Genomic DNA, 243,534 nt, shown 5'->3' with positions numbered 1-243,534 from the left:
CCACAGCCACGGGAAATGCTCTCTTCGAGTTGTGTGTGCAGAGGAAAAACTGGCACTGCATATGGTGTCAAACGGTCATTTTTTTAAATTAAAGCTTTTTTTTTTTTTTTTAAACTTTGACAAGTGAATTTTAACGTATAGGCCTCTCTTAAATATCTGTCTGTAAGAGGGAGGTGTGTTCTTTGCAAGTGCCTGTAGCAGGGAGGTGGCTTCCCAGTATTTTTCTTGGGTTGTTTAGAAGACATTTCTAAGAAAATTCATTCCTTCTCAGATTTTGTAGGGAATAGCCTAAACCAGTTTAACCTGAGGCTCCCTAAATGTTACTGGTAGCTTTGGTCTCAACTCCAGTATGGTTATAAAGCTACGGGAGCGAAGCAAGGTGTCTGACACTGGCGGCTGCTCGAAGCGCGGGCCGGGGCTTTGCTGTGTTTGCTGCAGTGGCTAGCGAAGGGCTCATGCTGCTGCTGGGACTGCCCGCATTGCTCCCTCTGCGGATTGTCTGCTCCAGGGACTATGGAAACTGCTTTTCCTGCCAGCCTATCCTCAAATCCAGCCAGGATCCGACTTCAGCGCAGGTCCTGTTGGCAGCATGGCACTGCTCTGGGAGGGGTGTCCTACAGCCCTGGAAGTGAAAGGCAGGTTCTAGAAATAGGAATTTAGGGTCAGTAGCTGGTCAAGAAAGCCTCCAGTTCACGGAGTGCAGTCAGTGGAGAAGGTACATGAATGCCATGTTGAAGAAATACCTCTTTGCTCGCTGCCCTGTCTTGTGTTGCTGGACTGGTGTCCTATATAACTACCCAGAGCAGCAGCCCCTCTCTCCACATAATCACAGTTATCAGGAGGAGGGTCTGTATATTAAAGAGCTGCAATAGCTTGGCCAGGCACAGAGAGAGTAGAAAGAGATTAAAACCTATGCCTACGTGCTGTAACTATACATCACCGTTCTGCAGCTGAGGATCTAGCACAATGCTCAGGTTGGATATCTGAATGTAAGTGCAGGCAAATCTTCCTCTTTGCCTGAGACTTGTGTCTGCCTCACCACGTGCTGTGTTCCCACACTTCCCCAGCATAAAGGCTTTACTAGGATGTCGCGAAGGAGACCTACCTGATTAAACAGCAGAAGATCAAAAACCAGTTGTATTTCCAGTGTTCCTTGACTGGGTTCCCACCATGCTACTCTCGGTTTGAGGATGTTTTTGCTAATATTGTGGTTTGGAAAAAAGAGGATGGCTGTGGTGGTGATCTTGCACTAGTATTATAAAATGCAGAGACTAGATCACTTACCAGTCCTCATGGGGACCTTGCTTACTGAAAAGGTTCCTGATGCCACCCTTCCCTCATTTCTGTGTTTGCCATAGACTCAATACATGACAGCATGTTATATATGCACACAACGTGATACGGTTCTACACAGCCTATATCGAGTATAGCAAGTTACGTGACTTGTTTTTTGGCATAGATTTTGTTCGCTACACAAAATGTTGTCTCAAGCTGGGAGTGTTTACTACTGCTAATTTGAACTGGTTGTTTGTTTACCTCTTTTTTGCCAGATGACTTTAAAAAAAATGAGAAAGTTCCCAGAAAATATGTAATAATAATTTCATAGTTAAGTCAAACTTTTTAATTACCTAAAAAAGAAAATCAATCTTTTTTCCCTAGACAGACCCAGGGACCTTTTTTCTAGTAAGAAAAATTGGATGTATTTTCATTTCTTTGTTCAGTAGAGCCACAGTGATCATGCCCTGTCCAGAGGCCAGGGGAATGTGATCCTGCTGCAACATGAGATTTACGTAATTCTTGTTCTCGCCAAGTGCAGGCAGGTGCTTTCTCACTGCTTGTTTGCACTTCCACCTCACTTCGGGTAGGACTTCTGGCTGCTGGCCAGCTGTCTGTGGTTCCAGGCTGTTTGGGTGAGTTTGCAGGTCTGGGGGCAGGCTACACTGCTGCTGATAAACTCTGAGTAATAATAAAACGCAGTCAGAATCACTGGGGTTAAGAGTAGATAAGACCCTGAGACACAGAAGCAACTGTAAGTGGGCTATTCCCTGACTTTGCCTAACAGTTACCTAATGCAGTCTTACTCAACTGCTGTCCTTGGCAGCCTACCCCACTTTTTTGCTGGTTTTCCACAACAGGAGTAATTGCTGGAGCAGGGAGCGGAGTCCAGCACTCACCACTCTCCTGTCACCACTTCAGCTGCCAGCTGCACAGTGAGGCTTTCGGGAGCAGTCATTCCTACTCTGTGGCGTAGATCACCTGTGATGCCAGAGCCATAGCCCAGAGATACCACTGTCAGCCTCTCATTATGAAAGCAGGTATTTGTGGATAATCTTTGTAAAGAAAAAGTTACCACAGTACGTTATTCTGATTGTTTTCTTAGGAAGAGTGACTAATTTACAGTGCCTGAACAATGCAGTCCTTACTCAGGCAAAGTGCTTGTTAAATTTAATGGGTTACTTTACATAGGTATTTGCAGAGAATGCAAAAAATTCTCAGCAAGGCTGAGCTTACTAGCACTACCCCAGTCTAAAATAAGAGGATTTAGCCTTCTGGCTCTATATGTATGGGGCCAACCCATGCAGCCATTGTGCCTCTCTGTCACAGCAGTCCTGATGACTTATCCACCGCTACCTCATTTGGTTCCTGCCCTGTAGCAGCCTGTAGCAGGAATTTGTCATGAGTTAGCGTATGTGAAGCAGCATTTGCCCCCAACAAATACAACTAGAGTTTTACAAAGTTTTGTGAGTCTGGCAGTTTCTGGCTTTATTCCAAATTGTTTATGGCTATCTGATCCCGATAGATGTGACGTGCATTCCCCACTTCATTTTCCTGTTGTTTCACGTTAGAACCTTCCTCTTTGGCAGCATGTCATGGAAACCTTCTCCTGAAGAGAGGTAGGGGCAGAAAAGACCCTTAACATAATAATAAAAGGAGATGAGGGGACATATTTCTGGTGCATTTTACAATAAATGCTGTAATATGTTATCAAAGAAACCATTTGCTTTCAAATAAACAACTTTCTCAACAGTAAAACTTGAATTTCTAAGCATGGAAAGCTGAGATGGGGCCTTAGATGAGAGGAACATAATTTGCTGTAAATACTTTATCATAGCTGTATCTGTGAGCCTAAAACCTCATAGATGCTGTTATAAGAATGCAAAATGTGCTCTTCTGCAGTGATTGTGTGTAGCTTTTGCTTACCTGCTTTTGTGGACGGGTATATTTTTGGGAAGGTACTGCATCCCACTAACTGCAAGAATCCCCAAAACAGCATTGACTGTGTTTTGCACTCACCTGGCAAGGAACCTGTGCAGAGGCAGTGACAGCAACCAGCTGTGAGGCTGTGAGCATGACTCTGTGATGAGCCACGTAAGGCTCAGACAGCTGTGGGGTCATCAACTCAGAGATTCGAACTGCAGCGATGTCCCGGCATGTAGCTTCACGCAAATGCTGCATGTACAGCTGTAGAACAGACTTCCACATATGCCATGGCTAGAAGCTGAACCACTGAGAGAAGGAGGAGAGGAAAATAAAGCACCAAATTTAGTTAAATTCGCAATACCCACCTGTCGGCTGGAGTCCATCACGGGCCTTATACAAAGTCTCTTTCCCATACCCTGGCTACTGTGTGACAGTGGGGCTGCGCTGTCCTGTTGTGTGACTGGATGGGCACCCGAGTGAGGAGGGAAACCCATGTTTTAGTCTTGGGGCAGGTGCCCATGTGAGCGTGGAGTTTGGAAAAAGCCCTGGAGAAAAAGAGCCATGGAGCGCAGCTTGCAGGTGGATGAACGATCTTAGCAGGTTGGACTCAGTCTCTGCCGAAAAGTCTGACAAGAGATCAGCGTCTTAAGGGTAATAAGCCAAACAAATTGTCTGGCACAAACAATACTTTTACTCATTGTATCCCCCAAGAAACATATTTACTGCATTTATATTATGCACTGACTTAACACACACTGACAAACGCAGATGTTTTAATTTCAAAGATGCTCTCTCACTGCTCACGCAGAACTGGGGTGGAGGGAGGCTGCCCTCATACTGGGGGTACAATATAAAAAACCAGCTTGCCAGGCAGCTCCAAGGATCTTACCTCGTGTCACGTCCATGTAGGCAATCCAACGTGCTGCCCTTAGTCCCAAGGCATCCTGCTGCACCTCCACAGCCAGTGCTGCAGTTTGTCACAAGCTGCATGGGTGTCTTCAGAAAGGCAGATCCCTGTTCTTCCCTTTCCTGTGTCTTTAGGCATACATAGCAGGTCATCTAACATATTACTTTTATGAAAGTATCACCATTACGTAGCAATACTGTTGTACATACAAGTGAGCTGGAAGTGATGTTATTCTGCACGTTAAGAAGCGCTGTTGGAGTGTAGCGTATCTCACCGTGCGTCAGCAGGCACACAGTAGAGGTGACAACTGGTATGTGTGTCACCTTCACATTGGAGTGGCTCAGGGTGCTGACGGGCCGGGTGCCCACCATCCCTCTCCTCAGGCAGTGATAGGGCTCTCCAGAGCTAGTCAGTGAGGGATCTCCTCAAATGAACATAAAAAAGCCATGGCTGGTAATAGTGCCAACTCTTAAATAAATATCATATTGGATAAAATACAGAGATGAGCACTTATGGTACTTCTCTTGATTTATGTTTTAAACATAGAAACATTTTGTAGAAAAAGTAGTCTGTGGCTACCTAGAGCAAGCGCATCTATGTTTATGTTGCCTGCCTAGCAACATGATAGAAGGAAATTGGTTGGGGCACAAGGCAGCAACAGCAGCAGCAAGATGCACACGGGGCAGGCAAAAGCAGACCACAGACCATTGTTAGCTTCATGTGCTATAGGAGTTCAAGCACAGCTACATAAAGCAGAAAGAAAATGCACTGTAACAGGGCACTGTCTCCTAAAAATGTTCTGGGAATGATGTCTGGTTTGCAACTTATGTAAAGATTTGGAGACATGTTGCCAGCGATTCACTGCTGACTGCCCATTTAGAGTTATTTTTAAGAGGCAAAAATAGCCATTTATTATGATTGTACAGGACAGACCCCTTCTGTGACACCAGGATTCAGTCAATGTTGATGGCTGAACAAAGAGAAGAATAAATCTATGCCCCGTCTGCCTTCACTTACCTGCTGGGTCGTGCCGGAGTGCTGTTCATCAGGCCATTATGTTTTGTGAGCTTGTTGGGAAGTCATGGAAAGATCTGAAATGAGAATGGACCCCTCTGCGATGCTCACCAGGCAACGCCTATTTCAATGAACTAAAATCTTGTACTCAAATGCGCTTTGTCACAACTGCTGAACTTTCAGTGACTTTTGCCCTTGTACGGAGATACTTCATTACTAGTAATTAATTTGCCTTCCAATGACCTTTAGGAACTTTTGAGTTCAGCTTTTCTCTGTCTTTGGTAGGAGCTGACTTTTCCTATTACTCCTTTAAAGCTCTGAAGCTATAAAGACAGCTGAGTGCCATCTCACATGGCACCGTCTGTAGTCTGATAAAAGTGATGCTGTATCTTCTTGGAGCGTAATGAAGATAACTACCTGTATTACCTAAGTGGAGTGCTACTAGATGAAAAAGGCAGCAATTGATTTTTTGCAGCCAGTCAGAATTTAGCTGTCTCTCTCTTTATGCCTTTCAAACCTGACAGTGATACCAACAGTCATCAGTCATACTGATAGTATTTATGTCATTTACAACATATATAAAATCAGCAGCGCATACTGTCATACGACAAATGCTTTCTCTTAACAAGATAAACTGCTTACATGAGAGTATCAGCAGAATACCACGCTCCATGCTGGTATATGAGGTCTCCTGCCTGTTCTACAGTAGGTGGCTGCTGTAGTGTTGACAATGCTCCGCAGGCTGTGCTCATCTCCTAACAAGCACTGCTGAGTGGCAAACCTGTTACCAGGTGTTATCGACTGAATTAATAACATCCGTGCTTTTTGGCTGGTCTAGCGTGCTGTGTACCCTTCATGACAACTTGCACTTCTTCTTCAACTGCAAAAGATGATTTAAATCAGGTCTGAGCTATTGATGTCACTACAGATAGTCTATTTTCTGTCAGTCTGTCATCATCCATTTTCATCATTACCAGCATCAGGAGTTTCACTTGGGCCACTGATCGAACAAATTCTACTTGCTTTGTAATCTTGGACTGCAAAAGTGTAACTATCATCGTAAAAATCAGCAGCAAGGATGGCCTGGGCAAATACACTTTTTCTACAGCAGGGCTAGAGGAGGGGAAGGACACTTTTGTCTCTCGCATTTTGGGTGCAAGTGTAGTTTCCTCTCAACCTAGTCCTCGGTGGGACAAGCAGCAGGTGAGTTTGGAAGTCACTGGTGTTCTCGGCAGCCTGTGGTGGGAATAGCCCATGAGGCCACCAGGGGAAGAGAGCTTCCTTCCTCTTTCTTTCTTTCTTTGAGGCCGCTTCTCAATAGGGGGTGTGGGAAAGGGCACCTGCATGAGATATACATAGTAACATCAGAGTTATTTTAAGAAATGGTTAAAGGTCCTGGAGGGATGTTGGTGATGTGGTGCTTTGCTGTAGCCAGGATTTCTTCTTGCTCTGAAAAACTCTCCTTGAAGTCTATTTGGAAGGAACTTAACTCAGTGTCCCAGCACTCACAAACTCCAGTTGTTCGATGAGAAACAAAAAGCTCTCTGTTGCCTAAAGATGAAAATTAGACCAAAATACGTAAATGCTACCAAAAAAGAGAAGTTCTCTTCTGATTCCTGTCTACGTTACACTGGTGCGTGGAGCCTTTTCCATGTACACAAATAAATGGCATGCAGGAGTATCCATTCCATTTTACGTTTATTATGAAAGTGATTTTAACAAAAGTTTTATTACATGCTTCATTTTGAGCTTTGACACAGAAATCAAAGCTATTAATATACAGAGGCAAAAGGAAATGTATTTTCTTATAAGGTACATTTACAACAACATTTTCTACTACAAATCTGACAGTATTGTTAAAATATTGGTAAAGCTTAGACCACTGTATTTTATTTTCTAAGTATCAAATTTTGTACAGTTATTCACTATCTTTGCTCTAAACTATCATGGTACATTTCATATGGAAATAGCTGTTTGTACATAATTTACATTGGTAATAAAGCTTAGAAGTCCCAGCAGCATCTACAAGGGTTTAGTTCAAAATGCCACTCACGCCCAGTGATTTACACGGAGTAAATTAGTACAGAAACCAATATTACACTCCAGGTATTTTCCCCCCAAATTTAGTCTACCAGAAATTCCTGCTTAACAGATGATGGACATGACCATAGTAAACTTTATGCAGGTGAAACTACCACTGACCTCAGTGGCAGTTTTGCCTAAAAAAGGCTCTATGATCCGATCCAATATGAGGTTTTATCACTTCCACTGCTACCTAGGAGCACAGAGATACCGTACCTTTCCTTGTCTTCATACTATATTTGGGTGTAATCTTTTGAATTCCCTTTTATTTCTGAGTTTTGAGTTGCTTCTTATCCTAACAACAGAAGAAGAACTAGCACTGACTTTAAAATACATATTCTTTATATGTTACAAAGATGGTAAGCACTTCAGAATGACACTTGATAGTCAATTCTATGAAAATTAGCAGGTTAAATTGCCCCAGAAAACTCTTCCTATGATGCCAGTGAGACTGCAGAAATAACAGGAGCAGTAATCTGGAAGGATGAATCTGTCTACTGACCACATCCACCCCAGTCTCCTAAAGTACCTTTTTAATCATCATGTTGAGTATCTGCTGCTGTCAATGCAAATTAACAGCCTTTCTAAGGTATAAAACATAGAAAACAATATTTACAAAATAATTTTAATTAAAAAAGTAACAAAAACAAACTCTAAAAAAGATATTTTCACAATCATTAAAATAAAGTTCAATTAAGCAAAGCCACTTCTTTTTCTAGATATTGAGAAATTCAGCTGAAATTGAATTGCAATTGTTTGTATATCTTTAAACTTGTTATCTCTGCTTTCTGAATACAGATGGTTTAAATTATTACATCTAAAGGTACTTCTGTACATTTTACTCTTGTATATTACATATTAATTTTATAGATTAAAAGCTTAGTGATGAAACAGAATAAATAAATGAAATAACAAACTGGAATTGTATATATTCAGATACTTAGATAACAGTTTTTTGACATTAAGAGTCTATTTCCCAGTCTGTTTCTATTCAGATGAAAAATGTTACGATAAAACATGAGACTTCTCTCTGATCCAAGTCTCACACTGAGGAATAAGTTCATATTACCTTACAGAAATTTCCCTTCTTCCATGAATTCTTATGGGAGACAAAAATCTTTTTTTTTTTTCCCCCAAGTGCTTACAACAGTCTCTCATCCTAGAAAACTATTTCATTAAAATCTCAAAGTACCGAGAGTCTATAGAACTTCTCCAGTTACTACCATTCCTGTCAATCAGTGGTTTTAAACTATGAAAGAAATGCAACTACTTGAACTCGTGACACAGGTACAAGTAACCGTGTGTGTTGCTCATTCCCATCATTAGAAAAGGGAAAATCCAGACCCCTGAGGTGGCTGAGAAATTTGCCACTGGATTCAGCTGTTGAAGATTTCACTCCAGCTTCTTTTTTAGGAGCACTCAAAGGTATTTAGAGTCCAGACATGGGAACAGTCACAGAGCAGTGACAGGTCTGGCAAAGACCCGTCAGCAGTTCCTGTATAAGAATCATACCACTACTTTTGCTCCTGATGGTTGTAACTTGTTATCTGCAAGATTAGAACTGGGTTGTTCATAGATAAGACTGACCTGAGAAATGTGACTCTGTTGGGCACCCTTACAAAGGGGCATGGGGTGGGGTTTGGCTTTCCTCTTTGAATGTTTAATGCATGTAAGCATGTTTCTTGTTCATGTGGCATCATCCTTGCGTTCTGCTTACAGACAGAGGACTACAGGTGAGCTGTGCTCTTTCAAAACCAGCTAACAACTCAGAATGTGGACTCTCTGAAAACTCTGCGACTAAGCCTGTATTTATTTAAGCTAGTCTAAAACTAAACTTAAACTAAACTAAACCTAGCTTACTAGGTAAGCTAGTTTTAAGTAAGCTTACTTACTTTTAACTAAGCTTACCCTAGTATGAAGTTGATGTGTAGGAAAGATCAGTCTAAATCTTTAGCAGTTATAACACACTGTGATTCAACGTTATCCTATGGGGGAGCCACAATGAGGAAATAAATTTCTTTTGAAAAGTTGGTCTTTAGGTAAAAATCTAATGCACGATGGAGGAAGGAAGGCAGACCAAGAAAATGGGCTGAAAGAAAACTTCAGCAGCTTTAAATCCAGTTTCTGTGAGCTAAATCTTCAGACAGAATAAATCTTGCTATTGCAGGCAAGATGCAGGTGGCAATCTATTGAACACCGAATCCTGATGCTTCCTGTACTCAGATGACACACACAGGCACCTTGCCCACAGCAATCACTAACGAGCGCTTTCATGGCTTTCATGACTTAGGGCTTGATTAGCAACTTCTGACTGTTGCAGTCTCCTGGACGGCAGCAGGTATGCAGGCGGTGATTTGGTGGCACATGAGAATGTTTAGGGATGATTCGCCACCACCTCACTAAAAATAAGTGCAGTATTTACAGCAGGAGGAGAGGCTTAAAATGGTAAGTGCTACAGGTGCAGCTTTTCAGCATACAGGCATTTGCAAATTGAAAATCAAAAGCTCAGGTTGTGACGTGGAATTGGGCAATCGCAAATGGACACTTCTTCAGCCTTCCTGCAATAACACATAAACATGTTGTTGCACCTATCCTGCGTACAATGTGTAATTCTATAAGAACAGATACAGGGCTGTATTTATTGAATATGTTTAAATGCAATATTTCATGTTTAGGGTAAAAGCCAAAATTCTATATTCTGCGACGTATTGATTAATTTCACGAAGCTGGTTTCTTAAAGGCGGCCATATTTCTCCTTGTATGATTTTTGATTCCCAAATGTGTCTAGGTCTTCTCCACAGAAGACAACATTCCTTGTTGTTGTACTGTTACTGTATAGCAGCAGTATGTTCTCTGACTTCTGACAATGAAGACATCCTACACCTACATTAACAAATGAAGAGCTGAGCTCACCTTCTATTTGGTGACTGCCAGTTTCTGTAACCATAAATCTAGCATGAAAGTCAAAGCATTTTTAACTTTTAGAGCTGATGTAAAAATTCTGTGCTGTTGTACAAATCAGCTGAAATGAGTTCAGACAGTCCTATATACCACTTGTCATTACTTATTTCATTAGAAATTTGCACATCCAAGGGCATTTCTATGCAGAGCGGCAAACATTCAAACCTGACTCATTTTCTAAATATATCACATATGAAACCCCTATATATTCAGAAACATTTCACTGTATACTTTTGAAGGCCACATTATTCTCTTTCTTCCACTGCTTTCAGCAACACAAAGTCTGCATTTGCTACAGAAGACCCTGAGCACCCTGTCCTGACTGTGGAGTCCATGCCCTGACATGGCTCCGGGGAATATGAGCTAACACGCACTCTCAGGTTGTCTGTCAGGATGAACTAGACAAAAGTCTGGTTTTGTCTGATGTGGTTGTAAGTCAGGGTGAGTGGTACCAGAGCTAAATGCAGCTAGTGCCTCCTGTATTCACCTCTCACAGCTCTACCAAGGTCCCACTAAAAGTGGCCACAATTGGGACACGTCCCTCTCGCAGTCGCTATCTGGCACTGGATTCCCCATGTAGCTAAGAACCTGGAAAATGTTATGGTGCTGCCAGTGGCTTCTGGACTCGTAAGGCAATTAGTTTCGGCCCTGTTCCAGAGAGGAAGTTTGTCCTGCTTGGCACCAGTGTCATGCAGTGGTATTATATCCAAATGTGTGGGTTGTTAAGCAAAAATTTTAGCAAGGATTTTACTAAGCTCACTGCACAGCATCAGGTTCCAAAATTCACTTACTGAAATCTGAAATACTAAAGATCGCTGTAAATCGTTCAGCAAATGAGGAAGTTATTTTTCTCTATATCTTTCACATCTTTTCCTTCATATCTTTCAGTAGAATGGCTGCAATCCTGATCCATTCTAATCATTCTGAATAACCTATCAAGACTTTGAAATACTGTTTGGCTGAAGTAGTTTTTTAGCTATACACTTACACATAATTGAGTACCTAAAAGGTTTTTTGCTTTTTTAAGATTTAATTTTTTTCTACAAATAACTCCTGTTAAGGAAAAAAATACACGTAACTTTTTTTTCCGTTCCAGGCATGCACTGAATCTAGGACTGATGAGATGTTCTCCTTCGAATGCCCACCTTTAGTAACCCATGATGAATATTTAATAAAAGCAGTTTCAACATCCTCACAAAAAGTTAGGTTTACCAGCCTTTAAAAAAGGACTTTTATAGAGATGTTACATTTTGAAATTAAAAAACTTTAAATAATTAAAAAGTTAATATATATATTAAAGAGAAAGCTCGTCAAAGACCTAAGATCCATGAGTGAAAAAACTGAGTTGTTAGACCCTAAGTTGAAATTGTTTAGGCATAGAAAGAAAAAAAAATTATCCTCTTCAACAGAAAAGGAAAGAAGGCAAGCAAAATTACAAGATGGCTAAGTAGAAAAACTCAACAGAATACTTAAGGTGTCTCTTAGAAATGGAATATTCAACCACTTGTAGCCAACAGAAACCAACTTTGTAAATTTAAACAGTATTTGCTCAAAAGACAAGAAAAAGTGTAAGAAGTTAGCCATAACCACCCTTAATGTATGTCTTTGAGAGCATCCAAGGGTATGTTAAACTACAGGGTAGATATGCAAAAAAAATGCAGTGAAGCAAAACTGTATGTTAGTCTGTTTCTGAAAGGATGCTGGCGTGACAGTTAATTTCTCCGTGTAATAAACTCATAGGATCAAAAGGGAAAATGATATACAAGAGGAAGGGACTTAAAAGGAAAGAGGCTGAAATACTAATAAAAAAGCTACTCTCTCATTGAAATTAGCTCCTGTGCCAGGAAACAGGAGGAAACACAGGATTTATCGTCACCTTAACCCACAAGTACCCATCACACTGTGAGGAAGGCCTGACCACGAGGCTAGTGCTCTCCTGCAGACCATGCAGTCCCTGTGGTTGATGGGCACTGCGGCTGCAAATCTGTGACAGGGCCTGCCCTCCAACTCATCTGCAAAACTGTGTCCTGTTCACCCCCTCACCCCCCTTAGAGCCTGGGCCTGTGACACAGGTACGTCCCCAGCGTTTTAGAGACGGCAGGTCCAACAAAAATTCCTCCTTGGTGAGCGCCTCTCACATGTGTTGTCCTCAGGGGTAACTCTGTTGGTCTGCACGTGAGGGATGCCCAAGGAAGAGGCAATAGCTGACCCTTTACTGGACAGCAATTGCATCTTAACTGATGTTATTTTTCCTGGCATAATGTATGTCGGAAGAGATTGTCCCAGAGTAAACCATTATCCAGTATTATAAAACTCCAAAAGGCTTCAGTTTGGTGTTGACGGAAGTGACAAGCACTTGGAGAAGTCATTTAATCATCTAAGCAAAGTTACAAATAGATATGAGTAAATAGGGTGTGTGGGAGTAAAGATTTAAGCATGAATAATATTTACAGTAACTAAAGATAACATTACTAATGTACCCACAAATAGAAGTATATATTTATATATTTATATATTGTACTTAATTAGATGCTCTATTAACAGAAAGAAAAACAAGGCTACTACTGTTGTTGTTGTTCATTTCTCACCTATCCTATTGTAAATGCCTTCAAAGGGACCAACTGATGTACGGAAATCCAGAGCTAAATCTGTTTCAATGAAGTAATTGACAGTGGCAAACCTCTGAAGAAGTTTAGAAGAGGAAAGTTTAGAAGAGGACAGATAAAAACATTAGGACATTAGGGCATGGGACCCAATCTCATGTAATTCATAAAACAAAATTACACATCTGTTTCTTTTTTTTTTTCTTTCTTCTTTTTTTCCCTTTTGATTTCTACTTGGACAGAGGTTCCACTAAGCCACAAATGAGAAATAACAAAATTTAAGATTGTTTTGTTTTCTTCTAAAGATTCAAATATAAACTTCAAGTGCAATTCAAAATGCAAATATTATTTATACTACATACTTCTTTCTACAACAGAACTTATCTGCAGGTAGTTTAATCAGATTTGAATAGATTCCTTCTTTGCTTTGACGAAAGTTATTGTTGATGAAAAATAAAAAGCTGGAAAGAATATTTTCTACATAACGTGATTTCAAATGGAAAGTGAAGATACACTAGTGCAGACACAAATTTGGATCTTCAACTAGATGCACTCAGGGATGCACAATTTTTTTTTTTGTAGTAAAAATCCCACTCAGAACATTGGCTTTTAACGATTATAAAACATTATAGGTATTCTTCAATATACAATTGAAAACAAAGACTGCAAAACAGAGCCTTCAAATTAGCAAATGTTTCTACTACGGAGGAAAGACAATATTTGACAGGAATGCGAAGTAACCAAAAATTGAATACCACTGGACTATTTGTATGGTCGTAGAAATCTGGAAACTTTTGATCGCAGTAGCTTTATAAATGATCTTGGAAACATCTCTTTTGACTCTTGTGCTGTGTACTTGAAATAGTTTTGTGGGTGTGCCAGTACATCAAAGAGAGCTTTAATCAGTTTCTTGTCCTATGGGAGACAACATATATATTAGATAAAAATAGTGTTTGGATTTAGTTTCTGCACAGCTTTCAAAATCAATGAACAACAACCAGGTTTTTTTTGCAAAACTTGATTCTGGGTAAAGCAGTGTAAGGTAACTACTCCATGTTGCCGTGGAGTTTTATACGGATGAATCTTTCTACTGTGCCAGACATTTTTTTGCAAGTAGCATTCCTGGAAGGTTCTGAACTGAGAGGGTAGCAGCTGGATTAACCACAAACCAGCTGCAGAAGTTAGGCATTACAATTGCAAACTGCCTCTGACTGCCCTTCCAGCCTGTTTTGTGCTGCTGTCCAGGGCCTTTCCTCCACGAACAAGAGAGAAGGCTGGTCTTCAGTGATGCTGAGCTCTTTAAGGACCTTCTCCTATACCTTGGTAAAGTCTCGATTCAGAGCCTCAACTGAGCCTGTGCCTGACTGTATACACTGGAGTTAAGACCCGAGTGACCTCAAAGCTCTAGTGAGAGAATACTGGCAGGGCTGGGGCAGAGATGGCCAGGGGAGCTGGCTGTTAATCAGTTCCTGTCCTTCCAAGCGGTACATTTACACGGCTGAATTTTGCCTTCTGAACAGCCTTTTTTCAGTTTTAATTAGTTAGTTCTTATAGGTGGCAGCCCAGCAGTCTTCCTTCACAATTCTCTCCAATGTGTTGCTTTTGTGCCTTTGGAAAACCATTTCATGGACAGCTTACAATGCTACATTATGGTTGTGTCTTGTTGAGGCAGGACAGTGATTTAGGTAAATATACTTTTTAAAGCACAGGAAATTCTAACTTAATGACTCATTAAAACACATGCCAGACCGAGGCTGAAGAAGGCTCTTCAAACAATAGGTTCTTTATTCTTGGCTGACTAATTTCTCTACCATACAATCATGTTAGCATACATTTCATTTAGTTCCTGATTCAGCAAAGGACGTACACATGTGTTCAGCCCAGCTGAGCTACTGATTTTGTGCTGCTCCAAATACCAGCATAAAACTCAGAAGACAGAGAATTTAATTTGGGGTCACACTTGAGGTTTAAATATTATGACCCCATCAGGGTAATGAGAACTATCTTGGGAAAATATTTAGGAAAAGGAATTCTTGGTTAGCCTCAGATAAAGCAGAATTTTCTTACCTTTAGAATTTCTTGATGATTTTCTGATGCGTATAATCGTCCATCTCGAACAATGTCTTCTATTAGTTGTTGGTAATCCTCTGAAAAATAAAGATCAGTTGAGTGACTGTGACATCCTTTGGGAGGATAATAGCCAGACATTAGCTAGACCTCCTCTTCAAGGCAAGGCTGAGAAATTTAGTATCCAGTTAATTATTCAGTGTCTCTCAAGCTGCTGTAGTCTAATCACATTAAAACTCCGTACTGCTTTAGAACAGTAATTTTGAATTATCCTTATAAATACTAACTTATCCTGAGAAAACTACTCCCTCCAGATAATAATACTTTATTATCTGCATTTTAGAGGAGATGAAACAGGGCCAGGGATATGAAATAACTGTCAAAGGTTATACGTGAAGTCAGCAGCACAGTTGGGAACAGATCCTTGTTTTCTGCCCTGAGAACAGCTCTCATTTGGATTCTTGAATCACCAGCTTAATACACATTTTCTCATCATTCACAAAATTGCACTGGTGTTTGGAAAAGAGATGGACTAACAGCTGCCAAAGGTATCACAGAAAAGTCTTAGTTTCGTTAAAACAGAAATCATCCCAAAGTCCAAAATGTACAGTTTAATGCATCATTTATATGACAAGTCAGATTGTTTTAAAACATGGATTTATGAAAGTGGTTACTGAAAGGATATTTCTTTTTGCATCATTGTTTTCCTCTGTTGGACTTGTGATTTTATTAATTTATAATTTTCAAAATTGTGTGGGTTACCAGTAGGACTTGATGAAGGGGCTTCCTAAAATTCACAGCAATTAATGGTATTCTTATTATGCATATGATAAATGCCAATTAAAAGGAGTCTCATTGAATTCAGTGGGATAAGGATTAAGTTTAAAGAATTCTGTGTAACTTGCTGTCCATCCTTCAAGTATTAGAAAAAGTAATAAAAATAAAATTAGGTATTATTTCAAAGCCTTTGCAACTGGTTTAAAAGTAATTCACTGGACTAAAAATGAGTTACATCAAGTTTTTCCTCATTCTTCTCTCCCCGTCACCAGCATAAGAGAGATTCTAAAGGACAATTTTCAGTAATTCAGATATAACACAAAGATGGAAAACAATCCCATTCTCACCATCGTAAGTCACATAGGGGACCTGAAATCCTTTGCCACTGTTTCCTTCATTTGACTTGAACTGAATCCAGAGCTTCCTCGATCTTGAGGTAAATGCAATAGGTCTCTCATAAGTCTGACATGTTTCATATGTAGTAATTGAAGTAGGAGAAGCTAGAAAGAAGGTGAAATAAATAAATGTTCTTTATAAAATAACTTTCTGCACTCTTCCTGATCTAGACGTCAGAAATGTCAAATTAACAAGACACTTCCCAACTGACGTATTCCTGAGAGCAGATGTTTTTGGGGATAGAAGGGATGTAGTCTTTATCTGTCTATAAGGAGAAGTAAGTTTTTCCACAAAGCTCATGGGAACCCCTCTATCCCACAGCAAGAAGCTTAAGAAGACAGCGAGGTGCCAGAGATAATTTTTGACATTTATAAAATTACTATCAATATTACTTATTTTGTGTACTACTCTAGCACTGGATTCCAGGGTTCCCATATGCTGGGCCCAGACAGGTAAGAACAAGTCAGCTGCACTCCAGGCAGATGTGGTAACCAGCTCCTTACACGCCCAGTTTGGGGAGTGCATCCGAGAGCAATAAACCACTTCTCAGAACGTAATAGCCTGGTGTAGCGATTCTGACCAAAAGACCATCGCACACCGAGGAGTCAGTGATCCACCGAACAGTTAACCCGGGCACGGCCAGGCCTGCGCTGTGCTGCACGTCCGGCGTGGCCTTCAGGCCTGTGTTGCGCTGCACAAATCCCATGGCTGCAGGACAACCTCAGCCCACTCGTCGTAACGAGAGGAACTTGCAGGCAGCTCCCACTTGGTACTGGTGATTGTGCTACTGCGTGGCCTTGCCTTTATCTAAAAGTGCAGCAAGAAGTGCTCATGAGAACATTGTTTCTGTTTGACAGTAGAAAAGATAAATAGAGTTGTTTCCTTGTAAGAAAATCCTATAATAGCTCGAATGACTGAATGGGCAAAATCTCTTCTATGCTGGGCAGACCCTGTCCATCCTGTGTGTGGATCAGAGGCCATTTGATACCTGTGGTTCCCACCGTCTAAAGGGATGTAGGATTATCTATACTATTCTCTCCTGATAATGATAGCTCTAATAAATAGCATTTAAAATGATACCTTACAGAGTCTCAGTGCCTTTCTTACTGGGATCATAATGGACCAGCACCTCCCAGTGCAAAACACCTGGTTATAGGTTTGAAAAGAAAATGTCATTTATCTATACTGAAAGAGAGCCAATAGCGGGCAACCAGAAAGACCCCCATTCGCCCCTAACTTAAGTAACAGGTGGAGGGTGCAGGATGTCTTCAAATCATTATGAATGTATCATGAGGCTCCTCTAAGTTGAAATTAATTTCAAACAAAAGGCAAAAATAGCTTCTTACCTAGTTCAAAAAAAGCACTCCATAGCCACAGGATGATTAGGGAAAATAACAAGTGTAACCTAAAATCTGAACTTGCTAGGGCTGATTCAACTTTCACCAATGTTAGCGAAAAGAGACCTTTTGAATTGAATGGGATTTGGATTCTTGAAGTGCAAAAAAGTGGATCTAACTGTAACTCTGGAACTGCCATCAGTTTTTCCACAGTAACGTTAGCAGCTGACCGTACAAGAACTATGATAAATACTTGTAAGATCTACTCCTATGATGCCAAACATACAGTGATCACAAAGCACGACTCTGAAAAACTGCCCTCGTTTTCCAGTTTTGTTGTTGTTTTGGTACTGTTATTGGTACTGAAGTGGAAGTCAAACTTTTCGCTGATGTGCCTGGCTTTACTCACTGTTGGAACCACAGTTTGGGATTAGAAGGACAACTGATTTGTTTTTCTACAGTAAGTGCTTTGCTCTTAAAAAACTGATCTGGACAGATATAATTTCCTTCCATCTATAGTGAGCAGGTTTCTTCTTCTGATATACAGGGATATCAACACAAGCCCTCAAGGATAAAAAGTTGTGAAAATTGTTTTAGCAAATAAAATACACTGTTTTAGCAAGTAAAATATGCTGTTTTAAATGAAGCTCCATATAAACAATTGTCTTTCAGGGTTGGTGCTTCTTGGAGATGTAACAACAGATCACCAGAAGTGGGATGCCTACATAGGACTGAAGGAGGAGTGCATCTCATCGGTGTCTTAACTTCAGAAGTTGCTGAATTAACTTCATAATCAAAGACACAACGCACCCCCCACTCCACATAAAATTGGGAAAACTTTGGATTTCTTGGGGGTGTCAGGTGTACCAACCTGTGTCACTGCCCAGATTTAGCAATAACTGCAGCATATATATACTTGCAAAGGGTGAGTGAGAGCACAATTGGTACAGATGACAGGAGATAGCTCTCCCAATATAACTTAGCGTAGCTTTGTGACTTCTAGAGTGGCAGTGATTTATCCCACGTGATAACTGCGCCAGACAGAAGCCCATTAACTGCTTTGTGATTCAGCCAAGACACTTGAATAATTAATATCACTCTGTTAATTGTTATTGGTACAGTGTTCTGTTTTAACTTGCTGTGCCAGTTCATTCAACAATCCTTTTTAGAAACACCGGATAGATGAAGACAGTCGTCCCTTCAATATGAACCTTCCCCTCAGTCAGTTTGCAATAAATATTTATATAACCCATGTCTGGCAACTTACCACTTTTTCTCATTACTAAAACATCACCGCATTCATCTTCAATTGGGAGAAATATCTCAGGTACTACGATGAGTATTCTCCGCTTTGGGGGTGGATTTATATTCCAAATGCATTCAACATTAGCTGGGTAGTCTCCAGGATAGTTGGGTGACTCAATGTAGCCAGTATAATCGCCAAGTTCTCCTCCACAGTGCTGGTCTGTGGAGAAACATAAATGAGCATTTGTGTTAGCTGATTAGCTACTTTGAGGTGTTTTTCTAGATCTGTCAAGAGCAAGTCTAAACTCCTCCTGGTGGCTTTAGAAATGCATACGTTCTCCAGCCGCCTCTTTGTTTAGCATGGAAAGCCTTTAAAGGAATACTTGATCTGCAGGGCTGCTCCAACTGATTTGCAAAACCTTAATCTCTGGTGTATAAACTGATTCAAGGCTTCATTGAGGCTGCTTTAACATTTGATTAAGAAACGAACACAGCTAAGTAAATGTGATCCCATTGTGGAGGTACTCACACAGTGGTTACCGCTGAGACCATGCTGACAGGCAGAAGGTATTCTGGTTTAACTTAACTTGTTTTTTAACCCAATTTACCTGAATGAGTGTGGTGATCCTAATAGCCAACCTTATCTTCATTACAGATCTGCCCTGCTGTATCTTAGATTAAGCCAGTTAATAAAGAATCTCCATTGACAGATCCGTTTTACTTTCTGAGTTTTCAAAACTCCTATTGAATTTGCCACAGAAGCCTGATTCAGTAAGTTACTTAAGCTTGATCTCTCCAGGCCTACTCACCCACATAAAACTAGATATATGTTTAAATATTTTGCTTAATCCAAGCCTCAAAGATTATGCAAGGTCAGAAATTGGCTTGAAAACAGGGAGTATCTAAGACAGCGAAGGTTTTATTTTATAGGAAAATCATCAAACTTCTTCAAATTCCTTACAAATATCTGATTTACTCAAATTACATTAGAAATGATGAAGGGCTTCAAAGACACATAGCACATAATCAGAATAAAAACTTACAATAGACTTGCACATGAACAGTTAGTTTAGATGACATTACCTAATTATTACAGAGACGTTCTCTTAAACTAGCATAGTAGGGCTGAAAAAAATAGCTTGCCTAAAAGAATCAGTCATTCACAAAAGATCAAATAAAATTGCACTAGAATCCTTGTGGATATTTAAAATGGTAATTGAAGATAGGAGGCTGAGTACTGCAAAAAAGCCTATGAGAAGATTTCACTGTCATGAGCGATTACCTGGCAATTGCAGTATGCATGACCACATCTCCTAGTATTTTATAATTACTACAAAGTGGCGGTTACTCTGATAGAAGATGTTGTGCTCTACAGAGACACAGAGGAATATGCATCACTGCAAGACAACTTACAGGATTGGGGAAACCAGCAGCTCTGTAGTTGTAACTTGTAGCTGGCACTCTGCCAAATTACATTAAAGCTAAAACAATCGTGTGCATCAAGTGGCACTTTTCCAGTTTTTTTTCTCCTTGTTTTCCCAATTTTTACTATTCCCTCTGGCAGTAGATGTATGCTAACTAGGAAATACAGAACTGAAGTCCAGCCTGACAGATGGAATCTTCAAGTTGCAGTTCAGATCCGAAGATACGCTTCATCTCACAACTAATATAAATGCAACTTACTTTTGCAGTGTGTAACATTAGTGGAGCCATCAAAATCTGTACTTGTGTTCCCAGGGCAGGTGATGCAGTAGTTTTGACCAAACTCAGGCTGGTATGTTCCCACAGGGCATCGGATACATCTGTGTGTTGTGGAGTTGTAGTAGTGTCCAGGAGAACAATGAACTGTAAGGTATGAGGTGTATTATTTTCAGAAAGTAGCAATCTTCAGCGCAGAGAGAACTTTCCTCTACCCTGGACATACCTCACAATCCCCGTTCTGCAATATACTTACTAGGCCATAAAAGGCAAAAAAGACACCAGCTCCCCATATTTCCCATTACAAAAGACCTTCTAACTAGAATTACGTTCCAAAGACTAGAGCTAAACCCTTACGAACTAGTAACACGTGCTACATATGTCTCACTGTATTTAATACCATGGTTTCCAATGAGTTTGTAATAAATGGAAGCTGATACATATCTGCCTCAACAACAAAAATGCCTTTCACAATAGCAGGAGAGAGGTTTCCATTAGTGTCTGTTTGCCAGGGCCAGCATGTCATTCCAGTAACTAAACCAAAATGCATTTGGGCAGATTCCTTCTTCAGCATTTGCACTGGAAGTTGACGTTATGGAACACACAATGTGCTGCACGCTTACGGTTTCTGCCTAGCCCATTAATAATCAATCCTTAACTTCATATAATTTCTGTAGTGTTTAGTTTTTCTAATTTGGTAAATAAAAACATACAGGACATGAAGGCTAAAGCATTGTCTAATGCAAGTTTGTCTTACTTCTTGCCATGCAGTAGGGCTGATTCACTTACCAGTTGCAGTGCTGACTCTGTACCTGCCTGTGGTAAATTCCAAAGAAAACCATAAAGCCTGTTCAGTCTCTGCAACCTTGGGAGATCATTCCTACTTTACAGATTTCCTGACCATTTAATTTAATCACACCCCGTGTTTCTACGTGCAGTGACTATGTTTGTTTTGGAGCCTTTCAAAGCCCCTTGGCATTGAAGATTACAAACAAAAGGGCAAGCAGCAGGAATATGAATTGTGGAAAGATTTTAAATTCACCTTTGGTTTCACAGTCTTGAAAGGAAACAGCACCTTCATACTTGGTCACAAGCCCACCACCGCATGGAAAGCAGAGGGTCCTTCCTGGTTCAGGCTGGTATGTACCAAGAGGACAGACTCTACAAGGTTTAAAACCATCTGTAGAATAGTGCCCAGGAGAACACTGCCCTGGAAATTGAAAATGATCATCTGTATTAGTGAGCTGACTTTTCTGGACAAAGTATAAAACCCACTAGTAGTCAGCAACGCTTTCTTTAACTTAAACATGTGACATCAAGACAGCTGCAGATCAAATTCTAATCTTACCTGCTGATCTTGTATTGTCCTGTAACTGCTTCCTAAAAACACGACCAGTAAATACAACTAGTTTCTTAATAAGCTCTTTGCTACCTGTGTTTGTTTGGGTTTTTTTTTAAGCAAGGGCTCTATTAACATGTTGTTAGAATACTTTGTACTTCCACCAAGTCTTTCATCTGAGAATTTCAAAGCAGTTTGTAGGAAAAAATGAATCTTTGCACCATATCTATGAAGCAAGTAATTGTTTTTTTTTAAATCTCCGTTTTATAGATACGGAAAGAGTAGATCATGGGATTTACCAGACTGGAATGGGACCAGTCCAGCACCCTGTCTGTGAGAACAGCTGACACCAGCAGCTTTCCAGGTGGCTGTGAAAACTAGTGCTTGTCAGAAGCTCTTCTGCCAGAAAATGGTGATTTGTGTAAAGCAAAGCACTTTGTGAATGAGTCTACTGACAGATACAAGGTAGTTTCCAAACTTGCTCTCCAGGCAATTTCTGATAGGCGTTTGGCTTGGTTCTTGCTAGCTTGAGTACTTTACTGCTTGACAACCTACCCGAGAATCAGGATGTCAAGTTTTTCAAGATTATGGCATTAACGCATATCTTCACACCACCCCAGCCTGGGAGACCAGCACTTTCAGATGTTAGATTTTCCCTGAGGTTGCCTAATCCCAATACTTTGTAATTCAGCTTCCCTGACAACTGAACAGCCGGCAGAAACAACTGGCTTGAAAATCTGAAAGTTTTTAGAGCTCTAGGTGGGGTTGGGGTCTCTTCAGAACCCTGGCACTTGCTGGGAAATATTGGGGCATCCAATATCTTGGGTACTTGGTACTCAGGATGAATTAGAGCTCCTGAGCGAAAGCAAAGTTCAAGTTCTGTCCCCATGAAAGTCAAACTCCTATGGACACCTGTGGGACCAGGATCTCTGGGATTTAGTTGCGCTTCCATCCCAGCTGGCTGGAGTACGACTGCACAAGCTGGCTGTTGTGACACAGACCTCTGAGAAATACTATGATATTACTAATTTGAAGACAATTATGCTATTGGTTTTGTAGCAAAACTGATCCATCTGGTCTGGTCCAGCTGGTCACTGGACTTTAACATGAAGGCAATTAATGAAGAGTAGATTTGGATCTGGATTTTAGTGTGAAAATTAAGTACTTGTGAAGTGTGGCTTACAGACATCCTTTTAAAGAAGCAGTACTGTTGGGTTTTAATACTGCTAAATACCTGATGCTTTCAGCACCAATGTGTCTGAGTCCTTACCTGTATATAAGAATGAGCTAACTTGCTCCCTTCTGGCCTTTGGTATTGAAATTGCCAACAAAATAGATCTGAGGTGATTTCCCTGAGAAATGCCCCAAATGACTCTGTTTTCTAATTGTGTTTTGGCCTTGTACCTACATGGATCGTATGTAAATGAAGTATCACAGCATGTTATTCACTTGCAGCTACAACATAAGAGTTCTGCGCAACAGGCACTTAAAATCTCTTACATACTTGTTGTGTGCGACTCACCTGTAGGGGTGAGGATTTTAGTCATAGCTTGTTACTACACAGGCATTACTGCTCCAGAAGATATGATGCAAAAATACTATTGATTACAGGTGGTGAGTACATTTCTAACAAAATCTATGTTCATCAAAACACACCGTTTCATCACATATGCTGACACATTTTATGTAGACATACTGATTTTGATAAAATCTTTGACAGGGAGGTTTATGAAGTCCAAAGCATATTCTCTCTTGCCACTTTCAGAGAAAGAAAAAAGGGGAGGGTTGAGCAGAAAACCAGACTGTTGTGATCTGACAACAAACATTTTGAGACAGATCCACTCTGCAAAAATAATCAGAAGGGCTTCTTTTTGTTGTTGTGCAGAACAATAATTCAAATGCAAGCCTTGAAACAAAACAGTCTTTTTCCTCTAGTCGTTGTGCTGCTTTGGTCAGTATACTGTAGTCAACCTTTATAAACTCAGATTTTATTTTGATAATCTATTCTTGTTGGATTGTGGATGAATACAAATCAACATAAAGATGCACAGGCATTTCGAGAATTTTCCTGTGATAGTTCCTTCATACAGTAAATCAGCAAAATCTACCATATGTTTGGACTGGAGACACTAGAGTTATTTTTTTATTCAGTGGATGGGGAAAAAGCGGCAGTTTCTCAAGTGACATTCATTGTGTGTTCCCTCTAGATATCCTTGAAGAAAGCATTAATGTAAATTACATGGATGAGTTTTAAAGTTAGAACTTGTGTAGCAGATAGGACAGATTTCTTTCAAAGTCAAATAATGTATCTGCTATAAACTAGATTTTGCTCATCTGTAATGAAATAAGGTAAAGAAAATAATTAACAGTTGTGTCTTAAAACCTTATCTTGATCAAGTTACAGTAGAAGCACAGCTCTCTTCTGAAACCAGGTATTGTCATCATTATCATCTAATTTATATATCATGAAGTTGAGTCAGAGATGCTACATCACTTGCCAAAAGCTACAGTGAATTCAAGCACTGTTGACACCTGCAGTCATTAGCTCCGAGTCCAGGTTACAGACCCCTGCAGCATAACTATCTCAAAGTTATGATTACTGCTGATTAGACCAGGTAAACTGCATCTCATGCAAAACATTAAATCAGCAGGTTCATTAGACTCACCAATACCAGTCCAAAGTAATCCATCCCTTTGGCTCACAACATACCTGACGAGTCCTTACAAGCCGAGGTATGTCCAGATTCCATACCTGACTTGAAGCAAAGCGCTTTGCTTGGCTTGCTCATTTCCATACCATAACTCACATTGCTGTAGCAGGTCCTATCTTCTTCTCTGCAATGTCAGTGGATGGAACAAGCCAAAACATTTTGTGTATTGCTTGTAAGTGCACAGAGATTTCTTCTGTTACCTTTACAAGACAGAAGTGTGGAAGGCTCTCCCCTCTTTTAGCCTCTGTGCCTCACAGGCTGTGTGGCAACACCTAATCCTTTTATAATCAAATTAAACTTGCCTCCACATTCTGACACATTCCGGGCGCCCGCTACTCCCTGTCCATCGTTACTTGGGCAAGGCTCACAGGTAAGTTGACCTTCTGTGTCTTGGTATGTTCCTGGTGAGCAAGGAACGCACTGATTATGTTCTCCGCTATAAAAGGTGCCCGTGCTGCAGGTAACTGAGAAAAGAAAAGGGGAATCTACATAAGGACTTTCATTTTGATCACATTATTTGCCTTTATATCAAACATTTAGAGAAGATGGATCTCTTTGGCCCCAGTATTATAGTGGCATATGTTTTGCATATGTTAGTCCAGGATCCTCACCTAATATAAACAGGCCCATCTCCACTGCAGTCTAGGTCAACTTACATCAGGGCTAGGTTCTTCTTCTATTGTTTAAGCTATTAAATGGCATTATACTGCACTGAAGTGTTTATCAGACATATGTTGTTAATAAAGCTGATGCAGTCTTAAAACAGTATATTGCAGTTTAATTAGAACAGTGGCGCATAACGTATGGGAAGTGATGTGAATTTTTAGTTTACACTAGGTGCATTTACGTGTTGGCTTTATGGCAGACTACATAAAGTCTGTCTCCTGAGATCAGTTCTAGAGCTTTCTCTGAGGACAATGTATCCCATGTAATATTTTATGTCTCTTGACACTCAAATACCCCAACTGGAAAGCATTTTAAATACAGATAGGAATATGCATGCTTTTCTTGCTGCAACAGGGCACATAACTGCATTAAACATTTTTCTCTGCTGGATATAGGTAGTTAAAATGCATGGGTTTCTAGACACTAATAGCAACAGTCTTTCAATACAGTTTCTAAATCATTGTTCTTATATGATGAAAACAGCCTCTGAACCAACTCATTAGATCAGATCTGCACATAACTATTTCTTTTTGTTTGTAAATCACTTGGTGCCTAAAATAAGCTGGGAAAATAGATATGCTGATTTTGAAAAGATGACTCTAAGTGATTAGAAAGCCTGCATTGCTGAGAACTGCCATTAATAGGTTTGCACTAGCACCTTGCCCCCAGTAAAGCACTAGAGCCTGATAATCTGGGAAAAGACTTAAAGAAATTAGGTATTTTACATAAAGTTAAAATAGATTTCTATAGATTCTTTTTTTTTATTGGACCTCTTTGAGTGTTAAATATAAATATATCCATAGGTCACGGATTATTTGGTGATGAGGAGAGTGAGAGGTGATATAAAACTAAATACATAGCATCTCGGCAAACACCATATTATTGTTTTACAGAATTGTAATTATGTTTTCATAAGACGCTGGGAGCAACTGGGAAACAATCGCCAACAATGCCTTGTGGCAGGCCTTGATACATACCAGCTGACAGCATGGGAATGTATGCATATATATGCTTCTTTTGTTTTTCTGCAATCATTTAATGAACTCCCTTCAAAGTCTTATGAACCGTCAGTGGTCCACACACATAGGCTGAGTAATATTGATCTACATCATCTGTTATCTCAAAGATTTCCTGCCTGGCTCACTAGGGACAAGTTAATTTTGGATTGCTTGTTTTGGCGGATATGGCTGAATAGAGCTAGTTGTTGGGACTTACCACATTTTCCATCCTGCAGCACTTGCCCTGTACTGCAAGCTTCATGCCCTTCAGTAGCTTTAGCTGGCTTCTGAGCCACTTCATATTCTGTCCCAGAAAACTGAATGTAAAATTGCTGTTTATTAATAGATTTCCTCAATGTTTTGATTGCAGTTTGCAGCTTCTGCTCCATCCTTTTCCGAACACAGTCAATGTTACAGGTGTCTAGATGGGAAATGATAACAAAACTAGAAGCAATTGAGATTCATGTTTAAAAAGGGGTGCTTAACAAAAAGCTTAGCCTGCAGCACACTATGGCACCTCTGTTTGCTTCACCGTCTTCTCCACATAAATTGTAGAAGCAGCTCACTGTATTCAAAATCAGGCCTTTTCAAGGGAGAAGACAGTACGCTGAGGTCCATCAAACTGAGTTTCATGGCCCATAAGTGCACACTGAGTGCTGATATCTTATCTCTAGCATTAAGAAATCTGGTTATACTGAGTGCACAGGGAGAGGGCCGCAGAAAGCACCAACCCCACTGTGTTGTACCTCCAGATACGTGTTCAGTCGGCTACCACTAATGTTTCTGAATTTTCTCTGCCTGTGGTGTACTCAGTTGATTAGGAATCCTTCCGACTTCCCTGACCAAAATATCTGAGTGACACAAAGAAAGGTGCTTTCTGGCACTATGGCTGTTTGAATCACTTGGCTAGTGAGGTACCCCTCAGGGTTAAGAAACCTGCCTTTGAGGACTGACGTGTTTAGAGAATCCAGCCCACGTTTTCTTTGGCTGGATTTTATAGCATAATATTCCGTCTCATGAATAACTTGAAGCAATTCTTTTTCTTCCTGCAGTTTGTTATGAAAACATGAATTTTCCAAATGTGTGATAAAAATGTTTGATTCTCAGACTGAAGTTTCAGCAACTTACATTTTGGAGGATATTTTTATCGTCATTGTTGCAGAACTTCTATCTAATCCTTACGTTCTCTCTGCATCAATTAGCACTTCTGCTGTTTAAAGAAATCAGACTAAATTGAAGTACATGACTTAACTAGAGGCTTTGAAGGAATTTTGCTGCAGGTTCAATCTTTGTTCCTTTGGCTTAATTTCATACCTGATTCCTTTCAATTAAATCTCTGAAACTTTGAGTTTGGAAAGGCTGTTGAATGAGGCTTGTGCTAAAAGGTTTGCATGGCAGCTCGATGAAATAGCATCAAAGAGATTCTAACACCACATCGAGGAACTGAATTCTGATTTCTCTCCACAGACAGATCTTTCACAAACCTGTGACTTCTTCTGACTTCATCTCCACTTCAAACTCTGCGGTGATATGGGATACTTCTTTTGATGGTGACTTGCGGCCTCGGCGTTTTTTCTTGGAGGAATCGCACTTGAGATTCACAAAGGTCACCTGGCAGTTGTCTGTACAAGGGAATTGACCTCCTTTGCATAAGAGAAGCAACACAGAAAAGAAATCAAGTAGCAAAGTAGCAAGTGACAGGCTAATAAGCGATATCTCAGCTGGGTTATCATGAATGCAGTGACAGGCTTCATAACATTTCACATGCGTTGTTAGACACCTCCTCTCTGGGCAATTTCGGGTTTGCTCATTTTGCTAGTGAATGTAGGAGGCAAAAATACAGTGTGGTGATGCTCAGCTGCACAGTGCCTATAATTGCCTGTCTCTTTTCTGCATAAGGATTAGAAAGCTCTTTACAGAAATTAGTTAAGGTCAGCAATACTATATACAGTCATTTGATGGTTAAACAAAGCATGAGAGTCAATTTCCATAAACTCATGAGAGTGGCAGGCCTGGGCCTCTAGAAACTACCAGCTCGTTTTCCATCTCTTTCAGCAATGACAATCACCAGATACCAAAGGTTTTAAAAGCCTTTGATTGGGAGGTTATGAAAATATATTGGAAGGCTTTACCTGAGGGGAAATCATAGAATCACAGAATCATTTAGGTTGGAAAAGACCCTCAAGATCATCGAGTCCGACCGTTAGCCTAACACTACCAATTCCACCACTAAACCATGTCCCTAAGCACCACGTCTACACAGCTTTTAAATGCCTCCAGGGATGGTGACTCAACCACTTCCCTGGGCAGCCTGTTCCAATGCTGGACAACCCTTTCGGTGAAGAAGTTTTTCCTGATATCCAGTCTAAGCCTCCCCTGGTGCAACTTGAGGCCATTTGCTCTAGTCCTATCACAAGCCAGTGGAACTGAATGCCCTCGTCAATTATGTGTAACCACTGAGGAGAAAGACCACAACCCGTGGGGACACAATCACATAAGCATCCTCTCCCTATATAAAGGAATCTATGTGAAAAACATCCTTTTTTGTGATAGGCGATGGACCTTCCAGGTCAGGGAGAAATTTCTAGCACTCAAGCCACCAGAAGGATTTCACTCCAAGTGTGTGGTTGTATGATATAATCTTACTGTTAGACCCAGAAGTTCAGATGACATAACAAACACAAAGCAAAGCAAGCAAAGGACAAGGAAACGCATCCAAGAAATACATTCCCATGGTGACTGTACGGACCAAAAAAATCAACTTCTATGGCTTTAAAAATGAGTCTGATAATCACATCTTATTAAAAGAAGACAATACATAAGGACAAGGTAAGCATCTTGACAACTGAGACTTGTTTTAAGCCGATACTTGGAAAATTAGAGAGATAAATGTCTAGATTGCAGGGTAAAGATAAAATATGAGTCTAAATTTTAAAAATAAAATCTTTAAATCATAAGCATTTTTTAGGACAGCTATTTTTACTCTTCTCTGTTCAGGGCTCATGTATGACTCCTCACTCACTAGCAAAAGTGGCGGTAAGACAGATTCACAACAGAGAATATATCACCAGTAGACGTTTGCTGTAAGCTGCTCAGTCGCTTTAAGCAACAATATGAGCTGTTGCAATTACACCAATACTGTGTATTAAAATCCAGAAAATTTTGAGTTAATATTAAATTTAAATGAACTCCAAATATTTTAAGCTGTGGAAATGCACAGCAATAACACCCAAACACTCTTTAATTGTCCCTGTCGTGATATCAAGGGGATGGAAGACAAGAAATAAATGTCATGAAGATCTGTTAAATACATATCATTTTTAAAATCTCTTTTTTGTTCAACTTTAAAAGTGATGTTCAAAACTAATAATAATAAAACCCCATACCTAGTCATACTGAGTTTTAAAAACATTTGATTACTTTGATTCAGCCTGACACAAACTCTCTTTTAATTTCAGATTTCTGGTAATTATGTCTAAATCTTCTAAATATTTTTTCTAACATCATAACTACTCACTCCAACAAAACAGAAGATCTAAGGCTGTGTAACATCAGATTTTGATTATAACTTTCCCGCTTAGGGGTTGTCTTTGCTGCTGCAATGGGATACTAATCCAGCATAAAGCAAATAAATAATAGCTTTTGTTTTCTTTTATAAACCTCATTTGGGAAAACTAAACCAAACCAAACTGACGTTGTTTCATGTAACTTTGCATTGATCATAGCTTTTTGTCTCAGGATATTTCTGCCATTACCAATGCCAGAAAAAGGCTCGGCTTAATTCCAAACTCATGTACTTTTGAACAAAGATTTTTCAAAGCAACTGGTGACATTTCAGCACTGTTAGATCCAAACCCAAGGCACTGTTCAGCTAGAGTGTGAACCTTGGCCTGAACTTAAATTCAGATCCAGATATGAAACGATTACTTTTTTTTCCGTCTGCAGTGTGAAAACAAAATATGCAAACAAGCAAGCAAACAAACAAAAAATTAGAATGCTGTTTACATGTTAGAAGAAACCACATACCTACAACAGCTTGCTTCCCAGAATCTTTTGTTTTTTCTTTGCTGCGAGGCCGTAAATGGCACTTTGCATCTTTAATTTTAAAACGAGCTTTCTGCTTGATTGGAGGGGCTAATGAATCTATTGATGTAAAGTAAAGAAGTTATCATTTGGCATGCAGATGAAATGAAGTCTGAAACTTATTTTTAAAAGCAGACTCAAAAGTCTTCTTGTGACATAGAAAAGAGACAGCCCAAGAGTTATACACCTTGTACAAGAGAATCCATTTCCATAAGTTCATTTTTTTGCATAAGTACTTACTCTTGAGCCCATAAAGATCAATGAATTTACTGGCATCACACATGCTCTGCACATACACTTCTCCAGCAGGCCTGCACATCTTGGTGGAATTTGGGTGAATTTGTCTCTTACTATGAAAAAGGTTAATTCCTACCTTTTTTTCCTGACTCACTCTCTGTGACTTCCCATGTTACTTGGCTGTAGTTCTGCTCTTGCTAATGCCAACCAGGAATAAGATTAATTTAGTGGAGCTACGCTGTGGGCAGCTGAAAACCATCCAAAGGAAACGTCTTTATTTGACTGCGGTCTATGGTTTGCAAGCTTTATTCTTCAGCTTTAAATCCAAGCCAGTTATGTCTTGTGACTTTAAAGGCTGTTATACAGCCATGCACTGCTTAGAAAATGTAGCTGCTGGCTGACTTCCTCACAAAGTCCGTGGTGGAAAGGCTGGGCCTGGCCCGTCCCCTGCCAGCCACCGCGGGCTGCCCACGGGACCCGGAGCAGGTGGAGGGTGGTCGCAGGTAAGTGCCGCAACGTGCGTTCCTCTTTCCTTGGGAGGGCCTTGCCGAACCAGGACTCTAGAGGTAGCCTGCCCCTGTGCCACAGGCAGACGTATCTGCTGCCATGTTACCTCACTCCACAGCATCGTACCTCCTAACGCATTCCAAATATATAAGAAATACGTGGTTAGAGAACTGGCAAATTGGAGAGAAGTAATGACACATAAAGTGGGTTGACACTTCCCACTGCTGGATGCTGTTTCAGCTGCTTCTAATTTTGCCAGACTTCAACCATTTTGAGCTGAACTTTTTTTTATGCTGAGTATCAGCTTTAAGACACATTTTGAAATGTCTCTGCAAAAATAATCCAGCCATTTCTGAGAACAAGATGAATGAAACACAGTACGTGCTCATAAAAGTCTCATAACCTTTTTATTGGGAATCCCCAGTAGGAGGGTCTGTGCTGCTAAGGAAGGACTTTGCAGGTGAGGGTTGGGACCCACCACAGCCGCCTGCTCTTGTGCTACTGATAGGCCCCTCTGGCTCACTTCCAAGTCTGGGAAGAAATGCCATTTTGATTTTGCCTTGCTGGACTATGGAAAGTGAATTATTCTAAATATTGTCCTTATTGAATGTATCTCAAACCTCCACTGCCCCTATACTGACCTACCAACACAATGCCACACTGGAGGGCAACTAAGCACACTCCAGCCCTCAGGGAGAGGCTGCAGAAAAGCGAGTGTGCGCATGATGAAACACAGGCTACCTTAATTCTGGCCTTGTGTAACTTGAGAGCTGTACGTCTTGCAACTCCCAAATGGTCTGGGGGACCTCCATCACCTACCTCCTAGACGCCAAGGCCCCCGTCGAGGAGGAGAGCACCCACCTGCGCAGCTGGGCAGGGTCGCGTTGCGTTTCTGCTGAGCCTTTCCTTGCTGGACGGGAACGCCACAGCTCAGCGTGTAGCTGTTCTCCGAATCTGCGGGGCAGCACGCAGAGTCAGCACGTGTGGCAACAGCCTCACAAAGCATCTGCTCCCCTCGTCACCCCCGGCATTAATGTTCAGTGCTTGAACAAACTTTATTAATACTGCTAAATAAGGAGACATTTTAAGTGCTGAACTTAGATTTTAAACGGCTGAAATAGTTTGCCAAAGGCTACTGCTTCACAGTGTTGACTACAAGTTTTGTTTCTTCCAGCACTGAAATGTTCCATTTTATAAACAATTTGGCATGAGGTTCGCTGTAAATAATTCCATGGTGCACAAGCAGAAAATACTTTGTGTTTGTCCATGGCAGAGTCCTTGCGCTTTGATCATCTCTGTAACTTAAAAAATAAACCACGTACTTTCATAATAATTTTAGCTTCAGACTCTGACAGAATTTATTGGCAGAAACAAAAAATAACATACTTAGAACTGTAACAGGGTTTCCATATTGCACAGATAAAACTGTGTATTGGTGCATACAAATTAGATAAATGCATGGTTCCAGTAATCTCTGCTAAACTGAAAATAAAGTGTGAACAGCTCTACCGCATATAATGCCAGGACTAACATGAAAAGTAGAGACACTCTTGTGGAAAATAATCCTGTGTCAGAACCAGAACATATATGAAAAAGCGAGAGCCATCCCCCCGCCCCACCTGCCCTGCAAAACTGTGTAGATGAAAATTACCTGTAGCAAATGATACAAAAAAGGGGTGGGGAGGGGAGATGAAATGCCTGAGTTTCTATAAATAACATTCAGCTGAACTATTACCAGAAAAATTTATTAAAACCTAGCAACTGCAGCAACTAATACCGAGAGATCCTTTTTGCCATACAGCCTCCTGAGACAGATTCAGTTGTATCCATGTTGTATGAGACAGTAAGACAGGTTTAAAGCTGTTGCTAGGTCGTCCTTTGCTCCACAGTGCCCCTGGCTAGGCTGATGGAAGTTCTGTGCTATCCTGGCTGGCGTGGGCGCTCGATCATGTGCTGTGGCAGCCGCAGCATTAAATTTCCCAGTGTGTCCCACCCGTCCTCTCCTGCCCCTGCCTCGGACTGCGCTCGCCAAACTGAGTTCCTCTCAGGTGGACCCTCCGCTTTGGGATTCGTTTCTGCTCCCACTCAATCACACAACTACAGGGTATTTCAGGCCATGATGCAGAGTTCATCGTTTTAAGCAGATGCTTGGATAGGCACAGGGGACTTGACTCAAGTTAAAAAACATGGTGCTAAAAATTAGCAGGAATTAATTGAAATCAACTGTTAATTTTTTCCCCTCACTTTTGACATAGCAATTAAATACATTAAAATTTTTCTTTTGCACCATCCTGGTTAAGGTAGATGTGTCTCTCAGGTTTTTGTTAGAATTTCCCCACCCCTGCAAATGACACCTCAAATTAAACAACGAAGGGCCAAACCTCTAATGTAACTGACAATCAGCTCTTGTATTTAGTGATGTGCATGTCTGTCCCAATTTAATTTATAATGATGTTTTTGCTCATTTACAGTTATCCATAACAAAAACTGAATGCAAGAATCATGAATACATTAGCAGAGAAAAATCATCAAGTCACATTCTAGACTTAGGAGGACAAATAGTTGGTACAAACCTGGAACAAAAAGAGTATTGGATGGGCATGACAGGAAGCAGCTCTCTACGCCTCCTGTCTTACTACACACTAGCTGAGCCTTAGGAGCTGGTTTGGCATTCGGGAGACATTTCACCATCTCTGAGGAGACAAAAAAAGAGAAATGAAAAAAAAATCAGACACGGCCCAACCCAGAACCTTGTGCATCCACTTGCATACAGTGGTGAGGAAAGGTAGAAGTGGTAACAAAGCAAAATCACAGGCCCAGGCATTTCTGAAATAAGCACATATTAGGGAGATAGTATCTGGATCTTGAGCTTGGACTCGAAAATAAAACTCCTTCACATTTTTAGACCTAAACTCTAGATCAGTCTTTCCCTCCTGTCATCCACTTTGGGACTGTTCAGGTCCAGATCTGCACTCTGGAAGGCAGGTGTCTCTCTAATTATGAGCACAATTCTGTGTGCACATCTTGATCTCAGAAGCAATAGGTAATATTAATGACCCGAGATTCCTTCTCCCCTCTTTTGGAGGCACAGCTCTCTGGTTTAACAGGCCAACTACCACACCATGCACAGGAGTCACCCTCACAAAGATCTGTTTATTTAGGTGACCGCTAAAATGGTATTTTCCACTTCTCACTCTTAACTCTCACAGACTTTAATTTTAGCTCCATGCTCTAGCTTCTGGAAGTAGAAAACTTCCCAGCCAGGCAGAGGTGAGGCAGGACATGCTGGGATGGAGATGGACAGTCCCACCAGTCCTTTCAGCCACTGCTGAAATGCCCCAAGCAATGCTAGAAGGGACACTGTGACACACATAGACATCAGCCATTTCTCATCAGTGCCCACCGCACGAGGCACATTGCAGCTCATGCGTGGAAATGTCCAGCTTCTCCTCTTGGCTTCACGGTAGGATGAAGACAGAGTATCCTGCAAGTCTCACAAGCTGCCTTCATATTTGGGTAAGGCGCTGTTTGTGTTTTAGCTGAAACTACATAAAGTTGTTATGAATTGTTGGACCAGTCTCTGTGCTTCACCCTGAGATGATGGTATGCCACTGATAATTATAATCCTGCGTTTATTTTAATTTGACATCTTTTGGGACTGAAGTGTTACTGAAGTACGTCTTCCTCCACACAAATGACGAGGTTCATTCTCGGCTGCAGCCGGCAGGTGCCATCATTACCTGCACCGATGCAGCCTCACTGCTTCCCTCCTTTCCCCCAGAGATTTAACCTCTGCACTGACTGCTGCCCAAGTGCAGCTGGGCACCTCTTCAACACTGCATCAGCTGGTTAAATCTCAGCCAGGTGTCTGTAGAGCAGTTCTTGCTTCAGCCCCGTAAAAATGCCTGTTCAGGTACATATGCTTGTTCTCTGGCTGTTCCTTGCTGCTTCTTCCAAACATGCTCACCTTACAAGAGGCTGACTCTTGTTTTGCTCATGGCTGGCTGTGCTACTGCAAATGTCATTTTTCCTACCTGTCAGCTCACCACTGAACCACACCAAGGTAGGGGGGAGATCAGAGCTGCAGCAGCCAGACTGGTTTGGGTCCGCCAGGGTTTGGGAAGAGCCCAGTAAAGCTGGGATGAAACAGGGCAATTCAAATGTGGTAGCTGGAATGAGCCTTGCCTGGCTTGGCTTGAGTGCAGAGGAAGGGTCCCAGGAGCCACCAGCTGGTTCGTGTTCCTGGCCTCACTGTTGGTTAAATATAAATATATACAAGTCCCTTAAACATGCTTGATGTTCACATCTCAAATATGGGAATAATCATCCTCCACTTACCTCCCTCCTAAGGTCTTTTATGTTGCTTTGGTGATGTTTTTAAAGAAATTATTTTTTTGAACTGAGGAGACAACACAAGCGCAAAGTGCATTGCTGAGCAAAAGAGGATTTTGTTATTGCAAATGTCTCCAAATCATGTGGCATTCAGGATCACTAAATATCATTCTCCTCCTTTTTATTGTGCTTTTATAACAATGTAGAACACAGTTTCCTCTAAACAATGTTGGTAATAAAGGCAGGCGATCAGCAGGGAGATGACACTCATTTTAAGCCTCATTAAATTCATCAAATAAAACAGTGTATATCAATAGAGAAGGGTGTTCTATTTTCCATCTTCCAACTGAGTATTACAAATAATGAAGAGAAATTTACAACTAGGAAGATATTTTCAGTATGGCCTCTTACCATGGGAACAGCATTCTTAGTAGGTTGAAAGGGAATATAGCACAAAACTTCTGTGGTCTAACTATACACCAGACTTCAAAAAATTTTAGTCCTTGCTGTTAATTTACAAACTCCTTTCCAGAGGACTAACTGGTACATTGCAAGGGAGACCTAGTGGATTACTAAAAAAACAGAGTTAACCATTTCTTACTCCTACAGTACTTAGTTCTCTGTATAGCAGGGAAAGTAATATACGTAAAGGTAAGCAGTAACAGTGAAGTACTTGGTTGTGGTTAGGAAGAAAGTCAGTGGCAAAGGCTGAAACCCAACTTGAGATACTCACCTGCCACCCCACCCCACCTTGGTTATAAAGTGCTTTCCATACTGCTCTATCCATGTAAGTGAAAAAATGGCACAATTACATGATCATGCAAGAGGCCAGTGCGGTGCTCTCTACTCCAGACTACCGTGCTTTCCCTCATTTTGTGCAGAGATTCCCTTAACTAAGGTCACCCCCTTTCTTGTTCTGTCTTACTCCCGGTTTGGTATTAGGCATCAGCCCCAAATGTATCTATGAGAAGTTACTCGTGGTTAAAAAATAAAAACAAACCCCAAACAAAAACCCCACAACTTAAATTTGACTATGAAAGACCTAAGGTATGCCATTCCCATTAAAAACGTGAAAACAGAACTAGAATCTCACAGAAAATACTTTGAATGGCTGTAGCCATGGCCAAGATTTGCTGTGCTTCAAATAAGACCCCAGGAAAAAAGTCATCTACTTAAAGGATACAGAAATTCAGATCTGCCACAAAGGAAGTGGCACTAGCAGCAACTGCCATAACTTTAGTGGTCTCAGGATTTGTGCTCATTGCAATTAATACTTTTGACACAGCTAGTGTCAGTACTTTATATTAAGCAGGATACCTTTGGAGATAACTTGAAAAATTGGGGTACGGTGCTGTGAATGTAGATATTAACCTGAATACTATGTTCTACTTGTAAGAAGTTAAATTATTTTGAATATTGTAAATTAGTCTTAGAGGGAAATAGAGTTATAGCTGAGGTCATAGAGATGGACAAAGGAGATATAAAGGACAAAAGTATAAAATACATAAAATAATAATAAAACTTATATTTGTGTGAATGGACGCATAAAATAAAATAAAAAAAATTCAACACAAATAAAATCCAACATATTGCCCATTCTCTCATCCACCTGCAGTTATATCCTGGCCCATGGACCCCCATAGGATCAGGTGTTATCCGAGTTTATAAAACGAATTTGGGGATCTATATTGTGAAAATGCAGCACCCCTCAGACAAAACCATGGGCTTTTCCACCCTCCTGAAGAACAGGAGCATCACCACAGACACCTCTGCGTCAGACTCCTGCGCTTACCAACACAGTCCTTTTTATTCCAGTGCAGTTTCTTTCCAGGTGGACAGACGCACTCATAGCTCCCCATTGTATTAAGACACCCATAGTCACAGCTACCATTGCTGATGCTGCATTCATCAATATCTGAAAATGTAATTATAGTTGAGAAGAGTATTAACCATAGGTACACATGTATGCTGTGCATTAAGATATTATGTGCATAAGGATATCTGTTTCTACTATGTCTTTTATATTCAAGTCTATATAAACATGTATAAATGCAGACAATACGTCAAACAATTTTAGTGCATATTGCATGTATTTGTCCTTAGACATGTGTATAGCTCCTACTCTTTCAAGGATTTATTCATACGATACAATTTACTTGCCAGGACTAGTTACACTGAAATTCTTGGAAGTACTCTCAAGATAAAAAACATGCTCGAAAGTCTCTGCAGCATCTGGACAATAATGTATATTGCATTATATAGAAAAATGTCACAGGCATAAACATCTGTGAGATCAGATCACTTTTGCATAACAGGGAGACAAATTCTCCATAGGGATTCACAGAGTTTGCTTTTAGAAATGATTCAGGTGAAGGAGGAAACCATATATTTGATAGGAACCTAGCAGCTGAAGTGTAGTTTATTTAGTCTTCTACTCCTCAAATGAAAATGAAAGGTAAAAGCTTGCAAGAAGGCAAAGCAATTACCAGATATGTTATCACTGATATTCCACATAAAATCTTTCAACTTCTGATACATTAGAAAAGTATTTAGTCAATATGAGGTATATCCTTTGTAGTCTATGCAATCAGCATTTATATACTTGTGCCGACATGGCCAATCTCTCATCTCCTCTCCTCCCATCACCAGAAAGGATGTTTATCCATCATGCTCAACAGGAGTTGTGCTGCCATGTACTCACCTCTGGAGCACGCTTGGGCACACTTGGGACACTAGATGGCACAGGCCAAAATTGTCATATGGCACCAGTGAACCAGCAGTTGCACACTGCTGCTCCAGACTCTTTTATTTACTAGTATAGCCGTAACCTAAAAGCCCTTGTTATGAACCACAGCCCCGTTATTTTAGGCACTGCATTATCCTCAACAACAAGTGGCTTCTGCCCTTTGCATGCAGCTACCCATCTGCTTGCTAAAACGGTAGCGTTACTGTAATAGACTTTTACAAGGCACATAGGTTGTGCCATTTGACATATGGTCAAATGAGCTAGAATGACACCAGATCAACATGAGATATACTGAATTGCTAATACTCTGGCTTAATGATAGGCCTCAAAATGTAACTGTAGAAGGAAAATTGTCACTTACTGTGTTTCTGAGGGAGGTCTGGCCATAAATGCTCACAGGCTGAGTGCCTACCTGCCTTTCCAAACCACGCCTGAGCCTAGGCTTGAACTCTGATTGCCACGTGCGTGGCACTGTGTGAATCCATATGGTTTGCAGGAACACAGTCTGAGTTCAAGCCAGTTCTCCCCAGGCCCCAGTTTTGGAGCCCAGTAACCCCATCTGAAGCCAGAAGGTGAGGTACAGGTAGGAGGTGGGGCTGATGAGGGATTGGGCTCAAGCACACACTTAGGCCCTGCACTGGTTAACAAACGCAGGCCCATACTTATTAGCCAAGTTTTCCTCTGGCATCTTGGGGCACTTGATGGGAACATGGGAGTATTTACCGGGGCAGCTGCTGGAATCCAGAAACAGCTTTCTTTTTCTGATGCAAGATTTCAGCCTGTGTGGTTAAGCAAAAATCTAGAAAACATGGAGTACATGCACAAAAGCAACTGAGAAAGACACCCTAATACAACAGGCATGTTTCTAGACAACGTTATGATTTTTGGGTCAGTCAGGACTTCTGGAGGTCCTGGGTCAGCAGTTCCAAAAACTGACAAGGGAGATAGTCCCTGAAAAAACTTTTTCTAGGAAATTTCGTACATAGTAGTCAGGCTTATGCTGAGTGGGATCTACTTGTGAACCCATACTTTGAAGCACACATTTAGTCCACAGTGCTCCTGCCACTGAGCTCTGGCCAAACTGTTCAAACCAGAGCTCTTGCTGTCAAGTACCTCAGCCCAGAACCAAGCTCCTGAAGAAGCAGCCAAATTCCCAGAGGCATTGAACAGTCCTGCAGATTCTACTGGCTTTCCTAAGTTCACTTAATGAGCCAATATATACTGCAAGTAGGGCTTTACATAAACAGGTGGTGTAAGCGCTAGCACTGTCCTTCTAAAAGATCCCCTTACGACACACTACTTTTATTACAAGAGATTCCATGAAAAGGATCCCAGAGAGAGCAACAAGGGTTGCCCCTCAGCATGGAAGGCCGAGAACAAGGACACTGCCACGTAGTTTATTAATTACTAGTAGAGGGGAAGCAAGACGGAGAGAAAGCTTACCAAGAGGTGAGCTTGCACCAAATCTTTTTGAAAGTTCTCATTATTTCTCCCTAGTTTTGACTTCTGCTCAGTGCCACATGGATGGCATGCCAGGGTAAGTTATTTGTTCCACTCTAAACATCACTCTCCAGGGGCTGACTAAAACTAATGATAGGCCTGAGCGGCAAACCTCAGATTCAGATCCACAAGTCTGGATTCAGAGCCGTGATTTTGGATCTGCCCATTACAGAAAAAAGCAGGAGGTTTGGATCTGGTTATGTTTTTGCCCAAAGTTCAGCACTGAGTATTTCCAGTTAGAGTTTTGGTCCTACTTCAGTCTTTTAAATAAGACTGAAGCTGAACTGAGGCTGAACTGAGGCTGAAGATTATGTAAAGACTGAGGCTGAACCCCAAACTTTGAGGCTTTCCCTAAATTAATACATACATTAAGTCATTAAGGAATTAACAGTGAAACTGAAGATCATTCTCTCCACACCCCACATAGCATAGGTCCCCAAAACTTTCAGACTCTGATTTTGCTTTCAGAACTGCCCTCAAGTGGAGTCTTTTTCCAAACTCCTTCCTTAGATGGACTCCTATTTCTCTTCCTGCCTGCCTCTACTATACAGTGAATTCATTTGTTACTTATCCTGCTCTATACAAGAGATACCAGCATACATCTCCTACACCTTTCTCCCAAAGAGAAGACAGGCAGAGATATCATTAGCAGTGTCTCACGTTAACCCTACAAAATCAGGCAAACTCAGCACTTGGACAGAAATGAGGGGCTAGCATCTGTTTCTGCAACATCAGTTTGCATGGCACAAACCAAATCACATGGGAACAGAAACAACATGAGCCTTTAACTGTATCTTTTTGGCTCAGTCTGTAGCACAATTTACTTAGGAATACATCGAGGATAACTCTTGCATATAATATATACCACAATGCCTGCTCTACAAATTAAGAGCCGTTAGGGCCCAACACTGTTCTCAGCAATTCCTCTAGCATGCTTTCCCTGGGCTAAGTCTGACTCAGATCAGAACCTTGCCTGAATACATGGCTTTTGTGGATTTAAAGTCAAGGCTTTGTTTATAGTATGATGCAAGCTTTACTTAGTTTGTATCTTGAATAATTTGAATAATTAAATAATTAACTATTAACTATTAACCATCTTTTAACTAAACAAAACCTTTTAGTTTTACATTTAAAAATAGCATGGAGAGTTTCTTTATGTTAGTATTTTCTAACAAGTAATTTAGATTCAGGGCTTTCAGTTTTATTATAATTTTCTCTTTTCACTTTTGTTTGTGTAATGCTGACCTGATTGGTTACAGGCATAAGTTGGACTTAATACACTTAACAAATCCCTCAAAAACCCCCTTTGCTCTCCTTTGACCAGTGTTCTGAACACAATCAAAACCTACCCCACTTATTAAACGTTCAGGCAGGAGACCACAGTGATACCTGGGGGTGTTAGCCAGGCTGGTGGCAGGCAGTCTCGTACTGTGATATCCCTGGCAAACACTGGACTTAATTTGAGTGCTCTGAAATTCTCCTGCCTTGATCAAGTAGAAGTTGAACCTCTAATTTGGTCACTGTGGTAACACTGCCCTATAATGTACTTAAAAAAATATCCCTCTCCTGGATAACCAAACATTACAGCACCAATTCTTTCCAGTTATGCCAAAAAGGTTGAAGAGCTGAAGTAGCTCCACAGAAGATGGGAAGAAGGCACCCCACAACCTTCTGTTATGAGCTCCACAGGCAGTTTATGTCACAGAACGGTAAGGACAGATACCAATAGAGCCAAAATTTGTAAACTTTGTAAAACTGACATCCTTCTCCTATTCTCTTTGTTGCCCATCATTTGAAGCCTTCCTTCTGTAAATACAATTGTGACTAACCTCAATCCTGTGTAAGTACCGATTGGTACTCTGCGCTTGTAAACTCTGCAAGGAAGCTTACCCGGTACAGCGCGATGAACTGCAGCCATGAGGCTGCTTTGCGATGGTTGTGGAAGAACGGTTGCATCCATGCAGCAGTGGATGCAAGTGTCACAGCTGCAGGCTTCTGGTCTATACTGAGGCTGCTATGTACCAGCATCACAAAAATGCGTGGCCATTGTTTTTTATTTATGTTCTTCTCCTGGAAATGCTTCAAGAAATTTGAGAGGCTGAAATTTTAGTCACACCCAGCTCATGCTATTTTAGCTTTATTTTAACTTTATTGGTTTATCTTCTTCAGTTCTAAAATCTTCAGCTAAAAGAATGTGTGGCTCAGTAAACAGTTCACAAAGCAAACAAACAAACAGATAAGCAAAACTCAGTTTCCAAACCTCCACAGTGCGTCAGTCCGTACAAGGTGTAGCCTTTATGGCAGAGACATTCAAAGCTTCCAGGGTAGTTGATGCAGGTGTGATCACAAGTCCTTTCAAAGGAACACTCATCTATATCTGAATTAATAGAAAAAGCATTAAGAAATTAGAATTCAATTAAACTGAATGGCTGGAATTTCACATTCAGTTGCAACATCTTGTTACTGATAAAGTAGCAGGTATCATCCCAGGTAAAATCTGAATAAAATATCATTCTCATTCCTCTAGTGCCTTATAAAGAAAGGACTTGCAGGTACATGGAGAAAGGTAAGAAAAGATAATTTAAGAAAAAACATGAAGACTGTATTATATATATGTATTATATATGTTCACCATTAGATGGCAACCTTTAACTTCTGATCATATTTACCGAGCAGGGCTGTCGGTGTATTAAGGTTTCGGGGGGTTAGTGGCACAATGGAAAAAAAGTTTTGGGTTGAATCAAGTATTCCCTCTTTCATTGACTATTCCTCTAACATCTTGCCCACCACGACAGGGAGTCGCTCGCAGACTTCTGTTCTGCCTACTCAAGACTGTACCGACTGTTGCACAGCTACAAGGCGGTAAGCAAAATACTGCCTGAGAATAAGCCAGCATCAGGAATGGACGGGCTGCACCTAAGACACAGGAAATCTTAGTCCAAAGTCCACACGCTACCTAATTCAAGAAAATTTGACCTCTTCCCCTTAAAAAAGTCAGGCATCTCTAATTATCACTGCTCACTAATGTGAAACCCTTATTTACATAGTCTCTTCCATCCAGCAGCGTATGAAGAAAGCAATTAAGAGCACATTGCTTTGAAGATAGTACAAAGGTTTTGCTGAGCAGGGTGATAGAAAGGTTTATTTGACAGCAGTCATGACGGAATGGCCTTGCTGAAAACCGTTACATTAAAGGTACCTTACATAGCAATGTGTGAAAAATAACAACACTTTTGAGTGAATTTTATCCTCAAAAAATTGGTTTTTTAAAAAATCCTCTTAAGTGATTAATTTTTCTGTTAAAAGGTCAGAGAAATTAATACAATGGCATTATTTGAGAGTGGTAATTTCAACAAATCTCATTCCTCCAATATTTCTGAGGTACAAATGAATGGAATAGTATTCTTCTAATAGCTTGCACACTTTCTAGAGTTGCTTATTAAGAACACAACCTGAGCAACACCATTACTATATATAACTGGACTTTCACATTGTACATGCTTAGAAAGCTGTGGGTGCTTGAAAAAACTTGAAAACTCACCAATACTTAAGGGTATGCTACCCAATTCCTATATCCAGGTATTATTTATATAGTTTTGATGTTTAATGAAACATTCTAGGTCTCATGCTGCTATTACAAATACTTACCTTCAAGAACTATAAAATTAAGATTTTGTGTATGTGTACACAAACGCAAAATCTGTGTGAGAGCTTATGCACAAATTCAGAATGTCGTAAACAGCTACATTTTATATGATCTCCAATTTTAAGTGTTGCAAAACGTTCACACAAAAGAGAATTCACAATGTGGAAAGCACATGCATAACATAAAATGAAACGCACACAATGAACAAAAATCTATGCTATCCGGTTTTATGTGTGCATCACAATCACTTGTTATGATCAAGCAGCAAAAAAAGGACAACTGATATTTTCTCTTTTTTACATCTATTTAATTTTTAATGCATTTTCCTATGCATTTTAAAATACCATTATTTGAGTTCTGAAAGTAATTTCTTTTTAAGGTTTCCTTTATAGTCTTGGAAATATGCAGCTTTTGAATACACATAAATGGCAAACTGTTTCAGTTTTCTCTAAATAAATACATAAAGTAAAATCATTTGGGAATGAACACTGCAGTTATAGTTTTAAAGGATTTCTAATGCATAAGAAGCCAAACCATACATCATGGTTTCGTTCATGTGTAACCTTGTTCGCTATATGGTATTGCAGGAAATTTACAAAAGCAGTTCATTTTCTGGCCTCTGACTTACCTTGGAAGGCTCTTTTTCAAAAATAATTTCATATTTCTCAATAGTGATCTTATCGTGTACTAGTTTAGTCAATGGGGTTTATGCATTGTTTTCACACATACCGCTTTGTGTTGTTACATATTATGGCTTAGGCCTTTACAGGTTTTTCTTTACATTAAGAAGGATGCATATCCCTCTTTGCCTGTGCAAACAACAGTCTGCCTAATAATATGACCAGTCATCTGCTTGCCAAGTAACAGGCACTCACGATGGACAAATGCATTTCTATAACACAAAATATCAGCTACTCATAAACTTATATTGCTTACACTGGCTGGCAGAGCCGCTGAAACAAACACTTTTATTGTAATACAAAGACTGCTATTAAAAGCTTTTTCACCATTTAAACCCCTCATCCCACCTCCTGCTGCTGTTCTCATAAATTCAGCCTCTGCTGAATTCAGCATCTTGCTTTGGCTGTTCGAACGTGGAAAGCCTCCGTGCAGATTTTCCCTTGCTTAACACCAAGCCCCTTGGCCCACTCTCCCCCTTGCCTGTGGGAGGCAGGGCTTGGCACTGCCCCAGGGACCCAGCTTTCTGCAGCGCCCTATCTGCAGAATCACCAGTCCCCTGAGGAATTCAGCACTGGTCATCGAAAAGGGAAAAATATGCACCACATACTCTACACTAAAAGAAACCAGTGGTGCGATACAGGATTCTGAAATCCTCTTGCTTTTTTTTTTTTTTTTTAAACTCTGAAATCTGTGCTCTGGGCGCTGTTATCCCCTGGCTCCCAGAAACTTTGAAGTTGGCCCTCACACCTTTGTGGTGCCCCACAATACTTCTCCATATTTACCCTGAAAGGATGTGCTTATTTCCCACCACCCTCATGATACAGCTATATCTCATAAGAGACTGAGGAGCAGGGAGTTAAACCTGGTTTCACCTTCACAGCCCTGGGTTTCAAATCCTGCTTACCGCACAACTGGGAACGAATGTAGGTATCTAAATCTTGTCTCATCTGTACAAACAACACTACACAATCTGGCAGCATTATCTATTGAAGAGAAGCCCCAAAATACAAAAGCAGAGATGTGGCACGTTACAGCTAGAGAACTGAAAACAAAGAATTTCTCTTTCAGTTTTGTGGTCAACCCCCCACCCCCCCCAAACACAAGTACACACTCAAACACACACACACATTTTTGTATTGGGTTGCTCTGAATTTCCCCCTCCCACACACGAAAATAAATACTGAGAAATTAACTTTCTGGGTCTGAGGCGCTCTTGAAACGATTTAATGTTATTTAAATTAAGTTTTTGAACTGTTTTAACATGAAAAGTCAAAATGTTCTGTTTTCGAGGAACTGCAGCGGAAAACTTCAACTTGAGGTTGAAGTTTCTATTCTATTTTTAGTTGAATTTGGCATGAATTCACAAAGAGTCCAAGCTGTCTCAGAACATTTCAGATTTGCTAATGCACTTATTTGACATCAAACACATTCTTTTTACTTTCACTTAGTCAAAAATTCATATCACATTCACCACTGTAATCAGCATATGCGATTGTGTCATTTCAGCATATTAAGAGATGTCTTCACAGCTGAACTGTTTGAAGCTTACAGGAACTACGGGGCTAAATTCATCTCTGGCAGTACACGATTAGTTTCCTGCCAGAGGCAGGTTTTTTTAGGATTACTAATGGTACCATATAAATTCTAAGATGAAGACCTCCCTACTTCACAGCAGACGACCCAGTGGAAGTCCCAAGTTCAGGGGTTGGAGCAGATGACCTCCAGAGGTCCCTTCCAACCTCCACCACTGATTCACGTGCACACTGGCAGTCCCAGTCCTCTCCAAAGGCACTCTCTTTATGGTGTCCTGTGCTGCTGAGAGCTCTCCTTCCAGTCACTGTTTCCATGACATCAAGGCATCATCTCAGGCTGAATAAAGTCCAACATCTGTTCTATCAATCCACGTTCTCATCTCCAAAGATGATGTTTGAACAGTGGAAGCACTCCTTTATTTCTGCCTAGAAGGGACTCAACTTGAAGAGATTGTTCAATGGTTTAATAAAAGAGCAGGATTTCCCTGTGTTTTTGAGGGAAGCAATTGTTGCCAACGGTGGTCATGCTTGATAATACTTGTTTGGCTCTGTTCCTGTTATTTCAAGTCAGCATTTGGATTTTATTGTTGATTTTTCAGTCATACTTAGCATTTTTTTTTTAGTTCATGCTTTCACACATTAAATGATCCCGTAATGATGTTTATTTTTCTTGAATATAATGTTTGTTCGTGGGTGTCAGATTGTCAGTACTGGAAAGTAAAGTCTTCCATCTATCTCCAGAAGGGAGCTACCACAGATTAAATTTCGTCTAAGTTTCCTCACACAGATGTGTCTCAAAGGTGACCTGAGGGAGCAGGGAGAAAGCAACTCCTTTTCCATGCTCATTCAAGTCCCTGCCCTTTCCACTGATGCTGCCAGTAGACTCCCAATTACAGTAGCACCAATTGTTCTGGTGGTTTGTGTGATGTGGACACTGACTCATTTGTCGACGTAGAGCGCAGGGCACCAACAAGCCATCACACAGTAATGATTTTTGCTAAGTCTGAAACTGAGCTGGATTCCTACCAGCAGCTCTGAAGTGAAAGGCTCCTTTCTGTACTCTGTTTCCAGTCCTCAAATGCAGTCCCCTGTATTCTTGATTGTCATTGCTTTCTTCTCTAAAATAAATTTCAGAGTAATTAAAAGAAACCAATGACTAGGAAATTAAAGTGTAATGCAAGACATTTCCAAAAAACATTAGCATTGCAAGCAAGCAGCTCAACACTAAACATATACAGGTGAGGCTGGTAAATAGCACTGGATTTAGAGATGTTTTGAGGACTGCAAACTGATGTAGAAACTGCTATGACTCCCTGACAGAATGTACACATGCAAAATTCACTTGCACAGAGGTACATGTGTGATTTGGGGGTTGTGGTTATAGAACTGAACAATTCAATGCCCAGTTTACCCAATCTCACATTAAAAATTTACTGCAAAAATAAGGATTTCCCTCTCTCTTTCTTCCTTAATATAATTTTGTTTGTTAATATTAATAACAAGTGAAGAAATTGGTTAGAGAAAACTAATGGTCATCACGACAGCTTTTCTCCGAGACATACATTAAGCAACTAGGTTAATTTATGAAACTGGGAGCCTCCTTCCAAAACACAGGCCACATATGATGCTTGAATAAGAGTTTGGTTTTGCTGCTTGGAGTATTTTTCATGTGGTCTGAAAATAAACACGGCAAGAGTCTATCACTGTTATTTGACGGTGCTATTTGTGCTACAGAGAACAAGACAGGAGGGCCTCAAAGACAATCAATAAAAGCTATAAGAGGGATTTGGGACAGAGTGCAGGCTGTAATGATTCTGGACACTGTAAGCAAAGAACCCATCTTATATTTGGTTTGTCTGTGTTCAGTGAGGCAAGACATGAACTATACACTAGATCACTGCATATATGCAAAATATATACATTAAATTTAAATATACTATTTCAAATAGAAATAAAATAGAAAATAAATACTTTTTTCTTAGAAATAGAAAGTAAAATAAAAAGAAAAGGAAATATCTATCTCTGCTATCATTTCCTTCAACAGTAGAAGCAACTCATGACACCCTGAATGCTGTTAGATCACTTCAGTCAAAAATGGTCACAATATTAGAGTAACACTTTGAGGTGCTATCACAGTCATGACTCCATACACTCCCAATCCTCCCAGTTAGCTCAAGTATACCTTCACTATGGCAGCAAAGATTTATGTATATCTCATAACTGCTGCCCACGATGCTGTGAAGAACATACACAGCAAGGAATTTGTAGTTTTCAGATTCATGCGTTAGTAGCGTTTGACCCCCAGGCTGGAAGCGATGGCCCAGGTGTCCCACCGCATTGCACACAGCAAAGCCACTGCTCAGTGCAGTGGGGTTATCTCCTAAGGTGGCCACATTCTCCTAATCCAAAAGTCCACAACACAGTTTTATTTTGTCCATCTCACACACTCCTGGTTTATTTTTAACCCTCAAGCCAAACGCGGACTCAGTGTGGAGTACCCCACTCAACTGATCATGCACACAAGCCAAACTCAAGGCTAGTCAGAACGTTTTGCGTTCACGTTTCTCAGCTTCCAAGTCATCGGCTCCTCTGAGAAACAGAGCCCTTCCTTTTTCTCATTCATTAAGAACATATACATAGAAACTCTAAAGAAGTGTTACATGATGTTTTTAAAATAAACACTAATGCTTTTTTATATGTATTTTGGCTGAAAGTTATTTTCTGTCTTCCCCCTCTCCCCTCTGATTTCTGCAGGGAACTGATACCACCCATGTAATGTTGTTCACCTTACAGCCTAGCCAGCGTGGTTTCCAACAATATTTGACAGACATTAGGGAAACCACATATCTTAATCTGAGTGGTTGCTGGACCATAGGGAGTCATGATTCAAGCTATGTTCTCCAACAAATGCTGGTTTAAATTCAATATTGGGAAAGGTATTATTTTGCTACAGCAGCCATATGATGGGATTTCCACCACATCTCACGTTTTCTGATCCACAGTGACTTACCCCTGTTCACAGTTAGTAAAAATGCATCCTCCATCTGAGAACGTAACTCTCTAATACGCATCCAACACAGACCAGAAGGAATGGCTTATAGCTAACTTCTCCTTATGTTTCAAAGTCTACAATAATAAAACCAATGAAGAGGAAGCACAGAAAGCTGTAGTAATGTACAAACCTTCTACTTCATTACCTTCCCACTGAGTGCTTCTGGAGCAGGCTAATACGGGGCGGGGGCGGGGGGGCTATAACCTCAAACCTTTAAAAGTAATTGAAAAACCACACCCACTTAGACTTCCCACTGCATTACTGACTTGCAATCAAGTCAACTTGTTGCTGAGACTTAATTGTTAATAACATACTAATGATCTGCAGAAAAACCAGATCTGGCATTAATTGCTATGCTTTTAATATGAACGTAAGTGCCTAAGTAGCACAGTCACATCTTGTATTTCAGAAATTTAAGTGGGAAACTGTCCATTATGACTAATGTTGACTTGGACCAGAGCATTTATTTATTTAAGAACTTTATTGCTCACAGTTAACCATGTGATTAGTGAAGACCAAATGTAACAAGCTAATCAGGGAATGAAAGACTTCTGAAGGAAATTGATTCTGCTCGCAAGGAAATGTGCTTTTTATTGGAGATGATTTCTTCTTAGAATGCAAAGTGGTAGTAAAACAAACAAATGTATATAAACTGCAAAAGAAACCTGCAAAATATACTCAAGACAGAGGCAATAAATAATTAGAAACCTGTGACTTATTATGTAAGCATCCCACAGAGGAGGTATTTCAAGGATTTAGCAGTACAAAATGAAATTACTATTACTCAGCTTCAGGGATAGGCACACAGTAGCAGTCAGTGACAAATTCTGCAGAATCTTTGGTTCCTACTCACTCTAACACAGGTAAGAGCACTGTTCCATGCATTATTTAAACATGCTGCCATGGTTCAGTTCAGGAACAGAAATTTGCTTGTAGCAAATTAGAGCTAATCTAGTTTCCCCAGACCAGACAAAGCATTTAATTGTACCCTTGATTCACTCATACCAAACAGTATGTCTCTGAACTCTAGCAACAGATTTAGGCAGTAATGCTACAAGCAGGTCCATATCTCAGTCCACGTGGGAACCACAGAAATCAATGAGGACCTGCAGTGGCACCAGGGTCATGCACATGCAGGCACATGCAGATGTGCCTCCAGTCAACATTCCCACTGGAGGAATTTGGGCTCAATTTCACTTCTGCTCTGCAACCCACAGAGTGTACTTGCTGCCCCAGAGGGCAACACTTTCTAGCATGGCAGTGGCTTAACACGGACTTCAGTAATTGTGACACATTTCTTCCTCTGGGTTCAACACACTGAAGTGGCTGCTTTCTTGCAAGCTACTTAGCAGCCTGAGCTTCTGCCACAGCAGTAGGGTCTCCATGGACCTTGAGCCTGCCAGCTCTTCCAGGCTGGCTAAGCAAGAAGCGCTCTGCCAAACAGCCAAATGCCCTGGAAGATGCAACTAGGCCACAGTTCCCACATGTTTAATCCAGCATGGCATGCAACACCTGGAGTGGGAATTTTATCCCTTCCAATCCATAGCTAGTTCTGCCTCACGGCCTCAGTATCCTTTTACGTCTGTATGTTTTTATTCAGTATATTGAGATCCTGGAAACAGCTTGTCTTCATCTTCCTCCCAGCCTATCTGTACCTGTATTAAGTTCAATAGCCCACTATCTCTGTTCTTGAGGCTGTCAAACTGCTGATCACTCTTAAAAGAGGCCGTATCTTTCTCTGTCTTCATACAGTACTAAATGCAGTATTAACACTCTATAGCTCTGGTGCAAGTGCAGTTTAGGGAGCCACAGTTGTCTCTGTTGTTTATCATTACTGTCTGATGATTTTTGATACTCTTATTTTGCTCTAAGGAATATCTGGGCATCACTGATTTCTCCCTTCTCTGGGTGTTCTCACACTTCTGCTACATGTCTGAAGTTGAATGATGTCTTCCAAGCCCTAGCAGTGTGGACAGAAACTGGATGTTTATTTTGATAGAATGAGTATATTTAATGCCAGCAAGATGACCATATTCATTAGTCTGACCTCCTGCACTTAAGCAGCCTCTAGCATTTTGCTTGGTAACCTCTGAAAGCACCTCTGTTCCAGAAAGGATTGTCTAGGTGTTTTCCTGGACTGATCTCTTAGTCTTCTCCATCAGTTTAATTTTTAGCATTCAAATTGGTGTGATCCTTTTTAATTGCTAAATTTGGTAAAGGCTGGATAATTTCTCTTAAAAGAGTGTAATGCATACCTGATCCTTCCAGGAATCAGCAGGTACCTCTTGATACATTTCTCACATTATTTTGTTGGGTCTGAGGTTACACACAAGAAAGCAGGATTCCAGCTAAGTAGTTCCCTTGGGCTGGCTGGCTGCCTCTATTAATTCATATCACCAGAGCAGCTCAGTTCAGAAGACAGTAATCTTTCATTGGCCCTTTCAGTGGTTCGAGGAACTGCAGTAGTCAGATCCTTCTTTGATGCTATGCACCAAGGGGACAACTCTTAACCCAGCAAACTCATCACCCTCATTAACATCAGAGCAACTGGTTTCCCACTGCTTACCTAGAAGTTACGGCAAAGGGAACTGCTGTTGGGAAGAACAAGACAGTACATGTGGGAGAGTCTTTAAAGGCAAATGGCAGCTTGTTTTCTTTATCTCTGCTATGAGACCTTATCAAAAGAGACCAGTTGCACTTTCTGGGAACCACTGTGCTATCTCTGGGATTTGAAAACAGAAGGAAAGCATCTTAAAAAATGAGACTTGGCAATGAAATTGTAGGCCTAAACTGGTTGCTCCCTCTCCAGAGTAAATACAATCCTTTCTTTAGGAACTCTTCCAAGGGACTTTTATGTGATCTCACGTACCAACAAATTAATTTCCCCTTCTCTTTTCAGTTTCTTTCAAAAATTCCCTATTTAATTTTCTTCCCCACAGAGTCCGCAAGCTTATTCTCTTCCACAAGCTTCCCTCAGGGCTTCCTCAGAGTCTGCAGAAATGGGGCTGCAGAACGACATCTTAATGCAGTAAATACCTATTCCCTATGTGTTCCCCTTAACACATGTGCCAAGTCAACTGACCACCATACATTCCTCTTCCTGTCAGCACTGCAGAGCCAATTCTGCTCCCAGTCAGTGAGTATGGTTTTGTTCTGCCTCATGCATCAGCCACGGAACTATTTGCTTGCTTTTGGATCACCAAAAGCTTTGCCTGAGGGGCTGGGAAGATTTATGGTTTTGGATGGAAACTGGAGAATTTGGCAACTTCAGCCAGGCAAAAATTGGCAGCTAACTTTGGGGTCTTTGGGGGTATCTTTGACTATAGCTGGTGGGATTCGGCCCAAGGGTTTTTACATTTCTATAATGAAATACATCATCATCATCATCACCACCATTATTATTACATTATTATTTCTCTGCTGTTGGGCAAAGAAAAACGTTTCCAACATTTTTCCCTGCAGCATTATGAAGGACCCCACCACCTTCTTTTTTTGTAAGCAGCACCAAACTAAAAAACTGGATAACGGTAGAGGATTACCTGATAAACTCCCTTTTGGCAGACAATAATTTCTTCTAATATTTTAAACATGGTTGTGCAAAACTACTTGCTAAATCTCAGTACTGCAAGGAGAGCTGGAGAACAGCAGTGGCAGCTTTTGCCCATGGGACTGCTGAGGAGGAAAAGGTGCCCAGCCTCAGAAGTGCCAAGCCAAGCTTCCCTCTTCCTCCGTTTCTTCAGCTGAGCTGAACTGCTCAGCAATTCTGAATTTGGTCAGCTGTCCTAGCAGAGAGAGGAATGAGAAAATCAGTGCTGGGTCCTGAGGCTTTCTGAGTGGCAGGCAGCAGTACATTTCATATCTAATGAGGTAAGCTTGTTTCTTCTGTGCAGACACTTCACTTCATCACTCACATCAGGAAACACATCCAGAACTCTCCCTAGCCTAATGCTCCCTGATGCCTCTGACCATATTTCAACCAACCCTGCCATGGCTTCTCCCCCGGTTTGTGAAATCACTTGACAGATAACCTTAGTCAACCTGGTGTTCAATGTAATGACCAGCAGCACTGGATGTGTGAGCTTCTGGAGCCGGGGAGAGGCCACAGAGCTGTGCTGCGGCTGAGGACGGATCACCTCTGTGAGCCTGCAGCCAAGGCACCTATACATCTGGCCATGTGGCACCCTCTGTACATCCTCTCTGTACAGACACCCTCTAGACACCCTCAGATTGAGTATTCACGTACTCCAAGAGAAGAAACATAAGGGATCCCCATCTGCTCTCAGATAGGGGAAGGGGGCAGAGAGGGCAGAAGAACCCTCAGCTACGGGAGTCTCCCCAGAGGGTTTGCAGAGAGACGTGCCAATCACCAGAGACAACTCTGCAGATACTTTCAAATAGAGAAATTTTAAAAAGAAAGGAATTATTTTTGCACATAAGAAAGTTTGCTGGGTCTCTTACGGAACATGAAAAAAACCTACTAATAACTAGACACAACAGTATAAAATTAGTAAGTCTGCCCAAGGTCACAGACACAAAGGGAGCCAAGGGAGGTGTTCTATAAAGGCATTTGGAAAGGAAGATTTCAAATCATTACTGGTTTTCACTATCAAGCGCGTCACACTTAGCCTCACCATAAGCTCATGGCAGTTGCTCTCATCTTACTTTTTCTCCTTACTGTTATCCTTGTGAATAACAATTTTTAAAAGGATTTCTAAAGGATCTTTAAAAGATTTAAAAATGCATTATAAGGATCTGAACCTGAGTAAAGCACCACTATCTTCTAAATACAACCAAAGCTAATAGTATAAAAAACGCCTAAGTACTTTTAACAGTATTGTTCATATTTAGAACCTACTACTTTTAAAATCAATAGAAAATGAGTTGAGCTAAGCACTTTGTCAGATCAGTTTTTTTCCTAAGAGCTACAAAATCTACCCACTATTGGATGAGGAAGGGCTGGAACTGCTTGGTGAAAGGCCATATGCCAAAGAAAGTCTAAGTACATTTGCAGCCTTTCACTGATGGCAAATCAGAGAAAGGTCAACATAGCTGTAATAAATGAGCCTGACTTAAAACCGTACCTCCGAATGCTTATCCTGGAGAATGAAAGTGCAACTACAGTCGATGGTATTTGTGATAAGTCAAATGTGTTATGTATGCCAGCACCAACAAAGTTGTAGCACCGTGGGCATCAGGATGTGTAGCTCTTGGATGACAGCTCTTCTCAGTGCCCTGTATGAGCACTTCGGTGATCAGTTTGTGCAAACACATCTTCATTGTTACGTGAAAGGTGCACACATGTGCTAACAAATGCGTTGCTCAGCAGATGTGAGGGACCACCATCACCAACGCGTCTCTGACATTCACTTTATTTGCTTCTTAGCCTCCCCACATTATGTATAGATTGTCTTTGACACAAGATTTTGAAACAAAATTATTTATGGTACGAAAATAAAGATCCTCTTGAGCCAACTTGCTTGTATGGGTATTTCTGCATGTGACAATTGGACACAATCACTTAGCAGCAACACAAGGGCCTCCAAGCTTTGAGGACTGAATCTGCTGTGATACGAGGTGAAAGAGAAAGAGATCTAAAGACAAGAAAGGCAAAAGGCTAAGTTTCTGTGTGATGAAGATCTTGAAATTGGAGACTGAAGTTGTGTCAATACTTAGACTGTCTGTAGACTTCCCAGACATTACCCTTGCTCTTGGGTCTATGCTTACCTGTCCTAGATCTTTCCCACCCCTCCCACCCCTCTCCATTACATGAGGGCTTTGTTGTGCTCAGGTTCCTCTATTAATCTGAGGAACCCAGTAGGAGGCAATTGGCTTTGGCTCCTATTATGTTTATCCTCTTACCATTGTTTTGCTAGGACAATCTAAAACACAATTAAAGTCAATACTTTCCCAACATGTTTTAAGAAAACAAAGTACTTTCATCAAAACATTGCCAAGATTTTATAAGCAAACATGTATCCTTTTCCAAAATCGATAATTTTCCAAGGCAAAGACAAGTTGAGTTATCTACCGCTTTATGGCGATAAACTGTGCTACTACTTCAACTGCTTGGGGTAGGAGAAGCCATATATCAAGAGCAGAAGTGTATTAAAAGAAACTTCAGGCAGGTTTATTTGTTTTCCTATAAAAATAAACATGTTTAGTAGTCTGCACTCTGCTCAAGCCACTATTTACACAGCAACTCTGTAAGAGCAGCTTAACAGCCTGATGAGACAACATAAAAAAGGCTTTACCCCCTCTGTATCAAGCAAGGAATATTCCCTCTATCCTGCAAGACATTTGATTTTTAGACATATTTCTGAAAAGAGGAAGCTGTTTGTTTCCATCACCCTTTAGTAAGAGCTGCTAGTGAGACTTCTTGAAAGAACAAGGGACTAGTCTGGGTGAAAATGTGCCTAGTGTTATTTGATGGTGCTGAAAGAGCAAATACAACATCACAGTTTCAGTTTTCAACTGAAAACTCAAATGCAGCACTTCACCTCCCGTGGACCTGACTGTGCATTCCCAGCTTACTTCAAGCTCTTGCTGAAGTCAGTGGCCATGGAATATACACAATTGCTGTTCTCTGTCTGTGCTTCAAAGGCTTGCTTAAAAACTCTACCCAGAAAGGCTGGCCTCCATGGAGTTGAGAAACAGCAGGTATCCCTCTGAAAACACTAACAGAAATGTTTTGCAAATATGCATCAAAAAAACTCCACCCAGCAAAACCCCAGACGATACTCCTCCATTCCACTGCCTCTTAATATTTCAGCTTAGATTTTTGTTTTCATCTCACTTGTCCTAACTAAGGCCTCATCTCCAAGTTATCAGAACAAGTAATAGTAGTTCATAACATGGCTACTGGCAGAAAATCACACCCCTTCACTTCAATAGGTTAGGCTTTTATTCTCATTAGAACAAAATAAACAAAACAGGGCACTTTTAAAAGGTCCAGAAGGGTAGATGCAAGCACAGGAAAATGAAACTCTTCTGAATATTTAGGGTAGGGTTGCCATTTTATTGCAGTTCTGTATAGCACTTAGTGTAAAGGATATCTGACCCTAATCAATGTGATTAAATGAGTGAGCTCAGTAATATGGCATTATCTCAATGTGCACCACTGCAATAGTGGAGAATATATATACACATAATCTTTCTCTGGTTCTTTTTAAAAACAATTCCTATTGAATTACAGCTTTCAGCACTATTTATCAACAGATTATTGTTTGTGGAAGAATGCTACCTTCCTGCTCAAACTATTCCAAGGCTGACTCATATCCTGGTAATTCATTAATACATAACATGATTTTAGTCCAGTAAAATCATTTCTCCACTATACACATCATAAATCCTACAGCATCAACTGAAAAATATATCTCAAATTCTCTTTCTAAATACTAATGGAACGTTTTGCTTGGCTTCCCACACCCATCATCAAGGGGAGGGGGCCAGACAGAGCTGTAAAAAGCAATTTGATAGCAGTATACTTTATAGAGTTTAACATAGGAATATAAGAGCTACCATACTGAATGGAGACCTGAGGTCAAACTAATCTAGTATCTTACTTCCAACAGCAGCCCGTGTCAGAAGCTTCATGGGAAAATAGAGGTGGAATAATTTGTCCCATCTGCCCTTACCACATTAGGTCTCATCCCATTAGAAATTGATTTAAAGTCTAGATTGCGAGGTTTAATACTCCTTCCAAGGAGCAGCAACCAAAGAAAATTTGCCTTTAACTTATGATAACACTGTGCTGCAGAGAGGAGAACTGGAGGTGAGGGGGATGTATTTGTTTTTGTGTTTCAGCAGACTTAATTGCTACAACCAACATGGGAGATACTATCACTTGGCAAACAAACTTGTACTGGCTGTTTTTACTTCATGCCTGGGGCATTTATTGGTTTTGGGTATGACTTGCAACCCTTTTTTTCTCACAGAGGCAGACTGTACTACTATTCACAATCTCACTGACACCAAGAGTAAGCACCATGTGTAACAGAAAGGATTTGAGAAGTATTCCTTTTATTGACAGTGTAACATGTTGCTTCCCAGCGGAATATTTTTTTAATCTGATGCTAGAAGCAATATGGTGCTTGTCAAAAAGCAAGATATTTTTGTAAGGCTCAGTGACACAGAATGCCTTAGAGAAAATCTGCATAGGGAATGAACATCATCAGTGACAGGGAAATCATCTTGAATTTTCTTTCTGTGAGCTAGTCTGATTTCCACAAGCAGCTCCCAGTATCTCCTCCAGTGCACCACCGATTCTCCCTGGTTCTTGAGCTACGTTGGCAGCTGAACCAGCACTGTTGTTTATATACCAAGTGTCCACACAATTAAACATAATGGGCCAGACTCAGCTGGACTGGCTGAAAATCAGCCTCTATCAAGTCAATGTATTTTATATCTTACAGCACACCTGTCTGATGTGGATGAGTATATGAGTGCATCAAGGCAAAATCACTCTCCTTCATGTGTACCACGCAAATGAGTGTTGATAGGGGAATGGCTTGAATCCCTTCATCTCTCTCTCTCTCTCTCATTAATCACCCCCGTGCTGGCACTGACTCACCCTGCTCAATCAGTGTAAGATAATTAGGACCAGCAGGTTCCCTTAGTGTGATAGCACTGTAACTCTGCTGAGTACAGTAGCCTTCTCTCTGATACAAGTGAGAGCAAAATGAAGCCCTGGGTATTTTCTCTGACTGCTGAAGACCTCAAACTTACAGCAAATGCACATGCAAACTCAGGCAAAAGTCAGTGAGGGGACTCGTAAGCCTGCTTGCTCCTCACTCCAGACAGCAAACACGCTCCCTGGGATCCTCGCTGCTACCTCCCTCACAAGGACACAGGCAGCAACACCCTAATGGCTTGCTAATGCTCTCCACCCACTACAGTTCAGTCCTGACCATGAGGGTAACAACCTCAATGAGTGCTTTGTGTGGGTTCAGGTAAAAATGTATTTTAAATATTAAGAAAAAAACCCACATCAAGCAGTAAAATTTCTGCTGGTGCCCTCTTTATACCGTCTCAGCTGGCTGTGAAGCTGTATGTTATTGCCACTTGAGAAAGAAGGGGAAGGCTAAATAAAGTTACTTTTATTGAACATTTGCTTCTTTTATGTATTTAATGGGGGGAGAAAAGGAAAGAGAGGGGGTAGACCAACAACAAAACTTTCCAACATTTTTCACTGGAAAGTTGGCCAAACCATAATGTTGATGCATTGAATCTGAGGGGTCTGGGCCTCACCCATTGTCTTTTAAACTGACTTACATGAAACATTAGTTCTAGCACTGATATGGATTAGCTGAAGGGTTTAATCAGTCTCTTTACTGCTGTATGGTGCAGCTGTACCCATTTAAAATTTCTCACAGCTCACTGCCTCTAGGACTGCACTAGGATATACTCAGCTATAACTCAGAGCAACAAGAGTTGGGGGAGTAGCAGTAAAGTAAAAAGATAGTTTGGCTTGTCTGGGAGAATCATGACATAAAATTCCCCTGTCCTGCTATTCCAAGGAATTTCCTCAGGATTTTAAAACTGGGACATAGGACATGGGATTCTCCCTGTCCTCCATTTTCACGATGCAATGAGAGATAGAGAGGGACAGATGCTCCAGCCCTGACCTCTACCCATGCATTTAGTTAAGTAACCTCAGGTGGGTGACTGTGTCCTGTATATATCAACGCAAGAGGTGTATCCTCATCCTGAGACCTTCATCAGGTTCTGTGATTGGGACAAGGCCAGTTGCTTTACTGGGTTACATGATCAAATGTGGGTGGCAGGTCACTGTCATGTAACCCAAGGGTGCAAACCTCTTCGGCCCCTTTTTTATTTTTTAATGTGGTCACTCTATGTCAAAGATGTCTGGAGATTCAGTGCTGCCGGTGTGGATGCACTGATTTATTCGGGATTAAACTGGTCCTGTACAGCCGTATTTATCATCAATGGTTCCATACAGAAAAGTATAGTGAGATCTTTGTAGCTAATCTTTGTGGGCTTCTTTAGGCCAAAAATAATTCCCACAAACACTTTCTATCTGTCCTTCCCTGTATGATTAATCCCTCATTTCATACCCATTTTCAAAATGGAGATACCATGCTGGGAGATTCAAGTCTTGCCCTTGGAAGGCTAATAGTACATGTTTTGTACAAATAAGTGAAAAGGTGGATGTTATGAGAACGGATTACATATCCAGTTAATATGGCAATGGTTCAAGACGAGGCCTGTAGGATCCTTGGATCATAGACAGTTACTGTATTTTTCAAGGTGCTATTTTTCTTTCTCTCATTCTGGAATGAAAGAAGACTTCTCTTGACAATTATGCATTGGGAGCCCTATGTAAAGCATCCCTCCAGCAAGAGATCGATCATAGGGTCAGCTAGGTCTAATCACATCAAATTCTCTGGAATGAAGACCTATTTGGCAGTAAAGAAAGGTCAGTCTCTCGTTTAACAGTATTATTTTAGGATTGCATGGATTACGGTTCTGTGGTGCAGTGGGTTAACACAGAAGACCTGAGGCTGGGTTCAAATCTTATTTCAGATCATAAGTAAAACACAGTTGTGGATGGCAAGAGTTGGGAGGTATATCCTGTAACACATCAGAAAGCTATCACAAAACTTGCTACACTCATCAAGTCTGCTCAGAGACAACCTGAGAAACAAAAAAACAGAGCTGGACAAGGTTTGAGGTGTTTTGTAGGTCAGCATTGCAATACACTGGCAGAGTTACTACGAAAACTGCCTCAATATCTGCTCACAGCATCCTTGGCTCTAGCCATTACTTCCAGTTGCTCCACTCCATGAGCATCAAGTTTTTGAGGAACACTTGTCTGGAAGCAAAGCTGAGGAGAGAGGAAGCAGGGATACAGTGGGGCATATAAGAAACACATTTGTTTTAAAAGAGAGAAAGAAAAGTCCAATACACAAATACGATAGTGGATATGCTCGTGTCTTTCTCTTGTAATGAGAGGAAAAAACCACCTCAAATCAGCTATACTTGGACTTCTATTGGATAGCTTTGTAGTGTTAAAAAACCCCAAATCTCTAGCAAAATGTGCCCACAGAAAATCACTAGAGGGAAAATTCAATCTATCATGAAGCTAGGGGGGCAAATTCTGTTCAGGATTTCCTGCTGTATAAACCTGCACCACTGAATTTCCTTTGGATAGACACCAGCACTACCACCAGCAGATTATGAGGCCCTGTATTCCAGTGCCTAGTTACAAAAGAGTCAATCGCATTCATTTGAAATCTGGTAGGAAGGTAGTAAAGAATAACCAATAGTCAAACAGGCAATACATCAAAGCAAATAAAAAATGCTGTCAGCTACTCTGTGTGAACACATGGCCTTAAAGAAGCCTTGAAAATACCAGACAGCCCATGCAGGTATTCCACATGCCCCAGAGGTACTTTTGCCTGGTGGACAATCATCTCCTTTTACAGTGGCTGTATCAATTCCAACGGTTGGTGAAAAGGCTACCTGGGCAGACTTCATTACAGCTGATCATCATGTCTGTGAGATCTAGCAATCATCAAGCCCCACTTAAGCCTGATTTGGAGGCTGTAAGTGGACTAGAATGATGCAAATGCCTTGAACTGCCCCCTGCAAAAGTTTAAATTCCTCAGCATAGGAGGATTTCGCTCTATTTTGGTCAGAGGTGAAGAGGGACAGAGGGTGAGAGTGTAGATTTAGCAGGCCGAAGTATTACACGTTGATCACTGGATGTTTCCACTAAAAGCACTTTTTTTCTGAATGTAACTCATCTTTCCAACTCTACCACTCCCTGGAGAGAGTTATGACAAATGCATGTGCTGTCTCTCCTTGTCTTGCTTTGCAAAAGGCAATTCCTACAGCAGGAAGAGAAAATTATTTATGATAGAATTTCACACATTTTTCTGGGTGCTTAATGAAGCTTGAACTTGAGTGGAGCAGAGAGACTGCTTATTGTTGAATTTTTTTCGAGATCACTGCACAACAAACAGAAACTGAATAAGCAATTAAGTTAACTGGCTTTAAAACTCATATTGGCTGAGGATTAAGGTAATTATGTCTGCGCTTACACACATTCATCGCAGCTTTAAACAGTCTTGCTGGCTGTATTGTTGCTGATGTGGTTCTAAAACTAATCTGTGGTGTTGTCCTGCTGTTAATTACCACAAAGGTTACAAACACAAGCTCTCCTTGCTATAAATATAACTATGTTATGTGTATTACATGCTCAAAGGAGATGCAAGCCTCTTTTGCTAGGTTTATACAAAGAGATCCAACCGTTTCTTCCTGTATCAAAGAATTTACAATACCTTAGACTTAAGGGATCTGTTAAAATAATACACAATAGATGGGTTTGGTATTGTCATACAGTGATTTCACCGTCAAAGGAGAAAAAAATCTATTTTTAAGTTTGCATGAAAAGAGAGACTCTGGGAAAGCAGTATCAGTCTCCACAATATCACTGGCAGGGCAATGTGGATTCTTCACCTTCTGGGTTACAAGTAAGTTTCCTTTTAAATGGCTGGAATGCAGGGGAGGGGAAAGGAAGGGAAACCCCCACATTCTCCTTGTCTAACAAGGAGCCACAGCGTGAGAACCACTCCCTAGCAGAAGTAATCTGTGATTGACAATGGTTTTCTTTGCAGCCAGGGCTAAAAATGGTTTAGCTGTAAACAGACAAATACAGAACATTTTAATGCCCTTTACAAACGCAAGGGCTGCTTACACAAGCACTCTACATGCAGGGTGGCTAGCTAGTGGCACCAAGTGAGCAGCAAGCTTCAGAGTTCCTGAAACCCAATGAATTTTCATATCAGGGTATGAGCACAAACACAGGACAAAAAAAAATTTCTTGTAATGGGCAGATTCACAAAAACTGGAGGTTTATTCTCCAGGCGGTCCAGGCATTCGTATGTGTGATCTTAGGCAAGCTGCTATATTTGGCTTCACCCTTCCTGCCTGAAAAACTGAGAGAAATACTTTCCTCTTCACAGAGAGGATGAATGTGTGTAAGGCACTTGGTACGATGGGGTGGGAGCTCTGCAAACAACCAGAACAAAGTCTGAGACTTTGATACAATTTCCCTGCAATCTTAAAGTCAGCTCTAAGGTCTACAATGAAAGGACATCAAGGAAATGAGGTGAGGTGGGACAACCTCAGAATTTCACAGGGAATATGAAGGAACCTTTTTATTGAAACATGTAAAATTGCCTTGTGCTGAAGTTAATGATCATATGAAGAAAGTTATGCAGCAACAGCTTACTTATATTTTTCAACAGTTTGAAAAATGTTGCTAACATGAACTGTATCTCTGTGGCTTTGTTCTTCTTCACTGTTTCTTTCCTGTGAATCAGACACAGTCACAGACTTATCCAGGGGTTCTGCAGGTTGTAAAAGGGCAAGCTTACCAGCTGTTTCCATGGGCATTTTGCCTAAGGTTAGCAGAATCTGTTCCTTGATGTTAGTGATGAACTCATTTGGAGATGAACTCCCTATACCCTAGGGAGGCCACCTGAACTAAATAGGACTCAGCCCCAAACAATGTAGACTTCTAAGGTCCTAAATGAGTATTTGGTAAACACGTTGATTCATAACTGAAAGAAATCTTTATTTTAAAAATGAAAACCAGAGGAGAAAGGCAATGTTGACAGCAAGACTGTAAGTCATAGAAACTCTATTATGAATCAAAACAACCAATGTAACATGAACAACAGCATCTTTTATAATACAAATTAGACTTTTCTGTTTCACACATTGGAAAGGCTAATATGCCCAGAATAAATTTCCCTGAATTTCTCAGTAATGTTCTATGGTCAGTGTTGACTGGCTGTTACCAAAAAAACCTGCGGATGATTTATATTCCAGCAGAGTCACTAACCCCAAACCACATTTTTCTGTCAGCCCTGACATTAATAACTATAACCACTTCCACTAACTATATCCTTTTTGCAGCGGAAGAAGCAAAGTACAGGTGATTCATACATCAGTGATTTCTTGATCTATATTCACTTTCCTTCTTTCCTTATTAGCAGGCCTACTGACTGCATGAGTCACCAATTATCACCTTAAGCACGAGACAGGAACTAAATTATCACAGTGCTCCCTCCACAAAGCAGGCATCGTACCATGTTTGCTCTAATCAGTCTCTGGGGCCCAAATACCTCAGACTTCAAACTGCAAATAACTTTGTCCTCCCCATTTCATAGTATGAAGAACCAGCATTTCTGGGACTGGAGGAACTTCTCCAGCCCCCAAATTTTCTGGGCTTGCACTAATCTATCTGTTACAGCAACAGATAAGCTACAGTTGACGAATCAAAGTACCATGTAGAGGCAGACAGAGTGCCTGCCCTTGCTCACTGACAATGGAAAAAGTAGGATGGCCAGATCATGCTTATATTTCCATGTCTGATCACACGAGGGAGAGGAGAAGATCAGCTACTGCTTCATTCCTTGCATATACTGTTACTGGTGATTTAGTCATCTGGTAGCCCAGGCACACGAAGAAACAAAACTCAGTTGAACATTTACAGAGCTGCTTCTAGTTTCCCATTATCACAATAGACATCTGATTATTTATAGGCAGCTTTCAAAGCCTATTACTAAGGCTTTGCATAATGAACAAATAAATTTTGCACCAGCTCTTGCCTAACAAGAATGCAGGGCTTGACTTTTCTCTTGAGTTTTTCACTGGTGTAAGTACAATTACTTCAGTGGTGAAACCTCTGACTGATACCACAGTGAGAGCATGTCACGACACATGAAATTCATGAACCAGAAAGTATTCCTAACTATCTCTAAATACATCATGAAGGGAATGTTTCAACATTTTGTCCCTATTTTTAGCAGGTACATCAAAACCTGACAACTTACCCTTGTCTGACATGATCCCACGATGTTATTTCTGCCTAGTCATGTGGCACTAACTGTGCCACTCTCAGCTCTACCCATCCTGTCCCAGCTTGAAACCAACCTTGCACTGACTCCTTTGTGTCTAATCACACAGTCAGGGTGGAGCAGGCTTCTCAGATGATGGTAGTACCAATGAGATGCAATGGAAAATTTTTTGAATGACATATGTATCTTCAGACCTTGGTTTCTCTTTTGTTGATGAACAAAGAAGCTTTAAAATACTAATGCTGTTTTGGGCTTCATAACTTTTATGTGTTCAAAACCTATGCAAATAATTATGCATTAAGAAAAAGGCAATTCCTGCACAAAGTTTTAACTGAATATGTCCTCCTTCCCCTTCTCTCTCTACTGATGCATGCTCATCTTTCTAGCCTTTTCTAGGAGGCTTTTAAAGAGTAAAGTTACAGAGCTCAAATGCTTAAAGTGTCATTTCTCCAAAGGTACATGGTTAGTACTTCAGTTGGAAATGGTTATGCACTTAATTAGTCATAGAATATATAACATCATATGACTTAGAAAACAAATCATGACACACAGAGAAAATGATATAAAACACACTTCATTTGAATTCTCACAAAACACCTCCATTATCCCTCCATAAACAGATTCAGTCAGGCAAAGGTGAGCTCACAAATTAGACTCTTTTTTCAGTTTAAATGTTGCAAATGCTCTATTCCAGAAAGTTACCCTAAATGACTCTGGTGTAAATAAGATAAGATCTGTCCCATTAAGATCATAGCAAATTAGAGGATTTGAACATAAGGCTCTTTGCCTGAGGCTATTCCACTACACCACATGGATTTTCGCACTTTAGCAGGACACTGGCATTCCTACTACTAAAAAACATTGAAACAAGACATTTCCAAAAATCTTCTAACCCCACCTCAGAAAATGGAAATCTGGTAGGTCTTTTCTAACTTTACTTCCTATGACAGTATGATTAAAACCTGTAGTACAAATGACTTCATTATAAAAAAAAAATCCACTGAAAATAACATCCTCATTATACAAAGAGTAAAATAAATGAAGTATTACCTTGGCAGGTCCGTTCATCTGTAAGCAGTTTATAGCCTTTCTGGCAGCTGCACTCAAAGCTGCCAACCGTGTTTCGGCAGAAATGGTCACAGCCACCATTGTTTACCAAGCACTCATCAATGTCTGCAAAGAATGAACGGGCAAAAATTTAGTTCACGACAGCAATTCAGTAGTTCAGGGCAAGAGTACGGGAGTTTACTCAGATCCCCAAGGAGGCCGCTGTCCCTGTTAGGAGTCAGGTTGGTCAGATGTATCCTTTCCCAAACTTTTCTCGCAAGGCTTACAAAAGAGCTATGGGCTGAGTTGTTCTGGAGACAGAGGTGTTTCTCTCAGAACTGGAGCTGCCAGATGACCCAAGCTGAGGCACTTTGATGTTAAAGAACATTCACGGAAGCTTCTTTGCAGATGTAGTGGTCTGCCTGACAGAAGACTTCAGCCTGTGTAAGACGTGAATCCCTTACCTTACATAGGAACTATCAAAACCCAAGAACACATGAAAAATTGAAATAACAACAAACATGAAGTAAAACATACTTGAATTCTGAAAAAATACTTCCATTATTCCTACATAAACAAATGTAGGGGTACATTTGTTCAGAATTAGCATTATATGCTAGTTTGTCCATTATGAACACAGTGTCACTGAATATGCATTTTCATGTGTCTAACTTTTTTGATTTGGTATAACAGAAGAGCAACTGTGAGTGCATGTGAAATGTTGCTTCTTCAGTCGTTCTGAAGGCAGAGCACCTATTGCCTTTATTTCAAAGCCATATATATGTATGAAGGACGGGATCAATGGCTCTTACTTTAAATAATGATTACGAAGTGCATTGATAAACTTGATAAGACCTCTGTTCTGAATTTCAGACTGGTGATTCTACTTCCTCCACCTTATAACTTCCCCCAAAGGTGTTGAAGAACTGGAATGACCAGTCCCTTTTCCAACCCATAAAAGCTTGTGCAGTAAGTATATAATAGGTCACAGAACGTCATTTGAAATACAAGGCACCTTTCCATCCTCCTCCACTTATAAAACCATGGATCCACGTTTATTTTAAAAAGAAAAAAAGTACTTTTTTTTTTTTCAGGAGAAGAACAGTGCCAAAACCCAGCTCTTTTTAGGGATGCATACAGTGAAGAAGTAATATGACATAAAGCCTTGGCTGTCCACTTCTGGAAGTGAAAACAAGATCTTTCAGAAAACCGAGTGGAGAGTGATGTTTCCTATTGAAAAGCTTCTTGCTGTAAGAGCTTTGAAACTTTGAGGTAACAGCTGGCCATTTAAAAAGCAAATCTTCCAAAATGCAAATCTAGGTGCCAAAAGAGCTGTTATGTGGAGATGGAAATTTATCAAAGACAACGTGATGCTGGTGAATGATGGCACATGTAAAAATTATTTGAATTTAGGATGACTTTTAGTGGATGTCATTCATTCATTTTTGAAAACATATGATTACCAACATGGGAGAGTAGTATGGCTCTTACCACTTTTCTGCATCTAAAATATAAACAGCAGCAAGAGGAGTGAGGAGGTAAATCTAGAAATTCTAATAGCTGAGAGGCAAATTCAGCCCTCTTTTCTAAATGGCACTTTGCTGCACTGACATCGACAGAAATATGCTTAGGAGGATGTACTACTCAAATAAGCAAGAACAATGTATATTGTTATAAAGGTTTGCTTATGGGTTGCAGTTGTGGCAAAGAGAAAGCAAATTTGCTCTGAGACCCTCTGAACTAATACTACTGCTTATTACTTTTGTGTCTGGCTCTGCAGAGGAGTGGCTTTTGCATTCAGTCCTATTAAAAGCATGAGGGTAAAATGGTAGGTAGCAGCTGTGGTGGTATTACACCCTGAGTGCTTTGCACAAAGCCAGCTCAAATCTTTATGTCTCAGGTAACAAAGTTCTCAAAGTGATCTGAAACCAGGAGTCGTGTTTCTTGTCTGTGGTCCTCCAGTTTTGGTGATTAGGCTAGCCAAGAACAGATAACCTTAGGCTCTCAACCTGATGAATCTGGTAAAGAACCCACTGAGGGTTGCTCTACCTAATCCCATGAGACTGGAAGCAGCAACCCATTTGGTTTCAGCTGTGATCACCAGCACAGGTCAAGATCAGCAGTGAAAACACAAGACTTCTTGGCCCAATTCCTGCAGGCTGGCATTTCCATTTGTAGAAGTGATTCCTCCCAGCTCGAGTATGTGCAACTGGGACTGCGCAGGTCTTACGATGGATTACCACAACAGTCCCATCCTTTCACACAGCACAGGTGTACCTAACTATAGTTTAGCTTGCCCTGACAAAGCTGTTGGACAAATGGAATTGTGAATTAAAATTACTAATATATTATGCATCATAAACACACAGAGTAGTCATCCATCATGAAGAAGATCTCTTTTACCCATGATAAGAACAACATGACCTTTGGGCTACTCTGCTGCCTGAGACTGCTTGAAGCAGAAATTACTTGCAGCCTGTCAAACACCATTCTGAAGTAAGGATTGATGTTTTAAACGATGGCCCCTGGATTTCACATGTTAAATTCCAAATTCCAGTCTCACTAATTTTCTTTTCAGGGTCTCTGAAGACCGTAAGGGACAAAAATGAAACCCTCCTGGCCTCAGAGGGTAGATTTGAAGCTGTTAATCATTGTAATTCCACTGACAATGCAGCATATCAGTTTTACACCAGCAATTCTTTGGAATAGTTCTGAACCAGGATCTGGGTAAAACCTGGGAGAGTCTACAGGAAAAGAAAGTACTTATTCATTTCTTCTAGCTGGAAAACATGACGTGGCCTTTTGAAACCAGGACCATCAAAACAGAATAGAGGTCAAAACTGTTAGCTGCAAAAACATTCTAAGTAACACAAACAGTGCCAATGTCTCTGCTTTCACTGTATTTCTTTCCACGGCCACAGCAAGACTGACAAGGCATGTAAAAATTATTTCACTCTATGGAGAGCAGTGCATTGTTGCATTTCACTTGGAAGAGAGCAGTATCCAACCGTATCATGTCTAACTGGTTCATAGAAATTGCACCAAGTCTATATCCCCACTATTTTTCTTTCCATAGCTATAAATAATTCGTGTTATGAGCCATGTGAAAATAAATGATTCCACTGTGTGAGAAGGTGAGGCCCCATTTATCTTTAAACTGACTGGTACCCAACTTTGTCAAGTGCCTGTTTGAACTTCACAGAGAGTATGCATGTCTGCCTATCATGTAGGGAAAGAAAACACAGTGGAAACCCATCATGATATCTCTACCAGCTTTGAAATTATTTAGTCAAATATCCCCATAACTATTATTGGGACTGTCTGTAGAGGAGTCATAAACCTGGTGTCTTCAAACGTAATTCTCAAGTGGCTCCTTTTCAACTGATAACACAGGTTGCAGAAGAATGGCTCAAACTTTCCACAGTGCTCTGCTCCCCTATATCCCCAGGAATGCAAAAGTATATAAAGAACTGTATTTGTCCATGGGGGGTTGTATGTAAAATGCCCTGATGATCAGTGTTCAGACAACGTGCTGGTCGTTTCAGACTAGGAGGTCTGATGGGCTTTCAGTGCATTAGCAATGCAATCCCAAAGGATTTCTCTTAATGCAGTAAGTCAATATTGTTAAATGATACCTTGCTCATACAAGCTGCTGATCTGCTACAAATACCAACTGATGTGCCCAGCACAAATGGGACACATGCAGAAATGGAAAATACAGGCCATTGAAAAACCACAGAAGCATTAAAATTTACTAGTCAAAAATGTCAGGTGAAGGTATGGCGTAACAGGCAACTAAGCACTCAAGCCTCCCATTAGCCCTGAAAATGGTTCATTCCCCTCTCCCCATGCAATTAAAAACAAACAAAAGCAAACATATGATTTGCACAAAGGCAGCGAAAACCTTCTTTAAAGTTGTAATATTTAGGGAAAAAAAGCCATCGTAAATATTAGTCTGGAGACGGAACTTAGCAACACCACCACAAAAGCTGTGGGCCCGTCTGAACCCAGAAACAAACCCTGGGTTGTCTTGCTATTTGCAAATAGCGGAGAAGTTCCACCCCAGCTTCTGTGACTCGCTGTCATCTCTATGTGTGTTGTTAAATGTAAGTTCAGGCTTGCAGCAAATCCCATAAGCAAAGGCCTGGCATCAAGACAGGCACTGTGGTGAAGTCAAGCACAACTACTCTCTGGATCTGCTTATGTGACCCTAGAGCTTTGTGCCATTTCCTAATAAGTCGCAGTTTTGATACACAGATCCAAGTACTCTTTTAAAATATCCATTCTTTGTAGTTATTTTGCAAAGCTTTCTATATTCTTTTGGACACTCAAAAGGTAATTTCAGAAGAACGGAAGGGGCAATAATTTTAGAATAATGAAGAAGGAATAAATAAAATATTTCCGAAATAAGTGATTATCCTAAGTTTTCTGAGGATCTCCAAAGGAGGCAGTGGAATCAGCTTTAAATAAAGCTTTTCAGTTTTAAATAAAGAAACAGAAACTCAGATGCTTTGTGATACGTTGCATAGCCACAATTTGACTAGAGGGAACAGGTAGTCCATTATTTTTCTTTTCATGTCCTTGTGAAGATTAATGGGAATGACTGCTCCTGTTCCACTTGTACCTTTCTAAAATCTGCTCAGCATAATTCATATTTGGAAGGACCTGGTTCTGATCAGGGTATGTGTGTGCACGCATGTGCGCATATGTGCATACAAACTCACAAAGATTTTCCTTGCTGCATACAAGTCAGAGAACAAATTAAAAAGTAGGGGTTTTAGGCAACTTAGAATTTAACATTTCACATAAGCTGCTTAAAGGCAACTGAAAGGGTAATCAACGCGCAATCTTCACTTAGCTGTTGAACAATGATGGATATGGAGATTTCCAAAGCCTCGTAACAGGCGGAAGTGAGGTTTCTCCTTTCAATGGCTGGACAAATATTTGAACTGATTGTGTCTGTCTAATCCTTTGCAGTTTTAAAATGCTACCTAGCTCCAGGAAAATAATATACTCCCAGATCAACCTAAAATAGTTACAGAAACTTCATACCCTTCTTGGTTTTATTGACGACAGCATGTTAGGATTAATAATGCTATTACCAGCAGACAGTGGACATCAATATAGACATATTTTCTGCAAAGTGGGCTAGTCTGCTAGTTCTTCTTATTCTGTGCTTTCATAATTTTCCTTTGCTTTTCTTTCCTTCTCTTTTCTCATGCTTCTACAAATCACCACTGTCCCCTAAACCTTATAACTACTGTTGCCTTGTTGACACAGGTATAAGTTCCCTGATGCATGCAGACCACAAAGTACTTTATAAAGCAGCCACAAAACTTTTTAACCCCATGTCAGAGGTGGGGAAATAGAGGCACAGAAAAACAAACTAACTCATCCACACTTGAATCCAAGCCCAGTGCACAACCCAATGGGCTACCTTGCTTAGACAGTGTGTCAATCAGCACAGGCTTGCACAAAACACGTGTTGTTCTACATGTTGCTCTACATTACAAATGTTAACAAAGCCACCAATGCTCAGATTGCAATTATTTTAATATTTGCCTGTCACTTTGCAATAAAACTTGAAATACATTAAGTGACTTGGAATTAATGTAAACATAACCTATCAGGCTACACTTGCAATGCTCTAAATAACATTTTCCATAGTGTTTTAAACAATGTATGCCAGGGATATTTTATTAAGATATAAAGATAATTTCATATCCTCAGACTCACTGGATTCAGTGCCACTGTGAGAAAATCTAAATCAAAGTAGAACTTAGGTTCTGGTGCTCACTCCAGAAAACATCAAGCCAGCTGTTGTCTGGTAGTTTACAGGGAGTTAGAAGTCCTAGTTCCAGTTTTACAATGGGTTTATGGGCAAGTTGTAACACCTCTCTACTTTGCTCCATCTGTATAAAGGGGTATTGGTAATTATCACTTGACATTTTCAGGACCAATACTTTAAAATGGATTATTCTAATTGAACAAAGCATTTTGAATCAGTCATCTACTGTCAAAATGTTTTAGTCAAATTGCAGTTGTTTATAATTTGTGGTCTGGGCTTCTGAATGGCTTGATACAGCAGCCTGTTCCATGTTGGTAGTGTTTTGCTCTGGAAGATTTTATGAGTATGTGCAGAACTGTACAGCCATCTTTACTTTAGGAAGTACGTGTGCTGTTCCACTACTCCACCTGTGACTGTGCTCTCCCAGTGTAGTTCATTGCCTCTAACATGTTTTGCATGTTTCAGGGAGGAATAATTCTATTTATGCAGTGTTTTCTACTTGAGGATTTCAAAGGCCAGCATCTTATCAGCTTCATTGCATTAAACCTACACAAAACTTCTGCAGCAGAGATAAGTTTAATTAATTCTCCTTCAACAAATGTGAAACTGAGGCAGGTAGGGTAGTGTGTGACTTCCCTGCATCAGATAGCTACAAAATGAAATAAGGCATATATTACAGCACCTCTAATCTGAGTTTTGCACTTCAGCGACATCCTCATTTTCCCTCCCACAGTGCTAATTAACTGTAATGTATGATAATCATTACTGAACTGAAGTTCCACTAAGTAGCAAATGAAGGTTCTCTGTTTAATTAGCTTTATGGCTAGGTTGTGGGGCAAGGCATTTTCCTAATTAACAGAATTAAAACTCGACTGGGCAGACAGGAATGAGTGTAATTAAAATTTAATCTCCCTCATCCTGAAAACAGGCTGCCCACAAAATAGAGAGCTTTGTGTAAATGCTCTTAGAGCATGGAAAGGTTGAGGCAGGTTTCAACACATTTCCCTTATGTCACTTTCTCCATTTTCACCTGTTATCTTTGCAATTTTACGAAGAAACCTGTCTTCCAACACAGATGGTAATCTGTCACATATGGATTTAGGTGTCAGCTATTCTCCTCCAGGACATATCCACTCTGACATTATCCACCAACCAATCAATAAAAGAGTCTGCCAGGCTGCCAAGAGATCAATCACCTTGTAAAACAAACATTATGTCCTATTATTTTCTTATTACAGTTAATTAGATTTATAAAACACAAAAAGCTTCGAAAGTGAAAAACTTAGAAATGCTGTCAGAATAGTTTAGGCCCTGATTTCTCATTTGTGAAAGGGAAGGGATTTACTAAATCTAATGTGAAAAGAAAGGATATTCATTTAAAATTTTTGCTGAACACTGAATTCTTTTTTAAACTTAAAAACATGTTAGTGCAATGCTATGAACCCAAACAGTGCAAGCTGTCTTAGGCTGTGACACCAGAATGTGAAGTGGACTGGAGACATGAAGAAATAGACTGATAGAGTCTTTTACTGTCTAGGCTGAGCTAAATGCAAAAACTACTCCCCCCCCCCCCCCCCAAGCTATAGGAATCCCAGAGAATAAAGTTAGTTTTCCTCCTACTGTAACATTTTATCAATCAAAATGCTTTTTATAAAACACTAGAGAGGGAGAAGTAAGTGTGCAGTTAAGACTCCCATCTGTACTTGAGGACAACAAATAATGTCTCTGTTTCACAAAGCATGTGGAAAGTACAGTACATCAGACTCTGGGAAACTAAGATGGTAACAATGACGATTTAAGTGCATGCAGACCTGGAGGCTGTGATTAAAATGGTGGTACAGAATTGTGCAAATACATTGGGCTGACTACTTATCTACCTTAATTATTCACACAGCCACTATGACCATAATAATTCTACATTTAATGTTTCTGCATTTTATGCAGAAGGAGCTGAGACAGAAGAACTATATGGGTTGCTGAAGGTTACACACAATAGCAACAGTAAAGGAGTTAATTCAGTGTTTCTTAAGGTATAAATCATACAAAACTGGGGAGCTGACATCCCTGGGCATTTTGTCTGTACTAGGTCACACTAAAAAACAAGGCCTTCCTCTTACAGTATTCAATTTTTCCGTGTAATCTCAATGAAGAGCACAGGGGCAAGTGAGCAAGCTGTGCAATACTGGACCAAGATACAAGAATCCCTAGACTTAGCATATTAACTCAATTTACCTTTACTCATAGTTGTTTTCATTTCTCTCCTTGGAATTATTATCTGCTCAGGAAAGATGTGTGCTTATTTCCTAGAGTCTCAGTTTGCTGCTAAAACCTTTGTTTGATTTCATTAAATAAAATTTAAAAATAAAATTGGTATTAAGGACAGTTGAAGATACTGACGCTCTCTCTAAAATCCCATTGAAACTATGCTAGCTTTCCTATGATAAAGCTATTCCTGCTGAAAGGACAGCTGAATACAATTAGCCCATGATAATTCAAATGCCTCATAGCTGATAATGAATAAAAGAAATTTGGCTGGTGACCAAAAATTAACCCTCCAAAACTTTTTGAAGACATTACTTCAACCAACCAGACATCTGTTCTGTACCAGGGAAGACAAATACTTCACTGAGAGCAGGATCTAGCCATATAAAAAACAAGCTGTATTTTATTATGAAAAAAGCAATAATAAAAGAATGAAAAAAAGTTTTGAATGTTGGTAGCTATGATTATGGGAGTAGTCAACTCCCAAATTACAGAAAGCACAGCACACTTTTACATAATAAACTGTGGTTGCTGATCCCCAGGGAGCTTTACATTGTTGAATAAATGCAAGGTCTTTTCAACAACTGAAATGCAAAATATGACCCTCCCAAGCATTAATTTAAAGGATTTGGCATTTTCAAGGGGGAGGTTCACAAAGACAAATAACAACTGCAAGTTTCCAGGGAACAGGGATATTGCCTAGTCATGAAAAAACCCTAACTTAGTACACATGAATTTATTTTGTGGGGATAGATGGAACCCTTGGGAGGGAACAAAACTGAATGAGTTACATGGCAGCTGACCCAAGTCTGCAATTTTTTAATGGAAGATAATCTGTTATATTATATTTGTCTGTTGTGAACAAGTCTACAGTGGACAAATGAATTGTATGTCTTTAACCTAAAAAAAAAAAGAAGGCAATCCTCCCCAAAATAGGGAAGGGGCAGTGAAAGTTTCACACACATTCTGGATTAGATAAATTTGCAGCAACAGTTAGAAGGCAGATGTTATCCACAGTTTTGTTGCGTGGATTCTGCTCTCCACCCCTCTTCTTTTTTTTTCCTTCCATTCCATTTTCTTCTTTCTGACAAATTTCACCTGTGTTGGTATCTAAAATTCACATTTCCTCTCATTTTTTAAAATCCCATGGGTTTATAATTTCATTTTTCCTCGCTGTGGCCTGGAACTTCAATTCTCTCTTAGAAAGTCTGGATCAAATTATGTCTATATATCTAAAATCCGCCATCCTGATGCCCAGTCGACATACATACCCATCAGCCAGTGTCCAATTGATCATTCTTCTGATCCCCTTGCTAGGCTTCTGACCATCCCACACATTTTCTGATGGTGACCAGCATCTTTCTGTCTCTCCAACATCTCCTCCACCCCCTATGGTTTTACCACCAACTCTGCTGACCCTTCTCCTCTCTCTGTGCCTCCCTCTGCCCCTCAGTCAGATGCTCTGTCATCTTATCACATGCCAGATTTGCCTCTGCACTGACAACAGTCAAATCCCTCTTTTCTTTAAAAAAGTGGGGAAAAAATTAGAATCCTAATTCTGAGTCACGTCCCAGTCTTATCAAGCCTTGAAACAGTTGTTTCCAGGGCAGCAGTGCTGGGCCAAATGACTATGGCCCCCTCACTGGACATGACACAGAGCTTTCTACTGAGCTGCTGCAGCTGCCTGCCAGATGCTGTTACCGTTTTCCTCACATTGGGTTGATCTTATTTGTTCTTTGTCTTGAGGCTGGATAACATCGATGTAATCGCATAAAATGACTGTGGCCTCAGCAATAAGGTTATTGCAGACAGGCCTTAATGTTTGCTTCTTTAATCCACATTTAAGTAGCTATTTTGAAAATGTTTTTACAGCTACCTGGGAGCTCGTGCTCTGGTCTGATTTCCTAGTCTTATCCATCTCTTCTAGAACAAACACCTCTTTTGATAAACTGAACTTGACCATTGCTCTTCCATCAGATACTCAGTTTTCCCTCTCTCAACCCTGATCTTTATGAAGTTTTTTTTGGACACAGATGATCTTGCATCTTGCTTAAGTCCTACCAAAACAAAAATAACTTCAAAACTGCCTCTGTTATTTAATATTCCCTTTTGGCTTTAGTCTTCCATTTGTCAGTCCTATCAAAGAAATTTAGAAAATTTCCTTTGCATCTTCTTCTTTTACCAACTACAAGTCTACCTGTTATTTCTGCAGCATAGGCCATGCATATGGTTGATTCATATGCCAAAGAATTCCCCATAGAAGCATTTACTGGGTTACACTATAACACAATTTTCTTGGTGCTTTCCCAAAGAGGTTGCAAAGCGTGTGTTCTCAGAAACTCTTGCCAGTACTCAAGTACTGAACAGGACCACTGTTTTCATGACAAAGTCCTAATTTTCATCTCATTTAATGTTGTTTTTGTTACTTTTTCTTTGGTTAGGTAGCTGCATCTATTGTTTCACAGTCCTAAATCACCCACTGGCTGCTTTTAGTTGCTTCTTTGGCACAAATGCCTCTATTTTCTTCATCACATGGGTTTTGTCAGAAGAAGAGGAGTATTAGGAAGGGGAAGAGACAGGGAGATCCTTTGCTGCTGCTGCTGCAACATCTAACCAGAAAATCTGTTGGTTTCCGTAAATCACTTGAGCAGTTTGGGATTCACACAAATCTGCCTTTACCAAGAAGGTATCTGCTTGCTTCCTGAAAATGGCATGTGATCTCATGATGCTTTAACTATGCAGAAGCACTGGAAAATGGTCAGAACTTGCTTGTCAGAAGGCAATTTAAAGAAAATTCAGCTATTTTAACTGAACATTTAATTGCATATTTAATCTGTGCATCACACGTATACAAAATCACTATTTTTGTTCCTCCTAAAAGCACTAGTCTAGTTACTGGAGGACCCACATTTTCATTACCATCATTCTTCACATCAGTCTCATGTTCATGAATTTATTTAGGTGTTGACTTCTCATGCAAGGCAAAGATGTTCCTCTGTCCATTCTCCATTCTGTGTCACACAATTTATGCATGCAAAGATATGAGGTTTTTGCATTTAATTGTTTCTAGGATAAAAGATGGACCTCAGCCACAAGATTTGTATTTGCCTTGTGTTCAGCATGGAGAGGGCAAAGGTATTTTTTGTTTTGATTCATGGCTGTAGTGGCTTGTGATTATATCTGATCTCGTCTATTTTCTGATAGCTCTTTGCTTACATGTACAGAGAAGCAAACTCAAATGGTGTTTATATTTGAACATGCACTTACTTCTAGTTACAAACACTGGGAGGGTAAGTTGTTGTAGCTTGAAAGCAGAGTCATGTAAGGGGTCTGATGGAAGTAGAGTTGCTGTATAAAGAATTATGAAAACTAGATCTTGATTTGACTATTGGGAAGTTTACTCTTGGTTTAAGTTGATGAGAAGCAGGGAGAGAGCCATCAGGGAGAAAGAATGGCTCAAAATAAACCACTTCAGTAAACACTTAAGGGTTGTTAAAAGACAACACATGCTTTAATAACTAACTTCTAAAATTCTATCCTCTGACTCCAGACAGCTTATGGACTGGCTTTGACAAACAGACTATGGCCTGCTATTGATAAAAATCAAGGAAGTCTGATTCTTCTGGAGTAGGACGTTTTTCTGAGGGAGTGACACAGAAGGCAGAAGGAAACCAGAGAGGGACCGGAATTTTGTCCTGCAGTGACTTTCACATGTAAGTGGAGAACACAGGCCTCTTTGCACCACTGTATTAACATCCACTTTTTTCTTCTATTTTGTTCCTATTGTTGAGATCAAGAAGAGTCACTTTATTCCTCATGGTCAGACTCTGAAGGGAAGTGGAATGGGTAACCCAGTTCAGAGATATTTTCAAGGCAAGTAAAGTGGACACCCTATAGGCTGAGATTACACTATTTGTGTGTGCTTATGAGCATGTTGTTGCGATAGGATATGAGTTCAGAGGGTGCCAGCTGTTCCATGTTATTTCCCAATGCATGTATCTTTAAGCTCGTGTAAATAGGAGGTAGCTTAGCCATATGATATAAGACCTCTAATTCCATCAGGAATTACCAAGGCTGATGTGCTTATTTTAACTTGTGGTCACCTATTCTTCTGACCATATTCTAAAAAATGGGACACTGTGGGATTCCTGAGAGAAGTAAAAGGCACAAGGCCAAAATCAAAGTTGATGCCCGCTGAGAGCTGATGCATAGAAGAGAGGACTGACATTCTATTTCGGTATCCATGGCAGGGGCAATATGGGCCTTGCGGATCAAAGGAAGAGTCACAGAAGGTGCAGTCTATACAGAGGCCTGAGGATGACAACCTCTGTTTTAAAAATGAAACAGTACTTTTCAATACCTTTTTTTCTGAGGTTCTTGACTTGAAATCCCACAAGGATTCAATTTTTTGAAATGTCTGAAAATTTTCCCGTAAAAAGCCTAAAGTGTATCTGGCTGATCACCTAAAAACCTTGTATCACTTGCCACTCCCAGGAATCATGGTTAAAATGTTCTATCTGCTTGGGTCAGCTTCTTCACAGAGGGTCTAAGCACTCAGTGTATCTCAAGCTGTTTCCATTTGCAAAGTTTTGCTTTTTTTTCCAGTGGAGATACCAAAATAGTAAATTAAAGCCTACTGAGAGTAATCCTGTCTTTCCCTTAGTTACTTTTGACAGACTCTAAGCAACAGGTATACTATTGCTCTGGGATATCCCACAGCAATCCAACCCAGATAGCTTTATTTATGCGCAAGCAAAGAGAAGCTCCTTATTAGCTTAAATGAAAAGCTGCTCTCACTAGTCATCACCGTACCTTTAAACTGAGAGTAAGGCTAAGGGACCATTTTCCATATGCTACTTTCCAAACCAAACTATGAATATCACGCACCGTATCAGCAGAATGTTAACAAAGTTTAATGTGCTGTACACCAAATTACTCTGGCATCAAGCAGCAATGGTATGAACCAGCATTAAAAGTAAGAGTACAACTGCTCTATTAACTACATAAATTATCTTAAAGATATGACACAGAAGTAAATGGCCATTTCAGGTGCTGCAATTATCAAGGGAAATGTAATCAGAAGAAAAAGGAATAAGACAAGCAGGTCTCTGCCCTTTCTGGCTTTGCCAGGCATCCTCTTCAAAAAACCCACTGCTGCTTGTAATCTTGTGACTGACATTTGCTGACATTTGCTGGTACCACAGCACTCCGACTGCAGTGGAGGTGATGACTGCCAGCAACTTACTTCATTTGAGTTTATTCTTTCACACCATTTACATGTATGTTTTTTCCCCTTTTTTTGAGAGAGCACTGGAAGATACTAATGGCTTGTTACGGCTAATGGCTAATAATGTTTATGTTCCTCAAAACCCATATGTGTCTAATGTGGAGGAAGCTAAGCTGACCTCTTCACATGTGTTAAAAAAAATCTTCATGTTGCTAGAGAAAGGTGAGCTGAAAAAAGGTCTTTTTGTATGTCCCAGGACCTGCTCTGGGTGCCAATACAATACCTATTTACACTAATGCCATGTAATGCAGAGCAGGCACCAATATTCCTTTCACTGTGTGGAGTATCACAGATATCACACTAAAGGACACTGTTAACGGGAGATGCACAGAAAGTAGACTGCGGATCTCAAGTAGGAGTAGTCAGGCAGCTATGAACAGATGCGCCTCTATAAGCAACCTCTAGAAGTTTTAAACTCTTGAGGAGATCATTTAAATTCCTTTTAATTTAAAATGCTGATGTATGTGAATGAATTCAACAGGGAACAAAATTCTGGCTTTACAGCACAGTATCTTAGTGATTCTAATGCAATACATTCCTCGAAGTTATGCAGAAGCTAAATACCTAAATTCTGCGGCTGTGCACCTTCAAATGGAAGTTATACACTTCAGCAGGGAACTCAGGTTACCTTTCAGCATGCTATTTAAAGTGATGACTTCTCTAATGCTTCTTATGCATTTACAAAAAAGTCATCTATACCTTTGGTCATGTATACCTTTGGTAAAATGACGGTCTCACTTAAACAGAAACCCTAAGAATTTTCTGTGGCAATCTAACCAAGGAAAACTTTGTATTTGCGTGACTACTTTCAAGGAGTTCTCTTTATAGCTAAGGAAGAAAACTAGAACAGTGCCCAAACCAAAAAATAAAAAAAGTTCATTCACATCAATTCATTTGTGCCTGTCTTGCATTTGCCTCTTAGGTGAGACAAATCTTAGTTCAGAAGACCTGCTCCAAACGTATAGACTTGATTCTAAAGGCATTGAGACACTTATATGATGTGAAAAGTGTGGTTGTGTGTGCCACTAAAGTTCCATCTGCCTTGGTGTAAACTTGACTGATGCATATCAGTCTTAGCAGAGCAGACTTTGGCCTCTTCAGGGATCTGCTTGGTAGAGTAGCATGGGATACAGCCCTGGAGGGAAAAGGGGCCCAAGAAAGCTGGTTAATATTCGAGGATCACCTCCTCCAAGCTCAGGAGCAATCCCAACAAAGAGGAAGCCAGGCAAAAATGCCAGGAGGCCTGCGTGGATGAACAAGGAGCTCCTGGACAGACTCAGACACAAAAGGAAGCCTGCAGAGGGTGGAAGCAAGGACAGGTAGCCTGGGAGGAACACAGAGAAATTGTCCGAGCAGCCAGTGATCAGGTTAGGAAAGCAAAGCCCTGATAGAATTAAATCTGGCCAGGGACGTCAGGGGTGACAAGAAAAGCTTCTATAGGTACATTGGTGATAAAAGGAAGGCTAGGGAAAATGTGGGCCCTCTCCGGAAGGAAGCAGGAGACCTGGTTACCCAGGGTATGGAGAAGGCTGAGGTACTCAATGACTTTTTTGCCTTGGTCTTCACCGGCAAGTGCTCCAGCCACACCGCCCAAGTCACAGAAGGCAAAGGCAGGGACTGGGAGAATGAAGAACTGCCCACTGTAGGAGAAGATCAGGTCTGAGACCATCTAAGGAACCTGAAGGTGCACAAGTCCATGGAACCTGATGAGATGCATCCGCGGGTCCTGAAGGAACTGGCGGATGAAGTAGCTAAGCCACTATCCATCACATTTGAGAAGTCATGGCAGTCAGGGGAAGTTCCCACTGACTGGAAAAGGAGAAACATAACCCCCATTTTTAAAAAGGGAAAAAAGGAAGACCCAGGGAACTACAGGCCAGTCAGTCTCACCTCTGTGCCCGGCAAGATCATGGAATGGATCCTGCTGGAAACTATGCTAAGGCACATGGAAAATAAGGAGGTGATTAGTGACAGCCAACACGGCTTCACTAAGGGCAAATCATGCCTGACAAATTTGGTGGCCTTCTACGATGGGGTCACAGCGTTGGTGGATAAGGGAAGAGCAACTGGCATCATCTACCTGGACCTGTGCAAAGCATTTGACACTGTCCCGCATGACAACCTTGCCTCTAAATTGGAGAGACATGGGTTTGATGGATGGACCACTCCGTAGATAAGGAATTGCCTGGATGGTTGCACTCAAAGATTTGTGGTCAACGTCTCGATGTCCGAGTGGAGACCAGTGACGAGCGGCGTTCCTCAGGGGTTGGTATTGGGACTGGTGCTGTTTTAACATCTTTGCCGGCGACATGGACAGTGGGATTGAGTGCACCCTCAGCAAGTTTGCTGATGACACCAAGCTCTGTGGTGCGGTCGACACGGTGGAGGGAAGGGATGCCATCCAGAGGGACCTTGACAGGCTTGAGAGGTGGGCCCGTGCGAACCTCACGAAGTTCAACAAGGCCAAGTGCAAGGTCCTGCACATGGGTTGGGGCAATCCCAAGCACAAATACAGGCTGGGTGATGAGTGGATTGAGAGCAACCCTGCGGAGAAGGACTTGGGGATGTTGGTTGACAAGAATCTCAACATGATCCAGCAATGTGTGTTTGCAGCCCAGAAAGCCAACTGTATCCTGGGCTGAATCAAAAGAAGCGTAACCAGCAGGTCAAGGGAGGTGATTCTCCCCCTCTACTCTGCTCTTGTGAGACCCCACCTGGAGTACTGCGTTCAGCTCTGGGACCCCCAGCATAAGAAGGACATGGACCTGTTGGAGCGAGTCCAGAGGAGGGCCACAAAGATGATCAGAGGGCTGGAGCACCACTCCTATGAAGACAGGCTGAGAGAGCTGAGGTTGTTCAGCCTGGAGAGGAGAAGGCTCCGGGAAGACCTTATAGCAGCCCTCCAGTACTTAAAGGGGGCCTAAAGGAAAGACTGGGAGGGACTCTTTATCAGGGAGTATAGTGATAGGATGAGGGGTAATGGTTTTAAACTGAAAGAGGGTAGATTTAGATTAGATGTAAGGAAGAAGTTCTTCACTGTGAGGGTGGTGAGGCACTGGAACAGGTTGCCCAGAGAGGTTGTGGATGCCCCCTCCCTGGAAGTGTTCAAGGCCAGGCTGGATGGGGCTTTGAGCAACATGGTCTAGGGGAAAGTATCCCGGCCCATGGCAGGGGGGTTGGAACTAGATGATCTTTAAGGTCCCTTCCAACCCAAACCATTCTATGATTCTATGATTCTATATATTTTACAGAGGTTATCTTGCACAGGGATATATTTTACTGTCAAACTTTTACTGGCATGTAAAAAAAAAGTCAAGTTGATCAGGGATATTAACCAAACAAAACCTGAGTTCATCACAGGTAATTACTCCTACTGCAAAAACTTCCCCATTTAGGCACTCAGTGAAAAAAATACACCACTCTGAAACTTATCCAATCAATCACAGTCAAACAAAGGCAGTATCATATCTCAAGCAAGCTAATAGTTGATGTACCAGATTAACAACTGCATCTTACTAATAATAAACAATAAAAATAACCTGCAACTCCTTCTGGTGTTCCTTTCTAAAAAAAGAGGAAACATTTTCAGTTTCATATGCATTGATCAGGACTGACAAGATACAATTCTAAAAGCTTTAGTCAATTTAATCCAATTTAGAGAAAAAACCTAAACCAAATTTTAAGTAATTTCGACTAATGGAATGATGGAGGAAATCATAACCGTTCGCAGATATTCTGTAGCCAGGAAATGAAGCCAAATTGGCCAGCTAAACTGTTCATTGTGAGCTTTTCACTTAGTGTTAGTGTGTTCTGAATGAAAAGAGAGGAAAGCCTTCAACATCTGAGTCATATTCTCGTACCAAACTGATGTCAAGCATTAATTTTAAACATTTAATTTAATGAAACCTTTCAGTTCATATTTAACAAAACATGACATATTTTGCTTCATTGAAACTCATTCTGTAACAAACTCTTTCCTCACAGAAACAATTCCATTTTCAAAAATTAATTCACTTTCAAGGTTTCACTTTTTTGTATCCAAAACCAATTTAAAATGCATTTTCCTGCTGTAATAGGCTGCAATTAAGAAAGACAAAAAAGAGCAATTACTATGTCAACCTAATAAAGCCAATGCAAAAATTCCCTTTTATTTCAATAAACTTTGATTCAGTCCTTTGACTCAAATTGTTCATTAGTCTCTACGCTCCTGCTCTTCTTTTCTAGATTGCTTAATGATAAGGAAGGTTACAGAGTTGAGTTACTAGACAAACCATTCAACGCTAAGGCATTTCTGATGCTCCCACTGCAGCACAGTCAAGTATTTAAGCATGTAAGTGCCACATTTCTTTGCTGCATCTGAATGCAAAAGGATGAGGGCCCGTTTCAAGGAAGTAGAGAGCACACCACATTGCTGGGTAACCATGACAATGAGACAGCAGGAAGAAGAAATGTTTGCCTTAACAGCATCCAGTCACATAACCCCAGCGTAACACTGCTCTAGTTAAACAATATGCCAGAGGGCTAAGAAGGGCTTACTTAGTGTTGCACAGTAAATAAAATGCCCCATCTCTAGGTGGAGACGTGCAGTGACCCTTCTGTCTCCTAAATAAATGTCCATGAAATCACCTGGGCTTGGCAAAGATCTATTCGTGCACATGAATTAATACTGCTGTATTTAGCCACAGCCGGTGGCAGATTATCAATGTAACATCATATTGCTACTAAAACCACTGACATTCTAGCCCAGCTGAGTATCTACCTCCCCAAAATTCCACTGTCAAGCTTACCTATAAAAATGGTGCAAAATAGAAAGTTAGCTAAACAAAACAATACACATCTTCCTATTACAAAACATCTATGGGGCACTGCAAAGTTAGGTGGCACTTTATAGATGTTTACAGAAAAGCCATATTTGAGATGTGGCTTTTGCTCCATAACCCTTAGAAATCCAGTTATGCTTCTCTTCTCCTGCTTAAAAATTATATTTGCTCTGCCATTTGACTCCAGGAGTTCAGCAAGTGCTGCACCCTGCACAGTTCCTCTATGTCTACGTGTACAGTGCTGGGAAGCCGCATTATTCTGGGGCAAAAGAGTGCCTTGGGGGCACAGTTTCTTTGTTAAATCCCTGAGGCAGAGACAGAGCACATCAGACACACGGTCCTACATTTTACACCATGCCAGAAGCCTGTGGCCCTTCCTCTTGCTCTAATTCACTTCTTAGAGAACCCACAAAGAAAGCCCCTGTGTCTCTCAGATGGTTTTTGCAGTCATTCCCAGTCCTCCTCTACTGTAAGTCCTGGAAGAAGAATGCTCCCTTGCTCGGCTTGTCTCCCATCCTTCTGTAGCTGCCCTTGGGCAGATGAACCCTTTATTATTTGATCCAGTTTGGCAGCTGGATTTAAACAATCTTCAGAAATCTATGCTAAGTTTAATCTAGTCTGACTTCACTCCTCTTGAACACGCAAGTTTTTTGCAAATGAGTCTCCTGCTTTATCAGCTACATAAATTGTATTTAATATAATTAAAATGCTAAACTGATGAATCTTCTCACTGAGGGCAGATTACAGCTGGATGCATGAAAAGGGTACTCAGCAAGAAGGATGCACAGAAACCAACAAGCAAGGGAGCCAAGGACCACAGAATCCCTGATATGCACAATATAGGGGATATTAAAAAGTGGGTAGGAGGCAATGAGCAATAAGCATCCTGGGCCACTAGGTTTTTTAATCCTCTGGCTCCCTTTCTGTCTGCATTAGCTGACTGCTGTGGGATGACTTGGTAGGCATTTAAGGAAATGAACTACACTGTTTTGTCATGTGTAGCACAATAATCGACAGAATCAAATTAACTCTGTATCAAGCTGGGATCACCCAGTTACAATGGTAGGAGAAATTAAATAGCATTAATTAGAGGGAGAATATGGAACTCTTTCTGCCTGGGATGTGTCTCTTCTCTTAGCTGACAAAAGCCTCCATGGTTTGGCTTATTAAGAGCCAAGTTGATAGAAAAGCTGAAGGGAAAAAAGGAGCATTCTCCATTGTGTGCCAACCCAGCTGAAGGATGACTTGAGTTTGAGATTGACTTTTAAAGAACAGCAAAAGGTTAATGAATTTTTATCCCAGCCACCATTAATACATCTGAAGGTCCCTCTAACTAGACCACAGACAGCACTTTTGCTCTTATTTCACTACGAGATCAGGTAAGTAATATAAGTAAGGGAGAAAGAATCAGAGATGAAAAAGATTTTTTCAGCTTCCAGAAACCAAAACAATCTTCTGCTACAGTAGTCTTCCTACTGGCTATGCAGCTACCTGTACATATTCCATGTTAAAACTTTCTCCACAACAATTTTTCTTCCCTATTTTATTGACATTTGACATAAACCAGACTGCACTCTGCATTAACAAAAGAGGCTTGATTCTTTGAGGTACAATGAACTCTCATTTCCCACTGAGCCCATGAAAGAGGTCAACATGCAAAACGGCTGAAGGTAGGTCCCTTGTTCTACTTGGAAATTGCTTTCCTGCACCCTCCATTCTCTGATACATTGGGAAAGGGCCAGGAGAAATACCAGAGTTTCAGTCCTGACTCAGTTCTGTACTCTGTGATTTGAATCCATCCCAGCTTTTATGTCAGAACTATAGAATATGAAATATGATATTGCAAACAAAGTGTAGAACAATTAGTTACATTTAATAGGGCTTATTTGCCATCTTTTGGCAAATAAAGCATGTTTGCATATACTCTTTCTTAAAAAATTGCCTTTCCTTTTGTATGTATACTTGCCTTTTTTCTATACTAAACAGTTAATGAAATTCCAAACTACTAAACAAAAACCTGTGAACATTTTAGACAGTAAACTCTTTTTCCCATTATATGTCTATACAATGCCTAAAACAGACTAGTCCTGACTTTTGACCAGAACCATCTAGGAATTTTTGTTATTTAGAAAAATAATATTTTTATTTATTTCACTAATTTAAAAATAAAAATGTTCTTTAATTTACCCGATTCCCTTGTAAAAAGTAAGGAAGAAAAGTGGCAATAGATTTCCATAAAATACCAGTATGGTAAAAGCGCACTATTGATGAAATCACCTACAAGTGAGCTAGAATTACAGATTAATAAATTACACAATGTCCACCTCAGAGTACTCAGAAGTTCAGATGTTTCTTTGAGTCTTATTTAAGCCTCTTGAATCTAAGCAACTACATCATTTCAAATAGTAGCTGCACTATGTAAAATGTCTTAGAGAGGAAGATGCCAAGATGGACTAAAAAATCGTAGACTTTCCAATAAAAACATTCTTTTTGGTCAACATTATTTGCTAAATTCAACCTAAACATATTAATCATTTTGCTCAACCCACAATTGCATTTTTCGGTTAATATATTAGTTATCCCTCCAATTTTTCTCAGCTTTTCTTACATGCCCTGTTTCTCTACTTTCCTTTAATAGATAATGGCATATCTTTCTCCCATATTTAGAAATACAACCTCTCTTAAAATGATGCTTCTATGAAAAACCTCACTTGGAGATGCTGTGTCACTTGATAGACTTGAAAACTCTGCCCAAGAAAGACAGGATGTGACAGCTGCATGATCCCTGAAGATGCTTTAAAGGGCATCCAATAGATAATCCATTGCTCTTACCACACGAATGTAATGTTACAGCTAGAGGGAACAATGAACTGTATAGATGAGGAATTGTGGGCCAGTCAAATCAAGGAGAGTAAAGAGAAAAAAAATCAATGGAGAAAACCTGAGCTGATCACTCTTTTCTTTTGTTTCCTATAGAACTCAGAGGAAGGAATATGTGCACACTGAATTTACCCACCCCAGCCTTTTCCAGGCTTTACCTATAAGCAAGAGGAGCCGAAAGGCATCCATGTCACACCACCGAAATGCTCACTTTTGCACTCAGAAGAGGTAAATCTTAGACAGCAATCTTGACTAAGGGCTGCCTGTGAAAACTATGAAAGAAGCTCCACTGGTCAGTTTAAGTGCAGGATCCTTTGTGCACAGATTTAAATGGGAAGTTACTTTAGCTTTAGGGAAGCAGAATCTAGCCCAGAAATCTCACAGTGCAATACATCAGATAAATATTATTAATTACAGTTAAATTAAATGCAAAACGTATTTTACCATTTTATGATGAAGAGTATTTCCTAAAATGTCAATAAAGGTTAAAAAGAAGTGGCCTGGGTGGTTTGTTGAACCATATGAGTTAATTTCCAGTTGCTGCTTATTTTAAGAAAGTAAGAAAGAATCTGCAGCATCATAAAAATACAGATTCTGTTTCTTATATTTTTGTCTCATAAAAAAGGGGAAAAGAAAAAAATGTGAAAGAGCTTAGAGCTAGAGTATTTGGTTTGAGGATCAGTTGAATATTTCATTTTGTCTATAGCACTAATTAGAGACTTGATTATTATATAAATATTGTTTCATATTAGTTCTATGGCCAAACTTCTAAATTTAGAATTAATCTTTTTTTTCCTGATGCAGTTTCAATAATAAACATTATGATCAAGTCTAGGTGTATGTTACAGTATTAAAATGCCTCCTTTTTAAGCACTCGGTGGAATCAGTTACTGCTCTGCTATGGCTTAGCTAGTCTGCCTGTAAAAATGAAGATTTATTTTTATGTGGCTTGAACTAAAACGACTGATTTTTGATGTGTGCTCACCCTTAACTATTAACATTGTGTGCAATGGCAGTTTAAATGTTTTATTTTCAAATAAACAGGCAAATGGACTGTTATTTCTATAAATACTAACAGGATCATGCCCAAGCACTGGGATTTTTCAGCCTGGAGCAAGAGGAAACCACACATTTTCTGTTTATTTTTGTGGGTTTTACTATTTTAAGTAACATCAAGCCCTGGACTGAAGATATTCTGACATTTCTGGTTACTTTGAAGGAAAAAAATCCCAAGAGTTTCTTAGCAAGTTAGGTCAACTTATGCTAAGTCACTGAGTGATAAAAAAGTATTCTCTGTGACAACAATATATGCAATGTCCTCCTGGATGTCTATCACCAAGTCTCTTGCAATGGAGCTCAAAAGAAACACATAGGAAGATGGGAAAATGGTTGATGGAGGGCCTGGTCCTACTAACATGTATCCAAATCTACTCCTGTGCATAGTGCCATTAAGTGTGATTCTGCAGGGATATTTGAGAACTCTCCCTGTCTCCTTAACTGAGAACAGATGTTGACAGTGATATCAGATGCTCTTTTCTGTTCTCTCTTCCCCTGACCTCAGTTTTAACACACTTATGAAGGACAAAATGCCAAGGTTCTTGTGCTGCCTTTGGAACAGTAAAATCTGAGCATCAGCTGTTTGGTTTAGACCTGTGCACTAGTAAATGTTTTGGTTTTCCTTTGTAGCTGGCTACTTATGTTCTGAAGGGGCAGAAATGGACAATTGTCTGGGTTTTTTTGAGCAATACCTCTGCAACTTTTGCTTGTCTTCACTTAGTAATAACCAGCTGATTATCTGCAGGTAACAAAGTACTGGTTGAGAATTTTAACTCGCTTTTTGAATAGACAAATCCAGACACCATTAGATGACTGAAGTTCTACAAGGGTATCAGACTATCCTTTGAAACTGAAGGCTTTTTGCAGCCCAGAGTTATTCCTCTAAATCTCTGGTCAGTCTGAAACAGTTTGACCTCTGTATCTCATTTCTTTGCAGTAATAAAACTCTCTAATAAACAGAGAGAAAAATGATTGAAATAGGTAAATACAGAAAAATTAGGGAAGGAGAAAGCTAATGAACTCAATTGCAATCACTATACCAGTATTGCCTTAACTTAAAAGTATTGATTAAATAACTGAATATTTACATCTTGTACTGGAACCGCTGAAGGCAAATGATGCATTGCAAAGCAAACAGAAGCTGACCTTTGCACGTTTTCCCATCAGGCTGCAGGGTAAATCCAACTGGGCAACTGCATCGTACCCCTGTCGCGGTATCCTTGCAAGTCCGATCACAGCCTCCATTATTGACAGCACATGTTTCTGCAGAATGAAAGAGAAAGAGAGAGAGAGGGAGGGAGAAAGGGAGTGTAATGAAATGTTCTGGGGGAGGGGAGAGGCACCAACTCTTTGGGGCAATATTACAACATTACGAAAGCAATCTAAGTTTAAGCAAGCCAACTGAAGCAAGCTCTCGAGGTCATCAGGGCCCATGTACTGGTTTTGACTGGTAAATCATTTCCACAAGTCATGATTTCTTTCTCCCCCCAAACTGGTGTTTTTATTTATCATATTTAGTTAGTGCTTTTGAACTGTCTTAGACAATAGGATGGGTTATTACATATGAAACAAGTTTAAAAAGAAAAAAAAGCGATTGCCTTTAAAAGCAGAACCAAACATTCAGTCTGTTTCATATCAGTCAATGTCTAGCCGAGGCTTTTTAAGGTTCATTTTTTTAAATGATGTTGTAGGCATAATGAACTTTAAAAAGCAGTAGAAAGCAAAGCAGAGTGCTAGACTTGGAACTGAGAATTTTAAATCCTTAGTTAAGAAAGAGTTAATGGAAAATGAACTACATATATCACTTTGACAAGAATCTACATGCCCAATCTGTTCTTACTGAACTACAAGCAAAAGGCATCTGGGTTTTGTCCACTTAAAGCTTTTTGCAAATTGAAAGGAGTTTGGAGTGGGTGGGAGGGCATAATTGAGGTCACTGAACCCATTCCAAGCTGTGTCATTGAAATTTCCCAGTGCTTGTAGTATGTAGAAGGGTGGCTGGGCAAACACAGGCAAGAGAAAGCTGCAATACTTCTGAGCTTTTACAACAGTGGGCAATGACTATTAGGTACCACTACATTAAAAAAAAAAAATCTTCAACTTCATTACAGAAAAAGCAAAAACCCCTCCCTCATTGCCATTATTTTCTGTTACTCGTGTATGCACATGCGCACACCGTACACATACATACACACACATACCCACACACACATCCATAAAATAGATAAAAGGCAAGTGAAATGATTAACTTTGCTTTGATCCAGAGAAAAGAGTGGATGTAAGGATGCCAATTTAGCACATCAGTTTGAAATGTGCATTTATCTGAAAGTATTTACTTCAGAGAGCAAGTCCTTTTAATAGTATCTTTTTCAGTTGCTCTGGCTTTGATTAAATTAAAATACCCCCCTGCCCCCTAAGACTGCCATTATTCTACTCAGCTCACCTCATTCTGGCTTTCCCTAAAGAGGCTTTGTCATTACTTACTCAGATTTACAGACTCCTATTGCTGAATATTCACAGCCTGTGTCACAATTGTACCCTGTGGACAGGGTCTGACAATAAGCTATAGGCTATGCTAATCGGGAATTGCCTTAGAACAGTACATTGATCAAAAATTGTTTACACAGAACAGAAAAGGCTTGATCTTTCAATTGACTAGTACTAAAAGATTCTTATTTTAAAGTAGCCTCTGCTAATGCCCTCAAAGTGAACTTAGACTGGCCCTTTGGAGGGACTTCACTGCTTCAAAATAAGAGAAAAAAAGTGTAACTGTTTTTTTTTTTTCTTTTGCACCGGCACAGACCTCTACATCAGCTGTGGAATAAGCTGCTGGCACTTACGAACAAACTGAAAGCAAGGGGTTGGGGCACACATGCATTAACAGCATGGGACAGAACTCCGCCGTCCACATACATTCACACATGCTCTACTAGATAGATTTTCAATTTTTTATGCCACGTGTGCTATGTAATAACATCATGTAGAAAAAGCAATTAGTATACAAATGAATTTGCATATAACTGCCAGCAAGCACAGCTAACAAATGGATTGACATCTTTTCTGGAGCAGCTTTCTGAAAATGGAGCTGAGTCTGCAGCTTCTTATTTTCAGGTGGAGTTCTTGCTCACTTTAGGTATGACTTGCAGGACCTGAACCTACCTGTTAAAGTAATACAGTTCTGATTTTCATTTACTCCCCTGGGAAGGACTATTTTATAGACTTAGAGGCTGAAACTGCTGCTTGAAGAATTCTTCTGTAAATGACAATGCTGGCATTTCCATTTGTATATGAATGTGTGTGTGTGTGTCCTCATAGGCCAACATATCAAATGATTTTATGTTTCAGAGAAGGGAAAAGGTTCAGGTCATTTAAAACTTTTTTACTTGGGTACAGTTTAATGGTAGGATGATTTGCCAGGAGTAAAGAGTTAAGGTTAAAAAACAGGAAAAAATGCTGAAGGTGTACATTTGGCATGGCACTGCAAAGAGCAGTAAATCTTACGTTAGCACATTAACTTTGGCATATGAAGAGTCCTTTATTGCAGTTCATCAACACGAGATGAACATAAGCAGTAATATTTCTGCTTTCTGGATGACATCCAGTGAAAATGAATAGACACAACAATTTTTTTTTCCCATGGCATGGATGACTGGATCTATAGGGTAAGGGTCATTCAGTGAACAAGAGTTATTTCTATGTATAAATAGAGGGAATCAAGCCAGCTTTTCTTATTTTCACAGAGATTTAGTAAAACAAACCAAAAAGGATAAATACCCTTCAACTTTCCCGGTGACTCTAATACATGACGAACTCTAACAGAATGAAGATCCAAGTGAGCAAGAGGACATCTGACAGTACGTCTAACATTTTGGATAATTGGAAAGAGGTATTGATGAAATTCCTTAAACTCAAGGTCATGAGAAAACATTGGTAAAAGAAAGCGAACGTGAACAGCAGAATGTGAGAAAGAGGTATTACGAGCTACATCAAATAGAATAGCTGAGGCCTATATACAACATAAACTGAAGCACCTCACCACCTGTGTTTCTGTTAGAAATGACTTCAACTCATTCTTCACCTCACCACTATCAAACTTTAGTATATATTTGAAATGCAAATACAAGTTTTAGGTCTCAAATAAAGAGCAGAAGCAAACTACTTATTTCCAAGCTATCATGCTGGAGAAGCTATACTTATATGGAAGGGAAAGAATGGATGTTCAAAATTTGGATCAGATCTTCATGGTGATATTGATCCTACAGACCATTTTCCACTGTTTCTCTCTCTGTGAAAGGCAACCTCAGCATATTTATTACTTTTTTGTTGTTGTTTCAGACTTTTTGGGATGTTTCTGATGTTTTTTGTTCTGATGAGGGAGAAGAAAAAGAACTGGAAGAAACAAATAAAGCAGTGTCATGTAACTGACATTTAGATTCCTTCTGATTTATGATAAAGCTCATAATTTGAAACTATTAGACTTCACTGTGAATTTAAAGTGATGTTTGCAGCTCCACTTACATCCTTATTGAATTCCCACCAGAAAACTCAGACAGAAACAGGGATCTAAGAAAATGACATCTCTTTACATAAGGCAGCCTGGGACAGCTTACATTGTGTTTTTCCACTGTAAGCTCCTAATTCTGGAACAATGTCTCATGTATCTGCTCCCTGGATCCGTAGACAAGAAGTAACCAAAATCATTACCAACATGCTATACCTATGGTTTAGTCAATTAGGATATTTATTGTTTTAACAATAGTCCATTGCAGTATGGGATATGCACTGCTTCTTGATATTAAAATATCCTATTAAAAAGCACAAGCTTGAGCTATTGGTCCTTCAGCACTGGATCAGGAATGTTGACTAAGTTACCAGGTGAAGTTACATGGGTATTCAGTCCTTCAGTGTCTGCAAGGGTTTAGCAGTGAAAGATCAGTTCTCCAGGTTCTAGTTCTGAAGTTTTTCAACTAAAGCAGAATCTCTACCAGGTGGCAATAGAGCCTGGTCACTTTCTTAAAAAGAAGACTGACACCAGACAGGATTTATTTGGCTTTGAATGCTATTAAATGCCTCAAACTCTGAACACGTGTCATGGTTTGGGAACATTTCTGAAAACCTAAATTTCAGCTTCTTTTATGAAACAGGTAAATGTAACAATTCAAAATGTAAGCTTCTATTCAAATCTGTTTTTTGGAAGTGGCCAATTTGTCCTGGTTTCGGCTGGGATAGAGTTAATTTTCTTCTTAGTAGCTGGTACAGTGCTGTGTTTTGGATTTAGTGTGAGAATGATGTTGATAACACTCTGATGTTTTAGTTGTTGCTAAGTAGTGCTTATCCTAAGTTAAGGACTTTTCAGTTTCCCATGCTCTGCCAGCAAGCAGGTGTGCAAGAAGCTGGGAGGGAGCATAGCCGGGGCAGCTGACCCAAACTAGCCAAAGGGAAATTCCATACCATAGAATGTCATGCCCAGTATATAAACTGGGGGGAGCTGGCTGGGAGGCACGGATCGCTGTTCGGGCATCGGTCAGCAGGTGGTGAGCAATTGCATTGTGCATCACTTGTCTTTTCTTGAGTTTTATTTCTCTTTTTTTTTGTTATATTCCTTTTCATTACAATTACTATTATTATTATTAGTTAATACTATATTTTATTTTACTTTAGTTATTAAACTGTTCTTATCTCAACACACAAGTTTTACCTTTTTTTTTTCCGATCCTCCTCCCCATCCCACTGGGAGGGGGGAGGTGTGAGCGGCTGTGCGGTGCTCAGTTGCTGGCTGGGGTCAAACCATGACACAATTATTTCATAAAGCCATTGAAAAACTGCCTCGAAGACAGGTGTCTCCAAAATCTGCCTCCAATTTTTGTGACTTCACTTTATCTCTATGATCAAAAGAACATGATGTGATTTTAAGGGTATTGCTCAAAATCAGGCAAATCTTGGAATCTTTATTACTCACTTTGGCAGCCTTGGCCAATTTCAACTAAGATCCAAAATCATGTTTTAGGAACTCAGATATGGTGCAAAGCAGAACAAAGTTATATAGGTCTATGGGACTAGAAGGGATAAATCTGAAGATCACACAGTAATATATGTCTTAGTGAGGTCACTCTCTATAATCTTTGATAAGTCATGAGGATAGGGTAGGGTTCCTGATGACTGGAAAAAGAAACATCAAGAAAGGCAAGAGCGGGGATCTGGGGAACTACTGGCCAGCCAGCCCTCACATCAGACCCCTGTAAGTTTATGGAACAAATCATCCTGGAAGCCATTGGCAAGCACATGAAAGACAAGAAGATGATTGGGAATGGCCAGCATTGACTTACTGAGGGCAAATCGTGCCTTATTAACCCGACTGCCTTCTACAATGACATGACTTACACTGTGGATAACGGAAGAGCTGTGGATGTTTTTCACCTTAAGTTTAGCAAGTGCTTTGATATGGTCTTCCATAGTATCCTTATGGCCACAGTGGTGAGAGACAGACTGGATAAGTGGATAATCCAGGGAATGGAAAATTGGCTGGACAGCTGGACTCAAAGGATTGAATCAGTGGTACAAAGTCCAACTGGCAGTCTGTCACTAGAGCTATCCCTCAGCCTCAGCTAGTGATATTAGGGCCAATACTGCCTAACGTCTCTACTAACAACCCGGACTATCCACCAACTATTGGTGGATGATACCAAATTGGGGGAGTGGTCAATACACCGGAGAGCCGGGCTGCTATTCAGAGGGGCCTTAACAGGTTGGAAAAAACGGCCTGAGGGGAACATTATGAGCTTCAATGAAGGCAAACCCAAGTCCTGCATATGGGATGGAATAATCCCATACAACAGAACCGGCTTAGAATTGACTGGCTAAAAAGCAGTTTTGGAGGAAAACCTGGGGTCCCTGGTGGACAAGTTGAATGAAAGTCAGCAGTGTTTCCTTAAGGCAAAGAAGGCCAACAACATCCTGGCTTGTATTAGTAAGAGTACAAGCAGAAGATCCAGAGAAGTGACCCTACCCTTCTATTTGGTGCGTGGAGTAACAACAGCTGGAGTGCTGTGTCCAGTTCTGGGCACTCCAGTGCAAGGAAGACATGGACATACTAGAGCAAATTCAGTGGAGGTCTACCAAGATCATGTTTAGGGGGCTGGAGCACATGATGAGGCTGAGAAGCTGAGAGCTGTTCAGCCTTAACAAGAGAATGCTCAAAGGAGATCTTATTTCTGTCTACAGCTAACTAATGGGACATTATAAAGAAGATGGAACAAGACTTTTCTTGGAGGTGCACAGTGGAAGGACAAGAGGCAACAAACAGAAGTTAGAATATGGGAAATTCCAGCTTGATACAAGGTAAAATTTGTCACCATGAGAGTGGTCAAACACAGGAACGGGTTCCCAGAGAGGCTGTAAAATCTATGTCCTTGGAGATATTCAAAACTCAACTGGACATGGCCCTGAGCGACCTGGTATAGTTGCCGTTTCTTTGAGCAGGAGGTTGGATTAGATGACCTCCAGAAGTCCCTTCCAACTTACATAAGTCTATGATTCAATGAAACTGATTCACACATCCTATAGAGACTAAAGAATCTGAGTTTCACTTTTACTTTATTTCTAGAGGGGAAGAGGGAGAAGGGAAGTACCATGAACACAGCAAGCTGCATGTCAAATTCAAGGGCACAGTTCTTGTCTACTCAGTATCCTATTCAAGCTCAAGATCTCTTTGGAATCTGATACATTCATATCGCTGACACATATCTGATACATTTAGATTTTAGTCTTATCATAAGCCAATGATACTAAATTAGGAGGAGCTGTGGGCTCCCTTGTGGGTAGAGAGGCCTTACAGAGAGATCTGGATAGACTAGACAGCTGGGCAATCACCAACTGTATGAAATTTAATAAGAGCACGTACCAGATTCTGCACCTGGGATGGGGTTATCCTGCTTATACACACAAACTGGGGGACGAAAGGATGGAAAGCAGCCCTGTGGAAAGAGATCTGGGGGTTTGGGTTGATGGCAAGTTGAATATGAGTCAACAGTGTGCCCTGGCAGCCAAAAGGGCCAGTCATGTCCTGGGGTGCATCAAGCACAGCATAGCTAGTCGGTCAAGGGAGGTGATTGTCCCACTCTACATTGCACTGATGCAGCCCCACCTCGAGTACTGTGTGCAGTTTTGGGCGCCTCAACATAAGAAGGACATCAAACTATTAGAGTGTGTCCAGAGGAGAGCAACCAAGATGGTGAAAGGTCTTGAGGGCAAGACTTATGAGGAGTGGCTGAGGTCACTTGGCTTGTTCAGCTCGGAGAAGAGAAGGCTGAGGGGTGACGTCATTGCAGTTTACACATTCCTCAAGGGGGGCAGCTGAGGGGGAGGTGCTGATCTCTCTCTGGTGATCAGCAATGGGACACAAGGAAATGGAATGAGGCTGTGTCAGGGGAAGTTCAGATTGGACATTAGGAAAAGGTTCTTCACTGAGAGGGTGGTTGGTCACTGGAACAAGCTCCCCAGGGAAGTGGTCACAGCACCAAGCCTGTCAGAGTTCAAGGAGCATCTGGATGATGCTCTTAGTCATACGGATTAGTGTTAGGCAGTCCTGCGAGGAGCAGGGAGTTGGACTTGATGACCTTTATGGGTCCCTTCCAACTTGAGATATTCTATGATTCTATGATATTTCCAATAGGAAATGCTCATGTTTGGAAAGTTGGAGCATGGAAGTAGAGACCTAAATTTCTTCCCTAGCTTCCCATAAGCTGCTATGCCACCCTTGGCAAATTACTTGTGCTGGGGCTCACAAGAAATTTTGTGACATACTGGTCTCCTCATTTAAAATGCAGTATTTAAATGCATCATTTAAGATGCAGTATTTCCTATACTCATAAGATCTTTTGAAATTCATTAGCACACATGCTCTATAAATGTCAAATAGCATTGGTTTTATTGTTACCAATAGTACAGAAATTACTAGCAATAGTACTGAAATTAAAAGCAAGACTTGACACTCCCCACTCTTAATTTACTTTTTGCCCTGATAATATTTATTCCTCTGTAAATGTAACTTTTTAGAGGGATAAGAGAATTTAATCTTTTCTATCCACTCTTCAATGCCTTTAGATTAGCATAATACGCAACAGGATTAATAAGAAAAAGCATTACATAACAGACAGGTTGGTGTCTCTGGTTTGTCTTAACCAAGGCCAGTCATTTTGGATTGGCTCTAATTATGTTCTACTTAAAAAACTAATCCCATAAACTCTGGAATGTGTGCATACACCTGCACTTATATGCAAAACTCTGCTTTCCCAGTCTCAGTCAACCTGCTAAAACATCTGATAGACTGTTCAGTGTGATAAAAATTTGCTTAAGATAACACAAATTTTCAAATAATTCTCTTAAAAGATAAAAAGATTAAAAATCCCTAAAGATGCTGTAGATGGGTATAAGGAATGAAACAGACAAGTAACAAAGTGATCAATCATGTTTTTTAGGAAGACCTAAAACAATATAAGCTTCTTTGGGTGGTAAGGAAGAAATTAATTTCAGAAAGAGGCAAGCACCCTCTTTGCACTGTAAAGGTGTAATCCTGCCCATCACACAAGAAGTTTGAGCCACATGGCAGTCACAAAGAGCCCTCGGGAGAAGATGCTGAACATAACTTGGGCTTGTACTATTACCATCTAAAAGCATAAATGCCATTTTGCAGTCACTGTGCCATTGTGCAGGCCACCGAGATACCAGTCAATGTAGTGTATTCCTACTGTGTTGACCTGTGCTGCTGTATCCTGAGCAAGACAGAAGACAGAGGAGTGCTATGTGGACCTCTGCATGAAGGAGGATGATCTTAATTTCATGTTATGCCCAGAACGTATAAAAAGTATAGAAATACTGCACTAGTGATCAGTGTCACTTCCCTTTGTCTGATCAATACGCAGCTCTATCACGAAGTGCCTTTAAGCCACAAGGCATGAAAGCAAAAGCAAGCCATCCAGCATCAAGGTGTTTTCTTTGGAGATATGGAAAAGTGGTTCTCTGATCTTTTCTGTTACCCAGCATGGCAGTCTCCAGTCGACAGGATCCAGAAAGCCCTATTTGTTTTCCAACTCTTGATCATAACACAATGACTGGAAAGAGTGAAGAACAACTGTAAATGAAAGAGCTGTTTTCAATAATGTGTGTATAAACATGCAAAGAAGCCTTAACAGAAGACCAAAAGTGGCCAGCTGTAGTGAAAACAGAAGAAATCATACATAGCCTCAAGTGAAAACGGAGAGGGAAGCCACTTAAGTCATCACCTACATTCAAGGAAGTCTTGCAGCAGCTGCTGTCTTGATCATCTGTCTCTTAGGAAAAGCATGAGAGGGACAGTTAACGGCACCTTCTTCCACAGAAAAAATTGTTCTTGGAAGAAATGAAATGAAAAAATTCTGTATAGCTAATGATTGCCATCTCCTCTGAATCAGAGACAAAGGTTAGACTGACCTCTTGTCTTAAGGCCTTGTGCAGAGGAAAAGGATTTTTTGCAGCTACAGGTAGGCAATAAAAGATTAGGTTTGGTCACATCTGTAGGTTTATGACATCAAACTCCAAAGACAGTGAAATCCATACACTGCAAAATGTGCAGTGTGTGCCCTCTTTTCTCACTAATTAACACTAATTAGTAATTAGTAACTGGTTTAAAGGTAATTGCTGTTGGAAACATAGAGAGGCAGGTTGTGCTGATTCTCAAATTTAAAAGGCCATTGAGGTGTTTAATGCTGTCCAAAGACATGAATCTGGGCAATATCTTACTTTAGGACAAAAGGGAGAAGAAGAGATTGCAGTCCCCCAAAACAAAGAATGTTTTCTAAGTTTGCCAAATTTCTGTAAACCATTTAGGTTGACATGGTAAGCAGTAAGTACAGCTGAAAGGAAGACATGAACGGGGAAAAATGCTTGTTTTCCCTACCTAGTTCCTATGATTGGCCAAATGATAACACTGACCATAGGGCAAGTTAAAGCAAACTAACAATTCAACTGCCTTTCATTTGGAATTCATTTGCAGTAGCCTAAAGCTTACTGGGGTCAGCAGAAATAGGGTGGTTGGGCTTTGCTCCCAAAATCTGTACCACATTAGAGAAGCTTATTTTGAGCCAGTTTTTATGCCAGCCAAAGAGCAATTCATAATGGAGCAGTCTGGAGCTGTGAATTTAGAGTAGCTATCAGGTCCTATCAAGTAGGTCATAGCCCAAGCAAAGTTATGAGTAACAATACTCAGAGTGTAATCGTATCTACTTCTATACTTGCTCTGAATTTTGCACAAGATCTGAACACAGTATCTTATGCTCAGAATAACTGTCTTAAATTCAGGGCTCAGACACACGAACAAGTCAATCTTGATGTAACTGAAAGCTAAAGGTTGCAAGCAGAATGGCAGCTTTAGAGCACTCACTGTTTTAGCCAGTGCAACTATGAGGTATATGGATTACCTTAGACCATTTTTTCCTAATGAGGCACCTGTGACGTAATATTGCCTGGCAACTGGAGTGGCAAAAAGGGTTAAACTACTAGCAATCTCTGTTCCTCAGCAGATGTGCGGTAACTAAAGCTGTTGTAAACTGCTACTGTGTCTGAACCAATACATAACCTGTTTACCTATCCTAAACGCATAAAAATTACTTGATTTGTCTGTATTTATTTCACAGTGAAACACAAACTGACTCTCCAGGCTATGTGTACAAGACAGGAAAACTTATATATTTGAACAAGTGAGGAAAGATTAAGGAAATTTGTGAAAGAAAGCCAAATATCTGGCAATCTGTAAGTATGAATACTGAAAAGCTGAAAAATGCCCTGTTAATGTTCATCACCTTGATAGCTATCACAGGAGTTGCCATCCTTTCCTCATTTGCTTTATGTCCTGCACTGATTCCCAACAGATTTTACAGTACATCTCCGCAGAAAAGAAATTGCAGAACCAGTCCTAGATAGTGCACACAGGATATCGGTGAGTCCTATCTTAAATTTAAACTGGATTTATTTTTTTAAGTAAGATTTCAAAGGAAACTGCCAGGAATTGGGTGATTCTTTTAAGAGGGAAAAAAGTACATACTCATGCTTGTTTTTACTTTGAGAAGACCTAATCTTAAACCATTAATTGTCATAATCTGTAATGATTCTTTGCATCACTGTAGCATTTTGAAGCCCTCATAAGGACCAACACCAGGACTCCACTGTGCCAGCTACTATTAAGTTACAGTTACAAAACAGCAATGATGCTAAGGTATGAGAGCAGTTCTATGGGAAGGCCAGATCCTGCTCAGCTTAGTGGTACTGGCTCCCTCGCCTTAAAGAACATTGAGCCCATTCAGCTTAATACAAAAAGTATCTGGAATCAAATTAGCCCATAACTTGTATCTCATCTCGTCTCCTCTCACACCCGAAAAACGCTCTTTGCTCAGTCTAGCTCAAAGGTAGCCTGCGCTGACATCTCATCTATTTCCTTCACGTTGGTATCACAGCACAATCTCCACCAAACACAGCTCTTTCTGAATTCCAGGTATACTGGGGTTTTGCATAGTACACTCCTCCTCTTAACATTTATGTTATATAGGAGAATCTTACAGAAATAATTTTAACCACTAGTCACATCACTGCTGTATGCAGGTGAACTGCATGACCATGCCTAATAATAAAGACTATCTAACTGGATAAAAAAACACTCAAAATCCCACTCAAATTCTGAGCAAAAATACACAAATTCTGAAAGCCTGAAACTTGGAAGAGATTAAAACTTAACTCAGGAAAGGCAATTTTTTTTTTAAATATCCTGTTGATTATACCGAATTGCTTGCCTTTAAGTAAGAGGGAATATACAGTATGAGTAAGAAAGCAATGAGACAGAGAACATATGATAAGACTGCTGCTGCCATCCACAAAAAGAATTTTACTGCAAGCGGCAGTACATGCGGTATATGGCATGAGATCAGGGTACAAGGAGGGACCCAAAGGACAACAAGCACAAGGAGAAACCAAACACACAACTAAAATATTTGAATTTTCAGTTAAGTGCGAACTATGTTATTCTCATGTAAATTATGCTCTGTGATGCTGAAAGGATAGAGAAAGAGCATTCAGAAGAGTATAATGAAAGAAACAAATAGCTGTGAACAGATGAAGGAGAAACTGAAAGAGCTTCATATTCAGGGAATGCAAAAAGGTGAGACAGAAAGGGTAACTTGCAGGATGTGGAATTCTTCACTCCGTTATGCTTGTCTCCTCATTTCCTTGCAATTTCATGATTGGTAGAATTTTATTTGCATGAAAATAGGATGAGAATTCTGCACTGCCACATACAGAATGTGTGAAGAAACGACTAGGTGAATCTTGCACTGAATCATGAATCCTGCAGCTCTCATTTCAGAGAAGTTCGATTCCTCTTCAGGGAACACTACATATTTAGGGAACGTTACTTGATAGATTGGATCAGGTGTTTTATAAGCTCCGGATGAGTCCAGTCTGGTCCCTTAAAAATAGCACTATTAGTCGTGATTGTGGTGCTTTTTCTAAATAGAGAAGCTGCATTTAAGAAAAACTGAAATACTCTGAACATCGCAAAGGAGCATTACCTCCTGACCTTGGACAAAACCTTTCATTGAAAATGGAAGAGCAAAACAATGGAAGGTATTGGTAGGAATTCTGGATAAGGTCAGTGTCTTTATCATCAGCAAAGAAATGAAGAAAAGGGATTTTTACAGGAAACAGCACACTATTCACAAACCCAATGAATAAAAGTGACGATAACTCAAGATGAAAGGATCTGCCCTTGGGAGAGAGAATGCATGAATGACCCCAGGGATTCCTTCCCCCTGTTTTCTATGATTTCATATAGCAAAGTAGAACTGACAGAAAGAGTTAAAGTGAGGTCTTGGTTTCACAGTTAGTAACTGAGTCAGAGATCCTCCTGGCAATACGCCTGTTAATAATATGTTTTAAAGGCTTTCTTGATTAAAGCACAAAAAGATTGTGATGCATACAGAGCAGCACACTTGGCTTTCTGACAGTGAGCATTTCTAAGTCAGATAAAAGCCATTCAGAGAAATAAAGACATATTTTAAGTAATTTGAAAGAGTCCTAGGAGGCAGTACAACAAAGCTAGAAACTGAAGTACATACTGAAAAGGTGCTCTTGGCTTAAAGTGACCCTTAGTAGGCTGTAACTACGATAGAAGTTAATTGCTTTGGAAGAACACTTGAAAACAAACACTAGCTTGTCCATCTCTCTGCTCTTTGAGACAGAAAACCGGGAGTAGGATCACCTGGAAAATCTCATTCCATTTTGAAAGAGAACCAAAAATGAAGTCTGCAGAATACATTTTTAATTCACATTGGTGTAAAACAACCTAAGACTTTTGGAAATTTTCTGATGAAAAACCAGAGTTCATAACACTCTTTATTCCAATGGCTTGGTAGTTAGGGCACTACATGCCATGTTAGAGACTCAGGTCCCATTTTCTATTCTTTCATGTTTATTGAAACTGAAGAATCCCAAGCCCTTATCAGGCTATCGGTTATCAATACTGGCCCCAAGGGTAGAGCACCTTCATGAGGCAATAACGAGTTAGTCTGACTTTATAGCCCAACATTTCCCTTGAACATGGGTGGCAAATCACCATGAAAGGGTCTTCAGTATAATTTTCTCACATTTCCAATGAATGTTCTAACCAGACTACTGTGTACATTCTGTCTCCCTATTTCTGAAGATCATTCCAGGCAAAAGCACTGTGAAAACCAGTGTCTTCCAACAAAACTTTATTTCAAGAAAAAAGAAAGGCTTTTGCCAGAAAACTCTCATCAGATTAAAGGATTTTTTAGGTAAAGAATGCATGGCTTCAGTAAGTTCTACAGTTCTGCAGCTCCTTCCTGAGCTGCAAAGGAGCTAAATATGGCTCCACCACAGAGTCCTGAAATCCAGAAAATGGTGGATTTCCATATGAGCGACACAATCATTGTATGTTTATACAGTAATTCAAGACAGTGGTTTGACTTTGGAGAAGTTATTCACAGTGAACCACCAGAGGAGAGATCTTTGGATGACTGAAAGAATGACCGAGGAAGGTTTCCATATTGATACGATGTCATTTTACACATGGCAGGAGAAAACCCCTTTAATTATAAGACTCTGGTAATTCTAGTTAACTTTGTGGATTCTGTTTTCCTGTAATCAAGAAAGAGCTGTATGTCTCTGCTGAAAAGAAAACAGTGATTCAAAGAGATTAAGTCCTGAAATTCCTAACAAACAAAACACCAGACTGGAGGCAACAGCTTGGGTCAGGTAGGCACAACGGACTAGAAAGTCCACAAGAACAGTTACTCTATGATTCCAAAAAACATAAGCTATAACACCCCCCTGCTGTTCTACCAAGCTTATGGTCTTCAGTAGCAAAGACTATAACCCTCAAATTTGCAATGTGTCATAGGGAGAGGCGGAAGTAAAAAGAAGACTGCATACTAGAGAAATTAGAAGGTTTTTATCTGTTATTCACATGCATGTTCATACAGGGCATAGATCCTTGCAAGACCTGAGATTTTTTAGCCTTAAGACCACACAGTCCCGTACCATCAGTTCTTCTCAGCTCTGGAATCCCAAGAATTTCCAGGTGGACTAGGAGAAAGAAGGGGAGAAGGGTGGCTGACCATATGAATGTGCATATGGACAACGCATCTCAAGAAAGTGTCCTTGCTTTCTCCTCCCATGATTATCGATATGAAGTTCACACACTGGGTGTGTGCTCTCTGTCCCTATTTTATGCAAACTACCTGAAGGAGGATCTTGATTCACCAGAAACAGGGAATGCAGAGGACTGCTCTGCTAAGAGCTGCATAATGCCTGGAAGCCTCTGTGAGGGGCAACTGCAGAAGCAAGGATGGTGTTTCAGATGGCCTTTCTCCCTTGAACTCCTGAGGAGTATGTTCAGCTCACATCTGATGGTTCTACCTCTGCTCATTAACAAACAGGCCTGACACAATCTGTTACCTGCAGCAATAATCTAGGGTGGAAATAGCTATAACTAGGTACCTTCCTGCCACTGAGGCAATCGGGTGAGGGGTGCTCCTAAAGGATCTGCTCCCAGACAAATAAAAGTCAAAGCACGCTTGATGTCCAGGGTGAATAGGGTAGCCTAATCCTTAGATAATTGTGGTTTAGGAAAAAATACCATGTAGCTCAGATGACTCAAGATATATAAAGTTGGGTACCACTTTAGGTTCAAATGGGTAAACCTAACGTAAGAAGGATCAGCTCTAAAGCTGTAAATCTGACTATTTGATGTAACAGATGCTAAAATGTGCTTCAAATGCAGTAAGTCATGACCATAAACTCAAATTGTGTTTTTTTTTAATATGAAGTGAGCAGCTCATTAAAATCCATTGTAGGTACTGGGCTAAAAATCTCCTGAAATCAAAACAGCTTTGGCCAGGACAGGATAAACACAGTTACCTTGGCTGATGTTTCTAGGTACCTTCAGAAGGCACAAGACTGGATGAAAGAGCTGACCAGCACACAGAGAATGGGGTACTGGCATGTCATGACAGTGGCCAAAGCAGGACCTGCACTTGTGATCTACTAGTCTGAACTGGCTCTGGCTATCTGCTGCAATGTTTGAGATCCTTGGAGTTGAACTGATAGTGGAAGTACACTTTCCAAAGCAAGCCCACATTAAGGCAAAAAAAGAGATAATTCTGTCCCATATAACATGCAGTGATGTTCTCTGTCATAAGCTAATCCATGGGAGAAATGCCCAAATTGCAGTTCCCACAGCTCACATCTCTAGTGATTGCTGTGGAGAGGAAATGGTCTTAGTGGACTGCACGCTCGGCTCTCCAGGCAGGTAGCTGGGTGCTCATTATAAATGGCTGGAAGGCTACTAAAAAAGTACGAGGAGCCATCTGCAGAAGTCAAAGGATTCTTGCCACAGCAAGGGAAAATACAGAACCAGTGAAAATACTACCTTAATTGCTGGTTATGTGCCATGAATATAGACAGACCAAAGCCCTGCCTGTAAGCCACTCTTAGGAAATCAGGGATCGAATGTAATATAGGTACACATATATATCCCAGCCTGGCAAAGCTGGTCCTTGGTGGTGTGATTTTCCAAATGACTTGAAGTGCTTCCTACACTACAGAAACAATCTAGACAGAGGCAAACTTTAACAGTAAGTCCAGGAGAGTTCCAATGCACTTTACAGTTTATACAAGCACTTCAATTGACAGTAAAATAATTTGTAGGGATCTTGGGAGCCAGCTTCAACGGAAGGGAAGAGAATTACATTCCTGTATCTGAGGTGGGCTGCAAATAGCCTTACTGATGACACAAGAAGTCAGTGCCCAATGGCAAAACCTTAAGCTGTCCCGACACACAATGAGTTGAACATGTCTTCTGAAGGAGTGAATTTCAGTGTAGAGTTTGGGTTTCTGAAGACACTTGTAGTGATGGTATTACTGCCGTTTGGCCCATTATCCTGGTCTTAAACATGCAAGGGAAATTACTGCGCTTCCTTAACTTCAAGATGGGCTCAACGTCCTGTTGCTCTTTGCTATACTGAAAAGAACTTTGTAAAACTCTCTTCTTGAGACAAGAAGGAACCAACCTTACATCTTCTAGGGCCAGAGGAAGAACATTTTATTGCCAAAGTAAGTGAGTTATTACAACAGTGATCTCTGGAAAGAATGGAAAAGGTGGATTGAAGGTGAGAGAGAAACATAGCCTTTGAAGTTGTTCTGAAGTCACTTGGGTTCAAGCCCAAAAAAACCTGATCCATTTGACTATGAAAGAGTACAGGGAGGGAAATGAAACATGGCAAGAAATAGGCCAGGTCCACCTCTTCAAAAAGTGCTGATCAGAGGATAAGATCTAAGAAATGCCCTGGATAGAACATCATGGTCGTGTTGCTAAAGCACCTTAAGGATTGATGCAGTCTAGTAAGGCCTGTGATGATGACAATGTAGCAAGTGACTGCATTTTCAAAGACAATATTAAAAATATATCATAAAATTTGTTGGTCCTAAGAGTTGATGTAAAGAGTAGCCAAAGACCAAAGCATTACCTTTGATCAGGAGATGAGGACTTCTTGAGTCTTAAGACTAGACAGTTCTGCAGTTCTGGTTCCTCAAAGAGGAAGTTTTCAGCTACCTGTCACATCTTTGTGAGCAGTTGACTTATTTGTCGTGAGCCAGCCCAATGGCATAACTGATGCTATAAAATCTATTTTTGTGTCCACAGTATCAAGTTCTACGTAAAAGAAAGCTTCAGGATATCAACAGACAATTGCTCCATAAAAACCCTGTAGCCTTTTCAAGTGAAAGACAGCGTCCAAGAAGAGAGTAATGCTAAGCCAGTGAGACTTGATAATTTACAATATATATAAAGATAAAGCGCTAGACTACTGGATGACTCATCTTAACAGCTGTAGACTGTGGGGCCACTGGACTTACGAATTCTATCCAGGGCTGCAATAGAAAAAAGAGATTTGGAAACTGGACACATGAATAAAAGCAACTTCCATTGCTGAAGATGTGACAGTGGAAAAAATATTTTGAGGATATGTGTATTAGTAGGATTGACTGGAAATTTGGCACTTCTAAAGTTGTGTGCCCACACTAGAATGGCTTTCATCCAGGTAGGCAGGGCATGATACACTGTGTTTCAAACTGATGCTGGATTTAGACCGAACAATAAGTGAAATGCATTAACACACTCCTCTAATCAGGCAGGGCAGTCTCATGCTATGATGCTATGACAGGAAAAACAGTCCTGGCAAATAGGTTCTTGAGGAAAAGAAGGTGAAGGGAAGTGGGGATGTCTCTGTGACTGCTCCTGAGAAATACAGTGAAATTATTTTCAGAAAAAATTGTGTTGTGCCATACAAAACAGAGATTTGAACATAATTTTAAGAGCTGAAGGCAGTGCTCAACTAACTGTAAGATAAACTATACGATATGTTTAAGAAGACCTGAAGACATTGGTTGTGCCCCACTGATTTATAGTAAGTGCAAGGTGTTCTGCAACAAGGTGGATGTAAGCATACCTTACAGATAATGGTAAGGCTCTGGTGTTAAATGCCTCGATGTGTGAACTTCTGCAGGATGAATGTGCACTTTCCTTCCTAATCTACAGAATGTACATGGCTAAACATCCAGTTTATAGCACCCACCACAGAACTCTGGCAGATGGCAGAACCTCACCATAAGCCCACCTGGAGTACAATTAAGGCTGCACTCCTTTCCACTCTACAATGGCAACAGCCCAGGGGGAAGTGAAGAAAATGTGAATGAGCTGTATGAACAGCAACATGGTGCAACATTCACTGATCAGAGAAAAGTCATTCAGTGCCATCTCTTTAATGAGAGCACTCTTTACTCTGAATCCAAGTGTTTTTCTCTGAACAGGGGAGATAAAGGACAGCTGGAAGCCCTCGAGGTCTTTCCATACATTATGAAAAAAGTTGGATGAAAATCCTAGGAATCATTGGATGGCTCTAAAGGAACGTTTCTTGTAGATCATCAGAGAAGAACAGTTTCTTGTCTGCCCCACAAGATCTAGATAAAAATGCATCCAGCAGGAAGGAAGGAAGGAAGTGTATTTATCTACTTTTCTCTATTTAAGATTTAGCCACAAGTCACAGGACCACACCATGACTAGGACACAGGCCCCTGTAAGAGTCAGTCTGAGCTACAGAGGTGGCCAGTCTTGCTGTAGCAAAATGAGTGGCATAGGCAGTCATGTCTGACAGCAGTCTTGTTCTCCTAAAGTAATCTCATGCAAGCTTATTCTTAGCCTTGGCTGATACTATGGGTTATACAGATCATAGTCATTTTAATAGCATGCAGCAAATGACAGGGGACTAGAAATTATCATCTCAGGGCTTGCAATTGAAAGTATCTTTCATCAGACTACTAAAATTACATAAAGTCATCTACTTTTCCTACTCTCCCAAGACTGCCTGCAGGAGGGTCAAAAATCATAGTCCATTTACAAAAGCTGGTAAGAAAGTTTCCTGAGGAGCCTTCCAGTACTTTCTAAAACAGCTGTTTAGAAAGCATCTGAAGACACATGGAGTTTCATGGAAATGCCACTACACTTCTGAAATGTAGTAAGACTCCATTAAAAAAATAAATTGTGGATTTTCTGAGCATCAGAAATCAGTAGAAATAAACAAGCAGAAAAGTCCATAAGTAATAAGCCACCCACTCAGATCTCACTTACTAATTAAATTTCTTTTCAGCTCCAGTTAATGTTTTTCTAAGGAATCAGTTGTTCAAACACAGCATGTCCACAAACCTCAGCTCTTGGCTGATACCTGCTAACACACAAGGTACTGAAGAGTTAAACAATGTATTTTGCAAACTGGATTTTTAACTATCTCCCTAAACCTATTTCTAGAGTCTATGTTCAGCTTGGAACTTGCAGACCTGGTGTAACTAAGAAGCTTGTTGCTAATCGTAACTTTTTAATTCTATTTGCCTGGACTCTGGTAAGCAGTGTGAGCTTATTTTCAGGTTGGATAACTACTTTTATCAGAGGGTAAGGCAGCAATGCAGTGCACTATGTTGCTCAGTCCCTCTAAACCCTATTGTACATACTGTTAGTGGCTGGGCAAACTCACCATTTAGACCTAGAGAACTGGATTTTCCAGCAGTCTAGAGACCCTTTGCACGTTTTTTTTCCTGACTTCTTGTGAGACTATAGGTCTTATTGAAATTACAGCTAAAAGTGTTAATGCACCTTTAGAAAGCAAGATGAGCTGCCTCATAGCTTTTGTTAGCTTAAATTAATTTAAACAGTGCATCCTTAAACAATAAATTGATATGGGTCACTTGCTAGGTCTGCAAACTAATTGCAAATTAACAATCATAGATAATCTAAAAATAAAGGAACATATGCCCAGGTTTTCACATGAGGGAAAATATTTTACCTCAGTATTATCATCTAATACCATTTCAGATTTATAACACCGTGCCATTTCCTACACAGTGGTTGTATGCTGGCCTACGGTTAAGCGGATGGTTTGTCTTGGGTGATGAGATACAAGTGATATGGAAACTTTACAAATATTGTCACCTGCTGCAACTATTAGCCCAGCAATCAACTAAATATTCAAAGTGAGGCTTATGGTCTCATAGAGGTGGTCCTTCCAGACAGGTGTGGATGCTTACAGCCAGAGCTGAGCTTGCCAAGGGCTAGCAGGACAGAGTCTCCAATGGACTCAATGGTTTTAAGAAATGAAATAGCGACCAGGAGGGAAGAGAGCAGAATCTTGTCCTGCCAGAACTCTTCTGTGGGTGAAGAATCCCTGTCTTGTAAACGGTTCATTGGGTACATCTCACCAATGCTCACCATGTTTAAAACCTAGTGGAAATAATTATATGTGGTGAGTAGGGCATCAGAAAGGAAAATACAGAGTAATAAACCACCTGAAAACCTCCAAACCGCTGGTATCATTCAGCAGTCTGTGCTACTCTGTGCTCTTTGTCACATGAAAAGAGTCTGGCAGAGGTCCAGACACTCCACCCTTTCTATTCCCAAAAGGTCATTCTCACTACTGGCCATAAATTTAACATGAAGAAGACAAGCACAAGGGTGCGCAATGGGTTAACTGAGAACAGAAGCTAAAGAATTATCTTCATTGTTCAATGCACTTCCTCATCCCTTCCACTCTCAGGCTCCAACACCACAGAGAAACAAGCCATGCTTCAGTCTTGAAAGAAGAACATACGGAAGCTCAATAGTCACTAGGGAAGGATCTTTCAGTGGTTACTAACATAGCTGCACAAAGGAAATAATTGAATTTCCAGTCATAATATTTACATTTCAATCAAAAGTACTGCAAATTTTAAGTAGGCACATACAGTTGTTCATTTAACACCACATATGTAATAGAACATTGTTTTATATCATCATCGTCATCATCATCCACTTTTAAGTCAATAGGCAGGTCCACAACATGAGATTTTTCAGGAATCCTACTGTAACACATACACACAAACACACACAAATCACATGTAGAGTAGCTTGCATAAGGTAAGTAAGGTTAATGGCAAAAGCTTCTTTCTATGCAGAAGAAATTGAACATTAAAGCTGCAGCATTAGGGAAAAAAGTTTAAAAACAAGAAATGAAGTTGTACAACAGATGAGAACTTAACAAAATTGGTGACCTTTCCACACAGATGAAGTCAGGTTAAAAAACCAAACCAAACCAAAACCAAAGGGACCAAATGAGACCAAAAGAGAACCTCCCCCCAACACACATACAGACAAAAGTGAGAGCACAACAAAGGAAGTGGAAGAAAAGTGTTACCCATAAGTAGCCGCCGTTTCACCCGCTTGTCCACATCAGCTACTGACGTGGCATTGTACTCAGAACTCTCAATTGCAGCCTCATCCTTCTCTAAAACACAAGTAAGGGACAAACATGGAGCAGTTGGTTAATCACAAGCCCAATTTTCCGCTGCCTAAGACAGTTTCTTGGCATGGCACAGCCAAAGCCAAGAAGCAAGGCATGAAAGCACTAAATCCCCGTTAGAGAGTTAATTCCCTTTGAGACCCCAGGAAAAAATTAAAGGGTATTTAGGGAAAGGAGGAAGAAAGAGGAGGAGGAGGAAGAATGGTCAACTACGAAGTAATTAACCACATACAGGAAGCTGGATTCCTACTGGAGAACAAGACAGCTAACATGAGTGCCCCAGAGAGGTGTTAATGATGAAAATTAAAATTCAGGGATGCTAGTTAAACAAACTACCAAAGACAAACTGTAAAGTCATTCAGGCTAATGGTGGCACCAGAATCTGAAGGTGGCAGGCAGAAGACCAAGACAGACAGAGAGAGCTAGAAGAGTCCGGTGATGGATGGGCACAGATGCACCATAGTCTCATACACATTGACACTTCGTGAGGAGAAATCAAACAACAGCATGCAAATTAAACAAAAACAACAACAAAAATAAACAAACAACAAACCAAACAAACACAAAAAAAGATCAATTTGGGCAGTGCTGGTTGCCTGCTTGTCTATGAAACACTACTAGCTAAACATTCAATGCTAGGAAAGATGTTGCAAGAACAGGGTTTAGTAATTTTGTAAGCATGCAGTAAGCAAGATGATGTCAGCAAAGGTCATTTGACAAGGTAGTCTCTGATATCCTACATGTAAGAGTTTCATACAGCATAATGAGGACTTTAGTTTGGTTATGCTTCATTAGAAATACACAGAAACAGTCACAAGTGTGGGAAGAGATGATCAGTAAGTGAAATAAAAATAAAGATTTCTGATACAGGAGAGCAATGGAGAAGCAGCAGCTGGGTAAATACAATGATTTATACAGAGAGGGAAATGCTTATTAGGAAAGCAAAAACCAAAATGCAAGTGGGGACTTTCACATGCAGCAAACACAAAAAAATAAAATAAAAGGATAAGTCAAGCAAACGAAGACAAAATATGTTAGACAAAGGGTCAACAAGTATTTATGTGGCATTGCAGAAGTTTGCATTCTTGCAGTGATGCCTGGACTATATACACCACTGAAGACAGCAAACGCTGGAATCACTGAAGTGAGGAGGAGGAGGAGGAGGAGGCTGGCAGGTTTTGTTTGTGGCAACACTACATGGTTGAGTGGTAACAAGAAGTTGTTTTGTTTTGTTTTTAACAAGTTCTAGATGGGATCAGGCTGCAATAGAGGCTTTTGTTTGAGTTTTTTTTTATTTTGCTCTGTAAATAATTAATGAACGTCAGTTATCAGACAAGACAGGCAATCAGGAACCATCACCAGAAAGCAGGAATAAAAATGTAAAAAATAAAAAAAAAATTTTAAAAGTATTCTAAGAGAAAGAACTACTTAGAGGGAAGAAAATCAGCAGAGGCAGTAATATGTGACTTACATCACAAGACCAAGGAATGTAACATGGAGTTGTATGTATTACATTACAAAAATGGAGAAAAAAAAGTAAAAAACAGGTGCAGTATACACAGCTTTTAAAATCATTTTTACATGCTGGACAAAATAAAACATCAATCCAAGGATATCAGTGAATGCTAATAAACAGAAGATCAATTATCCATTCAATAAAACCTGCTCTCAAGGCCCTCGCTCCTGCAAATTCTCTGCATCTGGAACTGCCACAGGCTTCAGGGAGGGTTACTTAAACAGAGGGACTGTACGACGGAGCCCTCTGTGTTAATCAAAAATACTAGCTGAGAGATCCCGTAAGCTGAGACATAGCTTGTGTATACAGCGAGGCAGAGTACAGCACTGAACCTTGTTCAGCTCTACCTCTGCCAGCATAACCCTCACCTTACCACACAATTTGAGCAATCAAACCCATCAGAGGCGAGTGAGGCTCTGGGCAGCCACGGAGTTTTATGCCATGGATCTGACCAAGGGATCACTAAAGATAACTGACAGATTTGCATGGGCTTCAAGTGCTCTGTCTTGCAGTATTGATAAATGAGAGAAAAGATGATACATATGTGTCCATCCTTTTTTAACCTCAGGAAATTACTAGGAATTTGTAAGAATTTGAAATTAAACAAACAAAAAAAGTCAACATGACCACAATGCTAATGAAAACCATTATGGATTTTAGGTTCTGATCTGTGAGTAAGAATTTCCAAATTTTAACTTGCAGTATGCAAAAATATCCTTTTTTATTTAAAAAAAAAAAGCAGAGTGGAAAGAAATGGTGTTAAGCAAATAATATATTTTATAATCATAAATGTTTGCATAGCATCTTCCAAGATGCTCCATCTCTTGAATGGCTTTTCCCTACTGATAATCTGAGTGAAAGCTTATTCACTACAAGTGCTGTCATTTTTAGAATCATAAAACATACAACAGGGAAGAAAGCACATCATGATGATTAATTTTCCCCGATAACAGCTTAGAAAAGAGGATCATTTTCCTCACCTTGCTTACACAAGGAAGTCTTGACTCATGAAAGTGAATGCAAAAGCTGAACTTTCATTCATAATTATGAATGTTCTACACCTTTTTACTTCAAAAATTATTAGAGTTATGAAAAGAAATAAAAGTTGCAGAGGAGTAACAAAGGGATGCTTCATTAACACACATTTTGACAAAACACACATAAATGCTTCTTTCTCTGTATAGCATGACCTTAGCTACTACGGCCAGGAACTGCTGTTATACACTTCTTTCAGCAATGGTGCTAAACGCCTGTGAGATACAAACACACACGCGCACACACACACACATACATATGTGCACATATATATTCTATGAGAAATATGAAATAAAATGCGCTGCAGAGAAGTACTTACCAATGCAGGTTCGGCCATCTGAATGTAGGGCATACTTCTGATGACAACCACACACAGGACCAGTATCTGTGTCATCACAGGTGTGTTGGCAGCCTCCATTCCCATAGTTACAGGTTACTAGTTAAGCCCCAAATGAATGTGTATATATGTATATATAAATAAAATGACAATGAAACCAATTAGTCTTGAGGGCCTTTCAGAATACAGAAGAGCAGTAACAAACCAAGACATAAGGCAACATCACATTTGTATTTGCAGTTATTTGCATTTCTTATTCTTTCTGACGCCCCTTATCTTAGCCACTTTCCTGTCTCACACCCTACTCTCAATCCATGCCGTGAAAAAGAGAAAGAAAAAGAGCATGTGCTACTTTTTCCCCAGTCTATTTGTATTCATAATTTTAGTATGAGTGGTTCCATCTCTTCCTAAAAGCTACATGCTTTGTATCTGTGCTGTACATGGCATGAAGAAATGAGCAGTCTACTAATACAGATGTATATTTTCAAGTCTATAGACAGCACTTCTCTTTTCCTTCCCCTTCATTTTCTAAGTGGAGGAAACAGACCAAACAGCAAGAATAGAACCATATAAGTCTTGAAATCTATTATTTCAAGTACCGGTCCTCCTAGAGTAGAAGAATATTTAAATATAAAACAGGAAACATGTTTTTTTTTCTTTTCTTCTCTGAAACAAAAAATACACGGTTGTTATGTCCCTGCAGTGCGCTGGCCTCAATTAGGAAGGAAACATTGGAGATGTCACTTTCATTTCCAAGCATGCAGTGCAAAATGGTTTTTAGCAATTAAAATGTCCTCTGGTGAAAAAATACTGAACATACATTAAAGCAAACATTTTTCATGACACATGACAGATAGAGTTTTGAAGTTTACATGAATTAATAGATCAGATTCAGTTTCCTTTGTCACATGATAGATTTAATTCCCGAGTATTAAGACAAACCAGTTTTTAAATATTAAGCTGGCTAGCGCCATTAACAATGCCTCTCATTTGCCTCTGTTCCGTTTAATCCTTTGCAGTCGCATAGCTTGATGCTGAATAACACAATTCTGATCTGACTGAATTCTGAATTCAATTTACTGTCTTTATATACAGGTAATTTGGACTAGGTTCTTTATTGGTATATACATACTGGCAGATACAGGGGAAATCCAACATACCATTATTCAGTTATATTATATGCATCATTTCAGAGGACTTCAATGTTTTGAAATGTTATAGTAATTTAAATACTGACTCCTACTAATCAGAAGGAACTTCCTCACATTGGTCTTAGCAGAATTTTCCTTCTAGATAAGAGAGTTTATAAAAGAGCCAGGGTAGCAAATTGCAATATACAGTAAAACCAAGATAGTGGTTAACAGGATTTTAAAATCATGTATCTAAATCTAAACTGAGGTTCTATCTAATCCAATAGGGCTAAGCTCATACAATTTCCCACTGACCTCAGTGACTCTGCTTTAATGCTAGCTTCTTAAAATGGAGTAGACTGGAATTTTCAGTCACAGTGACTAGCACTGAAATATCCCACCTCTGGTGTGAGTGTCCCAGTGCTGAATAGTCATGCCACTGTCAGTAATCACTTAAGTATTTCGCTTAAAATGGAACAATTCTAAGAAAAGCAACTGAGGGAGACCCACCACAGCATACCCAACAGAATTCACATTAAAACCTCCTGCCAGTGTGGAAACCGCAAGTTTACATCCGCGGTCCTTGAAGTCTGGCAAAGATCACAACAGGAATTGTCCATCTCCCAAGAGAGTACAGACCAGAGGCCACTACAGGTGCAAGCATCCTTGGTCCTTCACGTTGTACACTTTGAATAAAATCCCTATGTTGTTCAGAGATAGCGAGGGAATAGACTCATGGCCTAGTGGTAAGAACAATCCTCGAGAAGAGGGTCTGCCTGGATTCCCACCTCTCCTCCCAGGAATATCACTGTTTTATCCAATTGGAAAGCATGTCAATGAGAAAGATGGAGAGCCGCCTGATCCAAATTCCCTTATTGGAACTTGACAGTTTGGGCACTAGGCTGGAAAATGGGAACTGTGGGTTCAGTCCCACCAGACAGAGGAGGGAACTGAACTCACATACCCCAAGTCATAAGAATCCTAAACTTCCAAGGAATTACATTAAAAAAGCCCCCTAAGCAACAACCATCCTTAGGCATTCTTTCTCCTTCTCCAGTTTTATAACTTAGCTATTAATTTCTTTTTGTGAAAAAATACATGAAGCAAACCATTCTGCTTTGCATCAAATGCAAGCAACATTTCATTTCCTTCAATACAAAATAACATTTTAGTTTTTATTTTTGATGCAAAACAAATTAAAATTTTACATCAATTTTCCATTCTTAAACCTCCCACCTTTTCGATGCAGTCATGCTGAAAAATAATTTCCTTGCTCAACACTATGCCTGTCCTTATTCACTTCTCTTCTTTTTGCCCGTTCTTGGATTTGCAATTTTTGGGGGTTAATTTTTTTCTTGTGGCTCACTCTCTCTGCTACATTATGTGTGCAACAGTAACTTCTTGGTTAATCTGGAGGTAGATGAAATACTGGTTTGCAGCCTAGCTGAGAGCTAGAGGAACAGACAGAGGTTTGAATCTGCTGGCTGCAGCCTGACTGCAAACATGAGCTCTCTTCTGGCCGGCTGCATCTGGGATGTGACCAAGTAGGGGCAGTAAGTGGTACAGAAGGCAGCTGCTTGTAATATCCACAGTGTTGGGTGCACACTGGCAGAGCTAATCCAGGATAAGGTATTTTCCATCTACCTATCCTCCCCTCCTTCTTGACCCCGTATGCCTCTTGGACTACATGGAGGTTCATTCAATGTTTCTATCCCTGTTGGACTGCAGTGCCATCACAAATTAACTTAAAGGTGTTGCTTATGCCAGGTATTTAAATACATTTCTAGCCAACAGTATTTTTATTGAGGATTTTAAAGTGCAATCAGCAACAAAGTGTATATTTTAAACAACCTGACTGCAGCAGTTATTTCTGGCATTCCTTGCTGAAAGCTTCTGCTGGCACAGATGAAAATAGCTTAACATGGTTTCTCTGATCCACGTAATAATGAGGGACTTTTCCTTACTGTATTTGTCTATGAAAAATAGCACTAGACTGATGGGGTTTATACTAAATCCTGCAGAATCACACACTTCTTTTATAGTTTCCCTGTATACTAAAAGTTACTGGTTCCTGTTCTACCCAGTCAATGAACACAGATGTAGGTCAGTTCCTTTTCCTGTCTCTTACAAATATTAGTAAATCACGTTTTTGAAGGACTTGAACTTCTGTCTAGACTACAATTTATTTATTTATTTATTTAAAGCAACTTGAGCCAAAATTCTGGAGCTTGACAGCTCTGCAGGTGAAATTGGTATAAAATTCAGTTGTAAAATATGTCATTTCAATTTCCTTCCAGCCTTAATTCTGTGGCAGTGACACACTGAGAAGTTTCTCTTGCTTAGAGGCAGAAAATCAAAATTATTTAAAAGCAAAGGGACATCCAGATCTACTCCATTTTTGTCAGAAAGTATTAAAGCAAAATTAATGAGAAATCTCAAAATGTTCTTTTAAAAATTATTTCTGATAAATTTGGACTCTACAGCTATGCAAAAGATTGTGTGCTCATTCAGAGTTTGTGACATTAAAAAGGCAAACAAAGAGGCAAAATGGTAACTTCTGATAGACACAGATCACTTCCAAATATTAGAAATCATGTTACAATAAAAGGGATGGAAAATAGTAAGTAATTTTTCTTTCTTTTTTACTAAAGGAGAATATACACATATCTGTTAGAACTCAGACATACTTATCCCCACATGGCAGATTTAAAACCAGAGTAACACCATTGCTTTTGACACTGCTTCAGCATTCGTGTATGTCTTAAGTGCAATCAAAATGCTGGGCTCTTTCCCTTAGTGGGATAAATACCCTGTACAACTGGCTAAAACCAGCATCTCACAGAGAAGGCTTTGCTCGTGTTGGCTACAAACATGAGTAGAAACAGCACACAAGCCCTACAAAGATGCACACCATCTATGTGAGGTGTTTAATGCTGGTGGCCAAGTTACCAGTCTGTTCTCCCAACACTGCTTCTCCTGTGAATGAAGAGCTATGGGGCATCCTGAGCTGAAGCCCTGACACTGGTGCTTCAAATAACCTTCAAACAAGATTAATTCTTTTCGCTGACTATAATGCTCAGGCTCTTGAACTGGCCAGCCACCTTTCAGGGCCTGCAGGCTGGCAGCATGGCATAATCTCCCTAACTGTCCACCTGCCTATGCTGTAAAGCAGCAGCATCTATTCAGTTTGCCCAGGCTGAGCTAAGCATTGCTGAGACACAGCTTTGCATGTGGGCCAGTGCTCACATCCATAAAAACAGATGGACTAGTCTTGAAATGACATTTTGATGATGAAAGGCAAGAAACAACTGTCTGGAAGAGGAATGACATCTTAAAGAACAAAAGGGATTTTAATGTACTTATTCCACTAAATAATGATATTGATGTTCCATGCTAAAACCCCCAGAAGATAAAAACTACCAGAATTCAGCCTCACTGTACAGGCTAAATCCTGCTTTCAGTGCTTCTCTGAACTTTCATATGATCCTTTTCCTGGTCTCTTCCATCTGACATGCCCATGACAAGGAGTATTTGAAAACATATGGCCAAATATTAAGTCTAGCATTTAGTACCCACTAACCCAAAAAATCCCCTAAGACAACTATGTCCTGATCTTGTCTGCATGCAGACTGAAATATATACTATGGCTCAGATGCCACAGAATTTGCAACAAGCCAGATCTTTTGTTTTTGTAGCATGGCTTTCTGTGACAGTTCCAACCAGCACATTGTAATTCCAGAGAAATTAAAAACTGCACTGTTTTTTAACTAAATTTGCCATTAAATATATAATTCATATAAATATAAAGGCATCTCTTTCTATGTGATAAAGCTGTGCATGCAACATTGCTTGCATTATTTATTCTAGTATAGCCTTACATTTTTAGCATTCTGGAGATCTTCGTACTGACAGCAAATAGCTTCATGAGAACATTGTCAGCAGGAGCCGAAAAGCTGCCACTTGGCATAGGTGGGACATCATTTTATTGTAAACATACTAGACAGGATTTTTAGCGCTCAAAAACTACAAAATACCAGACTTCTGGTACATAGACTTATTGTATCATGATAACCATCCACAATGACAAATGCAGAAAAGACTCCTGTCTTATACAGCACACAGTGGAGCTGGGGAAAGTCAGGTCTGTGGAAATAGCTGGAGAATCTTGTCTCATTTGCTGCAGAATGAGCAGTAAATCAGAAAGGGACTGTCAAGAAAGGACGGTCTTGTCCAGACAGTGACTAGAGCCCTAAAAAACCTCTCACCTGCCCCTGACATCGAATTCCTACTTAGGGCTTGACAAGTCACTTGAGTCACATCTATTACAAGTTACTAATATTATATTCCTTTCTCCACAGCATTTGCAACTATAGCTGGAGCCATTGGGAGCTTGGCTTTGATCATACTAAAGTGCTATAAATGCTGAGCTGGGTTCTGGGTGTTTCTTGTTAATCACCTATCACTACTAAATGACTTGAACATTAACATCTTTATATTCATTTCCCATTTGTAAGATAGGCAAACCAGTACTTTTTAACTTGACAAGAATGTTCTGAAAATACATTACCAATGCCTACAAAGCACTTCGATATTACATTAATGAGTATCATGGGAAAACCCATGAGGAAATTAAAAATTTTATGTTCACAATAGGGTTTGGATACTGTGCAGCAGGAAAGGCATGACACTGAATTATGGAGAGGAAGCTCTTGAGCAAAAGCCTGTTTAATGAGCACTGACCATCATGTACACTGAATGAAGCAAGACACCAATAGTGACTGCCTTATTAGCACACGATGATACGATCAGGTGATATGTAATCATGTAATTAGGATGTAATGACAATCTTGTAATGCATGCATAAAAAGCAGGGAGCCTCACTCCAATTTTTTACGCTTTCTAACTTGTTTTAACGTCTTTTTTTCCTTTGAGGAACACATGTCTCATTACTAGTGGACTTGGGCCAATACATCTGAAAACCTCTCCCAGTATTCTGATTCAATTGCAAACTGGCTGACAAAAATTCACGTAGTAAGGTAATGATTCTTTGCCACTTGTTCATATAAAAAACCAGAGAAGCAAGCTCTGACAAACCCTGAAAGGCACAGTCTCCTGGAGGGACCATGATAAATCAGAATAATTGAGAGGGATACAGGGATATACTTAGGGGTATATCAGACCCTACCAGTCCCTGGTACACAGGGCTACAGACCCAGTCCAGGCTGACAACGGGCAAGTGTCTCTTTTTCAGCTCTTCAAAATAGCTGTACTCAGCACTTGCAAAGCTGCAGCTCAAGATTTAAGCCAATTCCACTGAAATGGTTAGCTGTGAAACAGTTTTTTTAAAAGTCAAGATTTGGTTTCAGAACTAGACCTTTATAAATAGCCTGCTGTAATCTCACAATTACTGTCCCAGGCTATCTGGCTACAGCTTTGTACTTCTTTGCGTTTGGAAGGGCTAGGAGTACAGTTACTTTAAATAAGACTTTGGAACATATTTGCAGTATGTGCTGTGGGTTTAGGGGTCGGTGTACTCTGCAGCAAGCTCTGTGGCCTTGAAAAACTCAGTGTCCCTACTTAGAGGTCTGTCAGCAAAAGTTCATTATACTTCCAACTACAATTTGAACACCACAGGGCACAGAATAAATTCAAGTTTTTCACTCTATTAAACCTTGAGGCATTTAGAAATATTGTTCTAGAAAAGGCTTTAATTCTCCTGTCACCATCTCACTACGAAAAAGGATAATGTAATTCCTAAGGAACGTACAAATTTGTGGAAACAAATAATAAACAACATAAATAAACATCCTCTTCCACTTTACCAATGTAGCTGATGTTGCACTGCAATTAACAGCATGCAATTTTCACTTCTAATAAACACTGAGAATGAAAATTACCATAAAGGCAATTTTTCTCTGTGCTTTTGCCTTTGGCCCTGTGTAGCCTCTTAACATTGAGGAGCAATCAGGCTGTATAATATCCTGTGGCATTTCTTGATGATATTCAAAGGTGATTCTTTTGACTTTGTACTTGGGAACTAATATCATCTAAGTGTGTTTACACAGTGGAGATCTCAGGAAGAAAAAAGCTGAAGTGGAAGACAGGCTATCACAAAAATACTGGCCCTATGCAAGACACAAAACATGTTTCATGTCATTTTATTGCACTTCCTTTTTTTTGTCTCTCACAAAGCTACCAAGTAGGAAAGCAAGCTATTGGAGTCAGGTCTAACACTCACTGAAGCCATCAGAAAGACTCCCATGCAATTTGGAAGCTTTCAGATGATGGTGCTGAGTTACAGAGGGTCAATTCTTTTAACCTGTACAGAACAACTTCCAATTATGTGGGCTAATGAACATCTCTATCTTCCGCATCCTAGCTTCGAGAATACATCACTCAGGGTTTTTCTTTGAAGAACAATATATATGATACAGCTGCATGTTTTCCAAGTAATAACAAGAGAAGTAGACTGTGTGCAGTGGAATGAGGACTAGAGCAAACATTTCTATCCTTTAAAAAAGAGGAATTAACACTCTTAATTTGATAGCTCTAGTGGGTTTATCATTAAATCCATTAGTAGATTTATCAATGCATCTATCATTGTGGACCTTCAAAATACTGCAAGCCAGAATCCTCTATGCTTTATTTGTTTTGCTTTACAAGGAAAGCCTGGATTAAACTGATCCCTCACTTTTCTGCATTGATAGGAAGGTAGAAAAGTTGTTACCATTTTGCTAACAGAGTCACTGCCAACATTCTGTTATTCAATCCCTCTTATCCATTCCCAAGTACACCTTCTACAGCAAAAACCACATTAGTAAAATTACAAATCACCTTTGGCCAAAACAAAGTTGATTTCTTGGCTTCTGGAAAATAACAACAATGAAGAAAATAAGACATTTTGGCGCATTTGAAATTTAATCTTCATCTACCTACATTTGCAGTCCTTCTGGTTTTTGGCAAGTTCAAAGCCAGGCCTACATTCACAGGCAACCCCACCTTTGGGCGTCTCCCGGCAGATGTGTGCACACCCATGATCTTTGTTCATACAGTTCATACCCTCTGTAAAAAAAAGAAAGAAAAATGGAAAGTATTAGTACTGAAATAAATTACAAAATAATTATACACATCCAGTCCTCCAGTAATTTTAATTGTAATTTTTATTTTGCATCTGGACTGTGTTCCACAAGGCAAAAAAATGCAGCTGAAAAGAGGTATACAATCAACAAAACAGTGTAATACAGGACAAACCTCCTCTGGGGCAAATACAACAAGTACTACTGTGCAACATAGGATGTCTCTGCTGCATGTAGAAACCCAGGACTTGTGATTTCCCTATTCCATATCCATATTCTAATCTTTCATGAAAATATCATGGATTTAAAGGATACTCCAGGAAGCTGTCTGTCCCACAGGTGATTATCAGAGTTGAATAACTGAGCTCACTGTTATTTTTTCCTTGTATAAATCTAATGTTTTTTACTGTCTGGTGCATTTTTATTTGCCTGTTAACGTGCTTTATATTTTCTAACACACAAAATCCATCAAAGATTATATTTGAGCATTTTTGCTTGGATCTGTTTCTTCACTATTTGTTATACATCTTAATTATCTGTGTCATCCACCAGAAGCACAGCCCACCTCCAACAAACCTCTACCGCTTTTCTCTTTGACTATATTAAAAAAACCATACCAGTTGTTCAACAAACGTCCAGGTGCCATGGGTGGATTCCTGTTAATGTTTATGCCAAGGAGCAGTATCAACCAGCTTTCTCTTAATCATCATAGGGCCAATTTTAGCTTTCTAAACCATGTAAGTGATTTAGGTACTGAATGCGCCTTATGCTCTTAGAGGCTTTCATGACCGAGTTAATTCAAATCCCACATATTCACAGAAATCTTGAACTCAGTCCTTATGGGTCAGCATCTAGCATTCCTTGTGTGAACGAAGGCTAGCTAGATTTGCATTACAAAGCCTTCCCAGACTTCCCCTTGGATATGTGACCTGGAAAGGAGAGACAAATTCTCTCAGAGTACACTGACAGAGAATTCACAGCATAACTCAGCCTACTACCGTGAAAACAGCACATATTCCCCAAAACACTGGAGCATGCAATATCAGTGTGGACTCAGCAGCTCATTTGTCACTTTGTAACATGGCTACTCCTACCTATTCTAGGCTAATTTCTCAAAACAACTCCAGTGTAAAATGTTCAACTTAAACCCACAGTGATAACATACTGTAAATAAATGTTTTTTCAGGGCTGTTGCAAAGTTTTTCTTCCAAAGGTGAGAACGATCACTGCTCTCCCTTTTTATTCTTACAGAAACTACATGAACGTACCTGTCACCTCTGGCATCTACACACACTGCCTTTAGGCTGAGGCCGGTCTCACACTATCAAATACTTGAAACCAAATGTCAAGGCTTTATGATGAATTTGAGCAAAAGTTTCTCTGCATACAAAATAGTTTTTAATTCAACACAAATTAGCACATAAGACAGCTACTAAGAAACTTTGTGTACAAAATTCTGAGGAGGAAATGCTACAGGAAGTGAGTCAGAGATTCCCTCAGGTTGACAGAAGCTAACAGCTTCGGAAGCTATTTGCACTGCTCGACTTTACCTCAGAAAGGTTTATATTAGCAGAGCAACGAAAAACACACATCACCAGTCTGAGTGGGTATTTTTGTTCACCTCTCCTACAAAAAATATCAGGATCTTAAATCTCACCACCTATGAAAAACAACATTATAGACAACAGATATATTTCTCTCTTCTAAATTCTCCTCTGTGTTGGCCCTGATGAGTCTAAAAACTTGCCAAAGCACTGAAAAAGTTATTCTCTGTAAACTGCAGCCTGGACAACAGATGCTATTGGAAGAAATAATACATACTATATACTATACTATACCATCCTATACATTGAAGTGAGGTATGAATGTTTTGTTCGGCTAAACAGATGTAAGAAACCTGGGAACGGCCTTATTGAAGGTTTTGCGGCATTTTATAATCTCTTTCTCTCCACTTCTCCCAACAAAGGATTTCAGACACAATGTGTTTGACAAACTGCATTCCTGCACACTACGCTATGTTCAGAAAAGGATCTGGGAAAGATAACACATGCCTGATTGAGTCACACTGCTGAGGCAATGAGAAGAGAGGAATTAGATAGATGAAAGAAGATATTTAATGGCCCACAAGTGTAATGAAGCAAGTGATTTTCAGTGTTTACTTACAGATACTGAATATCTGCCATTGTTAAGATCACTTGGGAAGACAGAAATTGTGCACTGCTAAAAATATCGGGAGAAATCCAAGCTCAGAATTATTACATTTTCAAACAAAAGTGAAAGACAAAGTAGAATTTTATGCTGGTATTTGTGTGTAAGACCACAATATTTCAGTTACTGTGTTAATCATTTCAGTTATTGTATTCATCAGGTAGTTGGAGCTGTAGAAAAACGATTTCAGTTCCATGTTTAGCTGGAGAAGAACACCACAGAAATCTCCTAAGCCTGAAAACCATTATTTCAGAAAATGTAAGTTTTTCTGGTGAAATGAAAGACCATTATTTTTCAGTCAAGAGCAGGAACTCATTCACAATGAAACTTCTAATTTATAGTTTACTATTTTTCAAAATCCCTAAGAATTAAATTACAAAAATTCCTAAACAAAATATTTTTAGGACTGAAAAAATTATTTATATAAAAATGCAGCAAATAAATATTTTGGCTTGTTTAAAAATGTAATCTAAACCAAATTTGTGTTAATTTCCAAATAGTTTTAATCATTCCAAATTTTAATTTTTCAGCAAATGCAGTATTTGGCCAGATGTCTTCTGTATCAATCTGCATACACAAATGATTTATGAATCATTGTTGATACATAAGATTTACTTTTTTTGCAAGCTGACTCCTCAGACAATACTGAACCTTTTATGATATAGCACATAAATCACACTAAAAATACAAAAATATGCTAAATACCTTCCTAATACTAGTTTAGTTGTTATACAAATGCATATAAATGGGAGAGAAAAATACTCCTAAAATGACTTTGTTCAGTATTCTCTTTAGCAGGATGTGGTCCGAACTCTAAAACGAACTAGAAATACATAAAACACCTCACACATATTTTCCTATACTGGAACTGGATGGAGTGCACTGCTGGTAGTAAAATAGCCGGTCTGCTGACTGCATACCACTCTGCTATCATAGAAGTAGTAAAATGTCTGAGATACCATCTCCGCTCACTATCACCTCCTGAGAAACAAAGTTTTGCCTTATTTTATTTAATGTTTAGCAGCCACCTAATGTGCACATGTTTTTTACATAAGGAGCCAAGAGCGTGAATAACAGCATGGGAAAAATTCCCTTGATGTTAAAGGGGGATGTTTCTTAAGCATCTCAGTGCCTGCCTTGGCATTCAGCCTCCCTTGGCCCCAGGACAAAGGGTGACCCAAAGGGGAGGTGGGCAGCATGCTTCCAGACCCACTGGCACTGCCATGTGCAGGCAGCCAGGAGGCTCCTCTCCCCAGTGATGGGCAGCGCACAGCTCCAGCAAAAATGCTGTGCTCCCTCTGGGGGTAACTGGCACAATCAAGGCCAAACAGCTTGATTTGTAGAAATGGGAGGAAAACTAGTCATTCAAGTAAAAAACACAATCATGGAAAAATTGGGTGGGATTCTCCGGCTCATTTAAATGTGTTTGAAGTCTTTCTCTTAATGACCATAAGCCCCAACTCAGCAGAGGGGCTCCAGAACCAAGAGGAGTGCCCTGTGCTTCACGCGTTGCTCCTTCCTAGAGCTGACCAATGTAATGCAGAACCAGGGAAGAGAGGGGAAAAACCTACGGAATTATTCTAGGCCTTTCCCAAGACAGTACAGAATTATGCCCACAGCAGTTTTACTTCAGTATGTTGCACGGCCTGGCCAAAGTATCAGGCAACGGATCTTCCACCTGAGCCTTAAGCAGAAAGTATTTGCAGAACTACATCTTTTACTACACAGCCTTGTGGCTCCCCTCTCTCTTCTGTTGTGTGCACAACTGCATCACTCTGGTTTTGAACACAAGGAGTTGTTCCTAGCTGCTTCTCTTGACTTTTGCAGTGACCTGTGTGTCCCAGCTTCTAGAACTGATGGGACTATGGGTCAAGTGAAAAACTATAGATCCCAAACCAAGGGAAAGACTAAATGTTGATAAAAGAGTGTCTGTACACCAAAAGAATCCTTACTTTATTGTCATGACACTAAAATGTCCAACATTGAAAGGTTCTAGGTTTTTCATGTTAACTGTTAATAAAAGCAGTATCTTAATTCCATACGCTACTACTCAAGGTAGTTTCTAAAGCCTAGCACAACAATGGGTGCATGTTCTCTTTGGCAGTGCTGGCAGACAGTAAAATAAACTTTTCAAACACAGACACATTCTCAGCAAATTCACCTTACAAAAAGACAGCGAAACAGAATCCAACGGAAAATACATTATAAACAGGAAGAGAAATGCCACTTAAGAAAGGAAAATACTAATCTACTTAAACTAAATCATCTCTCAGCGTTTTAGATACGACTTGAGGAACTCTCTCCTGTTGCATTCCTGGATTTTTTCTGACTTTCAGTTACAAAAGACTGTTCATGGGAGAGTGGCAGACATTGTTACATGACCCACAATCTACACTCATTTTTGTTCCTGGCCTAGGAGAGATTTGGGTGTGACTCTACTACATTAATCCAGTCTGCCATCTAGTTATCGCAAATCTCTTAATAGTGCTGTTCTGCAAAATGTTCAGTCTGATACAACGACCTCTCCATTGTATTATGCTCTAAAAATGTTTTCAGCTCAATGGCTCTGCAAGTGCTTAAATCAGGCTGTGACAACTAATGTACTGATCAGCCTTTATTTTTCATTAACACTGCCTGTTCTCATCTTAATTAAGACTTCTGGCAATTATTTTACTCTGTGGTTCATCATATATGCTTACATTATCCCCTATGTTGTCATAATTTCACTTACTCTGTTTTTATATTGCTGTTTTTTATAACTACCAAATAAACATGCTGATTCCAAACACAATCTGAAAAAGACTACTTTAAATTGCACCAAAGATATAATACAGTAATAACTTTTAGAATATTGTCAGACCATATGTGGTTGAATGTGGTAAGAAAATACGAGAAATCTTGAACTTAACCCATATATACACACTGACATGCACAGTAGTATGTGCATCACTTATACTCAATCCTCAAAACTACATAATTGGATTCTCTTTTTTGCTGATAAGTTAATTTTAGCACCAGGTACACAGTGAAATCTCTTATTACAGTTGCACTCTTATTTAACAAAAGAATGAATCTCATTAAAAAAATCATTAAAAATATTGTAGACATGATTTACGAAATTCATACATCACACATAATTTGTATGATTCTGTTCCAGTAACTTCCAGAGAGTTAAAAGACATTAAATATAAGTTATATGCAAGTCGTTGAATTGCTGGACTCAGATAAGCCATAGTGTTTAATTATTTATGAACTGTTTTACACACTTTTTATGAACATGCCCTGTATGTAAAGTAAAGCATAAATCTTTATAACACAAACAACAAGCAATTGTTGTGATTAGTTTCTCTCCATCAATCTTAGTTATAGGGGATAATTACTTCTGCTTGGGTAGGGGATCCATGTGGTGCTACGAAACTGCTACCGGTGATATTCAGGACTTTCAGGACTTTTCTCTTCTGGAGAACTGCTAATTTAAGGAATGGTAGAGTTCAACTGTATCAGGATCAGTTGATACAGTTCATCTGTATCAGTAGGTATTATATATCATAGCAAAATATAATAATACCAAATACATTGTAATTATAATAACTATAAAATAAGAAACAGAATGTAGCATGAAATATAATGTCTTTAGATCACCTGATTGTCACTTATGGTCATTCTCTCAACGCCTGGTGCTAGAAAGAGGGGAATATATCTTCAGCAGGAGAGAGAGGAAAGAATACAAGAGGAAACAAGCATTCTCATTTTAGTTGTTTACTAAACTATTAATATAGTGGGATTTTTGTTTGTTTCTTTTCTTTTTAAAAATTCATGTGAGAAACTACAGCGCTACAATAAAACACGCTGGTCAATGACCAAGCAATTTAGCAGACTGACAGAGACAACTCCTCTCCCTGAGTTTTTGTTTTACTCTGTTAGGAATGGAAGCCAAACAAAACACACTAAGCTTCTGATGGAGACAGGAACATGATGCTCGTGAAAGTGCAAGATGGCTGTTTCAAGCCAAATGTTACATTATGCATGTAAATTTTGGTCATATAAATGCAGTTAGGTGGTTGACTATCCAAAAAAAGCATACTGTTAACTTTTCGGCTGGCTTGGGGAAAGCAGCTCCCCATCTATCCCTGTGAGTGTCCCCGCTTTGGCCTTCTAACTCCAGCATCTTGTGTGCTTCACAAGAGTGATGAAAATCACCGTTTGGCTAAACAACCCAATTATAGTCAACAAATACATATGGTCAGATCTTACCTCCATTGAAGCCAAAGGATTGTTTTCCAACAGCCTGGATCTGACCTTTATGCTGCACGGTTGCATCAGATCTTCTGGACATTTCTGGCTCACTAATAAGGGCCTGATTCTGTGAGGTGAAGAATGTCTGGGTGAGCTCGGCTCCCCAGTGAGAGCCTAAGATGGTCTCATCTCCAAAGAGAATATGTCCTTACATGAGGATAAAAAAAACCCACCAAGATTTGCTCTCTTCAGCAAGAAAATGGAGGATGAAACTGATTGAGGCAGCTGCCCTTTCTCAGTCGATCACAATGTCATGGGTACAAAGCATCCATCTAGGAATAGACGACTCGTGCTAAGTGAGAAACCTCGCAATGCGTATGCTGGAAATGTAATAATCTATGTCATGGTCAAATGTTTTTCATATTGTTAACTGAATGGACACAAGACTTTCTTTCCACCTTCATTCCTGAAATAAGTTGCTTGGTTCTGCCTAAAGCTTTAAGAAAATACAGTTGTTTCAGTGACTACAACTCACCCCAAGAGAGGCTGAAAGAAAAAGAAAACAAATAAAGCAGGCAAACTGACCCAAGGAAACAGAATTCTACACTATTAAGTAGGTTGGCTGGAGAAATCCTGGACATCATACAAGAAAACAGCTGCTGGTATATTACAAAATAAACAAATTCAAGTTTGTTTAGCAATTACATGTGTTTTCAGTTTGGATATAAAACATGCTTAGGGACAGCATCTTCAGCAGGCAGGCTTGCAGTCTGATCTCTGACAAGATGTTCCTGCTCTGAGTGGCAGCCAGAAAACCCCATGTGTCATCCAGCCCTGAAGAGGGGTTTTGTCTTAAGATTTAGAAATAGGCATGTGTCAGAAATATAACTTCATTCTGTCAGCAGTAAAAGCAAAGATTTGCAATTCTGCAAAGGTACTGTAATTTCAGAAAAAAGGATAGAAAGACTAAGTGAATGATGGGAGTGAACAGACCAAGTTTAATTTAGCAGAAAAACCATGCAGGTAGGGAAAGGAAATAGATTCAAAAATTTCCAGAAAATGTCAGCAATTCCTGTGGGACCAAGAATAGAGAATAAGAAAGACTGGCTGAAATCCAGCCCAGGTTGGTTGTGACTGAGCTGTGATTGTGTGGTGGCTTTTTGGTGGATCACATGAAAGAAGTTTGGCTGTGTCAGTCTGTTTCCCACATTGCAGAGCTACCAATAGAAGCTGGTGCTCACTGAAACCCCTTCCAATAGTCTCTGTTACCTTCTCACACATAGATACAGCTTATCTCAAAGAAAATTCAGCAAGATAGCCCAGGGAACTCTCAGTATGTAAACAAACATTCTCCACCTCTACCAAGTGAAACTTCTCAGAAAGATGTTGCAAAGTTTTTAGTCCTCCAATAAAAAGATTTAAAATCATCTCAGAAAGCAGACACTTTCCACAAATATAAATAAATAATTTAATTGAAAATACAGCTTCTCATTAGTGTTTCATGAGAAGGTTTTGAACCAGGTCTAACCAAAGTTTAAATCATTATAGTATCATTTGTGGAAAGATAAGGCAAGAGATGGGATGATGAGATTAAAAAAAAGAATACTAACATCTTGTATTTTTTTCCTTCTTCTGAAATCTGCACAGCTGACATGAGACAGCCTTGGTTTCCAGAAAGAAATATTTCTAATAAAATATTTTAAAAATAAATATTTCTAGGGCACTTTTTCAAACACATAGAGTATATTCAAATACATAGAATAACAGCAAATACTTCAATAACACTTTGCTTTGCAGGAACTCCTTCACATCCCAAACGCTTCCCAGGAAAATTTCATAACTTCTTGCAACATCATGTAATTAAACATAAAATGAGTATGTGCTTGATCAGCACCTTTGGAAGCAAGAAGAGATATTTAGCAGGTTTACTTTCTGACTCTGTTATTTAAGCAAGCTGTGTAGTAACTAAACCTTGCAAAGCAGCAGGATGAAACAGATTCTTCTTTTGGGTTCTTATTAAGCTTTAACTAAGACGCTTCATTCCTCATGGAACCAACCAATGATGAAGGGCCCTGGATGTGTGTAGGGTTTACTTGCAAACTCCAAGTGGAAGAATGACCTCAGCAATGCCTATTCTGCATTGGGAATATTCTCATAACTCTCAAATTCTTTTTCAGGGAAGTAACAGTCTCCTGTGGCCTTGACTTACGGCACTACGTTTCTAAGGCATAATACACCCCAAATCAGACAATGTCGTCTGAGGAAATCTGATACTAATTTTGCTATTCTAGTAAGATTATTTTATTACCATGAACACAACACGTAAAGACATTTCTAAGTGTTGACAGCTGGAAAAAGTTTCATACATGCAATAGATTTTTTCCTATTTTCTTTTTTACATAAACAGAAAATACATTGTAGGACTAATTATCAAAATGATACATGATATTATATATAACTGTATAAATTGTATACTTTTATAGATATATGTATCATTATATATGTACTAATTTATATATAATGAATATTCATAATTATATATAATGCTATATGTACTAATGCATATAGAACCTATTTAAACCCCAAACTACATTATGCAAGAAATGAAGACTGTCCACTGCTCTACAGGTAAATATGGAGCACAGATCAAATTATTATCTCACATCAGGCTTATCATTTTTGTACGGCTAAACATGAGCAAGATTCAAAGCTCATTCTGGTATTTTGTTCCTTACAAAATAAAAAACTGACCACGATGTTAAGGAATTCATACATTTGCCCCTGTGCAGAAAGGACCTTGTAGCACAAAGGTGGTCATGCTTCTCAAAGATAAGGGATAAAGCAATAGAGTTTCGAGCCTCCTGTTCAGTTTTTTGGGGGTCGCTTCAGCTCTAGAAAGCTGAATGTGAAGTAACATCCACATGTAGCTGTGCTATAGTCCCCAGAACTTCACATTTCCATCAACATTTTGACAGCATAAAAATCCAATGGTCTAAGTTATTGTCCAACAACCAAACAGCTGATTTCCACTAGCGGTGGCGACTTCCAGAAAAATCATATACAACCTGGAACCAAAATTTTAACAGTATATTTGGAGCCATTGAGCCAACTACAGTTTCTCTCAAAAATGAGATTATGGGTATACTTAAGTAGTATGTTTGCACACAACACAAGTTCTTTTTAGGTGCAAAGCTTTCTTGTGTTCAAACCTCAAGGTTTGTACAGCCCACTTCCATGCACCATTGGTGTGCAGGAAATAGTCTGTCCCTTGGGAAAGTCAAACTGGAAGGCGTACGCTAGGGTGCCAGAAACAGCACCACAGAGCGCAGAATGGACTTCAAACTTCTGCCCAATTTCAATGCATTCCCTTCTTTTTTTTATAAAAACACATATATATTTCACTGATGAGTATCAGAAAAATAAAGTAATACAACTCAGAAGTGCAGTGGAGTCAAGAAAGAATAAAATGATACTATGCCTTAGAAAATGCTATTACTTCTAAAATGGTATTCTAGCAAGACTGTCAATACCTGAGGACAATGGAAGACTGAATATGAAAGGCAAAATACATGTTTGCAAACTGCCTTGTGAATGGGCAATTCGATTTCCTATCAAAATGTTTTAAGATGTGTGTAGTGGCTGGGGTAAAAGCTATGTTATCTGGAGTATTGTCATAACTAAATAACTACTTTGAGAAGCTCTGTGTTTGGCTCCTCCATTCTCCTCTGTCTCTTGATTGATTATTAGTGGGTCTGGTGCTAGAGCTCACAAATTTCAAAATTCTTTCAAGTTTTTTTATCTTTCTGATCAAAGAAATGTTTATGTATCCTTCCCATACTGTGTCTCTTTAAACCATTGGCTTTTTCAAAGTGGTTTTTTTTTTTAACACCATAATGTGATGTACACAGAGAGGTAAATGATGTCAGAATCCTTTCTGCCCCAAACCAGTCTGTAAATCTTCAGAAAAGCAAAGTTCATGGGTGCATTTAAAAGGGGCACAATCTGTTTGTGCTTAAAAGAAAGTCCCTCTTTTTTTGTGTGTGCAGAATAACAATGCCAGAATGTGTTATTCCAAAGAACTGTTGCCATGGTGATGCCATCAATAACATCATTTTCTGCATCCTTGTCCTTTAAACACATAAGGAACGCAACAAGCATTGGTAAATGTGAAAAAAGAACAATTACCTTTTCTCTCTCAACAGCAGAGGAAGCCTTTTTTTCACCTCATCAATAGAAAATTATGTAGAAAGGAATAATAAAGACTGTTACAAGAAGCACCAAGAAGCCTATTAGTGACAAAGGCTTTTTTTTTTCTTTCCATGAATAATTACAGCTCTTCAAGAAGAAATCAGCCCAGGCTAAGGACCCTTTGCAAGCTTTAGATGGTAAAACAAACATTTGACTATACAAGGATTTCCCTTTCATGTACCTTTCCAAGGAAAAACAACTAAAATCCAGAGTGAAATGGGAGAGAGAAAACCCAGAGAAACATCTGCTGCAATTAAATTTAAAGAACCCTGCACATTCACCTAAAAGACTCATATCAAAAGCAACTAGATTAGTGACAGAATCAATATAAATTTCAAGCCAGCAGGTTAAATTTGTCTGTGGTGGGAAAATTTGGCTTTTTAAGTAGTATAATAAGAGGAAGCTATTCTGATTCTGTACGAGCAGGGGCAACAGGATTTCAACACTAGATGTGTTACCAAACAGTTGTAAAACACTGTTAAGTTTAAAACCTCAAAGGCCAAAGCAAAATGGTAGATACACTTACTACACAAAGTCAGTTCATAAATAATGGAACCTTTACCAAAGCAAGATTTGACTGCAGGGACTTTTAAGAGTCATGTAACATATAATTAGGGAGCCCTTCTGAAACATTACACTTTTGTCCTAACTCTGATGGGTGACGTGCAAATGGGAGCTCTGAATGTGCTGCTTGGTGTTTTCTACACAAAGTGAAGGTCAACGTGTTGTGCAATGACTTGTTTATATCTTTTGGGCCTTTCCCTACATACCTATACTAGGGTTAGAGGCTGAAGATGCTGATGGGAAAATCTCCTGCTTCCTTCTCCTGGCCTCTAGGTAGTAAAAGGAACATAAATAAGAGAAAGAGTGGAGGAAAGGATGAAAGGAGTGACAAATTTTAAAGGCAGTTAGAGCACGTGAGTTGGAGATGAGAATAGGAGTCGGTAAGCTCAGACACATATGTCCTACAGAGTTAGACCAAAGGGCTGTTAGGGTTAATGACAGCAAAGATACATAGCAGAAAACTTTCATCAGGTTTAAAGCAGTAAAATGAACTTACTAAGATGATGCAATTCCAAACTCTTTAGCTGAATGAGAATGGTCTATGAGTAAAAGATAACAACTTAACCATACAGCCACATTTACAATGGAAAGTCTGAGCTAGTTAGGAAAGGGAATCCAAGATGTTTGAATTCTTTTCCTGAACACGTTATTGTCTTGCGTTGTCCTTTGATTTCTCACTGCTTCTGTGTCTCCACCTCTAAAGTGAGAGATAATGCTTGCTCATTTTGGATAGCTCCTTCAGCTCTCCACTTGTTACTGTGGAAATCCTAAAGGAATTGTGAGCCAGTAAAGATGAACAACATATGGAGATGGCGGGAACCAATTCTTTTCCTTTCTGTTTTAGAGCCTCTGCAATGTTTCAAAGTACTCCACTATTCAATTCAGTTTAAATGCTAACACTGACTGGGTTCTGTTTCATGGAAAAAAAAGCTTCCACGTTCCATCTAGATTTCAACACATTTAAGAATTGTTTAGAAAGCTCTGTTGAAAGGCTTTAATAGGGCAGCTAATAGGCTAACTCAGCTTATCTGAGGGGCTATTCACCAAATTTCCCAGAAAACAAAAATTAGTGAAATCTGTTTCTCAGTATACAAACATTACCCTTTATATCTGAAGCTGAAGGAATAAAAGACAAATTCTTGGAAGGAAATGTTATGATTCCTTTCCCTTCAGGTTTGCCTGAGACTTGGAAAGAAAATGTCTACTTTTGTAATTTCCTAGCTGGACTCAAGAGGCTGAAAGCTGAACAGCAATTCCCAGTTTACTGGTCCCTCAGATCAACACTCCTGCATGGTTGTCACCAAAACAAACCAATGGTTTTGATGAATTGGTGACAGTCTCTTGAACTCCTCTGAGGTACTTTAAAGGCCATTGGACGTTTATATGCTTCATTTATGTAGTAAGTATTAAAAGTGTACATGTGTTTTGTTAAGCAACAGTTTCTTAACTCTGTTGACTCTCTGACTGGAAGGACACTTAGTAATTTTAATTGCTTATAGGTTACCTCAGCATGCATGCAATACATAAGGGTCACTTCAATGTGAACACATTCTTGCACAGATCTTTCAGAAAATCTTTATTTTTTATTCTGAAGAGAGAAAAAAGCTTCTGAGACTTTAAAAAGATATGCCACTGCTTACAATATTACTCTCTTTCATCAGTAATTAAAAAAAAATTAAATTCCTTACAATAATCAGGCATCAGCTAAATCATTCTCTTTTTCTGTCCTCTGAATCCTCAGATGGAATTTCCTCCACTTGATCATGTAAAATTGTACCATTTCTCAATGGAAAAGCAGAAGGAATGATATCAAAATTTAAACTCCCCTATGCTAACGTATTCTGAATACTAATGGTGCTTCTCAAAAGAGAACAATCTTTCCATTTTAGGGATGCTCGCAGAATGGAAACCTGAAGATGAACCCAGAAGTTTGCCTTTGTGGCTATTTAGAACTAATAAAACTTCCACTGTGACAAAAGGCAGATGATCACAAAAAAGCAACTACGTCATGCCATATCCCAATTAAAACTTCAGTTGTTATCATGGCTTCTGCAAGAATGCATCCACCTCTACATCACCACCATTTCTACTCGAATGGATGCATTTCTCCTACACTTAAGTCACAAAAGTATTTTTTAAATGTTCTCAAAGATAGCACTGAAAAGATTTAGTGACATATTTTTGGCCACAACCTGCACAACAAAAGGTAGCAAGTATGTTTTACAGCTGCGCTTTTATCACCACGTAAGTAACAGGGTAGACTTTTTGTGACACGTCTTTCCTAAAGAATTTGCCAGATCCTTGGCTGAGAGAAAAATGAAAGCTGTGAGTGCGTGGGCATTGCTCAGATGGAGAAAGCAGATGAGAGATGGGTCCTGGGGAAGGGGCAAAATAAGGAGATGAAGGAGGCTAGACAGGAATGAAGGGTCAGTCAGTCACTGCCACTGAGTCAGAGGATTTGGACAGAGGCCCGTAGAGGACATGAGTAATAATGCTGGCACACAGCATATAAGCAATCAGGAGAGAAGGTCTCAGGTCACAGTCCCATGCTGGAGAAGGAAAGGGAAGTCCCATAAAGGGAAGGAAAGCAAAGCTGTTTTTGATGAAGTCCTGGAAGTGATCTAGTGTGGATATGGAATAGAGAAGGTGATGTGCTGAATAGACTGGCAAGTTAAATTACTTGGACCTAGAATAACAGCAAAAAAAATAACACAGAAAAAGCGGGATAATGGAGAAATGAATGGAAAGGATGGCAGATAGAGGGAGTCAATGAATACAGCCTTCAGGCTTACCAGAAAAAGGTGTGCCACTCAGTTTTATTCCATGTTCCTCAATGACATTAAATGACAATTGCTTGCATGCCACTGAAGTTCTTGGCTTGAGAATATGTATGTTTTTCAGCATCTCTAATAGAGTTTTGTGGGAAGGCTTGATTTTATCTACTACAATCTTTCTCACCACAGCTCTGTATAACCAGGCTGCCTGTGGGGTGACATCAGACCAAAGAAACATTATGAGCATTCCTCTCTGCCATTGGCATAAGGACCATCATTATCAATATCCAGCAAAGCATAACAGTGGAAACTCTATATGTTCAGAAGCAAAGTACGGGGCAAACAATCTGTGATACAAACAGGAGTTTCAGTCTCCAGGTGCTATACTGGATAAGCTTAGCGTTCTTGAGTGCTTATGAAGTATTTTGTGTGTTTAACAATATGTTTCTTATTTTACAAAAAAAAAAAAAGCTATAATTAGCTGTGTTATTACCATAATTTAGAATAATTTATGGACCTGGAAAGTTGCCACAGGGTATGGGTTGTATGCCATTTTAACAGATGTTGTATGTTGGTTTTGGGTATCACTGATGCACTTTTTTCTACATTCATTGCAACAATAAAGGAGACAAAGAACATGCACTTAGGCCTGACTTCAAATTTAAAAATCTAGTTTGATGGTAATCCACATCCTTAAAAATTACAGGGTACCATAATCTGAATTAAACCCAACATATGCACAACAAACTCCAGTTACCTCACTTGGCCAGCCAAGGAAGAGAACACAACGCTACTTTAGGATGTGCGTGTTTACTGGATGGGAAGCGCTACCCTCCCTTTTTGTATAGAACTTGTTCTGCCAAAAGGAATGAAGAAGATAGGCCAAGTGGTGGGTGCCAGAAAGCAAAACTGGGACAGCACCCTCTAAGCCCCTCAGACACACTACAGGAAGCCTTTCTCCTTTCCTTATGCCTGCAATTCTTCTGTGAAGCTGCTTTTATGACCTTGCCTTCAGAACTGAGACACACAAATTTATAGGTCTGGCACATCTGCTAACTAGGATTTGTACTACCCCAGTCTAACAACAGTGAGCTTCCCAGCACTAGGAAGCCATTTTACATTGTTTATAACATTGCTGCTCCACACTGATGCCACTGAGTTTCCATCTTCAACTTCATGGTATGAGCAAAAGGACAGAGATTTTCCTTCCATCTACTGTTGTGAAACCCTATTGGCAGCCACTCTACTTTTTTCCTCCATGATGGTAATTGCCAGATTTCATAATTATTGAGAGGGTTGCTATGTTACTTTGGACCCTGACTCTTGTCTTCTAGGTCTTCTCTCTTGCATGCAAGTTTTATTAATGTCAACAGCTTAAGAAATAATAAGGAATCAGACTAATGTTAGGTAGAACCACATAATCTTATAAATAAATAGTACTTTGTAAGAGGCTTTGCACTAATGTGTTTTTCTAAGATGACATTTGCACTTGCAGTCCTACAATAGAGGGTTTTTTAATGAAACGTTGAGTAATCGAAGATTGATAATTCAGAAGAGTCATTGGTCTTTACATGGAATTTATGATGTTGCAAGAGCTTTCAGATCCAAAAGCTATACTACAACGCAATAATCACTGGCAATCTTTTTACTCAGCACAGAACCACCACCTTATTTCCTTATTAAAGGAGTAGCTAGGAAGAGGTCTCCATTTGAACAAAAAAGAAAACTGTCATTGACTTGGTTGCACTGGGGATCCCAAGCTGCTTATGTCAAAACAAAAATGAAACTGTTTGGCAAATGATTTTGTGATCATTGATCACAAGCCATCCTAGAAGTCGTCCCTGAGGAAAGTGTATGAAAGGACTTATAAATGAAACTGCCTGTTTGGACAGAAAATTATACAGGTTCCTTCTTCTAAGATGATGCAAACTAAACATGCTATCTACTTGCTGAATGATTACTGCAGCTATTGCTTCTATGTGAATGATACAATGGATTAATTTATTGTCACGCTGTATAAATTACCATTGTTGCTGTCACTGAAAATTGTGCGGCAGGGATTGTGATAACCTGGCATGGCTTATTTAGCACAAATTGTGAAAGCTTATTTTTTAATGATGACCTCTGCATAGGTACCTTTTCAAGAGAAACAAGTCAATGGGAAGTATTATATTTCCCAATCAATGGGAAGTATTATATTTAGTTTAATTTTGACAACTTCTTTGCTTCTATAACAGCTTTTCAGAGTTTAAAACTGAAGAAGTTAAATAATTTCTCACCCTCTCAGACAAGGTCAAAGGCCTCAAGTGCTAAACTTCATTTTCTAGGAGTAAGGATAAATTAATGTGCATTCCTATGCCACGCAGTAACATGAAGAATCAATGTTACAGGAACAGTGTCAAAGAGAAAACCCAAAATAGGAAACATACCTAATTTAGCCAGAGTTTTCTAGCATTATTGAGATTGCTTCTTGATAATTATGCTTGTTTTCAATACCTTCAAAAGCTTTCCAAAGATAATAAGGAAGTTTGAAGAAAATTAAATAGCATTGTTCTCATAGCATTGTTCTCATAGTAAGGCCAGTCAAGTCAGTGATTTTAAATGCTACTTCTCACAGCAAAAATACTGCTTCCCAGAAATCTCTAAACCAACTGCATCTTACATGAACAAACAGTACAGCCACATTTGAGACTGCTTAGATTACAGTAGTAACTCTGAAGAAACTAAGTGATGTGAAAGTGGGAAGTCTGTATTTTTACAATCCCTCTCAAATAGTTTCTGTCTAAAGTAGGAATCCAGTCTCTCTATTCTCCCTGTATGGTTAAGGGAGAGAAATAAACTCCCCTAGAAGTCAGAATCTCTCTTGGACATGTGACATTAAATGCACAGAGACAATATGACTATCCCTCAATTACCTCAACCTCTTAAAGAGTTTGTTGGTGAACTACAACTTTTCTAACATAATGTCAGATGAATGTTTTTTGAAAGATGATTAAATACATTCACTATGCTGGGTAACAGTCAGCTATCATGTCAGTTTTATGTCTCACACACAAAAACTGCTTCAGCATCACAGACCTCTTTGATTCTGACTCCACAGACAGATGAGAGACAAAATAGAAACAGTATAGCTATTTTGGATAAAATAAAGCAAGCCACTTCTATAGGCTGTCATGAGCAAGAAGGAAGGCAGTCTGTCTCCTGGTTAGACTCATATGGTCTGTGGCAAAAAGCACGAATGACCTGATCAACTCTTCATAGAATCATAGAATGGTTCGGGTTGGAAGGGACCTTCAAAGGTTATCTAGTCCAACCCCCCTGCAATGAGCAGGGACAACTTCAACCAGATCAGGTTGCTCAGAGCCCCGTCCAGCCTGACCTTGAAAGTTTCCAGGGATGGGGCATCTACCACCTCTCTGGGCAACCTGTTCCAGTGTTTCACCACCCTCATCATAAAAAATTTCTTCCTCATATCTAGTCTGAATCTACCCTCTTTTAATTTAAAACCATTACCCCTTGTCCTATCGCAACAGGCCCTGCTAAAAAGTCTGTCCCCATCTTTCTTATAAGCCCCCTTTAAGTATTGAAAAGTCACAATAAGGTCTCCCTAGAGCCTTCTCTTCTCCAGGCTGAACAACCCCAACTCTCTCAGCCTTTCCTCATAGGAGAGGTGTTCCATCCCTCTGATCATTTTTGTGGCCCTCCTCTGAACCCACTCCGACAGGTCCATGTCTTCAAATACTCTTCTAATACTGCAAATAGAAAAAAAGGCTTGGACATCATGAACAAATTGTGACAAAGTATTACTGAACAGTCATGTGACTAAGAGACTAGAAAAAGAGCGCGTGTGGATCTGCGTGCATGTGTCTGGCTAAGACAACGGTCTAGCACATGACAACCAAAGAAAACATTATTTGTTTCAAAGGAATATAGTTTTCTAAAAAAATACTGTCCAGTGTCTAGATTAGTGTATTCAGCTTCAGTTAAACTATGATATTCTTGTCCTGTGCAACGTATAACACTGAAGAAACCTGCTGGTTCTGAGAAGGTCTGAAATGCCGTAAAGGGAACAAAGAGGTCAAGACTACTTCTGATGAAAATGAAAAATTTCTAAGTGTAATATACTGGCACAGTGGAACAAAAAGCTGATTAGCAAAAACTTAGCATCTAGACCTACAAATTACAAAATACAGCAGAAAAGCTGACAAATCTATTCTACTCAGAAAGTGCAACAACTACATCTAGAGAATGTATCAATGTTTCCTGCCAAACTTTAAAGTACTTTCATCCTACTATTCTCTGCCTCCCTGCCACCAGTATCGCTGGTGACCATTTATGCCGTGGTTGTGCCTCACCTTTATATGTTCACGTCAGTCTATGCAAGTACCAAGAAATATAGGTATCAATTATCTCTTAAAGTTGTTGCCTTTCATTTTGGAGGTACGTAGAACTTTTCTTCAGCTTTTAGCCACCGCACTTTATTATAACAAGCAGGCTCTCTTTCTGAGCTGCCATGTGCAAACTTAATAATGAAACATGGAAGTGTAGTACCAAGGGCGTCCGTTGCTGGCTCAACTGGCTGTCTTGTCCACAGGGACTGCAGTCCAGAAGCATATGATACTAGAGAAAACAAAGTGATTAAAACTACCTGCATGTTGAAGGAAGTGGAGGACAGGGAAGATGGATGGCATGGAAGGTTTTTGACCCTTCCCTCAAGACACTCCTGTGTGAGAAGTGGACTGAACCCTTCCTTTGGGCAGCTGCAATAAGGATGCAATGGGAAACACGAGCAGAAAACTCAACAAATAGAAGAATTCCAGGAGAAAAACCATGACAAAACCTAATGGTAATACTTTACACTGAGAGAATGAGTACAGAGTCCTGAAGTATATTTGACTTATGTGGTAACTACACCAGTAAATATCACAGGTAGGGCTTCACAAAAATTACATGTCCTTGCAGCTCACGTGACAATTACTCTCAATTGGATCCCCGAGTATTTACCATGTATCTGCTCTATGGTTTAGAAGATGAGATAGTTATATAATTTGACGGTATTTTTCAGGGCTAAACCCTACTATTACATGGTGCAGTACTTACCGCGAATCATCACCAGTATGGTCTACACAGATGTTGGTTCCGAGCAATAAAATTCCATATGATTGGAGACCTGAGTTAGAGTGCAATAGATACTTTTATTTTTTTAATGTCCAATGCACATCTGAACTTTAAAATAAATGCCCATGAACGTTGCATTCCCTTTTTAGGAATGCTTTCAATGAATTTCACACAGATAATTTGCTGGCAAAAGTATTTGCTGAAACAGCAAATTTTAAGCTGGAATTACACATTATTTATGAAAAGAAATATTTTGAGCGTATATGAGTAAGAATTCACACCTAAGTTCTGATTTTCAGAAATGCATTTGCCCACTCATGGAAAAGTTATTTCTTGCATGATCTGTGCTTTTAATCAGAAATCTATTTTAAAGATAAAGAAATTGTGAACAGCTGCCAACAAAAAAAGCTGCAGATGAAGAAGTATTCAGATAAAGTTGTGCCCTCAAAGGCTGCTCTACTGGACTGAGTACAGGAATACAACTCAGGAAGCCTAATCTCTTGAAATGCCTGAAGGAAATTCACTTAAACTCCCATGCCTCTGTTTCCCTCTTTGGTCTCTTCTGCCTATTTAGATGGAAAGACCTTTGCTTCAGATCTGTACTTTCTCACTGCCTGAATGAATGGGCCTAGCAACACAGATCCAGAAACAGACCCACCACTGCTAGTCATCACGGTAATATAAATCATGAAGATATGACTTCTAACGGAGTGTGTACATGTGGACAGAAAAATTGGATTTAATCAAATAGCCTGTTCTTTATGAATGAAGGCTCTGAGCTGTAACTACTGGAGAGACTAAGCCTCCTCTTTTGTGCTACTGCAGCACTTTAGGTCCGATAAAGTACTTCTACTAATCATTCCCACTACTGGATTACAGCTGGGCCGCTGAATCCAACCAAGATCAACTTCCTTTCAGTACCCATCTTCTATAACCAGGGAAAGAATCCCTGCCAATGAATTTAGTAAAGATGATCAAAACCATCCATCTGAACTTTTTTCAAAGAATAACAGCATATTTTGGTCTAAAAATAATATAAGTTTTTCTTTTAACCATTTAAAAAGATCTGCCTACCAGAAATGAAAAACAATGGTTTTCAGCAACAAAATTAAAGTGTAGAGAAAAAAGGCCACAGAAACAGTCCTACTCTGCAGGCTTAACTTGAAATACTGGAATATTACAGTATTTGTGAACATTTGTTCACAAAATGTTAGTAAGCACAAAGCACGTTATAACTTTGTAAGCAGCCAGTTCTAGATCTGAAAGTCCAAACGGCCTTTCTGCTAATTTGGTACAATTTCTGGGGGTGTGAGACAAGTTCTTCCAAACACTGGGCCCTCCAAGCCCATGTGAATTTGCTTTCAGGACATGGCAGTGATTCTTTTAGCCTGGAGATAGTATTTTGAAACAAAGATCTTGTAAATTTGAAGGCTGTTTATTCTTTGTTTATGCATTTAGTGCTCAGCATTGACAAACCAGAGTGAGTCCAGTGAAGAGCTATGAATATGATTAAGCATTTGACATATGAGGAAAAGCTAAGACACCTGGGATCATTTAGCCTCAAGAACAGAAGGTTCAGGGGGATCTTAACAATGTGTATAAACACCTGACGGGGAAGCAGTGAAGACAGAGCCAGACTCTTCTCAGTGGTGCCCAGTGACAGGACAAGAGGCAACGGGCATAAACTGAAATACAGGAAATTCCACTGAAACATAAGAAACGTCATTTTTACTGTGGGGATGATCGAACGCTGGCACAGGTTGCCCAGACAGGATGTGAGTCTTCATCCCTGGAGATATTCAGAACCTGACTGGACACAGCCCTGAACAACCTACTCTAGCTGATTCTGCTTTGAGCAAAGGGGTTGGACTAGAAGATCTCCAGAGCTGCCTTCCAACCTCAACTATTCTGAGATTCTGTGAAAATTAAGAGATTCTATTGCCATGCAGAGCTCATGGAACTTGTGCTATGCTTTACTGACATGTTCAAGTCTTACTGAAACAGACATTCAAATAATAAAATAAGATGTTTTGATTGCAGATCTTTGTTTTTAAAGATTTCTGAAGGTGCACCTGAAATGAACACATTCCGCATAATATTGATCAAGCGAAAAAACCACTGTGCATAAAGCTGCACTATAGACTGAATGTATCTATATATCTCTATGCATTCTTATGTAAGATGTACAATGTATTTTCTTCTTTCCTAATAAGCCCTTGTCACAGTATGACATGCTTGTAACATCCCAATCTTTCAGCTAAGACTGAAAGGCTGGAAAGGGGTTATGGCTGACTCACTGCCTCTGGATTTAAGGGAGATAGGAATGGCTCTCTGGGATGCAGTATCTAAGGCATAGGCTGTGCAGTCTTCAAAAAGAAAAGCCAAATGTGGAGAGTTTCAAAATAATTTATATGCTATTTTAGAATTTGCTTTACAAATAAAATAAAATTATTGGAAGGGAGTGGAAAACAACTTCACATAGTACCCTAGTCTGGGAATGTAAAGAAGAAGGGGAATGCATACTCAGAAATCTTACTTTCTCTCCTTATATCCCCTCCTGAACTAAGAACTGATCATTGTATGTGGTGACTCCACTGTAAGACTTTGTAAACAAATTTACCCTAATTCCTGAGCAAGAGATTTGAGCTTCAAGGTCATTGGGGAACAGTTTCAGTGTCATGCAGCCAGAGACTATTTTTTTCCATGTTCATTCAGGGGCAGTTTTGGAAGCACTTACATAAGCTAGGTGGCTCCAAACAATTTTTAAAAAGTTTTGACATCTTTTTTCCTCCCCCTAGCTCAGTGCTGGACTTCTCCAAAAAGAGACAAATATGGACAGAGAAGCACAGCACATTATTCTGACTTGGTTATATACATTCATTTTGAGGTACTCCTAGGGTTACAACTGCAACACAGATCCAGAGAACACTTTTCTAGCCCAACCACTTTACATATCTCCCTACCTACATACTTATCATCATATCATCAGAACACCAATTACAGTAAGTCTTGCTGTCGTAAAATTATTGAGTAATTTAGGTTGGAAGGCACCTCTAAAGATCATTTGCTCTAAGCTGCAAAGTTAGATTGGGTCTTGCATTGCTGGATTTTGCCTTGTTAAAGGTACCTATTTCTCAGCACAGCAATTATGAACCATGTTATGCTTGGTGAAATGGCTTTTTTAAACATTTGAAAATTAATTCCGAGGATTTTTATAATAAAATTGTCAGCCAGTTGTTATGCAATTACTGCTGAGTTCATGCTGGTGATATTTGTCACTTGGACTTCTGCCACCTTAGCAATATGCTTTTATAAAAAAATTTAAGTAACAAAATAAAACAAGTTATCTGCATGGAGGAGATACTGAAACAGTATCACCTGAAGAACAATTACCACCCTCTCTCTCTCTCTCTTCTCTCCCACTGGAGATAACGACTTATCACCCTTTCTTCCCCTGCTCACTACAGCCAGTGTTTCCCTCAGTGCATCTAGTCAAACATGGAACAATTGTGCTCAGTTCATATTTACTTTTCAAGATTCTTGTTTCTATTCCAGACCTGGAGATTTTACATGCTCAAAGCTTGCCAGGTTTTCTGTGTCTATCAAGTAAGTCTCAAAAAATACTGTCTCTTCTGACAATCCCTACCTTTCTTATGCCATTAGATGATCCCAGCTATGACTGCCTTACTGTTCTAACAAGACATCTGCAACACATTGTGAAGTCCTCCCTAGTTTGGGTAAATCCTCGGCTTTAAGAGAATGTCAAAATTTGTTGAAATTTCAATATAACTAAGTTTTCACTGTTGATGCTATTTTAAATCCTCCCCTATATTTTGCTTAGAAAAAGGATGGAGAGAGTTTCGACATCTGACTCCAGTCAGCTCCCATTTCTGCGAGCTAGGGCATGGCCCTCAGATGCCTGGAAATCTGCCAAAGCAGCTGTCATCGGGGGAGAGCTCAAGTGCCCCTTGCCTATGATTAAGCTCTGTTTGTAGGGTGATGAAAGTCAGAGTTAGAAGAGATCCCCAGGTGTGAAAAGAAAAGATATTTGCAACTGATCATCCTAACGTAAGTATTAGATCCACACTTCCCTACCCCTGATGCTGCACTGGATTCACGATCACGAAATATGAAGAGCTATTATCCAAAACTGAAATGCTATTTTGGGGGAGAGGGGTTCTTTTCTATGTCTTATCTATTTGTGGGATGTTCACTTGCAGTTTTTTTCTTTAATCTGTTCCAAATACTAAGTCAAATCTATGTGCGTCTGATAAGAAACTTCCAGCAAGTGAACATATGCTATGGTAAGAGCTTTATCCAAAGTCACCTCTATTGTTTATGCGGTGGAAGAATATGAAAAAAAAAGACACTATTTCTCTGTGCATATGTGGCTAGGTATTTAGCCATGTACAGAACTGGCTCACTGGGAAACTTTTCCTTTATGACCACATAAATCTTATTCATTAAAATCAGAGTTATTTATGCCTAGGACTACCTGTGCTTGCACCAGACCTGGTGGGCCAGAAGAAAACCCTGCCAAGACCACAGACTAACCCAGCTCTCCAGGGATTCCTAGTTTGCCATAAGGAGTGGCTTAAGAAAGCAGTTTTTTGAAGTCAGGTTACGAGTCCCTCTGGGCCTCCTGCTTATTTTATAAAGGAAAAATTCATGCTACCTCTTTACCATATAACCCAACACCCATAGACAAGAGGAAATGCTTTGAGAAATTTACAGAAACTTATCTTTGAAAATTGCAGAATCTTGTACACCTTGCTCATGCTGCTGCATGTCCGTTAAAGAAAAAGACAACTCCCTAATATTTTGTCCTGAAGAGTATCATTCTAGGAATGAAATACAACAGTAGACATTGAAAATATAACATTCATAAAATCCTGAGCAAATATTTGTGCTAATGAAGGTTAAGGAGTTGGCAGTCCTGAAAACTGTAGTCCTCTATTTATCGACAGTCTAATTTCCATGCAGGCAGCTGGAGTGGAAGCTTCCCTACACTGGTCCACCAATGCTTTCAACCTTGACCTAAAGAGACCCTCTCTAGAAGCAAGAAATAATTCATTCTTTATGCTTGTTTGGCCCTGGATTTATTTCAAGCAAAGGCTGCCAATTCCACTGAATCTGTACACAGTGGTTTTATAATATGGTCTACAGTCAACTGGGATGTGAACCGAGACCACCTAAGTCATGCCATTAAAACAACACACTGTAGTAGAAATAGAGTGCTGGGAGCAAAAGGCCAGAGCTGTTACCCACTTCAGCTTATTTTTGTGATTGGAAGGTGGTTGCAAAGGAAGGGAAAGCAAGCTGAGTCACACCTAATAGCCTTGAAAATTGCATAATAAAAATTAGGAGGAAAGGTCAGAGAGCACTAGAAAATAGCTTGGGCCTTTATATACTTGCATCACCTATTCTTTTAAACACAAATATTCCCTGTTCCTTGTATGAAATGAAGTCCATTCTTCTTGATGTCAGAATTCACTTGCTGTAGGCATGCTGAGTCTGATGCAGCATCCATTAGTAATAAGTAGAAGTATTTCCATTGACTGAGACAGTGACTTATCAGCTCCTTTTTTACTTAGGCCAGCTTTCAGAAATGGATGTGTCAGTATTTCAGGATCTAACTTTTGGTTTCTGCTTAAGGAGTATGATTTTCAGAAATTGCTAAGGAATCTCCTTCTGAAAATTAGCCCATTTAATGCTAGGCTGTAGCCAACCAGACTTATAGGCACACCTGTCACTTCTCAAAAGCAGAAATTCAAATGGCTCCAAACTGAAGCCCTGTCCTGCTTTTTTTGAAGCTGTTGGCAAAACTGTTCAGTAAGAGATTATGTCAAAAGGCCTGCATTAGACAAACAGTATTTGCGTCAGTCTCCAATATAGCCTTTAGTTTATTCTTCCTTAGGTGTGCATAGAAACAGAAATTTTCCACTGTTCAGAAGGGTTAAGAGTTTACTTGCATTATGCCCATGCCGTCTGCTTTAGGAACACACCTGCTACTCCAAAATGTCAGCTGAGAACATAGTTCTGTTTTATGAGACTCATTCCTCCGAAGTTAATTTCACTGCTGACATGTGTGAAGCACAGGCTCATTTCATGATATGACTAGAAGGGGAAAGAATTAGGCAGTACAAGAAAAACGAGTTATTGGCAAAAAATTGTTTATCTATATAATTTGTGACAACATCTATTGCTTTTGGAAGCATGCTCATTACAACCTATTACACCTAACTAAATCATATGATAGGAATTTGTAAAGCAAGGAAGGTAACAACACTTCCAGCAGAATAGCATGAATAGAAAAACTATTGGAAACTAAACAAAAACCTCAGTGGTTATGTGTTTAATCCTGCTAAATTCAACATAAAGATGCATTGATATCAGTAGTGTTGGATTAATCCCATAACTGTTTTTATTTGCTCAGAAATATACAGTTCAGATGGGATTCTTTAAAAGAAAAAAAGAAGAAAAGGACAAATTTTCTATTTTTCAGATCACTTCTGTAGTTCCCTTCTTCAGAACTGATTAGGTGCATGACAGAGGCCTTAATACTATCTAGAACACAAGCTACTACTACAGTCAGAACATGGCTCCATTCATTTTCCTTTCTATGATTTTATTTCATAGAAAGACAACTGTGCTAACTTTGACCAAAGAATCATATTGATATCACATTAAATTATCTTTATGGAGTAAAAGTAAGCATGCTTCTAGAAGTCTGCAAGATTGGACCTGAACCAATGACTTAGTAAAAGGATAATTGAAAATTTTTTCTGTAATTCAAACAAAGGAGTGAACAACATCCCAACGTGGCATTTTTAACAACATATTTCCATCCCTTTTCCCTGTTATTCAGAAATCCTGACACAGTTAACAAGTTCTGCTACTTGTATTTTCCACCTCATATCAGTACAGAGCTGGAGCTTTGATACTTAGTCTAATTGCTTCCTCTTGCCTCACTCCACACCTGTATCCACTTAACGTCTCAGGAAAGCAACAGAACTGTAGAACACCATTGCAGAAAACGGTGTACTTATATTGAAAGTAAGACCATAGTATCAGATATGGAATTGTTAGGCAGCATAGTATGAAGCAGTTGGAAGGAAGAATTACCAGCCGCACAGACAGTAGAAAGGACCAAAGCGGTATGCCTGCCTGGTTAGTCGTAATTGGGCAGAAACCATCACTGTATCTTTTAAGAAAGGGAGAAAAAGCGATCTTCTTGTACTACCAAGTGCAACAAAAATAATCCTTCTTAATAGTAAGCCACCCACACAAACCAGAACTTTATGTCAATTAGTCTATTTGGAGAGAGGGTAATACAGTCACAGATTTTTTTTCAGCTACACTTAATATTTACTTTGAAACATATTTGACATTTTTGCTAAACAAGTCTTGTTTTAACTACTCAGAAATCTCTCTAATGCTTCATATTTTGTGTGTTTCCCTTACTACTATTTCAAACACAGAATACCATGTAGTCTTCAAGCAAGCAAACTCCCACTATTTCTCCTGGCTCTCTGACGGACATCAGCATGAATCTACGTTGTTTTGGATTCACCCCTAACAAAGGTGGAATCACAATTAGGAAGAAGCATCCACTTTTACTCATTATAATAAATCTGGGCTGGCTTATACATGCTGGAAAGTTTAAACTATAGATTTCACCTCCTCAGGAAAAAAAATAAATTCAACTACTGCAAGAAAACCCCAACCAAAAAAGTACCCAATGGGCCTCACCTTCCCTTACTTACATGGACCTCCTACTCCAAACCCACAGCTAGTAGCAAAACCTTACTGCATTCTGATAACCAGTAAATCACTGGTTAGATATGGGTGGCAAATGGTGTCACACGCAAGTAAAACAACCAGCTCTATTTCACTGTTGGCTATATTTCCAGGTTGAGGATTAGCTAAGCTGCTGATCAGTTCAAGTCAGACTGGGCTAACTGCAAAATCACATAGTATTGTATGCTCACAAGGTCGTCTTCCATCAGAAGCGATCTGCCCATTTTTGCATGCTGGGTTGTTAATAAGATTGACTGTACCTGAGCTAACTTCTGCAGAGGTACTCGCAAGTCTTTGTACTGAACTTCTGATTGCTCTGGAAGGGTTTATGGGCTTGTGAACATCATGGCGTGAATGCACAGGGCAGCCCAAGCAGCTCACCTGAGCCTAGAGGACCTGGTGAAGTAACTTCCTTGGCCTCCCAGTACAACCCCCGTCAAAGCGGGGGTGCACCTCTGCATGGCTCTGCAGCTGCTGCTGGGTTCCAGGTTGGTTTACCTGTTCCAGCCAAGGGCTGCCCATGCCAAGGCTGGACCAGATGTATGCAGCGATATTAAGAGTGAGCGGGTACTATACAGGTCTACAATATCACGAATGAATGCGCAAGAGTGCATACAAACCAACAGTTCTCTTTGTCTCGCACCCTGGGAACAAGAGGCCACGAAAAGGACGGAGCAGGAGCCAGGATGAGACAAACAGGAGGTAGCAGTTCTTCAGACGAGAGGCAGTAGGCCTGCAGGGCTCCTTGCAAAGTGCCTATACGGATTCATGGGTAGACAAGAAGAGTATGTGTAGGAGAGATCCACTAATGGCTACAAAGCAGACAAACCACACCAGGCTTAGGAAATCCCTCTGAGCTGGAAACATTGCCAGGAAGCATCACATGCACCTGCCCTGCTTTTCCTCTTCCCTAGATACTTATGGTTATTACTGGAGACAGGATACGAGGCAAGACGGACCTGTACTCTGAACAAGTACCACTGTTCTTACTATATAAGAAGAGTCCCTCTAGCATGTTCCCTATGGCCTACATACTCTGTTTTTTTCCCATTATTAACAGATTATTCCATTCCATACTTTTCCTGGATAACGAAGAAAAGATTTTACTCATAAGGCAGATGAGACATTTCTTAAGCACTCTTCTCTTTAGCCTTTCCGCTGCTAATTCCACAGAAATAAACTGGCAAGTAAGCCCCAACTCACACACTTGCATATTTGACTCCCTTTTACCCAACAGCTTTCTGACTGAAAACAAGACCACTTTTCTAGGTCATTAAGGGTGGACTAGACTCATAATACAGAACACAAAGTTAGGTACGTATATTGGAAAATATTGGCAAATATTTTTTTTTTAAAGGCTAAGTTGCAAGAGTTTTAAATAGCTTTAAACAAGTTTTTACCATATAAAATAAAATTGGGGGGTGCAATGGAGTTTTATTTCAGAATTTAGAAGGAAAATTTCTTTTCAATTTACTTAGTGGGGGTTTAATTGCCACTGAGACAAATGTTACATGCATGCTATACATTTTACACATCTATGCATTCTGCTTATATCCGTAATACCAGAGGAATAAATCCTGCCCCTTGCTGCCTTAGTACACCTATAATAGGATGTAACTGGCTTCTTTTTCAAATAGAAGTAAGCTTATCTTCACAGCTCTTGACATTACATTACAGGACTGAATTCACATCAAGTTCAAAGGCAAAAGGATGTATTTGCACTATTAACTTTAGGCATATAATACCAGTGTTCCTGGTGGCCTTCTGGAGATGCTTTCTGCTCTCCACAGAGAGCCTCAGCTCCTAAACTCAAGTGCTCTGAATCACTTCTTGGTTAGAGTTCACAGTCATTCCTATTACTGACTTGAGCCTGAATGCTGAAGCTTTGGAGAACCTCTTTCCTTCACACCCATAAGGGAGGTGGCTTTGTGCATCAAGCTTAAAACACTTCTGTTTTTTGTTTCATTTAGGTTCAGCAGATATTTTTTGCAGTTTTCTCAGCAAAATGAAGCATTAACAGTTTCATTTAAAGACAAGCAAAATAATTTTTTAATCTGCAACTATTTCAGGTATGTTACCTCTTTTTTCCCCTAAAATCTAAATGAAATGTATGTGTATTTGATTTAAAAATATTGTTTCTCTGTCTGAGTAAGTTTTCTGATTTCTCTGTGAATTTGCTTATCATTCCAGATTACGTAAACATGATTTTTCAACTAATGAACAGTTTGTCTGTGAAATCTTGCCCGACACCGGTAGTGAAGACTAGAAATCTAGTGGGCTAGAAATCAGGAGGCAGCATTCTCTCCCTAGGGAGCCCAGCTGAATACCATGCTTCCCTGTCTGTAAAGTAGGGATACACATCTTTTGTCTATTTGAATGGCAAGGAAGAGTCTCAACCTCTCAGTCTCTCTCTCTCTGTATAGAGTGTAGAGCAGTTAACACAATAGACCCTGACCTAAAAGCTACTGTAATACAAATTAATACTAGTTTTCCACAAGCACTTCAGTAATGCTGCCTAAATATATTTTTTGGCCACAGTACCATCCACAAAACAAATGCATTACATTAGAGATTTTCACCACTTGTATTGCAATTACCACAGTGAAGCAAGTCTTTTAAGAATCTTAGTGGTATAAAAAGAAAATAGCATCATCTTGTTCAATGCCAGCTCCTCTGCTGAAATATTCATCACCTAAGTGACAGTTACATGCTTTTTCAAAGTGTAAAATGCACACGCTTTGCCACTGGCAGACTATGTTCTTACTATGTTTAAACCTGTGTATAGCAGCCATAATTATTAAGCGTGGATGACCAAAAATTACAATAAATTTTAAAAGAGTATATATTTTTATTCAAGTTATGTATAGAACTTTTAAAAAGGAAAATTAAGAAAATCTCAGAACTGAAAAATGCAAGCCTAGACATCTGAACTTTTCAAGTAGCCATTACTTTAGAATAAAATGCAGCTAGAGTTACCAAATAAATGAACAGATATTTATTTTTATTACTTGTTACTATTGGTACAATTTGTTGTTATTACTTAATGGATATTTGTTATTATTGTTGTTTACAAAGAAATTATGCTCGTGCAACTGTGCTGTCTGTCCATCTGTCAATCCTTCCACTTAATCACTTTTGAATCCACTGGGCAATCCCAACTCACTTAGCTAGAGGGTAGAGGCATCAAAGATACTTACATTCCTACAAGCTTTGTGAAAACTGGCAACCAAATAGAGAGGAGAGAACCAGACTGGTATTGCCAGCCAGGAAAGGCTGCAACATTAGCTCAAGACCTAGCTGCTTTACCTGGCATACCACCCACTCAGTCAGCATGCAGGAAAAAAATAGGACATATTGACAAAAGCACAGCTGAGAACCCATCACAGCATACACGGCTTCTGTCTTCATAGGAGATCGAGGACACAGGAGGGGCATGGCTGGGGTAAGGTCATAAAGGAGACAGAAGTAGCAGGGGTTATTGTGGTAGTGTGTGGGCACGGGTAGGGAGAAAGTGTTCCACTGACCGTGAGACAACAGGTCCTAAACCATAGTTCTTTTCTGACTCCCGAATCATTCTTCTTGATAACAGAACCATAACAAAGTTTCTTTATGGACATAACCCGAGCAGTTCTACATAAGAAATCTGCAGAAATAAAATTAGCAGAGTGCTTCACTGGACAAGCTCCTGAATCAAGCAAAAAGTTAAGGCAACTTCTGGAAAAAAAAAAAAAAAAAAAAAAAGGAGTTGATGAGCAGAACTTGGTGGGTGTGTGTGGTATAAGGTAAAAGGATTAATTTCAAATAAAGTATTCTGTTAGATCCTCCTTGGTCATTCTGTATCCATAAAGGAGGTAGAATTTATCTTATCAGAATGACCAGTCTTTTGGTATTTGTCTTTCCTGTAAAGCGTGTTAATCGCTCTGCTGCTTCCAATGATGCAGCAGTTAAGGGTTCAAATGTCATCATAGATGCCCCACACAAACCCAGATAAAGCAAAGAAGATTAAATTCATGAGCAATTTTCCCTTGAAAGGGCACTGACCTAATATGCTGCCGTCTGTGCTCCTGCCAAGAAATACTGTTCATTTCAGGCCAATGCTCTTAGAGATTCATAGGGTCAAAACTTTGTGGCTTCAAGATACAGTTCCAAGTGTTGCATGAGATCTAATGAGATCCAAATGACTCTGCACCTCTCTGCAAAATTGCCTTAGCTCCACGCTGCTCGGGCACTTTGCCATGAATCCCACTATCTGCACTGACTTGGTTCTAGGGATTCTCCAAGACATGCTATAAAACTCCTGGCATTGCTTGGATATGTAGGAGTGAGACAGAGCTCATGATTTGGTAAGAAGATAAAGAATACTGCTTAGACTGGGTAGGTTTTACTGCTGTTACAATAGCTATTCAAAGCACCTGCCAGTGTTTGTTTATTGGTACACTCTCTTCATATTCTGACCATGACAAGAGGAATTCTCACTGTAGGTCAGTTCAACGGTGATCATTCTGGATCGGATTTTATAACTGGGCACAGAACACTAGGGTTATCTGGGAATTTCATTGAAGTTCCCCATGACTTCAAGGATCTAGGGACCTGGCAATGGCCTGGATTTTTTCTTTTTCTTACTGTGGTAAATTACAGTTGTGGCTTTTGGGGTTCCACTGTAAGTTTTGAGTTTGTTTTGCTGACAAGCGTTTTGTGGCTTGTGGTATTTAGCTGCATCTGGAATAGATGTTCTCTGAACCCTTTTGAACTATGTATCTCTTGCAACTGACTTCAGTTGATGGCCTTGGTGGTCTTTTCTAGCCATATATTGCTATATTCCTGTTATTTGTTGACTGAGGTTGCTCAGGCACCAATTCAATGGGGTGTCATGCTACAGAAGTCCCCGGAATTAAAAAAAAAAAAAAAAAAAAATCTAAAAGCTTTGTAAGAATAAAAGGATCATTGTGTACATTAAAAACCTGTAAATGGCAACTACAACAGTAGCTAATCACAAATAACTAAATTAGTTATTAAGGAACTGTATTTCTTTTTGCAAGTATATTTTTCCTTTCAAATGTTCTAATCAGTCAATCAATGTAGAAATTACTTAAGATTGCATTTGTGCTACAAAAAAACCCAGAGCCTTGATCTGAATAAAATTTTAGGTCTATGGGATTTTTATTTTATTTCGAAATATCTTGCTCTGAGACCTATTAAAACACTCATTGTTTCAAGGCACAATGTTTGATGTTTGTAAAGCATATTAGACAGATACTTACATGCTTTATATTAAAAAGGCAATGATTGGCTTCACAAAGAACCATACAAATACCTTTTTAATTGAAACCTTTCCATCTCCCCCACTTTCAAGTCCCCAAAGGTACCAAGCTATGAATTTCAATGAGGGCTTTGCAAAACAGTATTTAATTAGTGCTTTTCTGTCAGCCTTTCTCCCATCACGCACCTAACCATTCTTGTTTCTACAGTGACACGTAACAGCAATTTAATATCATACAAAAGGAACAACATTCTCTAACAGATAACAAGAGTCTGAAACATACCAGTTCAACCTAATTTTGGTGTGGCTGTTTTTCAAACCCATATGGAATAGTGTCTGTTTTTATTATGGAGGTAGCAGACCTTTATTAATTAAAAAAACCAAAAGAGTCATTCTGTACCTGAAGGAACCAAAGGCTTAAACACAGAGCTACAAAGCATAATCTGGAAATTAATCCCTTGTTGTAGAAATGCCTTGCTGAGTAGTTCCTTCTAACAGAAGCAGTCTGTTCTATCGCTATTGCATTTCAGCTGTCAATCTGAAAGTATCACCACGAAAAAGTGTGACTAACACTGAACCACAGCAAATGATGCAGTTGGACACAGGACAGTATTTTGACCAGCTTGCAGACACTCTACAGTCTCTTTTGGTTGAATGTTAATTGGTCAGTTCTATCCCTAGCTGAAGAAACCTCTTGCATTCCTTGCCAAGTAAACTGTAACACAGCAAAGTTCACAAGCAGCACCTTCTATAGCTTCTGGCTAAAAAGGAGACTGGCCACTAAGCCTGGCTTCAGTAGTTCATGATGTTATCCTCTTTCAGTGGGACCACAGCAAGGTGATACACCCAGGCTCAAAACCTTTACTGCTTAGGAAATGCTAGCGCTACACTACAAAAAACTGCAGTGCATTACCTAGATTAGGCACATCAGATGTCCCCTCCATTTTCTACACTAGCTTGACCAAAGTGGCATCAAATTTTTGTTTCTTATCTTAAATGATGTCTACACCCAGTTTCTCATCATCTTCAAAGGAATTACAAAATCCCTACTGTGAATGCCCCAGCAAAACTCACTTCTTCATCGAGGTGTAATTCTCCCTGAGAAAGGTAAAGTTCATTTACGACAGAGACACATTATTCCTGGAGGTGAATGGAAGAAGGGGAAATGAATTATGAGATCCTGTACATGCTTCTTGTGGAAAAGATGAGAATACAAACAAGCAATATGCAATAGAAATAACTGCTGTTGATGACGTAGATTAATATTGCAGTGTTTTTATATGAAGATGATTAGGATACAGTAGAATATATGGAATGGCATAGCATCACAGCAGACTAATGCTGCTTGATCTACACCCTTGAAATGTAAGTTCAACTCTTGAAGTAACCTGTAGAAAGAGATCAGTCAGGTGAATGTTCCCATATGAAGTCTTTAAACTAATTTCAGCATGACTGACAATTTCTTGCTCAGACATGGGGTCAGAAGTGGAGTAAAAGGGATGCTACCAGCAAATAAGAACGAGGAATTTTGAGAGGTGTGATGAAGGGTACTTATTCACACTACACCTACTTTTTCATAATATTTCTCCTTCTTTCAAATACCTTCTTAACATTACACTAAATACATTCAGAAACCAGAAGATTAAAGCAATAAAATATTTTTCAACATCTGATGGCAGGCAGAATTGGGAAAAGATGTGGTAGTATCCAGAAATAAGAATAAGACCCATGACGAAAGCTGACAGTATCACATGAATTGCTCATTACGGTACACCTTTCTGTCCTCAGTCTTGCCTACAACTTGTGATTCAGTATCAAGACACTAATTTTGGTAAAGAGAGAGCAGAGAAGAAAATGAAACTAGCAGTAAAAGCCACAAGGCACCACAGGAGGGTGCTACACACAGTTCACTGTATTCATCTAGCAGGAACAGTTGAAGGCAGCATGACTTTATGCTTTCCATAGAGTTTGAAAGCAGGAATAAGTTCTTGTCCCTCATAGCATCTCAGAGTGAATCCATTTATTTGTAATCAGAGACTCAAAACAAAAGGGCAACAGCAGTGTTAGCCAGAGATCTGTGTTGGTCGTAATGATACTGTCAACTGAGGCCCGTTGCTAACATTATAAGGAGTGAGAATTAGCTTAGCAAATGACCAATCCAATGCAGAGAGTTTAATGATTGTATAAATATTTTACTGTGCTTATACTGTGTTAGAGAATAACTCCTCTCTACCTCAAAACATCAGCAGTTATTCTTTACATGCTTAATATCAATACATCTTCAGAAGACTCCAGGATTCTTAGAATGAAATTGCTGTGTGAAGGGATATACACTTTTATGAATCAGCATGTAACAATACACTGACTGTCTATAAGTACAGATATATTTTACTGTGCCCAGATATGTTTTCTTTCACACTTCCCACTTACTTTTCAGTGGATAAACAAACCCACAGCACTGTACTGTATACAATACAACACAGTTACCACTAACTACTTTTTACTGAGGCTGTTTACAGCAATTTAAAAGAATGATTTTGAACTACTTGTCCCCTTCCCCTCTCAACAAATGAAAGTCAGGTTGTATTGCCATATAGAAGCTGACAAACATAACAGGTGCAGAAAGGATCCCAAGAGACTTCTCCTAACTTTCCAGGATATAACTAACACCCTTCTATATCCCAGTGAAGGTAAGAGAGCTCACCACAGCGATCTGATGCATCTTGCAGGTCCCTGGAAATACAAAAATTGCATGTACTTTTTTTAAAGTATCTTCTAGCACAATGGAGGGTCTGTTTTCCAACTGCCCAAATAAGCATAACATATCCTGCCCAGAACCTGTCTCTTCATTGCCCCATCTCAGCGGGGCTTCTGTTCGGAGTCCTTGGGTATGGAAAAAAGAATATGCTAACCCACAGAGGTGGCTGAACTACTTGCCTCCTCTTATGTAAGGAAAGGGAAGATAATGCAAGGGAGACTTCCAAGCAAGGATCTGGAATTCTTCCTCTTCCCCCCTATTCCTTTAACATCACTCATCCCGTTTTCTTCTGTCATTCTCTGACCCCAATCTAGTTACATCTTCCTGAGGTGTCCTCCCTCTTTGTGTTGGTTTTCTTCCTAACTCCCTTAATCATAGAATCATAACATATCTCGAGTTGGAAGGGACCCATAAGGATCATCAAATCCAACTCCCAAATTAATGTAATGTTGGCCAACAGCTACTGCATCGCCAGCTTTCTTCTGTCATAATATCCCTTGCAAGTTACCACTCCAGTTTTCCTCTCTTTACCTACAGAGTAGCTACCACTTGCAACTTTGCTTTCTCTATAAACCCCCCTTTCCTTATTTCTCTCTATGACGGAGCTTGCACTCTTCAAGGAATGAGTCCATCTGCTGTTCACTCTTTGACCCTGGTTGCTTGTTAGCATATCCACTCTATATAACATCAAACCCAAGGCTTTTGCCTCCACCTGTCTCTATCCCCTCTTACTTGATGAGTTCCAGTTGCTCTTCAGGGAGATGGTGAAGGGAAAACAATCCCTAGCTCCTCCTTCTGTTCACTTGATTCTAGTGTTCATCACTACTGGGAGTATTACAGTCTGCTTCCAGTAAAACCCAGAGCATGCTGTACGTACATCCCTTACTGTCCATGTCTTCAAGCATCTCTGTCCAGAGGTAACGGCATTTCCTCGGATCACGTCTGTAAAGCACCCTAGCATACTTCAGGATGAAAGGTGCTCTATTAAAAAATAGGTAACTACCTCAGAAGTAGCACTGTGAGAAAACAATACATACCAATGCCTTAAAACTACTGCTGGTCTACTAGTCCACACAGGAATTAAAAGTTAATGCAACCAAGCATTGCAGACAGCATCATGATGCAGGACAGAAAAAGGCCTAGCAGGCCAGGAAATAGTGTCAACATGCAAGATAAGATGCAGTCAGCAGCACTGCTTCCTGCAAGGTGGAACTCTGGCGCTATTGGCTCTACTGGGGCATGACCTTGCTTTGAGAAAGCCACCAAATATTAATCAAAAGTGGAAACCAGGACGCAACACAGCTGTGACAAATAGGCTGGTGACTGACAGCACATGCCACACAAAGCAGTGCCAGTGGAAGAGTGGAGATACTCAGCTCGCCTGGTCAATTTGCTACTAAAGAAGAAGTATCAATATAGAAGATCACAAATCATTTAGCAAAATGAGAACTCATCTGCTGCCTAATAAGTTGTGTACAACCATGTGTTTTCCCAATTCAAACGCCACTGTCGAAATTTCATTCCAAAGGAGAAATTTGCCAAAGAGATGCACAACTACTCTCCCATACTCCCAGCTGGAAGCAGAGAATTAGGCAAATGCTTTCAGAGAAACCTCTGTCAGCCTGCATTGAATACCTGTTGCCACTATCACTCTAATTATTTGGCAGCTAAATTCTGTTTCTAACACTGTCTGAGACATACCACAAGGAAAATACATTCATACACTGCCACTTTCACAGAAGAGAAGGAAGTACGGCAACAATGGCCACCACACACACTTTTTCTTTAGGGAACGGAGTTTGGATGGGAAGAAAAGGGGAAGATAATTCATCTATCAGAAGGCGATGCAGAAATACTAACTACTGAGAAGACATTTTTACCTACAACTTCATAAAGAAAACAGGCTGCTGGTCACCCTATATCCTATACAAATACTGGAAATGCAAACTGTCTGGAAAGAAGAAATAGAATGCTATACCCTGGTATGTGCACTAATTCATTAACTGCTCTGTGGCTCCAATCCAGCAAAACACTTAAGCACATGAATAGTCCCAACAACAAAGGCCTGAAAGCCTGCCCATACATTAAAGTAAAATGCAATGTAGGCACAAGCCTCTCCCTTGCTTTCAGAAAAACCTACAAAACCCAGAGAACAAAATCAATGCTGCCTCCCTTGGGTATAGCAGGCAAGGAGCAGGGTCACAGCAGGCACATTCAAGGACAGCTTAGGAAAATGTATTTACAAAATGCATATGTATTTGTATATACAAATTTTAAATACACATACATTGGTGGTACTACATACTGTTTTCTACGCATTGTAAGAATCCAGCATATCTGCAATACAAAAGGGCCATTTAGCTATGAAAAAACTTCCAAACTTCTTACTGGGTTTGCTTTTATGGGAAGACAGATTGCCATTCTGTAAAAATGGAATATGTTGCTCTGTTTTCCCAGAGTTTTCCTCAGAGAAGGAATCTGAATAAAATGTCAGCCTGAGACACGCAACAATCCTAGCTTACACAAATCAAATGTCAGGGTTCAAGCGAGTGTGATGATAACATTTGGTGGGGGCATGAGGGAGAGAGATGAGTGATTCACAGTCTGGAAGGCGACATTGCAGGGTCTAGGTCAGGGGAAAAGTGAGAGGTGCTGGGGAAGGATGGGTGTGGAATGGAGATAATGAATATATTGCCATTTGATAGGAGTTACCTGCTATCAAGGTTTGCTCAGACAGCGCCATTAAGGCCTTCAAAAAAACATTTTCCAGTGACCTCAGGCAACAAAACCCTTTATTATCTGAGCAAGAATATTACCAAGAGGACCATTTTAAAGCACAGTTATAATTTCTCCTTTTACTATCGTTGGTATTTACATTCACCAAAATAATCCTCTTGCTTCTCTGTTCAAACGCTACAACAAGCACCAAACACAGACTCACAGTTGGCATGTAGGCAAAGACATTTTCCACACAGCAGCAAATTTGACCCCATTCCTGTCACAAATGGTTAATTTTTTTCTGGGGCACTCAGCATCAGATTTCATGTGGAGGCACCTGAAATAGCAGTCCTATGTTATTGCCATTTAAGACCAAATGCTATCACCAACACAATGAGTGGAAGCCTAATCTGCAAGATGTACTTCAGAAATGAATGAAATGTTTATAGGGCAATAGTGGTGTGAAAGTGGAAGAACCTGCTTCTCTCAGAAGTCTATATGCTCTGCTGGCACATTCAGGGTGAAAAACATCCAGTGTGTACACAAACTACTCTGTTGCTCTCATATCATCGCTCTTTTTCTGTGCATTGAGGCTTATTTGTCATTGCAGAATAGTTTCTTCATCTTCTGTGCCAAAGTGACTATCTCAGCACCTGTTTATTGCTCTGCTACAACGCATACTGACTTCTTAGTACAATAACAATCATTAGTAGCGTTTGGGATTAGTAGACTATGTAATAGCCCTGCAAGCATATTCTTCAGTACTGAACTGCCTTTAATCTACCTATCACCTATTGGTTTCTTTCTGGCACTTTTTACCCTCTTTCTCAAAGTTCTGCTTAGGTCCTAGAGACACTTCTGTCCTATAGATTAGTGAAATGGTTTGCTAAGGTCTTCCACAGAAAGTAAAAACTTTACGATGGTAGTACAGTTATTCACAACTTTCTTTACCTGTGCAATGGTGTAACTCAAAGAAATAATAATAATTTGCATCACCTTCTGATTCAGTCTCTGTGGTTGGCAGATGTTCACAGTCTTGTAACACCGGTTCAAATCCTACTGAAACTGCTGGGAGTTTGTGGACTTCTGAACTGGTTTGATCAGACTTGCATCTCATCTCCACTTCAGAGAGAACGCTACAGCTGTGACTGGAGCAGTCTTTAGCCTCTACAGGTTTCATGGTCTAACAAAGCTATATTATTTCATCCTAGTCGCCATGTATACACCTAACTGGTATTTCATTTTTTAAAAAGAGCAAGGAAGTGAAAGGATAGGGTGAATGAAGATGAAGATACATTGGCAGAGCTGCACATGGAAATATGCATGACATCTGCTAGCAGCATATCTGGTTTGTAGCCATCCCTGGCTTTAATGATGTAAGAAAAGAAAGGTGAAGAAAATCCTTTGGAAGCTATGAGCTGTTTGCAAGATGTCAACAAGACTTTGAGACAGTAAATAGAGTGCAGTCAATATTGCTGTGCAAGGGTGAACACAGAAAAATAGAATTCTTCTTGATAAGCAGCTCTGATTTCTATACTTTGATGAAAAGCATCAGCTAAACACTGGGTACAGACTTTCATTTGGGCAGTATTTGTTGGTAGTCAAAGTAAGCAGAAAAAAATGGCAGTGTTTTTCCTGGTATCAGGTAATATTGGAAAGCAAGGAAATCCTGTTTCTGCCAGTAAATAGATGGTGGAAGTCCAAGGAGAGAATAAATATGGAACAGGAAAAATGGGATGTCATTCAACACAGCCACACTTCTGACCACAATGTTGCTTTTGAGATAGCTCAACTTAGCATAGCTCAGCACAGAAGTATCTCCATGAAGTGAGTCATAATAAACACTAAGAGAAAATGAGGCCTTTACAGGTGTTTTTAGAGGAAACGAAGAAACAAAACAACTCCATAAAATATTTAACCAAATGACATACAAATAAACTTTGAGTGCTTGGAGATATATTTACATTCTGGGTTTGGGCATTTGCTAGCTAATAGCAAGAAGTGTATTTGATGGATGCTCAGAAGTGGCACCATTTACACTAGGTCTAGAAAGCCTCAGAGCCAGGCTAAAAAACATATCCACAGTCTGGATAACAGGAAAATTCCTTTAGCCACCTAATGTCCCTCTTGCATGAAACTAATGAGAACAACATAAAAAACACAAAGGGGCATTCCTGCTCCCACCAAGGCTCTACATTTAAAGGATCTAACTACTGAGAATTACCACCGGTGTTCTTTGATTTCATTGTTTTTCTGGCATTTTACTCTACCATGGGGCTGTTTCATGGAGCATTTCAGTGAGCTCCTGGCAGATAATCCTCCAGATTAATTCAGAGTTCATTTGGCTGATAAGTGGTCAGCTTTTCTGAGAGATAGCACAGGAATGACAGCTCACTATCTCTTTCTGTGAATTCTTGGAAGATTGAACAGCACAAGGTATTTTCAACTAATGCCAGCTGAAGACAAATGGTAACTTAGCCAAATGCTAAAAAGTCATGTTGAGATCTACATAGAAAGCCTTTTCAAAATAAATCTCCAGGTAAACATACTATTCAGGATTCAAGAGAGAGACACAGATTAGGCTAGGAAAGTTTTGCTCACCAAATCCTGGTTTAAAACAGCTTACTACAGGCTTTTTTAAAATACGTTTTTCAGACTCCAATTAGAGCAGAGTAATTAAATGTCCATCAAGGAAGCATTTAGGCCAAATGATACCTTTTCCTGGGAAGCTTAGGAGGAGTTCTGAAAGCATTTTGGCTGGAGAGGCAAGGAGCAGAAACACAGTACTGGAGAAGAGTATGCAGACATGCAGCTGTCCGTAAGGGCAGGGTAGGCCAGTCTCACCTCAAGCACAGCTTGAATGCTGCCCTTTGGCAGAGCTGGCAGGACCCTTTTTTTGTTTTGTTTGGCCTTTTCCTGGAAAGCTCCCCCAACACTGAAATATTTCACCTGTGAAAGGAAAGAGGCGATTCAGAAACGCTACCAGGAATATGCTCCTTCACCCAACAAATCAGGCTTCATATTTGAGCTGTTTCTTGTACTAAGTGCCCAGTCTCTCCTCTCGATAAGGGGGCTTCATGGATATTCATGCTATGGTGCAACAACAGCTGCCTATGGAGGCGGACAAGGCTGCCTAACCACCACTAGCATATAGTGCCAAGGACAATATCTCCAGGTCTAAATGTTTCAGAGTTTTGATGTTTGTTTTTTTCTATGATTTTTTTTTATATATGATTATTATTATTCCAGGAAAAGCAGCTACTTCAGAGAACAAAATTTGGTTTAGTGGAAGAATACACTTCTTTCAAAAATAACGTTGACAACATTTGGTTGACCTGTTCAGGCAGCTGTATTCCACCTCACTTATCAGAACCTACACATTCCCAGTGTCAGTTTGGCTGCCTTCCCAGTACAAGGGCACAATGCAGAGAGTCATCAGGCATCCTGAATTTCAGTAAGAAGTCAAGCTCCCTGGCACCATCAGAAATTGTTCAATTTACAACAGCGAGCCAACAGAGAACAAACAGAACAAAAAGTGTAGGGAGGAAAGGTGGGAGAGGACAGGATTTGCAAAATGCACTGTTATCCACCCGGCTCCCTGTGCTACTCTTTGATCTCTAAACATGTACATGTAATTAATCAATCACTGATGTTAAAGTGCACCAGAGATGAAAGAAGGGAATTAAATAACAGACCAAAAGAATGGGGCTCAGGGTATCTGCATTCTGTTCCTAGTAGGAGCATACATAAAAACAGATACTCAGTTTTACAAAACAGATTTGGTGAAATCAACATAGTTATCAATTGAACTGCATGCTCTGTCAAATTACTCCTTCACAGCTTTTCTGGGAAGCTCTTGGGATTTCTACAGCCTTCCTGTGTAACTCCAGGCAAATTATTTAACTTTTCTGCCTCCCATATCTGTAACTTACAGCACATGGCATAATAGCTCCTATTTCAGAGGGGGTTTAGAGTCCTGAGGTAGTTTTGTAGACACCTGCGACATCCTCTAGCAAATTAGTGATTAGAAAAGCAAATAACTAGGAGTTCACTTCTGAAGCAGGCAGAACAAGAAATGCACAGCATAAGAACAATTTACATCGCTGCTTCCCCATCTTGGCATTTGTAGCATTCAAAACAAATGTCAGTTTAAATAACCAATTCTCATTACACTAAATACTGACATGACAACACTGATCATGTGAATTTCTGTCAAAAATTAATGTCTGAGTAAGGAGGCTCTTAGTTTTGGCCTGTCTAGTACTTTGCAGTTTGATACGGATTGAAGATAGCAGCTATTATATTATCCTCAGCCCATGTTAACTGTAGGGAGAAAACCTGCCAACTCTGGTAAATCACCAACGTAACACAATGCTTGCAGCACACCGTACTGGATACTATTGGCTTACATTGCGTGTGCAGTGATTTAGTCAGCTATAAACACAGAGAAGAACTTTTAAAGGAGGTGCTCCATATCAAAGAGGGACAAAAGTGCTGTTGCTTTTACTCAAAGGTGAATGCTTTATGTTGGAACAAGAGAAGAAAGATTATTTGCAGCTTCTCAGTACTGGTAAGTCAGGCAGAGCCTTTTGAAAGTGCTCAATCATACTATGCATCATGCACAGAAAGCAGCTAAACTGATACACTGCACAAGCTCAATGCTCTTATCAATGGTGAACATAGTTCAGACAGTAACTCCAACAGCACATGACACTTGTCTTCCTGTTATACTTAATGCGTCTGTTTCTGCATTTCTTGACTCCTGTGACAAGCAAAGGAGTTGAACCCTTGCAAATGTATCATCTTGCTCACTTGAGCATGATTGCAGGTTGGATTTGCAATCTCAGCACATGACCCATTCCACTGAGAAAAACATTAGTTTTCAAAGACATTGCTGGAGTTTAACTATACTATGACTATACTGTGGTTTATACAGGAGAGGAGTTCGCTAAATGGAAAGAAAACTATGAGGGAGAGGATACTGAAAAGAAATGGCATTAGTGAGCCAGGGAATTAAGGAGACAGAGAAGTAGTATAGATTTTGCATTGGGCTAACTGTTTCACACCCTTCTTTTCTTGTCAATCTCTTCTCCTCTACCTCATTCCCACTTGGCTGGCTGTCTCTCTCTCTCCTTCCCTTACTTTCTGTTTACCTGACATACCCTTGTCTCACTCCCTTCTTCGTGCCCCCTCTTAAAAATATCTCATGGTGCTACTACTATGTTTCTGCCATGAAAGCATTCACAGTGACTATGAGTTTTGTGCTGTCCTCTGCCCTATGTTTGCCTTGTTTACTTAGGCTGTAAATTTTCCCAGTTTGTACGAGGTCTTGCGCAATCTGGCCCCATTCTTGACTGGTGCTCAAGTACAAAATAATCAAAATACCATCAAGAACAGTAACAAAACCAACAATTTTACGACCCAGATACTTCTAAGATATAAAGCTTAACAGAGCATGCAAGTATTCTTAGGCTTGAAAATATGCACAGCTATTAAATACAAGCATCTTCCTTCTTATTTCCATTAACTCCTAAATTATTTCAGAATAGCTCAGAGCAATCTCAAACATAATTACATGGAATTGAATAATTAATAGAACTTGTTAAACGCATAGTATGCATAACATATACAGGAGGGTAACAGCATAATTGAACAGGTATTTGGCATTCATATCTTGAATTCCTACTGGTTTATAGCCAAAACCACATTGTGGTATCAGCCTCTGGAGAGTTCCTGCTGGATCGCATCTCTGAGATTTGTCATGAATAGTGGAAAAGAGGAACAGTGCCTGCAACATGGTTTGTGGCTGATGTCTCTGCATAGTGAAAAATACAAGACATACATGGAGAGACTCATAGTGACTGCAGTAGGCATGAAAGATGCTGAGCATCTTTACACAGTATTCAGAGCAGGCCTTGAATTCATCATTGTATCCCTGATAGCATGAGACAGACGCATCATGACAAATACAACGTATGGTATACTTAAAACAGAGTCCATTTGTTGTGTGCATGCGTGAATGCAAGCTCTTTTCCAGTACCCTCTGGCTTAATATTCTTCCCAGATCTTTCTCACCTGATGTTTCAGTCAACTGGATGCTAGAGGCCTTTAAAAAACATGTCAGTTCTTTTATTTAGTATAATCCTGCTATATCCAGAGCAGACAGTATGAACAGAACATTGGTTCACTTCCAATGCTATTGAATGATTGAGTGTGAAAGCCCCCTTTGCAAATTTTCTCTCTGTAATTTTTTTTTAATGTACTACTTTCCAGTGTGTTTTCCCATTCGTGCGTATAGCTTTCCCATCTTGTCAGCACTGCCAGTCAGTCAGTCGCTGAGCTACAGACTGTTTGCTGCACTTTCAGTCACACAGGTGTGGAGAGATTTTTGATGTGACTTTCAAATTCCCTGCTCTCCCTGGTAAGCTGGCTGGCTGTCATGCTGCTGCAGAGTGTTTCAAACAGCTGCTCTTTCCAAGACACACTTCTTTGCATCTCCAGCTTCATTAGTTCTTACACACTTCTTTTCCCCCTTTAGTTTCATCCTTTCCATACCAAAAGGCATTGACAATGGAGCCTTGCAGAAATAACTACCGTACCATTAAACTATTTCAGATTCTGGCTCATTGAGAAATTATCTGCATGTCCTAGTTTATCACTTAGTCATGTTCAACTGTGCATCTACTTTTACTACTGTTCAAGCATGATATGCAAGTTACACATGTGACTTCTAGATTACTTACCAGTTGATGTTTTCTAGTACATCTAGGCTTTATTTTTTTTTTTAGTATTATTTTCTTTTCTTTTTCATTTTTAAAATATTTATGTCTGTTCTGATCAGTACACTTAAATCTGGGACCTGTTACAGGACAGCTTCTGCACAACACTCTTAGAATTCAATCCCAGATTTTGGCAAAATCTGGCAATCTGCTATTGTTCCTGAGCATTGGGAGATTTCTCCTTTGAGTTTCAAAGAACTCACCACCATTGCATCCTGCTAATCAGTTGGTTTACTAGTGCGTTCAATCTCAGCTGAAGCAAAGCAGCAGAGGGTATTGATTACTCAACAAAATTTGTTTTTCTTTCTGAATTAAACCTAATTCAAAGTCCCACAAAATTTTGAAGCGCAATATTTTTCTTTCAGAAGGCAAGTGAGCTATAAAACTAAGGTAGAATATGTAGAGAGTTCATCATATTTTGTTAAGTATGATATGGGTCTGAATTGGTCCCTAGGAACTCAATGAGGGCCTGCAACCAACTCTACTTGGCTGTATTTAACTCTACAACTTGGGATATACAGAAACTCTATCTTGATTTCATATCCTATATAATTTCCTCACATCCTGGTTTCCATCTGGACTGCTCTGAGGAACAGGACTGCAGCTGCTCTAATGGAGTGAATCTATCCTGCAGTTCAGACACAGTCACAAGAGCTTTAGACAATACTGTAATATTTACACCTCAGTTTTCTTACCTATAAAAGGAAGATTGAAGCCTCAGGTTTCAGATGCATTTATAATTTTTGTAAGCCAAAAGTGACATGCATTTGCCTCCAATTCTATGACATCCTAAGCAGTCACCATTTAGGCTGACATTTATTGAAGGCCTTAATGTGAAAAGCGGGGGGGGGGGGGGGGGGACCACAACAAAAACCTACTGACAATTTTGATACTTAAAACTCTGCTTTTGCAGTTTTATTTGGATAGTACTTAAAGGGCAGCTACAAAGAGGATGGAGGCTCTCTCTTCACAAGGAACCACATGGAGAAGACAAAGGGCAATGGGTACAAATTGCATCAGGAAAGGTTTTACCTTGACATAAGAAAGAAATTTTTTACAATGAGAACAATCATTCAGTGGAACAACCTCCCCAGGGACATGGTAGAGTCCCCATTGCCGGTGGTTTTCAAGATGTGACTAGACAGGGCACTCGATATTCTCATCTAGGCTCCCCTTCCCAGAAAGGGTTGGACCAAATGATCTGTCGAGGTCCCTTCCAACCTGGGCTGTTCTATGATTCTATGAGACTACGCACTCTCACATCTAGTCCTAAACTTTCACCTAATATTGTTTTTATTATTATATAATTACTGCTTCTCCTTACAGCTGAACTTAAGTCAGATTACACTTAAACTAGTTTTACACTAGTGTAACTTTACTAGTCCTAATCATGATAAATCACTGATATATGAGAGGAGGGAGATCAGGCCTAACAGAGATTATTTTTTACTTATACCAGGTGTTTTCACCTGTTGCATTTTCCCTCCAGACAAATTACAAACTCCTCCTATTCCAGAGGAATGGACAAAGCAAATGTGAGGTGCCCTTCACACTGGCTGCTGGAGCAAACAAGAATCCCTGAAACTGAAGTACAGCAATTTTCATGGGTTATACACAGTTTTAAAAGGTTACACACTTCTAACAGGGCACAATGAGATTTAAAATGGTTTATTAAGCCTTTTTTCCTGGATACATTCTGTATCCTATATTCTGTGAACGACAATCAATTGAACTATTTATTAAAAATGTATCATAGGGATGTATAAACAGACAAGATTCTATTACACTTCGGGCATACTTTGTGCAGTTTTAGGAAAAAGCTTCCAAGATCGCAGTATGTTTGTCCAGATAAAACTTATGCTGCCTGAAAGGTTTTCTTATAATGTTACCTAAAAGCACGTGAATTGATTTCCTTAAAATTTACTTTACGTGTATTCCTCTACTTTAAAATCATATGAGGATTCCAATTTAAAAAGACAAATAGGACTGTTCTGCTCCAGTGAATGGGATGCCTGTACTAGGGGTAGCTATGGCAAAGTATGTTCAAGTAATGGAGTAATTTAACAGGTTACATCGTCATGAAAGAGCTTTCATAGTTGAGATGAGAAACCTTGTACGTCATAAAGTCTGGAACGGTGCTGGCAACACTTAATTATTTAAAGTCACCCTTCCACATTAATCTAAACATGAATAGATTATTGTGCTTTCTGTAGAAAAAGCACCTCTGTCCTTTAAAGTGCTTTGCAGAAATTCTGAGTCACAATAACCTCTTGCTCAGAGTCCCACAAAGCATCAGCACCAGAGATGGGAATAAAGTTCAGAATCCCAACCTGCAACCTTTCCTGCACTGACTGGGGATCATGCTTCCTCCCAGGGAGTCCTAACACATTACTCTACCGCTATAAAATCACACTGAACTACGAAAACAGGTAAGGAATAAAAATAAATCATGGAAAGCAGGAATGAAAAAATTGAACAAAGGTGGTTTTATAATACTCAGAACAAGAAGAAACTTGGTAGTTTGAGATCAGCTGACCGAAGGACTCTTATGCTACTATTGCAAAATTAACAAGGGTTTAAACATATAATCAAGTTTAACAAGTTACTATGTATCAGCACAAGCATGGTAAGCCATTTCATAAGCGCACTTAGCCCATGACAAATGCAAGACAACTTGGCATAGCATGTTTCCCTTTCCTCTGGGACTAAGTTGTTACACTTCTAGTGCAGAAAGAGACAAGCTGGTTTTGAGACTGTAGCACAGTAATTTGCTATGTTGTGGTAGCTTGACTTTATGTCAAACTCCCTAACTCTGCTAAGAACATAAGGCTAATGGGATAAGGGGAAGTGAAAAAGCATTTCCTTGCCAAATGGTTTTTTAACAGGCTTGAAAATGACAGTGACAACCGTGTAAAAAGCTTTTCCACCATTTGACCAGACCATCATAATTTCCAGCCTTCTATAGCCTGGTACTTCTCCACCTCTTCTTGTCTCCACTTATAATTACCACTCCTAATTGCACCTGCCTCTTCAATTTACTTGGCACTAGCTGTATAAAAACATTGGCAGTGAATGATTAGCAGATATAAGACCATTACTACAACTATGCTTTAGGTAGACATTCAGGGATGGAATCTAAAATGACAGAAGTCTTCCTAGCCACAGAACTCCTGAAGTATCTGGCTTGTAAGCAAAAAACCTTTGTGCTTTAGGAGATTTGCCCTCTGGAGGTGGGACAGCAATGGCTTTCTATAACACTTCAGCTGAGAATACTGACCGGTGAGGCAGTTTGTCATCAAGGCTCCTGACCACAATACCTTTTATAGTTGTAATGTAAATGGGACATACGGTACCCTTCATTCTGATCACCCTGAACTTCAGCAGAGATACAGGCATATAGCTAAACTCTGTCTATTTTAATGCTTTTTAAGCTCAATCCAGATTTTAAACCAATTTTGCTATCAGTAGGACTTTAAGGATGTTCCCAGAGGCTTTGCTGAATTGGGGCTTTTGGCTTATCATCAAATTAAGGGAAAACATGCTGTAATCCACTCACCTGAGTCAGTCACAGCTGTAGTGTACAATACTAATCTCCACATTTATTAAACACATGCTCCCTCTGGAGCTGGAGATGATACAGTAACAGCTGTTTTATTCTGGTTTCTTTTTAAGTCATGAGGAAACAAATACAAACGTGTCTCTGGTATAATTCACAGGGTTCACACCTACTATTGCAATTAAGATGTACTAAGATAAACAACTGTTAAGTTCTCCATATCTTTTACAATCCATTCTCCCTCCCATTCTCTCTCCCCATCGTTGCCATCATTATTGTGAGTAAACTAGCACTGAAATCTGACTCAGCAAAGGGAAATTGAGTTTTATGCAAAAATAAATGAGGTAAGTCGTACTGGGCATAGTATCCTCCTAAAAGATACTGAGACTAAACATAAGAAATCAGTAGGCCTGTAACGAAGACAGTGAAACAAAGCAAATACTGGGAAACCAGGGTTTGCCCTGACTTCAATGTCAGCCTGGCCTCCTGTTGGTATAAAATCCATATTTCTCGTGGATCACTAATCCTTTTTGTCCACAGGAAATAACAAGAACACTTCTAGATGACAAGCAAACATGTCATTTGGGACACAAGGATGATATTAAAAGCCCCTACTATGAACTCCAGTGTGGCTTTTAACCACAGCTTGTGGGTAGGAGCGCAGTGGTACAATACACCCCCAAAACACTGGGACAGTCACAGCACATCTCTGGAAGCTGAGGAAATTCACACAGCAGCTGACAATTTTAAGGAGGGTACCTCATGTCAGAAGACACCTTTCCCTTGGCTGGTTAGTGCAAAAAGGGACATATTCCTTCCTCTGCTCAACCCCCAAGAGAATATCCAATGCCCTTTTTCAACTCTGAAACTACCACATCACCTGAATGTGCTGATGAGCTCAAAGGACGTGATCAGCACCAGCCTTGCTGATGGCCGAGGCAGGTGAGCTGGGCCTGCAGACAGGGCATTGCTTAGTGTTGGTACTGCTCCCTCCATTCCAAACTCATCTCAACTCCAAGTATGTCGTAAGTACCTTGCAATGCTTCTCCCCTTTTCCCAAGGCATTTGAAAACAGGAAGGAAAAGGTGGCAGCTAACTGCATGAAGAATCTTGTGGTTGATTGTTTTAGACTAGCTGAGTCCTTGAAGAGGCTTTAGGTAACGTCAAGGACACCGAGGTTGTGTGACTGCACATGCATTTTTCAGAGACAGCAAAGTAATCTCACTGCAATTAATGGATCTTATTATGCTCGAAGTCAACAAGCTTGCTAAAGGGCTTTGGCAAGTCAGCGCCTTTGTGTTTGGATCGCAATGTGGTGTGGTGTGCCTTTGTCCACTTCAGCCGTGTTTACCAACAGAGGTATAGACACAATCTAGCCCTAGGCACAATTCTGTCTAAATATGTTGATGCATATTTTTGCATTCCAACAGTTTCTGTAGCAGTGCTTACAAGTGAGACAGATGAAAGTGAGTAAACAGAGATATTAAAAAAGCCATTTACTTTCTCACCATGCATGTTTACTATTTGTAGTTCAGTCACCTCTGACAACTGAAAGAGATCATTTCATCTCATTTCCTTCCTCCAGCATACCCACCCGATGTATTTCTGTGGGGGATCATGGCACTACAGTGTAATGTTTGCTGTTATTGTAAATTGGCACTTTATTTTTGAAAAGCTACAAACCGTTTGTTCATAAAACACTTTGCAATCACCATCGTCTATTTGGTAGGTTGCTTGGTATTTTCAGATCTAAAATAATTTGAAGATGTTGCTTCAAATTAAACGTCCATGTTTTATATGACATTTTCTTTGTAAACAAGTTAACACAAATATATTATTCCCATGCATATTTATTACGTGCATACAGCAGTCAACCTTCAAATCCACTCCCCTAGTCCTTCCGGTAAACTAGGAATTCTCTTTGCCATAAAAACTTACCCTTTCCCCTCAATAAATCCATTCCTTAGAAGAAACTTTTGCCTTTAGAGTCTCATTTTTCATTTATTTCATTAATTTCCATCTCAGATAACTAAATTCTCTTTTATTACAGCTGGGAATTTTTATAATGTGCAAATTGAAATAATGATTGTATCGCAGTACTCTGCAAGTGGTTTTCATTAAGCCTCCAGCTACTATTCCTTGCTCTGTTGGATATCTTTGTGTCAGGGTTACTTTACGCTGGACAGAAATTTGAACAATTTGTGTTGAAAAGAATGACTAAAAACCTGTTAGATAACAACCTTTAAAATGCACTGGTTGACAGAGCTTAATTGTATGTTCTTGTCATAATCAAAATACCTCAATCGCTTAAAACTTAATAATCATGCCAAGAAGTGGACCTGTGAATACATTCGGGAGATTCACATTTCTGAAAATCAAAATTCCTACTTGTCTTTAGAATTCTGTGTAAGCAGACACACAGTGCCAGAAATACATTTACATTTCTGAGATGCTACACTACAATGTTTTGCTTTCTTGTCAACAGAGTGACTAAATTAATACTCTATGTTCAAGTAGGATTTTCTAGTTAATTTTAGTGACTTAAAATAGTTCAGAACCATTTGTGTGGCTTGTTGAAATTTACAGCATGCTTACATTGTTGATCACCAGGCTCATCTTGCTACTTTGTCATTCTGTATTGCCTATTGGTAAATGAGTTTGCTAGCATATATTCCCATTGCTGCCAGGGTCACCAAAAGTCTGAATGAACACATAAAAGAGTCCACTTAATTGCAAAGATTTATAGCTATCCTGTTTTCTTTTCTCCCTTTCCACTCAAACTTGTCTTCCATGTCTGACATGTATAGAAAAGGGAGAGCTGCTTATTCTAGTCAAAACCAGCAGCAGAAAAGGATCACAGTTTTGCAGAGATTCCTTATTTCTACTGCTAGTGCATAGGCAACAGAGCAGCAGTTTTCTAATCCACCCTAGACAGGGTACTGAACCAAAGAAAAATGCTGTGTCAATATAAAATCAGCCATCAAGTCTGCAATATCAGTCTGCAATGAAGCAATGAGTTATGTGACCAGCAAAAAAACATAACCTGTATAACTTCCAGAAGCAACAAGCTGTTCATTTTGATTTAAGATATGATGCTCTCTAAGGTGGAAGACAGGTGAACTATTATACAATAAACGGATGAGAAATTTTTAAGTCTTGGAAACTCAGAAGCAGAAAGTTGCGATTTGAAAATCTGCCTCTGCCTGCCCAAAAAGTCTGCTGTTTGAACAGAGTATAATTTCTACGTCAAACGAAAGCCTTTTCCCCCGTCTTATTTATGGCTCTGCTACAAGTTTGGGTAGCAGAGGAATCAATCAATTCCAACCAACCAGTGAAATGATTTTGGGAGCTCTGGGGATAAAAAAAAATCCCCCCAAACAGTTTCTGTATTTCTCATTGAACACAGTTATTCTAAAGAGCACAATTTGCACACTGAAAACTTACCAATGGAGCGATGAATGCAGGTATGCTGGTTATCACTCAGAAAAAAGCCCTCTTTGCACTGACATTCATAGCTGCCCATAGTATTTACACAAATCTGCTGGCACCCTCCATTGTTATCCTGACACTCATCAACATCTAGAAGAGAGAAGGAAAAAGAAATGCAAGATAATACACAGATTCAGAATATACATCTAGAAGAGCAAGGGATCCATAAAAAGGCACACTGTAAATTAAGCTAATGAAAACTACCTGAACCCCATGAGAGTTAAGCCAAATTAATCCATCTAATTCTTTTCCGTGCATCCTAGGTTTAAAGTTAACATAAAAAAACAGTGGGGAGGGGAGTCCAGCTAAGTCTCCATGCATTCTGAGCTGCAAATTGATTTCCAATGCACAATGAATGTTAACGTCCTAAAAAGGCTGTGACCCCATCTGCCAAGTGCGGTGTTGCACTCTGTCATTCCCACTCCACTTGGAAAGACATACTTCAGGCCTACAGTAATTTCTAGCAGGGGTAGCAGGCAAACACAAAGGGCATTACTGGGTGAAAAGAGTCTTTATAGAGTTCTGGTCTTGAACAGAACAGCATGTTTCAATTACTGGAGTCATAACCCCCTACTTTGTCAGTTTGTTTAATGTTGTTTAATGAAAAGAAGGCTTCTTAAATCTAAATGTTCCATGTCTGTATTGTCATTTTAATAGGCAAATATATAAAACCACAAAGGCAGCATTAGCTACTGGCTGTTTTGAGGGTCCCTGCCTACCCCCCATCACCTCTTTTGGCATAAAAGTTTTTATGCTGTTGTGTTAACTGAGACATATGTTTCAGCATTGGGAAACCACTGCCACTAAAAGATATCTGACCCACATTCAACCTTGCAACTCTCCTGTTTTGCTCATAAAAGGTATATCACATCCATTTTCTGTTTTTTCTTTGGATAAAAGCAACTTGCCACCTGAAAACTCCATGTTTTTTATGGAGACTCTGCAACCAGTTAGTTATTTCACAGTATGTGCCAACATGTCAGCAAATGAGTTGGTGTGTGTTTTGCTTTCATTTTATTTTTGGAGGGGGGAAAAAACACAACAAAGCCAAATGATCCACAACATTCAAAACCTCAGAAGAGCTGGCACAGCTCCCACAGAAATTAATTCCTCCAGGACTGGCCACAATACACTAAGGTAAAACCAAGCTGGTTTTGCCAGTACTCTTGCAGGCAAGGCCAGGAAGCTCTGAAATGCTGCAGAAACTCAGCCAGTAACTAATGCAGAAATGCCAGCTAGTTCCAGCAGCTTGCTCGGCTAAGCTTGCTATTGCTGTTTGTGCTGGTGTGCTGCCTGCGCTTCATATGACAGAAATTGTAGCTCTCTCTCACAGAGAAAAAAAGCTCTAGGGTAATTACAGTAGTACCCAGGGAAACCAGGCAGAATCCTCCTGTCTTGGACTACAATGCAAGTGTGTAGACAGTCCTTCTCCTTTTTTTTATTTACCAGGAAATGTTAAGCACTATTGCCTCAAATGTCCTGTATCAAAATCCTCCCGCCCTCAGTTCTTACTCTTTTCCAGATTTGAACCTTTTCATAACCCCATCAGAGCAGTTTGGGAGCTCAGAGGAAAAGAAGTGAAGACTTTCCTTGCCTACTGCAGTATAAGAAGGAAAGATAAGTAAGACAACTTTGTGAGACCCTTCTTCTGTGAGCTAGTAGGCCTTGCTGCCCTACTAGTGCCAACTCAAACTTGTTCCCTCAAAACAGCACGCTGGACTCTAGATCCTTCTTTCTGGATGATTAGTTGAACACTTACTGACGGAAAAAGTCTCAGTTGGTACATGTACAAACCCCAAAATTTTGCTAGAAAGTACGCAGCCTTCCCAGAGCTCTGTTTATAGTATCACAAAGCAACTTGAACAATTGCCTTCCAGCTCTGATGAATAATCTGAAACAAATGCAATGATTTATAAACATTTTTTTCGGCTCTTGATAGCAAATGCTGGTGATTTACCACTTCCATAAAGAGACAGCTCAATTTACCACCAAGCCCCAAATCCATATGCTGGAATAAAAGTTATTACAATTTAAACTCTTTAAAAAGTTTTACTATGAGGAATTTCTTCCAATTGTTTTCAATTACTTGCCTCAAAATTATTTTAATATGCATTTATGAAGAGAATGAGTTGAAGAAAGGGAGCAGCTGGGATTTAGGACTACTATATCTTTATCTCCACACTACATGCCTTCCAATAAATCTTGGCCTGGTGGTGTAGGATTAACATTTTCTCTTCTCAGGCCTCAATCCTACTAGGGTCAGGCTCTTTGGAGCACTTTGTATTACTGCAGTCTTAAAAGGCAGTATTGCTTATTATCTGCCATACCAAGCAGTCTATTGGACATGGCTGCCCAGAAAATATTTACTGAATTATTTACTTGGTAAACTTTCTTTCCAATAAAGTCACTTTATGATCAGCCTGTAACTAACCCAGTTTAGAGAACGGGGTAAAAAAGTCTCCTGAAGTTAGGAGAGAGAACTCCATCGACTCCAATGAGCTCAAGCTTTGGTAGATCTGGCAGAATAATTCCTTCACGTATCTGAATTTTTTCAAAGTCACAAATGAAATAGCTGCCAAAGGGGCTTTTTCTTTCTTTCATTGTTTGTGCAACTCGTTCAATGCAGCTCAAGTTACCCAGCTGAACGTGTAAACATCGGTAATGCAGCATATGTGAGATTGCATTTTGGACCAGATTTTCTAAAGATTAAGTTCCACATAAACACCAAAATAAGTAGCCAGGTTTTCAATAAAGCTCTTCTGGCTCCAGTTTTGGAGACTCTATGTGTCAAACTGGGCTGTTGACTGTTTTGAAAAACTGAGGGTGGATCCTCAGGAGCTTTAATTGTTGCCACTCAGTGTGACAGTTCACACCTGCTGGAGACCTGCACCCCAGGGCCTAACTCTAGATATAGGAAAAAAGTCACTTAGGATGTAAAATCCCTTCACTCAAACATCTACTCTAAGCCCCAGCTAAACCCATTTTAAAAACTTTTAAATTTGTTGAGCACAAATACAAAGCTCACTTTCTTTATTACTCTACTCTTTATAAAAAAGAATTATTTTTTTTTTTTAGAGCAAACAGACATGTCTTCTTTGGCAACCTTTTGCATAAAATCAGCTACCATTGGTCATCTTATCCAGGACCAGGGTTGTCTCCCTGAGGATGGCAGCCCCAAGGCAGCAGGTGCAGGTCTCCCTTCCTTTAAACTGGCATATGGAAACTCAAATCCATTTCCTAGGCTCCTTATCTGACAAAAGTTCTTTCATCCAGCTTGGTCTCACCACCTGACAGTGTGCTGATTCCTAGAGTACATTATCCACTGCTTATGGGAGAGCTGAGCCTCAAAATCCTACTGATGATCCCAGGGTGGAAGCTGGAGCAAGGTTTCAGCAAACCTACACAATCCAAACTCACACAAGGATGGAAAAAGGTTCTCACCTGAGCTGAGCTCAGCTGGTTATCCCACATGGCTGCTCCAACCCTCATCCTCAAAAAGAGGAGGAAAAACTAGGAGAAAGTGAATATATGTCCTTAAGCCATTCTCTGTAACACTCATCATGAAGAACTGTCCTGTGATTATATCTACCAAAGACAATCCCTGATGGAAGCATCTAGAAATAACTCAGTTTCCACAGCCCTTAAGTACTCCTCACCAGCACAAATAAATAGCTAAGATGACAATCACCACAAGAGCTAGAATTGCTTATGCAGAGTTTAGACCAGTGACAAACCTATGTTTCCAGGGAGATGAGGGCCTGGACTTCAAATTGGCCAGTCATCATCAAGGACAACAAGGAACAAGGGAAGAGCCAGCTCAGGGAGAGGCTGGGAAAGAAGTAGTATCTTTCAAAAGAGAAGGAGAGATAATGGATGCATATATACATACATACATACATATATAAAAATATCTGTATGTCAGAAGCATTATGCAAATTAATGCATATCTGAATTTGCATAAGACCTCTAGCTTTTTGGCCCACTGCCTTCACATAATCAAACTTGTGTTCTGTATCTTGGTAAGATGAGATTCTCTAGAGAGCAGTAGTGTGGAACAGTATCAAAGGGTAGGAAACATTACAGTTGATAAAGATGGATGTTTTATTTATTAAATAAACAAATGCTTTCAGTTTCTCATTTAATTTATCTGATGAACTTTTCAAACTAGCTCCGCTGGTATTTCACCCTGATCTGGCTCAGAGCTTTCCACAGTTTTGGCCTAAAGAAGCTATTCTGATCAAGTGTCCTGTTTGGATACCACTGAGGGACAAAGGTCTGCTAAGGGTACCTGAAACCAAAACCACAAGCAGGAAGATACAAAAGTGGAAACGCTACACAGAGTCAATGTCAAGAATGGTATGTCCACTGTTCACTTCCTCCCATGATCTTCTCTTCCTTCCTTCTGACATTTTCTTTCATGTCAGCATTTTCATAAGCACTTAAGCCCCTCAGAAATCTGAGTCTCATCTTCAAAGTCTCCAAAGCATTTGGAAGCCACAGTACAATTCACTTACTATAGCATTAAGATTCTTTGGAGACTTCTAAAAACAGGACTTTGACTCATGATCCAGGGAGCTGATTCTGCTAGTTTTTCTCTAAGCTACTCTTCGAAACTTTTGGAAGATTTCTCTGAGATGTCTATTTTACCAGTGCGGAACACTGTGATAGAGAGATGAACCACTGATAGCAATACTGCAGACTTTCCTCAAATGTTAGCAACAAAACACCACTGAGGATATCTTGTATTTGTAAGGGAAATGATTAGCAACCACAAACTCAGAAAATATAAGTGCCTGACTCTGGAATTTTAAAATCATTATATTCTGAATATTTCTGAATAGTCAGAAAGCTGGCTGAAAGTCTCATTAAAAAAAATCACATTCCTGGATTTACTATAGTCATAGTTATTCTTACACCAAAAGAACATCTAGCCCAGCATCCCCTCTTTGACACTGCCCTGCAGTTGATATTCAGGAGAAGACTGTAGAGATGGGACAGAACCATTGCTGGCATGCTCTCCCAGCTTTCAGCAATCATGTACCTATTAACCTTCCTAAATCACTTGCTAGACCATTGTCCTGCTGGATCTTTCCTGTATGAGTTTGTTTAAATCTCTTCTGAGCCCAATATGATGGGGCAATTACTTCTGCAATTTAATTATGTTACCTAAAAAAGACATCCTTTTGTTTATTTCAAATATGCTTCTTCATAGTCTGAATGAATGCCCCCTAATCCCATTATTGTGAGAAACAGTAAATATTCATTTCCTACTTGTCTTTTCTGTATCTTTCTTGATCTTACAGATCCCCCTTAGCCTCGTACTGTCTACATCATCTATTTTGAGCCCTGAAGCACAGCAATACACAAATATGATAATTACAGAGACAATTTGAATGACTTCTGTATATCATGTTTAAAACAAAAAGTGCTCATTTCTAGAAGTTAACCTTAATAACAGCAACATTTGGCATATATTCTTCTCACTTCTCTATTCCATTCCCTCCAAGTACCATGATGCTCTGTTGGAGTGGGTGTCTTGGAAGATCTGATTTCAAGATAGCTGTGGAAGCCCAAAGAGTAAATCTGGCATGTAGGAGTGAAGCAAGTGGTGTCACATTAGAGGTTGTAGGCAGGTGTTCCTGCTGGAATGGTCATACAAGTAGTGACATGCTGTCAAGGTAGGGAGGGTGATAGATTGCATCAGCTGAGGGGGCCATAGAAACAGGAATCATTGCTAATTGAAATAACTGCTAAATCATCTTTCTTAGACCAACTTTGCATGAGCATGCAAAGGAAAATATTAGAAGAAAGAGACACCATTACCTACGTACACAGCATTTGTATCTCTGGGAGATCTGAAATCAGATTTCACCAAAAATTTAAAAGCAGGGCCCAAATTTTCTACTATTTGCATATAAGGCTAGAGTTCTGCTTTTTATCTCCTTCTTTCAGAAATTGAAAAATCTGGTGAAGAAAAGGAAAAAGAACACCACACCCTTGAATCCAGTACTTCATTCACTACCACAGTTGCAGAAATCTTCACTAGAGCCCTTGCTGAGAAAAGATCCACTTGCAAAAAAAAGGATCCTACAGCAGTGAATGTTTACTGGAGTAGACATGAAAAAAAACAAAGTGTGAAAAATTACCTTTCCCTGAAAAATAAAGCACATTTTACAGAAGAGAAACATGAAGTTTCTCACATCACAAGGATGCTCTTGGGTGATGAATACTAAAATAATTCTAAAATGATCAATTAATTGATCCCTATAACCACTCTTTTCTTACATACAAGGATACAACACCTAAAATGATGCCCATGATCTGTCCTGGAGAATCCCGTCTCTTAATGGGCTACAATCACCTATCACCTCAACACCCACTGACTAGGCTTCTTGTTTGCCTGCACAGTTATAGATGTGCGCAACTTGAAAAGGAATGCTTAAAATCTTTTTCTGCAGCTATTTTGTGACACACAGTGGAATTCCTTAAATTTCACACTACACAAACACAGTGTAAATGCGGCTGCAACAGACTTCTTTGCTATGTATAGCATAGGAAATACTCACTTAATGCAAGAGCTTAACTCTGCTGCATGTGATGCCTGCCCATTTGCTGAGCTGAAGTAAACAGCCCCACGGACATTGCACGAATGTTGCATCAAGTTCAAGTCTCTTGACGTCACTTGTTTATTCCTTTCTTAAACAACTGGGCACCACTGTCTGTCCTTTTAAGACACCAAAACCCTTTTCGCAGCTTTTAGCATTTCCAAAATAAACATCCAAGCCCCTTAATGTGACATCTTAGTTGTAGCTTCTATCCTCTCACTTGGCAATCATGTCTATTTTTCAGACACACACATACACACAGTGGACTCCTGACAACAGTACCTGAACACAACAAAGTTCCCAATCAATTAGTTTTTAATAAGTTATTCGTTCTTCTGACACAGGGCTTTAAAACAATTTTGTATGAATTTGATCCTGTTTCTTTTCATCTACAGTGCCACTGCCTAGGGAATGCCAGCAGCCTCCAGCTTGCCATGAGGCTCTTACTGTGAGGCTCAGATGGCCACAGCCCCATTAGCAATAAGCTTGCAGTTCCCACTGATGTCTAGCTGCATGTAGGGCACTCCAAGTTGCAATGCTGGATTAACAATCCTCCATAAACTAGAAGGAAGGAAGTTAATTACAGACGCAAACAAGCAGCAGTCCTGATCAACTGAAGGAAAAATTTGGGAAAAGTTGAGTAAATTATCCAGCTTATTATCATAATGTCCCTTACTTTGTTTTGCCCCTGGGCTTTCTCTGGAGCATGATCAACTGCTGCAGGCTCAACTGAAGCAGTATTCTCTATCATTCTTCCAGGATAACTACTGCTTATATCTGCTTCCTTTTACATCTACTTACAGACCCTGCCAGGATCAGAAAAATCTGGTTTGGGTTAACGCAAAACTGCTTTTTTGTTTTTGTTTTGATTTTTTTCTCATAAAAATGAAAAAGATTTTGCTGTGGGTCAAACAAACCATATAATTTGACATGACAAATGAAACAATATTTTCATCTCAAGTTGGTAACATTTTCCAGGTCTATACAACATGAAGCATTTTGTTCCCAAGCTCTGGTAATAAAAGCCAAGGAAATGGCTAGATTAATAATTTTCTTTGTTATCTATCAGTAACAGAATTAGGGAACTCTCTAGATTCAGACGAGGGATTTTAAACTAAGCACTGCAGCATCCAGTAGGCTATGAAGTCATTCTCACTCTCTGTATCAATAATACTTGAAGTCCATGAAAAGTGGAAGAAATGGGAGAGTCTGAAGCGCAACCTTCAACACACTGAAAAGAGAACTACACCAGGAGTTGAAAAACATTGGCTTAGTCAGGCACATATCTCCTCGTTAAACTTTTGGGGAACAGGAAAATGCTGAAAATGTTTTGGAAGCACTGAAATTGTTCCTGTAGGTCATATCAAAACAACTAAATTTTCCTGAAAGTATCTCCATTGGTGAGAAGTGTTTTATAAATGCAACCTCAGTTTCTGAATCGTTTCAGTAGGTACATCTTCAGTGAATGAATGCTTCATTTGGCACAAAATGTTTGGGCAAATGGGCATTTACGCCACCTGGGAAACTAGTTCAGCATTTCCACTCTCCTAAACATGAGTAAGACAAAACCCAGTATTTAGAACAAATATTTTCTCAGATTTCTCTTGACAGAAATACCTGAAAGATAGTCAAGAGCTTACAGTAGACATTCATTTCTTTTTTATATGGAATGGCAATACTAGCTTACCACTCAACCTAGTTGTGCTGTGTTACACAGTACAACCTGGATTGGTTGGTTGGTTTGTTTTGACTACCTGGTTTTAAGAAAACAGCCTTAGAAAACAGTTGGACACCTGTGCACCAGCTAAGCAGCAGCTGCCCATTAGTACATTTAAGCTGCAATAGAGTTGTGTTAGTGCTATGCAACTCAACAGATGAACACCATCAGCCACATGCATCTCTTATAAAGAGAGATCAGCATTGCCTTGATTGGTAAGAGTGCTGGGAATTATCAACGAAAAGCAACAGCAGTCAAAAAACCTGACTTCAGGAACGTCATAACTATGTAAAGAAGGGATGAATTTAATAAGTTTAGAGTTGGCATGGTAGTGTAAAGCCAAAACAAACAAACAAAGAACCCAAAATAAATCAAAACAAACCACGACCTCATCCCCACCTTCCCCATAAAATTCACCAGAGCTGTATATTCTTTTCACCAGCACCTGGGAACACATAAATGGATTTCTATAACGGCTATATAACAGTGTGCATTTTTTCTTAAATCAAAGTACTTAAGAGTCATGGCCTTCTGTTATCAGTGTCCAATATATGAAGTTAATGCATCTACTCACTTTGCAGTTGCATCAGATAGGTTAAATACCTATACAAGAGAGAAAACCTTGTGTTTCATGCACAAGTTAATCTGTAAATGACAGGAATCAGCTAATACAAGAAAAAAAAATAGCATGAAAAACTGTACGGTGTACCCTACAATTAAAAAAAAAATACACTTTTTTCCCCATGAAAAACTATACAATTTTATATTCACAATTTTCAAAGTAAAGCCAATTTTCAAGGTCTTGCAACAGAAATCTTGTCCTCTCTGCACAGTTTCCTCATGACAGGAAAAACCCCCATGAAAGTACGCTCACTAACATATGACCTAGAGTACACAAAGTTGGAGGCTCCCAGAACTCTGGATGCCTGACTCTTGCCGAGGAGTGTCTGTAACACTGCTGTCTAAATAAATTCAGCAAACACATCTTTCCATTCTTTTAAACTCTTCAATTCTATTTCCATTTTGTTTTAACTAAGCTATAACCACTCTGCTGAAGAGGCTGTACTATAGCCTAATACTTACTGCTGTAGCAACTTTCTCTTCAGTTAAAATTTTCTTTTGTTAAGATGGAGTGGACAAGCTTTGCCCTGACTCTCATTTCTGCTCCTGTCCTACAGCACACCTTATGTCCACTCCAGTCTTATTTATTTAACAAAGTATATTTCAATTATTTCCAAACATTTCTTTCCATACCCCATAAGGCCTCTTAATCATAAATTTTGCTTTAATCCTAAACCTTCCAAATTCTCAAAACAATCATTCCTGCAAAGTATGTCCTGTGACTTTTTAATTAATGTTTTAATTAATGAGTAATTATTATTATTTAGATGTTAGCTACTGTCATCACAAAGTCATATTAAAATATGCTACCATCAACTAGTCCATGTTGCTTCCTGCCCCTCTTTGCAGTTTTGTAGTCTTATAGTTTTTATGCAAAACTACATCTTGTGCTCTGATACAATTCCCGTAAAGAATGTGTACACATGGAATATTTTGAAATACTTGAGAAGGATCTGGATTGAAGTCTACAGAAGGTAATGGAAGCAGTAAAAATAATCCTCTATCTTGGTCTTGTAGTTTGATTCAAACTTTTACGTTTGCACATTGTACACTGAGAAGTCAAAAAGATAACATCAAGATGCAGAAATTCATGGAAAGTGTTAGACAGCAAAAGCAGGGCACTACAGAAAGCCAAGACCCTGGAATCTACTTAACAAAGAAATTCACTACCAACTTTTCATCTGGTATTCATCCATACTGGAAAAGAGCTTTGTTTAATTTTCTAATACAGTAAGCAACTATGCAGCAGCTATTCTTTTCGATGGCTATTTCTTGACTGTATAAATCATATGGTTTATCATAAATCAACACTGCCAAGAATTGATTGCATTCTAAGCATAGTATAACGACAGTGATTATATTTGAAATCAGAGACCAGATGACTTCGCTGCTCTCCACTTTGTCTGATGTCTTTTTGTTATCCATATGAATTCAGTGTTTTAACTGCATCTGTGTAATTTCTAGGATTGACAAAGACACCATTCTGTGAGGGAAGGCTTGAATGTCATACACATCTGACCGGTAAACACACCCGTTACAGGCTGAAATCCTGCACCCTCAGGTGAATACACGTTCTCCTCTGCTTTAAGTAAGTGCTAAACACAATGTAGCTCCCAAAGCTTTGGTTAATTTTAATATATTTTATAGTTTTTCTCTTAAGATATACATCAATATAGGCCACATTGGCTTAGAAATTTGCTATTAGGAGAAAGTCAAGATGAATTAACAAAAGATACAAAACTAATACAAACAAGATAAAGCAGCAAGGATGCAGAATAAATAATGCAGAATAAAACTCTGGCTTTGCTGAACTAAGACACAGCCATATCAGACCAAATAAAAGCATCCATATGGGATTTAACTTACACATATTAACTTCACACTCTAAACTGATTATTCTTTACTTTCCTGAGTGTTCCATGTAGAGAAATCTTTAGTGTGATTGATTACCTCCTCCAGGGAGTAAGTATTTAAAAAAAAAAAAAAAAAAAAAAAAAAGACTCAGACAACAAGAAGACTTGCAGAAACAAGAGACTGAGATTGATGCTGCTGTCACATAGCTCCCAGTTTCTTAATTTATTATGACAGTCTGAGAATCTAACTTCATAGTTGACAGCGACCAAGATTTATTCTACACTTTTGATTATTTCCCCATACCTAACAAAAAACTTTGGGCCTATGCTGATTTATACTCTCACTTGTTTTGGTACTTCTCAGATCACATTGGCTTAAGAAAGCAAACATATGGCAAATTAAATGTAAAGAAAGTTATATCTCATTTGAACTCAGAAGATTAATGTGGGGTGACCAAACATTAGAGTACTTTTGAAGGGGGAAACTTTCAGATACAGAAATAGAAAAAGCAGGATAAGAAAAGCAGTGTGTTCAGATCCTAGCTTCAGAAAGGGCTGGATATCAGAGGCCTTTCCATCAATCACAATGAGAATTCCATATTTTTATTGGATTTTCAGAGTGAATGTGGACGTATTTTCAAAATCAGTCTCCAATTTTGGGCTCCAAACTTCTGATAGCAACAATCCTATTTTCAAAGGTGGTGTTTAACTGAACTCCATGGGACTGCATCTGTGAAAAAACAGGGAGCAGTTCATCTGAGCTACAGCAAATATATACTTTAGGATGAGGACAGTCACACACACAAAATACCTATTTCTCTCTAGTGACTCCAAGGTGAGTACAGATAGATGGCTTATATGCAGACATTTACACTCCATCAGCTGAAGCACAGACTACGATATTTTAAGTAAGTGATTCTTAATTTGAGGCCTTCATAAGCTTTATAGAAATGTAGGGCTTGACTTCTTGGTTGTTAAATGTTTTTCAAATTTGTATGCAAACACCATGATAATGATTCTCATCCGTCCATCATGGAACCTGCCATGAAGAGAGAAGGCTGCAATGGCTCAGAGTCTGGAAATTTCTACAGTTTCCAGGTGCCATAAAACTAAATCTGAGGTTTAGAAGAGGAAGATCATCAGAACTAACATATTATAGTCCCACCCTGAAAGAAAGACTTATTTCTATGTTTGTCTGCTACTAATTGCACCATGAAGACTCTCACAAGATGCGGGCAACCAAGTAACAAAAGTAAACACACATATACAGAAGCTGTATGTAAGCATCTAATACAGAATTGTCTATAGAACATTTACTTATCATCCTAGCTATTCATATTTGCTCAGCACCTAGTCATCAGTTAGCAGAAGGCATTGCGGAATAGTAGTACGTTACAAAATCTGATGCATGCCACTGTACCATGAAGACTGGATAGTTTAAATTGCTGTGATGAATCACAGCTATTATCATTAATCTAACGTACAGACCAAGCAAGACTGATAAAAGATCTGAAAACAGTAACACAGTAAAAATTAGTTCGCTGAAGAAACATATCAGAAAGTAAGTTTGTCATTCAGGCTTGCATCTGAAAAACAAAGAACTTTCAAAAATGCACTCAAGTTTTTAATCCTGAAAGAATGCATTCATCACTAAAATTCAGTTAATTGTGCAATTTGCAGCGTGGATTTTTGTGTATGCACCCACTGCAGCTTGTCTGGGGGAGGTTCAGTAGCTTAATACCTCTGGGCCCCCATTTGCAGCGGTCCTCTAATCCCAAGGTTCTTACTATGCTCCAAAGACCCAATCACTGCCAGTCATCATTTGCAGAAATACAGAACACATAAAGGTTTAAAATATACAGATATATCTATTGTTAAAACTTGCATTTCAACACTTTTCATCCTGTCTGTAAACATATACTATATTGGGCCCCATTCCCATCTTGTGCCTGGGCCCCTCACATTTAGAACAGATCCCCACTACTCAACCACTGAGCCCTGATTTGGGAGTCTGGCCTCCCTCTCTTAAGACATAAAACAACTGCCAAGTCCTGAAGTTCTGCTCAAGCAAAACTCTCACTGGAATCACTGGAAATGAGTAAGAGCTTCAAGATCTAGAATAATAACTTTCTCTACAAAAATACCATAATTTTACATGTGTTTTAATAAAAATGAAGAGTTATGAAAGAAGGCTATTGGGTGTAGTCAACCCTCCTCTGTCTGCCAAGGAGCTTAAGATTAGCAGCCATGAAAATCTGGAAGAGAGTTTATGACTGATAATATTATTAGAGGCCCTGCTGATGTGCTAGAGGAGGACAATACTTAACTGTCGGCTCACCTAATAGTCTCCTGGAATTAGGAAAGAAGGGCAAGGAAAACTGGAAGACAGCCAAGAAAATGGACCATTTTTCAGCTTCTCTTTAAAATATCTGTTTTTATGAAACTAAAAACAACTTTCCAAAAGCTGATTAGTTTTATATTAAAAATGTTCACATTAAAAAAAAAAATATCTTTTTGAACTGTTGGGAAACATAAATAAAAATAAACATCAGTAATAGAAGCATTCATTTGGCGTTCAAGCAAGCAACACATTGTGCACAGCTGCCTGGAGAAGAAGAAAAAGAAAGCTAAATTAAAAGGAAGACATTGGTCTCTTTAATCATACCAGTGATTATGCAATCCTCAATGAGTTATGTACCACTTCTTGACATTTTACATCTGGGAGCTTTAGAAATGATTTCTCATACACTTGCAACTCTCCTCCCACTTCATGTTGATAGGCAGATTAGGCCATAATCCCCTGTCCCAGTGTATACATTCAGACAAATAGAAGGGTAGGATAGGTAGATTTTGGGTTCTAACTGTTTTTGGTTTGTTTTGAAAGAAAAACATAGAGCACTGGAACATTCACTGAAAGAGGATGAACGATATGATGTGATATACATACATGTGCGTACATACTAATGTTCTTTCTGTCATCTGAGTCAGATTGTAGATTACTACTACCCACTCAGGCATTAAGTTTACATGCCAGGGTTAAAACCTCTCCTCTCTTAAAATAAGCCAACAGATTTTAAAGGAACACTGCAAGACAGGAACTTGGGTTTAGATCCTAACCTCAGAAGAAAAGAAATTGTGTGGTTTCAAACATGAACCTAATATTTATACTGATTTGGGATCCCAAGGCCCATTTTATAACAGGCAGATGTTACTTCGAGGCCTGTGACCATCGGCTCCTGGTTTCTCAGAAGTTTCTTCTTTAGCTGCAGGCTCCCAAATGCCTTGCTGCGATTGTTGCTCTGCTCCACCTACCAGAGCTGGCAGACTAGTACCACTCCTGGAGCAGGTTCAGTTGCTCCGGGGAAAGTGCCACCTCTCTTTTCTCACAGGGGCTTCCACGTGACTTAGTCACTTTGTCAAGAAATGCAAAATAGCATCTGAGAACAGACAAATAAAACAGTAACGTCCATTTTTCAGGCGGGAAAATCAGACCTTCTGCCCAAAGCACACCTTCAAGATTGTGGACATAACTAGGACTTTGCTATTCAATTCTTTGCTACTGAATTCATAGCTGATGCTGTGCTTGCGTTTTTGTCTACTATACTGAACATCCAGCTCTTGCAGAGAGCTCCATGGCATCTATAATGCACACTAGCAATTGCATTTCTCGCTTGATTTCTAATCAGAAGTTCACTCTGCTTCCCAGGACTCTTCTCAATCAGACACAGCATTAACTACTGAAGAACCATAAACTATACTGGATCATCAAAACCTACTTCTACAGTTATTTTCAGGAGGTCTGACATACAAGAGAATTAATTGAGATATCATATTATAGATGTCCAAATTTAGTAATTGTTATTTTTCTGTAAGAGAAACCAAAGTTACACAAAATATTCAAAATAAGAGTCTGTAAACACGGATTCAGAAGGGTAAGGATACTATTCTTGGCTATGCTGCAGATATCCAGACATCCTGCATGAAGACTGAGAAGTAACTTAATCTGTTTGCCCTAGTTCCTCATCTATAAAACAAAGAAAATTATACTTCTTTTCCATACAGGACTTTCTGAGGACAAATCTATTAGTATTTACAAGGTGTTCACGTATATTCCTATACCACAACAATTAATACCACAGAAAAACCTATAAATAAAATAAATACATCTCTGAATACAGTATGATAAATTTTTTCTCTGTGCTCCTTTTTATCTTTTTTGATGGTTTCTAAGAAGAGTTTACAACCTTCTGGAGCATACTGACTAATTAGAGAAATTATAAAGAGCAAAGGACTTCATGAAACCTATGCTAATCTTTAGAAGAAAGAAGAGTTAAGATGAGTGCAACCTGGAAGCAAGAAGTGTTTTTGTAAAAAAGCATTGCTTACTCCCTATTAAAAAGGGACTATCACAAATCAGAGCTAAGGAGAAAATAAAAAAAAAACCCACACAAAACAGAGAGAGATGAGTAGCACTTCATAGCTATTCATATTTGTATCTGAATAGATAAGCAAAAGAAAATCATCACTCCATGCAAGTCCATTCTTTAACCTGAAATATTTTTCACACCCATATTTGGTTTGACAAACAGAAAACAATGAGTTGTGTCAATTTTTTAGGAAGAATGCCCTAACTATATGTACACAAAAGTCTGCCTCCAGCAAAAAAGGATAGAAGAGCAGAATGTGGAGGAGGCATTACATGGTTTTCTCAAGTAAGAACCAATGACAGTCAGCTTTTGTTGCTGCATATTTTTCTTGCACACTCTTCATTCCCAATTTTTTCACATTCTGATCAGAGATAGGTGAATTCCAGAAGGCTTGGCACAGCTGGAGTATCAGCTGATATGTGAGCCCTTTGGCAAGGAAATCTTGTGAAGCAAGGCTCTCCACTTTCTGATTCGAATAGTTACGGCACTCTCTTCCACCTTCTATTTGCAGATGCTGAATAAATTTGCAAGACTTAGTCAGGAATACTAGCAAGAACTGCTTTCAGCAAGGTTTCTAGCAAGCGTTTCCTGGATAAATCCCAAGGTTTAGTAATCCAGGATAAGCTTCAGAACTCTCTTCTTTGGTGATGCTTCAGACCAACACAGCATATAATATTCTCCCAGGAAGCTCACATTTTTATACAGTAGGAGAGAGATTAATGTAAGATAACGGTACTCCACAGGAGAGTCCTTCAGGAGAAAGGAAAAATAATTCAACGCTCTTTCTGAATTTCCCATGTGGAGTAACCAAATACTATTGCACTACCTCATTCACTTCTGTGGGGTTCCAAAAACAAAACAGTAAAAATCTAACTCTTTGCAGCAGCCTTTTTTGGGGTTTGATGACTCTTGCGTCTTCTTTTTTATCTTCTCTTCCCTAGAAGAAAACTATACCTTTTCTTTCATTCTTCTGGCATTAGCCATGTTAGACTTCATGATCCTTATGGGTCCCTTCCAACTCAAGATATTCTATGATTCTATGTTTTCTAGATCACTCATTATTCTCACTGCTCTCCTTTGGCTTCATCCTAGTGCAATGCCCTAAACTGAACAGTCCTCCACCAGCTGAAGCCTTACTGCTGCTGAAGGAGAAGAGGGTTTCTTTCCATATGACAATTCCTATCCCAATAGCTTGAAAGTAAACTAAAAAACGCAGGAAATTCTCTTTTACCCTCCTGGGTACGTTCTGGAGTCGCCATAGTGGCAGCTATGCCAAGCTCCCCTAAATTTCTCACTGAAAAGGAAGACAAATTCTCAAGCCTTCTCTATGGCATCCCCATCCATCGCGCATCTCACTTTGTACAACACACAGGCTTACAACACCAGGCTCAATCTACCTCCTCTGCTATCTGCTATTTGTCTTTGAAAGCCTACAAGAGGACACGAAGACAGAGTACAAGTATACCCTACTGCCAAAGAGGCCTCAAATCAATAATGCACTTACACATATGCAAAAGTCCAGCCTTCTTACTTAATATTAAACCAAGAAAGTAAAAAAACCTAGGCAAATTAGGAACACCTTTAAGTGTTATGCTGAATCAGAGCAGGGAGTATATTTTGAATAACCAGTTTTAAAGGCATAAGTCTAATCCATTGATACTCTGTAGTACAGATTGACAGATTTTACCAGATATCTGAGAACAGACTCTGATTTACTACAAATGAGATGGGTAAAGTGTTTGGCACTAATAGGAAGGATGATCAGTTATGACATAATCTCTCCTAAAGGCAAGAAAGAATGAAAACTGATAGCATGTCTCAACATCTGAAAGACACAAAGAAGGAAAAATCAATTCATCAGTAAGATCATGGAGAAAAAATGATCAAACAGGAAAGAACATCTGGACCAGTGAGCTAATTCCTTATTAAAAAAAAACAGACTGGTATTTCATATGAGAGGGGAAAACATATTTCATGACTGGTTTCAAATGAAGGATAAAGAAAACCTATTGCATGAGACCAAATATTAGTCTTGCATCCACTGAGCAGAATTTAGAGCAATTTTGAGAAAGAACTACTGCTATTTCAAGTGACTACAGTGTTAAAATAAATTATTTTTAGCCAGACAAGGATCTCATCATAGTTTGAATTCCCTGTGGTGTCATTTCATGTTATATTTGAGAAGTTCCTCAATAAAAATGTCAAATAGAGAGCGAGTCGAGTTTCCCTGCGGACAGTTTTGGACATTTTCCAGTACAAATTTTAACCACGAATTCTTAATCAAACACCTCCTCCCAACAAATAAATAAATAAGAAATTTCACTTGATTAGAAAGAAAGAAAGAAATGTTAAAACAAGAACTCAGGAAACAACACTTAACCTGTCAACTGCATCTGATCTGATCAGTTGTGAATACTCCAAGTTTGCTATTTATAAAGAAGATTTTAATCATCTTGCTATACTGACGTTACTAGAAAGACATTCAGTGAAGGTTTAAAAAGGAATGTGAACCCTGACAGGAAGAGATGGCTTAAGATTTTGCATAGACTTGAGTCAAGCAAGAGATGCAGAAATCCTGATATAACGGTCTTGTCCATTACGACCTGTTTCCTAGATGGCCTACAGGACTATCAGTGAACTATCATGGGGTCCCATCCCTAGGCCTTCTATCTAAAATCACTAGACAAAGATTTCTGGTGATGTGTGTGTGATAAAATGCGGCCCGAGTCACTGAGAGAGCAATTCAGCTGTCTAAACATCGGAGTCAGATGCCATTTTAGATTCCTAGTATTATTCCATCTAGCCTCCGTCTCACACTCCAGATCTAGTCCTGTACATCTCTGGACTCTATGGGTCCCTTCCAACTTGAGATATTCTATGATTCTATGATCTCATGTCACATCTGCCAGCTCCAGGGTGTTATCACTGTCATGAGACTCCTATGTTCAGGCAGTCAAATTGCCCCCTAAGAGTTCTCACTGCCTGGCTCCCTACGTGCTGACAAAATGGACCCCAACAGTAATGCCTGGAAGGCCAAAGGATGGTGGAGAAGTAGGAATAGTGTAGTCTGATGTTGGGTCACTCCTAGCAAATCTTCTGTCCAAGCACATACACATATATGGTGCTGTATGAGAAGACAGTTCAGGCAGGGTTTTCAAAATCAACCTACTGCGAGTTTTACAGGCTCATCTACAAATTCTGGGGAAATGACATAATTCTATATAAGATCCACTACAGCCCTACTTAATGTGAATACAGACTTAATTTCAGCATGCTAATCAAACATTACATGCCTTTTCTAAGAGGAACATAAATTTGATACATAGAATATATGACACAGTACTTAACTAGCAATCTTCATTTTGACAGTTCTGTAAAGTCCTATAGAGGTGGGGGGGTGGGGGGGGAAATCAGTAGAAGAATGCATTGAAAGGTGAAAAACATTGTTACTAATCTTGTAAAGAGTTCTTTGTCTCCTTATAATCCATGAAAAATAAGTGGTTTCTCAAAAAGCAAGAACAGGTGGAAACCAGTGGACCCATCAAAACTTTTAATTCCTTTCAATGCCTAATTTCCTCATGGGAAAATATATATATATCTTTAGAATAAATTAACGAAGTTTTACATGCTGGGAAAATTTTCCAAAAGGTTATAGAAATCCTAATTTAAACGTGTGCAAATACAAGGTTTGGTTTTGATTTGAAACCTCACTGCGTCCTCTTAAGAACAGCCAACTGCATTTACACATTTCTGGTAGCGTAAGTGAAGGGAAATACAACTACTCCAGAAGGGAAAAGACTACAACATCCCCCTTTTCAAAACTGATAGTGTGCTAATGGGCAGAAACAGGCTATCCTAGCAGTCAGTATAACTGATAACGCCAGCAATCAGCTAGGGACCAAATGATGACAGAAAAATGACATTTTCTCTTTTCTAGCAATGGTGTCCCAAATCTGAGTTAGCACACAACAGGCAGTCATAGCAAGATTTGCATGGCCACTGTCAGGATTAAAAACTTCAGTCTGAGATCTTACAACCAGACGCTTTCATCCTCAGTAAACTCACTCAAATTTTAAAGAAGGGAGAAAGAGGAATGTGCCTTGATTCCCTTTTCAGTGCCTCTAAGTAAAAGCAGCTATTTTTCTGAGACTTATCAAAGACCATTCATTAGTTGCAAATATTCAATCTGCATTTCAGAAACAGAAACTTCCCCAATCCATGGTCTCAAAATTAGAAAGGCAATTGTGACCTCTTTTAGTGTCCTAAAGTTCCACACTGGGAGAAAGGGAGCCTTTTGCTATTATTCCCACTCATCTGTTCACTGAACCTCTTCTAGAAGTAACAAGGTTACTAACATTTTTGGCGTAACACAGAAAGTCAGCTCAGAGTAGACCACGAATATGGGCAGACACCGATTCTAAAAAACCTGAAAGATCTCTTGGCAAGCTTTGGATCAATACTTTCAACCGTAGCCACCTGTTTATATTATTGTAGGCCTTTTTTTCCCCCAAAAAACCCCAAGTTGCTGAATAGAAATTAATTAAAAGAAAATTAGAAATTTGGCTATCTCTGTAGATGCAGCCTATATGTTTCAAGACCAGAGAGCAACAACACAGACAGCAGGGGTCCAAAAAAATCCCACAGATTTCCTGAACAGTTCATCCTTTATCAGGTCGCTCCTTTTGCTAACCTACTTTTCCCTACTACTATGGGAATCATTTGGAAACAAAGCTGAAAATAGCAAGCTGTTTGAAACAACGTACATGCACAGTTATTTGAATTCCAACTAGTTGAACTATTACGTTTGTGTCCTGTTTTATTAAGAGATATTTATGAACATTAGTATAAATAGAGTTTTTCTTTCTTTTTTAAATGAACAGCTGGCTGCTCTTTGTATAAGAAATACCTCTTACACAATTAATCATTTGACCACCTCAGGCTGAGGCAAATGAATCTATTTACTCTGTTCTACAACAAATGAAATTTGGAAGTTTGAGTCAAAAGCCTGTCAATGGTCAGGATATATAATGCATCTGAACAAATATTACTGTTTGAAAATGAATGCAGTAGGAAATACATCTACTGAAAGGCTAACCAAATCCTTGCTCAGAAATTATAGTTGTTCCATAGCTTCAGTGAGTGCAGACTGGTGTTACTAGACTTTATTATTTCTGGTTCACTACCTGATTTCTTTACTTTCATTGCAAAGAATCTCAGTTTTTACCAAAGTAAAGGTGCTGTGTGACACAGAAAAAAATACCCCTTTTCCACACTGTTTTATAAACATCACCTTGAAATGAATTTGGGACTGTACCAAACACTGGTCATTGCATTTATATCGGGAATATTGAGATAGTCCCTAGGCACTAGGATTTAGCTAAAACGACTACCAAGTAAGTAGGTATGGGAAACTGGACATAGCAGTCAAAGTTCATTTCCAGGTAACTGGTGTGAAGAAATTTCAAAACAAAACATATACTTTTTTAGCTTATAGGATAAACCCAACCTATTTAAACCAGAGCAATGGACATGAATCAAAAAAAACAGATCCCAAAATCCTCAGACTGCTGATGCAATTAAGATCCTGCTCTGAACATGGCTTTGTACAGTTAGTGGACTGCATCCCTCCCCTTTGTAAACAGCTATTACTGATAACTGTTTCTTCTGCCCTGTTTTATTGTCCAATTATTCCTTCATCATACTTGCACTTTTAACATTCTGTAATTTATGTTCATACAGCATATCCTAGAACTATGTTACCCTAAAAGGGAAAAAAGGGGAGGGGGAGCTCTAAAGATATGACTGGAATTACAAAAGTTGGAAGAAACAGACAAAATACATTTAAGTGGATGGGACAGATTACTTTTCTTAAAAAAGAAGCCCAAACATCCAGAACAGGCTTTGGAGGCCAGGGTTTTTTTTTAGCAATGCTAAAGATAGGCAGACTGATCTGAGTATGTTAGGATTAAGAGGGCCAACTTTAAGGTCTGGTCTAAACCACACTGGAGTCAACGGACAGGTTTGAACTTATTCAGTGTGATCTGGATCAAGTCTTTACTGAAAACATACTAGATGACAAAATGCAGCAAGCAGATCAGGTCTTCTTACCACAGCCATGAAACGAAACTTTCTTGCCAGCATTCACCACTTACCAAGACAGTTGTGGCCATCATGGGCTAACATGAACCCATCATAGCATGTACACCTGTAGTTGCCTGGAATGTTGATACACTCGTGGACACAACCCCCATTGTAGAAGTCATTTTCACACTCGTCGATATCTAAAACACAAGAGGAGGGAGAAGAAACTTTTGTAAAAAGAGAATACTAAGATACTAAGAATAGAGAAAAATTTCTCCAACCAAGCATGGTCTTTGAATATATGCATGTTCCTAGTCTTTCTATATACTCATATTACATATTTCATCCAACAGATGGCTCAGGGAATTACTGACTGAATATATCAGGGTCATATATGACTGAAAAGCAGCAAGCCAAGGTACAGAACACTCCTTCCCAAAATAATTGTAGTATCATCACAGTAAACAATGATATGTTGTCAAAAATTTAAAAGAAACACCTGATTTCGGTACATTTTTTATATTTAAAATGTAGGTTTTGGTTTTTGTCTTTAAAATAATCAAGCAGACAATGAGTTAAACCTTTGACTTTGTTGTAAAAAATATCTGAAACATGCTATTAATATGGCATAAGAGAAGAGAAAAGAACGCCTTGTTTAACAAAAAACTGTCTTCTCAGAACAAGGAGGATCTGGTATATTCCTGACGATACATAAGGCTATAGTTCTGTACAATAAACCTTGAAAAACACCATTTCTGAAATAGCTGTCAGAGTCCACTGAGCTCTGTGAAGTTACTATTGATAACTCGGTACAGTTTTGTCTCTTCCCTCTCCCCCACAAAATAAGCCCTATTATAATTTTCTGTATTAATTCACGTACAGCAAAAACAACAAGTCCAACGTTTTATTCTTAGAAGGTATGCTAGAATTATTTTGAGTTATTTTTTTTGTACACTGGTCTGTATCTGAAAGAGTACCATGAATGATGAGAGATGCATTCTGCTTTAACTACAAACAATCCTGTTATGATCTCCCCCGCCTCATACAAAAAATCACTTCTTCACTCATTCTAGAAAGTGCAGACTTTCTTTTTACAGATTGTATCTTGGCTTATACATGGAACGCCAGCATCACAGTCACTGCTGTGAATCATTCAGTGGTGCACATCAACCAACTAAAAATACACAAATAATTATAGACAGCCTCATAGCTTGATAACTATCAGCTCTAAATCTGTGGTGCACTAGACCAAAAACCTCAAACCTCAACTACTGTCCCTAAATTAGACAGCACCTGATAAACAGATAAAGTCATCTTTTTAGAAAATCACCTGTTAGTACATCAGAGCTATCCCAGCTGTACATTTCAAATGTACCTTCCATTGCAGAGGTGGTTGAAATATTTCTGAATTAGGTTCACGTGCACAAAGCCTTTTTTTTTTTTTTACTTTTGAAAGTATTCCAGGAAAAGCTTTGCTACCTCGTATCATACCCAGCCACAATCCCAAGACAGCAAGGTAGTTTGGTAAAACTAGATTCTTCTGAAAAGCCAGCTCAGACTCAGTCACTCAATGCTTTCAGCACTTCTGGCCCTTGGATCAAGTCTGGCTAGGTTTGTCCCCCCTTGCACAATCCTCTGAGAAGTTTGATCTGTCAGAGCAGGGACTGGCTTCTCCCAAGTTCTTTTGCAAGCCTTCCCCCTCAGGTCAGCCCCTCCCAGAAACCTACCTTAAACTCAGAATAGCCCAGGTCTCCATCCACTTCCCTCCAACAGCTCTGAAGCCCCCTGTTGTGGTTTAACCCCAGCCGGCAACTAAGCACCATGCAGCCACTTGCTCACTCCCCCCACCCAGTGGGATGGGGGAGACAATCGAAAAAAAACCCCAAAACCTCGTGGGTTGAGATAAAGACAGTTTAAGAGGACAGAAAAGAAGAAAATAACGATGATAATAATAATAATAATAAAATTACAATAATAATACTAAAAGAATTAGAATATACAAAACAAGTGATGCACAATGCAATTGCTCACCACTCGTCAACCGATGCCCAGTTAGTTCCCGAGCGCCGATCCACCCCTCCCGGCCAACTCCCCCCAGTTTATATACTGGGCATGATGTCATGTGGTATGGAATATCCCTTTGGCCAGTTTGGGTCAGCTGTCCTGGCTGTGCCCCCCCTCAGCTTCTTGTGCCCCTCCAGCCTTCTTGCTGGCTGGGCATGAGAAGCTGAAAAATCCTTGACTTAGTATAAATACTACTTAGCAACAACTAAAAACATCAGTGTGTTATCAACATTATTCTCATACTAAATCCAAAACATAACACTACACCAGCTACTAGGAAGAAAATTAACTCTATCCCAGCTGAAACCAGGACACCCCCCTTCTACAATCTCCTCAGCAGCTTGAAACGGGAATTACAAATTTGGCTTTATCTGCAAAACCAGTTAGCTTTTTTGTAACTCAGCATTCAGCACCACAAAAATGCTGGAAATAGGAAGCTGCGGAAAGGATCTTCCTAACAAAAATACGACCTGCTGCTTAAAGGCAAACTTCCTAGTCTTTCAACCACTGCTCTGTTTCAGAAAGTTCCCATCCTTTACTAACGATTTCCACCCATTAGTTGTAAAAGTGCCGAGTCAGCACAGCCTGTGGATGTGTTCTACCTTCTGGAGTCCAGTATGACAACAAAAAGATATGTCTGTGATTTTTCCTGAAAACAATAACCAGTAAGTCAATTACTGCATATTGGGCTTATTCCAAACACATGTGCAGCATGGCAGTGCAAAGTCCCCAAGAAGTCGCTCTCCTTTATTTATAGCCCAGTGTGTCTGGGTGCATATTGCCAAAGTGTTCCAGTGAGGTTTCCACTTAGCAGATATTTGCAGCTTCCATAACCATTCATGAATATTTCCAGGAACTTCCCATCGTTCTCAGACTACAGGGAGAAAAATAGAGCTCTACAGTAATGCCATGTTTTAACAGGCCAAGTCAATAATCAAAAAGCACGTAACATGATTTTGATGTCAGTCATTCCTTCAGGATACTCAGGAAAAATGGTAACTTCATTTTAAGGTTTGTTCTTAACTTTTATCCAGCACCAGGTTTATTCAGAAGACGGAATTCAGAAGAAAGTGTCATCAGTTGTTATGTTACTCAGCATCAGACTGTCAAGGGCTGATCAATTCATTCCCTTTTTTCAAAAAGTGAATCAAATAGGACTATTTGTTTAAATAAGCGATGGGAGAGCCTTCAAAAGGGACAAAAATCAAAGAAATGTGAAGCCTTTTGAGTGTCTACCCCTTATATAAGACTTATTTCTAAAAAGCTGTACTGTGATTAGCAGCACAAGGTGCTGATGTAATACAAATACTTAAGTTCCAGAAAGGGTAATCCAACAGATACATAAACCAGAAAAATAACAAAAGGAACAGATTCTTTTCATCTCTCTCAAGGAGTTCCAGTTATGTTAGATTTTGCAAAAGGATTAGAAGATTACTTCTCCCTTTTGTATCCCAAGAGCTGTACAAAACTAGGAGTGGAGCCAAACATTCTACCTATTTTTAAGAGCCATGTTGTGGGTTTTTTGGTGTTTCTTTCCCCTCCAAAACCACATTGCTATTTAAGAGACTTCACCTGGCAGGCTGACTGGAATTTCTATCTCCAGTATTGCTAGTAAAACACCAAGGGGATAGGATTGGTGAATTTAACACTTTATTTTTTTAAAGCAAAACCAACCAAACAAAAAAAACCCCACCAAAAGCATGCACAAAGCCTGCAAAGTCCAAATGTTGAACTTTTTTCAAGCTCCAGCTGCATCAAGAGAAAAGCAGACAACATGCCGGCAAACAATGTGAACACCACCCCATCTTCTCTTCTCATATACCTGGAGGAGGACATTCTTTAAAGAATGCCTCCGTGAAAGTCTTGAACAACTATAATTTATGGGCAGAATATTACATCTGACATGGCAGGATATGGCTTCCTTAGTAAGCTTAATATAGCGATAAAAGCAATAGAAGTACATTCAAACACATAAAACCTGCAGGCTTGCTCTTATCTATTGTAAAATTCAAAATTTGCAGGGGCCAGCTATGTTCATTTCCTTCTGGTTAGGTCATATCCTATTATTCTTTTTTTCCTGTAATTGATAGAATTGAGTGTTAATCAAACTCTTAACACCTCTAACTCAGAAAGTTAACTCTTCCCACTAATTTTGTAGCTTCAACTATCCTTAACATTTTTAGTGTTTGATCACTTAATATTGTCTTTCACCATGAAGGAATTACCGTAACAGAAAAATGAAACAAGAGAAACAGAGAAATGTTGCCATCCGACCACGAAATTGCTGTGCTGGATGCAGGTGCATATACTGTTCAATTAGCAAGGTTTACTGCAATCTAGCTCTCAATGGGAAACCTAAAGTTTTATCTACACTGGCAAAATATTTACAAAGTTTTCACTACAGTAAATTCTGGCTGTGCAGTCAATTCTTGGGGCGTTTAGTGAAGAAAACACGTTAAAAAAGTATTGCAATTTCCTCTCTAAGAGGAATTAATTTCATATGGTATTATAATGGCAGCAATTACAGGAGCCCTGGAAAAAAATTAAATGCACCAAAATGATTAAGAAGGAGTAGGACCATTTATAATAATGACATAGTCTGCCAAGAACCTATTTGGTCTTACTGTGTTCAAATGAGACAGCAACTCCTAATGCCAGAGCTGGATGTATGGAACCACATCCTCAGCTGTCGGCGAGATAGTTTTGACCATCTCTTTCTGGAACTGGTTTGGGAAATCTCCAAAATCCACTGCTTGTTTCAAAAGTTTTAAAGGAAAAAAATATCAGGAAAAAAGGGATAAAAAGAAGCTTGCTCACTTGGGTGTCCTAGTAACTGTACTGGTTCAGCTATTTGCCAAGGTGAAAGAAGCTTGGAAACTACATCATAATTCCTTCTGGAAAGCAGAGGTGAATCTTTTTGTTACGGCCTGGAAATAACTCTCTTTCAGCAGCCCTAGGGAATACAGCACTACCATGCTCGGCTGTTGTCCTCCTCAATGAGCAGTGGTGTTACTTACAGAGTACATACTGTATGAGACTGCAATTATTATATAAGCATCCAAGAACTTTTTTAAAAAAACCTATACAAGTATCTGAGAAAACCTGAGCATTTGTTACCATGAGGAAGTGCTGTAATTTACAATCACTGTATTTCAGTTATAGGAAAAGAATTTGGAGTTGTCTTCTTTAAGTGACCTAATTCGTTTTAGTCTGAGGGCACCTGTATCTACTTTATACATACTGGGGTTGATTCTTCTTTCATTATTACAGGTGAAACTGACACTATCCCAGAAATTTGTTTCATTTGTGTATTCTGCAACAAAGGGATGGCACTCTCAGAAGTCTCACAAGGCCACCCTGCAGAGAAGCAGCTCTTCCAGGAGCACATACAACTTGACTAAGAAATGTTCAAAATAAAACAAGAATCGATCTCTCCTGCTTCCAGTATCACAGTATTTCAGCTTTCTGTTTCAGCACAGAACAGAAGACACATCAGCATGCAATAATTAATGTCCAAAAGACAAACCAAACTGTAAAACAGAGTGAGGAAAATGCTAGTTCCCATTTTGTCTAAACATTTTCAGCAGTGTCATGAAATTCACTGTGTGCTAACCATCTTTTCCAAGCACTAACAATCTTTGCTAGAAGGTGGCATAGACTTTATGCCAGGAAAGTACAAAAATCTACCTCCAGCAAAACCCATTCCCACTCTTCATTATATCAATTGCCATTCATTAAGTTCCTGAATGTCCAAAAATCATTACAACACATATAACAAAATGTATTTGTCAGCACAGCTACAGATCATTATGGGCAAAGCTACTGAAATCAAAGCAAATGTCTGCATGGAGTTGATGAATTTTGGATGAGTGTCACAGCTAAACTGTCACAGAAGCCTTATGGCTATTAACATGTAAAAGGAAGAATGGCTGAGTCTTGAAAGTCAATGAGCCAAATTCAGCTTTTAGTCTTGACTTCCACAGATTTCTACAGAAAATGGGAAAGTGTGCATTGGCACAACCTTTATCTCGGAATCTGTCAAGGCCACAGATCCCAACACTCACAAGGCAACAGAAGATGTTCAAAATAGGAGTAGGATTGGGTAAAATCTGTGTTCATTTTAAAGTATTTCTTGACTACTAATATAAGGGAAAGATCTGGAGTTAATTTAGTAAACAAAAATTTCAATTGACTTTGAAAGGAATAATTTATGTGCTTGGACATTTTAAAATAAATAGCCAAAGGAAGCTGTCTGCCCACATCAATTTCTTCTAATTTAGAGAACCACAAACAAAACTTAGCACACAGGTATATTATGCAGATGTGGAATATTTCCTAAACGAGCTGGATCCATAAAATAGCTAGAAAAATAAATATTAAAGTCTTTGTAAGTGTATCTTGATGGATAAATCCACATATTTATTCAGTATCTGAACAGAAAAATATTTTGGTGTTCATCTTCATCTATTTATCTAGCTGCTGTAAACAAAATACTGCCAAAGAGGCATTGTGGAGACAGTAAATAACTTTGTCCTTACAAACTTGCCAGCAAAGAAACTGTGTTTTTACCTTCCTGCTCCATGAGAGGTTGCTGCTAGCCCCCTACAGAGGACAAAGCATACCACTTGCAGAATTCTCTATCATCAGTTGTCTTCTGCTAAAAAAAAGTCATACTACAGTTCTGCAATTGCAGCATGCTGCCAGCTTATCCAGAACTGGTATGCAGCAAAGGACATTGCAAAATACTGGAACACATATTTCCATGTGGTAATATTTTGCACTTTTATGGCTTCTCTGTTAAAAGCTTTCAAAAATTTTTACTGATTCTTTACTGAGTTTTGGTCACTGTTCCTCCTAGGACTAATGCACTATCCTCATTTCCACAGGAAAACACAGGAGAAAAGCCCCATCCTAGGTTCCAAATCCTACACAATTAAGAATAGAGCTACAGTAGGAACAGAGCGCTCTTCATCACTGCATAGTTTTATGCAACCTTGATCTCAGATACTTGGGAAAGAATTGACCTTGTAATATCCAAAGGTGAAAAGCCCTGAGGTGAAATCCCAATCCTACAGAAGTCAAGAGGCATTTTTGCCACTGGCTTCATGGAGCCAGGAAGACATGTTTCCTGGGACTCACAGTAAAGAGATATGCAAGATGGGATCAGCACTTAAATTTCTTGTTCCCACTTCCAATTCAGAACAAGCAGCACTGTAGCATCAACACCGTTATTTTACTTCTAAGGAAACAGGCAGAAATGAAGTAGCATGCACACTGACAAGAATACAAACAAGTTCAAGTCCTGGATCATAATCAGATCAGCATCTTATTCTTTTTAATGACTGGATTTGGGGACTGTAAAAGCCATTAAAATAAATAAAAACAACATGGGAATATTTATATATAGTCTGTTTCTTCGGCAGATTCTACATTTAATATACTTTCAGCAGTTATACACACACTGGATAACCTGAACCTAAGGCATTTGTATTTCTCATATCAAGCTGCATTTTCCTTAAGAAGGGAACCAGCTCCAGATCTAAAGGCCAGAAAAAAGCTCACACATAGGTTAAAGACCATTTTGGTTAAGTGCAGGCCAAATTTGCCAAAAGTTCAGCTCTCTGGAAAGCATTCAATCTGAGCAAGAACACTAAAATGATTAGATTCTCAAGAGGAGTTTAGCATCAGCACATTTCCACATGTTCAAAGTGATCTGAAGTCCACTCAGCTCTGCTCTTAAAATTTGCAAAAGTTGACCCAGCTAGATGTATGAAGAATCAGCTGGGAAAATGTTATCATTTCCACGGAACCTGACCTGCTGAAATACCGTTTCCCTCTGTGAGTTTTGTGACAGCAGAATTTGGCATCTACTTCAAGTCCAAATTTTATTAAGAAAATATTGACATATCAAGATTCATTCAATTTTTTTCTACTCCAAACAAAACCTTGACCTTCATCTCAGAGTGAACGCCATTTCTGAAAATCCTTTCCCATGAAAAGCTTCATAAGTCACTTTTTCTATAAGAGAAAACAAATTAAAATCTATCATTTGTTACATCTGGTTCTTCCTGACATACTTTATTTTTTGACTCGTAAATGTTAACATCTTTATTCTTTAGATGCTGTGACCTTGGAAATGTTACGATCTAATGAATCAGAGGAACACACAGTGCAGTTTTGACAGCTTTCAAGTTGTTGTGATGTTTTCAAGACGCTTGTGCCCAAGAAAACTGTAAAATTTGATAGCCATTAGGACTACTTTGAGAGCCAAGGTCAAGGGTGAGCAGGCTGGGAACAGGGTAAAATCAGAAAAAGCAGCCTGATGTTTCTCAGTGCAGAAAGCAAAAAGAACAGGTACAATAGGTTGTTTAGCATGAGGTTTTTTCAGTGTAAATCCCTCAAGAGCCTTTCCACTATGGGTACTGCCCCTCCAATGTTTTTCCCATTACTGCATCCACAAAGAAAAAAAAAAAAAATTCAGTTTTACAACTTCCTTCAAAAATGTCACAAACTCCTATTTTCCAGTATTAAAACAGCAATAAAATGAAAATGCCATGCCAACTTAGTGGACATGATTTGGATGCAATCTGTGGTATTGTTGGGGTGTTTTTCTGGAAGCCATTTCATACAGTTTCCAGAAAACATCAAGTACTCCGTAGCAGTTTTATTTGCTTCCTTTTCCTCTGTGATGGCTGAGCACAAAGTTCATCATGCTTTATATCTTGTTAAAGTACTTGTCTGAAAAAAGGGGGGGGAAAAAATGAAATACAAACCAAACTATGTAGAGGTATGTCCAGCTGGTCAAACAGCACATATGTTTTTAAAGTGTGAACAGCTTCATATTTAGAACTATCTTGCCTAAAAACATTTAGGATGCTTTTGGAAGGCAGATGAGACATTGTCCCATTTATCACTGGCCGTAGGATGGGACTTTTTTACTTTCTATTTGTTTAATAGTTTTTTCTCTGACCACCATTATTATCTCCTAATTTTAGAGAAAGCACCGAGACACCTATTGCAGATCCATTTTTTGTCCTGTGTCTGAACTTGCTTCCTATTATTATGCCAATCACAGCAAGCATGAATCAAATTGTCACGTCGCACAGAGTAAGGATGGCCTTATAAGAGTCACCTTCGCTGCTTGGGAAAAAACAGACAAGCTTTTAGACACACAAGTCCTTCTCTAAGGAGGCAATGGAGTACGTGAACTTCTGAGTTTATCAGCTGTAGAAAACGTAGGTGTGTTTAGCACTTGTTATTTTGCAAGTTTTAGTTAATGATCTTCAAATATTGTCTATCATACAAAGGGAGAGTTAAAGAGTCACATTGAAAGACTGGTGGCTAGACAGTGGCAGGCACCCAATGCTGTAAGCAGAATTCAGCTGACCCACCTCACATATTGTTAAATGAAACAAGGCAATAGATTGTGAAAAGCCAAACTTTCCGCAGTAGCTGAATGATTGTATTTTACATTTTTGGTGAATGACTATCACATTCTTCATTCATTGATAAGAAATACAGTCTCTGGAGACTCCCTTCCTTACATTTTTCTTAAATTCACCTTCCCTTCCTCAGTTTCCTGTCTCTGTTCTCTTTCCTGTACATTTCCCTCCTTACTTAAACTCCTAGTTCAAAGAGTTAGAAGAACATTTTTAATGGCTGGACATTGATACGCCAATCAAACTGACAACAGACAAAAGAATCTACCCCTTTGATTCATTCTCTCAGGATGCCTGCAGTTCGAGGCAGGTATTACTGCTTCAGTGTACATGTAATTTGCCAATGGAAAGTTACCACTGAAGTACAGGGGACTAAAAAATACTTAAAAATATAAAAAAACCCACAGAAACTGAAAGCTGAGATTCTGCATGCACTTGGTGTAATTAGCCAGCCACCTAAATACTCTTTATGGTGGTATACATAACACTCCAGGAGCAGGAATGAAGAGGAGATCAAATAAATTACATGGAACACTCTTCATTTAGGACCTTACAGAGTTTTCGACTGCTTAATTGACAAGTCTTCCTACTGCATTAACATTAGGTTTATATAGCGTTTTTTATGTAGAATACCTTTTGGGGGTCTAAAACCTTTGGATAGCTACAGTCTTTTATGGAAAAAAAATAATTAAGCAGAGTTCTTTCCCTGGGGAACAATATATTTTCTATTCATATACCTGAGTATTATCCCTATGTGACATTTGCCATCTCAACCAGCACAATGGAAACTTATCTGGGACCATTCCAGCTCCATTCATGGTTAATACAGTATTTTTCTAGATAAAACCAAAATTATTGTTATCCTGCATTACACATCTTGAACCCTTGATTAGAGTTTGTTGTGGTTTCACATTTTTCTTAATTGATATTTAAACAGATTGGCTACGAGTTCTTTGAACTGCAAGTGAGATACCCAAATAAAGATGGATACCTGCAGAGCACATAACAGTTTTAGAGTCTGTCTTTATTTAGTAGCTGCCATGCCCGACAAGCTCAAGCAGAGAGATTTCCTGTTCACAAGCTGTTATGAATGTGAAACATGACATTTGACAGCATTTTTCCCACTACTTCTAAATCACAGCCATTTCCACCACAATTCCCTCTTTTAATATAATGGGAAATGTTTGATTCCACACCTAATCTTGCAACTTCTTGGAGATCTAATGGGAGAGTATTTTTGTGTGCCTTACTGCCACAACTGGTGTGCATGCATCCTAATGATTATCGTTTCAGTAAGTCATGGCAGGAGGTTATTCCTAGATCTTTAAATTGAAATATGCATCTAAAAGCTTTGAGGGAGAGGCTTAAAATAGTGAAACTAGCTCATTGATACAGACATCATTCACCTACTTCTTTTCCAACTCTTGTAGGCATCTCCCTCATTCTCAGATTGCATACCTCCAACCTTCCTTTGCATTTCATTTTTAAATTTCTGTCCATTGACAAAAGGAAACAATCCCAAGCTTCAATTCTGAAATAAATTTCCTTATTACCTGTCAGTGGATGAATATTAACTTATTTTCTGTGGCCTTTCATGTGGGAGAACAAAAAGTGGCTATTCCTTCTTGCTCATTTCAGAACGAGTCCGTGGCAGATCACATACTGTAAAATGGAAGATTTCTTGATATCATATAGCACATGCTTCATTAGTCCCTGGCAAATTAACACCACTTCAGTTTCAGGCTGAGACAGCTAAGGCCACAAGCAGTATGAGAGGCTATATAGCAGTGGTTTTCAACCTTCTTGGATATGAGGAACTGTTATGTTTTCCAGCAGAGGTGTAAATCCCGGTATAGCAAATTTACGTCTTCTGACAGCAGGCTTACTTTTCAAACTATTTTTTCCACATGTGCTTTAGCAGTAGTCCTTGGGCTACTGCAGACTCCTGGCTGAGAACAGCTCTGCTGTGCTGGTTAACCACTTGGGAAATATAATGTAATTTATATCATGTAGGATTTGTAAAATGTAGGGCTTCCTGTCATCCTGTATTACTTGGTCAAACTCCCTACTTTGTACGGGACACATCTCAGACATTAATTTTACCAGCCTACAAAAACTCCCATGAGAGTACCATACAACTAATCTATCTATGAACAGAGCAACTCTGCATTACATACACTGTTGTGCACTGCCGTGAGAGAATCATTGCACATACTCAAATCTGTTTAGGGCTGCCTTTCATTTCAACATTTACTAAAGTCATGTGGCTACTTCTAAACATGATACACAGGGGATCCATGGATTTGTGTCCCTGACAATGCCAGACCTAATAGTTATGAAGCCCAAGAAACTAACTCTGCCTATTATTTTGTCATCTCTTCCCTGAATGCAGACCAATTAATTAAGTTCCCCAACAGCATCCTTTATGAAGTGAAGGCCTCCCAGCATTTTGGTTTGCAGAGAACAGCAAAGAGCAGCCTGTAAGGACTGCCACTCCTTCAACAAGTACGAAGACTGTAACTCCTCACCTATTAAACAGCAGCTGACTGGAGGATAACTTGGATCATCAAAGCACAGATCCTTCTTTGTTTCAGAATCATTATGTTTATTTTTGCCATAAATAGTTTTTCCAACTACAGAAGTGTTTATCTGGACTAGGAAGGTCCACATGATGGTAAAACAGCTATAACAGACACAGAATGTACTGAAAAATGTGAGTATGGGTCATTCATTAAAACTCAATGAAATAAAAGTCCCTCACACCTCATGGTAATTAAGACTCCAGAGTAACTTTGACAAGAGTAATATATTAATACCGGCATGTTGCCTAACTTCCAATATCAACCATTTTACATTCCACTTTTCTTATCCAGGAGATAGTACTGGGGATTTCATCTTTTCCTTCTCTTTTCTATGGTGTTGCACACTGATAGTAAGTCTGCTTAAAAATTATTTCAGTGCTCCAGCCTAGATACAGATGCATTATCTGTATATAATTTGTTTTCAGGAGAGTGGTAGGTATTCATTTTTCTTATGAGTCCCTTGCAAGGCTGTGGGTACTCAGCATCTTTGGGAAACAAACTGAGTAAAATTAGTTGAAATGACCCTACATTTAAGGGAAATGTCTCCTTTATGAGCTTGACACATTTGCTTCAAAAAGATCTGAGAAGACTAAACTGAACAGAAATTAGATCAAAGATTTACAAGATTTTTTTTTAAATCTGAGATAGGCTTACAAAATGCTCAAACTTATTTTTGTCCAGCACCCTTCAGCTTTGTGCACTGTATAGCAGGTTAAAAAGTTACTAGGCTACAGATTTTATCACTATGAGAGTTGAAGATGATCAAGTCACATTTTGCTCCTGTAATGACAAATTCAACTTGTCACAGAATTGTGTTTCAGAATCTCAACTTTCAGTAAGGTAAACCTTATTAAACCTGTGATAATAAAGATAATACCCTAAATGTGAGTGCACACAAAGCACTATCTGCAACAGTTCACAGCTCTAAGAGCTGTCTCAATCAGAAGTCAGTGGATTTGGGAACTGCACAATCATGAAATGTGGAATTATTTTCAAGATGACAAAACATTTGGCAATTTTGCTGCACAACTCAGAATTCTGGCACAGCCCCCGAGCTTCTTAACAACAATTCTATCTCCACAATGTGTAAAGTACTTGCCGTGTAATTTTGTTTTGGTGTACAGATTGAACATTTTCCATTTTGTGAAAGCATGGTCAGTATCAACAAGAAGCCCTAGATGCTGTTGTAGTAGATCAATGCAAAAGGGTTTTAATTTCAAACAAATATTACATTAATGTAATTTTTGCATTCAAGCTTTTTATTCCTGAATCAGAGAACCCTGTCCTAGTGATACATGCTGACAATTCTAAAATTTTATTCACAAAGAGAGTTCATCAGTTACGATGTAGACTCTCCTTAGTCTTTAAAAAGCCACACAGAAATTGGTCTTGTGAGCCAGAGCTCTATTTATCACGAGACAAAGATAATAATAGCCAAAACCTGAAACCCAGTGGTAAGCAGCCTTTGGTTTTTGACCTGTGGATGTGTAACAATTGTCCAGCAGAGACACAGATCTACAGATAGTGAACACCAGCATGGAACCCATCAGCTTTTCCATCATCACCCTTTAAAGACTCTTCAAAACATTGCCTGGACTCTTTGGCCACTAGAGAAGTAAGCAAGAGCAGGGGCTCTCTGAACAGGAACTAATGAAGTTACACAATCCCCTTTGCCTGGCATGCAGGGGTGAGGGTTAGATGAGGCCAGGGCAGGCTGTACAAACACCTATTTCATAGTGAGGAAAATCCAGGAAAAGCGGTAAGGATGAAATTTAAAATTCAAACATGAAAAACACTATTGCTGACCTGTGAATCATCAAATATTTTCAATTATAAGCTGTGCTCATATCTGATGTTTGGACAACAAAGAAAGATAGAGCAAACAGATGCAATCTTGGCTTTGCCAAGAAATTAGACATTTCTGCTCCAGTGTCCAAATATCTTGTACTAGAAAGCACACACAGCTTCCAGCACTGTTAATGCTATTCAGTGAAAAAAGAATGAAACTGCAGATATGGAAATAGTAACATGGGCATTTGCTGAAAATTTAAGAGAGCTCATATTCATAGCATGGAAATTTTCATTTGGTAATTTTATGTAATTATATTTGTTTGTTACGTTGGGGAGAATGTTAGGTAGAAAGAACCAAAGAATGCCTACAACTTCTGTGCAGTATTCAAATAATAATATGCATTTGACAGAATGCACCATAAAAAGCCAGGCAGTCTAATGGTACTGCCCTCCTCCCCAACAGTAGCGGGATAAAAGTGGATAAATTTGTATAAATATTTCTTTAGTCCTGTAGAGTTATTCCCAATACTCTCATTTAGATGATTTCTCATGAGATGCCTTTTACAGCAATGCTATTTTATTATGCACAGATAAGCAAAATGCAGCAATCTCTTGACTAAAGACTTAATTAACAACCCAATAAAGAGTTCGGGGTTTTTTTTTTAAATTGGACAGTACATCCAATATAAAACTAGAGATTAGAGAAGTCACTTTTTGAAATGTTCTTGATGAATTCCCCATGCTTCTCCTTCCTCCTTCCCATCTTTCTAGACAATCCCTCTTTTAAGGCTTTATCTGGTGTATACTCATAGTATTTCTAAGATATATAAACAGAACTCCAGGAGAGAACACATTACAACATCCTTGGTTATCCATTGAAAACAGGGCACCAAGGCCTGACTAGTTAACTCACCCGTGATTAATACAGGACTTCACCCTCAGTAAAAGGCTCAAAATAAAATAATAGGGTTACGGTGTTTATCCATGGCACCTGGTTTAACAATGTAACCATCTAAAGTTAGGTTAAACATCAAGGTCAAGCTTTTCAAAGTACCTATTCATTTTTCACAACTGACTTGAGACTCTTCTTAACGAAGTCTCATTTTCAGAAAAGTGGGAAGGCCAGTCATTCTGAAGATGACGTTAGCTGCCAAGCCAAAAATTAATATCTGGTTTTGTAGGGTTTGCCCATGTAGAGAAACATGATGTGACACTCATGGTAAACAACAGTAGATGCGAGGCTGAAGAGACACAGGTGTATACGATTACCTGTCCCTGTACAATTCTTTTCCAGTATACTGAGCAACGCTAATCACCTATCGACCAGCTGTGAGTTTTGCAGAACACCTGTAGAAGCAAACATACTCATTTTCCATTTCTATTCTGAAGATGCCATTAAACACAGTGATTTGAATGAAACTTCTGGCTCGAGAAGTCTCTAAATCTCTAGCTGCATTCTTCCATGTCCCATTCTTTATAATCTACCCTAAACATCCACTGTTGGCCACTGTCAGAGACTGCACATCAAGCTAGACAGATCTTTAGTCAAACGGTCTGGCCAGCTTACACACTTCTGATATTAAAAGATAAATACACATAGGTATGTGGCATAGGTAGGGACCAGAGTTCTTTGAACCCACTGTAAAGAGCCCTGATTTTACCTTCCTGTAATGAGTATAATTTAACAATCTTTGTATACTCCACCAGCACAGAACATACAACAAACTGGACAATAAGGAGAGATTCTAAAAAATGCTTCAGAGGTATTCCAAAGCTCTGATAACTAAGCAAATGAGACTGACATTCAGGAAGGTCTGTCCATCTCCATAACTGGCACAAGTGAATTTTCATATAAGTTACTTTTAAGTGCACATAAAGATCCAGCACGCTTAGCGTAAAGGACTCTTAATTTGTGTTTAGTTTATGCAAGCAGGCAACTCAGCTACTGGAATTAAAAGCAATGCAATTTAAACAAAGGTATGATCACACGGTCTAGCAGTGCTTCCTGAGTAGGATGCACCAAGAAAAATCTTAAGGCTGTGTTCTAAGAAAACACAGTTTAAAAAATCAGCTTTTCCCTAAAATAATGTTTTGGGGGTTTGTTTTGGTTTGGTTTTTTAACTATATGCCTGTGCTGGAGACCTGGGGGCCTATTTTAAATTAAAGAATAAAAAATGTAAAACTGAGACTGGGAGGATGAATTTCATAATGATCAAATGATAATACGGCAGCTTAAAAATCCCCTGTCCTGGTTAAATTCAAAGCACAATTAAGTACAGAATATTTTCCATTAATTTCAATGGACTTTGAATCTCATAGCTGCAGGCTCTTTGGCCCAGATACACCTCATCCAACTTTACACACCTACATTGTAGATGTCCACATCTGTGTTAGAAAGAGACTGCTATTTTCAGGACATGATTTATCTGACCTGGTTTTGTCTCCACTAATACAAGGCAAACTGCATTAAGGAAATTCCTATTTCTCTCCATCAACTATAAAAGGGAAAGCAAGGCGAACAGCTTAAGTATACTGATCTGTCCTGCTGAGATCCGTATTTGGACAGATGAAATCCACCCTTTGTCCTCTTCAGATACCCCTGAAATGAACAGAAACTCTACCAGTATACCAAATGCTCAATAGATAGAACCAGGGCCTCCCTCCCGATATAACAGACTTCATTTTTACTGGAAGTTAGGTCTCAGGAAGCAGTGCAATGTAAAGCCCATAATCCACTGTCTGAGCATAATTTAAATGTTAAACTAAATGAATTATAGGATGTATTATTAATGGTTGTAATTATATGCCTAGTATACCAATTAATTGAAGTGACTGACAAGTGTTCACTTGAGCACAGAAAAATGCAGGAAGCTAATGTTTGTATTGATTCACATGTTAATTTCATAACTTGTGACCCCAGAAAACTTAAAACAAAGGGCAGCAACATGTTTTCAAATTACCACAGGAAAAGTAAAGTAATCCCACCTCCCACCAGTCAAACAATTTTACAGCCAGCAGAAGGCACAAAACCACATGGATGAGATATTTTTAATTAAGTGCAATATAAGGAGAATAATGGTTACCCATATTCAGTCTAAACAATTATTATCGAAAGGGCCTTAGCATTTTAAAATAAGCCATTTAAAAAAGGCTTACTGTTTTAAACATAGGCTGTTTCCGATTATAAAGCAGAGTTTTTAATTAAGATTAGTAAGGCCTAATTCAAGCTATAATTTGGTTCCTTTAGTTAGCAAATGTCTATTAAAACTGAGCAATTAAGGTTAAATGGGTTGAAGCATTTAAAGCACTCCCTCCTGCTTCAAATACTATAATAGAAAAGACCATGTCAGTGACTAATTCAGACCAGAAGACATGTATTTCCCTTAAGTTTTATACTTCCTTGTTGATCATAAAGTTTACTAAAGAAGAATCCATTGGTAAACTAGATTTTCAGTGGAACATAACATTGTTATATGTTTGGATGTTACAGTTTACCATGCATAATTTAAAAAACAAAATATAAAATACGAATTCTGTAATTTTATAAATACAGTATAAAGTTTGCTCCTATTATGGCTTTTCTCCCTTAATTTTATATAGTTAAGTAATAAAAATATGTAGTAAACTTCCCAGTAGCATATTTCTCCCTTTTGATAGTTGTGTTCATACATACATACATACATAATGGTCTTAAGTGCATATGTTGTATGCGTACTTCTGACAGGTAAAGGTAGAAGTATACCATAATTTGTATTACTTGTATAAACCGCCTTTCAAAGCATTCCCACCTCACCTTCCACTTCCCATTTTCACAGCTTCTTCAAAGACTGAAATTCTTCATGCTTGGTCTCATCTTTGAGATCAAGTTATTTTGGCAAGTTCAAGCAAAATCAGCTGAGCAAGCTTGAGGCCTGTATTTCTGAGGGCATGACACACACCCACACATACCCCTGCCCAGATATGGCAGAGCCCTTATCCAGCAGGACCCTCTGTTAACACTCACACTCAAAGAGCAAACCTTTCATATGTTTTCCGGACTCTTCAGGACTCACCACAAGCACACAAATCTTGCCTATATAAATGAGATAACGTGATCAAGATGCCAGGCTGTCCTTTTCATTTAACACAAGACCTACAGAATACACTGTGTGCAAACAGGATCATTCGGGTGGCTTCACAATTATAAACACTGGGACTATCCTCAATGAATGGCAACATTAACAGAAATATGCTAGTCCTTCCAGAAAGTGTCCCTTTCAGGCCTCCATCCCTTGAGTCCAGCCTCTTGCTAACTCAGGCCATTGTATCACATAGTCCTACTCAGGATAAGGATTGATGTTGTCTTCCCATTGTGGAGTAGGCTACAGCAACTGCCTGTTACCTTCCATACAGATCACCAAAATACTTGTCTTAAAAACACCTAAAAATTACCACCAGTGCCTAATCATAACATCAATATTAATGGTAACAACTAAAAGCCTTTCAGGATAAGCAGTACAGGAACATATTCTAGTAACTCTGTTCTACTCAGATACAGGCTAACATGGAAATTTACAAGTTGGAATTCCTCAGGATACTTAAATATATTATAATGATATATTATAATAAAGGTTTTCTGAAGGAATGTGGGCACACACAGGTATTCATACATGTGTATGCACTCACTTTGTGCAACAAAGTCTAGTGAAAACACTCAGAAATGTGCATTGGAAACTTCTGTATTAACTCAAAGTAAATTATGTCAATAAGCTATTCTAGAAAATGGACCCAATTGCTGCTGCTATCCTGAATAGATATCCTGTGTGTATTCCCTATTCAGAATAAACGCTAAAGCTTTTGGGTTTTGCTTCATAAGAGCACATGTGATGCAGTCAACTGATTTTTTTTTTTTTTATAATGCCGTTCTCACTTTTTCCTCACGAAAAAGAATTTTTAAAAGATTTCAAAACAGAAACAGTGAAACGATGCAAAGTGCCAGAAGCATAAAGAAGAGAAATCATTTTTATATAGGTTTAGAAGTGACTGTTAACATAAAACTCAAGTGACAACACCTTGGATTTTATCCATATCACAAAAAAAGTTGTTTCCTAGTCAACTGGAGCGGTTAACCATACTATAATCAAAAACTTGAGGGGATTGTTTTCATTGTTAAAGCTTTTGAGAGAACTGTAATAGAAAAGTTCTTGCATTCTGAAGCCATAATCTCCTTAGATGTAGAACTGTTTGTATACAGAATAACCTGCTTCCATTTTCACATAGTGAAACAGTCTATACCTAATTAAACAGACTATACCCAACCAAACCATTTTAGTCTGCAGGTTTTTATTTCAGGAAAACAGGTTGAGGTTGTCTATTCCTGCCTTATACTCATTCCCTGGCTCACTCTTATAAATCAGAACAGTCACAGGTCAGAGTAATTCTGGCAGCCCTCCTTCCCTCATTTATTCCTTGCACTCTGAATATGTCTACACACTCCAGTCCGAACAGAGGTAAATTCGCTTTCTGAGGAAATCAAGCCAAGCAAAAGCCACAGGGCTCTACTTGTGCCTGTGCTCTAGTAGCCAAAGAGTTCACAGTTAGCCTCCCTAGTGAAGCAGTCTCATGGCTTTGGGTCAGTCTGCAACACAGGCCAAGTGAGACTGCCTTGCCCCAGTGTGCCCATGCAGACAAAGCCCTTGGGAAAATCCTATCGCAGTCAGGAGCAGGAGCAATCAGTTCAGAGCGCCTGTCTTTCCAGCGTGTGGTACACGGAAATCAGTATTAAGGATCAGATGAACTGTACCATTGTGCAAGCAATAATTGAGCTGGTTTCAGAGAAAAGCGGCGCTTGGGGGGAAGGATGAGGAAAGAGGAACTTTGATCATATTCATCTTTAGACAGGTTGGAATGCATCAGAAAAATGGAAATTTCTAAATAAAGTCAGACTTTGGTGCTTTGTAGTTAGATAAAAATATAGGCATGTCTCCAAGTCACAGTTTTTATGGAATCCTTTTCCAAGAAAGTTTAGCAAACAGGAAGTGCAAAAAGAATAAAGGCACAACTCTACTCAGTAAAGACACTAACATCTCTAGAGGTATGAAGTCAGATATCAAATTCCTCCTACATACATGCTGCCAAACAATTTAGATATGCATTACCTATGCTCCCCATTCAGCAAAGTAAATACCCACTTACTTTAACCACTTTTTCACTGTAACAGGGAGACAACTTGCCTGAAAGTTTTGAACGTATGTGTTTCCTGGCACATAATTTACACTGTAAATTTGGGGGAAAGGAGAAGTTCCTTCTAAATACCAAGTTTACATCACCATAGGAGGCCACCCTGGGTTCTACAGCTTAGCAACTGTTGAGACTGATGAAATTTTATATATATTTATAAGTTCCCAGAGTACCCATAGACCATCCAGCAGACAGGGAGCTTATCAACTATTTAGAGAAGTGTCCTTGGAAAAAAACATATCTTTTCCAAATTGAGAATTACATGTAATGCTGCTGAAGAATGAGGCAATATTTCTAGCAGTATGGTATTTGTTTATGCAAAATATAGTGATATTTGTATCCAAGAAGCATTTCTGGAGGGAAAAGAGAAAAAAAAAAAGTTGGAGCAAATGTTCTTTTTCTAAGTAAAAATGGAAGATTTCCAAACTGGACCACCGGGGGAGCTGTTCACTGAAGCAGCATTATGGGCTGCTAGAAAGTAGCTCTGAAAGGTAGGACAGGGTAGGGAAGAAAAGGGAGAGGAGAAAACAATAGAGTGTGTGACACGTGGGTACTGATGGCACTGTGAGCAGTTAAAAGGGTCATGTCATCCCAACTAAGGGATATTCTGGTTTTATTGGATAAACTGCTGAACAAAGTCAGAACAATACAGCAATCTGAATAAATAAATAAATAAAGAACAAAATAAAATCAAGGCTCAACCCTGGCCAAAACAAAAGCCCTACTCAAGGAACAGAAGAAGCATGAAGGAGAAAAGAAAAAAGTTACCATAAGCTGTTAATTCACTTAGGCTGTAATAAAATTCTGGTTTATTACAGCATGTTCTCAGGAGTATTTTCTTGCTTGCTACTTCTTCACCATCCCCTAAGACACTCCATTCCCTGAATTCAGAAAACTGGCAAGCTGGGAATTGAGTATTTAAAAAAAAACGAAAAAAAAAAAAACCAAAAACCCCCACAGATACAGAAGACCTCAGAATTGTATTCTGGGAAACACTTTTACCAGCCTAAACCAAAAAAGATGCATCAAGTTACCCAATCAAATGAGCAGGATTTACAGAGAGAGAAAAAAAAAGTAGTTACTAGCTCAAATCAAAGAAGCTAGTTTACATTCTCCCTCCCCCATTTTTTGACAACATGAACTGCTTCATTCTGGAAGCTGCTTTCAGTGATATCAGCACAATGGCTCAGCCAGAGTAAAGCTATAATCTGTGTGAATAAAACTGGGAAGGAAGATTTGACCCTGAAATAAAAATCACCACAAAATTGCGAGGTGGCAGAGTATCCCTTCCTCTGTGCTTAGATGGGCTGCTGCAAGCCAACAGGACAAAACCAGCATCACAGACTTGCAGCAACAGATCTCATCCAGAACACAGCCGTTGTGGGAGGGTGACATGAAGTTCAACACATGACATTAATGCCATCTGCTAAGGTATTGTAACTGTAAAACTAGAAAGCACAGCAGCTTCAGTACCTAATATTCACTACAGACCTCAAGATTACTGGACAACCAGTTGAAAAGTAATTAGATCAGTGTCAAAGCCTCAAGCACTAAATTGAGATCAAGTCACAAAATGGTTATACAGAAAATAAAATTAGAATAACAATATGAACAAAGGATGAAACAATTTTTAGGAAAAATGTTCACATTCCATCTTCCTGCAGCTTTTCAGAACAGGCAGACAAAAGGTGTAGATATTTGTGCTGTTTTCAGGGCGGGGCGAAACTCAACAAATCGACATAGAGCTATTCAGAAAATCCTTTGTTCCTCTGACAGATATGTAGTGGGATATTATTAGTAGATATTATTAGTGGATTTGACCAAACCAGCTTCCAAGAGCACCTTCTTGCAAGCAATAACAGTAAGACTATGGATGCAGTGATAATATTCAGCCTGAAATGAGTCAGTATTTGCAAGATCCCAGAGGATGACCCTTCCTTGAGGAAATGAATTCACCTTCTATTGCAGTTAGAAGAACCATCAATCAGGAAGAAGTCACTTAAGCTGCCTTGTTCAGTGGCATCACTGTTATACAGCAGAGACAGACAGACAGACAACACAAGCCTGAGCCCACTAGCGTTGTGCAAGCATCAAGATGCCTAAGTTTCAGAAACCAAAGGACACCCAACAGTGTTCATTTATTCTCACAGGACATCGTTGATAAAGATGGCCCACTTAAGAAAGAACTGCTGAGAGTGGATTGACGGGACACCATGGAGCTCTTAAAAGAAGTGGGATCATTGTTCCATTTAAAAGATATCCAGAAGCCCTGTACTTACTTATCCCTGGAGACAAGAGGAGGCTTCAGTGTGAGATACTGGACTAGGAGCTGGGAAATGAGAACTCTGAAATGTCCTGTGCTGTTTCCAGGTTGATTGATTCAGAGCAGCACTGTCACAATATTTGGATTAATTTTTGAAGAGGATGAGAACACGGCAGATATTTGAAAGACTACAGTAAGATGAAAATCCAATCAGTGAGACCAACAAAAGATAAAACAGGTGAACAAGATCAAAATTGTAAGAATAATATTAAGTCAAGCCTGGAGAAACAATCATTGTTATTCAAATGAGAGTGATGAGGAGATACATTTTCTATATGTTTTTCCAATTGCTAAGATTTGTTTAAAATCCTTTAAAAACACATCTAACAAACAGGTATAAGAAGAAACTTGGCCTCACACCCACAAAATTACTGAAGATGATGAGTGGTTTACCTACATCATTTCTGATTCATTGTAAATACAATGAGCTATCATTTTAAACTTCAGTGCATTGCTGCCAACACCATGTAGTTTAAATTTTGGCTTAGGGACATTATTGCACCTGCAGCATGAAGACAGAATTGCATGTGATAGACCCAAGAGTCTCAAACATTTGCCAAAGTAAGACATTTACTATCCTGTTGTTTCCACAAAATTAGAATTCCTAGTTCAGAAAAGGGCTTTTAGTTAAAAGTTTAGAGACGATCTGTACGGTACTCTATGCTTTTTTGACTGCAGCAACAGATCGTGTCAGAGACAAAGCCAGACATCACAGAACGTCAATGGAAGTAACAAAATCTAGGTATATCGATGCAAGTATTTTTCCAGATACCATCCACTGTACACAGACAAATGTTAGGAACTATGGCAGAAGTTGTGATGAGCAGCATATCAGCCCCAGATTAGGAGATGCCTTGCTAGATTGTTTGGCTGTACATTTTCCAGAAGCTTCCTTCAGCTAAGCAGCCCTTAGGTGAGCACTGGGGTTCAGAAAGGATAATTAGTCTGTGTTTCCAAATGGACATATGCAGAATATAACCTGCTGTGGGGCTGAATATACCTGTGATTGAGGCAGGAATGGTTTATCTTATTTTGAGATTGTATCATGCTTAAATCCAGTGAGATGCTATCACTAGAGTAATCAAGAATAACGGCCCCTTTGCAGATTACCATGACCACCTGCTTGTTTACCTCAAATGATTACTTATATTAGGAAAAGGACTGCAAGTACATCAACATATGACAAACTTACGTCACTAGAACTGCACAGGCCTACTCAACTAGCAGCCAAGCAAAACTGCTGCTGACAGCACAAATTTCCAGCAGAAACCTGAAAATCACCCTCTCAAGGCAGACTCTGCCAAGATACTTTGCCATGGTACATGTATGCTGCCTTCAGTGAGAAGTCCATCAACAACATTATGAAGCTTCACAGCAGGAAAAAAAAAAACCATACAGCTGAAAGTTGTGAGCATTCCTCTTCTGTACAAAGAGATTTGTACATGACAAGAAACATGACAACAACTGTATGAGACCAATTATTAAAAGAACTGAAAAATAGTCATGCGAATACTATGAAAGACAGTAGAAAAAAACCACCAAGAGAGAAATCTTATTCAATACGGGAAAGCTCAGAGCTAAGTTTTGCAACCCAGAAGCAACAGGTCCCAGTGAATGTCTTAAGGAAAAATGACATCCACCCAATCACATCCTCTACATACTGTAGAGAAAGAGTCCTGCACGTGAGGTATCATCCAAAAGAAAAAGAAACTACAGCTAGAGCAACTCACTGAAATCACAATTACACTGGGGATAAACAGTAGGCTGAGGGAAAAAAATGTTTAAAGTAGAGAATAAAGTTAACACACTAACTGGATATAAAATGGGCACAGATAAACATCAACCAGAAATTATACAGAGTATTTTAACCATTAATGGCGTGAGGGTTTGGAATAGCCTGAGAAGTAGCATGGGCAGAAAAAATTAACTAGTTTTAAGAGCTAAACCCCTTCATAAACTGTTCAATGACAGAGTACCCTACAACAACAAACACGCAACATTGGCATCGGGGACAAAGGAGGTCCTGGCAAGGCCTAGGGAACCTCAGGACTTGGAATCCTTTTGAACCCTCTGGAATTTCCATTGCTTTGACACAATTTTCCAGCTAACAATTTTATTGAGATACCAACCTGTGGGGAGACCAAAAATCAATGTACAGAAGGTAAGGACAAAGACCTAGTGAGCATGAAAGAGCATGCTTGCAGCTGAATGCAGGCCACTGCATTTGAGATATTGATTAAAATCACAACAGGGAAGATTTCCTAGGTAATAGTAGGTCTGCCAGGGCAACTGAACCAGTTATCAATTAATAGATTTTGTATGTTGAATAGAAATGGACAATTGAAAGCAAATATTTTTTTAAAGATTACCTGGGTTGGACACATTATTCTGTCCTATGAAAACACCAGCTAGAGAATCTGTGGTCAAAGGATATTGGTATATTATGTGATATGGGGAAATATCATCACAGCAATGGTGACCATATGGCTTGACAAAGCATAGCAGATAGCTGGTTGGAAAAAAGGTAAACTGAGATCTACAGAGGGAAGCAGGAGACAGGACACAGGAAGAACGAGCAACTCTTCTGTCTGGACAAACAACTGTGCTCTGTGGAAAGAAATAGGTCAGCTGGTTCAGACAAGAAGGCTACCCAGAAAAAAAGAAAGAAAAAAGGTAGGGTAGATCTGCAAGCTGAGAAGTCATCCCAATCCTCAGAAACTCAGGAGAAACCCAGTCCAAAAGACATTCTGGGAGAAAAGCAAAGTTCAGAAACAAATTCCCTGCTAAAGGAATTTAACAGATTGTCAAGAAAATGTTTCATTTCGGTATAATTGCTGCTAGAGCTCTCCACATGTCCCTAAAGGAATGTTTCTGTCTTACGTATTTCTCCCCACCCTTTAGGTCAGAGCAGCAAAATATGCACAAAATCCTGCACAAGTGGCTGGGCTCCACATTTCCTGCATCAGCCTAAAGATCCCATTTTTTTAAACTATTAATTTCCTTTGAATAAAAAACTATAAATAAATACACAAGAGTACACAAAATACATATTCACATACTGGACACATTTGTACAAATATGTGCTCCAATGCTTCTATAAAACTTAAGAATCATCCAAATCATGTTAGTTCCCATACTCTATCCTTTTCTCTAAAAATGGATTTTAAGTGAATGAAAGCAATATTTAAGATGTTTAAATTAAATTAACATGCACAGTTTTCTAAATTAATTGTAATAACTCAGTATAACCCAAACTGGCAGCTCACTAAAATTTATTAGAATAAATTTGATCATATGGTATCATTTCTTTAAGCTCACTGCACTATTGCAGTTCTGCTTGTTTAGTAAAATCTGGCTGTCTATGAGAGCCTGTGCTATAAGGGAGTTAGTTATGCTATAGTGAATGTTCTTTAGACATGAAGCAATACAGGTAGTTTGCTACAAACTTAAAGACGCACATTATCTGTACAAAAGACATCCTTTTCTCATAGGTAACTAGTTTCAGTGATCAAAAAGCTTATTTAGAAAAGCTCAGTTATAAAGACCCAGAATCGTTTAATGACCCAGCTTTGGTTTTGGCACAACGAAAACCGTTCGGTGTATTTCATCTTTGTTATTACAAGCACAGTCACTTTTATCTTAAAAGATAATTTTAAAAGGCTAATTACAGGTGTTTTCTTGTGACAGAATATTAAATATCAATCAATACTACTAGTCTGTTTATTTCTGTAGGTTTTGAATACTTGACCTCAGGATGCAAAATAAACCCACTCTATGTGAACAGCAGACCTGAAGCAGATCTTAGGTCTGCCACTGACATGTATGACCCTTCCTTCACCTCCATAGTTTTGAGTTTACTCACTTATGAAAAGGACATAACATCTGCCTGCCACTGAAGGTACATAACATCAGTAACAAAGTTTCAAAGCACTTTGGGATCAAATCAAGAGGTACTATGTAAGTAATCTAAAATAAGCTCCAGAAAGGAAGCATCCAAAAATATTTCAAGCTTTCTGCTTATCCCAAAGTTTGATATTAATGATAAACTTAAGATATAGAGCTGATGCAAAATCTTTACAACTGTTACTGTAACATTGGAAAAAAAAGTTATCATCTATCACGCATAGTAATACCTGGTTTAGACACCTTACATTCATTTACCTGACTAACGCTGAACAATTAACATCCATGCAGAATGTGTTACAGTCTGCCCCAGCTTACTTTACTTGTCAAGCTTGTCAGACACTAAATTCCATCAGATATAAGAGTTTGACATCAGCCACAGAAATTCCATGATTCTGTACATCATTCCACGCAGAAATCTGATTTTTTACTACTTACTGGGCTTTCTTTTTTACTGAGACAAGGTAAGTCAGGCAAAGAGAAATATGTGTATTAAATAAGCATGAGTATCAGTCAGGTCTACCATTAAACAGAGCTCAACAGCTAAAATATGAGTAGTTAAAGCTTAAGGAAACTTTGATGTGGAAAACCAATACAACAAGAAGTACCAATTCTGAGAATGCTGTAACCTCCACAGGTGTGGCCTTGAGTACATTTTCTCTGCACAGAGCTCTTTCCCTGGAAGGGATGAATAGAGGAAGAAGTGGTGCTGAATGATTATTCTGTTTGCAAGAAGGAAAATCTGGCTTCCAAATGAACAGCAGCTCAGAGACGCTAGAGCACCAAGAGGTGGACAGTAGGAATTTGTCTCTGTCAATTTAAGCCCAAGACAGAAAAATATGACAACCACAAAAATGCTTTATGAGGGCACTTGAACAAACACTTTGGAAGTCCATGGAGAATAATATGTGGTTTCAAATTTTTGTAGACTTCAGCAAAGTCATTTCTAGGTCTTTAATCTTTCTAATGGACTGGCCATATATATTTTGAAAAAGTTTCAGTCTGCCATAGAAAGAGAGAGAATTGGAAGGAGAATTTTTATAGCTGCTAAGCATCTACAAGTAGAAAAAAAATAACCACCTTGCATCTTTTATTTTTAAGGCATTCTGCTGTAATTACAATATTCGTTCTTTTCGTCAGAGAACAATCTCCCTGCTGAGGTTCAATAGACAAGACGGAGTTCATAAAATCTGAAATATGAGTGTACACAGTGCCTAATAAAACATGCTAGGTCTTTTTCAATTGCAAGGATTGATGTAAGGACATACAGAAGTAAACCAACTTTTTAAATTCTGTGGAAGTACAAAAATCTGAAATAGTTCCTTTTAAAACAGCGTTCCACAGACTCAGAAATATATGATCATGACACATGCACAGTGTCAAAGAGAAGCAAGCTCCAGTGTCCTGTTCGCGTCGATACAGAAAAATGCCTACTGTAACTGGCCCGGGGGGAATGAGGCTCTCGCTGAGTGAGAAGGGTGCGGTAAATCACACGTTAGCCAGGCGGAAGGTGCAAGCCTCCCCGTGCCTCAGAGGGACCCGAGGAGAGCGACCGGGACAGCCCGCAACACCGCGCCGGGCCAGGGTGGGGAAGCCGCAAGCCGGGCGGCGGCGGGCGCGGCCGCGGCGGAGGGAGGCGTCCCCGGCTCCCCCCAGCCCCGCTGGCTGGCCCGGCCGCGGGAGAAGGCATGAGGCCTCCCCGGACGCCTGCAGCCGGGAGGGACGGCCACCCGCAGGCGCACCGGCCACGACTACTCACGGCGGCCAGCCCTCCCCGCCCGCTCTCTGCCGGGGACCGAGCCAGGAGCCCCAGCCCGGCCCGGCCCGGCGGCCGCGCCCCGGCGCGGCGGGCCCACGTGCTCGGCGCGGCGCTTCGAGCCCGCGGCGGCAGCGGGCCCAGCATTGCCCGGGACAAGCCGGTGCTAACCCAGGAGTCGCCTCGGTGGGGAACGCTCCCCTCCCTTTTCTTTTTTTTTTTTTTGTTTTTAAATTTTTTTTTTTACATTTTTAAAAGTAGGCTGGCGGACACGATGTTTGTGATGCAAAAGCAGCAGGGGGATGCTTGCCAATAAACACCGAGATTTGAGGTTAAGCAGCTGTAAATCTGCATTAATCGTTTCAGGAATTCAGCTATTTACAAAAGCTTTTAAAGAGCAAACAAATAAGAGAAGGGAGGGGAGGAGAGATAGGAGAGGAGCCGAGCTGTCCTTACCTTCACATTGTTTCCCTTCGCCTTTATAGCCTGGCTTGCAGATGCATTTGTAGGATTTTGGTGTGTTTTGGCAAATTGCATCGATGTGACAGTCATCCGTAGCTTCTGCGCACTCGTCAACATCTGGAAGCACAGAACGAACCCCAAGGGGACAGATAAGAAGGGAGACCTGAGACACAGAAAACCGTCAAGGATAGATATTCCCCTTGAAGAAGCTGTTTGCTTGCCTGCCTTCCGAGTGTCATCCTGGAAACGGGAACATCTAAGGTTAAATAACTGGACAAACCAACGTGTTATTCTCCTTAAGTCATTTATAAGCACTGCTCCACCAAGCTAGAGGGACTTGGTCCCACGTTTCTGCATTAGTAAATCATTAGACATACTAGAAATCAGCGTCTGCTGTATAGGTCTGGTACTGGAGACCCACATCTTCGTAAAACAAGAGAGCTTTTAAATGACCTATAAGAGGAGAAAAAAAGCCCATTTGCATGTTCTAGCAAAGAGATCTTCTTAATTTAGAAAGACAGACCCTAGTTTAAATAAACTACGCTGGCGCGGGAATGAGAAAAAGAAATATTTGAACAGCAAAACCACATTAATCCTTTTTATTAAGAGGCAAAAAAATAAATAAATGGAAGACCATATGAAACTCGGTAAGTTAGCGTGGAGAAAAGCAACCTGCAATAACATCATCTACATGGACTAAAACCCATTTAGAAGGAAAAGGTCCCAGCAGTTCCCGGCCCCTGCTCGGGCGGGTGCCTTACTGGTGAGCCGGACTCTGAAAGGGGGGACCCAGACCGCTTTTCTTGTTTTCAGGGTAGGAAGCCTTTACAAACATTTCAGTGACGGGCATTCGTTTTCTCCCCCGGATTTAAAGAGGATGGGGGAGGGAGGAGGATGGGAGAGAGTCGAGATTTGGTAGTCGTGGGAATGTTAATGAAGTGAACATAGAAGGGGGGGGGGGGGGGGGAAGCTCCGACCTATTCAGGGATGGGGTGTGCTGTTAACATGGGAACATTTAAAGCCCTGCCTAACCTGCCCTGCCCTCCCGCGCTCCCCACAGACGGTCCCCGGTCACCCTGTCACCCGCAGCGCCCTACGCGAGGGGCTGCGGCGGGGCCGCCGCGGGGGGGGGGGGGGGGGGGGCGATGCCGCCGCTGTCGGAGACCGGCACTGCCTCAGGGAGACCGGCCGGGCCGCCCGCCGCTGTCAGCCGCGGCCGCCGTGTCAATAACGCATCTCCCACGGACTTCCTCACCATTTCATGCCAGAGCCACATCTGGGGCTCCCGGGAGGAGAAAGGCAGGCAGGCAGGCAGGGGAGCGCTCTGCCCAGGAGGGGCGGGTTAGCAGCCGAGTAACAACTAGCAGAGCTGCACAGAGCACAGCCTCCCCTTTATTTTTAGGAAGTATCGAGGAGAGAGGGGTGCTGCGGAGGGAGGGAGGGAGCGGGGCATCCAGCAAGAGACATGTGCAGTTGGTTTCACGCCAATTAGATTAACAGATCCTCAAAAAAGGTGCACTAAAGTGAAAACAGTTTTATTGTTAGCTTGAAATCCTAACGCTAATTGTTTCAGAAGTGCTCACTCAGCCATCTCCAGTGATAACACACGGATCCTTCAAAGTCACCGGGGACAGGAGGGGGCTATTTAGAGAGGGGAGAATAATCAGACATTGCGGCATGGCACACAGCAGAGAACTTCTGAGAGGTGCAGAGCAGGACGGCCCCGCGGGGCACGTCAGGGATCCTAGCAAAGAGAATTGCCTGGACTCTGTATTGTCGTTATTTTTTTTTTTTTTTTAAAGAAAGAGGGGAACAGAACGCAGAGCGTTGTATTTTCTGGAGAAACGCAGGGCTGCTGTAATCTGTTTCCTTCTTTCTTGTCCATTCGTTTATTTTAACCACTGAGCCGGTTCAGATCTAGCTAAGATTTACGTGAATTAGCTTAGGGGGTCCGAGGGTGTTGCCCAGATCAGACACAGATCCAGTCAAGCACAAAAAGAAAAGAAGGTTTTTGGGTTTTGGGTTTTTTTTTTTTTTTTTTATGCTTTGGTTCATACTTTTGACTCATTAAACCGGCACCCATCTCCCATCAAGATCAGCAAAAGTGACAGCTGGACTCTTTATAATGCCGTCAAAAATTCAAACTGCATTGAGCCAAGGGGGACATTTCACAGCAACCAGAGGATGCCTGGGAGTCAGGCGTGAATGCCAATGAGTCAAATGAAAGGGCAAAACCAAATATGAGCCCCTGCTCTGCTCCACATTTCACATTGCATTTCTTGGACTTTCAGAACTTCTACGCTGACTTCGTTCATTTTGTTGCACTTAAACTCTTGTATCTGAGGCAAAGGGATTTTTCCGCCTCCCCCCGCCCACCCCCCCCACTTCACCATAAAGGATTTCTTCTAGCACAACTTCAGAGACTGCATACACATCTTTAAGAAATTACTTTTGGCTTACAACATTCCTAGGCAGACGGGGGTTTGGTTGGGGTGGGTTTTTTTTGTTTTTTAAACACCGGAGCAAAGACTTAATATCATTACTGCTATTAAACAGATACGAGCGCGTCTGTTAAGAAACACCACGTCTTTGGGTTAATGCGCAGACAGGGAAAACCTGTGAAGATGTAACAGCCAACGCTTCCCCCGCGGAGTCTCTAGGGCTCAGCGCAGATTTATCTCGTAGGCACTTAAGGAAAGTAACTTTTTCTTCCCCGTCTCTCCCTCCAGACGTCCCTCGGCTCCGGCAGTGTCAAACACGCGAGAAAACGCCTCCCCACCACAACTTCCAAGACCCCCGGCACTATCAGCAGCAAGAAGTGACCTCCCCCTCAACACCTTACACCAGGGAGAGGAGAGCGGACAAACACGGTCCCCCCGGGGCCACGGCTCCGCGCCGCCCGAGCCTGGGGAAGGCGGCACGGCGGCGGAGCCCCCTCTTACCTGCGCCCCCGCTGCCTCCCGCCAACCTGCCGGCCCAGGCGAGAGCGAAAAGCAAACAGCAGCGCCGCGAAAAGCAAACAGTGCCCATGATAATGATGCGATCCCCGGCCCCCGTGCCTGTCTGCAATAAGGGACGCGCTCGGGGCCGGCCGCGCGGAGCCGCCGGCGCTGACGCCCTGACAGCGCCCCGCTGATTCGCCGGGGCTCCCGCGGCGGGGGCGGTGCCGGCCGCCGGGGCGGGCCGGGCCGCCCCCACCGCCCCGGGACTGCCCCTGAGCCCCGCCGCCGCCGCCGGGAGAGGGGGGTGGTCGGCGAGGCGGTTGAACTCTTCCCCGCCCCGAGCGAGAGATGTCTGTTGGTCAGGCGTGTGGTGCTTATCGGCGTGATCCCCGCGCCCCTGCTAGCTACCGCTCACGTCTCCCAACAGGTAGGAGGCCCGCAGAGAGCCATGGGGGCCGTTACCGGGCTTCGTCCTCGGGCGTCCCCAGCTGCGCGAGCCCTGAGCTTTGTTCCCCTCAGGGGCCGGGGCGCGCGGGCGGGCCGGTAGCGTCACACACACCGCCCCCCCCCCCGCCGCCTCAACGGGAGGGCGCCCCCCGCGGCTGGGGGCGGCGCTGGGGGGGCGCAGCCCCTCGCCCTCGCAGGGAGCCGCGAGGAAATGGCTCCCCCCGAACTGCGGGCTTTGAAGGCAGACAGTCCGGCGAACCCGGCCGCCCATCTCCTTGACAACCGCTGAGAGGATTTTTCCCCCTTCCTGGGCTCAGACTAAAAGAAAACTTTTTTTTTTTTTGTCGTTCCCCCCCCCCGCCTTCCCCTTAGCCTCGCCTAACTCCTAGCGCTGCCGTTCCCGTTTGCCTCCCGTCATTACCAGCCGCTGGGTTTCTCCAGCGTTTTGAGAGCTTTGCTGCAGAGGCGCTTGCCCCTCTCCAGGCGGCCACCCCGGCCAGCCTTTCCCTAGTCTTGCTCCTCCAAGCCCCGCGGCACTCGAGGCAACCGCGGCGCCGCAGGTGACCTGTGCGGCCCTGGCCCGGCCCGGGTGAGACACTCTCCCCAAAATCATCCGGGAAGCTGTAACTGCCCCTGCTGCAGACGTGTGTTTATGAGTGTCGTTGTCACCACCACCCTGAAGGAGAAAATCCTTCAGTTTTGAAACCAAACATGAGAAATTTGCCCGCTCAGAGGCAAATTTTGTGACCCTGAAGTCTTCCAGACTGCTTGTTTTTAAAGGACTGAAATAGCTTGCAGACATCCCTTGCTATGACTTTGCACCCCTATTTACTTTCTACCTTTCTTTCTCTCATAGACACCCCCCCCCTCCTGAAATGCTTTGCTACTTTAGGTTAACTCCTCCTAATCCCCCACGGCGAGGCTGTGTGACAGCCACTTGTCATCCAAATAAATACATCCCACGATAGCCTTAGATGCGTCTTTTTGTCAAGTTCCTCCCAAATGTATGGATGTTTCAGTACAATACACTTGCCCAAAGAGTAGCACTATTAAGTATCTTTAAGCCTGAAGAGATGGGAAGGAAACGTAAGAAAAGTTGCTCAGCCCAGCTGCTTCGTTAGTAAAAGTACATGCCCCTCTCCTTTTCCTTCATAAAACTAAATAACAAGTGCACGGTGCAAAAGCTGGTTGCTTTCTGAATGTTTACACCTCTGCTTTGGGCATTCCCGTCCTTAATCCTTTAGAGGTGGGGTAGGGGTATTATGATTTTAATTCCAGTCCCTTATTTTTGTGTGACTACCGCGAGGTGCAGTTGTGAATTCCATGCCCCAGTCTGCCCATGGATACACTGCGCGTTTCGTCCATGCAGGTCCCCAGAGGGATTACCTGGTACATTAGAGCTCCACCTAGTGAGTTTTATGGCATGCTGTAGCAGAGCGACGATCATCTCAATAATTATATCCGCTGGTAGGGTGATCTTTACCTTGTTAACACCACACGCCGATCTTTCTGGAAAGGCTCTTATTTTCAAAGACTTCGTAAGTATGAGTTTTGCCTAGGTGAAAAATAAGGCTAAGCCTTCTTACTAATTTTTAAAAAAATATTTCATAATTGGCCTTGTCATTCCATTTCATGAACTCATGCTACAATTGTCCAAAAAGTTTATTTTCCATGGAGGACTTCACTAGAAATGTCTAAAAATGAACTATCTCAACTTTTTTAAAGTCACAGTGTAATAAAAAGGTTCACTAAAGCAACAAAATACTCCAATTGCCTTGGTGACTTGCTCTCTAGCATGTATTATAGCTGTCACGTTACCTGCATCTGTTAAGTTACTCTTACAGAAATCACTACACTTGTGCCTTTTATCTTCCCTGATTCTATGCATTTATAATCTGTACAGTACTAACACTACTTGTATGGCACTAAGGAAAGGGAGTCACCTTGATCCACATATTACACTACCTATATATGTCCTTGTATACTCCAAGGGTGGCATGCAATTGAAAGCTAAAGATCCTTTATATCAGGTGTCCCTCTTCTAGCAAGCTTGCTTTTTTTTTTTTTTTAAACCAAGTTCGTGACTGGCAGAACGTATGAGGAAATACAATGGTACAGCCCAAAAGAGGGCCTGAACCTTAAGTCAGGATCATCACATACAATAAGGAATGTGATCTACAGTGCTAGGCTGAGTATTTCCAAGAGGGTCTTTTCAGCAGTTTTCCTTGCTAAGGGCCACATATTAGAAAAGGAATCCTTGTGGACTTTCACCTTTTCCACTTGTAATTATGCTTCTGTGCTTGTTTATCATCATCTAACATCATCCCTATGTCAATTGCACAGACATGCTTCCATGAAAAATTTAGTATTAGAAGTAATGACCGAGCAGCTTCTTCCAAGTGGAAGCTGCTTCTTAGTGGAAACTAAGAGCCAGGTTCATGACCATAAATCTGCCCTGTGTAACTGGGGTAAGCAAGAGCTACCTGAATTGAAGGTGGAGGGGGCCTAGCCTGGAACCACCACCTTTGTTTAAGCCCTCTACCAATGTACTTGAGCTCTGCCTGAAAACCTTTGGGCAGTCTGCAGTGACAGCTTGCACGTTAATGGATTGCATGGGCTTCTAATGTTCTTCCATACCAATGTCTTTAAAGCTTTTGGGGAATATTCCAATAAAATAATATCAGATATGTTTTATTAGGACCCATCTCTTTACAGAGTAGAAGGTCCACGAACACCTATGTACTGGGAAGGCCAAGGGCATAAATAGAAGCGTGGCTGCAGAACAGTCATGTCGCCTCGCCTCCAGAACACCTTCTACCACAGACGTGGACCATTCAAAAAGTATTTTGACAGAACAGCATCTGCAGAACTATTTGGTTTCCCAGTTTGCTATTTATGAACACCTGTATACTGGGGCCAACGCTGCCGCAGGAGGCAACACAAGCTACAGACAGGGCTAGGAATCACAGCAGTCACTGGACAGGCTGTGCAAACTTGAGTAAATTGCAGTACCTTTGTGCTTCTGTTTCTCTTTCTTCCTTCTGTCCGTCTTGCCCATTTACAGGGCAAGCCCACTGTCTATCACTGTATTAATACAGCACTACATACTAAACTTATTTTGTCTGTCTCCCCAGTTAGGGCTTTCATGAGGCCAGTCAGACATATAAACCCTGATAGGAGAATCCTTTTATTTAACTTAAGTTCTTCTCTTTCCCTGAAGCGTAGTATGAAGGACTGAGTGAAACCTGGCTCCCTCAGGGGACAAGGAGACCATGTGCCAGAATTTGTGCAGGGAGCATATATACTTTGAACCTGGGACTGTGTATCTCCAGACTTTATTTAAATCTTTTCTATTGGGAAGAAAGGAACAATGTAAAACCAGCTCTTCAAAGCAATATAGACTATTTTGCATTTCTACACGTACTTAGGGGAAGCTTTTGAAACTAGAGGCAATGGACATGCATAGCACCAAATGCTCGATGCTATGTGACTTCTTTCCAGGAAAATACAGTATCTAAATTTCCCAGAGGTTAAGTAGCAGCATGCAGCTGAAGTATTTCAATGACTTGTACTTGGGAGAAAAGGAAAAAAAAAAAAGTCCACCACAATCCATAATGAAAGTTTTGTACAAGAAAATTCAGTGTCTGAGAGGAGGAGGATATTTTTTCTTTTTCCTTGGAGCGGATGGGGAATTACATAGCAGCTGCTGTAACAGTTAAAAGGGGATATTTATTCCATAGCTTTGGTGAGATTACAATCAATTTTATCTCACTCTCTCATCAGTGAGACAATGGTTGAAACCTGGTGGAAGTAGCGGTAAATTTGGATATTCTGGCCAAAAAAATGTGTAAGTCAGTGCCAAACTTTGAAGAGATACATCAACTCATGCTTGAGGACTCTCCTATTTCTACTGTGATGTTACCTTCCTCCAAAACATGTCACCTGCTTCATCCAACTGGCCCTCCCCTTTCATTTGCCAGGGTGTCAAAAGAGATTAAAACTCATATAAAAACATTTCCTTAAGCCTGTAAATCTTTTAACGTGGTGGATCATGATACGCCTTATTGAGCATTGCATTATCTACAAATTCATAAGCTGCTTTCCCCTTAACTGTCTTATGAACAGTTTTCCATTCAGAAAAATGCTTCAGCAGCTAGAGAGGGGGAAAAACATTACTAGAAAGACTAATGGAGATTTTTTTTTTTTTCTTCCTGCTTGAATTGCAACCACTGAGAGGGAAAGATGATAATATTAATGAAGAGCTGGAACATACCACCATCACCACAAAGATGAGAGTAGATCCTCCATTACTGGTACTTACTCCATCCTGGTAAAAGGCATGTTTTACCAAGATGAAGGTTACATCTCAAACAGGGGAATGAGGACTTGATGCATAAAGAGCTGGGTAAAACTCCATGACCTGCATTATGCAGGAGACTGGATATAGCAGTCTCCCTTAAAATGAATAAAGGACACCTATAAGAGCTGCAAGAGGAATTGCACAGAACAAAGTTGTATGTACTACCTGTTATGAGATTACACCACAGCAGGTGGAAAAGGAGGACAAGGACCTGTGGAAACATGCAGCTGAAAAGGATACCTTTCTTAAAGTCCTGTTTGTCAACTCTGTTGCCAAAATACTTTTAGAGGTGGTGATGTGTCTTTGTGTTCACAAGGAGATGGGCAGCATTCTGAAATGGTTTGGTTTTAAGAAGTGAAGGCATAAGGGAGCCAGAAGGGAAATACCAAGGGGAAAAAAAAACCCCAAAAACAACAAAAAAAAAAACCAAAAAAGGAAGACTAGGGAAACAGTAGCTGAGTGTTCAGATTTCTGTGCCAGTAGATGTTATAGAGAAAGAGAATGGATGGTGAGAACACCCTCCCCTTTAAACAACAAAACACACCAGCTGACGGAAGCTAAGCCACAGCGTATTTACCTGGACTTCACAGAAAGATGTAGGAGGTGCTAAAATGCCAGCATCGAATCCTATCCTGACTACAAAGAGGATGAATTGAGCAGGATCCCATTACTCTTTGTCCATCCACTAACTTTAGACCAGAGTAGGATCAGAATTTTAACTCAATGACTCCTCCACAGAAGCCTTCAAAACAGTGACTTTATGCTAGTACAAGCTCTAGCTCCTGATCTGGTACGCATTACTTACCACTGTATTCTTATCATTGGCAGCTCAGTTAACTCTCAAAATTAATTTCACTGATTACTGTGATTGCAAAGAAGTATGTTGTATTGCTACTGGTTTAACATGCTATCCCCTTGAATACCCAGGTTTGCACAGTCTAAAAATATCAAGCAACTCAGAGGAAAGTACTGCCTTGGGTATTTTAGGCCTATGCCAGTCATTTCTAACCTTAAATCCTGGATAGTTGTTAACTGCTCTGACTGCACAGGGCAGCAACAAGAATTATAGTAACCCAACAGATGAGAAAGCTTTTGGGTTGTTTTAGGAGACATTTTATGATCAGTCTTTTTAAAGTGAACTTGTCCTTCAAAAATGGCTACAGCTGGCTCTGATTTCTTCTTCAAAGCCCTGATTAGGGCACTCAAGCAGAGGTACTTTTTGTTGTTCCCTTTCTTACTGTTACCCACGATCTGCAGTCAGTTATCTGTGTGCTTTCCTGGTCTAATCAAGGCCCTGAACATGCAAGGAACACTGAAGCATGTACATATTCATCAGCAGGACTACTCTTGCATATAGGCTTCTGCAAAGGCTGTCTCAGCAGGCTCAGAATCGTATATTGCAAGATAAAGAGAAGAGGCCATGGCCTCTACTCACAGTCGCTTCATCCTTCAGCTTAGCTCAAAACCAGATGTGGGGAGTAACATGGCTCTAATCCACACGGGCAGTCCTCTCTGCTCTGTAGAACATACCATGACAGCAGTTCAGAGGAAAAAGCTGATTCCACTTCACAGAGGACTTAATATTGTGAAATTTTATTTTGTTCCAATTCAGAGCCCTGCTACCCCCCCTCCCCCCTCCAAAAAAAACCACTCCCAGAAGCCACAAGACTTCCAGAGGCTTCCAAGGTTGTTTCTCAGGACACCTTCATGCAGATGCAAAAGAAAAATATCTGTAATGCAACTCCTGCAGTTTTCCTCCTTCCCCACCCACCCATCCTGCCACTGAGGGCTAGAGTGAGATTTGTGTCCCAATTTGAAATTCTGCATTCTTCAGGGAGGCCCACAGTACCAAAGCTACTCTCAAGACTTTCCCTTTAATTTGCCATAATATGAAAAGGGTCCAATGCTGTTGAAAATTAGATAATTTTGTATTGCAGCATCTGTTCAATTTACTGCAGGGAGAAAAACACTTCCATCAAAAACATCTGGAGGACCAAGGACCAGGTCAGGGCATCAATCCCTTTACCAACCCAAGTCCTAGCTATCTATGTAGTAGGGAGGTATGTAGTGGTGGACATTTGCATACAGATTTCCTAAAACCAATACGCTTATTTTAGTGCAAGTGTATATATGTACTTATCCCCTTGTTTAGCTGCAATCTTTACTGCACATGATCCACAGTGTAAGAGCCCATTGCCATATAAACTTAATCTTAAGCAAGAAGTATGTTGCTAAAGAGGTGCTTTAGATCAAGCCCTGACTTTATCCAGTAAGCCTGGTCTATTACCAGTAACAACTTTTATCCTAGACAAAACCTGCGTTGACCAAGTAGAGTTTTATTCCAAAGTAGGTGCCTATATTGAAATATGAACACATGTAATTCTTTGTGCTGTAATTAAATACATTTTAATTCAGTTATTATGTTCATCCAACACAGCTGAACTGAGATCAGCTTTGATCAGGGAGCCTGCATCTCCCCTGCTTTGACTGTAGCCTAGGCCTCTTCAGCTGTGATGAATATAAAATACTCCAGCTGTCACCTGGAAAGACAAATGAGTATCAGGTAGATGGCAGCAGAAAGTTAGGCCTATAGTCTTGTAGCATGAGGACTGTGGTGTTCACCTGATGAGAAATGATTAGCGCAGCAGCACCACAAGACAGTCAAAGGTTCAAAATGAGAACAAGCAAGGTCCTGTCTCCTGTAGTCTTGTAGTAAGCAACTCTGTTGCCATCTCTAGCTATACTCAGATTAGCTAAGGATTGTGACAGATAAGAAGTTTCAACCACTTCCCAGTAAACAGAATAATGCTTCTGAACAGGGAAGTGTTCAAAGCAGGGAGAAATGATTCTCCTCAGTGTCTTTTAAGAGAGAAGGAAAAAAGAGACTGTCTTATCTCACAATAGAATCTTTGTAAGAATACTTGGATGAAGCTTCTTTAACTACCAGAATATTGTTTAACTTTTAAGACAACTGAGCAGATTCTTTTACGGAAGGATAAGCTGTGTTCCTCAGATTTTCAGACATTCAAACACTTAAAATGTTGATGCTGAGCACTATTGTGAGCATTACCCAGGGAAGATGAGCATGTTTTAGTCCGAAAGACTAGCCAAAGTAAATGAAAAATAAAAGTTAGACCTAAGAATACAGTTGTGTGCTTAGGGTTTTAATGGGCACAATACAAATAAATTCAGTTCCCATAGAGCTATGCAGCAATAGGCAAAGAGCATGTTCTGAGTAGACTTATGCTGTGCTTCTCAACACACCAGACAAATCTGATGGAACTAAACTAGCGTGATCATTGTGGTTTAAGAAAAACTTCCAACAGAGAAGATACCGCAGAAAATACCCAAGCTCAAATCTTTGCCTCAGACTTTTCTACAACATCAACCAATGCCTCCCCCCCTTCTTAAAAAAAAATAAGTCTATACACCCATGGGTGTTGATATTTGCAGTTCTTCTAACCTGAGTTTGTAGACAGTTTATCAAAACAAAAAGTCAGCAAATCTTCACTCCTTCTACCACATTTTCCGCAAGTCCCAGGATTACATTTCAGAGTCCTACTCTGACTGCAGGTGCAATTCCAGTTGCTGTCAGGGAGCCCATGGCTCACGGGCCATGCTCATACAGACACCAGCCCCTTTTCCCAATACTGCTGTGAAAGACTCAGCAGTGATCCCTCTCCAGCATAGAAAGTAAGCATCCCTCCCCAAATCCCTCATACTGAAAGCTTGCTGCTTCTCTATGGTAGAATGCTTATCTCACATTTACATGTTTTCCCAGTAATCATCTTTAAAGGAACCACAAATCGGGGTAGCCTAGTAGTCTACTTCACCCTCAAAAGCACAGCCTGCTCAGTTACACACTTGCACAGACTTTTAAAATACATCATCCTATCCAAATATGCAGTGACAATTCCAGAACCATTTGGAAAACCCAATTATCATCTTCTGCTAAATGAGTTCTTCTCCCTAATGGCTCTCCGGAGGAGCCAATGCTTTAGTGCGCTAAGCTACCTATGAGATAGCTGAAGCTCAGACTAACTCAATTCCTGACAGGCAGCTGCAGTTTCAGGTGGTGTGAAATGGCAAATAGAAGATTATCAAATAGAATTAAATGCAGCATCCTCAGGAGGCCTTGATACAGAAAGGGTAAAATTTCACTCACCTTAATCCTGCATATTATCCTGTTAACTGAATGGGCGTAACTGTATGAATAAAGACAGCAGGATTTGGTCTCATATGCTTACTGCTTCTCTTTTCAAATTATATGAAATGCACCGTGTAGACCTATTAATAATGTTGCAGTTTGTTAGTATTATTATGTCATTAGAGATGGATTGGATTAACACAGGTATACTAAATTACAGTGAAAGTAGCTTATAGAAGAGAACAGGATGGTAAGACTGGTTCACAAAGGCGTGCTCAGGAAGCTCATGAAATCAGGAAAAATGCATACTATCACTGAAAATACAGGAAGCAGAAGCTACCAACTGCTTGAGAGCTCCCAGATAAATTCTCATTGTACTTCAACTGATCATGCTTTAATTACACATCTAAAATAATTCGGAATTAATTTCAAACAAATACCTACAGTAGAATTATAGAAAAGCAAAATCAATACTTGTCCCACCAATTTCCAAGTAAATGTAAAGAATCCTTGGACACCAAAAAGGCCAAATTAGGTGTATGTAGGTATCCACACGGACCAAGGCTGCAGATAGCCCATGTAAGATCTTGTTGATGTTCAGAACCTGCTTTAAACACAGCATCTCAGGTTTCTCTCTTTATACCTAGAAACAGACAACTTAATCTACACGTAAGTGTTTACTGAACTGACACAGAACATGGTGATATCTACCTTCTACAGCTTTCCCTGTAGGTTTTGTCTTCAGCAGGCATGTGATGAAATGTTCAAACAGGGTCTCAATTCTCATCTGCTTTCTAGCTCTGCATGTCCAACCCAACAACTCAGAATAATGTAGAGCTTTCTACTGGCTTTATTTGGCCTTCAGTTATGCATTCAAGTTTGTGCCAAAAGTGTGCAAGCCCTGCCAGATCTAAACAGCAAGATGACCAGCTCTGCAGAGTGCAAAACAGTAGCGTCAGCCTTGTGGGAAGCTTACACTGCGTGTCCTAGTTCAAATTGAACACAATGGAGGTGTAGTGGAGCCCACAACTGGATCTGTAGTGGAAGGATACCACGAGCAGCTGGGTGACAACTGCAAGTGCTGCCAGCTGTGCCAGCCAGAGTCATCTGTCCATCACTTTGTGCTCCCATTGCTTGCCCACCACAGCTTGTCAGCCTGGGACTGCATATGCTGTTTTGGGAAGAAAGCACAATAGGAACTTTCTCTCTAAGTACCAAAGTTACATAAACGTTACTCCACACAAGGAACTGACAGGATACAGCTCAAGAATGACTCCTATACCAAGCTATAGAAACTCCAGCAGGCTTCCAATTTACAATTTCAAAAATTATTTATGATGAGGCCAGTATTGTACAACTCTTCTGCACAAAGACATTGATAAATATTCATGAATTAGGTCTCATAACACAGAAAAGGGGAGTATTCTCCCCTAGTAAAGATAAGGGAAAGAACATACGGAGAGGTTAAATTACCTTCTCAGGTTCACATGGGAAGTTTGGAAACCCAGAAATAGAGTCAGAGCCGAGACTTTGGAAGCGATTTCAGGTGTCTCCATTATACAACTCAAAGTGGCTTAATGCAGTGACTGCGAGCTCTGTGCATGTTCGAAATCAGGCCACTTGAGAGTATCCACAATTAGGCAACCATTGCTACTAATGACCTTGGCAAAACTTAGTCCATATTCCCGACTCCTGCTCAACAGTCTTTAGCACTGCAAAGCACAGTGTGCTGTCCTACCAAGATACAGTGGGAGCTAATTAAAGACTGTAACTTATCCTTAGCCACCCAAAAACTAAAGCTCCATGTTCATTAAGCACTGTTCTGTTTTCTAATTTGTTCAACGGAGCTTAAATATGTTATTTTTAGATTAGAAATTTGGGATAAGTCCTGGGTTTTGTAGAATAGTTATGCTCCAAGAAATCCGTTCACTCAGAAATAGATGATTTCAACAGTTCCTATAAATATAAATTGTTTTACAAAGACAGACATTACAGTTTGTTCTAGTTTTCACTGAAATTAAGCCAGCAAATCTCTCATGCCAGTACTATAACAATAATCATGCTGATAGTGTTATTTCAGTTTACCAAAGCCAAAATCCAATATGCCACAAATTAGATCAAGCACCAAATAAAATTAAGCAAAAGATAAGCAATGATAAAAGGAAATGAATACTAATAAAAAAATGAAATGTTTACATTTCTTTGCTAGGTTCAGATACAAGCTCAACATACACAGGCAATCTTATGCTGAATTATAGCTTTATTTCCTTGTCGACCCCCCCCCCTTTTTTTTTTTTAATTTAAAAGCAGATTTTGCAGACAAAGATGTTATGAGAGAGCACATTTCGGTTGTAAGGATAGTGGTTTTAGGACAGGGGAAGGAAAACAGGGCTCAGACCAATTAAAAGCTTTAGAGAAGAAAGGCAAATCAATTAAAAATGCCAGAGGGCAGACATTGCTTAGAAAGAGAAGAGACTTTGACAAATTTGAAATAGCCGTGTTCTACAAGGTCCATAATGACAAATGAAAATAAGTTGCATTCATACCCGCAAATATTCATGGGAGAGTAAGGCATCAGATATGATACATCATGGATAACACAGATCTATGCTTTCACAGGCTCAATAAACAAGCCACATGACTGAGTTAGTGTTTCGTGGGTACTTTGAAGATGAAAAGCAACACATAAAATGTGAGGTGTTATTCTTAAGATACTCAAGGCAGCCAGCCTTCAAACTCAGCTGCTGAATTATTAGTCTTATTGATCTGGCATTGCATTATTTTTTACACCACAAAACCCATTAGTTTTCAGTAGAACACAGGCACTGAAAAGACAACAGTCATAAAAAGATTTGTAATTTGGGACTTCAAAAAATTATATTCCAATTTTGGCAACTTACTAGGAATAAGAACCAAAACTGCCATTGCTGAATGTATCCTTTGACTGTAACTATGATTTAAAAGCATTGTCCAATGTAATTTCTTCTTTTTTCACACAGTGATTCCAGGCCAATTATTTATCCCCCCTCCCTCCCCCTCATAAGAATAGTGTTTTGAAGTCAGCCAATGAAACATGTTTTATTTAAGGACTATATTCCTAGAGCAATGGATTCTTTGGAGACCTAAAGGTTGCAGAGCACTTCATTAGTTCCACATAATGAAAGAATGGTGCAATTGAAGGAGGTCTCTAAGGGAGAATGGTGTGAAAATTAGAGACCCGTCTGCTCACTTGCAAGAAAAAAAGAAAAAAGAAAGAAAAAAATTCAGAAAAAGGAAAAAAGGAAAAAGGGGGGGGGGGGGAAAGGAAAAAAGGAGAAAAATGAGAAAAGGAAAAAAAATTGTGGATTTTCTAAATAAAGCACACCGTCTCCATTCAGCCCACGGAGAAAGGGTGCCTACTCAATCCTCTTACCGTTGACAATATAATAAAACGAGAGGAACTTTTTTGAAGTAGATCTGCACATTCCACATTTGGATTGAGGGGCAATGGACTGTTTAAATTGCTATTTACATTTCCAGCTGTTTTACCAGTGATTTGCCCAACTTAATAGCTCTTTAAGCTTTTAAACAAGAAAATAGCTATTCTCACGACTCAAAGAAGAAACCATGGTTATTTCAGACTGCCTCTATTGTAAAAGGCTTAGACGCCTCTGTCTTTATAGATGCCCTTCCCTTTATAGTACTTCCCTTTTCCATCTCCTCCTACTTTCTAAATCTTCTTCCATTTTTTAGTTCACTTTTTACATTATATACTTTTAGCAACATAATGCATCTTTGCTGATACTCCTGATTCAAGGAAAATGTTTGCAGGCAGCCACCAAGCTTCCCAAGAGAGACTTAAGTTAGCAAGAAAATTAGATTTGCGTGTATAATCTTCTGCTAGTTATTGGGGAGTTAGCCAATGTTAAACAAATGCTCTACAACGATTGAAAAATGTGTATTTATTTATCCACTTTCCTCTGGGGATGTACTAAAAAAACCTAGAAGTGTGTACAGGCATAACGTAAACTGTATTTTCTGCTTATTTTTCAGGCGAAGTGGAAGAGGAGGGCAAAGGGGCAGTCCACAGATAAGAATGAGACTAAGATGAAAGGTTAAAAAGGGGAGGGGGGGTTATTTCATAGTGGCTCTATAAACCACTGCAATTATTTTGTTATAATTTGAACCCATTAGCTTGTTTAACCTGGTGCTAATAAACTGTAAAATCACAAAGAAGAAATTAAAAACCTAAAATCTACTTCCTGCTTTTCCCCTGATCAAAGCTTCAATGTTTTCCTTTTATTAACTCTAAATGTCCCCTGTGTTTACAGATGATTGCAACACTAGTCAGATAGTGGGGCAAACAATCAAATCCAAACCTTGCAGAAAGTGGTAGCAGCAATTCTGATTAAAATTTTTGAAATTAATACAGTTCACTAAAGAAAATTATAGTAACGGTTGGAAAAAAGTTCTTTTCTTTTTAGATTGTACCCTAACTTAAATATTTTGAGAGAAAGGAATTGCAACTGGTATAAACATCTGTGATTTTGTTTTAAAGGTAACACTTCACATTTAACAGTCAATATAGCCTAAACTAAAATTCCCATTTTTTGTAAGGCTTGTAAAAGGTAGTTTATGATCCCCAAACTGGCATACTGGCTGCTGATGAGCAAATGTTTGTCCTGGTGTCATGCACTGGCACGTCACTGACAACATAACAGTTTCACTAGGCAAGACAGGACCAAGAATCAATGTGTATTTGAAGTACTGTGGTTATAAGAAAATTGGCTTGTAACTGGAATATCTGTTCCCTTCAAAAAGGAAGGGAAAAAACCTGCACACCTCAGTCACTGAAAGGTGACAAAGTTCTAGAGAAAGCAGATTTAAGCGTAAATCAAGTGCTATCTTTCCCTGCAAAGAAAAAGAAGATTATCAAACAGCACAAAAATCAAGGTCCAGCAGGAGCTAGAAAAAGCTGGAAAAACATCCAAAATTTTAAGTAGAATTAGACTTTATGAACTTTGTTAGTGAAAAGAAATTCCACTGACTTCTAGTACTCTGCAGGAGGGTTGAAAACAAGCAGTATTTGGCAGATTTTTTTCTGAAAAACTGTTTACTTAGATTTTGAAAATTCTGAAGCAGCTCTGCTATTAATGCCAAAACAAAAACAAATATACACAAGGGGGGTGGGGAGAAGAAGATTTTGTAAACATCTAATGTGACAAATCCAGCCCTGCTTAGGAGTACTAGTGAAAAATCAGCACTCTGCCTAAATACATAGTATAGGAACACATGAAAATACTGAAAGAATGGCTTGAAAGGAAGTTCTTTAGAGCAGGCATTCATCTTGTGGCACTCAGTTCTAAGAAACTTGATGCTTTCCCACCCTACACAAGACAGATTTTTGGTTATACATAAAATAACTCCTGTTTCTACCATGTTTCTGTTACCATTGTGTAGCAATAAGAAAGGAAGACTGCAAATTAGATCTTTTTCTGTACCAAGGAGTTGCTCTATGAATTTAGGTACACTAGGGATATTCCCCTAGCCTTGGTTTCAACAACTAAAAATAGCATTAAGATCCATTTTCGTGGAAGTTCCTAACAAAACAAGAAGAGAAAAGCTACTGTGTACAAAATGGAAAGAATTAGCTTATGGTTCGAAGTCTATTAATAGCCAACAAACCTGTGCAGTAGAGTAGCCACAGGAAGTCACACTTTGAGTAAAAAAAAAAAATGTTTGAAAGTAAACCTTTCCAGCACTGGGCAAGATTAACAGCAGATGCACTCCTGTGAGCAGCTCCACTAAAAACAATTGTTTACAATAATGAAAATAGGTATAATCACAGCTGCAGGATCAGGACCCATTCCTGAGCTGTAGCAGCCCTGTATTAGAAAATGCATTTGTATTAGATCACTGTGACTACTTAGTCACAAAGATGGAACCTTTACTGCCAAAGGAACCATAGTAAAAGGCCAATGACTTAACCCAAGCGCTCTGCAGCATGTGAACAGTTGCACGTTTTATGCAGCATTCAGCTGCCACAGCCACCAGATCTCAGTAATGCCTCCTGGCAAATCTTGTTAGGCTTCTTCCTGCTCCATTAAAATAAGTGGAGGTTAGGAAAAAAGGATCAAATCTATTTTGTGTTGCCTGAGGATCCGTTGCTGCAGATCCTCAGGTATAGGTCTTTATACTTACCTATTTACTCACAGAGGTAAGATTCAGCCCAGAGATTATTATTTCTCTAAGAATCTGCATAATACAAATAGTTCTTAGTGCCCACAAGGTAGGAATTAATCTGACACAAGCATATTATAAATGTGCATTGACACAAAGCTTAGATGCCTGAAAGGCACAGCAACTCTGAAAGCAAGCACAACACTGGCAGGTTACCTTCACCTCTGATCTCCTCTTCCAATTTCATAGTCTGCCTTCACCACTCCAAAAAAAAAAAAAAAAAAAAAGCTCCCAAGGACAACCAGGGGACAGCAGGCCCTACATCCTTCTCCAAGCAAGGCTGCTTCGCAACCTCTTGCAGAGAGCCTGCCTAAGTATTTCCAGCTGAGTGTTAATACACAGGGTGTGGTTGGTGCCACTCACCTCCCCAGGCTCCTGCAGACTCTCCCTGGTGTGCCTGGGCTTACACACCTGCAGCCCCTCTATCAGAGTGCCTGAAGGTGACTGGGGTGGAGGCAGCTATGCCTAACACAGGGTATACAAATGCAGCAGCAGAGGTGAAGGCTACAAGAAACTACTGATTATTTAATGTAGATATTCCCATCTTGAAACTTCTTGGTATTGTCTTCCCCAAATGATGTTATGAGCACAGAAAGGGATTTACAACTCTAGAAATGGTGTTGCAAGCAGAAAAATTTAGAAACAAAGGAGTTTTACTCTAATCTTTATTGCAGGTTGTTACATTGCCAAAGCCTCTCAGGTACTGGGAGATTGTTTGGAGATGAGGGATTGTTTGGTGAGATACACCCAGCTAGCCATGCTCTCATGCTGCAGGAGATGCTCTGAGGTCTGAGCAAATGAGCAAACCACTTCCCCTGGGCACTGGAGAGAGGAGTCTGAGTATAACCCTGGGCTACTGCGAGGCTCACCAGGGAGGAGGCGGTCTCTAGGCATGGCCAATTTCCAGTGCTTCAGAGGAACTAAGCAAACACTAACCCAGAGTACATCTGGCTAATTGTATAGTGGGAGAAAAAAAATCTTTCTTGACCCCAGTGGTTACCCAGCTAAACCCCTGAAGCTCAGGCTTTTATTACAACCATTATCTTTATGCAAATGATGATCATGCTGAGGACTTATTCTGCCTGTTACATATGAAGGAAAGAGCTGAATGAATGATACATTCTGGACAGATTCCTTGGCCAGAAGGGACCATTCATGCCAAAGCCAGTTTGAAAGAATATCTTTTAGAAAGATATCCAAACTGCCTCTTAAAGACTCCAAGTGATGTCAATCATGCTGCCCCCTTCATCTATTGTTGTTATGTTCAGCTACCCTCGCTACTAGGACACTATCTGAAATCAATATAAAATTTATCTAGCATGAGCTCTTCCCCATCAGACCAGTTTCTGCAAGCCTGAAAAGCAGTGGTAAACTGCTTGGTTGCATTGCTCTGTTAACATGCCTACTGACGGCAGTTTTATAAAGAGCTCTGCTAGCCCTGAACTCCTCTATTTCAGGCTTCAGTGGGATTCATAAGGTGTCAGGGAAATTCTCTCTCAGATGCCAAAAGTTCTGCAAGGGAACAAGGAAAAAAAACATTTTTTTTTTCTTGGATGGAAAAACCAGACAGACATACCAGAAGCAAAGAAACAAAATGAAAATGACTCCACTTTTACAAGCTATGGCACAGAGCATGGCTGTAAGGCAAACTCTTTTATCCTTACTTATGCTTCTGTCCATTCCAGTAATATATACTGGCCACACACAAAAAGGCTGCTTGATCTCAACCTACCAAAACGGGCCCTAGAAGAAAGCACAAGCAGGGAGAGAAAAAACAATTAGTGCAACAGTAAGTGGGATCTCAGACAGCAGGATGTTTCATGCAGCTATTGCCACAAACTCAGTGTGATAGCTCAGCGCTCAGCACTAGAAAGGCACAAACCATTAATCTAATTGTAATGGATAAAACATGGGTTCTTGCCAGCTGGAGATATTGCAACCAAGCATAGCAGAGGCCATCTTAGTCTATGTCTTCTTGTTCCAGAAATGTCCAAGACAACAGAGAAGAGCAGTCACACACATCGTCTGGCATTATGGAAAAACACCTCCTCAGCAGCTCTGGGATGTGCTCAATCAATAGTTGGAAAATACTATTTGGTTGCACATTGAATAGTAGCAGGTGCACCTACTATGCAGCTATTAAAATGCCTGTTCCCCCAATCGATTCCTTACATGGATACTCCTTGGCCTACAGAGGTACCAGTTTTCAAAAGCTTTGTCACTTAAGGCTTTGCTTGTCTGGCTTTGTTGCCACCACCACAGCAGTCACATGAGCACATGTGTACCTGTGTTAGGTTAATCACTGCGCTTCCTGCAGAACACGCTTCATTTTTGCTGGGCGACAGATGCATGAATGCAGCTTCCTGGCTGTGTCTGGTGCCTTTCCGCACTCATTCGCCTCTGTCCTTTACTCGCTTCAGATTGAATAGGTACAATTTTTGTTGTTCGCATAGTCACCCCACACCTGCCGCCCTCCTAGGTGCACTACTTTTCAACTGCAAATAACAGCCCCATGGCTAACAGAGAATTGACTGAAAACTGTTTCTATGCCTGCTTCCTTGCTGGTGTCTGACTCGTGTTGAAGTCAGTCTAAGTACAGTACATATAAGCTGAAAAATCTTTTAGTCCCTAAGGTCAGAAGTGCAGCAAAATTTATTTGTGTTCCTTGACATTAGCTCACCCAACATTACTGCTGGAAGTCCTATGCTGAGAGTCCAAAATACGAGCATGTGTAGAAATTGCCTCCCCTAATTCTTTTCAGGAAGCTCAGAGATGGGAAGTATTAGCTGAATAAAGATGCCAGGCAAAGCAAAGACTTCAGACTTTTATTGTGGATCACACTGAATAGTATCATTCTGTGTGGTTTTGCTGAGTTTCTTTTTCAGCGCATGAACTTCAGTCACTGAAGATACACAATGTGTGTCTGCATGAACAGCCTAACTTGCCTTCAAACGCTCTATGCCTTAATATGTCTCGTGCCTGCATGTGAAAGTCTTTCATAATTTGATTCCCAGACTGTAAGTTCCAACCATTTGCAAATATGTAAAAATGCTCAAAAAATATGTAAATATTTAAAAATGCTCAAGATTAGATCCCTGGCACGCTGTGTTATGTGAATGCAAATATAGCCAGGACTCTGGTCCTCTGCAAGGACAAATCCTAAATTTGCTGCATTCAAAGAACCTCAGCCTCAGAAGCCAAATTTACATAAACAAACTATTCCACTAGCTGTGCAGAGTGGAAGAAGCATGACAAGCTGTGAGATGTAGGTGCAGCCCCATGAGGCTGACAACCAGAAGGGATGTCAGAGCTTGCACAGCACATCTGTGTAGATGTTGCCTGCATCCTGATACATGTGTGCTGTGGTTCTTCAGAGCAGTTGGCAGGAAAGTTTACTCTTTGCCAGAATCTCTCTTAGCAGAGTCACTACAGCACGCTTCCAAGGCAGAACAGCTTCTCTGGGGCCTAGGATTAACATTTTGGCAGACAGTCCTTTATGCTGTTTGTGAGCACTTCTGTTCCGAGGCTGGTATATATATATGTGGCATATATGGCACCGAGACTAAATTTCTCATCACTACTTTGCCTTCTGGTGGGAACTTAACATATGCTATAGCTCAGCAAAGGACAACATTACATTGTAGTCCCCTTATTTAAAACAATAACAACTGTCTCCTGCATAGAAAACTAATAGGCCCTGTCCCCAGATGGCGTAAATTAGCATGGCACCACTAATGTCTGATTTATAACAACTGAAGATCCAGGCTTCCTAATACACCACATGATTAAGCATGCACTTTACTAGCCTAGAAATGTCTTGAGGGCCATGTAATTGTGTGGTAATGAACTAAACTTTTAATTAAGTTCTCATTTTGAATTAGAATCAATAAGTCAATAAATAGCCTTCACTTGATTTAGATGATAAATATGCACAGCTGAGGCTGCACTCTATGTCCTCCCTAGTTTTCAGGCTCTCCTTTCTCCTCCATATGTCAGAATCTAATGAAGGAGCTCTGAAGTATGGTCCTAATACATTATTGTCACACATGGTGATAATACTGGTAGAGTTAGGAGACTGCCAGGTTTCTATTATAAATCCTGTTCCCAAGGTTTTATAGCATGTATGTTTCAAACGGCAGTCAGCAAAGTTGTTTTTACAAGGAGCTGTCAGCCCCAGTGTGAATTTTTGTCAAAATAAAATTAA

At 39.8% G+C, this 243,534-nt stretch overlaps 1 protein-coding gene across 1 annotated transcript; it reads right to left on the bottom strand.

The window, feature by feature from the left end:
* Nucleotides 1–12,582: 12,582 nt before the first annotated feature.
* Nucleotides 12,583–224,245, bottom strand: SCUBE1 (signal peptide, CUB domain and EGF like domain containing 1). The gene is made up of 23 exons (XM_050912438.1): nucleotides 224,158–224,245; nucleotides 221,210–221,332; nucleotides 192,748–192,876; nucleotides 171,328–171,462; nucleotides 119,725–119,850; nucleotides 111,641–111,757; nucleotides 108,666–108,755; nucleotides 87,493–87,609; nucleotides 64,257–64,379; nucleotides 41,668–41,784; nucleotides 36,954–37,076; nucleotides 33,403–33,522; nucleotides 31,691–31,783; nucleotides 30,029–30,145; nucleotides 27,487–27,645; nucleotides 26,220–26,423; nucleotides 24,641–24,802; nucleotides 21,331–21,498; nucleotides 20,274–20,435; nucleotides 18,613–18,810; nucleotides 15,960–16,112; nucleotides 14,836–14,915; nucleotides 12,583–13,683 (listed from the first exon to the last, which is right to left on the bottom strand). The coding sequence occupies exons 1-23, from the start codon at nucleotides 224,243–224,245 to the stop codon at nucleotides 13,531–13,533; spliced, it is 3,057 nt and encodes a 1,018-aa protein (XP_050768395.1). The 3' UTR covers nucleotides 12,583–13,530.
* Nucleotides 224,246–243,534: the final 19,289 nt, after the last annotated feature.

Source organism: Gymnogyps californianus, chromosome 1, assembly GCF_018139145.2.
Source record: "Gymnogyps californianus isolate 813 chromosome 1, ASM1813914v2, whole genome shotgun sequence".
Taxonomy (NCBI): domain Eukaryota; kingdom Metazoa; phylum Chordata; class Aves; order Accipitriformes; family Cathartidae; genus Gymnogyps; species Gymnogyps californianus.
This window is presented reverse-complemented; position numbering and strand designations above follow the sequence as displayed.

Bases quoted from the DNA above. Each gene is read 5' to 3' on its own strand.
- SCUBE1 (XM_050912438.1), bottom strand. From the start codon at position 224,245: ATGGGCACTGTTTGCTTTTCGCGGCGCTGCTGTTTGCTTTTCGCTCTC. The intron at 14,916-15,959 runs GTGAGAATGGGA...TTTATTTTTCAG, and splicing joins CCCCTATGTGACTTACGATG to AGGATTACCAACAACTAATA. The intron at 13,684-14,835 runs GTAAGAAAATTC...TGTCTCCCATAG, and splicing joins ATCATCAAGAAATTCTAAAG to GACAAGAAACTGATTAAAGC.